The sequence below is a fragment of the Ochlerotatus camptorhynchus genome, unplaced genomic scaffold, assembly GCF_037179485.1.
Source record: "Ochlerotatus camptorhynchus isolate MF236.1 unplaced genomic scaffold, CSIRO-AGI_Acam_v1.1 ptg000276l, whole genome shotgun sequence".
NCBI classification, from domain to species: domain Eukaryota; kingdom Metazoa; phylum Arthropoda; class Insecta; order Diptera; family Culicidae; genus Ochlerotatus; species Ochlerotatus camptorhynchus.
The window spans coordinates 913,178-1,201,535 of NW_027040765.1; the positions used below are offsets into that span (position 1 = coordinate 913,178).

General features: G+C 42.4%; 1 protein-coding gene and 1 pseudogene across 1 annotated transcript; one reads left to right on the top strand and one right to left on the bottom strand.

Annotated features, from left to right (window-relative positions):
- Positions 1-48,090: 48,090 nt before the first annotated feature.
- LOC135706239 (homeobox protein B-H1-like) lies at positions 48,091-191,962 on the bottom strand. The gene is made up of 3 exons (XM_065227805.1): positions 190,672-191,962; positions 100,316-100,547; positions 48,091-49,212 (listed from the first exon to the last, which is right to left on the bottom strand). Exons 1-3 carry the CDS (start codon positions 191,090-191,092, stop codon positions 48,600-48,602), a joined length of 1,266 nt encoding a protein of 421 aa, XP_065083877.1. The 5' UTR covers positions 191,093-191,962; the 3' UTR covers positions 48,091-48,599.
- LOC135706242 (uncharacterized) lies at positions 73,088-74,832 on the top strand (annotated as a pseudogene).
- Positions 191,963-288,358: the final 96,396 nt, after the last annotated feature.

Below are 288,358 nucleotides of genomic sequence, written 5' to 3' on the forward strand. Positions count from 1 at the left end.
GAGAGAGAGAGAGAGGTGGGAATGGAAAAACCACTTTACAACAATTAACTTTTGATGGCGATGATCATTCATCACTTTCGGTTCGGTTCAAAGTATCTACTCGGAGAATCTGCCCTGAGCGACGGACGACGGTGGGGGGTTGTCTCGCAGGTCCCACAGCAGCGGCATAGTAGGGCACGCTGCTTACTGATCCTTTGTAAAACGTGCGAGTGCCCCCAGTCGAAGGCAGAATGAGGCAGGAAAAAATGAGCAGTAGCGCGCATCAATAGAATGATAAATTAATCTGCGGGTCTTGCTCGCACGGAGAAGATGTGCTCCGCGTGAACTTTTCTTACTTCTGTTTATTAGTTCGCTTCGTTCGCTGAGCTGCGGTCAACACAATAAGAACATTCTTCTTCTACTTGGCTTATGACGATCCAGTTGGATTTTATGACTGGTCTCAGGTTAGTGTAAGTTTGAGCATTTTCACAGTTATTAATTGAGATCTTCCTAGGCCTTGCCTTGTATTAATTTGAAGATTATGTTCCTAAAAGCTCCTCAACTGGACCAGGAATTGAACCCGACCTCCAGCATGGTTTTACACTGTCTCAGATCTTGGACAATTGAAGCTCACATTCCATTCTGTTGCAGGGCAATGGTTATAACGGAGCAAATAAAGGGAAAAACTATCTCCGCTGAGCGACGACTACTGAATAACTTAGGGGAAATGCAGGTAATGTCGACCTAAGTGTCCCTAATTTGGGCCCATACTTAAATTCAGCAATCGACTAAATTTTCAATAGCACCCAAAAATATCCACTAGTAACGTCCCAATAACGCGTTCATCTAGATAAAATTGATAAATAGCAGATTTTTAGTGATGGGCCCAATCTTAGATCCATAGGTCAACATTAGATACATTTCCCCTATATCGACAGTGAGCATGCATAAGGGCGTATACGCGATGATCGATTCTCTTCATCGATTTTCTCTTTACATTGCTACAACTAAGCGAAACAATTTTCTGGAATTTATTCAATGTAGTTCTGTAACAGATTGTACCTACCTGAGTACCTGATGGGCGACGACTCGTTGAATTCAAATCCGCGCCGAACGAAGTAACCGTCTCCATTGGTCTCGGTCCTGAGCCAATCGCTTCCAGTCGCCTTGGACGTTCAAGGACCTAATGTCCTTCTCAACTGCACAAAGCCAATGTGTGCGTGGCCTACCCCGAAACCGACGTCCTCTTCCGGGCTCCCTGCTGAATATTGACTTCCCTTGACGCTCTTCCGGCATTCGTGCCACATGCCCAGCCCACTGTAGCCTGCAGTGTTTTATAAGCTTCACAATATCCATGCCGTTATATACTTGGTACAACTCGTGATTCATGCGACGCCGCCAGATGGCATTTTCCAGTTTACCGCCGAGTATTGTTCGCAGCACTTTACGCTCGAAGACACCGAAAGCTCTCCGATCGGCCTCTTTCAATGCCCACGATTCGTGGCCATAAAGGGCTACCGGCGCGAATTTCGTTTTCGTACGCAAGCTGTGGGACTTCAACTAGCTACGCAACCCGTAGAAAGCCCTGTTCGCGATTGCAATACGCCTTTTCACCTCGCGGGTAACATCATTATCGCACGTTACTAAAGTACCAAGATAAACAAATTCGTCCTCAACTTCAAATTTTTCGGCATCTAGCACCACTTCACTACCAACACCACTATTGCTCCCACGCTTTCTACCGGCGACCATGTAGGGGAATTTACGTATTCTCGTCAATCTAAGCAGCGTCCGAACTTCTATTAGCGATTTCTCAGCGTCACACACATACATGACAGGTTTGTTTGTTGACATTTATCTGCTGCTTGCTTTTCTACCAATTCCAATCGACAGAGTTGATCAAAACGGGTTGAACATGTTTTTACAACGCTCCAAACTTCTCAGGTGAGAGTGACTATTGTCGGCAGTCTCTTTTTCTTCGGCACCCTTTCCATTTGAACTGCGTGTTAACCAGCTGTTCTATTATCGGCAACTCGAAATCAGCCGTATTTTGTAGTATGTATATTTCATTTAAAGAAAAATATGGTATAACAGGTCGTAAAAATGTAATCAGATTGAAGCTGAAAAGGTAAGGAATCGGCTTAATACATTCAGCGAAGAGTTTTGATGGGAAAATACAGTGAAATAAACGTTTCAATTTCGGTTGCCGAAAACAGTCAATGGGTGCCGAAGCCATAATTTACCCTACTTCGTTTTGGTAGAATTCTCGATGAACATTTCAAATGGTCCAATCTGCTTTGATCGATTCTCTTCATCGACTTTCTCTTTCGTCAATAACTCAGCTGCAAAACCTTTCCCTGTTGTATTTGACGTTTTGGACGCTAGATAAGAACCTCCTTTATCAAACTATGTGGTAGAATTAGCGCGAAATCTGTTTGCATAGCAGTGGTTATGAAAAGAGAAAGTCGATGAAGAGAATCGATCAAAGCAGATAGGACCATTTGAAATGTTCATCGAGAATTTATCGTGAGACCAATCCTCGCTGTCTCCCTCTTAAAAGGCGCGAACGCCTCTTCCACTGCTATACGGTCGATTCCGATGATGTCGATGTCGTTCGCAAAACCAAGGAGCATGTGCGACTTTGTGATGATGGTACCGTTCCTCTGCACGCCAGCTCTCCTAATCGCTCCTTCGAGGGCGATGTTGAATAACAAGTTCGAAAGAGCATCTCCCTGCTTCAACCCATCTAAGATCACGAACGAGGCCGAAATCTCGTCTGCAACCCGTACACATGATTTCGAACCATCCAGCGTTGCACGAATCAGCCTAATTAGTTTCGTCGGAAAACCGTTTTCTTGCATTATCTACCATAGCTCGTTTCTCTTCACTGAATCGTACGCTGCCTTGAAATCTATGATCAGATGATGAGTCTGCAAGTTGTATTCCCGGAACTTCTCAAAGGTTCGACGCAGGGTAAACATTTGATCCGTCGTTGATCGACCCTCACGAAAACCAGCCTGGTATTCACCGACGAAGGATTCCTCAAGCGGTCTCAATCTGTTGAACAGAACACATTTTGTACGCCGAATTCAGAAGCGTGATTCCTCTGTAATTGGTGAGGGGACAAACGAGACCATCCAACCAACTAGCGGGCAATTCTTCCTCCTCCCATATCTTGAGTAGTATTACGGTGGATCATCTGGTGCAGCTGCTCACTTCCGTGTTTGAGAAGTTCGGCCGGGAGCTCGTCCTTCCCCGCAGCCTTACTGTTTTTCAGCTCTCGTATCGCCTTTTTCACCTCTTCTAGCGTTGGTGGTTCCACAACTTGACCATCGTCGTCGATGTGTGTTCTGTTTGTAGATGCTCTCTCGTTCTCTCCGTTCAGCCACGTCTCGAAGTACTCCTTCCACCTGGCAGCCACCATCGTGTTATCTGTCAGCAGATTACCTTCACGGTCATAGCACATGGCGGGAGACGGCGCTGTCTTACTCCTCACGCCATTGACAGTTGCGTAAAACCTTCGCATATCATTCTGCTCCATACTTTCTTGCGCCTCAGCAATACCGCGTTCCTCGTACTGCCTTTTTTTTCCTGCGATGGGTTCGTTTCTCGGCTGACCTTGCTACCCTGTACCGCTCTCTGTTCTGACGGGTACCAGGCACCAACATCCGGCTTCTGGCGACGTCCTCTGTCACTCGCTGGCACTCCTCGTCAAACCACCCGTTCCGGGGGCGCCTCTGAGCTATACCTATCACCTCTCGTGCTGTTGTGCTCACCGCTCCGTAGACAGCTTCCCACAGATTGTTGAGATTCTCGTTCACGTTGATTTCCGCTATCCGCTCATTCAGCTTCTGGTGATACTCTGCAGCAACACCATCTACTGTCAAACGCTGGATGTTGAAACGCATCGATCTCCGGTTTCTCGAACTCGTAACGGTCGATAGAGGCGCTCGAATTTTCGTGACAACGAGGTAGTGATCCGAGTCGATATTAGGACCCCTGAAGGTCCTGACATCTACGACATCCGAGAAATGCCGACCATCCACCAACACGTGGTCGATCTGGGAGCAAGTTTCACCATTAGGGTGTCTCCAGATGTGCTTTCGGATATCCTTGCATGCAAAGTGGGTGCTACTGATGGCTATATCACGAGCAGTAACAGATTGTATTGGCTTACAAATACACCAGCAAACGCACCGAGAATCGTTAATCCAAGCGAGTTATTAACAAAAGAGAAAATCGACGAAGATAATCGATCATCGCGTTTACGCCCTTATGCATGCTCACTGTCGATATTTCTACTTCAAGCTGAATATTGCATTAGGTCCTAAGTAACATTGACCGATTCTCTTCGTCGACTTTCTCTTTGTATCCCCACGGCCATTTAAAGACATTTCCAGGTATTCTCAGCACACAGATCGATAAAAGAAGCTTTTATCTAGCATCTAATACGACAAACACAACAAGAAACGGTTATGTGCTCATGTTTTTAACGAAAGAGAAAGTCGACGAAGAGAATCGATCAATGTTACTTAGAACCTAATGCAATGTTCACTTTGTCACTTTGTCGATGGAACTCAATTCAGGGTGATAACAGATGCTCAATCGCTAAAATGGCTGAATAAAATTAGCGTTGAGGGAAACTCGGCGAGGCTTGCCAGGTGGGCATTGAAGCTGCAGCAACATGACATCATCCTAGAATACAGAAAGGGGAAATTAAATGTTATGGCGGATGCACTATCAAGGGCCGTGGAAGTTGACATACTTACCGTAGATCTTGATCTGGAACGGTTGAAGAATGGCGTGAAGACGAATACGGATAAGTTCAAAGACTTCAAAGTTGTCAATGGGCTGCTTTATAAATATGTTCCCGCGAGCAGGTTCGATGATCCCAGGCACGAATGGAAACTATTTCCAACCAAATCGGATAGAATCAGAATTCTGGAAGCTGCGCTCCGCAAAATCCAGGAGAAATATTATTGGCCAGGTATGAGCGTGGAGGTCAAGCGTTATTGTCGGGGCTGCGACACGTGTAAGACGTCCAAATATCCGAACCTTCCGAAAGTTCCTCCGATGGGACGTCCAAAGCTGGCTACAATGCCATGGCAGGTGATTTCGGTTGATTTTACGGGACCATTTCCCCGCTCAAAATCCGGAAACACGGTTCTACTGGTGATAACCGATCATTTCTCCAAATTTGTTATGGTGCAGCCAATGCGGGAAGCCAAAACCGCTGGTGAAGTTCTTGGAATCGATGGTGTTTCTGCTTTTTGGTGTACCGGAAATCCTCATTTCCGATAACGGACCTCAATTTAAGTCCTTGCTGTTTAATAAACTGATTGAAAAATATAAGATTAGTCACTGGAAGAATGCAAATTACCACCCCGCCAACAACCCTACCGAGCGGGTAAATCGCGTAATTGTAGCAGCAATTAGGTCGTATTTGAAAGGTGGAAGTCAAAAACAGTGGGACGAAAAATTACACGAAGTGGCTATGGCGATTAGGACGGCGGTCCACGAATCTACCGATTTTACGCCATACTTCATTAATCACGGACGGAACTATGTAAGCTCAGGTCAAAAGTATGCAAAGATCCGAGAGACCACGGAAGAACTAGATTACGACCCTACAGCACTAAATAAAGAAATGCAGGAAATTTACGAGCAGGTTCGAAGCATTCTGAAAAAAGCGTACGAAAAGTACAGTAAATATTACAACTTACGATCGCGAGCCAAAACCTCAGATTTCAAACTAGGAGAGATCGTTTTCAAGAAAAACTTCTTCTTATCGAATAAAGCGAACGATTTTAACGCGAAGCTGGCTAATACGTATTCACCCGCGAAGATAATCGCGAAACGCGGCACGAATTGTTACGAGTTAGAAGAATTGTCAGGTAAACAGTTAGGAGTATTCAGATCAGCTGATTTGCAGCGCAAATAAAGTTATTGAGAGTTGGTTGACCCAGCTATGACGGTGTTGAAAAAGCACAAACTATGAGGGTGACCCACAAAAAACACTTCCGAGGTAAACAAATAAGATCCAACGTCGAGATGTCAGTTCGCTGTTTCCTCCGTTGTTGATCCCAAAGTAGGAGATCAGGATGTTAGAATGTAAATAGATTAGTTTTATAGCATTTTCCCGGTTCTTTTCCATATTATAACTAGCCGCAGCAAACTTTGTTTTGACAAACAGTTCAGTGACCTCCATCGTTTCCTTTTCACTTAGCGCCGCATAGCACAGAACCCTTGAGCAAAATTACCGAAATAACACACAACTGGATGAAATAAACACAGGTAAATCGGATCAATTAAAAAACCTTCGAAGCATCTCAATAGTCCGGATATTAGTTTAATTTTTCACTACCGGTTATTTTGCACGTTCAATTTCGATCGCGACTGAACTACAACACGCCATTATTCGCGACGGGAGACTGGCTGACCGCATAAATCGGGATCGGTCGTCTGTAAGAATAGGTCGATAAAGCAGATTTGAGGCGGGCAGTAGAAGAAGTACCGTCGTTGGGTAGTATACCGGATTACCGTTTGGTTGAGTGAATTTGTCAATAGTAGAGAGTAGTTTAAGGACGGATAGTTGTTGCAAAGTATTGTTCGGATAGCAATCTGAAATAGCAAACCAAGTGTTCCAGTTCGGTACGATTCGTCGCGTTGTATAGTCGAGTGGTTACTTGACGGAGGAGTTTTATCTCCAATTGTTTGTCGTATGTTTAGCGGAATATTATCTGCGAATACCTGAATAGGTCGATAGGCAACTTTTGGTTGAAGAAAGAAGAGGACGAAGCAGAATCAGAAGAAGGGTATAATAGTGTGAAGGTAATCCGGAGAACAACACAAAAATTTAAAATGGTTCGGCGAATAATCGAAAATTGAAGGCAAATGAATAGTTTAAATATAGACAAAGTAAAATACCTGTAATTTAAGTAAAAAATTAAGATATTAAAAAACAATTTAGAATTAACTTAGTGTAAAATGAAACTGAAGTGCATTTTGAAAACCAACTTTAGCCACTTTCCAATACAATATGGATAGAAGTCGCTAGTAGAAAAGGTGAGATTTATTTTGGATTCGTTTTCCTTTTTGGGTTTTGTTCCGTACAAAATTTAAGTAAAAGAATAGATGTGTCTCAAAAAAAAAAAATAGGTAAACTTATATTTTTTTTACGAAGTAAGGGGGAAATGTAACGATGTTACAAAATGATACCAGGCTAAAATTATGTACAACTTACTTTATTTTTTCGCCCCATGCCGCAGAATATTTAATTTGAAGCATGGGAATAGCAAGGGTTATTCTTGCACTTTCGTTTGATCTGAGCGCCCCTAGTGGTGGGAGGTTGAACCACAAAATTAAAAAAAAAACAACTCGTTAGGTAATCCTATTTGGCTCATCTCTCTACCTAAGAAATGATAACGAATAGCCAGCTCAAGGACGTACTGATTATGTACATTCCGAGAGAACAAAAGCCTGGGAAACCGCGTCGGTTAAGTTTGGGGTGAATAGATACCATGAGGCGATGATCAACCTCTTCTTTATCTGATCGGCGAATAGAACAGACGTACCAGAAAAAAGTCAGTTAGTGCATTAAAGCAGTGAGTGAATGCCAATCAGGAACTATAGTGAGTGTTATTGGACAAGTGTCATTAAATGAAATTAAATTTGAAATTAGAATTATATTTTCAGTAAAAGTTAAAGGTGGAAAAAAAAGAGAAAATTAAACGGCCCTTGTGCATTAGTTTTTTTAATTGAATAGTGAGTAAAAAAAATAATAAAATGTAGTTTTGGAAAATGAATCTAAATTTAATTAATTTAATTAGGAAAAGACTAGAAAAAACCGTGCTGCTGTGCTTTGCCGCACGGGTACTATTCCCTCGAGCCGCAGGTAATATTGAATTATATAATACAACCTAACTATGTGCTAGTGCCACGTTTTTTCATATTTGTAATGCGAACGTTTATTAATTCTCCTTGAAGGACACCAATCATCCTTCAAGTGAAGATGTTCCCACCGGGTGTAGTGAATAGCGACCTGTCACGCTACACTAGGGACGAATCAGAAGTTCGGCGGCTTGTAGGCCTGTCCTCGTCGTCGTGCCAGCATTCGCCCCTCTAGGGCCATTCGAAGGTCATCCACGCCTTCCCGAGAGGAATTCGGAAGCCAACTGCCGAATTTAGCCTCTCTTCGGCTCGAAGGGAATTCGGTGCAAAAGTCGACCGCGTATATCATCAGGACACCGGGTGCGAATTTCGATTGACGCCAACAAGGATACGCACCATCGATTGCTCGGCTATTTTTGCCCGCCACGTTCGAGTGTCGGTTCAGTCCACCAACTGTGGCTTGGCTAATTGGCCGTCGAATTCGCCGCCGCTTCCACGGACACACACTCTCCAATACTTCAACTTGGTACCGCCTTGATCGAACGCCGATACAGTGGTACGAATCAGTGAGGATTGCAACACCACGGCCGAGATTCCGGTAGGTGGCACTGCCAGTTCACATTAGTGTCCCAGCTAGTACACCGCTGAATACGATCGACTCACTCATCGTCGGTGGCTAGACTCGCTCACTGACCAGCCGTTGGCTGTATGCAACAGTACCATCGAGGAAGGACATCCGAGTAAGGACTCGCCGATCCGTCGCAAGATCAACCAGGTCAGAGATTTTATTTAGTTTTTAATAAACGTTCGCAGTTTAGAAACGGAACCGCACAAGCTAAACTAGAAAAAAAAACATTAGGCCTAGAAGGTGAGAAACACTAGCAATAAAAAAAAAAAGAAATCCAGGAGGTTCAAGCAAGTAATATCGAATAGATTTCAATAGCACAAGCGACAGACCGAAAGAAGGTCGGAGGTTGATCAACGTGTTGTTTAATTTTCGGTCGATACATCTTTCCCATCGTTGGTTTCTTTTGTGGATGCGAATGGGACGGTAGATTGCGAAGCGAGTTGTCGGGATTATTTGAGAAACAGAAAGACTCGCCTTGAGGAGTCTCGCCGGGAAAACTTGCTGATCCACATGCAAGCAGATTAGAACCGCTTGCTTGGCGCATAAGTGGAGAAAGTTGTCTGATTCTGGCCTCGTAACGCGTGAACCGTTACATTTGCTGATCCAGCTGCCTACACGTCATCATCATCTTCCAAAGGCTTTAGGCCACCAAGATTTTCCAAAAGAGTTAAATTTCTGAACGTGTCCCAACTAAAATTCATATCAAAAGGTTCTTTTCAGGGCAATCATGGTCATACTAAAGAGTATAAACAGAGAGAACCCCGCTCAAATTCCTATTCCTACACAAAACACAAGCTCCTGCTGTAGTTAACAAATAACATTTTTTATATAAGATTACGTAGTCCTACGGGCTACAAAATAGTGAGTGACAATCTGGAAGGAGCGATATACCTAGCTCCGGTCCTCACAAGTTCCTACCTCACGCCTCCACGAGTCATATGATCACAAAATACTGCCAGCTGAAACATGGACACAGCTGGTTGGCGTAGCCTGGGCAATGTTGTCAATCCAATAATAGCAGAGTGAGAAGGTGCGACGCGAACACTGGCGCGGTCACCATAGCACGGTGATAGAGGAAATGCTTCGCCAACCCGAGCGTCTGTTCACCATGGAGGTGCGGCTCAAACAGCGTCTGACTGGCATCCAGCGGCTGAATAAGAAATGCTCTTCCCCGGAAGCTACACCTAAGATGGCAGCCCCATCACGGCGGATAGGAGACCTTAGGCCAACCACCTACTGTCTCTGAAACCTTTACAATTGTTACAGAAACCAACAGAGAAAGACATCGAACTGATATAACGGCAACAACTTTTAGCGCAAAACAACGGACACGAATTGGATCATGGAATGTATTGACGTTAGCCCAGCAGGGTAAACTGGCACAACTCGCCAACGAGGCGCGACGCATGAAGCTAGAAATCCTGGTACTGAGTGAAGTTTGTTGGCCAAACTTTGGAGAACACAAACTGCTGTCGGGACAGGTACTACTATACTCCGGTATTCGAGGTGAAAACGCTCCCCGCCATCGTGGAGTTGGTCTCCTACCTGGTTAATGAGAGGATAATCGTTGCCTGATTTAGAACACGGGTTCGTAACCTTACCATAATCCAATGTTATGCGCCAATCGATGCTGCCGAGCTACAGGACAAGGAGAATTTTTACAGTCAACTGAATGTCGTCGTGGATAAAGTTCCAAAGGGTGACATCAAGATCTACACTGGCGACTTCAATGCGAAGATCGGCTCCGACAACACGGACTATGAGCGTGTCATGGGACGCCATGGTCTCGGCGAAATGAGCGAGAACGGTGAGCTGTTTGCAGAATTTTGTGGCAATAACGACATGGTGATCGGGGGCTCGCTCTTCCCCCATCGGCCAGTGCACAAAGTCACGTGGGTTTCCCGTGATGGACATACCGAGAATCAGATCGACTACATCTGCATCAGCCGAAAATGGAGACGGAGCCTTCTTGATGTCCGGAATAAACGCAGCGCCGACATCGCGTCTGACCATCACCTTCTAATCGGTGAAATCCGCCTACGCATGGCGCGGATCCAGCGACGGGAGGAGAGACTCGGGCGGCGGTTCAACACACGCCGACTTGAAGATCCAGCGGTAAAAAGGTCTTTTGTTCATGAACTCAAGAGTGGATCACAGATGAAACCTGGCGGAAGATTGAGGAGCGTAGAGAAGCAAAAGCCGCGATAGAGCGGGCGAGAACCAGAGGAGCCAAGAACGAAGCCCGTCAACGGTACTCGGCTCTAGAGAAGGAAGTCAAGCGCTCTTGCAGACGGGACAAGCGAGCGTGGGTGAACTCCCTGGCCGACGAAGGGGAGAAAGCCGTAAACACTGGCGATATACGCCTCCTCTACGATATCTCACGACGCCTGAGTGGAGCAAGGATGAACCCGAGGATGCCAGTGAAGGACACGACTGGACAATTGCTTACCGACCCCACTGACCAGCTGAAACGCTGGTTTGAGCACTTCGAACAACTTCTTCAAGTTTCGACGACCAACCAGCCATCAACAGCTCGGCATGATCCGCCTAGGGTGCGGCGCATCACTCGCGTCAATTCCGAGGCCCCATCACTGCAGGAGATTGAAGCAGCTATCCGAAGCATGAAATCCAACAAGGCTCCAGGGGTCGATCGCATATCAGCAGAGATGCTCAAAGCTGACCCCATGCTATCCGCACAAATGTTGCATCAACTATTCTGTAATATCTGGGACACCGCGACTTTTTCGGCCGACTGGATGCAGGGCATCTTAGTGAAGGTCCCAAAGAAGGGGGATCTGACTGTGTGCGACAATTGGCGAGGCATCATGTTACTGTGTATTGTTCTCAAAGTTCTGTGCAAAGTTATCCTGAATTGGATACAGGAGAAGATCGACGCGACTCTCCGACGGCAGCAGTCAGGATTCCGTGCCGGAAGATCTTGTGTGGACCATATTGTCACGCTCCGCATCATCCTGGAGCAGGTCAATGAATTCCAAGAGTCCCTTTATTTGGTATTCATTGACTACGAAAAAGCTTTCGACCGTCTCAATCACGAGAATCTGTGGGGCGCCCTGAGACGCAAGGGAGTCCCGGATAAAATCGTCAACCTCATCGAAGCGCAGTATGAGGCTTTCACGTGCAGAGTTCTGCATAACGGAGCCTTGTCCGACCCTATCCGGGTAGTCGCTGGTGTGAGACAAGGATGTATACTATCACCGCTACTGTTTCTCATCGTAATCGACGAGATCATGGTAGGTGCAATTGACCGTGTACCCAACCGTGGGCTGCTTTGGCAGCCTATCACCATGGAGCATCTCAACGACTTCGATTTGGCTGATGATGTTGCTCTACTAGCACAACGGCGCTCTGATATGCAGAGTAAGCTCAATGACCTAGCCGAACGCTCCTCTGCGGCGGGTCTCACCATCAACGTCAACAAGAACAAATCGTTGGATATCAACACGGGCAACCTTTCCAACTTTACGGTAGCGGGGCAAGCAGTGGAGAAGGTCGAAAGTTTCCAATATCTTGGCAGCCAAATAGCGTCGGACGGCGGGACCAAGAGCGACATAGGTGCACGAATCAAAAAGGCTAGGGCTGCCTTTGCGAGTTTACGAAACGTATGGAGATCCAACCAGATAAGTCAACGCACCAAAATCCGAATTTTCAACTCGAACGTGAAATCTGTGTTGTTATACGCCAGCGAGACGTGGTGTGTATCAGCGGAGAACACTCAAAAGCTGCAGGTCTTCATCAACCGATGCCTGCGGTATATAATTCGTGCCTGGTGGCCTCACAACTGGATCTCGAATGCCGAGCTCCATCGTCGATGTCATCAGAAGCCGATAGCAACAGAAATTCGAGAGCGAAAGTGGAGGTGGGTCGGCCACACACTTCGACGGGGCGGAAACGAAATCTGCAAGCAAGCGCTGGATTGGAATCCAGCAGGACATCGCAGCAGAGGCAGACCCAGGGGCTCATGGCGGCGGAGCCTCAATAAGGAAATTAAGCAAGTCGATAGAAATCTGACCTGGGCCCAGGTCAAGGCAAGAGCGAGCAGCCGCCCAGGATGGAAGTCTTTCACGTTGGCCCTTTGCACCGCTGGTGGTGCACAGGACCCTTAAGTAAGTAAGTAAGTAAGTAAGTAGTCCTACGTCATAATTGCGTACAACCCCATATCCCTTGTAGTTTTTTTTTGTAATTTGTGGACATGAAAGTACATATTTCTAAATGCATATAACCTAGGTAAATTTTAAATATTTAGGAACTTCGACAAATTTTGAGATCTAAGACTAAGACAAATAATGAGAATATCATGAGTTACTCAACTTTTTCATGGTGTCGAGGATACAATTTTTAACATTGTACTGGCATTTTGCTAACTTTTTAGGTTTCAGAGAAGGTTCAGGGTTCAGGTTTCTTAAGAAAACATCTAATAATGGATCTGTAACATTTGAAGGGGTTAACATTCCGGACTTAGCACATTTTTCAATGTTCCTTACTTTGAATTTTTCTAAAGATTCATGGGCGTTTATAATGATAAAGTTTGATACTTGTAAAATTTTTGATCGTTTCGGACTCAAAAATGCAATACCAAATTTAAATGCGTAACCACTTCTAAATTTACCACTACAGGACTGGGTCGCGGTGTCCGACAGTGACGCGTGTTGTAATTCAACTTACTAACCCAATGAATCGCTTCCCATTCCTATTCCCTTAAGTGATGGAATCATCTTAGTTTCAATCGAAAATCCAGTAAACCAGCGACGCCACCAGAGTCGGTGGTCACTAATCTGTTAAAAAGTGCTCTTACGGTGCGTTACCATATTTTCTAGCCGACTGTGTCGTCGCCGCCGGCCGACTGTCGCCCATCCGAAAACCGGAAACCCCCGGATGAGGGGTGGGGGGAGGCGACACAAGCAGGAAGCCCTATTACTACTACACGACACAACGCTTTTCCTCTAACAAACTAACAAGCGTCCAATTCATTACGTAAACGGATCATTCACACGCACAGGGCGGCAGCTCAGCTACCCTCTACGACTTGTGGTAACAAATCCGCTCCATTAAGCACCACAAAGCCGACCGTTAAGCAGCGTGTGCTGCGAAGCGATGGCATAAAGTCGCCGAAATAAATAAATGTATGCATGTCTATACGCCGAAGGTTCGGAATCAAAATGGGAAATTGGAAGCCAAACTTTCGATCATGTCAAACGGCGATAACGGGCGGAAGCGAAAGGAAAAAAAATGTAACAACAGCGAAACAAAAATCAATTACCGTTCGTTAAACTTCATAACGCATAATTTTCCCTTCAGGTAGGTGGGTGAGGCCTTGGAGGACTGGAACTGGAACACGTTGTAAAATGCCGAAAAATTAATGAGGCGATTCGGAAAAGCGTAGCAGGCGTTATAGGGAAATTTTTCGTATGCAGCCTACTTTGGGACGGAGGAAGCCATTTTTCGCCATTTGGTCTCCGACGACGACGACGACGACGACGAGAGCATAATAGAAGGAAATAGAGGAAACAACACTGCACAAGGAGAAAGAGGTGTTCGAGCATGAAGTGTTAACATAGGTATTATATCAATATATGATGTATGTATGTTGGGTTTTATGGAAAATATGTAATCAACTACAAATAGATTTGTAACGCAGGAAGTTGTGGTGCGAGGTAAATGTGAGCAATGAGTGCCTCGCATTTCAGAAAGGGGGAAATGCGCGTAGAAGCGATTTGCTCTTTGATTGAAATGAGCAGTTGCGGGCAAATGACGCGTGTTTATTGGGATTCACAAGTTGATGTATCAATACGGGGGGCAGCGTCGTGTCGGTTGCGAACACGTGTTGACGTTTGTGATGAAGTGGGTGTCGTTATCAAATATTCATAGGTGTCCACGGCCCTTGTATTTACAAATCAATGTGTTCATTTTTCTACAACTGTTGGGAATGCTCATAAACTGAAACAGCCTTTAAGACAGAATTCACCAAGCATTCAAAATTGTCCCGTTCACTTGTCTCAATGGGTAAATTTGATACAATTACTGAATTCAGTGACCGGTGTAAAAACGTACTAACTTTAATGGATTATTTCGATCCATTTATGGCGATGAATTTTTGATCATCGCCATCAAGATCATTCAACTCCGGTGAGGCTTCTGGCTCACTTCTAGAGCTCAGAAATATTTCATTGTTGGCTCATCTGCGTTCATCAACATCATCGAATTTTTTGCCAAATTGCATAATTAGTCAAGTGTTTCATTTAAACTCAGGAATAAGTTAACACAAAATCAAGATAAATCGGCAGAATATTGTACAGTGCTGTGTTCCTAAAATTTGAGCTAAGTAGTCGCACCCAATATTGACCAGCGGCCTTAAAATATAAATCTGCCTAAAATAACGATGCATCCGCCCCCGACGTTGATGGCGTTGTTTCACAAAGTGTATTATCTAGTTTATATAGTACGTTGCAAAATATTTGCACTTCATCGAGCAGCACCGTACTCTACAGGTGGCGAAGTCCCTTTATCCTTTCTTCATGAAATTATGATTAGTTTCCGAAAGTTCCGTCAATATTTTCCAAGTACCATAATTTGTGTTTTCTTATTTATCTCATATCTATCTTACTTGACTTTCTCCTAACTTCAGGAAAAACTTTGAACGATTTCTAGAATTTTCCTAAACATTGCTAGGCGAAACAAAGTTCCAAAAACTACCAGTATGTTATCAAATCAAAACCTCCGCAGTATGAAGCCCTTACTGCGCGAACCGAAGCAATGGCACAACGGACTTTTGCTTCTCCCAAGCCCCCTTTTTTGGGGTGAGCAGTTGTTCGCCTCCCCGTGGTGCACCCTGGAAACGATGGACCACCAGTGCTGCGGTACTGATCCAGTCGGCTAATCGAACAACAAGCGATCGATGTCAGTAAGATCGCAAGTATGTTTACTGACACACTGGCTGTATATAGGAAACCGAGCGGAAACTTCTCACAAACCACGCTACGTGGTATTTCATCCTCTTAGTACAGTCGGGTGGAACCGACCGAGACAACGTTTGAGCTAAGGCCTTGTCCGTCTCCGTCCCATAAAACCCTGGCAGGCCTTAGAATACGTTCCTTCCGCGCCACCCAGTTGGGAGACTGCGGTGGGAATAGGTTCAGTTGAGCTACTCCCGTCTTACGCGATCCGGCTCTGAACATAACGCCCCATGAAGGCCTATGTCAACCCTCGTAATGGACCTCACTGCTTGCATAGGCACCCATGGCGATCAATCAGCGACTATTCCAGTTGCACGGTAGGATAGCGGTCTAAGGGGGACCCAATAGTCGGGATGATGGATCATCATCAAAAAACCTCCAAACCCAAACCCCAAGAGAACAAGTCGCCGAGGAGCCGACCGCGAATCCGTTCGCGAAGGGTGGTCTTACGAGATCTCCTCCACCTAGTGACTCGATCAAGGACACCAAGCGGCCGAAACCTCTGCCGGACCTGGAGCCAACCGATGAGACCGGCGGACAGCCAGAGGAACAACCCATGGATGGGCCCAGGCTAATAAAAGCCATAAATGGCTTTGGGGCCCTCCCTAGGATATTGGCTATCGCGGGTCAGCTCGATGCGATCATCGAATTCACCAGCACGCGGAACAATATCGCAAAGGACCTCAAGCAGGCCTTGCGACAGCTCCGCGCAACGGTGGATGAGGCCCATGACGACCACAAGCGGCTAGAAAAGCGACTGGAAGTCGCCGAGAAGGCGGAGAAAAAGGAACCGAAGTCTACCCAGACGGACACCTTCAACTTCGCAGGCAACAGCACAATGGTCAGCAAGGTAAAGTGTGTGGCTGTGGTTGAGCAGTCCGAGGCAGTAGTGCATGAGCCGCAGAAGTGGCCCAGAATAGGAATACAAGCGATTGAGAAAGGTGTTTCAAAGCAGGGTAACAAAAAGGGTGCTCCTCCGAAGCCCCCGAAACCCCCGGATAAAACTGCCCCTAAGAGCAGCACTGCCCGAAATAGACACAGTACGATGGGCGAGGCTCTCATCATCAAGACGAAAGCGTCGAAGCACGCGGAAGTCTTGAGGAAGATGAGAGCTGACGAGCGTCTTGTGGTTATGGGCAACAGCGTGAGGAGCATCATGCGCACTCGTACTGGCGAGATGCTCGTGGTGTTAAGGCGTGGCGCTAGGGACCAAAGACCAACTTTCCAGAAACTGGTAAACGAGGTCGTTGGAAAAGGAGTGCAGGTAAGATCGCTAGGCTCATCGATCACCATCCAAGTTAAGGACTTGGATGAAGTGACAGAGGCGACCGAACTGGCCAAGGCGCTCAGGGAGCAGTGCCAAATCGAGGTACCGCCAAAAGCGGTTACCTTGAGGAAGGGACTGTTCTCCAGGTGGCTACCGTGAAGCTCCCGGCAGCTGATGCCAGGAAGGCGGCAGCCACAGGGAGGGTACGAGTGGACTGGTCGGTTTGTTCAGTGAGCATCCCCCGACCGGTTATGGCTTGCTTCAGGTGCAACCGGCAACGGGAATTGGGTCACGGACGCGTCGGGGATGGCGACGATATGCACGATGGGAAGCTTCCCCATTCAGGAGGTAGTCGTGTCCAACTCGAGCGAGGGATTCGTGATCGCCAGGGTTAATGGAGTATACTTATGTAGATGTTATGCTCCGCCCAGGTGGTCTATCGAGCAGTTCTCGCAGATGGTGGACAGACTAACTGCGGTACTTGTCGGCAGAGGTGGCAACAGTACATTTTTTGAAAAACCATCGTCCAGAGCGAAACAAAACAGCCAGCACACGGGCGGCCGTTTATAACTACATTCCAAGCGAACAGCGGAGATAGAGAATAAATAAAATCTCGCAGCCTGATTTTTCCAAACAGTTTATTGTAATGAAATTTTAGCTGCAGGCTTGCGTGTGACAGTAAATTACCAACTCCCTTATTTACGCATAATTTTAACATCAATGCTTATGAGTGGTCAGTCTTCATTCTTATCTTTTAATTCCATGCAATAAACATCAAATAAATGCAGTAATTAGCCAGAAATCAGCAAAATTCTACACGACATAAATTTATGTCGCGCGCGCCGCCGGTCTTGTCTGCTTCTTTGTGCGAAAATGTTTTGTCGCTGGCAGAAAACAGTTTAGAAATGTCATGACATTTTTGCCGCTTGCCAGTTTGTTTTTGTGTGTCGTCACAATGGTTATCGCAAAATGTATCAAATGTTAAGGAAAAAATGTTAAACTCCAGGACTCGTGCCACCACTGCTTGTCGGCCTAAGACCGGTGGTCATTGCGGACGACTTTAACGCATGGGCGGTGGAGTGGGGCAGCCACCACACCAACCAGAGAGGATGCATCCTACTGGAGGCAATGGCCAAACTGGACGTTGTACTATCCAACACCGGCTCGGTCAGTACCTACAGAAGGAATGGTGCAGAATCCGTCATCGACGTGACGTACTGCAGCCCGTGTTTGGAGGGCAACCTACACTGGAGGGTCGATGAGGGTGACACCCATAGTGACCATCAGGCGATTCGGTACAGTGTGGGGCCAGGTGAGAGGCGAGTGGCACGAGGAAATCCTTCCTGCGCTCGAGGCTGGCAGACGTCGTTCTTCGAGGAAGAGGTCTTCGACGAAGCACTGAGGCGGGAGCGAATAACCCCGGATCTGACGGGGGAAGAACTGGCAGCAGCGCTGACAAGGGCGTGCGATACAACCATGCCTAGGAGAGCTTATCCCAGGCATGGCCATAGACCGGTGTACTGGTGGAGCGAGTCGATTGCTATCCCCAGGGCGTCTTGCCTCCAGGCGAGAAGGAGGATGCAACGAGCTCGTACGACCAAATCTCAGGAGGAACGCCGCGTTGCTCTTCGAGTGGTCATGGCAAAGACCCGCGGCATTGCGGCACCCCCGGAGAGATCGCCGGCGGTACTGACTCCGATCCTTGGGTTCTTGTTTCCACGTAGGGACGTAGACTCCTGACCGCGGATCCCAGGCGCGGATCAGGGAGAAGTGTCTAGAGTGACGAACAAAGAACTTAGCGATATTGCCAAGTCGCTGGTGGTGGGCAAGGCCCCGGGCCCAGATGGGATCCCGGTTGTGGCTGTGAGGGCGGCCGTTGCGGAAAATCCAGGAAAACCCCCTGGGGACCCGTCAGCATACAGGCCCATTTGTTTACTGGACACCACTGGGAAACTGCTTGAGAGGGTCATCCTCAACAGGTTGTCGGCCTACACCGTGTAGACGGCCTGTCAAGCAGCCAGTACGGGTTCCGTAAGGGCAGATCCACGGTGGATGAAATCCGCGACGTCATCCAGACGGCAGAGGTGGTCCACCGGAAACGAAGGGGAATTCGTTACTGTGCGGTGGTAACCTTAGATGTGAAGAACGCGTTCAACAGCGCGTGCTGGGGGGCGATAGCCCGCTCGCTACACCAGCTCCAAATTCCCGGAGGGCTGTATAAGATTCTGGAAAGCTACTTCCAGAATCGGTTTTTGACGTACGACACAGAAGATGGCGAAAAATGCGTTAGAGTCACCGCAGGAGTGCCACAAGGCTCCATCCTGGGCCCGGTGTTATGGAACGTCATGTACGATGGACTGTTGAGGATAAAATTCCCGGCAGGCGTGAAAATTGTAGGTTTTGCCGACGATGTCACGCTCGTAGTCTACGGTCTGCGCTGTAGTCTGCGCTCTCTGAAACTCTTGGGGGTTATGCTCGATGATAAGCTCAGCTTCGGCTGCCACGTTGAGTACGCCTGCAAGAGAGCGTCTACGGCTGTGGAGGCATTATCCCGCCTGATGTCAAACAGCTCGGCAGTGAATGCCAGTAAGCGCAGGCTCCTCGCTGGGGTCGTAGTATCTATCCTCAGATACGGCGGCCCTGCGTGGGCTGGGGTACTGCATATTGACTGCCACAGGCGGAAATTAGAGAGCACACACAGGCTAATGTGCTTGAGGGCGGCGAGTGCATACCGCACTATCTCGATGAGGGTGGGAGGGATGATGCCAATCAGCCTTATCATTAAGAAGGATGTTTTGTGCTATGACGCGAGGACCGTTCGAGGGGTGCGCAACAACGCGCGAGTTGCGTCGACCGCGAGATGGCAATCGGAGTGGGAAAACTCCACAAAGGGGAGGTGGACTTACCGCTTGATACCTTCCGTATCAAGCTGGGTCAACAGGCGCCATGGGGAAGTAAACTTCCACCTGACACTGTTCCTGTCAGGCCATGGCTGCTTTAGGAGCTACCTGCATAGGTTCGGACATGCAAGTACTCCCATCTGCCCCACATGTGCTGGTGTCGAGGAGACCGCCGAACACGTCGTGTTTGCCTGTCCACGTTTCGAGCCAGTATCGAGCGCTATGCTAGCGATATGCGGAGCGGATACCAGTCCGGATAACATCGTTCCTAGGATGTGTGGTACCACCGAGAACTGGAGCGCGGTGGTGATTGCGGTCACCCACATAGTTTCGGAATTACAACGACAGTGGCGTGCCGAGCAGCAGTTGCCTACTGCCCGACTAGATCGATAGAGTATTGCTAGAGAGGCGCCATAGCGCTACAGCGGCCCCTCCCACGAAGTAATGCCTTCGGGTGGTTCTGGGGAGGTCAAGGGCCAAGCGCACGGGGTAAGGTTTAGTTGGTCGGGAGTGAAATTCTCCCATCCCCACACCCAGAGTTCCTTCTCTGGTGTCTGTGAGCAGTTTAAAAAAAATGATCTTATCAAAATGTTGCACTTGGTTTTGGTTTTGTCAACGTGCTTCCTAAAAATCAGCTTACTGTCTAATGTTAGGCCTAGGTAGTGTTGTGTGTTCGAAGAGAAGGAAACTAGTTTTAGGTTTAAGAGCTAATTATATTTCGACTTGTATCTTCGGTGGTTGGACCTAAACTCACAAAATATTTTCAGTATGTTACTTTCGTACCATGGCTACAAATCATGGCCTACCAGGCAACATATTCTTCTAATGTGTACGCCGATGGCACATCTCCCTTTTTTTAAAAAGAGATCGTAGGGTGCCAGCCAAGCTGGAAGTCTACGGGTTTTTTCTTCACGCTGTTAGCAGGAACAACAGATTCGTCATGCATCATTACATCATCGGGCTCGTCATCATCAGGAATCAGTTCATCATCTGGAATTGGTTCTTCTATCAGCACTGCTGGGACCAACGGTTTCAGAGCTTGTAGGTGGAACTCGTCAACTAGCAAGGCGAAGGGAAGTTGCGTGGATTTGGAGATTGATCGGCATCATTTTCATACGGATATCGTTGTTTTAGCTGGTTGGTGTGTGCTCGAATCAAGCGTCCATGTTCGAGCAAAACACTGTAGTTCACTTTGCCCTTGCGCTCGATTACCTGTCCCGGAATCCAATCGATTGTGTTGCGACGATGGACCTGAGCGTAGACCAAATCATCCGGATCGAATGATTTCTTCACTGCGCCATGCCGTCTGTTGAATTCAGCGTTCTGCTTCTTGTTCTGCAAGGTTGGACTCTGAACACGGGGCTTCACTAGGTCCAGCGTAGTTCGTATTGGTCTTCCTAAAATATATGGGCAGGTGTCTTACTATCCGGAGCGCTTCTATTTGGAGTTGACCGGACAACTGAGAGGGACGTCTGGAGATACTGGAATGTTATCATGGTTTCCCCTAAGGTGAGTTTCTTCAGTCCTCTCTTAAGGGTGTCGACAAAGCGTTCAGCTTACCCATTCGATTGTGGGTGGTAAGGGGCTGTCGTCAGGTGGTGGATCCCATTTTCTTCACAGAATTGCTTGAATCGAGCACTTGCAAACTGGGTACCGTTGTCCGAAACGAGGGTGTGTGTGTTGCCGTACATTGCCGAAAGTTTCTTGCAGAATTTCCAATGTCGCTATAGTAGTTTTACAGCGGGACCTGAAGATTTCCGGCCACTTCGAATAGGCGTCGACCACGACGAGGTAGTGATAACCATCCACTGGACCTGCGTAGTCGATGTGGATCCTCTCCCACGATTTCGTTGGTATCGGCTACGATTCAAGGGTAGTCTTACGGGGCGATTTTGCTGCAACAACACAGGGGCGACACTGGCGCACAAACGTTTCAACATCGTCGTCTATGTTGGGCCAGTAAACAAAACTTCTTGCGAGTGACTTCATTCGGTCTATTCCGGGGTGTCCACGGTGGAGTTGTCGGATGATGCGCTTGTGGAATCGTTCTGGAACTACAACTCTGTTAGCGAACATGACGCAGTCTTGGGTGACCTGGAGGCTCTCTCGTCGGGAATAGAATTGACGAACAGCTGTATCTGGTAGCTCGCTTACAGTGTTTGGCCAGCCATTGCGGATGTAGTTGATTACCACTTGTAGGACCGGGTCGTTTTGCGTTTCCTTGGAGATCATATCGGATGTGACCGGCAAGCTGGATATTGAGTCTGCGAGAATTGCCTTCACGTCAGATTCCGTTTAGAGAGCAGCAATCACGTATTCCGCGTCTGGTTTGCTGTGACAGCTCATCAAGCGGGACAACACGTCGGCATGTCCAAAACTAGCCATTGAGATGAACTGGATGTCGAAATCATACAGCAGCATCGTTAGTGCCCAACGCTGAAGACGATTGGCGGTGTAAACGGGAATGCCGTTCTTGCTGCCGAAAATTTTGAGGAGCGGTTTGTAGTCAGTCTGCAGCACGAATTTTCGTCCGAATATCATCTTGTGAAAACGGGTGACAGCAAATACCAACGCGAGTGCTTCCTTCTCAATTTGACCATAGTTTTCTTCTGCAGGTGTCAGCGACCTCGAAACGTGAGCGACGGCTTTGACGGAGCCGTTGGAGAAGCGATATAGGATTACAGCGTCCAAACTATTCTTGGAAGCATCTCCAGCGACGATGATTTCCTTGTTGGGATCGAAATGAGTCAGCAGGAAATTGGAGACCAGGATGGTTTTGAAACGGTCAAACGACTTTTGGCAGTCCGCGGTCCATTTCCAAGGAGCATCCTTCTTTAGTAGACGGTCAAGCGGCGCTCGAAGTTCCTTCATCTGGCCAACGAATCGTCCGTAATAGTTGATCGCACCAAGATCCGAACGTAGTTGCGATACATTCATTGGTGGTGGCATCTCGGAGATAGCGTTGGTTTTAGCAGGATCTGGGCGGAGACCATCTTTATCGATTATGTGAACCAGAAACTTGATCTACGGAAGAGAGAACCGGCACTTCTCGATGCGTAAGAGGCAGCCATACTCACGAATCCGGTGAAGCACAGCGTTCAGGCTGCGATCATGATCCTGTTGAGTTTTTCCATCGATCAAGATGTCGTTCAGGTATGGCTTGACACCTGGAATTCCAGCAACCATACTGTCAATGATCCTCTGGAATGCTCCAGGCGCAGATTTGACTACTGGTGGCAATTGATTGTACTGGAACAGTCCTTTATGACCTGCAATCCAACAGTCCTGCAGTCCTTTATGCCAACCTCGACCTTCAGGTAGGCATCCGATAAATCGATGTTGAAGAATAAACGGCATCCGGCTAGTTCGGCGTAGATGTCGTCTGGATGTGGCAGTGGATGGCGATCTGACTCGAGGGCATTGTTGAGACCTGTAGAGTAGTCATCACAAAGGCGTACGGAGACATCGGACTTGTGAACCACAACTATGGGAGCAGCCCAATCGGAGAACTTGACTGGTGAAATGATGCCGTTGCGTTGTCTTGAGGCCTTTGGAGCTCAGCATCAACCTTCGGAAGTGCCGAGCGAGGTCTGGAACACTTCAGGAAACTTGAGTTGCAAGGATTGCATGGATGCGTTTGAGTTGTGCTGTATGATGTTCACTAGCGAGTTGAATGGGACCGACCAGTGATCGAACCGATCGATTGTTTCGATACCGAGAACGTTGTGATCCGGGTTTTTTGTGACGAAAATACGGCCTTCGACATCCTTCCAAGATGTCGATGCTGTCACTCACGGCGATGACTTCCGTAGAATAACCCACGGCAATCCAAGTCTGCTTGGAAATAATGATGATGTCGGAAGCACAATCGAGCTGCAATGTCGCTGTTGAGCCGTTGATTTCGATCTTGGCATACTTCCGGTTCAGCGTTAGGTCGATTCGCTTGACCGAGATACCCTTAGACTTGACGAAGTCTTTAGGTTTCGGTTTATCGAACTTCTTTACTGGCTTCTTTTCGGATGATGAGCAGTAACCTTCCTTGTGGCCCTTCCGCTTGCAGTTCACACAGGTATGAGACATGTAGGGACACTCCTTCACACAGTGTAAATCCCCACAGAACCCGTTTTTGGTAATTTCTTCTTCCTACTTGTCCTGTGTTCCTACTGAATGTCGAGATATTGCATTAACGATAGATCTATCTGAGCAACCTTTCTAGATCATCTTCGTATCCTGCTTGAGGTTGATAATGCGGTTGCACTTCTCAGCCAGGTTTTCAGCGTTGCACCGTCAGCCGGCGGTGCGGTTTCTTCTGCTTCCAGCTTTCCAATCAGCCTGGTCCGGATGTCCGAATCGCGCGGTGACTGGATACCGTATACGAACCTGAGCGTCTTGAATTGGTCGCTGGAGAGCTTCGCGGTATGGAACGCTTCACAGTGCTTGTCCACCGACGCTGCATACGACGAAAAATCATCAGCGTCGTTTTTGATGTACTGCAAACACTGATAACGTCCGTTGAAGAGGGACTTTGGCGTCCGAAGAGCTTCTTAAGCTTTCTTGACGGTTTCTTCGAACACAAAATCCCGTGGATGATTCGGCAAAACGCTGTTCATGTAGCGTTCGTGGAATTGCGTGCCGATTTTCCTCAGAAGCAGCCTGACCTTAACTTTCCTTAATCGTCCAGGTGCTTCTTTGAATACGTCCTCGTATCGAGCGTACCACGATTCGAAAAATAGTCCTCCGTCTGGATCATAACGAAACTCGTCAATTCCGGTGGAGAGTGACTCAAGCTTCCAACTTGATTGGCGTTGACCTGTTCCGTCAGCCGGAGAATTGCTTACTTCAGATCGTTGTCGGACATTCTTGATTTCGTAGTGATTTGAGGGCTTTAACGGTAAAACAGGAACAGAGCTTGATGTTATTTCCGGAAAATCGCAGGAACTTTACCTCTTCGCCAAAATATGTTGTGTTCTCGAAGAGAAGGAAACTAATTTTAGGTTTAAGAGCTAATTATATTTCGACTTGTCTCTTCGGTGGTTGGAACTAAACACACAAAATATTTTCAGTTTGTTACTTTCGTATCATGGCCTACCAGGCAACATATTTTTTTGATGTGTACGCCGATGGTACAGGTAGACTACCTCTTTCGACCATTAAACAACTGTGCCGTTCAAGCAGATCTTATTATTCTCCAACGGAACAAGTCTGGGAGATTTAGAGTGTGGTAAGATGATGACCTGGGTCTTTGCCGCGTTGATACGGATCTTCCAGCTGTTGAAATATTCAGACAGGACGTCCAGGCCTCTCTAAATTTTTAAAAGTCAGAGCTCCGATGACCCTACCCTTGTAGACGATGGATGTGTCATCTGCGAACGGGGAGAGCCGGCATATTGGAGGTGAACAGGTTGAATAGAATGGGGCCAAGGATGCGTCCTTGTGGAACCCCATCACCGGACGTCCTGTCCGATAGTATCTTCACTAGGAAGATTGGAAGACCGTACTGCTTCAATTTGAACACCAGGCCATCATGCTAGACATTGTCGAACGCTTTTTCAACGTCCAACAAAGCCATGGCAGATGTTTTCGAAACAGACTTATTCCGTCTGAGAATGTTTGTTACTCGAGTCAGCTGGTGGACGGTCGAACGACCTTTCCGAAAACCAAACTGTTGCTCGAGTAACAAGTTGTTTTCTTCGGCACATGTTAGGAGCCGGTGATGGAGTGCTCTTTCGAACAGTGCCAGATGGTTGTAGAATGTGGAACTCAAGTGTTTGAGTTCCAGATTCAAGATGTTATCGAAACCTGGGGCCTTCATGTTTTTAGATGATTTGATATAGGCCAACAGTTCGTCAGCCGTAATCTCGGATTCCTCGGGAAAAATATTAGGAATCAGATGGAGGTTGATTGCGTTTTCAGCAACCTCAGCTTCGTGAGGGCTGATGATGTTTTGTCCGAGATTATGGGTGCTGACGAAGTGTTGACCTATCGCGGGAGCCTTCTCTTCAGGAGTTATCAAACGAACCACTGGGGTCAGTGGTGGAATGGGTCTTGGCTTATTTTTAAGGATTTCGATTAGTTTCCAAAAGGGTTTTGCACAATCTGGGAGAGAGCGGATCCTGTTGGCAAAGTTCTGATTTCTGAGGTCCATCATTAGGCGATTTCAGTGGGTCTTCATGGCAGGCAAGCCAGAACGCTGGTATTGCCTTCGAATGGAGCTACGGAGTCTAATGAGATATCAAAGTTCAGAGTATTGCTCACCTGTCTGGATACTAGCACGTGTTGTTCCCTGGCCCGGGATATCGCCTCTTCGATGGAACGTAAACACCGGTCAACGTCTTCGGGAGTCTCCGGAAGGACACCGTAGTCGACAGTGGAGCCGACAAAAGTGTTGGAGCTGATCCCAGCTGACGCGATGGTAGTTGCGTCTGGAAGCTTGGAATCGGATGACGGATGAGCCCACATCGGTCACCACCGGATAGTGGTCCGAACTCAGCTCCTGGTGGGTCACAGGTTGCGAGATGTTGTATCCCATTTTGCTGACGAAGATGTCGATGGTGGAGTGAACGCCAGACCGGCTCAACCGGGTGGGAGAGTCCGGCGCTATTATGGTGTAGTGAGCCTCTTGCAGGTCGTCGTTCAGGATTGTGGCGTTTTGGTTGCGTTGACTGTTGCCCTAAGCCTGGTGGTCGAGTTAGTCTGATGATGTCTCTCCGCAGGTCTGACATCTTGTTTGGGACAGTAGGCCGCAATTATGGTAATAGGGTCGATAGGAGTGGAGACTTCCACACCCACCGCTTCGATCATCTTCAGCTGGAAGCAGTCGGTAGCAGTCGACAGCCAATATTTCTTCTTAATGCGATAGCTACTTCTCCTCCGCAGGAGCTGGTCCGGTCTAGCCTTACGAGCCGAAAATCGAGGAGGTGAACATTTATCTCCGGCTTCAGGTGTGTTTCGGTGATGACGGCGATGTCAATGCTATGTCCATAGAGGAAATCAACGAACTCAATGATTTTGCTTTTGAGCGAGCAAGCGTTCCAGTTGACCATTTTGATGGCTTCATGGTCCATAATTTTTCACCAGGGATATAACTGCATGAAGCTGTTCAGGTAGTGTCTTGGTGGTTATCTTCTGACTCACCAGACACACGATAATCCCGGGGCAGTACAACCATGACTCGGCTGGGCCGCAGCTGCAGTGAGGCGATGCTGAACTGAACGGTGGCTGGGACCTGCTTGATCTGATGTTGGATTCGCAACGGGGGGCACTGGTTTAGTGGAAGCGGTGCTAGGTTCGTGACCATACAACGAGTCTGAAGTACTGGAAACGTGTATATGTTGACAAAAGGAGCACGATTATTCTGTGACGACCAGCCCGTTGTCGGATCTGGATGAAAGCCGCTCGCTTGGGACATCTCCTATCGCTGCCCAGATGGTTGGAATCACAGTTCACGCACTTAAGTTCAACTTCTTCTTCCTTCTTGCAGGCGGTAGTATTGTGAGCTTCAGCACATTTGCCGCAACGAGGCTTCATGTGACAATTCTTCGTACCGTGCCCAGATGCCAGACAATTAGTGCACTGTGTCACTTCACGGTGCCGAGGGCGATACTGCTCAGTGGGATGAATCAGCCGCAGACCAGCCACACTAGTGGAGCCCTTATCGAAGTGCACCAGGTGCACAACTGGTCCCGGAATGCACTGGCTTCATCACGTCTCGCAATGGGAAAAATGTTGGTTGATTGCAGATGAAGGCGCTCCACTTCCACTTTAATCTCTGCACCAGGGAGATTTGGAAGACCAAGGTTCACCATTTTCAGTGGTTTGCTTCCAGGGGCGTCGTGAGTGTAGAACTCAAACCGGTTCAGCTGAAGATATGGGCCCCGTGCTGCACAGCGGATGGATTGGGATAATCTGAATATGCTCTTAAAGAAGGATTCCAGACTGTTCGATTTAGTAATTTGGAACGGGCAGAACAACACCAGTTATTCCGAAAGTTTCCAAGTTCACACCCCTTACGGTATCGGGCTAATTAGATTAGAATTTTCCCAAATAATTTCCCACCTTGTAAAACACGCTCGGCCTAATTTCACTCCAATGCACCCCTCCACTTTTGATGTATATTCATTTCAAAGCCAAAAAGACGCGGCTCATTTTCTCCTCCAGAGTGTGTGAAAATTCCCTCTATTGATGAATTATGACATATGTTACTTCAAACACGCATCAGGCTCTGGCACCCCTCACACGTACGTACATCAGCGAGCAGTTCCGATGTTTCCTCCGAAGCTTCCTGTCCCACCACCTTCTTCCATCCAACCTTATTATTGTAACGTATTTAAACATAATCATTCCGTAATTTTCTTTCAATTAAATTCAATATTTCCCTGCGTTTGCTCCTTTTTCACCTTTCGCGTTCCGTCGTGTCCCGCTCTTCGTTCCGGCAGCTCATACACATTCTCTCCTTCACTTTTAATTATGTTTTGCACCATCTGTTATTCACCGTTTTCTCTCGCTCACTCCCGTAGCTCGCTTAAAAACGAAGCAAACGCAGTTTGGTTCACCTTCCGATATTCCGATGCATGATTAAATAAATGTTGAATGTTCATTTCGGCCATGTGAGTGAATTTACACAAAAATACGAACCTCGTTATCGCTCGGAATGTTTTCGTAACAACACCTACACTTTGGAATTGTTTTTGCGATTGATGCCAAACTGCCACGGTTGCCATGGTGATGCACTACCCACTCCTACTTGAAGCACTCTAGTAAAAGTATGAACGACTGTCACCACATAACCGAAAAAAAAGTTGATCCAATCATCAATAACTGGAAGCGATTCGCCTAAGAGAGAATTAGTTGTAAAATAATGCTCCGAAGATTATACGGAAAATGTAAAAAATTTAAGTACTTACTATTCACACCGGAGAACCGGAGACCACTCAACCTAAATGGCCACAATGTTTGAGGATGACAGCTCGGTTGACAGTAAAGAATTTGCAAATCGGTTATTTTTACAAGAATCTGGCACTTGAGTACCGTTTGTAAAAGATTATTTGTACAGCATCGTTTGCCACACTTTTTACAGTTTTGTAGAATTGAAGGCATTTACAGTTTCGACGAAAACTACAAATCAAGAAGACTGGCAACTGTTCCCTTCTCCCATACAAATGTCAAACATCACTGATATCAGCGCCTCTGTCAATCAAAGGTGGAACTTTGAAGCACAAGTGCTAATGAGGCTGCTTATAAACAGTGACTGTGTGTGTGACCTAATGTCACCGAAACGAATAATCATAACACGTACTCGATGTTGTTTTTGTTTTGCTCTACAAAATTTCACGGCAATTTGTATCCTAATCCCAGCAAGCCGGAGGTTTTCCCACTTCAAACCGAAAAATTTGTCATGGTGGATCAAGTAGAGGATTAAAACTCGGATCGATACCTAGTGAAAGCAACTTTTCGTTGTGAACGAGGAACCAAAATATTGTTTATTTTGCCTGTTGGAAGCAATCAATAATAAGGAATTGGCAGCTTCCATCAACATTGAGTGAACTACCGTCATTCGGAAGCTGCTGAAAATTCAAGGATTCAAAAAGAAGAAAGATCCGATACCTACATCACGATTGAAGGACTACAATCATAAACGGTAAGTATTGATAAAGAATATATTTCTTTTCTTTTGCCATTTAGATGTTGTCAGAACATGAAACCACCGGATAGTGATCCTCTGTATGCTTTGACAATTCTTGGAATCGACCCCAGACTTTCAGAGAATGATAACAACAGTGTTGGATTGGCCAGTGACATTCAAATGGCCAGCGAGTACTGTGCCAAGTTGCCGAGCGTCACAACTTAACTCCCCTCGCTGTGGCCAGGTGCCAAATCAGTGCGGAACGGGCATGTATTTTACTATTGCACCATACGAATGCCCATAAATGCATCACTAAAGGCCTAAGGAAAGTGGTAGATAATTCTTACATAGCAATCATAACAAAACCAATAATTGACAACTATTTATTTCTACCTATGTGTGTGTGAATTCACTCGTGAATTAACACACCATCATACACTGGTTCCACTTTTGCTCAGAAGAGGCGTTGCTGTTACTGTTTCCTGATTTTTGGCAGAGTTGCCAGTGTTCTTGATTTGTAGTCTTCGGTTTCGATCAGCAATTTTTATTTACAGTTTTCGGTAAACTTCTGTAAATCACAGAATTTAATTATTTTTCATTACGGAAAGATGGTAAAACAACACATTCTACAAAACTTTGGTAAAACATAAATTTTACAGAACGAATGCAGCAAAAAAAAAGACCGAACAAAATTTAAGAAATTTGGTGTATGTAGCAAAAACGAAAACGACCTAGGGGCAAGACAGCTCCTAATCATGAGCAATTTCTGAGTTGCTGTTGGTGCACCTCGAGCCTCACATTGCTCAGTGAGAAAGATCACTGTCCAATAGGTGATCCAAGAGACGTTTCTCAGTGGCACTGACAGCTAGAAATCTAGAGTGTGTGAGTGATCTGGTGTTAATGGTGCTGAATGTAAACATAAACAAAGCAGAAATTCATATGAGAATAAACTGCCAGTTCTACTGTAATCTGTCAAAAGTCCTTGGGAAACAAAAAAGTCAGCTGATCGCAAAATATGCAAAGCCGAAAAGCTGCTGTCAATCAAAACAATAATAAAAAAGCATGTTTACAAAACACAATAACTCAGCGAAACTCGGAGACACTTAAATTGATTGATTTGATTAGCCTGCATCATCTCTGATTAATAACCTTCGTTCAACCCTTACCAACTGCGAACGTGAACGGAATCTATTGCTGTCTTACACTTACCAAAGGCGAATGCTTGTTCAGCTTGATATGGTGGAAAAACTCGATCTGTCTGACCAAATACTCAAAATCCGCCAAATTACGTACCCCGTACGTACACTTGTTAAAAATGTTGACTCTGCCAACTCAATGAACGGTCAGATCGAAACTATTTTAATTTGACAGAGAATACAACAACAAACAATTTCACTAGCAACCGGGCACTACGATGGCAATAATGCAAGAAAAAAAAATACTTAATAGTGTTTATGAGATATTTAAAAATATTCGATTAATATTATGTCCTTTTCAAGGGGTGCGACAGGTTTACTCTGAGTTGCTTTTTTGCAGCGAGTAGCTCGCGAGTAACTCAATGTACCTCAATATTTAATCGACGTTCATCGATTTTTCTCTCTCTGCTTACTGCGTTTACTCCCTTTCAGAATATGCTTCTCATATTAGACGTCAGTTTTGTTTGTAAACAAAATAAGCCCAAGTTTATCCTGAGGCTTTCAAACAGCTTGAATATTATGGAAGAACCTATGCCGGTGCCTGCTTACTACCAACACGAACTTACAGTTCCAGCCAGCTTTCAGCAGTTGTTCTTCCTCCTCAGCAGCCAGTCCCAGTTGTCACTTCAAAATGATCATCGCTGATCAAACAAGCTCTCCAAACAGTTATTCTTCTACACATCTGGAATTTCACCTATAATGCAACGATCCCATCAGCATCGATTGATCAAGTAGTAGTAACAGCACCACCCCTTCTCGTTAACACCATGCATCACCACATCAAACATACCGTGGTGAGAAATATTCCAACCGTGGCCCCTCCAATAAAATCCACCGCTACGGTTTCCGATTTAGAAAACATCTCCCCGGTGGGGCAACAACCGATTAACACCTAATTCCAGCTCCGACGGCAACACTACCAACCATTATCCCCATACTACTTAAAATTGTTCTGAATCCTTCATGTGGGATGACTTTAGTCCTTCCTGAGATTGTCTGGAATCTCCCTGGAATTGTACGAAATCCTTTCTGCGATTGTTTGGGCTCCTTTCTGGACTGACATGAATGCTCCTTAATTTTTACTGAAATCGTCCTTTTGACTGTCCAGAATCCCTGTTGGGTTTGCCCGAAGTCCCCTCTGAAATTGTCCGGGAGCCGTACTGTCAGTGTATGGAATCTTATCTGATAACTGTCTGGAATCACCCCTAGGCTAGTTCGGAGTCCCTCCGGACACTGTCATTAATCCCCTTTTCGATTGACTCGAATCCTTCCAGAGATTTCCGAAGTCTTCTAGGGATTGTCCAGGATCCCTCTTGGACTTCCCTGAATTCTTCTTGTCCATCAGAATCCGTATTGTGTGGTTGCTAATGTTTTGCAGCGTGCTGTACGAAAGTGCAATTGCCTTTCCATTGCCGAAATATCTTCTCGATTATGCTTTAGATTGAAAGGGCGCCGCTTAAAATTTTGAAATACATACGTATTACAAATTTACAAATGCAATTACGCCCCTTTGAAATGTTGTCATTGAATTATCTTTGCTTGAGATCATCGGTTTCAACACAATAACCAGGTTACTATGCGTAAATGTTGTCGAGCAATGCGAGTTACTCAGAGTTACTCAAAATTAACTCCGATTATACTTATGATCGAAAGCTGTCTTGCTCCAAGCTTGGTACCAGAGCTGAGCCAAAAAGTTGAGCACGTTTCTTCGGGACCTTCTGGTCTTAGAGTTACCTCTATGGTAGTATTGTTGGGCTATGGTACACTGAAAAATTGCAATAGCAGGTTCGTCATCAAAGTTTTCGGGTCGCTCCGTCTGTCACTTCGTTTGTGCTTAGGCTGTGTTCCATTTGGTGAATTTTCACTTTTTTTTCCTGTTGGGTACATTACCACTGCGACCATTTATTTGATCTATTGTAGTATATTCCCCGGTTTTTTTGTTAACCTTATTCGGGTGAAAAACTACTATTAGAAGTAACCATCAACGCCTAACTTTAGGTATATTCCCAGCAAGGAATTATGTGTCGTATGAAACGCACTACCTTACTAGGAGATGAACACTATATTTCAAAGGGCTGTAAAGGGTGATACGGTCAAAATTTGGTCAATATCAACTTGACGTATTTCTTTCAATTTTGCATTTAAAAAACCTGAACGCCCCTCATTTTGAAGGTGTGTGTGTGTAGAATGTTGCTCCTATTTTGATTTTGGAATTCACTCTTCAGTTGTCAAAATGCCGTCCAAGCAAGAAAAGCAGCGTATCAAAATTTTGCTCGCGCATCGCGAAAATCCGAGCTACTCGCACGCAAAGTTGGCAAAATCGCTAAAAGTTGCCAAATCAACCGTTACAAATGTAATTAAAGTGTTTGGGGAACGTTTGTCGACAGCCAGGAAGTCTGAATCGGGGGGAAATCGAAAACCGGAAGCCGCTGAGACGACAAAGAGAGTTGCCGGTAGTTTCAAGCGAAACCCTTACCTCTCTCTCCGAGATGCCGCAAATAAGCTGGGTGTATCGTCTACAACCGTGCATCGAGCCAAAAAACGAGCCGGACTATCGACTTACAAGAAGGTAGTGACTCCAAATCGCGATGATAAACAAAATACGACGGCCAAAGCGCGATCCCGGAGGCTGTACACGACGATGCTGACGAAGTTTGACTGCGTGGTAATGGACGACGAAACCTACGTCAAAGCCGACTACAAGCAGCTTCCGGGACAGGAGTTTTATACGGCAAAAGGAAGGGGAAAGGTAGCAGATGTTTTCAAGCACATGAAACTGTCAAAGTTCGCAAAGAAATATCTGGTTTGGTAAGCCATCTGTACCTGTGGCTTGAAAAGCAGCATTTTCATAGCTTCCGGGACTGTCAACCAAGAAATTTACGTGAAAGAGTGTTTGAATAAACGTCTGCTGCCTTTCCTGAAGAAACACGGTTGTTCCGTACTGTTTTGGCCGGATTTGGCATCTTGCCATTACGGTAAAAAGGCCATGGAGTGGTACGCCGCCAACAACGTGCAGGTGGTTCCCAAGGACAAGAACCCTCCCAACACGCCAGAGCTCCGCCCAATTGAGAAATACTGGGCTATTGTCAAGCGGAACCTAAAGAAGACCAAAAAACTGCTAAGGGCGAGCAGCAGTTCAAGGCAAACTGGCTTTCTGCGGCGAAGAAGGTGGACAAGGTGGCAGTACAAAATCTGATGGCAGCGGTCAAGCGTAAGGCCCGGCAATTCGGATTTGGAAAGCGGAAGCCTAACTGAATATGTTTCCTGAATTTTATACTATTTGAACTTGAAAAAGAAATTTAATTTGAATTTTTAAATAAACGATTTCACCGATTTACACGCGTTTTCCCTTGACCAAATTTTGACCGTATCACCCTTTAGTAGTCCCTTATCAAAGAACTTTACCCTTCTGTTAAGAAGTGCTGCACAGTTGCACAATAAATGTTCGGAGGTTTCTGTTTCCTCGTTACAAAACCGACAAATATCATCATCAACTTTTTTAATTAGTCTTATACCCTGGACAGACTATGGCTTATATCATGTAATATACGCTGTCTTGAAATGAGCACTCATACATAGGATTTCCAGTGAAAACTAGATGTATTAGTGCTCATTGCAAGACAGCCTATATTACATGATATAAGCTATAGTCTGTCCAGGGTATTAGATGATATTTGGCTGGACAGTGCCCTGTAATTAGTCCTATGTAAGTACATAGGTCTTTCTTTGAGAGACTAAAGAGTATTTGTGTGTTTGATGCATTTGGCATCAGAAACTTTCTTGATTGTCGGGCTGTGATCATCTTTTCCCAGTTCCTTAATTCCATCTTGATGGAGCTTGGAGAGACCCCACAGAATGGTTCAGGTCCTAGAAATTGTTTAGATGATCCTTGCCTGGCTAGTTCATCAGCCTTTTCATTACCTTCTACTCCACAGTGTCCTGGCACCCAGTAGAGATTTACTGTATTGTTATTAGACAACTGTTGAAGTAACTGAATGCATTCCCATACTAACTTGGAGTACATGTAAATGATTTTAAAGCATTCAAAGCTGCTTGGCTATCAGAAAAAATGCATAGATTTCCATGTTTATATTTTCGCTTTAAACACACAATGGTACACTCTAGTATGGCTTGAATTTCAGCCTGAAAAACGGTTGGCCATCCACCCATAGAAACTGAAATATTAACACCAGGACCTGTCACACCAGCTCCCACTTTATCATTTTGTTTTGATCCATCAGTAAAGAATACAACTGATCTTGGGTGGATTTGTGGTCCTCCCGCACTCCAGAGAGAGCGGTATGGTTGTACCACATTGAACAGTCGACTAAAATTGAATTTTGTCGCCATGCAATCATTACTGACTGTAACTAATGGATTGATTCGTATTTGTTTTAATATATGTAGGAGTCCCTTAATGTTCCATTCAAACAAGGTTTTAGTTCGCTGAAGTCTTAGTGCGCTCTTTTCAGCATCTAATTGCACAAATTGGTGTAGTGGAAGAAGATTTAGTATTGCATCTAAGGCTTTCGTAGGTGTGCTACGCATCGCGCCTGTTGTAGATACCGTAACCAGTCTTTGCAATTTTTCTAGTTTGTTTATTGCACACTTTTCCTTAGTTTTTGGCCACCATATGGATCATTGCTGGCCTCAGTCCTCATTTATTTCCAAAGGTTCTTTTACTTATCTATAGTGCATTTGTTGCTTTACCTATGATTTGGTTTAAGTGTTGGTTCCAGTTAAGTTTATTCAATTGTAACTCCTATTTGACTTCAGGTGAAAGTTTCATTGATGTCCTTTCCATGTGAAGACCAGTTATTTTTATGTTTCTTCTTTTTGTGAATGGGATAATATGTGTTTTTTGAGAATTTATGCTCAATCCTTCTGACTTGCACCACGCAATGGAGTAATTTATGGCTTGTTGCATCCTGTTTGTAATGACATCGTCATATTTTCCCCGAACAATTATTACAATATCATCTGCAAACCCAGTTATCTCAAAACCCTGTGATTCTAGATTTGTTAGTAAATCGTCTACTACTAATGACCACAGAAGTGGAGACAAAACACCCCCTTGTGGGCATCCTTTAACAGCTCTTACTGAAATAGATGAGCTACCAAGCTCAGCCGAAATTTCACGTTTTGAAAGCCACGCTTTGACATTGTCTTTGCCATAGAAGTGTGTGATGCGTTGTCAAATGCTTCCTCAATATCGAGAAATGTTGCAAGCAAAATTTCTTTTGATTCAAACGATTTTTCAATTTTTGAAACAAGTGTGTGTAACGCTGTTATAGTTGATTTTCCTGATTGATAAGCAAACTGATGGCTGCTTAAAGGATTACTTTTCAAAATTTTTGATTTTATGTGTTGATCTATAAGCTTTTCCATGATTTTTAGCATTAAGGATGATAAGCTTATTGGTCTTAACGATGTAGGTGAAGTCTTATCTTTCTTGTTAGCTTTCGGAATAAATACAACACGTACTTTTCGCCATGATGACGGTATATACTCTAGAATAAGACTTGCTTTAAACATATTAGTAAGAGATGAAGTAAGTATCCCATTACTTTTTTGAAGAAAGGCAGGAAATATTCCATCCCTGCCAGGAGATTTGAATGGTTCAAATGCATTTATGGCCCATTCTACCTTAGAACCAGTCAACATTTCATCAGCTATGTTTTTTCCATCATATGTAGATGTTAATAAACCAGCATTGGACCTATTTATGTTAGATTCATCCTGAGCATTTATCTTGGGTTTGATTTGATCAGTATTGTCCTGTAAGGTTGGTGAATTGTTTTTGTATATAAGTACTGAACATGGGAAATGTGTTTGCATCATTACTTCCAGTGTTTCAGTTCCATCGGAAGTAAAGCAATTGTTTTCCCTTTTGAGAGTTCCTAAACCATTTTAATGATCTATGGAAAGGACTTTTTGCAGTCTTGCAACTACAGGAGTGTTTTCAATGTTTTCATGTTCATGTTATGGAACAGCACATATATCAACACAAGAGGTGAGTGGCTACTAGAATATATAACAAAAAATAACGTAAATATTTGTAATGAGGGTACTGATTTTACTTTCATGAATTCCATAAGACAAGAAGTTCTGGATTTAACACTCTGTAGTAACACACTCTCAGAAAAAATACATAATTGGCATGTATCAGATGAAGTATCCCTATCTGATCATAAACATATATTATTTGAATATAAAGTGAATGACATTATCAAAGAAACTTTCAGAGATCCCAGGAAAACAAACTGGGATCTCTTTTATTCTAATCTAGCAGCGGGGGGTAGTTTCCTGGAAAAAAGAATTAACACACATAAAGAACTAGAAAATACCTCTCTTCAAGTAACAAACAGAATAATGCATGCTTTTAACAACAGTTGCCCAATCAAGGTAAGATCAACGGATAGAGATGTTCCATGGTGGAATACTAGATTGGAAAATCTAAGGAAACAGGCTCGGAAAATGTTTAATCAAGCAAAGCGTACTTTACAGTGGGATACATATAGGAAAGCTCTTACTTTGTATAATGAAGAGATTAGAAAATCAAAACGCAAAAACTGCAGGCACACTTGTGAAAATATTGAAAGTACTCCAGTGGTTGCTAGAATGCAAAAAGTCTTGTCAAACGATCATTCTAATGGTCTAGGTACTCTTAAAAAGGATAACGGGAGTTTTACTTCTAATGCATCAGAAACTTTGAATTTGATGATGCAAGTACACTTTCCAGGATCTCTACCGGTCTTGAATGAAAATACGACTTCCTTAGATACACTGACTGGATCAGAGAAGACCAGCACAGAAGTTTTCGAGGATCCTCATGATATTGCAAAAATAACTGGGCAAAAAATGGCCAGACAGGACACGCAAGATCTAGCAAGTCGTATTTTTACTCAAGCAAGAGTTGAATGGGCTGTAAATTCGTTTGAACCATTTAAATCTCCAGGAAATGATGAAATCCGTCCTGTGATGATTCAAAAATGCAAAGGAATGCTAATTCCCTGCTTAACTGAAATGTTCAGGGCCAGTTTGCGGTTGAACCACATTCCAAAACTCTCGCGACAAATTCGTGTGGGTTTTATTCCTAAAGAGTCCAAAATCCTTTAGACCTACATATTAGCCTTTCGTCATGTATGTTGAAATTAATAGAGAAATTGATTGATGATTATATTAAGTCAAAGTATTTAGATTCGATCCCATTAAATAAACAGCAATTTGCATACCAACACGGAAAATCAACAATAACAGCACTTCATACACTAGTGACAAAAATTGAAAAAACCTTTGAAGCCAAAGAGATTATGTTAGCTGCGTTTCTAGATATTGAAGGAGCATTTGACAATGCATCTCATTATTCAATGAGGAACGTTATGATAAAACGAAATTTTGATAAAACTATCATAGATTGGATTTTTGAAATGTTGCAAAAACGAGAAATAACATGCAGTCATGGTAGTTCAACGGTCATGGTAAGGACCGTGAAGGGTTGCCCACAAGGAGGGGTTCTTTCACCTTTGCTGTGGTCACTGGTAGCCGACGAACTACTATTACATCTTGAAGCGCAAGGATTTGAAATAATTAGTTTTGCCGATGACATAGTAATCATTATTCATGGGAAATATGAACACGTTATCAGAGATAGGTTACAATATGCTCTTCATTTAACGATGGCATGGTGTAAAGATGAGGGGTTGTCCATAAACCCTCATAAGACTACTATTATACCATTTACACATAAAAGGAAAATAAAAATACCAGATTTGCACTTGGAGGATACTAAATTAGTCCTTTCTCAAAAGGTTAAGTATCTGGGAGTAATTCTTGATAGCAAACTCAACTGGAACTTACATTTGAATAAAATAATAAGCAAGGCTACAAATGCCCTATGGATAAGCAAAAAAACATTTGGTAATAAATGGGGACTGAAACCTAAAATGATCGATTGGATCTATAAGGCTATAATAAGACCCAGAATAACATATGCATCATTAGTTTGGTGGCCAAAAACAAAAGTTAAATATGCTCAAAAAAAAACTCGAAAAGTTGCAAAGACTTGCTACAATTTCCATCACAGGAGCAATTCGTAGCACGCCCTCTAAAGCGCTAGATACAATGCTAAATCTGCTTCCCTTACATATATTTGTGCAGTTAAAAACCGAAAGAAACGCACTAAGGTTAAAAAGAACAAAACAGTTTTTTGATGGGGACCTTAGGGGTCATCTCAGTATTTTGAAGGAATTTAAAATTAATTCTTTATTAACTCATGAAGACTGAACAAACGAATGAATAGACAGTATAACTTTGAAAGACTATTCAACGTCACTGAACCTAGTCGCACTGAATGGGAATCAGGGGGACCTAGTATTCAACCAGGATCAGTAATTTTCTACACTGATGGCTCCAAATTAAACAACAGAGTAACGGGTCCTGGTATTATCAATATCTATGGGTAAGTGGCCAACCGTATTTCAAGCAGAAATACAGGCAATTATTGAATGTGCTACGGTTTGTTTACGTCGTAATTACAAATATACAAAGATATATATTTTCTCTGACAGTCAAGCTGCCCTAAAAGCATTGAGGTCAGTTACATGTTGTTCTAAACTGGTTTGGGAATGCATTCAATTACTACAGCAGGTGGCTAAAAATAGTACAGTTAACTTATTTTGGGTACCTGGGCACTGTGGGGTTGAAGGTAATGAAAAGGCAGATTTATTAGCAAGATTGGGATCATCAAAACCATTCCTAGGTCCAGAACCATTTTGTGGGGCCTCAGAATGTACCCTCAAAATGGAACTAAAAAACTGGGAAAAATCGATGATAGATAACATTTGGAAAAACACTAAAATAGCTCGACAGTCCAAAAGATTTATATCACCTAATAAAGGAGTAACTCAAAGACTTCTTAGTCTCTCCAAAAAAGATCTATGTACTTTTAGTGGCTTAGTTACGGGCCACTGTTCAAGTAAATATTATTTAAAACAGCTAGGCAAATTGGAAGATGACAAGTGTCGATTCTGCAACCTAGAGAGTGAAAACTCGGAACATTTACTATGTAACTGTGCAGCACTTTTTCATAAAAGGAAAACATTTTTCGATAAGGGTTTAATACAGCCCTCAGAAGTATGGATGACTTATCCCAGTAAGGCAATAAAGTTCATTCGTTCTATAATACCTTACTGGGACAATGCCTATAGCTAGTGGAAATCACTCAAACAAATAGTGATACAACACCCTGATGTGGCATACATTAAACCGGGGCCCGCCACAATAGATCAAATAACTGGTCGCAGTGGAAAAATGTACCCAACAAAGGAAAAAAAAATGTTTCACAAGTACGCCTCCAGTCCATTCTTTTTGATCTTCTTATTTCTTTATTATATTCAGTTAGGGCACTTCTATATTGATCCCATTGCATTGTATGTTTTGCTTTATTGAACAATTTTCGTGCTTTCTTTCTTGGTTTTTGTAAGCGTTTGTTCCACCAAGATACGTCTCTATCATTTGAATGCTCAGTAACTGGACAACTAGCATAAAATGCCAATTGAATTAAGTTTGATACTTGCACCGAAGCATCTTCTAGTTCCTGAATTGTAGTAAAGCTACCTACAGGAATTCAACCTTCTTGTGTTAAATTTGTACAATATAAATCCCAGTTCGTTTTCCTGGGATTCCGAAAAATCTCTTTTTTCAATTCGTTTGCCTGATATTCGAACAATATTTGTCTGTGGTCAGACAAGGATATTTCTTCCGATACATGCCAATTTTTAATGTTTTCTGATAAGCTGGCACCACATAGAGTCAGATCAAGAACTTCTTTTCTAATTGAATTAATAAAGGTTGGTTCACATTGTGATTAATAATAAATTCTAAAAGGAACTCACCCCGATTATTGACACCAGTGCTACTCCATACTGTATGGTGAGCATTCGCATCACAACCGATAATAAACGGTTTGTTGTTCCTTTTACAATAAAAGATAAAGTCTTTAACATCAGTTGGAGGAATCTCCTCGTCATCTCTAGGAAAGTAAGCGGAAGCCACATACATTTCCTTCACTCCACGCGAAGTTGGAACCTCCATTGAAATTGCAACTATATCTCTTTTGATATATTCCGTTATTGGTAAGAAATTAGTTTTGCCATTGACGAGAATGGCTGCTCTTGGTGCTGGCTGATTTTTGTCGTATATCAACTTACCTGACTGTGTAGGTATTCCCAATACTCTACAGTTATTCTTCCATGGCTCCTGAATCAAAGCAAGCTCTAGTTGGCTTTGAATGAACTTTTTACAAAGTACAGCTGTAGCTCCCTTTGCATGATGTAAGTATATTTGAATAAATTTGATATTGTTGTTGTTGTTGTTTTGACTATTGTTTCCATAGCCATTCCTGTTATTCGTACTATTGTCTAGGCAGTTGTTGTTGTTGATAATAATTTTATTTGCGATATTATTGTTCATTTTGTGTTCGGTAGAGTATCGCTTTTCTGGGGTGCTTTCATTGGTTGTATTGGTTTTGCGATCACCCAAATTTTTCATGTAATTTGAAATGTACTTATTTGTATGTAAATTGTTTGTTTTGTGACCCTTGTTTAGACCAGTTTTGGAGTGTGGTACTGTATGATGGGTTCTAGGAGAGTTGTAAGCATTTTGTTTGGACCCCACAGAACCTTTAGATCCTGGAGGTTGTTGAAACGTGTTCTGTGGTCCTTGTACGGTGTTACTGGTTCCTTCGGGAATTTTAATAATTGCACTAGGTCCCGGTAAGCACAGTACTTTGGAATCTGAACTACTCTTCATACTTCCAGTACTCTTATGCTGTTCTAGAGGGATCTTCAGCTGCTCATCCTCCTTGCCCCTATTCAGACCATCACCATCCTGTTCTTCTGTTTTATCCTTAGTTTTATCCTGTTTATCATTAGTATTTCCATCTAGTCTTTTATCGGTAATTTGTTCACCCCGGTTTTTAGTAGCCTGGATTTGTGACTTATTTTTCTGCATATTCTTGCGTCGGAAAGGAGCTGTTCCAAACTTGTAATCAAGAAGGAATTCACACTTCTTGATAGTGTTCAGTGGTACTCCATCCACATTAAAAACTAATTCAACATGTAGCTGATTGATGGTGTTTCTTTCCAAGATTCTCCAATCATCAGTATTTAACCCCTTCATTTTGACTCTCAATGAGTGCTAGAATATCATCAGTAGAGTTTTCAGCACTCACAGGAAAAAACCAATAATAATTTCAGGACGAGGAATATTTTTTTCATCCACAGCAGTAAGTTCTATTTCTCACAAGATGGTAATGGTAGAAATTACGCTTTTCAGCCAGTCAGCTGTTTCCTGATTTTTGCAGACGAGAACTAGATACCCCGTCCTAAAAACACATTGTCCAAATTTAGGCTTGACCTTCTCCTTCCGTTGGGCTACAAAATGGTGAGTTGACAACCTGGAAGGAGCGGAATACCTAGCCCTGGTCCTCACAAGTTCCTACTTCACGCCTCCTCGAGTCATATGATAACAAAAGACTACCAGCTGAAACATGGACACAGCTGGGTGGCGTAGCCTGGGCAATGTTGCCAGTCCGGCAATAGCAAAGTGAAGAGGTGCGACGCGAACACTGGCGCGGTAACCATAGTACGGTGATAGAGGAAATGCTTCACCAAACCTGAGCGTCTGTTCACCATGGAGGTGCGGCTCAAAACGGCGTCTGTTCTCCATGTTAGGAGCGGCTGATCACCGTCCTAGTGCCAGCGTGGGACTCTAAACAGAGCTGTGCACGATGGTCCCCCGGCGAGACAGGGGGTTGGGGCAGGCCCAACAAGCCGCCCTGAAAAAAAAACAAAGTTGCAAATACCGAAGAAAGAAATACGGATCGGAACAATCGGCACAGACCTACGCGACGAAATAAGGACTACGATTGGAAACTCTGAACATGGAACTGCAAATCGCTCGGCTTCCCGGGTTGCGATAGGTTAATCTATGACGAACTTCAACCACGCAACTTCGAAGTCGTAGCACTGCAGGAACTTTGCTGGACGGGACAAAAGGTATGGAAAAGCGGGCATCGAGCGGCTACTTTCTACCAGAGCTGTGGCACCACCAACGAGCTGGGAACCGGCTTTGTATTGCTGGGTAAGATGCGCCAACGCGTGATTGGTTGGCAGCCGATCAACGCGATGATGTGCAAGTTGAGGATTAAGGGCTGTTTCTTCAACTACAGCATCATCAACGTGCACTGCCCACACGAAGGGAGACCCGACGACGAGAAAGAAGCGTTCTATGCGCAGCTGGATCAGGTGTACGACGGCTGTTCGCAACGGGACGTCAAAATCGTCATGGGCGACATGAACACTCAGGTAGGACGGGAGGCAATGTATAGACCGGCAATCGGGCCAAACAGCCTGCATGCCGTATCGAACGACAACGGCCAAAATTGGAACTTTGCAGCCTCCTGGGGTATGCTAGTTCGAAGTACCTTTTTCCCCCGCAAGAATATCCACAAAGCCACCTGGAGATCACCTGACCAACACACAGAAAACCAAATCGATCACGTTCTAATCGACGGGAAATTCTTCTCCGACATTATCAACGTCCGCACGTACCGCAGTGCGAACATAGATTCGGACCACTACCTAGTTGCAGTATGCATGCGCTCAAAACTCTCGACGGTGCATAACACACGTCGAAGTCGAACGCCGCGACCCAACATTGAGCAACTATGGGACGCCGGTGTTGCCCAGGACTACGCGCAGCAGCTGGAAGTTGCACTACCCACGGAAGAGCAGCTTGGCGCAGCTTCTCTTGAAGATGGCTGGAGGGACATCCGTTCAGCCATAGGTAGTACTGCTGCAGCGGCACTAGGTACTGCAATCCCAGAGCGAAGAAATGACTGGTTTGACGGCGAATGCAAACTGTTAGTAGAGGAGAAGAATGCAGCACGGGCGAGAATGCTGCAACACCGCACGAGATTGAATGTGGAGCGATACAGACAAGCGCGGAACAGACAAAACTCGGTTTTCCGAAGGAAGAAGCGTCAGCAGGAAGACCAAGATCGCGAGGCGATGGAAAATCTATACCGCGTAAACGACACACGGAAGTCCTACGAGAAGCTAAATAGTTCGCGCAAAGGCTACGTGCCGCAAGCCGATATGTGCAAGGACTTGGACGGCAACTTTCTCACGAACGAGTGTGAGATGATTGAGAGGTGGAAGCAGTACTATGACGAGCACCTCAACGGTGAAGCAGCAGAAAACGAAGGTGGCACGGCAACAGACCTTGGAGCACGCGCAGAAGACGACAGGCTACCGGCCCCTGATCTTCAAGAAGTTGAGGAGGAGATCGGTCAGCTGAAGAACAACAAAGCAATTGGTGTAGATCAACTACCAAGTGAGCTATTAAAATACGGTGGTGAAGCACTGGCTAGAGCGCTGCACTGGGTAATTGCCAAGATTTGGGAGGAGAAGATATTACCGGAGGAGTGGATGGAAGGTGTCGTATGCCCAATATTCAACTACCGCGCGATCACACTGCTGAGCGCCGCCTACAAGGTACTCTCCCAAATTCTATGCCGCCGTCTGTCACCATATGCAAGAGAGCTCGTGGGGCAATACCAGGCGGGATTCATGGGTGCCCGCGCTACCACGGACCAAATTTTCGCGATTCGGCAGGTTCTGCAGAAATGCCGCGAATACAACGTGCCCGCACATCATTTGTTCATCGATTTCAAATCCCCATACGACACAATCGATCGAGATCAGCTATGGCAGATTATGCACGAGTACGGATTTCCGGATAAACTGACACGATTGGTCAAGGCGACGATGGATCGAGTGATGTGCGTTGTTCGAGTATCGGGGACACTCTCGAGTCCCTTTGAATCTCGAAGGGGGTTACGGCAGGGTGATGGACTTTCGTGTCTGCTGTTCAACATCGCGTTAGAAGGTGTGATCAGAAGAGCTGGGATAGACACGAGTGGCACGATATTCAGGAAGTCCATCCAGCTCCTTGGTTTCGCCGATGACATTGACATTATGGCACGGAACTTTGAGACGATGGCGGAAACGTACATCAGACTGAAGTCTGAAGCTAGGCGGATTGGACTTGCCATCAACGCATCGAAGACGAAATACATGAGAGGAAGAGGTTCTAAGGAAGACAATGTTAGCCTCCCACCCCGAGGTCAGATTGACGGTGACGAAATCGAGGTGGTCGATGAGTTCGTGTATTTGGACTCACTGGTGACCGCCGAAAATTATACCAGCAGAGAAATTCAAAGACGCATTATGGCAGGGAATCGTGCCTACTTAGGACTCCGGAGGACGCTCCGGTCGAATAAAATTCACCGCCGCACGAAGTTGACTGTCTACAAGACGCTGATTAGACCGGTGGTCCTCTACGGCCACGAGACCTGGACTATGCCCTTGGTGTTTTCGAACGGAAGGTGTTGCGTACCATCTACGGTGGAGTGCAGATGGATGATGGAACGTGGAGGAGGCGAATGAACCACGAATTGCACCAGCTGCTGGGAGAACCATCCACCGTCCACATTGTAAAAATTGGGCGACTACGGTGGGCTGGGCACGTCGAAAGAATGCCGCACGACGACCCAGTGAAAATGGTTCTAGAAAGCGACCCAACAGGAACAAGAAGAAGAGGCGCGCAGCGGGCAAGGTGGATCAACCAAGTAGAAGGTGACCTGCGGACCCTTCGCAGACTACGAGGCTGGCGAACTGTGGCCATGGATCGAGTAGAGTGGAGACGACTTCTTCGGACAGCAGAGGACAACAAGGCCTTAGCCTGATTGGTAAGTAAGTTCTCCTTCCGTTGCTGCAAAACTTTTGTAAGGATAGCCTTGCGTATGGCTACCAACTGTTGTGTGGATAATTCAACGTTAGGGTAGTTTTCCGGAATGACTCCTAGCTTAACACTATTCACCACATCACGATAAAGAGGTCTAGTATATTTCCGTGTATTTTCAACACGTTCAGAGCTATCCTTCTGATTGACAATCAATCGATTTTGAACCGAGGCCTTTCCCAGATCAGGGCGGTTTGAACCAGGCTTCGGTTCCGAAAACTTACAATGGATTTTGCTTGGACGAGGATTACCTCCACTACTACTTGAACAACTAAGTTCAGCACTACGCGATCTTTTTTGAAGATCAGGATTCGGTGTCTGCATAGGAATTCGAGCGCGACGATAAGCTTCTTCTACATTCATTCCGTCGTTTATCATTCGCTTATAGCGTTTCCTAGCAGCACCACTTAACTTTGTATTCTTACCGTTTCCCGAGTCGTTTCCCAATGAACTTGATTGCTCAGTAGAATCAGTCTCAGTAGCAACTGTAGGTGGATTTTCGGGGAAAGTATTAGTTGTTGACAGTATGGTGATATTTATCCCATCTTCGAAGTCGTCGTCGTCTTCAAAACCGTCGCCGTCTCCAACCGGAGTATCCAAAATAGACGAAGAGCAAGAAGGAATATCCTCTATCGAACTGCGTTCCATAATTGCCTCTTCTCTATCATCCTCCATCTGCATCGTATTGATGTTAAGTTCACTCATGTTTTTGATCCTTAATACACTTTTCGTGATCTTTAACACTTTCAATGTATGTGCTTTGATCACTCGCGATTTTATTTACACTTTTGCAATGAGAATATTGAAAACAATCGTGAGACAATGTGAAACCGCTTCTGTATCTCAGCAGGGTTGCGGAGCTTAAATTGGAGACTTCGAAAATAAATTCTTATGTTTGAAAATCCCTCTGTTGTTGATACACAGTTCGAAAAAGAAGTGTAAATTTCCGTTCAGTATGATGCACATAAATGGAGCGTCACATAACATATACGTTTACATTATAAATCATGTAAAGTTCTGACACATTTCATGCAATGTAGCAAATATTGTATACAAAATCCCATCTTTGTAAACAACATTGTTTGCATGTTGCTCGGTTGCGTGAAATGAAATACAAGTCTACGTTAATGAATGTTTACATCACAATTAAAATTCAGAATTTTTATCTGTGTAGTTTGATTTTCGAAAAGGTATTTATCAAAATTGAATCCTTGTCGGTCAGAAACAAACCTGATCGAATAGGAGGTTTGTTTGAAAATTTTCCATCTGCCAAATTTAAGTGCAAATTCACCAAATGGAACACAGCCTTAGAGGACTCTACTCCTACTGTCATCAACTGCCAAGCAAGCGAATTGCCAATGGTGGATTTCTTTCAGTGTAGCAGCGGCATAAGCAGAAGTTTGATTTTCAATAAAATTTTCATGTTTATTTCCGGTAATGCTTTCCAGTTAGGTGTACGAGCTTTACAGTTTTTAGCTGACTGACTGACTGAGTCGCAGCTGATCGACCATATGAATCCGTGATAAATTAATAGAGGTTGTTAAACGCAAGACTCACACGTTTCCCGATTCCCAGCATTTTTTATCTCTCAGTTAAATATTTCACATTTTTCACATGTTACTTTTTCAAAGTTTTTTTTTCTTTTAGACGGGAATGTTGAGGCTTCTACCGAGTGTCTGTGTGTGGGTGTGTGTCACTTACAAGTAGACGGGATAATTTCATATTTATATAATCAATATGTACAACTTTCAATAACTAACTATCTTTTTCAAGCATTCATCTCCTCCGGTTGTGACGGATAATGGGAAAGGGACAAACAATGAGAAGGATCTATCCACGTTGGAGGGGTTAAAAACATCTTTTTTTCACGGGTTGCAGTGTAAAACTTAGGATGAAGCAATCGTGTTTGTGGTTGTGTTTTTCTAAGAACAACGAGTTCTGTCTTGCACTTTCCACTTTCCTAATACTGGTTCTCTTTACAAATCTGTTTTTCTTTTTAATGTGAGTGTGTTTGTCTTCCTATTCGTTTTGGCAAATCGGTTACTTAGCGGAACTTTGCTGCAGTTCCGTCGTCACTGGTTAAGTATCTGGTTTGTGTTTGTTTTCAATTAGTGGGTAAGTACATTCGATCACTTTGTTTTCCCGAGTTCCGAGAGGTTGAGCAATCACTGTGCCTGTGTCAATCATCAGTCGAAGCGCAAACAAACGGATCCTACAACTGTTGATGAATAAACAATGGATTTATTCCCTCGGAGAGGGACGAGTTTTACAGCATTCTTCACTTATAAAATAATTAAATAATTATTTCCAGACGCTAATGATCATAAATTAAGACTAAAGTTAATAAATTTCTCGTTCTCATCGCGCACTGTCGTCGTTGTCGTCGTCGTCGTCGCGTCTCACTGGGTTCCCCTTGCCTGCGGTGGCGGTGATTCACTTTATATATGACCATTATCTACACAACAACAAAACACAAAAACTAACCGTTTTCCCCGATTTTTCACTTGACGACATTGACGACGACAACGATGGCGACGCACACAGAGACTGTCAATTTTGGAGCTTCACAGGCTAAGAAAAAATCAAAACAGAATCACTATCAAGAGTAGGCTTTGCTTCTATGCTGTTACTTCGTTACCTTCAATCGGCTTGCTTTGATATTTACACTCACACGGAAATTGGCGACGAATTGATGGGAATGGACCACCGGTGACGGACGGGGTGATGTTTGCGGGGCGGTGGAAACCAGTGGGCTATTTGACAGTTTTGGGGTCGCAAATCACGCGCAGTTCACTTTTTGTTGATCTTTGGCTCAATATAAACAGAAGCGAACGGACGGACGCGCAACGAACCGCGTCGCTTTTCTCTATTTATTTATGTACCGCAAATTAATTTAAACCAAAACAAAACAGTTATAAACGAGACGGGGTCCCCTTCGGTGTTATGCTTTGTGTTTTATTTTTCTCGCCACGGACGGTGGTGTTATTTTTCCGACTTCACGCGCCTATTTTGTGTAAATTTCGCACGATCCGAAGGTGCTGACATCTTGTTTTCACCTTTTTGGGGCGCAAACGCCTCCCCGTTCCATCCGTCACCTTTGCCCCTTCCCCGCGATTCGACGCCTCTTTTCATTTCGCTAATTATTCCCTCTTTTTAAAAAAATAATATCTGCTTTAAATAAATGCTATTAAAAATAATAATCACTATTTTCTTTCCTTACACTGCTATCTCTATATATACGTATATGAGTGTTTTTCATCGGGGATCACACTGGGCTCTCAGACCTGTATGTTTTCGTCTTCGTCGTCACTGGGCGGATTGCTCTCGGATCGCCCCGGTGGACTGCCCGGATTCAGCGTTGGACTCGGTGACCGCCGGGGTTGACTACTTAGACTACTGGTGCTGCCGTGGATGTTGTTGTTGTTGTTGTTATTGTTATGGATGCCACCGGCGCTGTTTTGGATGCCCGCGCTTCCGTTGTTGGGACTTCCGGCGCCACCGGGAGAGTTGTGGGAAGCGGCAGCAGCTGCAGCCGCCACCGCCGCCTGTTGACTGCTAGCCTGGTAGTAGCTGCTGAGCGTGGATAACGACGAGGACGCTGACAGGTGCGGGAACGGTGCGCTTGGACCCGGAATGGTGTTGAGCGTTCCCAGTCCCGGGACGCCCGGGTAGATCCGGTACGGGAGGGGTTTCTGCAGAGCGGCAGCCGCCGCGGCATGCCGATAGTAAGCGTCCACCGCACTCTGAGGAGCCCCTGGAGGTCCAGCCTGGGCCGGGTATGGCCAACCGCCGAGGTACGCCGGTCCACCGTACAATCGCTGGAAAGCGGCGTAATTTCCGGCTTCCGCTAGCAGCTCCAACCCCACGGCCGTCTGCCGCTTCCATTTGGTTCTGGAAAAGAGTCGAGAAAGGAAAAAGCCATTTAATTACACTTTCCTCCGGTGAATTACGACTAAATTAATCTGACCGGTGCGGTTGCGGCCACGTATGTATGTAGAAATAAACGTTTATAGCTATTTTTTCGCATTTTTCAGACATTCAACCTGGGAGAAACGAGCGATCTATATCCGCTGATAACGAGCATTTAAATGGCATATGCATGTTTTCGCTAAAGCCTCTGCTGGTGATGGAAGTCCGTGTTTTTATTATTATGCACAAGTTCATAACTTATAACATCTACACGCTGAGTACTGGGTAGGTGCTGGGGTTCGGTTGGATGCGTGCGTGTCTAGCAATGCACTTCTGAGAACATGAAACTGCAGCGGTGGCGGTCGTCGGGGTAGGGCTGAAGGGGGGGGGCAAGGGGGGCGTTCACTCGGGTGTGAATAGCTTCGCGCGCTGCGGTCGGTGGAGCGGCCGCCGAGGGGTAATTATTTCAAACAATTTCCACCTTAATTGTTACTGCTGTTGTTTGAATTATTGTCCCCAGACCGGTTCAGCGCGCTTCAAAACTTGGTAGAGAAGTTTCGCGGTTAATCCAATGTAGTATAATGTTGAGGAACATTTTTATGCTATGTATCGTAATGCAGCGCCAATTAGAACCGGCTGAAGGAAGGTTTTGCTTTCGAAATTTAACATCTCTTTACTGTTATCAACGCTGATCAGAGTGCTTAGACAATGTTGGACTGACTGGCACCACTGCCGTCAGAGTTGCGTCTTCCGGGTATTGAAATTTGCTGTCAACCATGGTCAAATTTTACCGACGATCAGAATTGGCATTCAAGCCGAACTTTAACTAGCACTGGATCTATAGAACAATTAGAATCGCGATGCAATGATTTCAAGGATCACATTCATTATTAAAAACCAATGTGGTAGATAAGAAAGCAGTGACGTAGTCTGGGACGCGTTACTAAATGGTTTCGATAAGTACAAATGCATTATCTCGTCAACAAAACCGTTCTCAAAAGACCATCATTTTAACAGACTTCTTCTAGACATTTCTGTAGCGAGCGTTTTTCCAGCTCTCAACTCAAGCTGCACATTGCATTAGGTCCTAAGTAACATTGGCAGATTCTCTTCGTCGACTTTCTCTTTGTATCCCCACGGCTATGTAAATACATTCCCAGGTATTTTCACCACACATATCCATAAAATAAGCTTTTATCAAACTCAAGTTATTAACTGTGGTAGTTTTTAGCAAGCTGTCTATGCCGGTGGACGAAGATCAGGAGATGCCAGGCCCCGGTCAAAACAATCTGCCGACGCCAAATCCAGCACAGATACCGACCGATGCGCTCATCCTTCAGAACCTGCATCAGCTTCAGCAACAACAGCTCGTGACGAATCAGCTCATCCAAAGCCAGCAGCAAGCCAACGAGCAGCAGCAAAATGCCTTCCGAAACATCCAAGAGCAGGTACCGTCGAATCCCGAAGCGATTCTCGACTCACTGGCGAGTAACGTCAAGGAGTTCAGGTACGACGCCGCTATTGATGCGGAAATTTGGCATCGCGGAGCACGAGCAGTATTGCAGCTTCATACTGCCGAAAACATCCAAGGATTTCACCTTCGAAGAGACCGTAGGTAAGCTCAAAGGCCTTTTTGGAGCAGCGGAATCGATCATCAGCAAACGCTATCGATGCCTTCAAGTAGCAAAAGGGCCGACCGAGGATTTCGTCACCTACACCTGCCGAATCAACAAAACATGCATTGAGTTCGAGCTGGGAAATCTCTCGGAAGAGCAATTTAAGGCTCTGATATTCATCTGCGGTTTGAAGTCGGCGTCAGATGCAGAGATCCGAACCCGGTTGATGGCGCGCATCGAGGAGAAGACGGATGTCCCACTTGAGCAGCCAACGCCTTTTGAATCTTCCGCATGACACTGCGATGATCGAGCGACCCAATAACACAGTGAACGCCATCAAGCAGCAGCTCCGGAAGCAGCAACGAACATTAGCGGCATTAGCATTTCAGTGCTTCATCGTCGTCGCGTAGTGCAGTGAGTGAAAAAAAAGTGCGACCAAGTCCCTGTTGGAAGTGCGGATCGATGCACTACACAAGAGACTGTGAGTACAAAGACCATAAGTGCGCTAAATGTAACCAATATGGACACAAAGAAAGTCACTGTGAAAGTGATCGAAAGTCCCCTCGGAAGAGGATGAAGAGACGAACGAGAACAGTGACTGTAGATACGAAGACTGTCCAAATCGCTGTGAACAACGTACGAGGGAGACGAAAGTTTGTTCCGGTGTTTTGGTTCGACTGTAGTTCGACTCTGCCTCTGACATCACCGTCGTATCATCCGAGACTTGGAAGCAGCTAGGAAAACCACCAACCAGATCACCGTCAGTGAACGCGAAAACCGCATCGGGCAATCCTCTGAAGTTACTATCGTAGCTCGGTGGCTCGATCACCGTCCATAGCGTAACGCAAGTGGGAACGATCTACGTCGTCGCGCAAGATCTACACATCCTGGGTCTGGATTTGGTGGAAGCATTCCAGCTCGACTCCGTTCCGACGAACGTCTTCTGTCGACAGGTCAGCAATTCCTCTTCATCCATCGTAGGACGGTTTACGAAAGCAACGTGGCCTACGCCATGTACCAGGCTGTCGATGATGAGCTTGACTGTCTAGAGCGCTTGCGGATCATCACACCAATCGACTATTCGGAGTGGGCTGCTCCGATTGTGGTGGTTCGGAAGGCAAACGGCAGTGTTCGGATTTGCGGTGATTATTCCACGGGCTTGAACGACGCTCTCCAGCCGCACCAATACCCGTTGCCGTTGCCGCAAGACATTCAGCATCATCGACATGTCAGAATCGTACCTGCAGCTTGAAGTCGATGAATCATCGAGTAAGCTCCCCGCAATCAACACCCACCGGGGCATCTACAAAGTCAACCGACTGGCACCCGGAGTAAAAACTGCGCCGGGAGCGTTCCAGCAACTCGTTGACACCATGTTGGCGGGTCTTAAGCACACTTGCGGTTACATCGATGACATCGTAGTCGGCGGAGAAGATGAGGAACAGCATTGGCGGAACCTGAACGCACTTTTCCAGCGTCTGCAAGAGTTCGGCTTCGCAGTCCGATTCGAGAAGTGCTCTTTCAGATTAAATATCTTGGACACTTACTCGATCACCATGCAGTTCGTTCCGATCCACCCAAGATCGAAGCCATCAAGCTCATGCCGGCACCCACGGATGTGTCGGGAGTTTGGTCGTTTCTCAGAGCCGTAAACTTCTACGGGAAATTCATACCGAAAATGCGAGCTCTACGCTACCCACTGGACGAACTGCTGAAGACGGAGAGTCAAATTCGCTTGGACAGCGGAGTGTCAGAGGGCGTTCGACTAGTTCAAAACCATCTTGTCGTCGGACTTGCTCCTGACCCATTATAATCCTAAGCAAGAGATCATCGTTTCGGCCGATGCGTTATCTGGGAGCGACCATCAGTGACGGTTTTCCCGATGGTACAATCAAAGTCGTCCAGCATGCTTCGAGAGCCTTGGTACCAGCCACGCGCAACTACAGTCAAACTGACCGTGAAGGATTGGCCATCATATATGCGGTAACCAAGTTCCACCGCATGATATTCGGACGCAAGTTCCTCCTCCAAACCGACCGTCAACCACTACTTCTAATCTTCGGGAGAAAAAAGGGCATTCCAGTGTATACTGCCAACCATCTGCAACGCTTCGTCATGGAGTACGTAGTCACGGACAAATTTGGTCATGCTGATATCCTTTCTCGTCTCATCAACCACCATGTGAAACCTGACGAAGACTTCGTGATCGCTTCCGTCACCTTGGAGAGTGACATTAGGTCAGTAGTGCGTGATTCTTTTAATGAGTTTCCTTTGAGTTTTGACACAGTACAACAAAGCACCAAGACGCATCCGGTGCTCAAGAAGGTCTACCGGTACGTCCAGGAAGGCTGGTCAAATTCCCTGGCCAGCGACGGAAATCGAGAACTTCTTCGTTTCCACCATCGCCGTAAATCGCTAATCACGGTGCCGGGCTGCATTCTCTTCGACGAAAGGCTTGTCATTAGTGGTGCCGGTGGTTTAGTGATTGCCTCTCACCCCAGCAGGCCAGGGTTCAATCCCAGTTGGCGCAGCCAGGATGTTCTGAGGCATAACATCTCTGAACACGCCTTCCTTCGGAAGGGAAGTAAAGCCGTTGGTCCCCGGTTCATGAGTTGATGGGTCGATAGGGGTAGGGTCCAGGTGTGGGACTCCCTGGCGTCGGTAGCATTGGTGCTCAGCACGATGTTACCGGCGGGTAACATTGTTTTCATATGTTTAGTACACGGGATATAGCTGTATTTATATTAGGGAAATTATTTAATCGGCAACGGTCAATTTGAATTCATTGTTGGGTGGCATAAGTGGTCAGACGATCGAACAGCTAAACGATGAGTGCAGGTGGGTGGTGGCGATATCCACTGAACTCGAAGAGAGTGTGGGCGGAAACTCTCCCTGGAGAGAGTGACGGAGCCCACGATGGAGGAGAGTGAGCAGATAACGGAGGCTGGGGAAGTTTAGAGCCAACCACCGAAGTCGCAAGACGTGCGTCGTCCAGCGAGCAGACTGCTATTGCTTGAGAAAAATCTCGAACCGTGGGAAAAAGTGACGATCACCCGGCTATCAGTAACCACGTGCATAGTGATAAGCCGTACTTTTGCGGGATCACCACACCTATCGTACGATCGAACCCCGGTCATAATCCGTCTTCCGACGGGCTGCAACTCAGCCGCCACCGGGCCACCGCCCGGACGCCTTCCAGCTGCTCTAAGTAACCGGCCACCTGGCCGTAACTCGGTCTTCATCAGGCCGCAACTCGGTCTTCATCCGGCCGCAACTCGGTCTTCATCCGGCCGCACTCAGCCGCCTCCTCCGACCGAACTCGCCTTCATCCGGGAGTATACCGGGCCGTCGTACGAGCGTCATCCGGCTGCTACCGGCGACCATCCAGTCACTACCCGGACGCCACCTGGTCGTAACTCGGTCTTCATCCGGCCGCACTCAGTCGTCCCCTCGACCGAACTCGCCTCCCTCCGGCCGCCAACCCGGCCGCAACTCGGTCTTCATCCGGCCGCACTCAGCCGCCTCCTCCGCCCGAACCATACCCGGCCGTCGTACGAGCGTCACCCGGCTGCTACCGGCGACCATCCAGTCACTACCCGGACACTACCCGGACGCCACCTGATCGTAACTCGGTCTTCATCCGGCCGCACTCAGCCGCCTCCTCCGCCCGAACTCGCCTTCATCCGGCAGTATACCCGGCCGTCGTACGAGTGCCATCCGGCTGCTACCGGCGACCATCCAGTCACTACCCGGACACTACCCGGACACTACCCGGACACCACCCGGCCACCACCTGGTCGCCTACCGGACGCCATCCTACTGCCACCCGACCATCACCCGATCGCTACCCGTCACCACCAAAGCTCAGTCAGGTTTGTTTGCCATCAATAAATAAATAATTTAACCGTTGACCGTAGCGTTTGATAGGATCCCTTGTCCGAAAACTCTCCCACGCCCGTACGCCTTGAGACCCGGAACTATCAGAGGTCGTGAGTGCCCACCCCGGGAGCTGTCGTAGGCTTAGACCGGCAGCTTGGGGCTTTGGCAGGTCCTTCTCCAGGTCCTAGCGGTTCCGGGGCCTAAAAGTGTCTTATAACGAAAACAAATCAAGGAAAAAAAAGGCTATGCAAGCGATGCTTCGAAGAACTACACCGGGGGCACTCCGGTATTCAGCGGATGAAGGCACTTCCCGCAGCTAAGTTTAATGGCCATCGCTCGACAACGAGATTGCCGATTACGTGAAAGCGTGCTCACCATGCGCCTTGACAGCAAAGTCTCCTGCAGCAGCGACCCCTGTGCCCTGGCCCAAGCCAACACGTTCTCGGCAACGTGTCCACGTGGACTACGCCGGTCCCATCAACGGCGACTACTATCTGCTCGCCGTGGATTCGTTTTCGAAATGGCCGGAAGTCATCCGCACACGTCGGATCACGGCTTCTGCAACGATCAGCATCCTCCGCAATATCTTCGCAAGCCTGGGGATGCAGGAAACGTTTGTGTCAGACAACGGCACCCAATTCACAAGCTCGGAATTCGCTCAGTTCTGCAAGACAAATGGAATCGACCATGTAACAACTGCACCGTTTCACCCACAATGAAACGGCCAAGCAGAGCGATTTGTCGACACGTTCAAGTGAGCGATCAAGAAGCTTTTGGATACGTTCTTGTTGGCCTACCGAAGGTCCAGGATGAGGTACTTTAGCCCGAGCGATCTCGCCTTCGCCAAGATCTACACTAAGAACACCTGGAACTGGGTTCCTGGCACGATTGTCGAAAGAGTAGGACGAGTGATGCCAATGTCTTGATCGATAGTCGTCGTTTAGTTCGATCGCACCTGAACCAGCTGAGAAGTCGAACGTCAACCAGCCCGGATCAAGGTACTGGATCCAGCCAGTCATCGAAGCAGATGCAACTACCACTGGAAACTCTACTCGATATGTGGAATCCGCCAACTACGACTAAAAGCGATATTATTCGAACGCCAACGTTGTCACAACCTACCTGTCCGGCTACCAGCCCGGATATGTCGTCATCGTTCTCTACTTCGAGCACCATATCTTCCAGCTTCGAATCGGCTGCTGCAAGCACACCAACGGTGCAGCCAGAGGTACAGCTACCAAGGCGTTCTTCGAGACCTAGAAGACCGCCCCAGAGGTTCAACCTGTATCACCGTTTCTAGAGGGGAGATGTTGGGGCAAAGGCAAAGAAAACAGAAGCGCTGGGAACACAGCCTGTGAACCATAACGTTCCATCGCTTTCCTGCTGGGCTCATCGTTGACAGCTGCGCTGCCATACGAAAGACGTCATCGCCAGCATAACGTCCACGTATTTTAATAAAAGTAGTTTTTATTTGTTTACGTGCGCGTTTAGTTAATTTGCTTAGTGATTACCTATCACGTCCACCTCCGAACAACGCGTCGTAACATTAACGAAAGAGAAAGTAGATGAAGAGAATCGATCAATGTAACTTAGGACCTAATGCAATGTTCAGCTTGAACTGTTCTAGATGCAATTCCGTTATACCGCACAATGTATGAGTTTGTATCTTGTGTGGCAAGCAAAATGATACTCTATGCCCAGGGAAGTCGAGAATATATCCAACCCGAAAGATTTCCTCGACTGGACCAGGAATCTAACTTGGCTATCAGAGGCCCCAACAGAAAGAGCCATTTAAAAACAGTTAGTATTGATTTATAAACATAGTGTCTAAGCATTCCAAATGTTGCACCCAAATGTTCAAAACAACGTTAATGTGCACAGACAAAGATACAACTTCCATCAAATCTGACCACACTGCCAGCAGGTGACAGCCATAACGTCAGTCCGAGTATTCCTTTCAAGTGCAAGTGCAAGTGAAAATGTCGTTTTACAGAGTGAGTTTACCGTTGATTTTTGGCAAATTTGATCACAGCATCGACGAACGAGATGGCCATTTTGCAGAAACCCACAAATGCCAGGGGAGATTTCCATATTCCAGTTCCCACCGTCATCGTCTTCATCGTCGCCATTGCCATCAATTCCAAGCCAAAACGCCGCTGGCTGGCTGACTGCTGCAATTACAGAAAGGTAACAAAAGATTTTTTTTTTTTGTTCCAGCAAGTAAACTACCCAGCGCGGGAATGAAGTCGATCTTTATGGCCGCATCAGGGGCGAAGACGAGCAAAATTGTAATCCGGTAACAACCTGAATGCCTGTTAGCAAAATGCGAACCAGTTTTGCACCGTGCACTCGCTTTACCGGGTGCACTTTTTTTCCCTCTGCCCCCGGAATACCTCACGGGAACGCAGCAAAACAAAGGCAAACTGATCTCTTTTCCACCCGACAATCACGCAATCGATTCCCGGCTTGGCTTCGGTGTTCCGAAGCATTTAGAACATAAACGGTTGCATTTGCATCGTTTCTCCCGTCGCCGCAACGCGTCCCCAGTCCCGGTGCTCCCCGCGTTTAATTGGCCTGAACTTGCACTGGTTCTCGGGTGGCGTTCGTTCGGAGAATCTTCACCGGCCGACCCCCGCCGAGACCTATCACGCGCAGCAATTACCCACCGCCTGTGTTGTTGTGGCCGTTTAGAATACTACAATGAAGCACAAAATGAGCTTTGTAGAGATGAAAAATCGCCCAGCCGAGTTAGTGGTTGGGTAGAATTGCCTGCACACACTGCAGGCACTTGGCGTGCTCCTCCGGTTTGCATTTTGCAAATGCATAAACACATACACGCTCGTAACAATCCATGAATAATTGAAATATTCATTACTCATTATTTAATGTTTTCAGGTTATGTCTGTCTGAGCGCATTTTTTTTTCTTCTTGAACAGCAATTGCTGGAATGTTGCTTTGCACCAGCAGAGGCAGCAGTTAATGATATTATTTTCATGTAAATGACTAGCCCGGATCGGTCGTTCTCACTCACGCTCGCCGCGAGTGAGTGAGTGATGAATTTAATCAAGCTGCATTGGCTCTCTCTCTCTCTCCTCCTTTCAACAAAGTTGTGATCGCGCGAGATTAAAGATTAAGACACTTGTAATTTGTATTGTTCGCTACAAAATGCCCGGCATGATCCACCGCACTCGCCTACTGCCTCTCCAAAGGGGTCAATCGTGAGCTGCGCCTACTGCGATCGCTACTCGCTAACTACTCAGCCGTTGCCCCGCCGCCATGATTGACCGTTAAATCATTTTGTACAAGCGCTTAGTTGCTGCTACCAAGCCCCTGCCGTAGCCGTCACCGCCGCTGTGGTTGGAACAAATCAATATAGACAGTCCCCGGCCGACACCGTCGGGTCCCCGCGTGCCTTTGAGTCAGCCATTTTCAATTTTCATCGAGCTCGTGTTGGTCGGATTTTATGTGCCATTTAAAAGCACTCTCTCGCTCGGTGTCCCCTTCTCTCACACACAGTCTCTCGCTGTGTGTCTATTTGTGTACGGTGACTGGCGGCGCGGGCGCCCCCATGCTCATTGGGCGCGTTTCCAGTTCATTGGTTTCCGAACTCACCATAACCTATAAACGAACGACGGCGACTGGTGGTTCTCGTTCCCCTGGTTCACTGCGCGTCATAACGACTGGTAGAGTAATAAATAAAATTTGCTTGTTCCCGCCCTCGCTCACTCACGCCGATTGAAAAAAAGCAGCGGGGGAGAAGAACTGCCGTTGTCGCACCCCCCGTTGCACTGTTCTTTCTTTGCAGATGGTGTCAATTACCGGTCCGTTTTCCCCTAAGGAGGAAAATTGCTCAAAAGTACTTGAAATTCTTTTCAACAAAGGAAAGCTTCAGCGAAAAAAAGAAGAATTAAGATTCTTTTGCTTTCTTTGAAATCTTGCAAAAAATAAAAGGAAACTCGTTAACAGCTTCTTTTCGCTGATTTGTCACCCTCTGCAATATGCCCGTACTCGGAGTACGGGCAGTTTTGCTGTAATCATAACTTTTTAATTAATCTTTCGGACCTTGCAATCAACTTGAATTTGTCATAAATGGCAACAACAAACGAAAAAAGAAATAAATGACGAAGAAGTTCAGAAATTTTAATCGGTTTTCTTGTTTTCATACCAATGCACCTTTTTTCCCTCGATTCATCGTCCGTGTTCAAAAGGGAACGATGACGACGACGACGACGACGACGACATCGGCAACGACTCGAAAGGATCTCTCAAAACTTTCATTAATCACCCTGTCACGGAGAGCCGTTTTTATTACCTTTGCTGCCTTTTGTGTGTATGTTTCGCCCCTCGTCTTCCCTCCAGCAACCGTGTCAAGAGAAGTTGAAAATATTGTCACCTTTAATTCAACCCGCGTGCCGTCCGCCACCTCTCCCTGCCTGGTTCGATCGATCGTGCTTGTTCACTTCTGAGCCCGAAGAAAGCGATTAATTTATCATACTGCCTTCAACGCTTGCATCGCGTAATAAAAATCAAATTAAGCTGCCATCAATGCCGACGATGAGGGCGATATCGACGCGGAAAACCGGTGAAGCCCGCGGCAACCCATTCCCCCTATATACAGCGCAATTAATTAATCCATTTCACACTCCCAGGGCAGCACATCGTCGTAACCGTCGGATAATCATTTTCGATAAAGAGCTTTCCATCAGCTCGCGCACATTGACGTAACTGTACAGCACGTGGAATCAACGGGAATCTGATGACGCCCCCCCCCCCTTTCTCCCGCTGCAACTTCCGATTCTGCCATGCCATTTTCGATTCAATTTGAGACGAACCAGAGAAAACAGAGAGTGCCAATTAGAATATAGCGTGCGCGGGGCGCAGGCGCATCAGAGTCAACACACAACAATAGGGCCCCCATTTGGAGTTTTACTGTTGTACTTCCGCTAAATAACGGGGGCGGTGTGGCCGTTGTTGTTGTTGTTCTTAGGTCGCGCAGCGGAAAAGTGGAGCTGAGGAGTGTTTTGATTTTTGGCTTGGGTAATGATTATGCGTTCTCCTTGGTTGATATGATTTAACAGTGCACCGCCACACGTTCAATCGCGGGAGATGAAACTCATAGGGCACCTTACAACGGGAGTCAGTTTGACAGATGGTGGAAATCGTATGGTCGTGAAAATATGTTTTTCCTCGGATTTTTTTTTTGGCAAATATGATAACAAATCAACTGCGGGATTGGGGAACAGTGTAAATTGTGTGCTGATTTATCGAAACAAAAGAGAACCTGGTAAGTATAGAGTGTTTTGTATTCATGGAAGTGCACGATTCGTCAATAAGGTTCAAAGGATTTATGCTTGTATGATGCTGGCAGATAGATTTCTACAAACCAAAATAAAGTCGATGAAAATCAGCAAAATTTTGTTGATTTTGAACTTGATGGAAGATCATGCTGCTGCATCTTCCAGCAGTTCTAACATCTGTCAAAATGACAACATTTTACTGAAAACCAGCAGAGATTTTAGCAAAATTTCTTTACTGATTTGTTCAGCAATTCAAAATTCTAATATTTGGCGGCATATTGCTGAATAAACTCAGTAAATCAAATTTGTTTTCACTGTTGTTAGAATATGACTAATCTGATCTGACTAATTTTAACATGAACTTGCTCCTACCTTACACACTTAAACTTTTTCGCCGAGATTCCAACAGCCGAGTAGTTCTGCAATTTATTTTGCTGAGATTCGGTAAAACATTTGCCGAGACTCAGCTAACACATAAAATTTTGCTGAGGTCTCAGCTAACAAACACACCTTTTTCAGATATATCAGCAAAAGTAAATGCCGAGGTAATCGGCTGTTGGAGATTTTACCGAACTAGATTAAGTGTGTATATCAAGTGCTTTGTATCTTTTGTTTTTGTTTTATGAACTCAATTTACAATCAACAGCAGCATTCCGTTTCCGGAGCCGCCCAAGCTGGATGGAAACATTAAAGAAAACGTCACCAACTTTCGAGACGCATTCTACATCTATCTCATTGCTTGTGAGCGAGTAAAAGTAGCTACTTTTAAGGCTGCACTAGGAATGGAAGCAAGAAAAATCTTCAACCTGTGGCCGTTGCAACCGGAGGAGAACAACACCGTGGAAGCTTGCTTGGTGTCTCTGGCGAAGTATATGATTCCACAAAAGCATGTCAAGTTGTGTAACCTGCTAAATGGTTACATTTTGTTTTTGTATATATTTTGTAAATATATTTTATTTTAGTTTTTACTGAGTAGTTTAGTTTTATTTATTGAATTGATCTCTAAATTGAAATCTAAAAGACAGAATTGAATAACTTTACATCCACCTTCCTTTATGAACATCCCTATTCCCCTATTCCCACCTCACATAAACCTTCCACTTCCATCATGCGTTACCACCAGCAGTCACAGTTGACCACAACAAGAAACGTCATTGAGCGTGTGGTAGAGACGATCGGCAACAAAGCCGATAAAACTGCTTGTCACCGAGGAATCTATTAGGTGAACGAATTTCACGAGGAAAAGTTCAAGTTTTTATAAATATAATTTTTATCCGCCAGTGAACGGACAGTTTTGTGAATCTGGTGCGCCGCTAGAAGAGGCTAATCCAGCCATCGGTGAAGTGCCGGTAAAACTGTGTCCGGTGTACCGCAAGGAGCCTGAAGTCTTCAAGAAGTCAACCAACGTCCTCGGTGAAGTGCCAGTAAGACTGTGTGTCCGGTGTACCGCAAGGAGCCTGAAGTCTTCCAGAGGCTAATCGATGCCATCGGTGAAGTGAAGTGTGCCGCTAGAAAACCTAGCGCACCAAGGACAAATCCACCGATGTCTTTCAGCCGTCCAATACATCACCCACGAATGAGTACTGTGCTAGGTGACGATTAATCCCCTCCCTAACCCTAGATTCCTTTCCTTCCAAATTAAAATTCAAAAAAATCATGAACTTAAAAAAAAAACATAATGATCACGCTAAATTAAATTAAGCTAACTCAGTTTTTAGTCCATTATATAAAACACGCATTCCATATTTCCTCTATCACTCTTGTTTTTCACCTTGAATAGTTTTTTGGAAGTATTTCCGCCCAATTCCTTTTTGGAGCAGGTTAAACGACCCTGAATCCCAGGACAAAGCCTGGAGAGGGACAAAAAGTAGTCCCCAGACATAAGATAATCTAACAATTGGCACGGTACGAATTTTTCCAGTGTTGTCAACAACCAGCCGGTGAAGATAGTAATGCGGGAAGTGTGACTCATTTCATCAGAGCTCGAGAGCTAGTCAATGACTGTAATTTTGGAAACCTTGAGGACGAAATGCTCCGAGGTAAGATCATCACAGGCATTCTCGGTACGAATCTAAAAAAGAGATTCAGCTATGGTAATCGCACAATGCCAAGCCTAGGAAGCAACGCGAGCTGAGATAAAGCGGCATAACTGGCTCCAACCGGGACCGTCAACACATTCGGTTAACAAGCTACAATCATCATTCACTGACAGTGGTAAGAAGAAGAAGTGTACTTTCTGTGGCGAAGTCCAGCAGATTGTCCAGCCCGAGGAGTTACGTGCAACTATTGTAGGCAGAGGAACCATTATGCGGTGGTTTGCCGAAAGAAACAGGAAGACCAACACCGGCACCAACAAAGAAAGTCGAGGCAGTCAAGCAGGCACCCAAACAGCGTCCGAACAATTGACCGTGAAGATCGAGAACCGGAAGAAGAAACAAGTGACGAATCCAGCGAAGTTGTCCATCTTAAGCATAACGAGGCGACTGTTCTTCGAGCCAGCATCAAGTTCTACGAACAGCTCCAACTGGACTATCAGCACATTTTTTTGAAAGCTTTTGGCTGAGGATCGTTGAAGTCTAAGTAATGAAGTAATGTGTTAGCACCGTGACCAACGTTACAGAATAGTGTTTCAAGTTGTAACAAGTACGCTTTTGCATTTATTTATTTAATTATTTGTTTGCACAGAATTCCTATTTATACAATTTTCCACATTTAATTATATTGCATTAAGTTTTGTTTTTCAAATAAATCCATAATTTTTTTCACCTACGTAGAGTTACACTTGTCATACAAAAAAAAAGTAATGAGTTCCCTACGTTCAGATTGTGTGTGTGTGTGTGTCATCCTCTATCCCTCACCCAGCCGGGGGCGTTGGACAAGTAGAACTGCGAATAATTTGATCAAATCTTATGCTCCGTAATGGTGCCCTTTATGTTGTGAAGACTAGTACTTCAAAAAGGGTAACTTTTGAGGCAAGACAGGGTGTCCTCAACAAGTTAAGGGAACAGGATGCACTAAATGTCCACAACAGGTACAGCAAAACATCACATAGACGCCCTTATTCACACTAACTACTCAGGGGGTAGAAGGTCAAGAAGAGCCACCGCCGCCAACTAAAGCTTGAACCGGGTACCTGGGACTCCCACGATATACCCGCGGCAATGGTCAGCAGACGATGCCCTGTGCGTATTTAGTATGTAATATGTTTTATTTGGATACACAAAATGTTTGAAGCCATGCGTCATCTAAACCATAATTTGCATCACCACAAATACACTTGTCAACAATCTTCAACTGGAACGTTCTCACCAAATCACTTCACCCGGGAGCGCATTCCCGATGCTTCCACGCATATTTTTTTCCCTCCACTCCAACCACACAACAACCAAATATCACTTTTCGTCACTTTTCTTTTTCAAGTCACTCCGTGCACAAAAGCAATGCACATCTCAAAACCCTGACAATAGTTCAGCGCACTTCTCATCACCGCGTAAATAAACAGAAATTAAAATTTTCACTCGCGATGCCACAAATTTCTGGTCCGGGAGAAACAATCAAACCACGCCAATTTTGCAAACATGATCGAGTTCCCTACGTTCAGATTGAAGCGCAAATTCAAATATTATAAAGCCTGTCGAGCTTGCCGACGCTACGAAGTTACAGCGTCGTAAGGTGGACATCGACCCGCCAGATTTCCATTGAAAATGCAATGACCTTTTTCCGTTCGGCTTTGCGCACTCCTACCGAATTTCGGGGAGAGAGATGACTGGACTCTGAATAGTCCGTTGGAAGAGATGCTGCAAGGCACTAACAATCGGGTGCACAATTGCGAGAATTTGGTGGTCGTGAAATTGGGTGTCGTCCAAGTTCGCGACTTCCCGGGCAAAGGTCACAATCTAGCGGCTATATGAGGAATTCCTCAGCTTTGATCGTCCACTTCGAATCGATCTGTGGAAGAGGCAAGAGTGGTCGGTGTTTTGTCTCGTGTCGTGGTGTGATTAAAAAGGTAGTTTGCGTCATGAACTTTCTTTATTAGATTGTTAATTTCAATTCTTTCCCAGTAGTGCTAGCTTAGTGTAAAACCCTAGCAAGCTAGTTAGTAGGCGGCAAAGTGTGTGTCTCGAAGAAAGTACAAGGTAAAGTGAGCGTTTATCGACCGTTAGACCAGGTCAACTTATTAGCGTGTGCGTGCGGGTATAATCAAACAGGTTCGTGGCAGCGGAGGCCATTTGCCGTCACACCACCCAATTGTCAGAGACCGCTTTTGACCCCACCTATCGGTTTCGGAGGATTCCCGGGGCACACGTGTCCGGAAGAGGGTCGCTATCGCCAATTTGCGCGCCCTGGACAGGCAGGCCAATACTCGTCCCATCTGTAGTCATCGAACAACAGAACAGCATACGTTGCACGTGTTCCAGTGTTCGGACGATCGAACGCATGTGCCGCGTTCAAGCGTAAGCCCGCGTTTCCGGTGAGTGAGACATTTCCAGCATCAGTCGATCGCATCCGCGATAGTTTCTGGGCCGAAGTAGTGCAATACGCAGCTTCGGTACCGCCGCCGTCTCCTCACCTATAGCACCGATGTAATTCCTAGGTTTTCGAGTGAGTACATGCATGTGTATTTTTCGTTGTGAACGTCCATGCGCATGAGACAAACGAAAGCTTCGCGAAACATAACCGTCTCATAGAATGGGTTACCCGAAGCCATCCGTCAGCCCATAAATTGTTTCATTGAATGGGTTAAACGTGAAGCCGAGAAACACCAGGAGAGCAGGAATCGTACGGAGGAAACTCGCACCGAACACACGTATGGGAGTAGAATGAATAGTGTACACGCTAGGGAGTAGGATAGATGGTATGATAGAGGGAAAGGAAAGAACAAAGACCTAGGCAAACAGACATGTAGGGAGCAGGTGAAATACAATCCGTACCGAATAAATAGAATGGGAGCTTTTCTCTTAACTTTGTAGTTGAGCTTTGCTAGTACGGTGACAATTGTCATGTTCCGTAATAAATACAGTTAACCCCCTAAAGCCATGGTTTTTTGGATAGCGTACCATTGATGAACTGCCGAGTTAACTTCTTATGAAGGATTTTCATGTCGTTTCGTGTTCGTTTCCTGTAGTTTCGTAGAGTCAATTTACTGGGGAAGTCAGCCCTGAATCTGACATTTATTGTGCCGGCAACTCTCCAATCTTTTCGGATTGGTTCGTTTGGACTTTCAGGCTGGGCCTGTGATGAGAACATCCCCTAACGAGATTTTTGGTTCGGACGAATTGTCGGTCTTGTGCACACGTAATTGTTAGTGTTTTGTAGAGTTTCTGGACAACGGTAATTTTAGTCAGCCAGTCAGCTTTCTTCCCGTATTCGGGACATATTGACCCAATCCCTTGGATGGTCTCAGGCCGGGCAAACCTACAATCTGCTGGGTGGTCTCCTTCTAGGAGTGGCGCTTAAGCCACCCATCTAACGAACGGAAAGCTTGACGGGCTGGCGGGTTACAAAGTTGTTGATTTCGAGCAGCCTCCCTTGCTATCCGTTGACACATGTCAAGCGTTAAAACTCATCAAGCTATGACACTCGGTCACAGAGGATCATAACCGATGTCTGGAAGCGTTCTTCGATAGGGTGAAGCAACAAAATATCAAGCTTAACATCGAGAAGGTCAAGTTGTGCCAGGAAAATGTGAAGTTCTTCCGGCTTGTGCTTACCTCAGGCGGAGTTAAAGTGGAGCCGGACATGATCAACTGCGTAACAGCAATGGAAAGCCCAAAGGATGTGCCAGCTCTTCATAGATTTTTGGGTATGATCACTATCTAACAAACTATCTCCCCAGCCTGGCAAAAGTTGCGGAACCATTGCGTCGTCTGACAAATAAAGGTGCACCGTGGTCGTGGACTCAGGAGCAAGAGGGCGCTTTTCTTTGACTGAAAGAAATGGTGATCTCCGGCACCAGTCTTGTAAGCGGTCACGGTAGTTGACACATTTTCTGTGATAATTGACTACCCTTGCCTCCGACACTTGCAAAACAAGCTATCATAGTACACTACTAAACTAAAATGTCGTATGACAGGCTCTGTCATACGACACTGTCGCCGAAGACCGTCACGAATGTATGTATTTTAGTTTTTCTCATAATAAGAGCTGCTGATGGTGTGCTTGTGTGAATTCTGAAAATAGCAAGCAATGATGTCCTAGTAATACTATTTCTGATCAGAAATGGTTTGATTTACACCAAATTGAGGAATTAGAACGAAATCGCACATGTCATATGAAAGCTATTTTGATAATTTTCTTTTAGCTCGAATGTTATTGTACCGCTCGTGTTGTGTGAGAGAGACGACGGTAGAGCATGAGTGTTCGAATACAAACAGACTGTCGCGCACGACAACGAAGCGAGTGTAGTAAAAAACGTCAACTGTTTCAACCCCTGCTCTGCACCGGTATTGCAGTATTTTGATACGGAAAAGGACGTCGTCATTCAATGTGCCAGCAGCAATGTGGGACTTGGAGCAGTGCTCATGCAAGGCGGACATCCTATCATCTATGCGTCGAAGACTCTCAGCAACACGGAACGTAAATACGCACAAACAGAGAAGGAGACTCTCGCTATTCTGTTTGCTTGCCGTAAATTCGAGCTGTACATCCTCGGCAAGCCAGTCGCGGTAGAAACGGACCACCAACCTTTGTTGGGATTTTTTCAAAAACCATTAGTCGAAGCCTGTTGAGCCTACAGCGTTACGGGATCACGCTTCGCTTTACGCCAGGTAGTACAGCAGATCAACAGCATTGATTTCATACCTATCTCTGATGAGCGGGTAGAGCAGATTACATCGGAGTCTAGGAACGATCTTGAAATTCAAACGATCAATACGATCGAATACAATACAATCGATGGATGGCCGAGTAAGAGTGAAGTACCGGAGTCGATTATTACAACGGATTGGTTTACCGGAATGTTAGGATTTTGGTACCACGTAAGGTGCGAAACTTCATTTTGGAAAAACTACACCAATCACACTCGGGGACTGTATTTTGGCCAGGCCTAAATGATCAAATTCGTCAAACTGTCCAAAAGTGTGAGGTTTGTACAAAGTTCTCTTCAAGTCAGCAATCGCAGCCTATGCAAAGCCACCAAATACCATGCTACCCGTACCAAAAGGTTAGCATGGATTTGTGCGAGGTCATAGACGAGCTGACATCGATGACAACCGGAGCGGTCATCAAAGCGTGTAAGAGGAATTTTGCCCGATTCGGACGACCTCAGATCGTGACCACCGATAATGGTGCGCAATTCGTTAGCGAAGCGTTTCGTAAATTTGCAGCTGAATGGGATTCCAACAAACAGATTCCACACCCTACCATCAACAAGCAAACGGCAAAGCGGAATCAGCTGTGAAAGTAGCCAAATCGTTGCTAAAGAAGGCTTACAAATCCAAGCAAGACTTGTGGGAAGTTCTTCTGCAGTGGAGAAATACTCCGAACAAGGTTGGGAGTTCTCCAGTCCAGCGTTTGATGAATCGACGAACCCGTTTTGGAGTACCCATGGCAGAGCAAAAATATCTACCGAAGATTGAGGAAGGCGTAAAGGAGAAGCTTCAACGGAATAGACAAGAAGTCAAGTACTACTATGATCAACGAGCCAGAGTGGTGCCACCACTTGAAATCGGTCAGCCCATCTTCGTGAAATTAACACCTGCGAAGAAGGAATGTACACGTGCAACAGTAGTTGATCCTATCACCAACCGTTCAACAATTGTCGCAGTGGATAATCGTGAATACCGTCGCGATAATGTTATGATCAAACCAGCAGCGCAGACCGAGCCGCAGACTACAAAGCAGGAATCGATTGAACCGAATTTGCAGTTGCAGTCACCACATCCTACTCAAAAGTTTGAATCACAATCACCAGTCAGAAGATTTGAAGATTAAGAAACGTATTAAATTAACAGGTCAAGTAATTGCTAAAAAGTAAGAAAGGGAGATGTTAGAATATGGCGTACCTGACTAACTTTAATCTACCATGAACTTGCTGCTACCTTATATCAAGTACTTTGTATCTTTTGTTTTTGTTTTATGAACTCAATGAAATACAGTTGATTTTGAACTACAGAACTTGCAACATCTTAATTGCGCATCAACTGTGAGTTTGCAGCTTCTATACCTCTTCCTCCTCCTCCTCCGATGGGGACGAATCACTTCAATGTTTGTTTTTTCATCTGTCTGGGAGCATTTTTGTGGGAATTGTTGAAGACTACCTAACAAAATCCCAAATTAACTAAGATCTTCATTTGAACTGCAAGTTGATGGACAACCATCGCAACTTGAATAATAACTCGTAGAAATTGGAGCGGCAATCTTTGCTTTCACCAAATTTGATTCGTTTCCAAACATGCTTTTTCGACTGAATTGAGACGGTAATAATTTTCACTTCACCATCGTAGGTATGACTTTTAATATCAAGATAGTCTATTATACAGCCATATTACAGGAGTAAGTAGTGTGGTGTGTTGGATATTCTGGCACGTACCTTTACGACAATTACTACAAATGCAGTCTAGCGAGCGCTCGCTAAAATTTCAGAACGATTTTGGCGATGGAAGACGATCAAAAGCTGACCTTGTCAGCAAGATGGCGATACCACCGACTGGTCTACCGGCGACTACAGCAATGGCGGTCTTACTAGCGCGTCTACCGTTCGTTGGCTGTCGTGCGATGGCGGTTTGGTTTAGTGGTGTGGTGTTTTGGTGATAGACTGGTATGACGGAATTTGGAGCTGGTCCCGATGCACAGGCGCTTCCTTGAGACGAAGCCGGTTAACGGCGGCAAGGCCGCACTCTGTCGAACCGGTAAGGAAATCTTTCCTTAGCGATTAGGGCCGTCTGCTCGAGAGCGATGTCCTCCTTCACAAGGAACAATGGTCCTTGACAATTAGATATCCGTGACTAGAAAGTCACTTCTACTGTAGCGTGCAACGGAGGTTCGAAACCCGCTAACCAGTAAGCGGTTTGAAAAACGTACGGAAAAGGCCCTAAATCGGTGAAATCGGTGTTCAACAGGTCACTGCGATTCACTACTTGCACTAGATTTCCTAGATATTAATTTTACTCCACTAGCTAATCACTTCTGGTCTACACGCACGGATCAGAACCCGGTTCTGGAAGTAGCGTCGGCCTCCCAGCTGGAGCTGTTGAACGCATTCTTGAGGTCGATCGTAATCACAGCGTAATATCGATCTCCTCTCCACTTCTGTTTCGACGCCTTCTCGGCTCCGTCAACAACTGTCCGAATTGCATCCACTTTTGCTCTTCCTTTACGAAATCCGAACTGCCTCTCCGACAATCCTTGCTCACTCTCCGTGCATTTCGTCAGCCTGTGTTGGATGATACTCTCCAAGAGTTTTCCGAGTGTATCCAACAGGCACTGCTACGAGTTGCTCGTTGGTGAGTTCATCGTTATCTCCCGCTCCGTCTCCGTACGATGTAGGTGGCCAGGTCGTTGGATCGTGCTTCGAGAAAAGTCCTTCCACGATGACTTTCAGGTTCTCTAAGCACATTTCAGCGGGCATGACTTGACATCTCCAGAACAACATGTGAAAAGGGCATACAAGCTTTTTGTAAACAAACCTTCTTATGCCCTTTTCTCGCCACCCATATGACACCAACGCAAACCTTTAACATCACCGGGTAGGGGACACTTTCCCCTTCCCGATGATATTGCTGGTTTGCGTGGGCGACCCTCGGTTGGTGAGAAAAGGGCCTACAAAGGTTTGTTTACAAAAAGCTTGTATGCCCTTTTCACATGTTGTGCTGGATCTGATCTTTGTCATCACGATACGGTGTGCGTCGTAGGTCTCGACCCAGCTCCAGTTGACAGTTTAACTTGCTCTGCTTTATCTCTCCTTTATGTGCTCAGAATATTCCTCTACGTTCCTCTCTGTCTGCTTCTGTTCTTGCTCTCTGAACGCGTCTTCTGGCTCTGAGACAACTAGTGCGGAAGGTGCTAATTGCCTCGTTGCAGCGGTAAGCTGGAGGATCCACTTCAGGTCGCAAGTTCTCGTCCTCTGTCACTGCCTACTGCCACAGGATTCCGTTGGTCGATGCCACATCGGATTGCCTGATGGGTATATCCTTCACACACTCTCCAATTCATGTTTTCCACCAGCGACGGACCGCATAAAGTGACGTCGATAATGGATTCCCGACCATCTCTGCGAAAAGTGCTGGTGGTGCCTTTATTGAACAGCCTAATTTCCAGCTTCACCAGAGCTTCCAGCAGAATGTGCCCTCTTGCGTTGGTACATCTGTTTCCCCACTCCCCTGCCTAAGCATTGAAGTCTCCTCCGTTGAGGTAAGTCCGACCAGCGTCTCGTGGAATTGCTCCATCGTCCATCGGGTGCGTAGCATATGAATAATTCCTCTTGATGGAGCCCATCATCGCCGGCACAGTGGAAACGGACACGGAATCAGCGCACTTCTTCGGTTTTGCCCGCATTTGCTGGATGTCCTTGACTGCCCCACCGCTTCGTCGAAGTCGCTGTTTTGAAATTGCCCAGTATTTTTCGATTGGTCGAAATTCTGGGCAATTCGGAGGATTCATTGTTGGCAGCATACCACTCCAGAGCCACCTTGGAGTGGTGGCAGCTGGCCAAATCGGGCCAAAAGATGGCCTATGCTTGCGTATTGATCGCCAAGATCACGAATGGGGTATCTGCCCATAACTTGTATTGCAGCCATCCTAGTTCTATCCGACACCTAGTTACCTTTATCGGGAGGGACTCGATACAGCTGTGCAGTGTTGCAATAATTGAGGTTTATTTGAGTTACCTCTGTTATTGTTGCGATATACAATTAAGTGTCATTTGGAGCGAAATGCTTGAGAATTCATGCTTAAAAACCAAAAAGTTCAGCAAAATCTTCAGGCTGGCAAAATCGGGGGTAGACGAAATCTGGAAAGCACTGTATAGCTCTTCTTCTCTTTATTTGACGTCGGTCTCTGTTCTGCAATCTAGTGCCAATTATCGACGGACATCGATTGCCATCCTTAAGTGAATTTTGCTACAAACAATGAACAATGAATTATCGGCTCCGTAAAGCTAACGTGATTGAGCCTTTCAAATAAACGAACTAGATAAAAGAAAACCGATTGCCATCCATTGACGACAATCGAACGTGCAGGAGGCAGCTTCCACACCTGTGTATGATATCGATTATATCGCACCCATCAACGCACATGGTCCCGCCAATGGCTTTACTTGTGGACATATGTATTTGATTTAATAGCACTGTCACGTTCCACAAATTTGTTTACAACTAGAATAGTTTAAACAACATAAGTTCAAACAATAGTTGCTGTGATATAGAGTTTTGGAAAGACAATCAACCAATTCCCAAAAAGAATCGTAGACACTTCAGAGCTGGTTGGAAATGCTAAAGGCTGACTAAAAGTAAATTGGTACGCACAAAAATACCTGTAATTCGTGATTCAATAAGTTTAAAAAGTCCGTTAATGGTTGCTTTACAGTGCTTTTATTAAAACTTCAAAGTTACAGCATTAGATGGTGTCATTTCTCCAAGTCGAACAAAATCTCGAATCTTCATCTTTATGGAGCCCATCAGCGCCCGCACAGTGGAAACGGACACGGAATCAGCGCATTTCTTCCATTTTGCCCGCATTTACTGGATGTCCTTGACTGCCCCACCGCTTCGTCGAAGTCGCTGTTTTGAAATTGCCCAGTATTTTTCGATTGGTCGAAATTCCGGGCAATTCGGAGGATTCATTGTTGGCAGCATACCACTGCAGAACCACCTTGGAGTAGTGGCAGCTTGCCAAATCGGGCCAAAAGATGACTTTGCCCCTATGCTTGTGGATGAATAGCAAAACACGCTTTTTCAGGCATTCTTCGATGTAAACTTGGAATGTCATCGTCCAGGATGTGACGAATAGTTCCGTTTGCAAATCGCTTGCCAAATCATGGCCTTCTTCGCAAACTTGTCGGCAAACACATCCCCACGTCCAGTCGCGATGTAAAATTTTTGGCCGGGAAGCTGCTTATAATCGAGTTTGACGTATGTTTCGTCATCGATCAAAGTGCAGCCCTTGTGTTTTGTCAAAACACGGTCGAACAAGAGCCTTGGACGTTTTTGGCCACGGAATTCTGCTTCATGTTCCGGTTCGGATGTTTACTGGCTTTGTACGACTTGTATCGGTCCCTGGCAAGGATGTTCCGCACCGTTTGAAAGTTGGCGTTGTACCTTCTGGCCACATCTCGGATCGAAAGACCGGGGTTGATTTTAACGCACCTCAACAACTTGCTGCGCAGCTGACGATCCCTGGTTCCAGTTTTTTTGTAGGTCCGCTGATTCCTTTCCACACTTAGGCAGTGATGGAAAAAATCGCATCGCATAACGTTCAATTTGAAATCATTTACAAACATGTTCTTGGAAATATTTCAATCTCAGTTACCATCTCTATGGAGAGTAACGCATTCCCGTGAATGAAGGAGAGAAAGCAAAGGAAAGATAAACATACGACAGCGATTATTGATGTTTTTGTTCATGCGTTGGTTCATTCCTACAATGCATTCATCGTTTTATGAATGACAGACAGAAGAATCGTTTATGAATGCATTCATTGATTCACAGAGATTGTTTACTGTTATGTTCACTGATGAAAGGAAAGCTAGTTAGTAAAGATTAAATGCCTGGGTTGATTTCGGATGACCGTAGTCTTAAAGAAGTGATTCTAGGTTGGTAGTCGAAACAAGAGTGACGACTCGTTAGAATGTTTTATTCCATGAAACCTTACAGATGAAACAGATATCTTCATGCTACTGTTTCTATCTCTGTCTTTACAAAATCAGAACTGTCATTTGACAGTATACTTTATTTACAAAACATTCATCTGGATCGTTCAAAACTTGATTTTGTTTTTCTCGGCTTTGTTCACTGCTATTTGGATTAATTTTGCGATTTCAAGATGTTATTTGATACCAGTGTTATATCACAGGTTAATACTATTCGGGATGAAACTGAGCTAAACTGATACTTTTTTTGCATTTTTAGAATGAAACGACGATGCACACAGAAATACACCATGCTGCAGGTCATTCAGCAGGAGGGTGGCAACCCGAGCAAAGTCCAGCATCAAAATGACAGCAAATTGAAATCAAGTTTTGATATCAACATCAAACTGAAATGCTAATTTGATTTCAATTTATGCAATTGATACATTTTGTTTTAATTTTGCTGTACATTTGCTCTTCAAAAATATGTTGTTGCGGGTTTGTTTTCATTGCCTTAGCATAACATCAAATTGATTACTTGTTTTGTTATCAACAGGAAAAATTGATATCAAATTGAGTTTTCAGTTTGCTCTCACTGATAGCAGAAATAGTTTTCAATGTGATGTCACAGGAAGATTTTTTTGCTCTAAATGTTGATATTTTAACCGTTAAAACGACCAAAACGACAGCAACCTGAGCAATCATTATCAGCAAAATCACAAACTCAAATTTAGATTTCAATTTGATCTCAGACTTTACTCGGGAAGTTCTGCTGCAAGGCTGAGGAACCATGCGGATACAAGCAGGACACACTGATGCCTGGTAATTTCAAACGGCACTTATTCAAACAACATGCTACAGTATATGCTGCGCTGAATTTGCCGATTCCGTCAGCCGAAAGTGGATCAGAGCCGGTCAAGAAAAAAAGCTTCAAGTGGACTCCTCAAAGGATGTTATTCTTCTCGGCACATTATAACTTGCCACCGTAAACCACCTGCCACACTCGTTCCCGGAAATGAGTGGTTTCAAAACGCTTCTGGATCCGTTGTATAAAGCTGCAGGTATTACGATGAATCGTAGGATTGTGGCAGGAATGGTGGATGATTCCGCTATTAGAGCTCGGCAGCTCATTGCAAAGGAATTGCAGCAACAACCACTGCTAACGATTGAAGTCGATGGAGTCGTCACTTTCTTGGCATTAATGCTCGAATCATTGTTGATGGTGAAGTTATCGTCCGCAATCTGGGTAAAGTATTAGCTTACATATCGGATGGGATATTACATAAATAATACATAAATAAAAATGATTTTAGCAATTAAAGAAACACAAGAACGGCAAACAAAAGAACATCTCAAAAAGTTGATTGAGGACGTTCTGAGCGACTTCGGTGTTAAACTCCAACAAGTCTACTCGGTCACTTATGACAATGGAGCTAACATGGTAGCCTCAGTCGGGGAAATCAAAAAGATGTTCGAGTCTGCTCACATCAAAGTCTATAATACGTATCTAGATAACGCCTCGCAAATAGACGATGACACTTCTGAATCGGAGGACGAGCATCGATGAAGATGATAACTCTGACGATGAGGACGACGACTTCGTAAATGGGAAAGATGGTGACAACGATATTTCTAAAGCAATTCCCGTGGCAGATGACTCTTTCGACGTTAATATATCGGATATCTTATGCAGCGTACGTTGCACTGCCCATACTGCTCAACTAGCTGTTTGGGATGTGGTAAAACCATACGAAAAACGCATTCCGAAGATTCAAAAACTCGTTGTAAATATGCGGCAGCGAGAATATTATAAATTTACGAAACTTCACGATGCTTATTTGTCACCGTTAAGGAACAACACACGTGGGAACAGCACCTTTGTCATGTTGAATTCTCTGTTGACACAGATGTCGTTTTTTACCATGGTTAAGAAATCGTATCCAGAAGTTGGTAAGTAGATGCGCTACTTGTTTTAAATAAGTATATAGAGAAACCATAAAGAATTACTCAACAAAAACCTCCAACAGGCTGCCATTACCCTATACAGAGTGATTCGGAATAACTGTCCCTTTTAAAAATGGTCATAACGATTGAACACTTGCATGAATTTTTGATATCATTATATTCCAGATAGTGTTCAACTTCAACTAAGCATACTTTATTTCAAATCTCTCTCCCTTCACCTTAATTACCAGCCACATTTGTCACGAAAATTAACCACAGCTGGCATGCACGCTTTAGTTCCAGCACTTTTCAAATCCTGGTGATGCGTTTAAGCTCTGATATTGAACGGTTGACTTCTATTCCATTCTACACACAAATTCATGAATGCAATCTTGCATTCATATGGATTCAGAAATTTGATTCACGAATGATTTTTTAGAAAGCAATCCTATGACTCAAATGATTCCTAATGAATGTGGATATAGCGTATGTTATTTTGTTAGAGTCATTCAGGCGCTTCATTTGCTGGTTCATGAATTCATCGGTATAAACAATCTACAGAGTTCATTGGGAGAGTTTTTATGCGACTGGGAATGATCGAAAGAGAAACGTCAAAGCAAAGCATACAGTCGGCAAGAAGAATTCAAGTGAATGAAATTTTCCATCCTTGCACTCAGGGTTTCTTTGTAGGTTTTGAGCACTCGACAAACTGTTGTTGTTGGCATCTCAAGCACTTTAGCCAGCTTGGAACCGAACCACTCCGGATTTTCCAGGTCTTTGTGCACAATATTTTTTCTTCTTTCGAGTTCCATTTGACGTTATTTCTGAACGCGATCGACTACTTTGATCAAACTTGCACCAGTTGTTCTAGATAGAAGTGTAAACAAACCACTGTCAACGATTTTCGATTCCCAACAGTACAGGCGTGCTAGTGGCGCGCGAGGGGCGTACCAATTTACTTTTAGTCAGCCTTTATCTAACATGAAGCTTTAGTGTAGCGCTGCCAACGTGCGGCCCGCGGGCCAGACGTGGTCTCTGGATCTCAGCAAGGATATCATTCTAGCGCAATTTTATTCATCATTATGAATTTTAGCCCAGAATGAATGAGAATTTAACAAAATTCATCTTGAAACATTTTAATCAATCAAATATACAGCTATTTAAAAAAACAAATTTAAAAGTTTGGGCCGGCCTGGTTTAGTGTGATAATTTACTGGCTAGAGAGTCTTGGAAGAGGGTGTAGATAGTTCCGTTAGAGTACGGCAGTATGAAAATTGAAAAGAAGTTGAAAATGAGCGACGGGCCATTAATGCGACAGTGCATGTCAAACGCACACTTCTTTGTCTACGCGGAGATTTGAAGCATGTCTTCAAATCGACAGGCAAAAAAGTGCTCGCTTGACTTTGCTCATATACTGTCTGCGGCTGTGGAATAGTTCTAGCGACGTTTCATCACCACCTAAATCCCCACGCTGCCGAAAGCATTTCCAGTCGATGGTGCGTTACAATGCAATTCTTCTTTACCCAACTAATGTGTTGCTCCTCTCGTCATGACCAACTTAGTCATCTCGGAGAGTAAGTCTAGTCGCATAGGAGTATTGAGCGAAAAAATGTCATCAAAGCGCATCAGACGGCAACCACCTGAAACACGCTTACGCGCACTGCTGAACGCTAGAAAGAGTAGTCGGTTGCAGTCATCGTAACCCTTATATCCATCACATTGATGTGATCTACGACGAAATTCTTCACTCAAAAAATTTCACACGTTTGATCGAAATGTTTAACCACTTGATTTTCTAAATGCACAATCACATTTACTTTAAGTGTATTTCACCTTGGTTCAATGTGTTATACACGTTAATTTATAGTGTTTCAAACTTTGAAATGTTGAAAATCTTTCACTATCTATTCAAGTGTATTGCACATTGAATCACGCTACTGTTCAAAACAGATGGATTTAAAGTGTTTTGCATTTCAATACGATGTGAATTGCTTGCTCAGAAAGGTAAACATCGATAACAAGAGTTGTGACTTTATCCTATCAACCTGCCTCATATATGAGAACAACCGTGGCACAGTGAGATCGAACGAAGACTCCGGCAGCAGCATACCCCAATAGTCCATGATCGAATCCCAAATCAGACCCATTAAAAATATATGTGAAAGCTCTGGCGTCTGGCAGTTTTGTTTATATATTTGTCGATTCATTTTTAGAGTCGGTAAAGTAGAATTCAATAAAGTAGAATATTGTAGAATATTGAACTATGGTGTGCAAAGCTATTGATATCACCATATGAGGCACATAGAATCCAAGTGTGTCACAATTCAAATCCATAGTGTTCAGGCATGGTTCATAGCATAAGATTCACACATGAAATGGATGTGTTTCACAATATGCGCAAAATTAAGTGTGAGACACATGATGATGACGTGTGGAATTTTTTGAGTGAATGAGATGCTTAACATAAGGGGCAAGACAAGCTTTTGATGATGAGCAAAATCGGAGTTAATGTTGAGTAACTCGCGTCGATCAGCATCAAGCACCCATAGCAACCTGATTTTTGTGTTGAAATCTGTGATGACGTGTGTAATTTTTTGAGTGTTGATTGCTGCCCCCGTGCCAGTGATGCCAGATTGTGCGAACTTCCCAGAACATTCAATGTCAAAATCGTCGCCAACGAACCGTATCAAAGCGGCTCTATCAAGCACTATTTCGATTAGAAAGCGTAAAACCGGGATAGCGAAACCTATTCCACGCATTCGCGTCTAATTGAACCATTTTGGAGCGATGTGATTTACGGCAAATGAGCGCGCGAGCGCGCTTCTTCAGTCGCCTCAATTATTTAATGGCCCATCAAATTACCATCTAAATGGAGAGCTAACAAATTAATTTCGGTACTTCTCGGTTCTGTCATTGATTTTCCCTTTTACTCTTTCCTCGGGCAAGGAATCGTATGAAAAATAAATATACAATTGTCACATAACCCCTTACAGGCGAATCCTTGCTGGGTGCCCGGAAACGATGCGCCACTCGCCCAAACGGGGAAACCTAGCGCCATAAATCGTTAATGCGTGGTTCGTTACTAATTTGAATTTGATTTATTAGGACTTTTTTTTTCTCGTTCAAAGCCTACTGCTGCTCGGTGGCTCGTCAAAAAACCGTCGAGTACCCATTGTAGTATGCATGGTGCCGAACTTCCTCGTTCGCATGCAAAAGCGAAACGTACTTGACGTTTTATGGCCCGTTTCAATAATCGTAAAAAATCGAGGGAGAAAGAGTGCATGCGAGCCGGCGAGCGTCCGTCCCCCTCTCACAGTCTTCAGAAAGGAATTAACACAAAACTAACAAATTTATTCATACGAGTCTGGCTCTCTCTATCTGCATCTAAGCGAGGTGGCTGTATGTGAGTGAATGAGTGGCTGAGTGTAATAAATTTGCATATAAACTATAAATTACGTGTCCGCGTACGCTACGGGCCTTGCGCCGTACCGTTCCTACCAGGCTACCAACCACTGCAAACGGCGTGAAGGTTCATTCATCCTCTGTGGTCTCGCTCGCAAAGTGACGATTTATCAAAGCCAATGCCGTTAAACAGACCGATTGCCGAGCCGTTAGCTCGGGTGGTAATTAGCTCCGGACAAATCTCCTCTGTAACCCATACGCAGCCTACATATGATTAATTAGCGAACAAGGTACTGGCTACTACCAGCCGTCAAAAGGCACGACCTCTGCTCTTCCTCGACTCGTCCTCTTCAGCTCCTCTACAATCCCATTTGTCACTTCACACTTGCACCTTTCTGGCCGATGGCCAAACGACAAATCCTGACACGTTGTGCCAAACGAGTACACTGCGACACACCACCCGTAACAACTTCCTGCTGGCAGGCTCAGACCGAATTTGACTGGCGTCAGCTCCCTCCTCTCTTTCTCTCTCTAGATGCCTTTTCACGCTCGGTCATAATTGGATTCCGAAAGAGCACATCACACCGAGGTGCATCTCATCCCCTCTCATTAAGAAGGATCTCTTAAAAACCTTTCCGGACTGGCGCCACCGTGTACGTACTCCTTTGAGCCGAAATCCTGCGGCGTCGGCGCCGGAAACTGAGTCAGCACTCTTGTGAGCTAAACTCCCCCTGTCTTGGGTCTTGGTGGTGGCTTTCTTTCTCCGCTCACGGTCCACAATCGTCTTTTTTTTTCCACTATATCATCTTCTAATTATTACCCACTCTCGGTCGAACTCAGCGCCTACTGCTAAGCTTGGCCGAAGACGAACAGGCAAAGGCGCAAAGGAGGCGCAGAGCAGAGCAGAGCAGAGAGTGCCAAATCACTTTGATGCCTACTTTGATGGGGATGATGATGATGACGATCGGGTCGAGAAACAAGGAAGCCTCGGCGGGCGAGGAGCGGAAATTTGTTTTAGAGATGCCTAATTGAAAGTGTCTGCGATATATATCAATGGTGGTAATTTTTTCATGTTTTTGGGCAGCCGACAAAGGGTGCCCGAAATGTTTCCTTTTTTTCCGTGTTCTCCGTTGTTAGACCCGTTTTGCGCTATTGATGCCTAGAGACGTTTTAACGAGATTGCTCTTCGGCGGTGATGGTGGTGGTGGGAGCGGCTGAGTGGAGCAAACGAACGAGCAAATATGAATGGTGAGGCGATGAACCCCCTCGCCAAATTGGCCTAATTTGCTACTCTTTGCTCTGCTCCGGCGATCGTGCAGCTTCGGTTTTTAATTGCCGTTGTCGTGCTGTTGTCGTCATCAGGGGCAGCAGTGGTCTGCGTTGGTTGTTTCTCCGGTTTTAATCACTTTTGGCAAATCAGAGACTCTTTCATTAGCTTCGATGACGCTTCTGCGGCGTGGTTGGCTTCTTCAGGCGATGGAGAGATGGGAATGAGATTAAGCCTAATTGAGCGCGGAATTCGGGCTGCAATACGTCAGAGGGGATTCGATTGATTTTAGAGGGACTGATGACATATTGGAGCTTGAACCAACTGTAGCAATTAGTACGGATGTTCAATCCTAGGTAGTTCCAGTTGGAATCGTGGTCAAGAGTGATTACTTTTTACCCTAAGTTTTTTTCCGTTTAGAGTGCGTTTGTTTTGATCAAACGTCAGGCAACTGTCTCACCGATTCTCAATTTATTTTTAAGCCAAGTTGAAAATGCTTAACAGACTAGTAGGCGTCGCAGAGCCCCAGAATTTTGAAAAATCGATGGATTAAATTATCTTCTTAGCATGAAAATTAATAATATTTTCAATATTTTTACACAAATCTGGATCTCAATTACGCTACTTTACAGTATATTTGAACTTTGTACGCTGATGGTCATTTCCCATGTAAAATCGTGTGCTGAATCCAAAATGAAGTCAGAAAAAATCTCAGTAGGATAGCTAAATGAAATTTGAGGTGTTTTGTTTAACTAGTGTACGTTCTCTAGTTTTCCCGTATTATTTTCTTCAAAACACTCTAAAAATTCTCTGCAAATAACTCTTGGAATTCTTCTGAAATTATCTCAGAATTTCTGATAATCCTAGCTCCTCAGAATTCACCTGAAGATTCCTTTTCGATTTTTCTTCACCATTTGATTATCCTAAAACTTGAATGGTTCCATGAATTATCGTTGATTTCAACTCAGCAATTCTTTGAAAAGGTTCATCAGAATTCTTCTTTGAATTCCATTGACATTCTCTTGGAAGTCTTCTTAGCATTCCTTTGAAATTCTTTAGGAATTATCCACCTCATTTCCATCGATCGAGATCTCTCTTGGTATTCTACTCAGAAAAAAACCTTGGAATTCCCCTTGGAGTTCTTTTAATTCAATATAATTAGCATTCTCTTCCATGATTTTGGAATCCCACTCAGTACTCCTTGGAGTTCTCTTCAGAATGCGTTTGAAATTCTCCTTACAATTCACCTGAAATTCTCCTCATTATTCAATTAGCATTTCCTTAGTGTTTCTTGCAGAGTTAAAAGGAAAAACGGTGCTTCAGGTTTGAAGGAACAAAGTGGAATGAACGTTTACTCTCAAAATACTTGCTAACGTAACGCAATCGCGGGTTGCTTGGTTTTCACTCCTCCCTAATCCGTGATGCCTAAGAATTGGCGTAACTTAGCTTGCTTCAAAAGGGTCAACGGTTTCGTGAATCCATCCGCAGATTCTTCCACCACATCGCCTCTTGAATGGCCCGCGAAAGTGCCACGAATTCCGCCTCGCATGATGAAAGGGCTACGGTTGGTTGCTTTTTCACATTCCAGGATATGGCAGCCCCTTGCATGGTGAACAAGTAACCTGTTGTCGATCTTCTGTCATCAGGATCTCCTCCCCAATCGGCATCGCTATACCCTTGAAGGCCTCCAGTATCGTCCTTAGTGTACAGCAACCTTTTCTGCGCTGTTCCCTTCAGGTATCGTATTATACGCTTGGTTGCTTCCCAAAGTTGTCTACCAGAGTTGGCAGAGAATTGACTCACAGCATTCACAGCGTACGCAATAAACTGGTCGTCTAGTTTGCGCTACATATGACAAACAGCCAACTGCTTCCTTGAAGGGTACTCTTGACATCTGTGCTGCCTCCTCAGCCGTTTCGGGAGACATCGATTTATCTAGTCTCAGAGTTGGATCTGCTGGTGTTGCAACAGGAGTAGCGTCCGTCATCCCAAAGCGCTGGATTATCTCTTGAATATAAGATTGTTGGTCCAACGAAAGATGTCCTTGCACTCGATCTCTGACAATTCGAATTCCCAGGCAGTGTGAAGCTTCACCCAAATCTTTCATTTGGAACTTCGTCATCAAAAATTTCTTCAGTTTCTTCTTCAACACCAGGTTGTTTGTAAACATCAGCAGGTCATCTACGTATATCGTCACAAATAGCATAATGTCACCATCCAGGATCCAGTACAGGCACGTATCTACTTGTGATCGTTGCAGTCCGAATTCTCGCAATACGGCATCCAATTTTCCGTTCCATACACGGCTCGACTGCTTGAGGCCGTATAGCGCTTTCTTGAGTCTGCACACCTTGCCGTTGACCTTATCGAATCCTTCCGGCTGCATCATGTACAATTCTTCATCGCCTAGCTCACCCTGCAGGAACGCAGTGTCCACATCCATCTGGTCCACATCAAAATCAAACTTCACTGCCAGTGCCATGAGGTAGCGAATTGTTGAATAACGTACTACCGGAGAATATACATCTTCATAGTCGATTCCTGGTTTCTGCGAGCAACCCTTCACCACGAGTCTCGCTTTGTATCGCTGTATGTTGCCGTCGGGTCCACGCTTAGTTTTAAAAACCCACTTGTTACGGATTGCCTTACGTCCTTCAGGTAGATCGGTTAACATCCACGTCTGATTCTGGTCCAACGATGCGATCTCTTCCTTCATCGCTTGTATCCACAGCTTTCGATCAGGTCGCCGCATGACCTCGTCGTAGGATTGTGGATCGTTCTCCATGGAAACATCGATCGTTGATGAATCAGTTGGTTGGGTAAGAAAATCATCACCAGAAAAGGAACCATAACTAACAAAATCATTATACTTGCCTGGGTATACGCTGCGCCTCAACCCTTGTTGACTTTCTTCAACTGGCCTTGTTTGTTGCGGTGCGAGCGCAGGTTCGTTGCAGGCATCTTCGAAATCGTCACAAGATGTGCTTGAGCTGCTGTTCGCTGATTCTTCTTCGTCGTCAGAGCTGACTTCGTTCTCACCAGAACATTCGATAGGCACTGCGACTTCTTCTGTGAACAGTTCCATGAATTCGACTGACTTCGAATCATGTTCACAAGCTGCAACGGACTTTGGAATGCTTTCGCCTGATTATGAAATCGTTTCGCTCCGGATCGTATACACGATAGCCCTTGGTATCTTCGCAATATCCAATAAACACGCCTTTGTCCGCCTTTGGATCGAACTTTTTACGCTTCATCTTCGGAACATGGACCATCACGCTTGAACCGAAAACTCGTAAATGCTTCAAGCTTGGCTTTTTCCCTGTCCATACTTCTTCAGGAGTCTTCCCTCCGATGGACATAGCAGGAGAGCGATTCACCAAGTATGCTGCCCAAAATTCCTTCTTTAGCCGTGCATCGTTTAGTAGACAGCGAGCCTTCTCCACCAATGTGCGGTTCATCCTTTCCGCCGTACCATTTTGCTCCGGTGTATGACGTATACCATCGTCCTCCAAAGCTCGTCGAAATTTGTCGCTAAGGTATTCCCGTCCATTGTCGGTTCGAAGAATCTTGATTTTCTTACCCGTCTGTCCCTCAGCCTTTGCTTGAAACAATTTGAACGCCTTAAACGCTTGATTGCAGGAAATAGACAACAACTCGCTTGCTTGCTTCGTCCACAAACGTAATGTAATAGCGATTGCCACCCAATGACGGAACCTCTACCGGCCCACACAGGTCGGAATGTACAAGCTGCAGGACCTTTGATGTTTTTGTGTTACTTCTCTGGAACGGTAGTCGAGCTTGTTTGCCTTCTGAACACGTAGTGCAGTCTGCCAGCTTGAGCTGCTTCAAACTGTTGAGATGGCAACCACTGCACTCCATGTGCCCCCACTGTTTTTCCACACCACTGGGGTATTTTCGGCTGCGGCCGTTTTGACAGTTGCATTTCCGTTTTTATTACAACCAAATCAAACCAAGTGAATACACGTTGTTTTTATTTTCTCTCTATCAATCCGTGAGTTTTTCCTTTGTTTGCCCATCCGAAAACCGATTTCGTCGGGCGTTATGACGGAGGAAAAATCGGTGTTGCTGTTGCCGCTGTTCGATGGCTCTAATTTCGCGGCATGGAAATTCCGCATGGCGATACTCCTAGAAGAGCACGAGCTTTTGGAGTGTGTGCGGACTGACGTCGCGGATTTGGACGAGCTGCATGAGCAGCAGGGCGACACGCCGCAGAGGAAGGAAGAAAGGAAAAAGGCCCTGGAAAAGCGAATTAAGAAAGATCGCCGCTGCAAATCGCTGCTCGTTTCGAGGATACACGACTCGCAGCTAGAGTATATCCACGACAAGCAATCACCGAAAGACATCTGGGATGCACTCCACCGGGTGTTCGAGCGTCGCAGCATCGCCAGCCGGATGCACTTGAAGCGACAAATGCTGACGATGCGGTTCGAAGGAGGTAAACTGCAGGATCACTTCCTCTTGTTTGACAAGTTGGTCCGAGAGTACCGTGCCACTGGTGCTGCTTTGGATGACTTGGACGTTGTGTGTCACCTGCTCCTCACGCTGGGATCGTCGTACGCCGGTGTTGTGTCGGCATTGGAGACCATGCCCGAGGAGAACTTGTCTCTCGAATTCGTCAAATGTCGCCTGCTTGACGAAGAAACGAAGCGGAAAGGCATGGATATGTCTTCCCATTCCGAATCGGATGCAGCGTTCTACGGATCGAAGCCGGCAAGGAAGCTGAAATGTTTTGGCTGCAAAAAGGAAGGCCACAAGCTGGCCGAGTGTCCAGAGAAGAAGAACAAGTCCACTCGGAAGCAGAAGCAGAACTCGAAGGCGAATATGGTGGAGTCTGGCGAACGGAAGAGTGTTTGTTTCGTGAGTGTCAACAGAGTGAACCTTTCCGAGGAGAACCGAACGCAGTGGTTCATCGACTCGGGAGCTACGGATCATCTTGTGCGTGACAAAGGATTATTCTGTGAGTTGCATCGTTTGAAGAAGCCCATCGAGATTGCGGTGGCTAAGGATGGCGAAACGATTCGAGCGGAATACTCCGGCATGGTGAAGGTGGTAGCGGTGGTTCAAGGTAAGCCAGTAGACTGTACAATTAAAAACGCTCTGTACGTTCCGCAGCTGCGTTGCAATTTGTTTTCGGTGCTGCGCGTCGAGCAGGCTGGAATGCGCGTCGTTTTTGAGGCTGGAAAAGTAAACATTTACAGTGGTTCGGAAATCGTCGCGTGCGGTTCGTTGAAGAATAAATTGTATGGACTAGACCTTTACTCCGAAAGGCACAGTGCGGATGATGCCTCGTTGTTGACGTGTGGTCGAGTGCAGAAAGGTTTCGAACTGTGGCACCGTCGGAATGGACATTTAAATGAAAGAAGCTTGAAGTTTTTGGTGCAGAACAAAATTATATCGGGACTGAAGTTGAATGCAACTGGTGCGACCGAGGGTGCCATCGTTTGTGAACCGTGCGTAGTGGGTAAACAAACGCGGAAGCCTTTCTCGTCGCGTGAAGAACGAAGATCGTCGCGAGTGCTCGAGCTTGTGCATACGGACGATTGTGGGCCGGTGACGCCGGTTGGACTTGACGGAATGAAATACTTCGTGACGTTCATCGATGACTGGAGCCACTTCACCGTGGTGTATCTGATAAAGTCGAAAGACGAGGTAGCGGAGTGTTTCGAGGAGTACGAGGTATTCGTCACGGCGAAGTTTGAGCGACTGATCACGCGGCTGAAGTGCGATAACGGTGGCGAATATCGAGGCAAGCGATTCCAAATGTTTTGCAAACGCAAAGGCATCCAAATCGAGTGGACGGTGCCATACACGCCGGAGCAGAACGGTCTGAGCGAGCGAATGAATCGGACGCTCGTTGAAAAGGCGCGGGTCATGATGGACGATTCAGCGGTGGACAAGAGGTTCTGGGGGCAAGCTGTGTTGACGGCGACCTACCTAGTCAATAGGAGTCCGACTGCAGCGCTCGAGAAGAAGCAAACTCCGTTCGAGCTGTGGGAATCGAGAAAGCCTGATGTGTCGAACATTCGGGTTTTCGGCTGTGATGTGTTCGTTCACGTGCCTAAGGAACTACGGCGGAAGCTCGATCCCAAGGCGTGGAAAGGACTCCTCGTCGGCTATGCGCACAATGAATATCGTGTCTGGGATCCTGTAAAGAAGACAATCGTGACAGCGCGCGATGTAGACTTCGTCGAAACAGGGCGTCCGCAGCGGAAGCAGATCAATGCCGACAAGCAGTTGATTGAAGAGGCACCGACGAGCGTCGAGGAGACCGACGACGACTGCGACGTTGGTCCTGAGGAAGAAGACGTTTCAGACGATGAATACAACTCCGCTGATGGTAAAGAAGCTGACGATGACAATTGGGTGATGAAGCCCCTGGTCAAACTGGAGACGGACGGCCTCAACGAGTACGGTCGGCACCCGTATGGCATATGGATTTCGACGTGGAATACGCAGTTTTGCTTTGAACGCCATGAACTTCATTGAGGACATTCCGAATTCGATCGCCGAGTTGAAGCAGCGTGATGACTGGCCAAAGTGGAAGACTGCGATGAACGAGGAGATGAGTTCCATGAAGCGGAATAAAATTTGGACGCTGGTCAAGCTGCCACCTGGGCGGAAGGCGATCACCTGTAAATGGGTTTTCAAGGTAAAGCGTGGCGGCGACGGGAAGGTGGATCGGTTCAAGGCGAGGCTCGTTGGTAAGAAATGACCGTTCCGATTCTACCACTCGGTACAATCCGCCTTCTACGACTCCATGGATTATCAATTCACCATCATCATCTAGCACCTCACACTTTTCTGCCGAGAAAATAACTTTATGACCACGTTTGCACATCGTACTTACTGACAGCAGGTTTGTTGCTAAGTCCGGGATCTCCAGAACATCATGAACATCAATGGAGTCGTCCCGCCTCTGCAGAACCACGGTACCTCTTGCCACGGCCTTCATAGAACCATTGTTTGCTGTTCCAACGTCGTGTTCAATTGCCATCTCTTCAACCAATTTCTGGCTTGGTTGAGCCATGTGGCACGTCGCTCCCGAATCAATATACCACGCCTTGCTCTTGACATTACCCATCGCAAAAATGCTGCAGAGCCCTTTCGGGTTTTGCTTCATCTTTTCGGGACATCTGGCAGCAAAATGACCAAGCTTACCACAGTTGAAGCACGTCTTCTCAGCTTTCTCTGCCTTCATCTTCTTATATCCCACGCGAGTACAGTCGCTGCATGCAATGGGACCCTTTTCGAGCTTGACGTCTTGCAAAATCTTGGCTTTGACCGAATCCGATGACAATTTTGCTCCAGACGCCTCCAATCCCATGATCATCGGCTCGTAATATTCTGGCAGTCCCATCAGGAGCAACGCGACTAACCACGAATCATCCATCTTGAAACCAATTGTCGAAAGCTTGTGGCTGGTAGACATCAGCTCGTTGACGTAGCTTTCAACGCTTGAACAATTGACCAGCCGGATCGTAGTAAGCTTACGTAAGAGACCAATCTTCCTTGTCAAACCAGAGTCTTGAAAGGCTTCGGCAAGTTTCTTCCAAGCAGCTGCTGCGTCCTCTGCATCCTGAACCAGACTATAATTGTAGCTTTCTAGGCTCAGGCAAATCGTTGCCAACGCTCTTATTTAGCTTGACGTCCGCTGCAACGACTTCTCCTTCAGCAGGCTGAACAGCACTCCAACTTGCTTCGCGGATCAGGATCATCCGCATCGCAAATGCCCAAGTTGAATAATTTTCACGGCCCTTCAACTTCTCTATAGCCGGCATAGCTACGGAACCCGTCGTAACTCGAACGCTTCCTGCTTCAGTTCGACTTCCGATTCTGCTGCTATCCCAAGTAACATTGCAAGTCTTATGGAGGTTTTAAAGCAAAGACTTGTAGCATGTCTAAATCATGGTCCAAAGAACCCTTGTAAAACCGAAATTGTTACTTGGGATCGCTGCTACCTCCAGTTGACATCTTGAAAACTTAATTTATTCTTTTCTTCTGGTTAGGTCTGGTAAGGGCCCATAACCTCTTGCAGAGTTAAAAGGAAAAACGGTGCTTCAGGTTTGAAGGAACAAAGTGGAATGAACGTTTATTCTCTAAATACTTGCTAACGTAACACAATCGCGGGTTACTTGGTTTTCAGTGTTTCATGCTTCAAACTACCGTGCAATTTTTTCATCGAATTCCCTTGGGATGCCCCTAGAATTCACTTCAGGGTTAATTTTGGGATTCTCATCAGATCTACTTTGGAATTTCCGTTAGAACTAATAGGATGATAAGAATAGAATTCTTTAAATAAAATAAACTCAGGCTTCACCAGATATCAGGAAGTACTCATAGCCAACAATCCTGATGAATGTGGGCGTCGATGCGGGATCAAGGAAACGGACACACATGGCTTTCCAAGTTGCTACCTAGGACACATCAACGAGTAAGCAGCGGAGTACCTGTTCCTACAGGAAATTAAATTTAAGTTTACCTAGTTTCTAAGTGAAAATGTACCTGTGTTAATATATGTTCGGTAAATTCGACGTTTTTCTTCAGTCGAGTATTAGTACAAGACACTGAAGAAGTCTGCACATTGTAGACGAAATACGCGTATCTGTCAAGGATAAGCCAATAAGGTAGTGGAATTAAATGGAAATTACTAATCCTTCTCTCTCTCTCATTATAAGTTGCCAACATTTAAATTGAGAAGCTCGGCTAACTTGGTGGGGCGCACTGTTTATTTTACTGCAGTGCTCCTAGCGACCGATGTGCGGTATAAGAGGTGAGGAGAAAGGAAACTAGTGGACTCTTTCGTTCTCGCGTCTTCTTACGCAGCAACAGACGTGACGTCACGTCTGCTGTTGCATAAGAACTTCGTCAGAATGAAAGAGTCCACTAGTTTCCTTTCTCCTCACCTTTGTTACCGCACATCGCCTAGCGACCGGATCTGGAATGTTTTGACAGCAGTTTGTTTTGAAATGTTTCCTCTTTCAGTGCTGAAAAGTTCGTCACGATCATTGTGTTTGAAAGAAGTTATACTTGATGGAAGCCGCTAACCGAAAATTAATGTTGTACACCCACTTGGAAAGTCCGACGTGGTCAGGTTCAAAAATCGCGAAGTCGTTGAAGTTAGCTAAATCGACCGTGTGCAGTGTTCTCAAACGTTTCCGTGAGTCCGGCAGGATCATAGCGAGCGTCGTAGTGGAACTAAGGATCGGAAGCTGCATTTGAAGGTGTTGAGAACGGTTAGGGTAAACCCAAGGCTGTTGGATTATGATAGCGCCAAAGCACCGTCAGCGAGAAGGATATCGATCTTTTCGGGCCAATAAGCAACCAAACAGGACAATTGCCCGGAAGTTGTACAATGAGGTTCTTACAAAGTACGAAGGATTATGGGTAGCTTCCCGGACAAAAGTTCTATAATGTCACTGGCCGAGGTGATGTTCCTAGCAAGTTCAAATTCGTTATTGCCGATAAATTGGCAAGAAAGCTTATGATCTGGCGAGGTATATGCAGCTGCGGCCAAAAACCCCAGAATGTAATGTCAAACAAGATTATGAACTCCAAAATGTACAAGCAGGAGTGCCTGAAGAAACGTATTCTTCCGTACATTAAGGCTCACAATGGACCTGTAATGTTGTGGCCTTATTTGGCAAGCTGAAGTTCTACAGTGGTATCGGGACAACGGGGTAGAATTCTTCGAAAAGGACATCAATCCACCCAACTGTCCTTAATTCCAGATATTAAATTACTCAAACTTTACCATGGTCGCATCGGCTGCTTAAGCGAATCCTGACCCATCTCCTACCCAACTATCCAACTCCGTAGCATCTATGGAGGTGTCGGTGAGTCATTGGCCTTCCGTAAAGTAGATGTTACATCGACAATATCCGTCCTTTCCCCGTAACGGAGAAGATGGGCATGGCCGGCAATGGTAATTGGCATGCTTTGCCGGGTTCTGAACTTTGATTGGAGTTTTCCTTAAGCAATCGGAATAAGAACGTTAAGTTCAGTTGCCAGTATGTCTTTTACAAATTACTCCGTTACAAACGCAACGCAATACAACGGTTATGCTTTGGTTGTTTCATAAAATAAATCCTCATGTGTTCTGATAAGTCGCAGCCTTCACTGTAAAGTGATCCGGATCCGGATGCATTGTGTGTGGCTTTTAAGAAGGATGATAAAACTAACGAAAGGATTTCTGCAAAAACCAACAAAATTTCGGTAATTTTATTTCGATGTGTATACTGTCACCCGACACTTCACGGTAAAGCGATACAACTCAAATCTATTTCAATTAATACCCTGGCTCATTTTCCAGTTTGTTTAAATGACAAGGAGAGAATTTCCGTTATGGACACCTTGCAAACGTGCAATCAAGCCTTGCGCAAATCGCTGTCCACACCAATCCAGTATCGGCACGGTTCGACCGAAACGCTGAAAACACGATCACATTTCCCGGAGGAGGTCTTAAATTCCCACAGATCAATCGCAGCTAATCGCAAGAAATGCCACACCTAACCGGTTTCGGTCGCATTCCAATCCGCCAAGCAAGCGTACCGAAGGTGGCATCTCACAGCAAGTGCTCTTCACTTGGCCCGGATCATAGATACATTTAGCCGAGCCTGGCTAGTGATCGAATGCAGTGATGCAAATCCGTCATCCCAGCTCCAAGCCCCGTGAGGTGGGTAACGAGCCATTGCACACAGGTTACCTAACACCTTGTCTCATTCCCATGAATGATCGAATATCGTCCGTGAAATTTCCCCTCGTTTGCAGCGCCCAGCCTAGGAAACCGGAGGAACAAATATTTGTTCCTTTCCGGGCTGAAGCCAAATTGATTAACACCGACCTAAGGAACTACACACATCTCGTCTCGTGACCATTCAAGCGTGATGCCGGATATCCCATGGGCCCGCGGGCGCAGATCGGATTCATTCACAAATTGTGCGCGGCAATGTGCCATTAAATGAATCAAATTAAATAAACAAGATTATAACATGCTTTGTTATAATACAGAGGGCCCCTTTTCACTCTCTGCTCGTCATCGTTGAAACAAGAAGAAAAACTATCAACGGACGCAGGTACCCCGGGCTGGTCTCTACCTAACGGAAGAGAACCACAAAATCAAATAGATGTAAATTACTGTCGATAATTTACTCCTCTCCGTGCAAGGGGTCTCTCCTCTTCATCATAGAGGAAAAAGAACGACCGAGCGAAGATTGGACTCACACGGGAATTAAAGGCAGTATGAGCCAAGTACCGGCACCGCCTTCAAAAGCCCGAGTTCAGGCCAGAAGTGAACTCGATGATGGCCTACGTTCAAAGTTTTTGCGGTTTTCCATCGTCTCGTAGTCTTCGAGGAAATAAATTTTAATCTAATCCAATTTGCGTTCCAGTATAGTTTTTGCTCCTGCACCGAGGGGGTGACAACTGTAACGAATTTCACTCCGTGCACAGAGATTCGAAAAATCTGACGACGAATAATATAATTAGCTGCCGGTTTTGGTTTGTTAGCAGAAGGTGTGATTGCGGGAAAACGGTTCGGGGGTGGAAAGTTGGTTAAAGTTTGATTGAATAGAGAAGCGAAACTGATCCCCGTACCTGGCTGTGGTGTGGGATTGATGAGTTCGCAGTTCACTCGGGCGATGCGAAAACCGCAGGGCATGAAGAATTTGACAGGCAACTGTTTGGCTTTGGGTATTTTTGGTTTAGTGTGTAATATTTTCGGGTCAAAAGCTTGTTTGGAAACGATGTTGGTAAAGTAGTTCAGTGCTGAAAACATCTGCAGTTGTTCGAGGCTGTTTGAAGGTCAGTTGATTACAATAGCAGCAGCGGAACCGCCTCGCAATCGGCTGACATTTGCACCAAATGTGATCGCCAATTATCCAATAAACAAGACCGGCTGCCACCAAGTGAACGGTATCAAATTGCCACCCGTCGACCGATCACAATTGCACCCAACCGTTCATTTGACTAATGAGCAAAAAGCACACACACCCCGATAGAACAAATAAACTAATGGGAAAATCACCGTGCATTTGTGTAAAACCATATCATCATCATATTTCAATAATATGTTATACAGCCAGGCGGCCAGCAGGTTGCTGGTTGCTACCAATCCCCGGCCATATGCCAGCCGAAGAGAGTTGATGCCTCTGTCAGTTGCGGAACGGCCCGGCAGGCCACAACCGCCGCCACCACCTCGACCACCGCCATCATTGCCACACAGTCATAATTTGAACGCATCAAATGCTATGCAAATTATGTCATTTCGTTTTTCGATCAAAATGTTAAATCATTATTTTACCTTGCTCGGGTCCGATCCGATCCGATCCGACCCGATTTGAACAAGGCTGGAGCTGGAAGGTTTGCGGGACAGACCTGACAGACGGTCAAACACACATACGCACCTGTCATTACGGCTTTGATTTATTGTTTGTGGTTTTGCGATATCAATTTATTTATTATTTCTGTTGGCTCTGCTTGGAAGAACTCCGCTGTACAATCCAGCACAACTGGCAAAAAATAACATGATTTAATACCTGATTAAATTACCCGGTCGCCACAATTGGCCATCGGATCAGACGGCAAACAGCAAATTGGCACAACACAAACACAGAACGAACCTCAGTGCGAGCCGTGCCATCGATATGTGTGCGGTCGGTAGACGGCAATCACGTCGTTTATCGATGGGAAAATGTGCCGCTTTTTCACACAACCCACAATCAGAAAAGAACTGGGCTAATAAACGAACTTTGATGCGAATTTGTCCCACTACTGCCACGTACACTCAATGGTTGGAGGAGAACGGGAACATAAAAATTCTTACGACTGTAACCGCATAAAAACCGCAGCGGACCTATTAAGATAACAGTCCTTCCACAGTTGCTGTTAATGGCCTTTCCCCTTGGGCTTAGCAATTGCTCGTAACATTTTCCTGTCAAAAAAAAAAAACAAAACAGGCGAAATTCATCGTTTCGGTATGCAAACCGAAAACGGCGTAGCAGCCCGATTTAATCGCGCCGCCGATAGATGGCGTGCGGTCCAGAAGGAGCTGACCGAAGCAGGCCAGGTGCGATTGTTATTTATGAGGTGCGCTGGGTGCAACTAAAACAACACTCTTCGCAACCTACCCACTGAAAGCTCCTTCTATTGTAGGAATATGGATTGCAAGGAAAACAGCGTTTAACTATTGCATGTCAATTGGCGCTTGTAGATAGGAGGTAGGAATTAACGCGTTTTGTCGTATGCAAATTTTGCGATTCAGTTTATTATGCCGTTGCAGCGAAACCCCTAGGCAGTACTGTGACCCGGAGAAGGGGGGGCGAACGTTTCCTCAACCGGTGGGGAGGGATCGGATTTCAGTGGCCAATCATTGGCGGAATGCTTCTGATGATATGAAACTACCACTAGCAAGACAACTGTCGGTGGACTGTGGACTATCCTCACTGTTCAACTTGATCAAATTTAATAATCTCTAATTGTACTCAACCTGCCATTGTATGAAGAGTAAGATTCTCCTTCCAACAACAGGATCATATGACCGGTCAAAACACAGGCCATCCAACAGGAGGATGCCCCAATGAGTGGGGAGAAAAACCCGCCTTCTGTTCACGAAATAGTAAAGACAGGGAGTTTGAAGTTCCACTCTCCCCATCCATTTCGCTTCAATCGAATGCCCTAGTGGGCCCTCTCGTACCCAGCATATAATGTTTCATTGAATGAAAGTTAAGAGAAAAATAAAGGACCTGATATGTTGCAAAGGAATCCAAGACATCACGATGATTTCTACCGGTGTTAAAAACAGCACTCTCGCCTGTTTCTTCCTCATACAGCAGCGTACAACCCCATCAACCACGAACAACATTCCAGTTCCAAGATGGAGGGATGTATAGGTGGCACAGTACTCATAATCATTGGCGGAATTCTTCTAAACACAAAGTCCACATTGTCGAAAAGCAGCCCAAACAACTTCAAAAGTCAGATTAGAAGTCAGCAAGATCCTCAAAAGCATCAAGTCGTGAAGGGTTCCCCTGCAGAAAAGTAGAGGTTGTCGAATTTAATTCCTGGATAAAGGCAAGTTCGGTGGTCTTGAAAGGCAAACCAAATTGGTTTGATTGACAAATCAAGATTGGCTGGCTTCGTTCCAATGACAAATGGTCAAAGCTTGCAAACCAGCCCTAAGTTCACGGCACGCTTCTAAATTAAGTCCTTAATTAAAAACCACGATCAGACTGAAACCGAGAAGCACATTTCCTTCACGGAAAGTTGCAGAAACTAGATCCTGACTGAAATAAGTCACATAGAAGTTTCAACAACCGATTTAAGTTAAGCGCGCTATTATAGAAACAAAAACAAGCTTTGAAGACATTTCTAGATAGAGCTGGAATTAGGGCGTTACAGCTTTTGTAAGCAATGACTTCTCTCGTTGATTTCTAGGAATTCAAGGCACGCCTACACAAACCAACCTATCCATCGGGTAGGGGAACTCTATGGTGATGTCGATTTGCCAGGGCGAGCCATAACTTTCGAGAAATCATAGAGAGAAGACGCATATGCTTAAAAAGAGTAAATGGAGACGGCAGAGAAAATATTGAGGTACATTGAGTTACTCGCTGCAAAAAACCAACTCAGTTTAAAACTGTCTCACCCCTTGAATTTTCGCTTTATTCTCCAAAACTGAGTTGATTTCCCCAACAGTGCAAACCCTATGGCCTGTCCGAAGCAGCGCTGCCATTTATACAGATTTATCTGTATTATACAGATTTTTTAATCTTAATACAGACCCGATACAGAATACAGATTTATCACAGATTTTTAAATTACAATACAGATTTATACAGATTTTTATAAAATGCTTGAGAAAAAAAAATTCAAAATTTATAAAAACAAAATAACTTGCTCGATTTTATCAGCGTACCCCCTTCTCTCCAAAATTAATTGTTGTGCTAAAAACCATATTTTTTGCAGTGGGATCTGCTCGAGGCGTTGCTGTTCCTTTTATGCTTCTCTCACTCCCTCCAACGGAAAACGCAGTGATGCCCGAGCACATTAAAATGGTACAAATACAAGTACTCGTAAACATTTTACTTGCATTGAAAATGTATTTCCTAAGAAATAGCGGATTTTCTGATATTCTCCATACTGCAAAAATGATTTTACCAGCACTGGCGGGGCGACATCTCTCGACTTTTCGGTGTAACTACCACACAAATGACGTAATTAATTGTATTCATCTATATTAAAAATATCAAATAGTAATGAACTCGTGCACTTTTTTGCATTTAAAACTGCTTATCAGGAAGATAATGAATAGAAACTAAAATCTCCATACATTTTCAAACGGCTTCATATCACTCTTATAAATAAGTACGGACGATATCACAAATGGCGCAATTATATCCCGTATGGTTAGTACGATAGCCCGAATAGGTGGTTAAGCACTTTTTATGGTTATTTTGTATGCACTGTATTTGTAAAACAACAAAACATGATTAATTAAGAAAAAAATCGTCAATACAGAAAATACAGATTTTTTAATAGATTGGATACAGATTTTTTATAAAACCACCTGGCAGCTCTGGTCCGAAGCAGTAATTCATTCCGTGCGCGAGGGCAGACGGTCGACGCGAGTGTTACAACTGATCCACTCCGACGGTGAACCCCGTGAGCGAGAACGGTGACACCTACTTCGTTACGTTTATCGACGATTGGAATCGGTTCACGGTGGTTTATTTGATGAGTTCCAAGGATCACGTGACGAGTAAGTTCAAGGAATACGAAGCTTACGCGTCGGCCAAGTTTGGCAGCAAGATTTTGCGGTTCCGCTGTGACAATGGCGGAAAAAACAGAGCAGGCGCGTTCCGAAAGTTCTGTGAAGGTAGGGGAATACAGATCGAGTTCACGGTTCGCTATACGCCGGAACAAAACGGCGTCAGCGAGCGCATGAATAGAACGCTTGTGGAAAAAGCTAGGCTGGAGGATTCCGGAATCAGCAAGGAATTCTGGAATTCGGCGATGCAGACTGCGGCTTTTCTGACGAACCGAAGTCCAGCGAGGGCGCTCGAGTCGAAGAAGACCCCACTCGAAATTTGGGAAGGCCGCAAGACGGATGTGAAGAAGCTGCGGGCGTTTGACTCGGATGACGTGACGTATTCATCGGGTATTCTCACAATGGCTACCGCGTGTGGGACCCACGGCGGAAAACAGTTGCTATCGTGCGTGATGAGATTTTCGTTGAAACTGGTGGCGTTTCCACCGGAGGAGGAGTTTCTGTTCTGGACTGTGGTTCAAGCGGTTCAAGTCACGATAACGTGCGAGTGCGTGAAATCGACGAAGAATCTGAAGCTGACAGTGACGATGAAAGTGAGGTTACGGATGAGGAGAATTTCGATAGTTGCGTCGATGAAACCATTCGTGATGATGAAGCAGAGGAACACGGTAGCTCACAGGATGAAGGCGAATGGCGGCAACAGAACCGCAAATGCAAGCGGTCGAGACGGACACCACGGCCGCAGCGAGAGTTCCGCCCTCCAGCGTGGCAGCAAGATTATAAGATGGATTACATCGGATTCGCTCTGAGTGCAGCCAATTACGTAGAGAATCTGCCGAGCACGCTGTCCGAGAAAATGGGAAGCAACCCTTCACGAGGAGATGCAAGATTCCGCAAGGTCGTGTCCCGATTATATGCAAAAAGGGTGTTCCGGCTGAAGCGGAGTGAAGACGGCGAAGAGGATCGCTTCAAAGCCAGGCTAGTAGTACGAGGATTCACGCAAAGGTATGGCTTTGATTACTCGGAAACTTATTCGCCGGTTGCGAAACTCGACACACTTCGCACTGTCCTGGCTGTAGTTAACCATGAGGAAATGGCAGTCCACCAGATGGACGTTAACACCGGCTTCTTGAACGATGCGATTTCGGAAAAAAAATTTCATGGTTCAGCCGGAAGGTTTTGCGTGTCGCTTGAATCGTTCGCTGTACGGCCTGAAACAGGCCTCCAGAGCATGGGACGAGCGGTTTCATCGCTTTGTCGAGAAGCTGGGATTCAAGAGAGCTGCAAGTGACCAATGCCTGTAAGTTCATCTTCCTGGTGCTGTATGTGGACGATATTTTGATAATCGGTTCACAACTGAAGGCGATTGAAGCGGTGAAGAGATTCCTGGCCGGCGAATTCGAGATGACTGACATCGGGGAGGTAAGGAGCTTCCTTGGCATGCAAATTGAGCGAGACGTCGAAAATAGACACCTGCGGATTAGCCAGCGCACTTTTCTGGAAGATCTGTTGCAGCGGTTCAACATGCAAGACTGGAAGCCAATTTCAACGCCAATTGAGTGTCGCTTGCGGTTGCTGAAAGGTGAAGAGTGCCATCGGACGGAGAAGTCGTACCGCGAGTTGGTCGGGTGCCTCATGTACTTGACATTGACATCGCGGCCCGATCTCTATGCTGCGGTCAATTTTTTTAGCCAATATCAATACTGTCCAACGGAGGACCAATCAGTCAACCATCAAAGTAGCAGAGGACGAAAGAGACACGGGTCGTATGAAGCATGTAGATGTGAAGCACCGCTTCGTGCGTGAGCTGATTCAGCGAGGACTAGTTGTTTTGCGCTACAAACCGACCGCTGAGCAACTTGCAGATGTCATGACCAAGGGATTATCACCAGGAGTGTTCCAGCGACATCGAGCAAGCCTTGGACTGGTGGTCTCGGGGCATTGAGCGAGGGTATTTTGGTGGACAATCCCATAGACACCACTACGTTCGACCTAAGCAGCGAACCCCCCTATGTGCGTATCTGTCATCAGCGTTGCCAATAGCAACATCAGTAAGGGCATCTTTAGCGGTGGTCTGATCTAGATTCAAATTTATGTCACATTTGAAACAGCTAAAATGAAATAGATCAAGCTAAAATAGATCAAACTGCGTGCGTACGCACCGGTTGGTCTAGTTTTGGCCGTTCTATTTCAAACGTCAAAACCCGAGCAAAGTCAACCATTTTTTACCGCGAAGTTGACCTCTGATGGTCGTTTCCGGATGAGATATGTAGCTTTAACAAAAAGCCTTGAACTGTTCGTCATTTTTAAAATTGCTTCCCAGTAAAATAATAATAAAAACCTGTATTTATCCACCTATGGTCGTATGTAATTTTTCTCGCATGATGTCGTATGTTGCGTTTTGGCTCATGTCAGAAACTGGCCACTTCCCTGGGGGTTCCTGAAAAATGCCCGAAAGTGGGCGAAGTAGTCCTGGGCACTATATTTGACTTCCATTGATCTTGTTTTTGAATTCAAGTGTGATTTGCTGTGTTGCATGATGGGTTTTGGGTCAAATCAGAAACTGGCCATTCCCCTGGAGGAACCCGGAGCATACCCGGAAGGGGCCAAAATGGTCCTGGGCACTATTTTTGACTATCATTGATTTTGTTTTTGAATTTATATGTGATTTGATGTGTCGCGTGATGGGTTGTGGACTGTGTCAGAAACTGGCCACTTCCCTGGAGGTTCCCGGAATATTCCTGGGTACTTTATTTTTGATAACCATTGATCTTGTTTTTGAATTCTCATGTGATTTGATGTGTCGCGCGAAGGGTTTTAGATTAATTCAAAAACTGGCCACTTCCCTAGGGGCTCCCAGAACATACCCTGAAGTAACCAAGGTGATCCGGTGTACTTTATTTCATTACCATTGATCTTATTTTTTTAATTCTCATGTGATTTTATGTGTCAAAAGATGGGTTTGCAATCTCCAGAACCGGTGGACCGAATCCAAAAGAATTAAATAGCGTCAAATGGGGCCACAAGAAGAAGAGTAAAACAACAGAACAAATCATGCAGAACAGAAGTGTCCTTTGAAATTTCCATCAGAAAATCCGGATGTTCCCTACCTGATCCGTCCCTTGCGATGCTGTTGCATTTGCGACGATGACGGTGCCGATAGCAACAGCAGCATCGGTAGTGCGATAGAGCTGGAACTCCGCCAGTGTCAACAGCAGTCAATTGTTTATCGCTAGATATGACCACTTTGATGGAACCGCCTTCGTTTAGGAGAAAATCTAGGAAAACATCGGTTTGTTTTGCAGAAAAAAATCCCAGCACCGAAAGGAAACAAAACATAACCTCGAGTAGAACAGCTGTCAAACTGGTTTGGCACAGTGCTTGCCTTGATCCAAATTTAGTTCAAAATAGATCAAGAATTATACTGGTTTAAAAAATTTACATTTTAGAACTAGTCTAAAACAAAATGTAGACCGCCGGTGCAAGAGCTCAGTCTGGATCTGTTCCAAAATTTTAGACCAAATCAGCTAATTGGACCGCCGCTAAAGATGCCCTAAGAACTTTTTCATTTTCGCTTTGTAAAACGGTCGTTCATGATTTATTCCGACAAGTTCGAACCATTTAACCCATTAATTATACCAGCCTAGTGAAAAGAGGCCAAATCAGGACAAAACAGAGCTGGAGTGTAGTGGCTTCTGATGAATGGTAGCAACCGCCTTCGCAAACATTATTTCTTGTACACATCTTTGTTGATAGTGCCGGTGAAACTTTCGGATTTCCGGCCGCAACTACATATGACCTGCCAAACCAAATACTTTTTAAGGAATTTTGAAAGTCTGGAAGCACTCGGCAACGGCATTTCTTTGAATTGCAATACAAAAAGTCAAACCCGGAAGCTGTTGAAAGTCTTCGAGCACGTATGTTTCGTCGTCCATTATGCTACAAGAAATTTTTTGCAATGCTCCTTAGCACCAATTTTTGCAGAGAAACTTTGCTTATCATTACGATTGGGCACCTTTTTCACTTTGTACGCCTTCAGCCCATGCCTCTGCTTCACTTTTTGTACATATGATTTTGATTTTCCAACTTTGCGAACCACATTACGAACTGAAAGGTTTGGATGTTTCTCAAGAATGGTCACCACCTTCTGGTCCACTTGTCGAGAGCAATACTCTTCAATTTGTTACGCTTTCAACCTTCCGATCCACAGTTAAGCGATGGTCAAACGATTTACACACACTAAGGCTGTGAACCATTTGTCGACTTCAATTTAACTCGTGGTTAAAAGTGACATTTCGAAAGTTATTTTCTGTGTTCGAAAATCCCTGTGCTGTCGATCGACCGGTTTTCGAAAAGAACTTAGCGAAGGTTGTCAACATTTAACTTCTTGTCTGTCAGAAGTAACCACGCTCGGATAGCAGGGTTAATCGATAACTTTTCATCTGTCAAATTTTAGCCAAAAGTTAATATAACCCACCAAACGTTTCGGAGCCTAAACACTCTTCGGCAGTTTTAGCTTTTTGGCGAGATCGCGTATACGCTAACTTGAAAGTACTCATTAATGGTTGAAAAAGACCCATTTTGAAGAAAAGTGGCTTAACTCATTAAATGAGTAAATTTTTTACCCATTAATGAGTATCTGTTACCCATTAATGAGTAATTGTTAATCATTAATGGGTAACAGATACTCATTAATGAGTAAAATTGTTTAATCATTAATGAGTTAAGCCACTTTTCTTCAAAATGGGTCTTTTTTTACTCATTAATGAGTACTTTCAAGTTAGCGTGTACCCGACAACGTTGAATTTTGCTGCCGTTCGTACAAAATGCGTTTGCGTACTTCCAGTTGATTCGAAGAATTGGGCGATCTTGGATCAATCTTTGAAAGATCGATCTTTTTCATCCCGAATTCCGATTCTTTGTTCACGAAAAGATCGAAATTAATGATTAACCAGTTTCGAGTTTTGGCAAGTACCAGTTATTGATTGTTTGTCTGATTATGCAATTTCGTTCGATTCCATACATTGTCAATATTTCGTTCTACAGTTTATTTCGATTACACGGAGAAATTTCAGTTTGTACTGTTGCAAAACCCGCAGAGACACTCACCTTCGATTTTGGTACCACGTCTTGACCTGGGTGTCACTCAGGCCCAGCTTGTTCGCCAGCTCCATCCGGTCCTGCACACTCAGGTACTTCTGCCGCTCGAAGCTCTTCTCCAGCGTCTGCAGCTGGTGGTCGGTGAAGGCCGTGCGTGCTTTCCGCTGCTTTTTACTCAGTCCCGACGATCCGCTCAGTCCCATTCCATTCTTTATGCTATTGCCGTCCTCGTCCTTGCCACCTGAGGAAAAAGGAAGAACAAAATCGATTAGATTCCCATACAAAACCCAAAACATCCAAGCAGGCCAATGAAGTGAAAATTGTAAAATCATTCAAATACTTAACTAGAGAGCGAGCTTTGACACATTTCATTCATTTTTAATAGACTTCGACTCTCGATGGTCCGATGGTCGGGGAGCAGAAAAAAAAGCGAGCAATTAATCATCTTTCGTGACTCACTCCTTCCTCCTCCGGACCGGGATTCGATCCGGCACCACGCTGGAACTCGAACCGAGCAGAGGGATATCAATTATGTGAGAAACGGGAGTGATAGTGCAGTTTTTCTGCGCTGCTTGCCCCTTCGTTCTTGCTAGAGCCTGTCTTAATTATGCTTTTAAATATTTATAACAATAATAACAATCAAACACATTGAGCACAAAACCGCGCCAGGAGGTAAGCGAGTGCTTGCTACCGTTGCGCGCACATTCATTGTTGTTGATAGCTCATTGTGACATTTAAAAATCTATTAGGCTGCATTACGTCAGCGCTTTTCGATCAGCGCGGGGCTCCTGCTGGGTCCCACCGAAGCCACCGAGTGTGTGGAAACCGGGGAGTGCGGATTTCCTCTTTCATCGAGAACCGGTTATAGGAGGGGAGCGGGAAAAGATCGCGCCCGTTGAGCGCGCTAGCGAATGACGGATTTCTCAGCCGAGTAGGCCGGTCAAAACAATAGGTCATAATCAGCTTTCGCACCTCTCCGAAATGTTATTAATTGGGGCCTTTTCACTTTCGGCGCTCTAATTGAGTTGGTACAAGTCAGCGCTAAGTAGCAACAAATGGAGGTAGTTTTGTAACAGTTGAAAAATTTGAGTACAAATTTGAACTTTATTCAAATCTTATTCATCGGACGAGCTCGAGGTCGGATTTTCATAAATTTTCAGTTGGAAGTGATTTTCCCCGCATCAAAGTAGTCATAATTCATTGGGTAAAATACGGGCATTCGAGGGGTGCTTCGACGGAAAGTCGGCAATAAAAAGCTTGAGTGCACCTAAATGCCTACTCAGGCCGGACCTTTGCCAAGCTAACGCTTAGAAAGGAGGGGGTTTTGAAATTAGCATCTAATCTGAAAGGCTAACAGCCATCAAATTATCATAGCACTCTAATCTAACGCTTAATTCAACACCTGTTTATGCTGTTTAATGTGAGGTAGACTACTCGGTACCCCTCGGTCGATCACACATACTCATAGTTGTTAACCCAGCCCGGCCCAGCTAGAGATATAGAGAGAGAGAGAACACACCGGGCAGAGTTAATCTTTCGTAACTGAGTTATGTAGATTGCAGGCTGCTTGTGAAACAAGCCATTTAGCACCGACTACAAAAGTCTAATTGACGTTTCGATTCACTGCCGCCATCGTCGCCACCGCCACAACCGCAGCTGCACTACCGACGCCATCTTGGCGGCGGCGGCGGTGACCGTTACTCCCTAACGAAGTTTTCATTTAATTAATACAAATTGCATGAAATCGCGAATTTGCATTCCGGCGCAAACGAAAAAAAAAAATCTTTATCATGACTTGTCCAATCAACCCTACTGTAGACTGCGGTGCTGCTGCTGCTATGCAGTTTGATGCAACCCTGCGAAACGTCAAACTGAGTCGACGTGATGGCGACGAGGGGTGCGCGCACACAAGTTAAAAAGAAACAATTTTCTTCGTTCCTCGTCGTTGCTTCGCTGACTGTCGCTTTACACCGCATATCAGCAGCATCCATGCCAGCGTCCGAACAGCGCCGAGCGGAAAATCACTTAAGCTAAAAATTATCATCATTTTGTCATGTCATGTCGGAGTAATTATAGTTTTATTGATTTGCAACCATACACATAATAATCATTTATATTCTTTCTTCGCGGGCTTCAAGGATTTCGCTGCAGCTGCTGCTGCAGCGAGCAAAAATTCAAAGCTTATTAATTGTATTTCTCCATCATTCGACGGACGCGGTGACCGCAGCCAATCATGCAACAACGGTGGAGCAAAAACAAAACCGAACCCGCAAAGCGCATGAATTTTAATTGAACGCGAATAATATCCGTTATTTCGACTGATCGCAGCTCCAGCAGCACATAATCTGAAAATCATGGACCACTCAAAACTGGCCAATCTCCGAAGCGCTCCGGAGTGGAGCGAGCCTTGTTAATTCGAACGTGTGCGCGAGCCAAACGAGCGCCTACTTCGGTTGCTAATGTCAGTCTGCATTACCGTCATCATCTTAAGGAGCCGGAGCCGGGGCAGAGGTTGGCTGCCATCGAAGTATGTGTGAAAATTACCGACCTAATCACACGCGTGCATACACTGCGACCGGGACCGCTGCTCTCTTGGTTATGTTTACAAATCCATTAACGTCACCGTGTCGTCAGCTACGGATGGTTGTTGTAATGTGCCGCACCATTTACCAATACCGATACTGCTGAGTCTCGGCGGGTATGGTGTGTGAGGTTGTAAAGTTGTCGGTAAACTACATACTCTGCGGAACGCCAATCTGATTACCATTATCTTCCGCCGTTGGATGATTTGGTTGATGATGATTGCAGTTGCGGTCCGGCCACCAACCACCACCTCCGACCGCGTCATAAAGCATTTCAAACGATATGTCATCGTATTATGGAGCAAATCGAGACCTGATTATGGCAGTGAGTGGAACTAGCTTTTAGCGGTAATCTGGTTTCTGTACATACTTGTTTGAGTTAAGTCTTAGAGCAGAGAACGGAATATTTCCATCTTCAGCCTGAAGCGCTTCTCGAGGTTCATGCAATTTTCTTTCAAAGGTCTCGGAAGGTATTGCATTTCCTGAAATTACTCCTGTTAACGACATCTTTCTATCTCGTTGCAGTACACTTCCATCTTCACCTTAAAACCCATTTCACCTTAACGATCAATTAACCATACCTGGGTGCAGTCGAATTCTACGTTTTAGTTGGGCTCCCGTCAGTTGGGTTGTAGCCCACCTCAATCGAAGACAAATGTCATTTTGATGATAATAATCAATCGGTGTATCCCTTAACCAATTTTCAGCTTGACAGCTTAGCCCAACTAACGAAAGCCTTTCAGTAAGTAGGCTATGTGTTTAGCCCTAAAGCCTAGTATACAGATCGAAGCGAAACGAAAATTGAAGCACGCGAAAAATCATGAAATTTCACTAGCGAAAAAGGTTGTGCAGTTTACAGTTCATGTGAAACGAAATCGACCAGTTTACACCTCTGCACTGTGGTCCAAAACGGCAAAAAGTGGAACTTTATTCCTAGAGCCTAGCCTTTACATTTTAGCCATATAGTGTCTTGGGAAAAAATGTTTGTATAAATATCTTACATAATATAAAACTGTCAAAAATTAGTCATGTCTTACTATGCAAAAAATAAAAACACTAACTTTTTTCTTTGAGGATATAGGAGAACAATGTCTTCAGCAAAGTTGTAGACAATGTAAAAACAAGCAACTTCATTCAATACGTCAAAATTCTAAATCCTGTATTTTCAGAGTTATGGAGCTTTTTCTATGGAAGTTCCCTTAAATTTAGTTTTTCATACTTAACTTCTTTAAATTTCATTTTTCAAGTATACAATGTTCTAGACAATTATTCAAACAATCAAAACACACGTTTTTGCTGAAGATCGTGAATCATTACAATTACTCCTTGTAAAGTTATAACAACTTTCATCTTTATTTTTCCATTACTTCATAAGCTTTTAGGAGAGAATGGGGCAAGTGAGGACACAAAACCAACTTTTTTTCTTGAAGCTTAGCTCAGGTACTATAAAGTTGAGAAGGTTTCATTTGTCGCTCCCTTCCCAAATTTGAGTACAAAAACCTTATTATTTATGGTTTTTCATATATTTTTCACTTTCTTTTTTAGGTTTTTTATACATAATTTTTTAATCTTTAGTATTTGAAGTATATAATGTTCTAAATAATCTTAAAACAGTAAAAACACATGTATTTGTAGAAGACCGTTAGTCTTTACAATAATGCATTGCAAAGTTATAGCTTATTTTAACTTTATTTTGCTTTATTTTTTTGTTTTTATGGGAGAATGTGGCAATGGGAACACAACATCATCTAGCCTTCTTGAAGCCCAAGTACCAAAAAGCTATGCAGATTCAACTTCACCCTCCCCTCCTCCTATTTGAGTGTGACAACTTTACGCTGTTACATATTTTCTTGTTTTTATAGAATACTTAATATATTGAACATTCGCTGCAATAAAATTATAGCTCAAAAATAATACACCATGTATTATTTTTGAGCTATACGCGAATAGCATAACAGTTTGTGTGATTTCACTGCCTGCTGGCAGTGTTGCTGATATTTAGGTGTATGTGTCGTGAGCATTTTGACAAAGAAAGAAACTGAATATGTTATTCGCGGAAGTAGGGTAAATGTCGGCTTCGGCACCTATTGACTGTTTTCGGCAACCAAAATTTAAACGTTAATTTCACTATGTTTTACCATCAACACACTTCCCTGAATGTATCCAAATGATTCTTTAGTCTTTCAGCTTCAATCTGATTATATTTGTAGGACCGAGCAATCCTGTTATGCCAGATTTTTCTTCAAATGAAGCATACGTACTACAAAATGGGGCTGATTTCGAGTTGCCGATAATAGAACAGCTGGTTAACACGCAGTTCTAATGGGAAGGTTGCCGAAGAAAAAGAGGCTGCCGACAATAGTCACACTCACCTGAGAAGTTTAGAGCGTTGTAAAAACGCTTTCAAACAGTTTTGAAGAATTCTGTCGATTGGAATGGATAGAGAAGCAAGCAGCAGATGAATTGAAACAAACAGACACGTCATATATGTGCGTGACGCTGTGAAAATACTAATAGAAGTGCGGACGCTGCTTAGATTGACGAGAATACGTAAATTCCCCTACATGGTGTATTATTTTTGAGCTTTAATTTTATTGCAGCGAATGTTCAATATATTAAGTTTTCTATAAAAACAAGAAAATATGTAACAGCGTAAACTTGTCATACTCAAATAGGAGGAGGGGAGGGTGAAGTTGAATCTGCATAGCTTTTCGGTACTTGGGCTTCAAGAAGGCTAGATGATGTTGTGTTCCCATTGCCACATTCTCCCATATAAACAAAAAAATAAAGCAAAATAAAGTTAAAATAAGCTATAACTTTGCAATGCATTATTGTAGAGACTAACGGTCTTCTACAAATACATGTGTTTTTACTATTTTAAGATTATTTAGAACATTATATACTTCAAATACTAAAGATTAAAAAATTATGTATAAAAAACCTAAAAAAGAAAGTGAAAATATATGAAAAACCATAAATAATAAGGTTATTGTACTCAAATTTGGGAAGGGAGCGACAAATGAAACCTTCTCAACTTTATAGTACCTGAGCTAAGCTTCAAGAAAAAAAGTTGGTTTTGTGTCCTCACTTGCCCCATTCTCTCCTAAAAGCTTATGAAGTAATGGAAAAATAAAGATGAAAGTTGTTATAACTTTACAAGGAGTAATTGTAATGATTCATGATCTTCAGCAAAAACGTGTGTTTTGGTTGTTTGAATAATTGTTTAGAACATTGTATACTTGAAAAATGAAATTTAAAGAAGTTAAGTATGAAAAACTAAATTTAAGGGAACTTCCATAGAAAAAGCTCCATAACTCTGAAAATACAGGATTTAGAATTTTGACGTATTGAATGAAGTTGCTTGTTTTTACATTGTCTACAACTTTGCTGAAAACATCGTTCCCCTATATCCTCAAAGAAAAAAGTTAGTGTTTTTATTTTTTGCATAGTAAGACATGACTAATTTTTGACAGTTTTATGTTATGTAAGATATTTATACAAACATTTTTTCCGAAGACACTATATGGCTAAAATGTAAAGGCTAGGCTCTAGGAATAAAGTTCCACTTTTTGCCGTTTTGGACCACAGTGCTCTGGTGAAGTGAAAATCTGACAGATACGCTCTTTCTCGAAACGTCAACTTTTTGCTTAGCTGCTGCTCTTTTCGCTAGCGCTGCATGCGCGAAAAAGATACGATCCACAAAATTAGATTTCGCTGGATCGTATCTGTTTACAGTTCAAAGCGAAGTGAAAAATTTGCCAATTGCGTTTTTCACGCAGGTGAAAAATTTAGTATTTTGTATGAGGTTTTCACTTAGCTTCGATCTCTATACAGGCCTTAACGAGTGAAAGTTGACTGTACTACACTGAGGCAAACAAACTTAAGAATACCATAAGAACCACTATGAAACATTATTCATAAGTCAAAACAATGAAATTCATAAGTCAGCTTATCAAACTTAGAATAGTATTATAAAATGGAGCAGAATGGATTGGAACTTTGGGCGTTCAGATTAGTGTCCGTGATTTGCGGTCACGTCTATCAACACTTGGGAAGTCAGTTAGGCTATACACGCTATTTTGAGGCTACTCATGTTTGAGTTGAAAATCACTCAATACAGACAAAAGGGAAGTTACTCAAAAAAGAGTAAACATGCTTTTATTCAAATTTGAGTAAATGTGCCTATGGGGGAAGCTGGGTAACGATTACTCAGGTTATGACATTTGTTAACCTGAGTAAACCTTACCCATTTCGGTAGAAACGAATGAATTCCCCATGAATGCCTTATATATAAATTATTTCGTCCAGGAAACGAACTATTTGTTAGAGTTGTACCCTACCAACTAGCTGCTGATAGCTTTCGCCATCCAGGTCATTACGTTATTGCTTCACTTCTAAAAACTAATGTTAAATTCACTGCGCAAATATGGCCTGTTCACAACTTCAAAGTGTGCCATTTTGAACTTAGGAAAAAATTATATCAGAACCATTCAGTGCTAACATTTGAAAACGGCACAAAAGCCATTTGTAAACAAATGGTTTGTGGGCCCTTTACTCACTACTTGAAGTACAGCCACGCGACACAACAGCAACATCGGGTAGGGGAAATTTTCCTCTTCCTGACGATACTGTTGGTTTGCGTGGGCGTTCTTCGGGTAGCGAGTAAAGAGCCCACAAACCATTTGTTTACAAATGGCTTTTGCGCCGTTTTCAAATGTTAGCACTGCATTTACCCCGAAATCTGGATTGATCCCACCCATCGGAGCAAAACCAGTTTACTCATTTTTTGACAACTCCATACAGCATGCAAAAATGAGTGCGATCTACCCAGTCACTGAGTAGCCTCGAAATAGCGTGTAGGCGTATAAGAACCACCTAATGTACTAAGAAAATTATTCATAAATCGTGTTTATGGAATTCATAAGTGTCATATGAAATCAAAATTGTCCAGGTTCATAAGTCATGCCTTATGTAAATTCTTAAGTTTATTTGCCTCAGTAGTGTACAGGAAAAGTCCAGAAGATCTGCGTTGCGTTGCGTTGCGTTTGTAACGGAGTAATTCGTAGATTGCATACTGGCAACTGTCATGTATCTACTTTAACGTTCTTAGTGTGTCCTCCTGGTTAATTTGGAGCACTTAGAACGTGTTGCAACCAAACAAATTCATTCATCATTATCAAATTGGGTTTGATTTACATAGCAGTGCATGATCCGTTGCTAAAGATACCGTCCAGATTAAAGTCGGTGGTTCATAAGGTTTTGGAGATGTAGGCCTTTAAGTTTGGCTATAAACTGGTGCATTAATATTTTCCCTGTATAGTTTACACCAACAACTACAATTTTGCTGAAGAAAGCAAAGACTGTACTCGAAAAAAGTGAGACACATTGATTAGTTTGTAACTTTTAAGCGTGTGGGTAAAAATTGATGAAATTTTGACTGAAACTAGCAAAGAGTGTAATGTTTACGCTTTCAGAATTTCATCACAATCTGTCAAGTGGTTATCGAGATGGCATCGGAGCAAGTGGGTTCAATCCCAGCCGAGGTCGGTGGGATTTTTCTGAGGCATAAAAATCTCTGGTCACGTCTTCCTTCGGAAGGGAATTAAAGCCGTTGGTCCCAACCCATGTGTGTTGAAGGGGTGCGATATCCTACGCAGGTGTGGAAGCTGCCTTCCTCCACATTCGATTGCCGTTAATGGATGGCAATCGATGTCCGTCGGTGATTGGCACTAGATTGCGGAACAGGGACCGACGTTGAATAAAGGAAAGAAGAAGAAGAAGCAACAAGAGTAGATTCGACGATTTCGCGGGTGGTGAAGTCATTCAAGGAGATCCAGACGACCCAGCGGCGGGCAGGATGCAACAGACAACCGAAGACAGCTGACCCGGTGAAGGCCAGGAAGGTGTTGAGTCAGTTCAAGCGTTGGCCGAATCTTTCGGTCCGCTATGCGACAATCAAGGTGGAAGTTTCCATCTGGTTTGTCCCAAACCGGAACGACAAACAAAACACGGTGGCCAAAACCCGCATTAGGAAGCTGTACCGGGAGTGGCTGACGAAACCGAGGAGCATCGTAATGGACGACGAGACTTACATCAAGGTGGACACAAAGCAGTTGCCGGGGCAGGAGATTTACGTTGTCACATCAAGGTTGGCCGTTCCTGAGGAGGTAAGGAAGAAGAAGGTGGACAATTTCGCCTAAAAGTTCTTGGTTTGGCAGGCCACCTGTAGGTGCACAAAGTTGAGCCAGCCTACATCACGACGAGCACCATCAACGGGCAAATCTACCGGGATGCGTGACTACTACCGTTCCTTGCGTGCGGCCTCACGGAGGCGAAACTACGCGCGGCCGGTGTTAGACTGGAGTCAACAATGTTGTCTCTGTCCCAAAACACGTCAACCCACCGAACTCGCCGGAGCTTCGCCCAATTGAGAAGTTTTGGGTAATCGTGAAGGCCACACACTTAGAAATAACTAATTTTACACGTGACGGAATCCATCATTGACATAAAAGATGAGACGTAAACAAACATGTCATGTAGTTTTAAGTGCTCCGAGACTGAAAAGTTCGTTTCTCGACGAAAAGTACGTTTGATTTAGCTATATTTCGCGTCTGTTATGACTCAAATTTATGTCAAAATTGACGCTCGTATATGTCACTCTCAGAGCACCTAATGCAATGGCAATGACAAGAAAAAGCGGCAAAAGGCAAAAGGCAAAAGGCAAAAGGCAAAAGGCAAAAGGCAAAAGGCAAAAGGCAAAAGGCAAAAGGCAAAAGGCAAAAGGCAAAAGGCAAAAGGCAAAAGGCAAAAGGCAAAAGGCAAAAGGCAAAAGGCAAAAGGCAAAAGGCAAAAGGCAAAAGGCAAAAGGCAAAAGGCAAAAGGCAAAAGGCAAAAGGCAAAAGGCAAAAGGCAAAAGGCAAAAGGCAAAAGGCAAAAGGCAAAAGGCAAAAGGCAAAAGGCAAAAGGCAAAAGGCAAAAGGCAAAAGGCAAAAGGCAAAAGGCAAAAGGCAAAAGGCAAAAGGCAAAAGGCAAAAGGCAAAAGGCAAAAGGCAAAAGGCAAAAGGCAAAAGGCAAAAGGCAAAAGGCAAAAGGCAAAAGGCAAAAGGCAAAAGGCAAAAGGCAAAAGGCAAAAGGCAAAAGGCAAAAGGCAAAAGGCAAAAGGCAAAAGGCAAAAGGCAAAAGGCAAAAGGCAAAAGGCAAAAGGCAAAAGGCAAAAGGCAAAAGGCAAAAGGCAAAAGGCAAAAGGCAAAAGGCAAAAGGCAAAAGGCAAAAGGCAAAAGGCAAAAGGCAAAAGGCAAAAGGCAAAAGGCAAAAGGCAAAAGGCAAAAGGCAAAAGGCAAAAGGCAAAAGGCAAAAGGCAAAAGGCAAAAGGCAAAAGGCAAAAGGCAAAAGGCAAAAGGCAAAAGGCAAAAGGCAAAAGGCAAAAGGCAAAAGGCAAAAGGCAAAAGGCAAAAGGCAAAAGGCAAAAGGCAAAAGGCAAAAGGCAAAAGGCAAAAGGCAAAAGGCAAAAGGCAAAAGGCAAAAGGCAAAAGGCAAAAGGCAAAAGGCAAAAGGCAAAAGGCAAAAGGCAAAAGGCAAAAGGCAAAAGGCAAAAGGCAAAAGGCAAAAGGCAAAAGGCAAAAGGCAAAAGGCAAAAGGCAAAAGGCAAAAGGCAAAAGGCAAAAGGCAAAAGGCAAAAGGCAAAAGGCAAAAGGCAAAAGGCAAAAGGCAAAAGGCAAAAGGCAAAAGGCAAAAGGCAAAAGGCAAAAGGCAAAAGGCAAAAGGCAAAAGGCAAAAGGCAAAAGGCAAAAGGCAAAAGGCAAAAGGCAAAAGGCAAAAGGCAAAAGGCAAAAGGCAAAAGGCAAAAGGCAAAAGGCAAAAGGCAAAAGGCAAAAGGCAAAAGGCAAAAGGCAAAAGGCAAAAGGCAAAAGGCAAAAGGCAAAAGGCAAAAGGCAAAAGGCAAAAGGCAAAAGGCAAAAGGCAAAAGGCAAAAGGCAAAAGGCAAAAGGCAAAAGGCAAAAGGCAAAAGGCAAAAGGCAAAAGGCAAAAGGCAAAAGGCAAAAGGCAAAAGGCAAAAGGCAAAAGGCAAAAGGCAAAAGGCAAAAGGCAAAAGGCAAAAGGCAAAAGGCAAAAGGCAAAAGGCAAAAGGCAAAAGGCAAAAGGCAAAAGGCAAAAGGCAAAAGGCAAAAGGCAAAAGGCAAAAGGCAAAAGGCAAAAGGCAAAAGGCAAAAGGCAAAAGGCAAAAGGCAAAAGGCAAAAGGCAAAAGGCAAAAGGCAAAAGGCAAAAGGCAAAAGGCAAAAGGCAAAAGGCAAAAGGCAAAAGGCAAAAGGCAAAAGGCAAAAGGCAAAAGGCAAAAGGCAAAAGGCAAAAGGCAAAAGGCAAAAGGCAAAAGGCAAAAGGCAAAAGGCAAAAGGCAAAAGGCAAAAGGCAAAAGGCAAAAGGCAAAAGGCAAAAGGCAAAAGGCAAAAGGCAAAAGGCAAAAGGCAAAAGGCAAAAGGCAAAAGGCAAAAGGCAAAAGGCAAAAGGCAAAAGGCAAAAGGCAAAAGGCAAAAGGCAAAAGGCAAAAGGCAAAAGGCAAAAGGCAAAAGGCAAAAGGCAAAAGGCAAAAGGCAAAAGGCAAAAGGCAAAAGGCAAAAGGCAAAAGGCAAAAGGCAAAAGGCAAAAGGCAAAAGGCAAAAGGCAAAAGGCAAAAGGCAAAAGGCAAAAGGCAAAAGGCAAAAGGCAAAAGGCAAAAGGCAAAAGGCAAAAGGCAAAAGGCAAAAGGCAAAAGGCAAAAGGCAAAAGGCAAAAGGCAAAAGGCAAAAGGCAAAAGGCAAAAGGCAAAAGGCAAAAGGCAAAAGGCAAAGAAGACACGGATTCCGAGGAGGTGTAAAGAAGAGAGGAAGATGCAGTACAAGAGAAGACGAAAAGATGATGATGAGGATGCAGACAAAGTGAAGCGGAACCACAATTGGATACGGCGGAGCAAACCGAAACATAGCGGGTAGTTTTATTCCCTATTTATAAACTACTCCAAGTCCTATCTTTAGAGAAGCCCTAAAGTTAAAAGAAGGTCCCGGAATTTTAATAAAGTTTCCTGTCATAAAATAAAGTTTCATTCACTTCATCGAAGCTCCTTAAACTTGTACAAGTTTCCCAGTTCTATGTAGTTTTCCTGAATTATTTTGAAGCTCTCCGAAGGTTTAAGAATATCAATTAAGGGCCAGAAAAATGCCTCCAGAACTGCAATAAACTTAACCAAATTTCTATAAAATTCTACAAAGTTTGATGTAGTTCTACAAAACAATCTGCTTTTCTACGAAGTTCATTGAAGTTTTACGAATTTCGCTGGATTTCTATGAAGGTAGCTGCTCTAATAAAAAAAATACCATAGCCGAACGATTACCCAAATGATAGAACTATTCCACAAACGGTTTGAATGATACCCTGGACACGTCGTTAACCATACCAATTTTATTAGGGAGAGCTTTTACCAAGCTAGATGAATTGTATAATCTATATAATTTGTTGCACTTCTAAATAGTTACCAGAATTTCTACGCAGATTCTGAAATTCTTAGAAGTTTTCTAATGTTCAATAAGGTTTCTGAAGATGTATTAAGCTCCCTTATATTTTATAATAAAACCTACCTAAACTTTAATGAAGTTCCCCTACCTTCTAGTGAGTTTCCTGAAATCAATGACGTTCTCTTAAGTCTTACCTTCTACAAATTGTCATTGACTTTTAAGAAGGTCCCTGTAATGATCTTAAATAGTACACAGCTTTCCTCACCCGCATATTTTAAAAGTAGAGATGTGACATGTGAAGACATTTTCTAATTATAGTTAATGGTTAATCAGCTAGGGCCATGGCCCAGCTAAAGATCCTATTTACGCCCATGTTTCTTTATCGAGCCATGGGCAAAAATAGCGCGAAATCTGTTAGTGTAGCCGTGGTTATCAAAAGAGAAAATCGATGGAGGGAATCGATCAAAAACAGGTAGGACCTTTTGAAATGTTAACTACCAAAATTTGGGCAGATTCCACCCAGATCGGCCAAAACTGAACCAACCCAAAAATAGGTAAACTGTGTTGGGAGTGACAAGTTGATAAATGAACAATGTCGATCGGATTCATGACGATGTTGTTCATTTATCAACTTGTCACTCCCAACACAGTTTACTCATTTTTGGGTAGGTTCAGTTTTGACCGATCTGGGTGGATTCCACCCAAATTAGGATAGTTTTGAAATAGCGTGTATACGTTTATAAACAATTCTCGCATAACTTTTCAATAGGTCCTATCTACATTCATCGATTCTCTTAATGGATTTTCTCATTCGTTAATAACTTGAGTACATTCATATTTAGGGTTAATTTTTCTGCATAGTCTGTAAAAACAAAATATTATTAATCGTATTGGACGATAGGAACAGCTGAACATGTTTTTGAAGTCGAGTTACTAGCCAAAGAGAGAATCGATCAATGTAGATGAGATCTATTCGAAAGTGACGCGAGAATTATCTGGCATCCCTGGTTGACAAGTTTCCACTTTTAGTTGACGAAGCAAACCATGAAAAATTGCATGCCGTGTATTTCAGTATGGGAAATTTCCCAAAATTGTTGTGAAATTCTCCGCAAAGTGACGACCACTGGTGATCAATACCGCTGAAATCCATCTCCTAATTCCAGCGAAAAATTAACTCACATCGTCTTCGCTTATCCGACGGCGGCTCACCATTTCCCCCTCAACGAGCTCATCAAGGTAGGTAACTTCTTTTTTTCCCACACACCCAACAAAACGACCATTTTCCAATAACGGAGAGGTCACCCGGCAGAGAGAAGGTACCGGACCGACGCCACAAGGAGCAAAACCCCGATTTCACGATATCCTAATAAAAAGCACCTCTCATGCAAAACGCTTACCGTCAGAAACGGCTCGAAAAGAAAAAAAAAACAAGAACGACCAAAGAGCATCATCCCTCCTCTCCTCATCATTTGAATGGTTTGCATGGTTGAAATTGAAACGAATTTACTCATTATAGTAATTTCCCGTTCGCCGGGCGTCCCGCTCCCCGGACCCATCCCGGAGCTCAGGGATGGATGCTGCTGCTGGGAAATGCCAGCTTCCACCACGCGGAAATTATATACTCTCTGTGCAACCGAGGGGCTGTTGTGTTGTTGGTTCGCTCGTTCGGTTCGTTTTTTTTTTTTGCAACAAGAAAAGAATTAAGTACATTCATTATTGTGTAAATCACGAATTTCCCCTTTTCGTTCGGGCGATGAGTGGTCCCCATTGTTATTTGCCGTTTGTGTGTTGTGTATTGTGCGAATTGAGAGCAAACATGGACGAGAGGACGACCGACGCGCGTGATGAAAAGTCGATTTAAGGACGACGACGAGGGGTCGTCGGAAGGTGTGCAGCAGCAGCAGCAGCAGCAACAACAACAAAAGCAACACAAGTATCATTGTCGATAAGTGTGTGCCAAGGCAGCGAAAAGAGCCCTTCTTGAGTGCGGAAAATTACGGATTATGAACGGTTGGGTTGGGTTCTTTTGGGATTGCTTGGATGGATGGATGGATGGATGCTGCTGCTGCTACAAACAATGTTACACAGTTGTTAAGAGAGGTTGGGTCGTTGAGAGTCGGTACTTGACTTCTCGACTTGGGCCTCACGACGATGACGACGACGAGTGGGTATAGAATTGCAATTGGCAGTCATCTGGTCTAGGCATTGTCGTGATTGCTCCGCCGGTGTCAATTGGGTTCCCGGGCTGGGTTAGATTCGGGTCGACTTGAAGGTCAGCGGATTCGAATTTCACTGTAGCGGTTGGAATCGATTTTTGTCGTTTAGGGATTCAGAGAAAGGAAAAAAACGGTGAGAAATGGGTAATGGAGCGATCACGGTCTCTTTTAGGAAACCAGTAGAGTCACATTAAGGCGGTTTATTGCTCGGAACGCGTGTGTAAGAAGATGGGAGGTAATTTCCCGGTGGTATGTAAATATGTACACACTAAATAAAGAAATCGGTGTGCGAGCAAACACAACGGCAAAGCAATCAGGAAGTGAGAGTGAGACCGACGACGGTCGAATCTAGTTGGCCGTCGTGCGTTGGCACATGTGTGTGAGTGTGAAGTGATTTTATATTGGCGACGAAGCGGAGAGAGAGAAATAGTTACTCGAGAGAAAGTGTACGGGGCAAGAGCGAGAGCGAGCACCGCAGCATCCCAAGATTTCAGGCGACGTCGACGACGGATAAATAAAAATATGCCACGCCTCCCGCAGCGTGAGTGTTTGTGTGTCCGTACGCGCTCGATGCATCGTGTAAAATGTGCTACATTCAATTAGCGGCGATGGCTTCATCCGACGATCTCTTAAAGTGCTTTTTATGTCGTGATTATTGAAGGAATATAATCTCGAGGGAAAATGGCGATGGCCGTCGGTAAAGTAGATGCCCGATTATACGACAAATTGCCGTATCAAATATTCCATTAATCAACGTTGCGTGGTTTACTCCGATCGGGACCGGATCCAATTCCAAACCACACATCAATCACTGCTCAACGAGTTCCTGTCATAAATAGATGGAATCGAAAAAATAAACCAGGAACCAGGGGGGAAACAAAGTCAAAGAACAAAAGAGTAAACACACTGCCCGCCGACGCGGCAATGCCGAGGGGACCGCGTTCAAAAAATGATTTACTCTAATTACATACACCTACGCCGGCAGACCGACCGAACCGGGACGGGACCAAACTGGAATGACACAGCGCAGCAACCTGCTGAATTATTGACTAATTCGACCGCAAAATAAGTTAAAAGGTAATTGAAAACTAGCATAACGGACGGCGGTGGCAGTGGTCGACGATGGTGGATTGCGTGAGTGTGCGACCGCGTCGTCGCCACCTGCGATTAATCGATCCCGACGCCCACTTTGGACTGCTTGCCGCCGGCGATTGCTGCGATTGCGAGTCCCCTCTGTCTCCGTACCGAAAGAGTTTGAAAGTTCGATAGAATTAGAATAATTATTTGCTGTCGTAAAGATGTTTGTATTGAGTAAAGCTTAGATTATGATTGGGTGATAATTCTTTTACGTGTGCTGAAGAGTTCCACTCAGGGATGCCAGATAATCAGATTTACCGACATGTGGTGGTACCAGGACGTATTATGAAGGGTTTGAAGGTTCTCAAAGTCCGCTAGTGGGAGTGAGTTATTTGCCATTAATGTTCAAGAAAAGTTCACTATTTTGTCGAACGCATTTGGAAAGATTTGTACCTGTTTCATACGACCAGAAGGTGTATACTGGTCACAAATGTCTTGTCAAGTTGATTTCCTAAGCAAGTCATCAATCTTTGATGTGAATTTCGCGAATAAACTTGCCATACGAAATGCTGATAGACTATTTTCGTCTACAAACTAACACCATTTAGATCTTTGTTCCCTTTGGTTCCTCCATCTAGGGTTGATACATTTATTTAATCACACTTCAAGGGGGGATGAGGGTGTTAGATTATGTGTTAAGCAGCGAATATTTCGAGCACCGTTCGTTACTATTCAATATTAAATGCTAACGTTAAGTCCAATTGAATTGTCAGATGATAGATCTTAATATAGATAGATTAATGCTAGTATTCTTCCGAACAAACTTCGAAATTGAAGCACCGTAGAGACACATTCTAAGTTTTAAGTGAAAGAGCACCCGAGTGTGCACTAGAGTGCATCTCCAGTGAAAACACGGAATGTGGTTCAACGGTGCGACATTTTTAAAGTTTGATCAAGAAAATACAAGCATTAACCTATCTATTTTTAGACGGATTAGCGGAAGATTTGATTGGATTTAACGTTAGCTTTCTATGTTAAAAAGTGATGAACCATGCAGATCATCCATGGTGACAAGCAATGCGTTAGATTTCACACGGATGGGATCTCAGGAGGAACTTTGATGTTTTCTTGGGAGCTTCTAAAAAAGATTTCCAATGGAATGATTGAACGAATGCGCTGATCGCAGAGTTTGATGAGAATTCACATAGGTCCTTAAAGTTCTTGGAACGTTTCTGAAGATCCCATAACGGATTTGAGTATTTGAAACCTTTCATAACTCTGAAATCTCCAAAACCTATCGGAATTTTCTCGACCTTGTTAGTTTCCTGATTATGAATTAAGGTGTATGCACTCGATCGAAGCCCGTCTGATAACCTCTCTAAGCCTCTCCGAAGTCTTCTTAAGAGCTGCTTAAATTGCAAATCCTCTCTTAAGCACTTTTAAATTCTTCGAAGTTTACTGAACCTACGTGTAGTTCATCACACTTCTTAGAAGATCTTCAAGTCTCACAGCTTAATCTTTCAATTCCCCGTAACGTGGGTAGATCACCTTTTCGTCTTAGTCTTGAGTACTTCAAACTAGGGGAACAGGATTTTTCAGTAATCAAAGAAACACATCTTAGTCCTTGTTACTTTTTATGCCTTGTTGATAGTGATAAGTGCTCGGGATGCCTGGACCGAGGATGATCTATGATGATAGTTAGTTAGTCTTCATCTATGTGATTCCTAATCTTCTATTCTTTGTTCCCTAGTTTGGAGTGGTTAAGACTAGGGTTCAGATGCATGGTCATTATCGGTGTCATAGCTTATATCCAATTTTGACTGACAAAGGGGCGCGCCTTTGGAGGGTGTTCCAACACTCGGAAGGGTATAAAGAGCGGGAGAATCGATTCTTTGCGATGAAGGCAAGAATGACAACTGTATCAAAACCGAATACTTCATCATTTCTCAATAGTGATGGAGTAATACGACATGCACTAAACTAAGGACTCGGGATATACTACAATAGATCAAATTATTGGTCGCAGTAGTGTTATGTCCCGAACAGAGGAAAAAAAAATCTTTCAATTGGGTTCTTTAGGGGTATTGAGGTAATTGCATATTAGTAATTTGCATTACAAATGGAACCAAAATTCAAATTTCAAAATCGTAGAATTTCTTCAGAGAAGTTCAGAGAGCTGCATAGAAGTTTAGTGTACTCCAGCAAGAATAGCTCAAATGTTTTAGATAAATTTCCTGAATTTCAATGACGATCGGTGGACTTTAGAGAAATCTAGAGAAGTACAAGGAACACCATTGAAGTTCATTAAATCTGAGAAAGGTTCAGGGAACACCTAAAAAATGTTGGGGTAAATTTCAAAAAAGTTGGCAAACTTCAGAGAAGTTTTGTGAACTCCAGAGAAGATTGGCACAATTTGGAGAAACTTTTTTTTTTTATTTTAAATTAAATCATATTTTAAATCGAAGCTCTTTTTAGGCGTTTATGAATCAAGATTGGAGTGGATTTCTAGACCAATAACTAAAATAGGTGAATGAACGTAAATTTTTCGAGAATTAAAACACACTCATGCAAACTGACAATGTTATTCGATAAAGGAAGTTTGTGCCCTGTGTTTTGATTCTCAAGAAATTTACACTTGAAGCCATTGTTTACGTTTGGTTGTTCCGCCAATTTCAAATGTTAATCTACATTTGGGGTGGATATTATCCAAAAAAATTCGTGAAACCTGAAAATGACAGCAATTCCCCCTACGCAGGTTTCCGTTTTTGATGAATGTGTATGTCATGCATTTATAGTGCCTTCTAGTTTTTGGTAACATGATTTAATTACACTAGAAAGACCATCCACCGATATGCCTTTTAACTGAAAGTTCGCTAACTGAAATGTAAACATGTGCCACATAGGGAATGTTGATTGTCATACATTACCAGCCATCGTTTACAACGTTCTTTACAACATTGAATTTAGTGTTCAATCGATTTAATAGAATAATGGAACCGGAAATCGAACCTAGCCACCTCCAGCATGGTCTTGCTTTGTAGCTGCGCCTGTTCTGACTGAGCTAAGGGTGGCCCCAACTATGTCATCATGATCAAGATAATCCTCGATGCCAAAGCCTGAAAGCGTCATTTTTTAAGCCTCAGGATCTTCAAATGATTATAAATTCTGGAATTCATTTTTTCCTGTAACCCACATCATGCAAATTGTTGTTAGTTTGAACTCTTCACAGGATAGTTTTGACCATTTTTGGAAGGGAACTCATCCTAGAAATCATACATCTTTTCTGAACGTCTCTACAATAATGTTAATAATTTCAAAACTTTTTCAACAACATTCTAGGCGCTCTCTGCAGACCATTCTTAGTCTAGAAATATCTTAAAAATCACTCTATAATTCCATAATTCCCTCAAAGTGATCTTTTCTCAATAAAAATTCCCTTGGAATATTCTTCATAATTTCCTCGTTACACTCTTCCGAATTACCAGAAGACTCTTTTAAGCCTTTACTGGAAATTCACCTTAGAGCTGCTTGAAGGTAAGGTCAGAATTATATTATAAATCTCTTCATCATTTCGTAGGTAATCCATCAAAATGGCTTTGAAATTCTCTCAGAAATGGCTAGATGTTCTTTTCCCTCAGAATTCCTTTTAAATTCCTCAAAATGTCATTAGAATTTATCTTGGAATACCATAGAAACATTCGACAGAATGCCATTGTGTTTGTCGTCAACGTTCCTTAAAACTCATCTTAACAATTTTCTATGACTTATCTGCAGAATTCTTTATCCATTCAATTGTCATCATAGTTATGAAGGAACTCTACTCAGAATTAACTTGGAATACTCCTTTAGAATTCGCCTCACTTCGTCACTTCCCAATAAACTCTTCCAATTGTCCTTAAAATTCTGAAATTCTAAGACAATTCATAATTCTTAACGAATTCAGAATTCAAAGCTACCTGAAAATTCCAAGGTACTTAAAAAGTGCTACGAATTATCACATGCCATTTAAATTCTCTTGCTAGAATCCTGAAAATTTGTCTTGATTCAAAAGCCATGATAGTTTTCCTTGGCTCAATTAATTGTTTTCATTTCTCCTGAATCTCCGAAGTTCTAAAATTTAAATATTTCTCGTTGTTGATTTTTTTTTAAATGCAGGATCCCAAAAAATAAATTATGACTTAAATCTTCACTTCTTATTTTAAAAAAAATCAAAATTCGATGTTTTAGAAATTTTCTAAAGTTTAAAATAACGATTTTTCAAATTTCATTGAAAAAAAAATGAGCATCGAAATACTGTTGAGATGAGACCACCATCATACAATAAAATTTGGAATATTTGTTAGATCTTGGAATTTTCTTAACGAATTAAGTTTGTTTGTAGATTGAGTTAAAGTAAAACTTCTAACATTGCTCGAAAAATCTGTTTTTAAGTTATTAGAGTTAAAGGCATTTTACACCATACTTTTCATGGTAAATCGTTGCGAATTTGTGTTAGATGTCATGACCATTTCGAACTTCAACGAGGAACCTGATATTCCACTTTTGCAGCAAACATGATGTAACAATACCATGTACGATGTTGCAATAGTGTCCAACTGACATTGATGGCCCTTAATAATTTAAGTAGCAGTTTTGGCCAGCGATGGATCGCTCTTTTAATCCAATTGAATTTTCAGTAAACCCATCTTAAAAAAGATAGTTTAGTGCTTTTAACTTCCCCATCAAAATCCAAAGTTTTCGTATCACTGCGCCGCACTGAAGGTACACTTGAGAGCTGGAGAACACCACAGCTGGTGATGGAATTCAACTTTGAAGTTTGTGTTAGGGAAATCGGTTTTCGCGAGCAATCGGTGGAAATTTTAACTATCAAAGCAACAGTTTCACATTCGTGCAATTTTCAATAGTGTCATTTTGAAAAATGATAAAGTTTTACAGTTAACAGATGCGTATAATATTTCTGATCGATTGGTGATAAAATTATTTAAATTGGTCCAGGGGCAGCAGAGTTATTAACGTTCAAAATCTTACATAATTTTGTTACATGTTCGATTTTCGGTTTTCACAAAGTGTACCCCTATATAGAAATCACAGACGTAGTCTTACGTCAAAAAAATCATCTGGTGGGAGGATTTAGCAACGTGTCCGAATATGAGACCTCACTGCAGGAGGAAGACAAACGGCCACGTGCCACCCGAGAAGGAGGACCAAACAATGGGTGCAATCCAACCCGGAGTAGAAGGTAGTATTCCGAACGGTGGCAGTAGTTCCAACTCCAAGGAAAAATGCAATCTGTCGTGATTGGACTGCTGCTGGTGAAAACCTACAGGACTGACATTCAGAAATACGAAACTGTGTCGTTGCGTTTGACTTGGTCTACTGGCAAGACATCTTCGCCGTTTTAGTATTTGTTCCTTCTGATGCAGGTGCATTCGCGGATCCAAACCGGTTACGGACCTCCTTTTCTTTCAATCCAGAATGTTTACCTATCCCGGCCTGGGACGTAGCTTGACAATCGGGTGGCGATTTCGAGTCAATTTGCTGTCAAATCCGTGACAGTAGCAATCGTGCAATAAACAGAAAAGAGGGATCACAGCAATCTGTGATGCCGGGAGCAATGTTGACTTCAATGGCGTTGTTAGTTGTTTATATTTGCGATAGTAAAGTTAAACAATTGAGATCACTGCGTGTTTTAAATTCTGAATACTGCTGTTTGTTTATGGTTGTTTTTATTGTGCTCAGTGTTGGCAAAATCATCAATCAAATGATATTTTTGCTGCCAGCCGTTATGGAAGTTTCGGTTGCGTTCGGGTGTAAAGCAAAAATCATTAATCTCATTCTCACCACAGTTTGTTGAGATTTGCAGCTGATGAGTTTTGTTAGCTTGATATTCCAAGCTGCGATATCACTAGCTTGTAAAATCAACCACAATTGTTTGCTTGTTGATGTTTGTATATGAAAATCAAGCGTGATCTTGGGCATTGGTGAGATTTGATTTTTTGATATTTTCCCAACACTGATTGTGCTGAGCAGAAATGATCAACAAGGTGCTGTGTACTGCGGTAGAAACTCCGAATCAAATCCAAATAATAAAAAAAAAAAACATTCTTCAATCCTGGCACCGTTGGCCAACCCGTCCAACAGAACGTTTAATTTTTCGAAGGGCATTCATCAGAAACATTACGAAGAGTGCGAATCTCGATTGTCAAGATCCGTCCCAGATACCTGCTATTACAATCGAATGTAAACATTATTAGCAGCATTAGCATTATGCGGCAGAGTAATTTACCCCTTGAATTAAACTATCTATTTTACTATGTGTATTATAAAAAAATAATGAAAAGCCATTTGGATTGTTATTTATTGATGAGGGTAAATTAATAGCAGTGATAGTTTTAAAGCAACAAATTTAAAAAAAATGGGAAAATCTGGAAAATATTTTTAAAAATCTGGCAATAAACGTGATCTGTCTGTCTATCTGGCAAGACGGCAGAAAATCTGAAAAATCCATATAAATCTCTTTGATTAATAACTGGGTTAAAATCCGGTTGCTTTTTATGCTAATTATTAGCTTTTTCCATCGAAATGTGTGTTGAAAATAGCTTGAAATGTCTATACAAGGCCGTGGGAATGCAAAGAGAGAATCGACGAAGAGAATCTGTAAATGTTACTAAGGACCTTATCGAATGTTCGGCTTGATTTCAATGGCCAGCCATCAACAAAGTTTGACAGATTAGACAGTATGTCCCAGGTCCAAATAATTTATATTCATATGACATGTTTTCTAAGTGTAAATGACATCCTAACCAAATTCAAATGACAGGGTGGATTGAACATTTCTAGATTTTGAGTATAATTTAATGAGTGTGTGAAAATACGAACAGAGATGCCATATTTACATAAATGTACACGGTTAGAAAAAAGTACCAAAAATTAAGTTCTTTCCACTCATCTCGGCACTATAGTGCAGGAACCCAAAAGTAGGTAAAGCGGGTCAAAGTAATTTTCATATACTTGTGTGCAATTCGTATGGAATTTTTCACTGGCTTTTTAACCAAAAGTAAGTTAGTTGTACCCAACAGTAGGTAAATATGATTATACTCAATGTTGGGTTCCCACACTTTACTACTCCTGTTGGGTGGTTTTGCTCCTCCGTTTTTGACAATATTAGTAGGAGAAAAGGAGACGAACTAGTCAAAAGTAGGTAAAAGTGAACTGGCCGTTGGGTACTTTTTTCTTACCGTGTATGTGAATGTACCAGGCTTTTTATTCATATCGCAGACGTTTAAGGATTGATGGAAGTTATACATTTATTCATACTTTAACTTTTGTAGCTTATATTAAAAATCTGTCAAATATCTGACTGACTGATCACTTAAAGAGTGTGAGTAAGCTCTGTTTACGGTCGGTTGGCATTTTAAGGAGCAGTCATGATTTATCGGATCTTTTTTTCGCGTAAGGTATTTTCCGGTATTGAAAAACATTATCAGAAGTGGTTTTGGTTCGATTGTTCGGTTGATGTAGTGTTTTGGTGGCATTAGGTCGGTAAAATTAGAGAACTAAAATTGCTATCTCTAGGTTTAGATAGAGACCGATTTATTGTTTAAAAATGCTCTGTAAACCATTTTCTAAGTTCAATTTTAGGACCACAATCATTGTGGTCGCTAACTTTGCTCATTAATTACACAAGTATTTAGTATGAAAGGTCATTAAACTATTTCAGAAATCACCCACCTTTCCCATTGCTAACGGAGATATTCTTTAAAACAAATTAATCCTCTGTTTTCACAAGTTGTTTTACAAGTATTTGAGGCTATTCTGCGAAAATATCTACCTATTTGATGGAGGTATTCTGAACTTCATCAAGACTTCCCTGATATTCGGCAGGCTTTTCCTGAACTTCGGAATGACATTCCTGAACTTTTACAGGACTGTCCTGAAGTTCGACAGGACATCCGTAAACTTTGGAAGGAATTTCCCGAAGTTCGGCAAAACTTCCCTGAACTTCGGCAGAACTTCTCTGAACTTCAGCAGGACTTTCCTGAACTTCAGCAGGACTTTCCTGAACTTCGAAAATACTTCCCTAAACTTCGTCAGGGCTTCCCTGAAATTCGGCAGGACTTCCTTGAACTACGGGAAAACTTCCCTGAACTTCAGTAGAACTTCCCTGTTCTTCGACAGACCTTCCCTGAAGTTGGAATCTTGGAATTGAGCTTGTCATTTAAGTAGTAGAATTATTATAATTATACAATAATATGGTTCTTACGAATATGGTCAAAATTTCAATACTTCCCGTTTTACTTATTTGTAATGCTTGTTGGTATTGGTGCATTTTGAATTTGGGTGTGGTTCGAACGGGTGAGAAGTCAGTATCAACTGAAAAGCATTAACTTTGCGTTGCCGTTAAGTTGACGACGGTTAGAGGAGGACGGGGAGGGGGTGAAGGAAAGGTTTGGAAGTTGTGAAGGATTTGTGAAGCCCGGTATCGAAGTTCTAAACACTTAGATTTTTTACAGGAATCGGTAATTGGAATCGGTATTGTGAATGGAAGAAGTGTATAGAATTCATAGGAGTGGTGAAACTAGGCGACTCAAAATTTGGTGAGATCCATCCATTTAATAAAAATTAAATTTATACCCGTATCTAGCATAAAATGCATCTATTATATACAAAAACTAAATACGGCAGGGCTTCGTTTGCTGGCTATTGCCGCGGGTATTGTGGGTTTCCCAGGTACCCAATTCAAGCTTCAGTTTGCTGCGGTGGCCCTTCGTTTGATTCTATCCCTGAATAGACAGTGCGAACAAGGGCGTCTATGGGATGTTTAGCTGTACCTGTTGTGGACATTAGTACATCCTTTTCCTTAAACTTGTTGTGGACGCCTTGATATCCTTTTTAAAGTACTGATCTTCGCAACATAAAGGGCACCATTGAGGAGCATTAGATTTGATCAAATTATTCGCAGCTCTATTTGTACAGCGCTCCCAGCTGAGTGAGGGGTAGAGGAAGACACACACACACATAGACAGAAAAATGACTGATCTACTTATCGAGGATGGTGGTTAATGTAGTTGATTTTAACTTTTCAAGCCATGATTTTTTGGCACCAAAACTTGAAATAATCGTACCAGTGCACACACTCTCACAACATCAACAAATATTAAAAAAAAAACAAAATGTTGCATGAAATGGATTGATATCGATTAAAGCAGAAGATAAGGTGCATTTTTCAATCGATTTGACTATGAATGCAATAAATTTGGGTTTGAAAGATGATTAACAGAAATTGGCAGGAAAAAGGTGAGGTTACGTGACGCCACTGTAAGATGTTCCAAGATAAAAAGAACAATATTTTAAAGCCTCATGAACTTTTATGAAAGCTTTAGATGAGAATTTCTAGGGCACTCTGAGGATAAGTTCAATGAAATTCTGAGTAGAGCTGAGACATTACTCTTAAAAAAAATCTTCAAAAAATATCGTTAAGCTTATTTTGCATGCCCACTAGCACCCTCTATCATCCACATTCTCAAGCATTTATGTGCAACCGGAACATCTCTCGTTCATGCAATTTTTTAACCATTTGCTTTTCCCTCGTTCTGTCAACATGTCAGCAGTGTTGAACAAAAACAAAACAGATGCAAATTTTAGGTAGATGTATAGAATTGATTGAATTTTGCAGAAACACGGATCCATCGGAGATATTCACAGAAACGCAGTGTGCTTCCACTATCCTAATAGGGGAAATGACGGCTTCGGCATGACAGACTATTTTCGGCAACCCAAATTGAAACACTATTTTCACTGGATTTTCTTACGAAAACACTTCGCTGAATGCATGCAAACGATTCTTTATGCTTTCAGCTTCAATTTGACTATATTTTTACCACTGAGAAAAAGCAATCTAGCAAGGTTTTCTTGAAATGCAACACACGCACTACAAATTGTAGCTGATTTCGAGTTGCCGATAATAGAACAGCAGATTTACATGCAGTTCAAATGGAACGGTTGCCGAAGAAAAACTGGTTGCCGACAATACTCGCTCTCACTAGAGAAGATTGGAGCTTTGTAAATGCGTTTCAAAACAGTTTTTGACGATTCTTTCGACTGAAATTGTTAGAGCAGCTGGCAGCAAAAGATTGTAAACAAACCAATACTGCATATGTGTGCGTTCCTTAGAGAAAAAGGCTATAGAAAGAAGGTCGCTGCTTAGGTTGCCGAGAATACGTAAATTCCCCTACTTCAATTAAACAAAATGACTTTCAGACAAAAGGAATATCATGGAATCTATATTCAGTATAATGAAAGTCATAATTTATAGTGCCTAATATTGAAATAATATATATAAAGAAAGCGTTGAGTTGATTATCAGGCGGAATGTAACTAAGCTGGCTTTAGACTAGGGAAGTCAAATGCTCAACTCAGTTGAATTCAATTGGCTTGAAAATTTGAGCCTGGTTCTACAATTCAAGTGATTTGATCAAGTCAGTTGAATGGCAAGGTTTATACGTTCAATTCGCGTTCAAGTCAGTTGAATTCAACTGATTTGATCAATTGACTTGCTCTGTCTAAACCCAGTTTAACTCGATATCCAGATAGGGAAATTTTCAATTTGCTCTCCCTCTAACAGTTTTAGTTTCTATTGTTTCTAATATTTGTCACATGGCTGATCTGTTAGTTGCCAAAATTTAATAAATTTAAAAAATTTAAATATACCGATAATCCGAGATTCAACACTTATTCAGAGCAGTGTTGGCAAAATCATCAATCAAATGATGTTATTCCGCTTTCATACGCTCTCAATATCACGCGTGATATTGAAACAAAATATCATGCTTGCTATTGATTTTACAAGCTCCTTTGATATTGACTTGACACAAAAATGATTCCGATGCGCATCGTTTTCAAAGAAAGAGAAAGTATGGTTTGCTATCCCTGTTTACTCTTCACTGATGGCAGACACGAAGCTGCTGCTGCCAGTAGTGACTGTAGTCTCGGGTTGCCATGTCGGATGTAAAGCAAACATCATGAAACCCAAAGGCACCGCGGTTTGGTAAGAATTGTAGTTGGTTAGTTTTGTTAGCTTGATATTCGTTTAGCTACGATATCACGGCTTGTAATATCATCCACATAGCAGGCTTGGGTTCAATCTCAGACGGCGCCGCCGAGATATTCTGAGGCATAACATCTCTGATTCCTGGCATCGGTAGCATTGGTGCTCAGCACGGAAAACAAGATCGACGGAAAACAAATCAAGGATAAAAAATATCATCCACAGTTGCTTGCTTGTTGATTTTTGTCTACGAAGCATTGGTGAGATTTGATTTTTTTTATATTTTCCCAACACTGATTCAGAGGATTGCTTTAAAATGTAATTCTGATGAGCTATGCAGAATTCAAAGACAATTCTGAGTAATCCGAAAGGAATCTTTAATAGGATGTTTAAGGATAAGGACATTTGATTGAAAAGTAGAATTTGAGGTTAATTTCTAAGAAATTCTGAGGAAATTCCCAAGAGAATTCTGAAGACAATTGCATGAAAATACCGAGGATAATTCAAAGGACAGTTCGTTGGAAATTCGCAACCAAATTTCAAGAAATTTCTGAGAGCATAGAAAAGAAATTCAAAGAGTAACTCGATTTGAATTTGCGGCAAATGCCAAGGGTATGTTAAGAAAGATAACAATTGGGCAAGGGGTGGGCACTCTACACTTATTTTGGACCAATTTTTTCTCAGTGTTTCTCACGTGTGCCGCAGCTGTGCCAGCAGTGCCGAGAGTGCCAGCCATCGTACTGACTTTTGTTTGCTTGTGAATAATGGCATGCTTGGCAACCCGTTAAATTTGACAGATCGAATGTATTGTTTTGAAGGAACAACAGAACAAGCAGCGGAATCCGAACCAAGGCGATGATCCAGAGGCTGGACAAACAGATCCGATCGGAGGATCCCCTCGAAAAGGTGATGGATTTCCAAACCAAAGACAGCATCGTAACGCATCTGATGGCATTCGGAATTTACAGCCGCCTGGGGAAAGCTGCTGCAAATGTTGAAATCGCTGGAACTCTTTCTGGGATCGAAATTGGCTTGTCGTTTCTCAACTCCCACCCAAAACTACAGTGAAACGAACATAATTTAGACATTTTTTTTTTCATATTATATCCGGCGCTTTTTGGAATGTGATCGATTTTGATCATGAGCAATTACCCTAATTTTGCGCGGAATGAATTACTGTTTGTACAGACACAAAGATGTGCACTGTTGTGTATTCTAGTGGGGAGTCCAACTCGGTTTTGAGGAATTAATCGAAAATTGTAGGTTGCGTTCCAAAATGCAATAACATTGATTTGTCAACATGCACTGAGCAGACGTAAAGAGAGTACAGTGTTGCCAGTTACTTCAAAGATCATTAATGCATCTTATCATGGGTGCCAAACTTTGTCAATTAGTGTGCCCATGTGTGCCCAAATCTGATTTTTACACACTGTGCGGAGTGACCAACCCCTTGGAATTGTGAGAAGAATTCCAGCGATACAACATAGGAATGCGGAGGTGAATTCAAGGGAATTTTGAGGAATATTTCAAGGAGAATAATTTCATGAAAATTTCAGGAGAGCATTTAACAAATGCCAAAAAGAATTCCATAATAAATTTCAGGATCTACCGCGGAAACGAGCATTTTTCCTGCTTCTCCCAACGTAAATTAAAGAATAAAGGACATTTCTCTCATGTTCACAATTTTTTATCATTTAAGCTAAAAGATGACTCTTGGATTTGAACTTGGTTTTCCGTCCTTGAGCAAGCCATTCTGGATCGGAATCATGCCTGCGTAAGCTAAGTACTCCAATCAGCGGTCAACCACCGTCAAAAATCGACCCCTTGACTGTGCAATATGCGTCCAAAAGGATCCATCCGAAATTCCTCCTCAAAGTCTCGATGAGAGCAAATTACATCAACTGTCTTGCGCCCATCACCGTTCAGATAATTTTCGATTGAGCGAGGGTCGCAGCGCAATTTCACTCAAAAAACAAAAACAAAACAAACACTGAAAACCGAAATCAACCCAACCAATTAAATCGAAACGTGAATGATGATGCTGTTCGCTGATTGTTCGCCCGCCAGCGCAATGGCGCAATGCAATTGGTTGTGATTGATTTAATTTGGTACTTTAGGCCATCCGTCAAGTGCCCCTCGGTGGTGGCCGAAATTGACCAACGCCTGCTTCTTTTTTTGGTTTTGTTTTTGGTTTAATTAAATTTTTAAAAATTTCAATTTACTTTCCGCCAAGAAAAATTTCGCATTTCACCTTGACGCAACAACCGTTGTTGCGTCGAACGTGTGCCTGGCGTCAATTTGCTCCACGCAGTTACAGTTTTGATGAAATTAAAAACTCCCGCACTCACCCCAGAGCGAGGCCAGGCAAATTAACCCCAAAATTGTTTGTTTTGCCCCGTATTCGCGTGCGCAGTTTAACACTTTCTATGCAAATTTGGGAGCTCCACGAAGCAACATGGGTTGCTTTGTTCTGCGAAGCGCCGCGCATCTCTTCTTTACCGATCGGTCAAAAGTAATCCAAAGCAACAGCCATATTTGTTCGGACCCGCTTCGTGACAACGGTCAATAATGTCCCCGCAGGAAAGAATGAAAATTAGCGAAAATTTACACATGCATGCCCGCGGCCGGGGCCCCGAATATTGTTTCCTTAATTGGTCACTCTCTCACGTTTAATTACACTGTGTGCGCATTCGCTTGGGTGAACACCAACGCTGCCAAGGGCGGTGGCGAAAAACCAAAACAAACCCCCTTAAATGTCAGCCTAGCGGAACGGATTGCGAGAAGACGCAAAATCGGAAAACAAAACGCGTCTTTTGTAGGCGATGAACGATCGATCACGCACCGCTCCACGGTTCGAATCCCATCTCCTGCTATTTCCACTTTATCGACTTTGAGTGAATGAAGAGAAAAGTGCTTAATTTGTTTCCATTCTCGTCTATTTTATTACCGTTTTATGGTAATTTAACTAGAATAACACAACAAAGTACCGTCCGCCCGTTCGTCCATCCCGACCCGGTGGCTGAAAAAAATAAATAAAACGGATCCAAGCGCTTTCAATGGAAAAAAGAGATATTTTTCCTCACTCATCAGCGGAACTTTATTATTCTGTATAAAAATTTATTTATCGGTTCAACTGGCACACAAGCGGCCCCGAATGAATCACAAAGCTTAGTTGGTTGCCGTTTTTTTTTCCTCTTGTATTTTGGTAAATTTCAACTAGGGGAAATGTATTTTAAATTATATGCCTTTATAAATGCGCTTGGACATGGCGGAGATAAATATCTAGATGGTGCTGAACGAGCGAACGAAAAAACCTAGGTTAGAATCAGTGTCCGCTGTGTCGTTCGTGGTCGGTTTCGTGCGAGTGCTAATGGTCTGTCCCCTCGTGTTCACCCCACTCCCCTCGGTAGGAAGGGTGACGCAGAGTGTAAAGTAAATAATTGTAATGAAAACCTGACTGGGGCTCAGAACATCGCGTTTAAACGTTTGTCGTCGTCGTCGTCGTCGTCGTACAAATGTGGAAACTTCCGCGCAACTGCCGTGAAAATCGACTCCATGTTTGTGCTGATGCGATAGATGGATGGATAGCTGCCAGGAAGTCATTAAAAGCTGGTTAGCGCGTCACTTTGCGTTCGAGCTGTGATTACTATCACAAGCGCAAAGCGAATGCAAATGGACAGTTGTGCGCTGCTTTATCGACCCTGGTCGGGTGTAGGTAATGAGGTTTTTTTAAATTTTTCCGCTTAAGTTGAAATTAGAGTGCATTTGGTTGAAAACAAATTATGCTTTGTCAAAATTACACCGAACGAAGGTTGACAACCCTCGGACCCAATATCAATCAAACTCGCCCCAAACCGGAGCTGTCAAGTAGAGAGCTTTCGTTCTCTTTCAACTGGCCGCCATCGCCGCAGCCGCTGTCACCTAAAACTAAATATTCCATTAGCACATAATCAATCCGCCCATGTCCGCGCGTCGCGCTCCAAATCAATAATCACAAAACCATAACAACTATCACAACTTTTATCTCCTCTCTCGCCCGTTCGCTCCCTCCATCGCCCCATTTATGTTCTCTCTGCTCTTTCGCTTCCCACAATTCTCCCTGCACGAATCAAACGCAACTCGCGCCTTGATTGACTTAATGTTTTCCCAAAGCTTAATTCCTCATTATGACCGACTCCGACGAAGAGATCGCAGCAAGCGAAGGAGCTAAATGACCACTTTCCTCTGCTCGCACTCGCATCGCACTCTGCTCTGACCGATTTCCGTTTCACCGTTAATCCTATCAAAATGTCAACCGAGAAAGACCATTTAACGATTACCTAATGAACATGGCAAGGCTCACTCGTTTGTTCCCCGTTTCGGTTCGTTCATCAGTGCGAGACAAGAGCGAGTTCGCATCTCTATACAGCTCAATCAAGAAGAACCTGCACACTACTCTTCTTTTCCACCGCCTTCCCACACCCCTCCTCTTGAACTTGTTTGTTTAGGAAATCATCGATTTCGGTTTCGGCGGGTCCCTCGGCAGCAGAAGAGTCTGACCGTCAACGACGACGACGACAAAAACCAAATAAGCTGATTAAGTGATTACTGTCTCAATATGTGACTTATCACACAATCTATTAATCTCGCACGCTGGCTCTCACTCATTCACCGCGCGAGAGTCACTTTTGAGTTTCGATCCCTCGATCTCCTTTTGATGCTCACACTGACTGATTGATTGAAAAACTCACCGTGCCTCTCCTCGGCCTCTCCTCGGCCTCTGCCACGACGCTTGGATTACGGGTTCATTATCGCGCTGAGCCGATGGTTGTTTGTTGGTGCGGTGTTTAACCACGTGGAAAAAAGGTAGACCTTGAACGACGTCGGTTAGTAGCTGTCGGTAAGGTAGTTCCATTGCTTCGTAAACAAAACAAAAGCAACCTGAAGAACGCCGGACGGACACGGAACCTTTTAGGGAGGCAGCGATCCAGAACAGGCAGCCCGGTAGTTCCGACTGTGTGTGTGTGTGTGTGTGTGGTGTGCACCGTGGCCACCGAAATTGTAATTAGGGCTCTACAAAAGACTTAAACGTCCGACTCCGGTCCGGCACTCGAAGGAGATAAGAATATATTTTCAGGGGTTGTTGAAGTGGAGAAAGCGGCCAAGACACATGATGCGAGTGTGTGTAGGTACGGAGGATAATTATCATGCGAGTGAACTTGCTCGGTCGGCTTGAGCGCAGCAGGCTGCGAAAAGAAGTTGGTACCACCGCAGCAGTGCCTACTATGTGGTCAGCAGATCGGACCGGACTGATAGTGAAGTGGTTCGTGGGTGGAGCAGGAGGAGGAGCAGCAGCAGGAGGGGGAGGACAGTCGTAGAACTGGACGTGATGTGTGAGGTTAATGAGAGAATGCTGTCTTGCGCGTACAACAATGTGGTTGTTGTGCGTGGATGTTAGAAGGCCCCTCCGGTCCGAGAAAGTGTATCAGGTGTTGAGTGCGGCTAGGGTGGTTCGAGATGAAATTATTTGCATAGTTTGCCAAATTGATAGGGGTGATTTTTCGGTTCGTCTCAGGCTTATCAGTTCGGGATACTTCCCGGTTCACCTTCAACGCAGCGGTCGTCCCGAACCATCTTCTGATGACTTCATAGTAGGCCTTCAAGTTGATTTTACTACCTCGGTGCTTGTGACAATCCGCCTTCTCTAATCGCTGAAGTTCCTAAACTAGCATCAGCTACCTCAAAGGTCGTCCCATCTACAACTCAGCAGGCATCCTAATTGTCTCCACGCCAAGTCATCTACTGGGGATCTAACGGTGATCTCTCAAGCTCAAGCTGGTCTGGGAACTTAAAAATACACGCCCTGGGGACTCCGCTGAACTTTACAGATCTCCGTTGGGACTCTTGGTACTTCCCTGAAACCGCTTCTCAAATAGGCATTTGCTGGTGTTATTTTTGCCGAATCCATTTACTATAAATTATCAAAATGATTTGAACCTATCACCAAAAAGTTTCGAAATCTTTCGCCATCTTCCAATTTCCTAAAGTTATTAGTTAGTTAAAGTTAGTCCTTTGAACTTCAAGGAGGTTCTACAAAACTTCAAGAAAGTCATGGGAAACTTCTGGGATGTTCTTGAAAACTTCAGGGAAGTCAAAGGAAACTTCAGGAAAGTCCAAGAAAACTTCAGGGAAGTCCTAGGAAACTACAGGAAAGTCCTAGAAACTTCAGGGAAGTTCTAGGAAACTTCAGAGAAGTCCTTGTAAACTTCAAGAACATCCAAGGAAACTTCAGGGAGCTCCTACGAAATTTCAGGAACGTCCTAGGAAACTTCAGGAAAGCCCAAGGAAACTTCAGGAAAGACCTAGGCAACTACATGAGAGTCCTAGTAAACTTCAGGAAAGCCCTAGGAAACAACAGGAAAGTCCTAGGAAACTTCAGGGAAGTACTAGGAAACTTCATGGAGGTCCTACGAAATTTCAGAAAAGTCCTTGGAAACATCAGGAAAGTCAAAGGAATCTTCTGGAAAGTTCAAGGAAACTTCAGGGAAGTCGTAGGAAACTACAGGAGAGTCTTTGGAAACTTCAGGGAAGTTTTAGGAATGTTCTGGAAAGTCCTAGGAAACTTTAGAGATGTCCTAGGAAATTTCAGTGAAGTTCTACAAATTTTCAGGGAAGTCCTAAAAAAAACTTCTGGAAAGTCCTACGAACTTCAGTGAAGTCCTAGAAATATTCAGGGAAGTCCTAGGAAACTACAGGGAAGTACTATAAAACTTCAGGGAAGTCCTATGAAACTTCAGATAAGTCCTAGAAAACATCAGGAAAGTCAAAGGAATCTTCTGGAAAGTTCATGGAAACTTCAGGGAAGTCGTAGAAAACTACAGGAAAGTCTTAAACTTCAGGGAAGTCTTAGGAATGTTCTGGAAAGTCCTAGGAAACTTTAGAGATGTCCTAGGAAATTTTAGGGAAGTGCTACGAATTTTCAGGGCAGTCCTAAAAAACTTCTGAAAAGTCCTACGAACTTCAGTGAAGTCCTAGGAATCTTCAGGGAAGTCATACGAAACTACAGGGAAGTACTATAAACTTCAGGGAAGTCCTAGGAAACTTCAGAGCAGTCCTATAAAACATCAGGAAAGTCAAAGGAATCTTCAGGAAAGTTCAAGGAAACTTCACGGAAGTCGTAGGAAACTACAGGAAAGTCTTTGGAAACTTCAGGGAAGTTTTAGGAATATTCTGGAAAGTACTAGGAAACTTTAGAGATGTCCTAGGAAATTTCAGGGAAGTCCTACGAATTTTCAGGGAAGTCCTAAAAACTTCTGGAAAGTCCTACGAACTTCATTGAAGTCCTAGGAATCTTCCGGGAAGTCCTAGGAAACTACAGGGAAGTACTATAAAACTTCAGGGAAGTTTTAGGAAACTTCAGAGAAGTCCTAGAAAACATCAGGAAAGTCAAAGGAATCTTCAGGAAAGTTCAAGGAACCTCAGGGAAGTCGTCGAAACTACAGGAAAATCTTTGGAAACTTCAGGGAAGTTTTAGGAATATTCTAGAAAGTCCTAGGAAACTTTAGAGATGTCCTAGGAAATTTCAGGGAAGTCCTACGAATTTTCAGGGAAGTCCTAAAAAACTTCTGGAAAGTCCTACGAACTTCAGTGAAGTCCTTGGAATCTTCAGGGAAGTCCTAGGAAACTACAGGGAAGTACTATAAAACTTCAGGGAAGTCCTAGGAAACTTCAGAGAAGTCCTAGAAAACATCAGGAAAGCCAAAGGAATCTTCAGGAAAGTTCAAGGAAACTTCAGGGAAGTCGTAGGAAACTACAGGAAAGTCTTTGGAAACTTCAGGGAAGTTTTAAGAATATTCTGGAAAGTCCTAGGAAACTTTAGAGATGTCCTAGGAAATTTCCGGGAAGTCCTACGAATTTTCAGGGAAGTCCTAGAAAACTTCTGGAAAGTCCTAGGAATCATCGGGTAAGTTCTAAGAAACTTCTGGAAAGTCCTATGAACTTCAGGAAAGTCCTATAAAACTTCCGGAAAGTCCTACGAACTTCAGAGAAGTTCTAGAAAACTTCAGGAAAGTTCTAGGAATCGTCAGGGAAGTACTAGGAAACTTCATGGAGGTCATAGAAAATTTCAGGAAAGTCCAGGGAAAACTCAGGAAAGGCCAAGTAAACTTCAGGGAAGTTCTAGAAAGCTACAGGAAAGTACTAAGAAACTTTAGAGATGTGCTAGGAAATTTCAGGGAAGTCCTACGCATTTTCAGGGAAGTCATAGGAAACTTCTGAAAAGTCCTACGAATCTTCAGCTAAGTCCTGAGAAACTTCTGCAAAGTCCTATGAACTTCAGGGAAGTCTTAGACAACTTCAGGAAAGTTCTACACACTTAGTTTTTTCTACCGAGCTCGGCTGTGCAAATCTCGGCACAAAAAGTTTTACTGAGATCCCAGCAAACATTTCATTTGTTTGCTGAGATTCAGCTAAGCAATATCCGAGATCAAGATCAGCAATCAAATGTCACTTTTGCTGAGATCTCAGTGAAACTTCTTTTGCCGAGATTTGCACAGCCGAGCTCGGTAGAAAAAAAAACTAAGCGTGTACGAATCATCAGGGAAGTACTAGGAAACTTCAGGGAAGTCCTAGGAGACTTCTGGGACGTTCTAGAAAACTTCAGGGAAGTCCTAGAAAATTCTGTGATTTCCTAGGAAACTTCAGGAAAGTCCTAGGAAACTTCAGGAAGGCCCATGGAAACTTAAGGGAAGTCCTAGGAAATTACAGGAAATTCCGAGGAAACTTTAAAGATGTCCTAGGAGATTTCATAGAAGTCCTAGGAATTTTCAGGGAACGCCAAGGAAACTTCAGGGCAGTCTCAGAAAACTTCAGAAAAGTCATAGGAAACTTCAGGGAAGCCATAGAAAACTTCAGAGAAGTCCTAAGGTTCTGTCATGTCCTAGTAAACTTAAGGGAATTTCTAGAATACTTCAGGGAAGTCTTATAAATTTTAGGGAAGTCTCAAAAACTTCATGGAAGTCTTACAAACTTTAGGGACGTCCTGAAAATTTTAGAAAAGTCGTAAGAATTGTAAGGACGTCCTACGAACTGTAAGAAAATCCTACAAACTTTAGGGAAGTCATAGAAAATTCAAAGATGTCTTAGGAAACTTCATGGAAGTCCTAGGAAATTTCAGGGAATTCCTAGGAAACTTCAGGGAAGTCCTAGGAAACTTCAGGGAAGTCCTAGAAAACTTCAGGAAAGTCCTGGGAAACTTTAGAGATGTCTTAGAAAATTTTATGAAAGTCCTAGGAATTTTGAGGAAATATCTTGCAAACTTCAAGGAAGTTTTAGGAACTTCAGGGAAGTCCTAGAAAACTTCAGGAAAGTCCTAGAAAACTTCAGGGAAGTCCTAAACTTCTGGCATGTCCTAGTAAACTTCAGGGAGGTTCTAGAATACTCCAGGGAAGTCTTACAAACTTCAGGGAAGTTCTGCAAACTTTAGAGAAGTCGTAAGAATTTGAAGGAAGTCCTACGAACTGCAAGATAATCCTACAAACTTGAGGGTAGACCTCGCACGCATTTGGCGTTCTGCAGTTAATGAGGACATTAGGCGATTGGCTCAGAAACAAGTTCAGTGGAAATGAATACTTTAATTGGAGCAGGTGTGAAATTCAGCTCAATCAAACACACTTTTCATCGAGTCACTTAATTTTGCACGACATGTTTGTTTACGTCTCATACTTTTTGTCGAAGATGAATTCCGTCAAGTGTAGAATCAGTTATTTCTATGTGTGTGGATAGTAAATGGCCTTACAAGTAACAATTAAGCATTATGGAAACATATTTGGGATATAGCCAATATTCTATAAATATTCAATAGCTCACCTGTTAAAATTTGTCCTTAAAAATTGATTAAGTAAATAGAAAGACATCAAAATTTCTTCAGTGCCGAGGGGTCCCTCAGTCAACTATTCACAGCTGAAAAAACGTTAAACTTTCGATACTTTTCCAAGTGCAGCAATCTTTTCGCACCACCATCACATCATTTACACGCTACTCTCACACCGCTCACACCCGATACCGCCGACGAAACGACGATGACGAAAGCCCCGCAGGGGGTCCATCATAGAACCTGATAAACAAAAGGCATTCGAAGCACATTTAAAAACTCAAAACAAAACATCACTGCCACAGCAAATGCCAGTTCGCCGCAAATGAGTGCGCACCGACCGACCCCGTTCTCGAGCACCACCACAAAAAAAAATCATAAATAAGACCGGGAAAGGAAGGAAGTAACGAATTTATAAATTTACCTAAAACTAAAAGATTATAATTTGTTTCGTTTGTGCCGGGCTTGCCTCCTCCTTCGGCTCTGCTGCTGCTTCGTTTTTGACTTTTTGACTCATTGACTGACGGAAAAAGAAGGCTACTGCGATACCCCCACGGTGCAGCGCTGCGAGCGAGCGAACGACCTTCGGTCGGACGAAGCAACCTTTTCCAAAAATTATTAATCTTTTGTTTGCGTTAAACGTTAATTGTTGACGATCGCGAGGAATGTGACGCCGCCGCCACATGGCCTGCTACGAAAAATAACAACCTCCTTGAGTTCCGGCCGACTGAATCCAGAGAACCTTTGCGTGTTTGGGGTAATTTCTAGTCTTCCCGAGCGAGGGGGCTATTTTGGGGGGCGGGGGGCAGTTTGCCCCGAAGGGCGTTTTGATTGATGCTCCGAAAACCGGAAGGCGATCCGGAATAGACCCGGCTGGATTTTTCGGCTTGATTTGGTTTGTTTTGCTTCTTGCTATACAGTGAGTGAGAAGGAGAAACCTCCTTTTGGCCCCGTTTGGCCACTGCCACTTTGGTATGTAAATAAAATGTTAGCAAGGTAATGAGCCCCTTCGTGATCAGTCCCGTGTGCGGTTTTGCTTCTGCTTTTTTTTGGACATGCAATTACCGCAATAAAAAGTGAAACGGTTCCCAGGGTTGGAACCGGAAGTGTCGCAAACACCGGCCGCAGGATAGGACATTTCCTGAATTGAGGCGAGATCGGGGGCGGTTGATAACGGGTTGAATATGGCCGTTTTTCTTCAGGTTAGGTTGCTGTTTTCCATCGATTGCCCACGTTTTGACATGCGGAGTTAACAACGCCACAGGGGTTCCGTTGTGCACTTTTTTGATAGATAAGCAAGATAATCGGACAACAAGGTGGGATTGTGCGAGGGGCGAGTGACACATGAGTAACTTAGCGAAAGTGGCAGCAGCAAAATAGGGGGAGAATATAACAACGCGACATAATGCGGTATTTGCTGCCTAATTGCTGTAAATTTGTACCGAACCCGATGCAGGCCGGCAGCGTTTAGTGGGAAACAGTCGTTAAACCGCACTTAAATGTTTGAGCGCAATTTTGTGGAGAGGTGAGTGCAATTCTTTCGTCAACACAGGGGCGCACTTTGGGCACTGGAGTCGCTGCTCGGGGTTGCCGTGAAGTCTCTCCGACGCCAACTCTGATCGGATCAGCTCTCTGCCTCTCTTTGTATATATGATACATGTACGGGATGCATTTACATAAACATAAACCGCACATTATTAAACTCATTAACTGTGCTCTTTTAACATCGGGCAGCAAATGTTAGCGCACGGCTGGCTGCCTCTAGGAGAGTGCAAAAACCACTACCGCCGTTCGTCCGCCTTCGTCTTCCTCGTCGGGTTGCTCCACTTTGCAAAAATTCTACGACAACCGTGTTCGTCGAACTGTGCGGATCAGAAAGGTTGCCCCCACTTGCTAGAATATCACGGGAACGAGGTGGGACGGCGAACGCCCTTGGCAGCGGGACGCCACATATTTGCGACCATCAAGTGGCCATGGAGGGGGCGGCAAGGGGGCGTAGATGTAATTTACATTTTTACTAGCCAATTTGCTCCAGCAGGGCTGCCTGCTGTGAGGCGCTTTCTTCTCCTGTTCCTCTCAATAACCCTGCAAATTGCGTCCATTAGGGTTTCCTGTCGGTACACAGTTTGGGTATTTTGTACTCACTTAGAACTCTTTAACGTGTTATCGTCTTCGGGACAGTTAATCTATTTGTGGTAAATTTTCGCCAGGAAAATCTGACCGGTTAGAAAAAAATATCAGGAGAAGCTTAACAAAACCAATTCAATCGTCGGATCCCTCGTTCTGCCGCCACACACCGTGATCCGTAATTTCCCGTTTGCAACAATTTGCGTTATTGCTGCCACGCAGTCCCCATCCATACACAGATCCGCACACGGTTCACGGTGTTGGTGGTGCCAATTAAAGGCCGATAAAAATCAACCATCGAGACACCGCACATTGGACTCCGCACGACGACGGCTTGTTTCGATTGCAATTAAGTTGGAAATGTAATTTGTTGCATTAGCAATATCCATTCTACCGCTGCGCCCCTCGTTGCATCTCCTTCTGTCAATCTAGTACTGCACTGGCAATACCAGTTTGCCTTTGCGGTTGGTTTAAGCGATCAGGGCTGCGGAGGGTGCGGTGTCGCGGGTTCTAATCCCATTCGCGCCGTGCAGTATTGCAGTACTAATTAGATAAATCAAAAGCTAAAGCGAACGTTTAATCTGTTCGAGAAGGAACGACGCGGTGCGGTGCGGTGATCGTGTAGGAAAAGTATCGTTTAACGTTTTGCGGTTTCCTCCTATAGCTCCTATTGCTCGGCAAACAGCAATTAAACGTCATTTATGTGTGGCGTGTGCAAACACCGGAATGCATCAAGGTTTAGTGGGAAGGTGTCTCAGGATTTAATAAGTAATTGTAAACAAACAGCTCAAACATCCAACTGCCGCAACTCTGCGATAAGCTAGAAGAACACCCATTTTAGCACAAATTATCAACACAGTCAATGATCAATTATCTTGTCCGGGCCATTACATTAATCAAGTTAGTCCGGAATTTTATCGACGCAATATTTAATAAAGTAAAAACCGACCGCTAATGACAGCTATCGCCTTCGCGATCGCACTCAAATTAACCACAGCAACAACAACAACAAAGTCATCCGTCGTCGTCGCCCAGACCCCATGGTTGCTATGTGTACATAGGTTTTCCCATCACAGCGCTTAACGAACGCCACCGCGGTGCAAGATGCACACTCGTATTTATTAAAGAAATGAAATTATGATTATAAAATGTTAATTTGCAGCCAAGTGTGCAGCGAGGAAGCGAACGGCGCACAGAACGATCATTTAACGAACCATGAAAAAGTGTTTTTAATATGTACGTACAATTCCCGAACCGACTCCCCCCTTCCCCATCCACTCACTCATTTAGGGAGCTCAGGAGGGATTTGTGATCGAGATCCAGAACCTTCACAACAAGTTGCGAGTTTATGATGAATAAAATTTCCGTTCTGCTTGCTTCGTTCCGACCATTCAGAAAGTGAGGAGCTGGTCAGGCCGCGGTTTGACCGCGACCGAGCTTTAGAAGCCTCCCCCGCACTCCCTTTCGGTCGCTCTATTTAAGTTGGATTAATAGGCAGAAGAGCCCGGAGTCAAGTGCGAGTCACCACAGTTTTTTCCTTTTCTGATGGTAGAAGGTGTTTGGGGGAATTTTGTTCCTGACGTTCGCCGCCCCTGTGCCTGGGCTGGGCTTTCGGTTCGTTTCCTTTATTTTCGTAGTAATTTATTGTTATTTGTATTTAATTAATGTTGTTAAAATGCGTTATTAAATGCTTTGTTAGGTTCGCGGGTTGCGGATGCAGCTGTGCAGTCGTGTCCGTGAGAGAGAGCGAAAGAAAGGGATGGAGAGTGAGAAAGGCTACATTCTTTGGGTAATGAGATACTTTGGAAGTACTCAAAATTAAGGAAATTGAGGAATTAAATATCTACACTTTCGAGCACCCCTCGTTACGCGGCCATCTGTCAAATCGATGATGTATACACCGAACTAAGTGATCATCTTGTTATAGAATGAATCAGCATTACATTAAATGTAATAGCCCATTCCTCGGCCAATTCACACTACAGTTTTTATTAAACGATATACCCTTTCTTGATATCAGAATCAATACATCAAGTAAACGCAAAAATCAAAATTGTTTCGACACCTAATCGACCTCCTCATGCATAAAGATGTCAGGAACTATAGAATTTATTTTTATGAAATTTTGATCTACGAACGTAACATTGCTGTAAAAATGAGATTACAAATCACCAGAACAAACAGTGTGTAGGTAAATTACGAGCTGGTTACTCGCCGATTTTTCATCAGAATTGCAATTGAATTCTATAATTTTGAAAAATTGCTCGATTCGTTTACACTAATTGAAAGAGTTTCGTTTTCTGAGACAATAATGTTTTTTTCGAACCCACACGGCCAATGAGATCAACACAAATTTTTGTTCCGTTTACTCATAAATCGCAAAAAGTGCAGAAACTCAGCGATGAGTAAATTTGCCACATGTTTTTCCAGGGTTTTTCTTCAGGAGAAATTCACGAATATTAGAAAAGTAAAGATTGGATTCTCTCTGGCTGTTGGTACTATTCCTAGGCTGAGTAAAATTTTCGTCAATTTTCCTCATTTTCAGAGGTAACACGGCAACATGAGACGAATTTACTCATCGGTGAGTTCCTGCACTTTTTGCGATTATGAGTAAATTGAACTCAAATTTGGGTTGATCAATTTTGGAACACTGGAACTTTTTTTATAAGCAAAAATCACCACCTTAGCGCCCCTTGGTGGGACTTTGTATAGACCTTTTTGAAGTTTAATCGTCTTTCTCTATCCAGCACACAGGGATGAACGGTTGGATTGTTTTCCCACTAATCTGTTTCTCTCTTGTTCACACTCCTTCAGTTTAAATGGTGCATTAGTGTGCGCCGTTTAAATGTCAAAAAGCTCTATGGGAGCGAGCTGTTAACTAATAGATTTGATGTCAACAAAGAAAAATTTAAATCTTGATTTGAAAATCGAGATGAATTTCAACGGGACCGATGAAAATATCGTTGTGCTCAGAGAACGAAGCTCTTTCAGATGATGTATAGAAACCGGTCTGTTTATCGAAGCATACTTCCTTGCAGCCCATGGAACTTCCTTTCAAATTTCTAAAATTTCCTGATCTTCTCTGAACTTGCCTGGAGTTTTCGTTCCTTCATGAAGTTTTCCTGAAATTCAAGGAACTTCTCTGAAAACCCCAGTTAGCAAATCATCCAAAACGACGATGTAAATAATTCTATCGAACGTCATTTGCTGATCTGAGATGACAAACGAGGTGGAGACACAGTCATCGCTATCTGAGGTGGTACGAACATTGGTAAAGCGTGGAAACCGAAGACTGTCTATTTCGAGGTGGAGGAAGTTTCCTCTGTCAACAAACGATTGTTTAATCGATGGAATGGCTGTTCATGGCTATTCACCAACTAACAAATACAAGTCATCCTAGTCTTAAATTGTTGTCCTCTGAGCGCTGTATGTTTTACAACCAATTTTCAAATAATTATCAACCTTTATTTGGATGACAGTCCTGTCAGTGTCATGTAACAATTTAATGCTTAACAAGTGTTGTTTCATCGATTTCAATTCAGCTTTAATTTAATTTGCTGTACATACACCACGTTAACTTTTGTTCAGCTTTTAAACATCTAAATCTGGTGATTTTAATAAGCCGAAAGCTTAACAGTAACATAATTTATAAGCTTTTTAAGGCATTATATAACAGTCTTTTCCAACCCTTGTTCAACCTTCTAGTTTTATTTCCACAAATGGAATGGAAGACCACCTCATATCAAATATTTTTTTTTATGGGACTGCTTTATTTTGTTGCTGACTTATTGGATTTACATATTTATATTGATATTATAAGTCATAAAATTACCTTTGCTTTTCGGGATTCGAACCAGCAGACGTTGATTCACAGGCGTCAACCATACCTACTAGACCACTTAGGCATATGTGTGGCAAAAGGTATGATCATTAACTTGATGCACGTCAAATTTAAGTTGAATAATAGCAACCGGAAGAGGTTGCTATGGTGACAGTAAAACATTCCTCTCATTGTCAAGTGCAGATAACACAATGTGGATACAAGTGCGCGATTTATTTTGATGGTCATTTGGAGGCCATAATTTAGTTATATTTTTGGACTGCGGTCTGAAAGTTCAGTGCAATATAAAGGGGTGAGTCCATTTCCACCTGGAGCCTTTTCTTAAAAAATCCTTCTTCGTTGTCTTTAGTGCTGGCGCTGCTTGGTATAAGTAAGGTAGGCAGTGAATTTAGAAGAACTAAAATTGAAATACAACGAGTGACACTGACGGCATTTTTACAAAAAACAATAGATTATTAATCTTATATGAGGCTATCCAAATATTTGAAGCGCATTGCTGATTTGTGGAGTAGTGTTTAGCTTGAATAAGTCTTGTTTAATCTTTAGATCAGCTAACATAATGGGGTTGAATTATGGGGATACAATTCGCTTTATGCATTACTAATCAACTGTATATTCAGCGTGGTGTTAATCAGCTTTGTACACTTTTAATCAACAAAAAATCAACTTCTGTTCTTACAATTCAGCTTGAATTGTTACTTGGGTCATCAGCTGATGACGAATTCCTTATGGTTGAATTCATCGGAAATTATATAGCATATTGTTAAAGGACTTGAACAATGCAATAATCATTCAAAGTATTGCGGATGTTTTCGTTCAGTGTACATGTAATTTGAACGACATATCGTGCATACTAACGAAGTTCATTTTCAATTTGCACTACTAGTAACCCTTTGAGCATCAGAAATGCGTGTTTCTGGTAGTCTTATTTATTGTTTTAGTTTGATTCTGCGTTCCGTTTCACAATGTTCCATTTAACTTTGATTCAATTCCATGTGCTAAAGACGTTTGACCAATTAACGGGGTTCAAATTAGAAAGCGTTCAGATGAAAAGCGGTCAGAATACCGGGGGTCCACGGTACTTTGGACCAATGGGCTTCAGTCAAGTAATGAAGGCCCAAGCGCAATGACAGCGGAAGCGGAACGGCAACGGCAGCGGAAAAGCCCGATCTGAGTAAGCCAACTTGTCGGATTGAAAACTTGTTGGAACCAAATCGACTTCGGTTAGCCATCTTGATGTCATTTGTGACAACTGTCAAACTTTCCGTTTCCGTTCCGCTTCCGTCCACATTGCGTTTGGGCCTTGAGGCAATTTAAAATCGTTAGTTTCGTATTGGTTGTTCGTTGCAGTCCTGTGAGTTTTATAGGCCTACTGCCAATTTTATGCATGTTGAAAAAACAGCCTTCAAATTTGACATCCCCCTGACAGAAACTTCAGTAAGCAACCAGTGATGCCAGATTTATTGATATTGGCAAGTTCATGCATAATAGAAAAAAAAATCGGTGAAAGGAGACCCCGTTCACGCTCTACACTCGGAAAACAATTTAAACTAATTAGTATAAAATTCACACTAAAACGCTATTCGCCTGGTTGACCCTAGGCTGCCAACAAAACGAGCCTAGTATAAATTTGAAATATAAGGAGTGTAGTACATCTTTTGAATATACATGCGTAGTTTAATCCTGGTTTATCCCAGAACGATTTTCACGCCCCCAGGTTTGTTTTGGTTTTCAAAAGGATCATCAATATGATAAAAACACTGACAGAATTCATTTGTGAATTGGGTTGTTTAGGGGTATTGAGGTAAATACATATTCGTTATCTGCATTAAAAATGGAACTGAAATCCAAAATTTCATCAATTTTGGTGCACAGGAACTATTTTAAATAAGTACGATTACATTTGCAAAACTCACAACTTTAGCGCCCCTTGGCAGGACTTTGTATGGGAATGAGCTGTCAACGAATAGATTTAGTGTCAACGATCAAAAATTTAAATCTTGATTTAAAAATCGAGATGAACGTCTACAGGATCGATAAAAATATGATTGTGCTCAGAAAGCAAAGCTCTATCAGATGATGTATAAAAATCGGTATATTTTTTCGAAGTTTAACAACCCAATTGTTTGAAACAGCCATTCCGGGGGAGAGGTAGCTCATCGATTCTTCCGGTTCGCCTCCTAGCATCGTGCTATAAGGTACCAGGCGATAACCAGGGTAGTTGATCGATAGCTCGATGACGTCATTTCGTTGGCGTCTGCAATGGGAAATTCTAATAGCAGGCGTTGACGATGGGACGTTGTCGAGATGTTGAATAGCAACTATCGTGGTAACTCACCGATTACCTGTCGATCTGCCAAATTTGGAAAGACGTCTGCATTGAATTGTCTCATATAATAATATTCCGCCCACTATATCACAAGAAATTGCGAGTAGCTGAGTGGAATGGAGATAAGTTAAGCATTAGGTACAGGACCAAGTCTCCCCTGGGTGGTGCCAGAAGATGAGCGCAATAGAATCATCAAGTTGCCATAAGGCACGGAATGAGACTATTGCATGGCTGAGTAGTCAAAGTCTTCCATTCGTTAGTCATTTCAGGTGGATTAGAACAGGTTTAGGTTTAGGGTGGGCGTTGGCCAGATTTGGATTTTTCAGGTGTAATCCTGGATAGGACCCTGTCATTGAACGTCGCGTGAAAGTGGAACTTAATGAAGGCCTAAGTACTTTTTCGTAGTTTTTAGTTTTCGGATTTGAAAGATCGTCGGTTACAGAGGCCTGCTTACTGAGCAGAAGAACGCGGTCCCAGGTCCTTACATATCAAAGAGGTTTATGGTAAAATCGCTTGTGTATCGTGTATTTTGCGAAACTCGTTGTTGTCGTTGGTTCCGGGTTTGAATGGATACACAAATTTGAGCAACGGTATTATGTAATATGAGGGGCTCGGTGGCCTTAGAGCAACCGTTTTTGCTTACTTAGCAGAACATCATGAGTCTAATCTCAGGCCCATCCACATTCAAGATTCGTCAATCGTTTTATTTGTTAATATGACTACATGGTAATAACAGCAACTCGGTGATTAAAAAGGTGCTCGTCTGCCTAGTGGTAAACGTTTTTGCTTACTGAGCAGAAGACCGTGGGTTTAGTCCCAAGCTCCTTCGCGTTATATGATCGTTAGGACATCAATTCAGCTTATCGTTTACCAAAACGAACCCTGCTGCAAACCCAACCCTCTTATCCAACATCCCAGTGATTCCTCGTGGAAGTGCAGAGGTGTTCTCGGCTTCCATCAAAGCGAGTGTCATGTCAACACAATCCTTCCCATTCCTTTCTTGACCTGTGTTCGGGCGCGGCCGGTGCTGGTATTGCCTAATTTAAGATCACCAGTTTTTACACATTGAGGATGATTGCTAGTCCCAAGCATCGTCTATTGGTTCTCTGTGTAATTACAGCTGATCTGGCAGTAACAGAGTAGCAACCGTGGGCGGTCAATCAAGCTCAAGCTCAAGCAAGCTCCAATTGTTTAAAACAGCCATTCCTATACGATGCTTCCATCCTTTGGAAAATGCCCTCCGGGAGTTTGAAAGAGATAGCTCTATTGCAGATCCAGCAACCCATTTCAGAATATCTGGAGGGTCACGTGGATATTGGTAATACATACACGCTTTCAGGTTCGAAAATATTCTTTTCAAACATGGCACGTATTTAGCTTATGTTTTTAAAAATTGTAAAATGTATTTGAACTGGTCTCACCATGTTAATTTGATTCTCTTTGCATCTCATTTCGTGATGCACCTTTGTCGTAATACTTCCTTTAACGAACACAAATTTTCTTGCATTGCCATGGTCATCCGGGAGGAGGTTTGCGTCTAGTGCTTTCCTCAGGAACAGTTCGCGACCACTAACTGCCACCCGTCCAGTCTTGGGCGTATCCAGCAAGGCATCTTTCATATGGCTCACAATCTCCAACACCAGCGAGAGACAAGCAGCCGAGCACTTTTGCAAGCGGAAAACGTGCTGATTCACGGCAACGTGCAACTGAACTAAAGCTGCGTTGTATATTTTGGAGGTTAGATTCAAGGTCAACCGAGCCACTTGAAGCAAACAGAAGCAAAACACGATATATCACTAAATAATAACTTTATGAACACTTGAAACGAAGTTTCAGCACACAAATTAACAAATTGAAAGCCAAAATTGTTTAATTCGCTTACGAAAAATACGCAGCAAAAGGAAAAACACGTCAGCTTTCAAGCGCGGCCTACTGCGATCTCCCAAAAGAGGGACATGACCATTTGCGACGAAAATATTGAGTGTAGCATTTTGATGTGTTGTAGAATGTTTCTTCAATTTGTAAATACTTCATTGAAGTGGTGAAATTTTTTGCTTAAGGGAGGTATGCACTAAGATTTAAAAAAAAAAACTTTTTTTATGTCTTGTTGAAATTGATGGTCATCTATGGAAACATTGTAGATGAAGTCATTTTAAGGAACTATGTCGAAAACGTCAATTTTACATCACTCAAGTGGACGAAGTTATAGGGTGAAAATGGAGTTCAAACGGTAGTACCCCCTGAAACCGATTTTTTACCATAACTTTTTAGTTTAAATTTTACAATTTTTTTCAACGTTCTTCAAAGTTGTAAGTGCTCTAAATCTGCACATTTTTTTTCTAAAAAAAAAACAAATCACTTTTAAGGATTTAAGTCCCTTTTTATAATTTTTTAACGCCATCTGTAAGGGGGTGTATCTTGCATGTTAGCAGGTATAAGCAGCTAATCTCAATGTTATTTTGTTCAGCATCTTCTAGTCTACTGTTACATATACAATTCATAGGGGATCCAAGGGGATGCATAATGAATTTTCTAAAAAGTACTTCAATGTTTTGTTACGTTTTGCTGTTTTCATGACCATTTTTCCAAGTGTTTACATTTGAGTGGGCTGCAGCTTCGATAAAGTTGTTTGGTATATTCTCAATCTAAGTCCGTTGTTGATGTTTGAGCAATATTTTGATGTTTGGAAAGCAAATGAATAGGATCGTTCCGTTTCCCATACAAAATTTAAAATTCTCCGGCATATCGCGATAATAACCAAATTCGTGCAAATTTTGCCCAGTTGTTGGGGACCAGAATAAGCATTGAAAGAGCGAACTGTAAGAGTAGGGTATACAGGGTGAAAGGTAATTCCTATCAGTGTGTTTTAAGCAATTGTACTATTAAATGGGTTAATCACATACATGTCTGCATATTTTTCTTTTAGAGTGTGTTCAAATGTCAACACGACATGCAAGTTTGTTTTGAATTTTCATTCGTTTGATACTGGTGATAATCATGGACGCGAAAAGGGAACTCGTGATAAGCCTATTTTTGAAGCATCATAGACCGTGTTCTATTTTGAAGACGCTGAAACCACTCGAAATAAACGAAAGATTCATCTCTCTCACCATTAAACGGTACAAGGAAACCGGTTCGTGGAAAATCCCTCCCAGACCAGGCCGAAAACGCAGTGTCAGGTCTCCGGACGTGAGTGAGGAGTGAGAGAGCGAATTCAGCGGAATCCTTGTAAGTCTGGGCGTAAGATGGCCAAAGAACTCGGAATGTCGCAGCCAACGATCAGAAGTATTTTGAAAGATGATCTCGGATTGAATGCTTACAAAAAACAGCGGGTGCATGGTTTGACTGGAAAGCAAAAGATAGCTAGAGTCGAAAGATGTCGGAAACTGCTCAAACGACACGGTGATTGTGAAATTCTGTTTTCGGATGAGAAAATGTTCCGCTGCTACAGGATCAACACAACCAGCAAAATGATCGGGTATATGCTTCATATCTTGCTGATATTCCTAGTGACAAACTGGCTGTTCAAAGGTTCCAGAATGTTTCCATGGTGATGACAATTATACGTTGTATACGAGTACTCCGAATATAACGTATGACTCGTCTAATTTTGCATAACATTTGCAATGTTAAATTAGACGAATTGTACGTTGTATTCGGGGTACTCGTATACAACGAATATTCGTTATAAGTAAGGTAACATAGTAGAGGGAGATTTACATCAGAACTATGCAGACTTGCTATTGCTCATTAGACTGATGCAAAATTTCAAATTCTCGCTCCACAGGGCTAAGCGGTTCCAAATCAGGTCCTGATTAACCTCCCAAAATTTGAAATTATTATGTAAGAAACTGACTTGGCACAAACCACCAAAAATGGCGACATCCGTAATCCTCGCTCGAATGTGCACCGGAAGCGTCTGGAGGTCAGGAGCGAAGAAAACAAACAATCCAGCACCGGTGCACTGCGGTACTTTTGGAGGAGGATGCTGTTGGTGGTGGTAACAAACAAACAACGATGATTTTAATTTTTGTTTTGGTCTTTACGGAAAGTGACATTTCCAGCCGAGAAATACCGACCAGCTCTGTTAGGGTTGGGTTGCCAGGAGCTGCTTTTCGGGTTTATATTATGTACAGAACATGATATGAGCTATCCAGTATTTTACGATCGCTTATGGCCGCCACAATCTGGCAGGGTTTCTGGTAGGGAACATAAGATTTGAAGTTTGGCTTAAGTCGTTTGACGTGCAAACATTCAAATTTGATCGTTTACACGTCAAACGACACAAGCCAAACTTCAAATCTTATGTTCCCTACCAGAAACCCAGCCAGATTGTGGCGGCCATAAGCGATCGTAAAATACTGGATATCAAGCATTATTCGTGATATAGATTGACAGATCGTTTGTATGGGATATCACGTAATATAGAATGTAATATAGCCGCTATATCACGAATCGCTCTATATCACGTGAAATGAAAGTTTGGCCTCGAGTTTGGCAGATAAACTGAGGGGTTTGTGGATTTTCCTATGTTTCGAGGGTTGCATCGATTAGCTTGAGACCGAAGATAGTACCAGAGCTGAGTCAAAAAGTTGAGCACGTTTCTTCGGGACCTTCTGGTCTTAAGGCCCACACACATTAGATCCGAATCGGACGCGTTGCGGCAAAGTGACAGCTAAATCTATTGTCTAACTGTTAAATTTACGTCAACGCAACGCAAACGGATCTAATGTGGGTGGGCCTTTAGAGTTACCTCTAACCGATTTGTTTACTTTTCAGTCAGAGAAAAGTGTGAATGGGCATCTATCTATTCATTCTTCTCCCACCCTCATATTTTACTAAACAAGACGTCTAATCATTCTCATTTTCATAAACAATGCAGCTCTCAATCACCGCTAGTCGACGCCGCGCTACTATTTTGTTATAGTACCAGATAAAGTCGAGGGTGTCGACTACGAGCGAGACAAAATGCGAAATTATTCACGTCAGGTAAGCCCATCAGTCCGCGGAATATCGCATCAACCTCATCACGGTGTTCATCATCATAATCTACTACAGCAACGGTCGTGTTTTATTGTTGCTGCGAATTAATAAAACGGTTTTTCAACAACTTTACCCCCCTCACTCGCCTCGCCTGCCACTCTCATATCGCGAGCATGAGCACTCTTTTCGGCTCCTTCCTTCTCTCTCCCCCATTCGCTCGCGCTCAAGAGCGCGATCGCGCTATTCATTCAGGTTCTGTTTTCGGGGTCTGCTAGAGGTATTGCTGCTGTTGCTACAAGTTAATTAAATTATGATTCCGTGCCGCAGCGGCCCCGACCCGGTCGGTCGGTTGTCGATCGCCGAGTCGGCCGAGCAAAATTTCTCGTTGTGTTCACGTAAGAGGAAAATAATTAAATTGAATATTTCCGCTCTTTTCGCGTTGGTTGCTGCTGCTGCTGCTGCTCCTCCGCATTGGGTCCAATATGGGGTTCTTCCGTGGTACTCGTGAGAAATTATGGTTAGTTGAAAGGAAGATATTATTTTATTAATGATGATTAATTAGCACCGGACCAGCTTTTTTTCCATTGCTCCGAAGTACAACCACTTGGATGCAGGGCAGATAGAAAAAAAACACAGTCGAGTATTATATAGATTATGATCTATTTTTCCCTTTTCTTCCCTGTACAAAATCGGGGAACAGCTGGATGGCCTGCGTTATGATTCAAAAGTAAGTTTGCTCCACAACTGCCGACGCCACATCGCGCAAATGGGAGCAGGAAATCTAGGCTCGCCGCCGTCGTACTGCCGCTAAACACGTGTTTTTTCCTTCCGGCCTTTACCGACCTGGCTGCCAATCAATTGGATCGGGAATCGAACCGTGATTGAATTTTCATGATTCTTCATGTCTCTAAAAGCTGAAGAAGGTAGGTAATTGGGCCAGGCAGGGCAGGCGATTCTTGTACCGGACACGAACCGAACTTGCCTAATCATTTCGTTCTTATTATCGGGTTATCTCCTTTCCATCATCATTCACGTTTTGCGACAGCTCCCGCTTCTGCCTGCACCACTGCTGCTGTGTTCCGCTTGTCACCTTCGAGCAGGGTTGCCAGCGCTTTGTGCAAATTCTGCACACAAGTTTACCGCGAATTGAAAGTTTGGCAACTCTGACAACGAGGGGGAGTTAAATGTATAATGACGTTTATTACGAGCTGGTTGTTCCCTTTTCCAAGGCGGCTTGAGTTTGAAGAACATGAAAATTTGCTCACGTTATTAACGTCGTTCACCGAAGAGAAGTTCTCGCCGATCATGGGCGCTCGGAGTTGTTTATGTCTGAGAGCTTCGCTCTGCTCCGTGCAGAGTTTATCGTTTTGTTCGAAACTCTTCAACCGTGATGCGACTCAGCTGCGTTGTTATGGGCAAAGAAAACCGCGTGCAGCAGACACTTTCAACAGAAAATAATAAAGGGAGCACCATATAGCAATAAAAAGTCATAAATATCATATTTTTCTTTGGGAAGAAAGTAGTGCGTGGTCAAAGGAGTAGTTCGTCGTCGTCTTCGTCTTTCGCGGTGGTGCAATAAATTTCAACGAGCGCAAAGGAGGCGAAGAAATATGAGGCACCTGTTTTTTTTTTCGGGCTTAATTTGGGGTGACTTTATTTGTTTTTCACCCGCTGCGGTTGCTCCTCCGAGCTCGGCAGCTCCGTGAAATGAGTTCGAGTGCTGTTTATGATGTTGGTGAGCGTGAATGGAATACCTAATTTGGGTTCTAGATTCGTTGAAGGGTCGTTAGAACTCTAAGGTTTGAGGTTAGGTGGGAGTTAGGTTGACGCTATTTGAGGTTAAGGTTGGGAAAACTCCCGCGATTCAGGAAAATCGACAGTAAACAAATAAGCGAACGGATCCTTTCTCAAATGGTGTCGGAGGTTGGCGAGGCTGGGCTTTGATTCTAGAAAAGTTTGCGTCATTGTTGAAAGCACTCTGATGAATTGATTGCTGTAAACTAGACACAGACAGTGCTACCAGGAGGAGTCAAACGTGGCTGCATGGACTGAATCTCGAACATTAAATTTTCCAATAGTATTCCAGAAAATTCAAATTTTCAGATGTGACATAGTTTGCTCAACACGAAGCTGGTACGGTCTCAAAGTATTTTTTAAATGATGGATCATTATTCATCTTCTAGAGCACAAATATCTGCTCTATTTATCTCTGGACGGCTTAACTTCATTGTTTAACCCCGTCCTGGGGAGAAGGATTGCCAGTCAATTATTCTGCTAGATCTTTACTAACCTCTCGAACACAGCATCTCTCGTACATACATACGACCGATGGAAACAGAACTCTTTCGATTTGGCCATTCCTTGAACTTACTTCTATCGGGAGCGCAAAATATGACCAGCCAGCAACTTACTCAGCTGGTGGCGTTAATCAAAAGTGGGTGCAAGATTGTAAAATTTTTCACCTCAAGACCACCCGGGATATGGAAGTCGAAACTGAAACGCAAGTGAAGCGTTCACCTCTAGTGGCTTACTACTTGACTAGCCTATTGTTCCCAAGCAAATCGTTTAACATACCCCATTCTAGTCGAATTTCTAGTACTACACTATGTTTGTTTTGATTCGCTATGAAAGTTTGACAGATAAAATGAGGGGTTCGTGAATTTTCCTATGTTTCGAGGGGTGCATCGATTGGCTTGGGACCGAAGATAGTACCAGAGCTGAGGCAAAAAGTTGAGCATGTTTCTTCGGGACCTTCTAGTCTTAGCGATCTGAGCGTGCATTAGCGGAGCGTTGGCATGAGAGAGAACTAGTACTTTTCTCTCTCTTGTACCTTCGCAAAATCTCACCCCGCGCGTGAAATATCGCACAGGACGGAATTCACCTTTATGGTGTATTCAGATCTGAGCGTGTATTAGTGGAGTGGAACAAAATTAGCATTGGAATGAGAGGGACAGGTAGTATTTTACGGAATCCACCTTTACGATGACGACGGCAGCGGCAGTGGCAGATGCAGAGGACCCGAGTACAGAAAAGATCGATCACATACACAGGCTTGATGGAACCTCAGCGCGAACACGGATCTCAATGATAGTGACCACTACCCCATCGAAGTTCAACTTTCGACCGCCATCTTCGATGGCAACACGGAGGCCCCGATGGCGCTATGAACAAGCGGACTGGGATAGCTATAGTGAAGCCTTTCAGTCCTTGTTACTACAGCGTAATCCGAACAGCATTGAAGACTTTTCAGAAGTGGTATACGAAGCGGCAACAGCAACCATCCCAAAGACCAGCAGCGTTCCGGGGCGAAAAGCGCTACGCTGGTGGAATGAAGATACGAGGAAAGCCGTTCAAGCCCGGCGTAAAGCACTTTGCCGTGTAAAGCGCCTTCCTATCGGATATCCCGACCGCGAGGACGCTCTCCGTCACTACCATGAGTCGCACAATCAATGCCGGCAAGAAATCCGTGTCGCCAAACGAACCAGCTGGATGGACTTTCTGGAAGGAATGAATTCGTCACATTCTTCGGCCGACTTATGCAGGCAAGTCAACGCCCTCAGTGGGAAACGGCGCATGACACCGCCAAACGTACAGATTAACGGTGAAGTGGTTTCTGACCCTGCAATTGTAGCGGAAGAACTCGGCTCGTACTTTGCCGATCTCGCAGCCATCGAGAAGTACGAAGCCGAATTCAAGCGGAAAGCTAAGCCTTCGACGTCATCCATTGCAAGTTTCTCTGTTTCTTCTGACGCTGGGAACTCGGACATCAACCAGGCATTCTCCTGGCAGGAATTTCAGCATGCCCTCCGCTGCAGCAACGGAAAGTCGGTGGGTCCCGACTAAATCGGGTACCCTCTACTCAAGAGGTTACCAACGCCAGGCCAGCTACAGATGCTGGAGCTTTTCAGCAAGATCTGGCACACCAACTCGTATCCAGCGTCGTGGAAGGAGAGCTTAGTCAGTCCCATCCCAAAAGCCAATGAAACAACCCGTGAAGTTAGCAAGTTCCGTCCAATAGCCTAGACATGCTGTATGGCCAAGGTCCTGGTGTGAATGGTCAACTGGAGGCTAAAGCATTTCCTTGAAGCCGAAAACCTGCTAGACCATCGACAGCACGCCTTCCGTCAAGGATACGGAACGTCAACTTATTTCGCAGATCGTCGCTAGATATATCGAAGACTTTCAACAGGACGTGGACGCCCCTCGTCTTAGAGTAGCTTGTCAACTGGGGGCTGTGTGGACCCATGGTCCACTTCATCAAACATTTCCTGACCGATCATTCTTTCAGAGTCGCAGTTGGCAACACGAGGTCCCAGATTTTCAGAGAAGAGACAAGCGTCCCACAAGGTTCAGTTATCGCCGTTACCCTCTTCCTTGTGGCCATGAGCGGAGTTTACATTTTCATGTATGTTGACAATGTCCTCATTGTAACTACCGACCCAACAGCAGTAGGTTTCCAGCTTTCGGCCACCAAAGCGTCAGGTGTGTCCATCTAGGCACCGTGTCAGCGGGTCACCTATCAAAGTTCAAAGCCAGCCCATACCACTGAAGAAGACGGTATTCTGGGGGTACTCGTTGACCGGTCCCTCTACTTCGAGCAGCACTTTAGGGCGATCAAGAACGACTGCCACAGTAGGAGCAGCTTGATCCGCCCCACATCTTGCCCCACCGGTCTAACAATCGCGACACTCGTTTCCGGGTTGCAAGTGCCGTCCATCGACAGTCGTCTACTGTACGGTCTTGAGATGACGTGCATCGCCACCGAAAAACTCGTACAGATACTAGCACCAACTTTCAACACCTACGTTCGGATTGTCTACGGTCTTCTTCCGTCAACGCCCGCCGATGCCGCATGCATCGAAGCGGGTATTCTGCTCTTCCGCCATTGTATAGCCGCAGCAATTGCAACGAAAGCCGCTGTCTTCACAGCAATGACCTCCGGAAATGACAGGATCTTTCTCCTCGATGAGCGGAACAGACTCCTCCGCATGACTGCCAATTCGGAGCTCTCCCCAGTGACCAAGGTCCACTGGTACGGAGACAAAAGTTGACGCATGCCTCCACCAAAAATCGAGAGTCGGATAAAGAGCAGGTTCAAGGCTGGAGATACCTTTGCAGCGCTGAGGAGAACAGTAGCCGAATTGCTAGGCTCGGACCACCCAACCCATGCCCACATATACACGGATGGATCGCTTTCCTGAGCCGGGGTTGGAATTGGAGTAGCCGGAATTTCAACACCGATGAGTAGCAGCCTACCGTCACAATGCTCGGCTTTCTCCGCCAAAGCTGCGGCCATCTTTGTTGCCATTACAAAACCCTCGGATCGGCCCATACTGGTGCTATCCGATTCGTACAGCGTGATACAAGCCCTTACATCTGAGACCCCAACTCACCCCTGGATACAGGGTATTGTGGAGGCCACACCTCCGAACACGGTGTTTTCCTGGATCCCTGGGCACTGCGGTATCCCAGGAAATAGCGAAGCCGACAGCCTGGCAGGGTCTGGACCAGCTGGCCCCCTTTACACCGACGAAGTGCCACTACAGGACATAAAGCGGTGGATAGTCAGCAAAATGTGGGAAGCCTGGAAAGCAGAGCGGTGCCAATCCCAATCCCTCTACAACTACGGGAGCAGCACGCACTTCCCAACAGCATTAGGGACATACTGGGCGACGAACCTTCCACTTTAGCGACAGTTATTTCATTCCTCAAGGACGCTGGGCTATACAACAACATTAAGGTCCTTTTAGCTTTCTTTTGGCTGACGGGACATCTCTGCCGGACGGAGGATTACCCCTGCTACGGTGGAGCTCCGATCTCTTTCAAAACCCTACATAACTTTGATGTACCAGATTGTTATTTTTCTCTCTGGGCCTGTATTGTTAGTCAACGGCTTAAAATCTATCTAATAATGTTTGCTGCGGTTTGAATGCTCGCTTATAAAAAAACATTAACGAACGATAACCCAAATGATAAAAGTATTTCACAATTCCACACAAAACAAGCTCGATTTTGTCTGAAGACAGCTTAAAACCGGTTCTCGAGAAGGGTGAAAAACAACAATCACTGAACGATGTTATGTTCAAGTTATTAACGAAAGAGAAAGTCGACGAAGAGAATCAATCAATGTTACTTAGGACCAAATGCAACGTTCAGCTTGAAATGCCGAAAAGGAAACGAAATTCTAGACTAACATTTGAAAGGGGCGTAAGAGCCAAAATGTAAACAAACCATATTTTGCCAAATATAGAGAGAATAGTTCACAAACTACTGGATAAACACGAAAATATAGAAGAAAATATCACTTCAAATCATCAAAAACGTTTCTTCTTACATGGCGTATTTCCAACTTTCAACTCTATGATGTATCTGGTTGTTACGCCTTGCACCAGAACTACGAATTATATCGTTTTAATATGCCAAACGTATTGAGTCTGTAGTATCGAGTCACGCCCGATTCATTTGAAATGCATCCGATTGATAGTTCGACAGTGAGCATGCATAAGGGCCTATACGCGATGATCGATTCTCTTCATCGATTTTCTCTTTGCATTGCTACAGCTAAGCGAAACAATTTTGTAGAATTTATTCAATGTAGAGTTGTAACAGGTTGCATTGGCTATCAAAAGCAACAGCAAACGCACCGACAAACGTTAAATCTAGCGAGTTATTAACAAAAGAGAAAATCGATTAAGAGAATCGATCAACGCGTATACGCCATTATGAATGCTCACTGTCGAGTTCACGTGTAAACAACGAACAAAAAGAAGACCAAAAAATCTCCGGGCGTAATTCCACTCTCACAAAATTTGCGAACGAAGAACCAAGGCGGAACAACAAACAAAATATCCCGAGGGTGTACTTCCACGGCGTATCACCAGTGTTGGCAGTTCAAAGGGTGGATGATCCGGGGGGTAAAAACATGTATGAAATTATCAGGGCGTATGATGTTTTCTTCTCGATTTCACGACAAAGAAAACTTTTTTTGAGTTTTTAGTGATGCATGATGATAGATTACACTATTAACTATATGTCAAGCTTTTAAAATCATCCAGAAAATGAAAAGTCGTGAAATAGGATTAATTTTTAGGTCATCAAAATTCAGAAGCGATTTTCTCGATATGGTAATTTTGGAATTACGCCCTTTTCAAATGTTAGTCTAGAATTATCGACTGTCACTAGCGAGTGGAAAGAAAAAAAAAATTTAATTATCAAGGCTAGTTTTCTCGAGAGAATCACTTTGCTTGAACAAAGTTCTCTCGCTCGCTCGGGTGAAAAGTGCCGTTTCTCTTCTCCCATCAGTGATCATTTCGATCTCTGAATGTTAACGAACAAACTGAACATAATGCCTTTCCTCGACTTAAAAAAAGGAACAGAAGTTATATGCTACATGAGATATCAATCCTATTGATCGGATAAGCCAGGATTGCTTAGATTGGAACGCGTCCACCGACGCAAATACAGAAATCACCGAAGCTTGTCATTCCGAGCCGATTTATCATATTCAATTTTTTTTTCTACGATGTTCTAAACAAACTGTCGGGTTAAAGTGGATCAAGACCTATCACTTAAGAATATTTGACAATGGTAGGAATGTTTGTGTGGCTGGCTATTGGTCACAGACGGAAAGACGTGCTGAATCAAAATTTAAAACCTTTAGTTACACGAGAGGGTACCAAACGTAAAACAGGAATCAAGTAGTATTCGGAAATGGATAAATTCTGCTCAAGTATTTGACCAAACGGCATTTAGCCAAACGGCATTTGGCCAAACGGCATTCGGTCAAATTACCCAAGCGTCCAAATTACCCAAGCGTCCAAATGGCATTCGGTCAAATGGCCGGACACCTCATACTACAAGACTACCTAGTGCCGTAAAACCATAGAGGTAACTCTAAGACTAGTAGGTCCCGAAGAAACGTGCTCAACTTTTTGGCTCAGCTCTGGTACTCTCTTCGGTCCCAAGCTAATCGATGAGCCCCTCGAAACATAGGAAAATCCACGAACCCCTCATTTTATCTGTCAGACTTTCACAGCGAATCAAAACCAACATAGAGAATTTCGACTAGAATGGGGTACGCTTATACATGTACTTGGGACCAATAGGCTAGTCAAGTAGTGAGCCAATTTAAAATCGTTAGCTTCCACCGGTTGCTGGCATTGTGATGACTTGAAAACGTCAAAATGGCTCAAAAAAGCCAAACCAGTTAAAACAGCAATAAACGACAAGATATCTCTAAAACACCAAATCAGTCCAAAAATGCCTAAAAAGCCTGGCGTTCGGCTTAATGGCGTTCGACCTAATGGCATTCGACCTAATGGCGTTCGACCTAATGGCGTTCGACCGAATGACCCATGGCGTTTATGGCGTTTTGAAATCATTTTTGAGTTCTTTACGTCATTTTGGCCTTACACCATCTGTATTGGTGGGTCGCGAATTTCTTAAAGTGAGTCACAGTCGACAATGCTTTGAGAACCGCTGATTTAGGGATTATAGATGTCAAAAACACGGAAATGCACTGTATATCATAAATGTTATGTTATTTCTTGTCCTGTGTTTTTCAATTTTAAATTTATCGCTTTTGGTGAACATTATCGACTTGTGAAGATTTTTTTCCAAGACCTTCTGGTATCGTTGCAGTCTAGTGAAGGAGCAATTCGAAAAAAATATATATTTTTAAATTTCTGATTGAAAAACATTGATTGATTCTTGTGTTGTGTTTTGATCTTTCAAATAAAAGTTTCCTGAATTCTTCAAATTAACTAAAAATTACAAATCGAATCAAACGTCGCAAATCCGCACCTGTCACCGACACCATCGCCGCTGCCCACAGTAAACAAACTTCGAATTCCTTCCGATCCTCGTTCGCCAGAAGCCTTAATTTGGTTCTAATTCTACATATACCCCTTCCATCCCTGCGTCCCCTTTCAACCACTCCAAAGAAAAAATGGTGGGTTGGTAAGCATTTAAGCTAATTTAGAACACTCAAAACGTGCAATCACGTCTGAGCGCGCGTGTATGCGAGCGATTATCAACTTCATATAGCAGCAGTGCCAAATGAGGCAAAAAATTTGCCAAACCACAAAACTCATTCATGATGATGCCTTCGAATCCCGTACGCATCCAATAAGAAGAACAATGTGATGAAAAACGCGAAGCGGATATTGCCCATGACCTTCAATTTCCCGATCGGTTTTTTTTTCTTCAATGAATCCAACACAACCACAGAGGAAGAAACGTACCAATAAAGGCAGCACCAGGAAGAAAAAGCTGCTTCAAATGGTCGGCGCTAATTGTTCGCTTAAATTTTTCCACTGTATGTACAATATACATGGCTATATCTGACTCTGCTGCTCGATCCGATCTGCCTGCCTGAAGTCTTGTTCGATTCGATAATTACCATCTTCGATAAATTTCAATAATCTACCACCCGTCCGTCCAATTCGTCCGTTGGCTTCTTGTGCTCGCTGCTGTGGGGAGAGGGAAGAATCAATCGAAAAGATCTTCTCCCGATGAGCTCCTCCGGCATCTTCAATTAATAGCCTAGTAAAATTAATTTACTTCCGTTCTAAACAAACACTTTACAGGTTTCTAGCGATATCTGTGGCTCCTAGGCACTGGGCCTTTTCTTCAACTGCGCAGGCAGAGGGCACCCGCAATTAACAAAATTTATTTCCATTATTCATCAAGAAGTGCGTGCGTGTGGAAGACGAGGTGAGCTGTGTCTTGGCTAGTCGTCCGCCTGTCCGGTCTGTAGCACCAAGTAATAAAAATTAAACGGAAAAACTGGAAATCATAGATCCTCCTATAGGCGGATCCCCCCGAAACTTGATCAAGAAAAGGAAAGAGGAAAATAAATGGAACAAGCTGTCCGAGTAAAGCAAGTAGCCCGGTCCTCCAACTAACACAACCGATGTGATCAACGCTAACGAGAAATCATATTTCTTCGCTGATGGATGGGTACGGGAAGTTGGAGCGAAACATATCTGAATGGTAGGAACCCCGAAGAAGTCCGGAATCGATTTAAGGTGAAACCGGTGAAACGTTGCGGAACATGTGGAAATATCCGTCAAATATCCAGCTAACTGGTGTGGCTTTCCTTTAGCGTACATCAATAGCGCTGTCAAATTGTCAGTGCGCTGTGATGTAAATACGGGAAACCCTTGCAAATTGATGGTAGCAGGAGAGCAGTGATTAAAGTCAAATTTTTCCAATATTCTGGCAGCCCTATTAGGGCTGCGTTTGCGAGTTTTTGATATATTTGGATATTAATCCAGATTAGTTAACGTACCAAAATACGAATTCGCAATTTATGTAGATCGTGTCTGGTGGCCTCACGACTGGATCTCGAATTCTGAGCCAAAAGAAGCCGATATCACCAACGTAAGTGGAGTTAGTTCGACCACACAAAACTGCAAGCAGTCGATTGGAAGCCAGAAATCAAGCAATTCGATAGGAAATTGACCTAGGCCTAGGTCAAAATAAAATCAAGCAGCCGCCCAGGATGACTAAGACTTTCACCTTGATACCTGAGGACTACATAAGGACACGATTGACGGAATCATTTTTTCACACAATTTGCTTTACCACTCCACATTTTCACGGTCCCACATCTGGCGGTCTACTCAATATACATAGCTCACAATTAATCTAGATTCATTCTGAACTTTGTACATTGAGTAGATTGTCAGCTAATTGCTGCACAGAAGCATGCATCGCGTTTATTTTTCATATCTATATGACTCCCGGAAGGCGAGATTAGTGCCAGTGAAAATGTGAAGTGGAGGGAACCCGTGAACCTTGTCCTTAAGCAAGTAGGCAAGTTATGGGTCAGGATAAGCAGAGATGGGATCATCATTTCCGTTTTTCCAATACCTTCAAAAAAGTTCCATCTTTGTTTGCTTGAATCTAAATTCTTTTTGATATCTCGGAGCTAACATTTGACAGCAATACTTTCAACTGTTATGTGCTGCCGTTCTACGCATATCTGTCTCATGGTTGGACGTTTTTCACTTTTGTTCATAAACTTATCACGGCGAATGAGAACAACTCAAATTTGAGTTTAGTTCACTCATAATCGCCAAAAGTGCAGGAACTCAGCGATGAGTTAATTTGCCTCATGTTTTCCCAGGTTTTTCCAGGATTTTCCAGGGAAAAATTCCCGAATTTGAGAAAAGTAAAGATTGGATTCACTTAGTTTATTAGTACAACTCCGAGACTGAATAAAATTTTCGTCAATTTCCTCATTTTCCGGCAGATTTTTTAGGTTTTCCACAGGAAACCATGAGACAAATTTTACTCATCGCTGAGTTCCTGCACTTTTGGCGAATATGAGTGAACTAAACTCAAATTTGAGTCGTTCTCATTCGCCGTGTAGCCAATTCAGAGAAAAAATAACAGATTTGACAGCCGAACTTGACAATCGTCACTGACATCCTTGGCGTTTTACCACACTGAACCAAAACCTTTTCCTAAAAAAAATAACAAGCCAGGTGAAAATTTGCATTAAATAACAAAGTGAAGGAAACAGAATTCAACGACAGTCCTAATGGTAATCTCGCCCAACTTTAGCCGTCAAAAGAACCTTAACAAAGAACGGTATTTAATCGAATCATCAAGCAGTTTATTTAAAGGGTGATACGGTCAAAATTTGGTCAAGGGAAAACGCGTGTAAATCGGTGAAATCGTTTATTTAAAAAATCAAATTAAATTTCTTTTTCAAGTTCAATTAGTATAAAATTCAGGAAAAATATTCAGTTAGGCTTCCGCTTTTCCAAATCCGAATTGCCGGGCCTTACGCTTGACCCCTGCCATCAGATTTTGTACAGCCACCTTGTCCACCTTCTTCGCCGCAGAAAGCCAGTTTGCCTTGAACTGCTGCTTGCCCTTAGCAGTTTTTTTGGTCTTCTTTAGGTTCCGCTTGACAATAGCCCAGTATTTCTCAATTGGGCGGAGCTCTGGCGTGTTGGGAGGGTTCTTGTCCTTGGGAACCACCTGCACGTTGTTGGCGGCGTACCACTCCATGGCCTTTTTACCGTAATGGCAAGATGCCAAATCCGGCCAAAACAGTACGGAACAACCGTGTTTCTTCAGGAAAGGCAGCAGACGTTTATTCAAACACTCTTTCACGTAAATTTCTTGGTTGACAGTCCCGGAAGCTATGAAAATGCTGCTTTTCAAGCCACAGGTACAGATGGCTTGCCAAACCAGATATTTCTTTGCGAACTTTGACAGTTTCATGTGCTTGAAAACATCTGCTACCTTTCCCCTTCCTTTGGCCGTATAAAACTCCTGTCCCGGAAGCTGCTTGTAGTCGGCTTTGACGTAGGTTTCGTCGTCCATTACCACGCAGTCAAACTTCGTCAGCATCGTCGTGTACAGCCTCCGGGATCGCGCTTTGGCCGTCGTATTTTGTTTATCATCACGATTTGGAGTCACTACCTTCTTGTAAGTCGATAGTCCGGCTCGTTTTTTGGCTCGATGCGTGGTTGTAGACGATACACCCAGCTTATTTGCGGCATCTCGGAGAGAGAGGTTAGGGTTTCGCTTGAAACTACCGGCAACTCTCTTTGTCGTCTCAGCGGCTTCCGGTTTTCGATTTCCCCCCGATCCAGACTTCCTGGCTGTCGACAAACGTTCCCCAAACACTTTAATTACATTTGTAACGGTTGATTTGGCAACTTTTAGCGATTTTGCCAACTTTGCGTGCGAGTAGCTCGGATTTTCGCGATGCGCGAGCAAAATTTTGATACGCTGCTCTTCTTGCTTGGACGGCATTTTGACAACTGAAGAGTGAATTCCAAAATCAAAATAGGAGCAACATTCTACACACACACCTTCAAAATGAGGGGTGTTCAGGTTTTTTAAATGCAAAATTGAAAGAAATACGTCAAGTTGATATTGACCAAATTTTGACCGTATCACCCTTTAATTGATAAACTGGGATCAGCCCAACTCGACACTCGTGAAAAATAGAAATTCGAAGTTGTCAACAAGCCGTCGTCCTTGTCCATTTCATTGACAGCTTCGAGTTCCCGTTATTTCCTTCGGAAATACATCCGACATTTTGGGCCAAGTAAAGTAAACTGGTGGCAAACAAGTCGAACGCTTTTCAAATCTTCAGAATCTTTATCAATCTTCTTTTTATCTACGCAGCGAAAAAAAAACTGCTGGCAGAACTTTCTCAAAGTACGCGGCGGGTGCTAGCGGTGGTTCATCCACCGGTTTATCCCGACTGCCAACCAATTGAGCTATTTTTCTGTATATGGCTAGTTTATGGTTGGTACTAATCCCACATACAAAAAATAATAATTGGGGGATTTCACAAAGCACATACACATTTTTGTTCATAGATTTGATGGCATTGTTTTGACTCCTTTTGAATTGACAATTGATCATTTTGTTAAGCTTCTGCATTCATGTTCCATCAGATGTCACAGCTGTTGTTTGCGGTGACATCTATTGAAAACTACTCACAATCTGTTTCCCTTTAATTGTTCACAGAGGACACTGCAGTGCAAAACATGTCTATTACCTCTATATATGCATTTAGATTATTATTCTTAGTCCCTCCTTTTTTACACATTCTGCAAACAAAATAGCTCACCCCTCACAGAATTTCCCGCCGAATTTTATGTATGGGGCGGAGCATAAAGTACCTTTTGCGCAGAATATGTTAAAAAGGAGGGATTTCAAATGTTAAAGTAAATGCATAAATAGAGGTACCAGACATGTTTTGTAGTGTCAGGTACTCTATTTTGTAATCTGTGAAAGGGAAATCACAAATCGAGTGTCAACAAAATACATGGCATGTTGAGTGATTGAGGTCGTGAGAGCAAATTTTCCCTCTCAAATTTGAATTTTTTGGCTCTCTGGGAGCTGGTAGTAAATCAGGTAAAACTGTGTGGGGAAAAATCATTTTTATTTAATTGTAGCTTGTTTAACAAAAATTTCCTGGGAAAAAAACTGAACGACAAAGTCCCTGATTCATTTCTTTAGGTTGTCGTTCACTTTTTTTGACCTGAATATGCACCGAAAGCGAATTATTCCCACTTCTCTCAATTTTTATATGGAGATTTTTATCACTTCCTACCAGCGGAACAGCGCCATCTCTGTGGAAAATGGTCGTACAAAATGATTAATTAGCTCATAAAGGACTGTCTATAAACCACGTAGATATTTTAAGGAGACCGCGCCGAGCAGTAAAACAATCAGAACAAGAGGCAATAATTTGCAGATTTTACAGACCTATCATGATCATGTTGTTGTTTCTCGAAGTTCTCGAAAAAAAATCATAAAATATTGCTTCGTTATAAAGTTTGAGCGGTAGTAAACGGCATGGTCACCCTGCTTTTGACCCTTGAAGTTCTTTAGAGCGAATGTGCCCGGCCTTGCTCGGGATTCAATATTAGCAATATTATGCGCCAATTTAAAAAAGCATGCTATATTGTACGTAGCCCCCCCCCATAACTAAGGGGCTACCCCCTATGATCTTCACATGCCAAATTTGGTTCCATTTGCTTGATTAGTTCTCGAGTTATGCACAAATTTCTGTTTGATTTGTATGGGAGCCCCTCCTTACAGAAGGGGGAGGGGTTTCAACCCATCATAAGAACCGTTCCCGGACCCAAAAACCCCTGCATACAAATTTTCACGCCGATCGGTTCAGTAGTTTCCGAGTCTATAAGGGTCAGACCGACAGACAGACAGACAGCCAGACAGAAATTCATTTTTATATACATAGATTTGAACTTATGTGGAGTCGAATGAACAGGCAGGGTAAAATATTGCTTCATCCAAATGTATGTTACCAGAGCTGTGCATAATTTTGTCCCTTTCGAACCTTTTGCAGCCAGTAAGTTAAGGCTCAATTTCTTCTCACTAGAACAATGCTGAAATTTATGAACGAAGAAATGATGTTGATGCGGAATCGGAAGGAAATTTCGAATATTACCTCGGAAGCAACCTCCGAGAGCGCACTGCTTCATCCAAATCCTCCTCAATAAAATGGTCGAAATTAAAATCCGGAAGCACTAGAGTATCCTCGAGATAAACCTCGGAATGAACTGGTTCGTATATTTCAATTTTTTTCCTTTCTGCGCTTTTGTATCAGTGTTTATAATGTTTGACAACTGCAGATGTTTCTTCTTCTTATTTTTGAAAATTCGAAGCATGCTATAAGGTTTCTGCGAATTGGCAATAAGGTTATCCAAGAGACGTTTCTCAGTGGAACTGACAGCTAGAAATCTAGAGTGTGTGAGTGATCTGGTGTTAATGTTGCTGAATGTAAACATAAACAAAGCAGAAATACATATTCCGGAGTGAATTGAGATTTGGGCGTAATTGTATTGGTAAACCAACGGCGTAATCGCCAATTGGCGTAATCGCCAATTTATCGCGAATAAAAGCTCAATTTTGAAAACTAATAACACTTTGATGTAGAGGTATGATTCCTCTATCATTTGATTTAGTTTGTTTATAAAATTGAGCTTTTATTCACGAGAAATCGGAGATTGACCTGTTTGTTTACAAATACAATTACGCCCAAATCTCAAATCACTCCGGATATGAGAATAAAGTTCCAGTTTTACTGTGATCGGTCAAAAGTTCTTGGTTAGCAAAAAAGTCAGCTGATCACAACTGTCTCGTGGACAGTCTTAACTTAACTTAACAGGTTAACTTTGAAATGAAGAGTAAAGACGTCAATCGCAATGTGTCCATCAAAGCAACCAACAGATTCTACTGGGACTGACATGCGTAGAATTTCCTACTTCATTGCAAATTTCTCGGCATAACAGAACAGTCCCACTAAATGTTGTTCGTATAAAAATAGGCTTGACTGATTTCATGAAAGGTAATTTCTGTAGTTTTCACTAAAACATATAACGATATGCGTAGAACGGCAGTGTACAACTTGGTAAAAAATATAATTTGAAACGAGTTTATCCAATATTTCTTTGTTAATTGGTATAATGCAAGGGCTCAATGTCACGTTGCATTCTTAATCAGCGTTGTCAGATTGTTTTGAACGCTTATAGTTTGTAGAATCAAGAAATCTTGTGGAGAAAGTTTGAAGGAAGTTCCAAGAAATGATGGAAAAACATTCGACGGGGATCTTCCAAGACAAATATTGAGAAACTTCTGGCGAACATTTTTTGATGACACATCCACAAGAAGCCAGAAAGTTTTTGGAAATCGGAAGCCAATTCCAATTATCAGCCATTTCCAGGGGAAATCAGTAGAAGCTCAGAAAAACCTTCCAACAGAAGTCTGAAAAAAAACCTCCGGAGAATGGCTTATGGAGAAACTTCCAGAAAAAGACGAAAGAAACTTCTAGGAGAACTCAATAGACACATACGGTAGAACTTTAATTGAGCTTCCTGGAGAAGACGGAAGAAACTTCGGGCACATACTGGGAAAAACTTACTAAGGTAGATTTGAAGAAACTTCTGGAAAAAGTCAGAAGCCAGAGGGCTTACGGCACAGTCGAAAGGTACTCCAAGGCGAGCTCCAAGGAGAAGATGGCAAAAATCTGGAATAAATAGATTTCTGGGGTTTGCACAAAATTCCCTAAAGTTCTGCACATGCTCTAATTATCCTACTATTTTCCTGGTAGTCATAAAACATCCTTGAAAACCCCACAACATCGCTGAAGTTTTCGGAACATTCCGGAATTGCACTTCAGAATATCCCATAATTCAGCGGAACTCCTTGAAAGTTCTTGCAATTTTACTAATTAATGGAGTTAATGGGGCTGTTCTCTGAAGTTCTCTGATCATCCTCGAAGTACTTGGAACTTCGCTGATTATAATGAAACACATTTTCTAATGTTCATGTAACTTTCCTAACGTTTCCAATTTTTTTTATAAACCTCTCGGAACTTTCGTGAAGTTTTCAGAAATTCCCTCATGGTTCAGAAATTTCCTTGTATTGATGTGTCCCGGTGTTCTCGGAGCTTCCCTAAAGTTATCCTAATTCTCCAGAAATAAATGGAACTGTCCTGAAAATCATTAAATTTTCATGAAGTTCTTTGGACTTGTGAAGTTCACTGGAGTTCTCTGGACTTTTCTGAAATTCCCGCGTTCACGAATTTTAACAGCAGTTAATGAAACTGTCTCCCGAATTTCCCCGAAAGTCTGGACTATTCTGAAGTTTCAAAACTTCTGAAAAGTTCCTAATGATAAGAGTCCCATGAACGTCAGAAAAATTGCAGAAAGTTCAATGATGGTTCAAGAGCGTTTGAAAATTATCAAAACCTTATATTAGTTGCGGAAACGTTCAGGAAGATCTAAGAATTTAAGATCCAAGAATTTAAAGGACGTTCCGATAACATCAAGAACACCCAGAACGTTCAGAGTAACATGGATGTTTTGAGATCTTTAGGGTAAACTCCGATAGCTTCCATATATTTCAGGATAGTTTCGAAAACTTCAGTGAAGGTCCAAGAGCTTCAGAGCAGTACCATTAAATTCAGTAAAATTGCAGGACTTCAGAAGCTTCCGTTGCTAAAACTTTAGTTGAGTTTAAAGATCTTAGGGGAAGTAACGTAACTTTGAGCAGTTCTGAAAAATCAGGACGGTTTCATGATTATCAGAAAAAAAAATCAAGGGAAGTTCAGGGATGTTCCAAGAGCTTCAGGTGATTTTTGAGTACTTTACCCAAGAAACGTTTTTGGTTTTAAGAGGGTTCGGTAGACCTTGGTTTGGACTTGTAGAATGCTATAAAACGTCTATAAAGTTTGCAATGTAACAGGGCAGTATTAAATTCAGGAAAATTGCGAGAAACTCCTAAAATTTATAACAGTCTAGAGAATATCAGGAAATTTGGAGAATAAGACAAGCGTTGGAAACTTTTATCTACTAAGATAAGAGAACTGCAGAGCGGTCAACAAAACTTGTAGGAAGTTTAAAGAAGTTCTGAGCAATGAATGGAAATACCGAGTAAGAAAACTTTTGCAAAAAAATCGTCCAGTATTGAGAACTTCAAGGCGGTTCCATATGGTTCACGAAATTTGCAGCAACTTTTAAAAGTTCTTGGAAATTCAGGGATGTAGAGAGAGCTTCAGGAATGTCAAGAAAACATTAGAGAAGTTCATAGAACTTAAGGAAAATTTTGGAAACATCCTGCAGTTTTTCGAAATTTCTCCATACCTCCGAGTAGAAATGACTCTCCCTCTGAGTTATTCTCATGATTGACAAGTTAAGATCAGCAAACTCCAAATCTGAGAACGGATAATCAAGAGTCAGTCCAAAACGGACAAACCCATAATCAAGTTCACGTACGGTTTTTAATTCCAATGTATCTGTCAGTGCCATTCCAATCGAGCACGAGACCTGTTAAACCATAGAAAATTTTCTGTTATTGGTAGTAATTGGATAAGTATCGCTATCTACTTCATCAAGCTTTCCAGGTATTTACAGGTACAATCTCTAAAAAACACAATGAAAATATAAATTAATTCGCTTTAAATTTGTAAATCCCTACAGTAAAAGCACAGACAACCAGACATAACACTCGCAAGTTGTTTATCGAACAAGCATTTAACGGTCAATTTAAAAGTATCATAGTTGGTAGTACCACCACCTGTGGCGCGCATAGTCATTTTCCTTGAGTTTGACGTTTACACACTACCGCCATCTGTTCAGCGTACTACCAATCACAGCGTACTCAACAGATGGCGGTAATGTTTTAGCAACGATGTTTTACAGTGAGAAATATTCAATGTGATATGTCTCTTTGTCTGTGGTAAAAGTATGAACGACTGTCAAAACCTGTTCCAATACAACTGTCAAAATGCACTGCTTTGCTCGATTGGAACGTTTTTTTTTTTTTAGTTTTCTGCAGTCCAGTGACAAGGCCTATACCAACAGCAGCGTTTGACAGTATGCAGCATGTCCCGGGCCCAAATCGTTAACTATCATCCGGGAGAGAATCTTCTGCCATTGATTGGTGGACGTTGCCTGAAATTCCAGGATTGTGGCATAGCTCAGCTCTTGATCTAACGTCAGTTGAGCGATTTGGAATGTGTTGCTCCGTACGGCACCTTCAAAATAGGGTTGTTTGTGGTTGTCGCACCAAAATAATAGTGAAATCCTGTGACCATAGCAACCAGCTAAATAAATAGTAGAATTAAATAGTATAAAATATAATTTAGAAAACCGGAGCCAGGGCTCGGTCTGGATGTGTTCCAAGAATTTGAACCAAATAAGCCAATTGAACCACCGCTAAAGACGTCCTAGGGGGAGTGAAATTTGAACCAAGTAGAAAATCCCGAAATTTCACATGAACTAAAATCGGTCAGTTTACAGCTCTGGTGAAGTGAAAATCGACCCAAACTGACAGATACGCTCTTTCTCGAAACGTCAACTTTTCATGCGCACGGCGAATGAAAACGACCCAAGTTTGAGTTAGCTCATTATTCACATAAAGTGCAGAAACTCAGCGATGAGTAAATTTGTTTCATGTTTTTCCAGGTTTGTCCAGGAAAAACTTCTCGAATATGAGAAAATAAAAGATTGGATTCACTCAATCTACTGTTACTACTGCTAGACTGAGTAAAATTTTCGTCAATTTTCCATATTTTCCGGCAGATTTCTTAGGTTTTATACAGAAAACCATGAGGCAAATGTACCCATCGCTGAGTTCTTGCACTTTTGGCGATTATGAGTTAACTAAACTCAAATTTGGGTCGTTCTCATTCGCCGTGCGTGAAAAAGGTAAACGTAAACGAAAAAGATGCGATCCACAATAACCGATTTCGCTGGATCGTATCTGCTTACAGTTCCAATAGAAGTGAAATATTTGCGAATAGCGTTTTTCACGCAAGTGATAAAGGTACTTTGCTTCGATCTATATACAGGCCTTAAATCTGTATATATATAGTTAATCTTTTTTCGCCAAAGTTCAGGTAAACTTCTTTTAAACAAATTCGAGTAAAAATTACCCAAAATGGCCAACTTAAGTCAAGTTCTGATTAGTAATTTTTATTTATTTTTTTTTTTAATTTTCGCTAGTAAATTTCACCATCATATTTAGTTCTTTGACAAGAACTCAATTTTGAATAGAGATTGCTAAAGTATGATTGTGTCAGTGATTTGTTTTCATCGGGAAAATTTTCTGCTATGAAGTTTTTTTTCCGATGAAAACATTTTGCGTATACGTATACGTGACGTAGTGTGCGTACGATAAACGTCCGCAATCTCTATAAATCACATTGCAGTTGCTCAATAGAGTTCTCCAGATGCACAAAAGTATGCGTGAGATCGCGCGCTACCTTTTTAAGTAGTTGTGATATCGCAATACCTTTTTGGTTCTTCTTCTTCTTCATTTTTATATATGGATGTTAGATTTTAGTGTTCGTGAGATTGCGCATGGAGATCTCTATAAGAACAAAAACAACAAAACTCATCGGCCAAACCGCTTCTCGCCTCATCGGCCGATCGCGAGGCGGAACGGTCCGTGTTGCCAGAACAATAATCATTAGGATAGTCAAAAATGTCGAACGCCATCAACTGTGGGTGATCGGTCGCCATCCCTCTGTGGAAGATCGTTCGATTTGGGTCGTGAGAATTGCCCAGATGAGTTAATGGATTCATGATAACAACGAAATGAAAGCTTGCGATAAAAAAAAAACACTCTAAGCCCCGTTAACACTTTTAATGTGTTCCTTTGATAGGTACCACGGGTGCAAGTGCCTCCTTCATGAACGCACCTTTTCATCTAAGAGAAGAGGTGACAATACGGGGGCGAAAATGAACCACTTTTCTGTCAAACGTGAACCAGCTCCTGATTGGCCGATTTCATGTGCGTAAGATAGAGATAGAGATAGATAAATATAGAGATAGAGATAGAAATAAACGAGGAAGAAGCCAATTCTCGATGAACATTTCAAATGGTTTGATCGATTCTCTTCATCGACTTTCTCTTTTCGTAACCGCTGCTATGCAAACACATTTCGCGCAAATTCTACCACATAGTTTGATAAAAAAAAAGGTTCTTATCTAGCGTCCAAAATGTCAAATACAACAGGGAAAGGTTTTGCAGCTGAGTTATTGTCGAAAGAGAAAGTCGATGAAGAGAATCGATCAATGCAGATAGGACCCTTTGAAATGTTTATCTAGAATTGTCACCTTTTCATGTTCTTTAGTGTGCATTAGACGTCTCATCTGCACAATCTTCACAGGTTGTTGTAAACGGAGGGAAAAAGTGTAACCACGGCTGACATGCATTCATCAAACCCAGTTGCTCCTGGTGCCCCATTATCCCCTTATTAAGTTCTGCAGCGTAACGTCACGAATGAACTCAGTGTTAGTCGGCTGAACCTTTTTGACAGTTCAGTGGTACTGTTTACAAGCACTTAGTCGTTTTTTCAAAAAAAAAATTCTAAAATTTCCGAATTTTAGCTTGAAAATTGTCGAGGAACAGCGCATTGCAAGGATTTTGCTCGTGAACATTGCAGAAATGTGGTTTACATCTCACTGCAGTCTGAAAAATTATCGAGAAAATCCACCCAAGAAAAAATCGGCTAAGTCCACGTAAACAGTACCACTAAACTGTCATCAGATTGAGGTTAACCCCGACGGTGCAAAACCTAATAGATTTTCCCACTCCAACAAAAACGCCGTTTCACGGTGGTGGAACACCACCCGACTGACCTCTCCCCACACAGCTGATACCAATCTAAACCGTTTTGGTGTAGTTTAGTGGTGTTTCCGAAACTCGCCATTCGCCACCGGCCAAACTCAACCGTGCTCCTCACTATTTATCATTTTAATTTAACTTTTATTTCGGCCGGCCAATGATACGCTCATTAAGTAAGGAGTGTTAACTCAACGGATTTCTTTTTGCCGGGCCTATGATTTACTAAATCGTTATAAGCCCCGAGTCGGCGTCAGCCGATTTCGTTAGTGCGGGTAAGTTTTTTCTGCAATGAAAAACACTAACCAGTGCGTTTGTATGAAACAAAAACTAGAAAACAACTCATCGGCGAAAATGAATTCGACTAGATCGACCGACCGACCGACCGACCGACCGGCCAGCCGACCGACCGACGTTGATGAATTCAGCCGGATTTTCGAATTCGAACCTAACCTGGTCCTAGTAGGCGCTTGACCACATCGACTTTCGTGGTTGGTTAAACTCGCGTTTTTGCGCTCGCTCGCTCGCTTCCTCTGTGCATAGAGACACCGGGCTTGTTTTGCAATTTCGATCAAATTTATTAACCCAACGACATGGCATTTATGGTGCTAGAAAATGAATTTGAAGAAAGCTCGACCACCACCGCCGTGTGCATTTTATGATGACCCGTTAGTCACCACCACCACCTGGTCCAAGCGCGGTAGTGACTTACTCGGGCGTGTCATTTTATTGGCTGACAGCTAGCGCTCCGCTAAATCGCTCGCATCGCCTCAGCGGAGTCTGTGTCAGTCGAGTAGAATTGCTAATGGTTGAAAATGCGAAAAATTCAACGTTGAAGCGGTATAGAAGTCTTGGGCACTAATCGATATCAGTCGGCGGCTCGTTGGGATGGTGAATTATTTCTCGGTGGATTTATGATATATTTTTTCAGTGGGTTTTTTCTTTGCTTTTATTGCTGTTGATTTGATTCGTGTGCAGAAGGGGCGGGCAATTGGATTGGAGTGCGGTAATTTTTACCAATTTAAGCTGATTTTGATTGCCTTTGTTTTTCGGATGAATTGCGGTTAGGTTTCGAAAATCGGTACTTTTCAACTGTTACCACCTTGTTTTCATAAAATCAGCTGGAAATTGACTGGTGTTTAAAGAAACGACTAAACGAGGGAGCAGTTCGTCTGTCAAAAGAACGAAGTGTGAACGGGGCTTATAGCGAGTATCTGCCGTTATAGTTCTCAAACCTATGTGATGTCTTTATCGTGATTACAGCTCATATTGTTTAAATTGTCATGTTCCTTACACACCGGGTTGTGTAACATTAACCGTCGATGGTACGATTTCCCGTTTCCTCGTTACAAACCACGCCAACTATGCGACTAATATACTAATTATGTTCAAACAAAAGCCCTGTACCCACGCATCTTCAATTTAAATGCACGAGCATTCATATGGGCGCAATGCATGCAGTTATACTCGCTTAGCGCTAATCGCAGCAAACACCTTTTCCGAATCGCAGCGCTCATGTAAATCACAGACAAACCCACCTACTTCGATCGCCTAGTCGGAAGAAGATGCACTGAAAAAAATAAATGTGTGCTACTAGACGACGCCTTCGCTCAGCTATCATCATCATTTTTTTTTCTACCGTTCCTTCCTGTACATAGCCTATGCTACAATCGACTTACTTTTCGCTCGAAACCGGCGTGGGAAGAAGACATGTGTGCAAGTCGTTAATAATCATTTCCCGACCGGATTACATAATAATTTCGCGCACCTATAAAGGAAAAGTCAAACTTCCTACTTTTATGCTCATAAACCATCGCATAATGCGCACCTCGGAAGCAATTCGCGGGCCACGTCGCATCGGTCGGATTCCAGCGAGGGAGTACCTGCTCACCTAAAACAACGCATCAACATCAACACAAACACATGCATCTACCGTGTATAGACAGCTCGATAACAATAGAAGAGATTGGGTGCTTATTAAAAATTGTAGGTGAAGAAAATTACCACCGCAGCCTACTGCCACTAACCTACACGGTGGGTTAGGAATTAAACGGCTCGGCACCCACGAACGGCGAAGAAAGCCGTTGTTGCTGCGATTTACACATAATGACACCTCTCTCGATCAACGCCACCACCGCCGCCGCCGTCGCTGCCGCCGCAGCAACGTTGCAATCTTGCATTAGGTAGGCTCAGCCCGGCTCTCGCTCGACAATGATCAGCAACAACTAGGTAGGTAGGTAGGTAGGCAGCCTTTACAATGTTGGCAAACTAGTTAGTCACGATAATTGGGCTCGGATCAGGCTTGGTGGAGCAATAAGCGAGTGAGTGCCCGCCGCCAGTAGTGTATTACATTAGCTACACATTGCTGGAATTGAGATAATCAATTTGGCAAACACGATTCCACTCAAACGAGAGCCCTCATCGTGTGTGTGTGTGTGTCGAGTCGCGAGCGGTCACGTCTTTGATCGGCATGAAGCAAGCCGAAATCGATTGATTTTTGGACATTGCGGTGGTAGGCTAAAACAATAGAAATATCTGGTAATTTGGCGATGGAGTCAACACCGTTCGTCTGCAAATTGGAACTGAATTACACACGTTGATTTCGGAGTAACGAAGGTAGAGTGTAGCGATTGGATCATTGGATCATTGTAAGGTGGTTAGCGACGGGAACTATCATTGAATGATCGGGTGTGCTTGGCTTGGTATTTCCTTTCTCATACACCTTAATAGTAGATACAAAACGGCTATAATGTTGTTCGAAAAACGAATGGTGATCTGCACAGTTTAGCAAAGATTTTCGCAATGGTTCCAATAATGTATTTTTACAAATTTTTTGGCGATGTTAAATATGAATTTGAATCCCTAATCATTTTTTTCGCAGAACTCGGTATAAAAACACCGAAACCGATATGTAAAACAAACTGTTCGGTAAAAGTAGAACATTTTTGGCTGATTCATCATAAAATTACCGAAATAACAGTGAATGTAAAAAGAGTACAGAACAATGTGTACATATTTTACGTAACAAACTGTAAGCGAATTGACATTTACCGTAAATCCGTGATTTATCAACAAACTTCTGTAAATTGCTTGCGTTTCCATCAAGTCAAAACAGAAAATCAAAACAAACAGTTTGCAAGTGCTTGACGTGCGTGCAGTGGAAAGGAACTGCCAAAATTAATAACTTCGTGGAGGGTTCAGGATAAAAGAATCGTCAGTATCTTCCGTGAGTTTAATAAAGCACTTATTTGATTTGTTTTTTCTCTTTAAGCAGATAATTGCAGTCCTAGAGTCCTCCATGTTGACCAAACGAAGCTTTGATACATGATCTATCGTTATGCAAAACAAGAGCGCTCAAGGACTTTAAAGGGGAATTTACGTATCAAGATGAATGTTCGGACGTAATTATGGATCAGGCATCGCCTAGTGCCTCATTTCCTTCTCCAAGTTGACCTTGGTCACTAGAACATATATGGCAAAAATAGCAGCCTCTGACTGCTTTTCAATCTTTTAAGAACTGCAGGATGGGATTCAGAGACTTTACTCAGGAGGATAACTATTTCACTGCAATTTCGTTAAATTTAAATATCGTGTTAAATAAAACGATAAAATGGCCTTCAATGCAAATAAAAAGAGAAATGCTTAACGTCAACTATCAGACTTAAAGTGGACATTTTATACGATAGATGAAAGTATAGGATTGATAGTTCCGTCACAGACAAACAGACGTGGGTGATCGTTCACGCATTTAACGATTGTTTTGAATATTATCATTTTCGCGAACTGCGCACCAAGACGCTGGTTTCGATATATCTCAAGCGAGCAAGCTTGTTTTTTGCGAGAAGTTCGAGAGATGTCGTTACTGATGTCCTATTTATTGAGGTACAATTATTTTTAAGAAAAACTTATTCAAAGAGTCACGTCTGTTTTCTGTGGTTCGGTTATAGTACGGCAGTGTAGAAATTGCATATAGAGATTTTCACGTCCGGTTGTATTGGTGCGATATGTAAGAGTGTGTTAGTGAATATCCGAGGAAAATACATAACAAATCGATGTCAAACTAATTTTGACAGATCTACTTTCATACGTTTTTTAGGTCAGCCAGAGGAAAATAATAAACAACTTTACACGGCGCTGCTCCCGCTAGTGTGCGTGCGTTAAACGTCACTAATCTCTATAGAAAGTAGAAACCATGCATAGGAAAATTTTGAAGAAGGTACGAATCGGGTCCAGCATCCTTTTTCCCAAACTCAAGTCGCCATCTGACGGAAGCATCTAGTAGATAAGTTTTGAAATTGCAGCTATTGTTGACTCTGCTGTATATATGAGTACACGGGTGAACTTTTGTTCATCTACTGAAAAAAAATATGACACAACAGCGAAGTCTATCTACTTTTGTAAACAACTTACTAGGTTATTTTCACGAGAACCGAAGTACGCCCACGCAACCCAAGTAACAATTTTGGTTTTATGAGTGCTCTGACGACCATGATTTAGACTTGTAGAATGCTTTAAAACCGCGATAAAACTTGCAATGCTACTTGGGAAACCAAGAGTACTATCGGGAAGGGAAGAATGTTGTTAGTTTGCGTGAACGTATTCGGTTCACGATGTTCTGATGTTCAGATGCTCTGATTTCTCGTAGGAAGAGATAGTAGTTTCCCTTTCTACTCGTCGAAGAGTCAACTGGGTATATTGATATTTTATTGACAAAACTTTCAGAAATAAAGAATGTTGCAATCAACTCTGCAAACTGTGCCGAAACACAGCATGACACACTGTTCGGCACATTAAGGCACCCTTTGTCAAGTAGTACACAAACAATATAATATAAAACGGCATCACTGTTGAGTGTTGACATTTTGCCAATCGTTTCTAAGGTTTACTACTCGGGTCAATACTTTGTTTCAATCAAGAAGTTGTAAACGACAAATGGATACCCACCGGTGTTGGGGATCATTCGAAAAATTCTGTAAGTATTCTCTGAATCGTGAAGCTCTTCAAACCTAGCAAAACTAAGCCCGTCTTTTCCGAACCATAGCAAAAATCACAGCGGATCGTGTTTTCATCTAAAATAGCTTCTATCAGGGCCTCACTTCAGTCGAGTTCATCTATGTACACCACGGCCGGTCCAGAGTGTCTTGTCGATACGACAGTCAAGACGGATAAAACGGGTTTCCTCTAGAGACGATTCGTTTTCGATTGAGGATTAAAACATTGTGAAAAATGCCCGACGGTTGCCTTTGATGATAAATTCGAACGGCCACACCAACAATTTTATCAATATCAAGCAAATGGATCCGAACCATACAACGGGGATGGCAGAACACCTACACTATGCTGTTATTCGTACGAAAAGAAGAGTACCATGCATCCTGCGAGGATCGGATTTAATTGTGGAACGATGAGCATCGAGCATCTATAGCTTCATGAATCTTCATAAGTATTGGAAAATTTCACCAAAACGCACTAGGACCATAGAGGTAACTCTAAGACTAGAAGGTCCCGAAATAACGTGCTCAACTTTTTGGCACAGCTCTAGTACTCTCTTCGGTCCCAAGCTAATCGATTCACCCCTCGAAACATAGGAAAAACGAATAACCCCTCATTTTATCTGTCAAACTTTCATAGCGAATCAAAACAAACATTGCGCAGTACTAGAATTTTGACTAGAATGGGGTACGTTAATCGTTTGCTTGGGACCAATAGGCTAGTCAAGTAGTGAGCCAATTTAAAATCGTTAGTTTCGTATTGATTGTTGCTAGGACTCACGAACTTTTTCCTTGATGAACTTCGTGAAACATCGTGACATTTTTCCAACGCTGCTCACATTCTAGCCCACATGCTGCCCCACTAAAGGCTTTATTCCAGAACACACTTCTTATTTATTAACATAACATTTGATACTATTGTGTGTATCCAATCTCGAAGCGTACAACGAAGGATCGGAGCAGGATCATCTGCGAGAGTTGAGGTACATCAACAATTTTGTTATGCATAATGAACAATAAAGAAGAAAACAAGCTTATCATAGGGGGTGGCTAGATTTGGCACCCGGTCTTGCCGAGTATCTTTGGGACGGAAATTTTTACATTTTCTCCTGCGTTTTTCCTCGGATATTTTTGTCAGTCATTAGTCTTAATTGCTGTGGACTTTGATAGGACAACTACATGACTTTATAGCTATGATTGAACACCGTATCGTTTTGATGGTTTGCAGTTCCTCTTTCACCTCCCGACCCGCTAACGCTCTAATGAGAATGAAGGTGAATGTCTGCCATGATCCATCAGAGAAATTGAGAATGTAAACAAAATTACAAAAGTCATAACTTTCAGGGTTGCCAAACACCTTGATAAGCATACTTTAATTGTCCTTGATAGGTACGTTCGGCAGGGCGCTTAGCACAGCTTTTGGCACAACTAATAACTCGGCACGAATTAAGGTGTGCAGTAGGATTGGGCGATCTTGGATCGATCTTTGGAAAATCGATCTTTTTCATTCCGATTTACGATTTTTCGCATCGATCGATCATCGTCAACGAAAAGATAAAAAAAAATCGATCTCTTCTTCAGATCTTTTCGATCTTAAAAAAAAGGTTTAAGATTTTGTAATTGCATTTACATCTAAAATAAACGAGTAACTCCAACCCCAGACTGCGTGGTAAATTAAACGAACATAACGTGAACATCAGCATCGCTCCCTACAATGATGTCACTATTTGCGTTTCCGATATTTACGAATACAGCAACATTTGACGGTTTTAGCTACCTCCCTCCTGTGCTCATTGCTCCTTACCGTCACGACAACATTTAATTGATTATTATAAACGAAAGAATTTCTTGGGGTACCAACGTAAACAAGCGTATAGTCCATTCTATATGCAAAATTATTGATGGTCCGAAAGTGAGGATAACAATAACAAACCAATATTTTTGGCTAGAGCGAAAGTGAGGATAGCAAACTAAGCACTTGAAAATGGGATTACGAAAGTTTGCGAGTTATAAACGTCAGAAAGGTCACTTAAAATAATGCAGGTAGCTGGACTATCTGTTAAGGTTGTCTTCATTTTCAGCTAAGTTGAGTGACATTATTTTCATCAGCCCTGCACTCAATTATTATTTTTCACGTACATCGAAACGAGTAGAAAATTCATGTGAAAAGCTACCTTTGGACAAGGGTTGCATCATAATTTCCATCAAAAACCTACTGCTGAATTGTGTTTTGTTTTCTCCGCCCATCTCTCTGAAGATTTATAGTGTTCATTATTCATTATATTCATGAACATTATATGTTTATATTAATGCGACCGGTGTAGTTCATTTGGCATCCTCTTTCTCCTAACATAGTCCACCCATTTTTGGGAAGGTCCAGTTTTCCGAACTGGGTGGATTCTACTCTTTTACGGGTATTTTGGAAAAAAATGTTCCTTATTTTTTAATCGGTCAATAATTTCAAAAAGGGCAGTTCCCCGCCAAATCAGTGTTTGCAAAATCATGAATCAAATTATATTTTTCCGCTCTCAAATGCACTCAATATCACGCGTGATATTGGAACAAAATATCATGCTTGATATTGATTTTACAGGCTCTTTTGATATTGCGAGACTATTCACAACGTGCAAAAATCAAGCGGAAGTTGACTAGACACAAAAATGATTCCGTTGCGCATCGTTTGCTTAGAAAGAGAACTTTGATTATGTGTTATGGGCAATAACTCATATTTTTGCTAAAATTCGGCCATTTTGGATCTTGTTAAATTTTCAAAATAGCGTCTTGAACATTTTCAAAAAATTGTAGCACGGAAATTGAAACGATGTCTGAGACAAAGTTATAGTGAAAAATAATGTTTTTCTGGTAAAAATATAAAAAAATAGTTTTAGCAATCTGAACTTGTAAAAAATCGTATTACAAGAACTTTTGGTTATATTTTGAATCTTTTTATTAAAAAGTTTTTTCATGTTTTTTTTTACTTTATTAGAGAGATGTTTGGCCGTTGCTGGTTCATTTCTACAGTTTTTTCATGTAATTTATACTCAGAAAACAATGTTTGAAGCATTCTAAATTCTAAAAATACTACACACTCATTTTTTATTGCTGGAAACCAACAAAATTTTGCTGGATTTTGCCGAGCTGTATAACCAGCAATCCTTCCAGCAAAGTAAATTTTGCTGGCTTTCCAGCAAATATTTTTTGACAGAAGGTTGCTGGAAAATCAGCAATTTCTTTGCTGAAAAATATGGAGTTGATTTTGCTGGAATTTCAACAATTACGCAATAGGCGAATCCAAAAGGAACTAAGCGATCGTTTCAGCCTCTGGCGGTTAATAGGGGAACCCTCAAAAGAGTGATGAGGGTGGAAATTTTCACCATGAAGCATAGGAGGAGGACAATATTTTCACCTTTCCAGATTAATTTATCCACCGCAGGTGCTTGAAATCATCATCCACGTGGAATATTTTGTTTTCTGTATCGGGTTTGCAGTGATCCGGCTGGTGCTTCCATACATTTTTGATGAGAAAAATTAAGATATATTAAATTGTCAGAGCGGTTATAATCTTCCGGATTTTTAATGTGTGGTTATTTCAGCTGGAAATCAGTTCAGATCTGTAGATAATCGAAAAATACGACCACTCCCGATGGAAATTTGCAAGTTGTGCAATAAAATGCACATTGTTTTGAGTTTTGAAAATCGTCATTATGATGTAAACAAATGGATTGGATGACATTTCCTTTCAAAATCGGCTGGCGCACTCTACATTGATGGTGCATGAAAAGAGCCTATTACGAGAAGCTTTTCTCGTTTTAATAAGAAAAACAGGAAATCAATGCATCAAGTAGTTAGAGAAATCACTTGAACCCTGTTTTATTCAGTCGTTATTGAAATAACTCTACACAAAACTATTGATTATCTTCAAGTTCTTCTTCATTCGTATGTAAGCATCTTCTCTACCGAATTTATCTAAAATAAAAGGCAATCTGTTACATGATAATATTTCCTTCAAAATATTCCCCTGTCTTACCGTTATTATTATGCAAAATAGTAGCAAAACAATTATAATCCAGTTAAAATTTTACAACGCAATGCTTTTTTGCATAATTTTATTTGTAAGCGGTCGTCCCACTAATTAACTGGAATCACAAGTCTTTTTGACAGTTCATGATTTGCTGGTTTTCGGCAAAAACGCAAAAACAACGGATTACTGGATTTTCAGTAATTAAAAAGTTGTTAGCTGTTGTTTCAGCTAAAATCGTTTTGCTGGATCATTTTCAGCAAACCATTTTGCTGGAAGATGGAAACAGAATTTGGTGTGTAGGATAAAACATCCGGAATGAAAAGCTTTCTATTTTAGTGTCCTCACGGCGAATGAGAATGACTCAAATTTGAGTTTAGTTCACTCATAATCGCCAAAAGTGCAGGAACTCAGCGATGAGTAAAATTTGTCTCATGGTTTCCTGTGGAAAACCTAAAAAATCTGCCAGAAAATGAGGAAATTGACGAAAATTTTATTCAGTCTCGGAGTAGTAGCAATAGTCATGAGTGAATCCAATCTTTACTTTTCTCAAATTCGGGAATTTTTCCCTGGAAAAACCTGGAAAAACATGAGGCAAATTAACTCATCGCTGAGTTCCTGCACTTTTGGCGAATATGAGTGAACTAAACTCAAATTTGAGTCGTTCTCATTCGCCGTGCTCTTTCAAGGTCCCTTTCATCCAATGAACACCCCCCGTATGCAAGGTATTTTTGTGCTTATGCTGTCCCCTCGGCAGAGTTGTAATTTTGCGATATTTTTTATCTAAACAATCACACGAGAAGTAAATGCTTGCTTGGCATGATATAACCGATTCAGAGTAGGCTGCGCGTTCGAACGAACATGACGTTCGTTTTTTTTTCTCGGAGTTTTTATGCTTATTTGATTATTAATCCGGTTAACATTTTCGAAGATGGCCAAAACCGCGATTATCCATTTTAAAAAGAAACAAACCATCTATGCAGAAAAAGCCCTGGCATACGGTTTCGAAAACGAAGAGGAACCTTTATTGGAACCAAAATATTCCATTGTTCGTCGTATTTGCGTCAAGAAATTGTAAGTTGCTGGACCTGATACTTGGCTACCTTGACGGATCCAGCAATAGACTACAGCCGATTATCTTTTATTCCAAGTCGGAGGATCACTACATTTGGACTCTTCAAATTGGTTCTACACAGGACGGGACTAGTTTGTGTTGATCCCCATCAAGCGAACCACCTTTGATTGAAACTACGATGCAACAATAGCATAGTTTTCTCCACGCATCCCATTTGTGTGTCTTTGAAATCATAATTGAACGTCAAATGGATTGTCTGCACATTTTTGAGCATGTGGGTCGTTTTGTCCAAAGGTCTTCAATGAAGCTGATTCACCCTGCTGCAACAAACCATCAGGCAGAACTTTACAACCGGTAAAGTATCTGCAGACATTGGTAATCCTTGCACTGATGGTGGGTTCCATTCACATCACATCACATCACTTGGCATGATATAACCGATTAAACATAAGATATTTTTCGATTCGGTATTCGATTGATTGATTATTCGAATAAAAATCGGACACCACTAGATGAATGTGAAACGTCATTTTGACATCCACCGTCAATTTCAAAGATTTGGGCCGTTCATAAATACTGAGACAATTTGAACGGAACCGGGACTAATCACAAATTACGTCCCCATGGTAAATGAGAAAAAAAAATGAGTGCTGACCGGTTGGTTAATCCGTTCAGATCTGGAGAAAATCGAATAATAATAAGAGCCCCCTGATTTAAATTTGCAATATGTGCAATTCAGTAAGTATTATTTTGTGTTTTGAAAATCGCCTAGCGCACTCTACATTGATGGTGCATCAAAGGAGCTTACAGGCTTTTTCAATGCACCGCCACTGTAGAGGGCGCCACGCGAGTTCGAGAGGCAACATCAACCAAACCGTTTGTTTACATCATAATAAGGATTTTTCTCAACGCAAAATTTGAAGCATTTTTCGTTGAACATCTTGTCAATTTCTGAACAAAGAGATAATCTAGAAGAGCGTTATCAGTGATTGTGATGGTTGAAGGAAAATTAAAGAAAGCATTTCCGAAAACATGACTCTGCAAAGTCACTAGCCTATTCGGGTGACACCTTTTCATTTTATCTATTTATATTCCATTTTTTTTTACTGATTTATCAAATACTGTATAATGACGAATAGAGTTTCTTATTCGCTCCAACAAATCCTTCATAGTATCGTAATGGTTGCTTATTTTGCACGATGGGTAGCCTTGACAGTTCAATAGATAAGCTTGGCTTCACTCTTGGCGTGATTCATAATACACCGACTCTAATGGTGGTAAGATTCAACTTGGATTAACTTTTAATACCGACCCTGTTTGGATGATTAGCTAAATGTTTTCTTTTAAATCATGTTGATTAACTCAGATGTCAACATCAAAACAGCCGGACATGCTAGATCGGGATTTAATCCGAGGATAATACCGAAGAGTGAAGAGTGTTTAGAAAACTATGGTGCGATATGACCATAGAGGTAACTCTAAGACCAGAAGAACCCGAAGAAACGTGATCAACTTTTCGGCTCAGCTCTGGTACTCTCTTCGGTCCCAAGCTAATCGAATCACCCCTCGAAACATAGAAAAATCCACTAACCCCTCATTTTATCTGTCAAACTTTCATAGCGAATCAAAACAAACATTGTGTAGTACTAGAATTTCGACTAGAATGGAGTACGTTAATCGTTTGCTTGGGACCAATAGGCTAGTCAAGTAGTGAGTCAATTTTAAATCGTTAGTTACGTATTGATTGTTGATATGACTCTTCTGACCAACATAAAATTTGATTTATCGCTCCATGAGACTCAAACTAGATATTGGTTTACGTTTTGAGAGTTGGTGACGATTCTTATATGTTTGAATAGTCTTGCTATTTTTGACATAGACAACGTCTTACGGGAAGGTACAGGAGTGAATCGAAAGTCTAAAATTGCAACCAACACCCAAAAGGTGTTAGGTTTTGAACGCTTATAACTGTGTCATGTATAGATGAAATTAACATCAAAATACACCAACCGATAGGAAATAACTCTACGAATCTGCTAAAATAAATGCTTTTCCAAATTTCTTTATTTTTTGAAAAATGTACAAATAAAAAGTGTGATTTTTATCACTGTTTTCATGAAATAAACGTTTTCCCCAAACCTAGTCATCATAATCGAGCACCACTTGATTGCACACCGTTCTGCTTGAACCTGAAAAGTTATAAAAGAGGAGGTGGTGGTACCAGCAACAAGCAGGAGCAAATCAGCATAAGATCCTAAGTAACATTGATCGATTCTCTTCATCTACCGTCTCTTTCGAACCGTTTCTAGTCGTGTTTGTCATATTAGAAGCTAGTTAATAGCTTCTTTCATCGATCTATGTTATGAAAATAGCTGGAAATGTCTTAACATGACCGTGCGGATGCAAAGAGAAAGTCAACGAAGAGAATCTGTTAATGTTACTTAGGACCTAATGCATAGTTCAGCTTGATTTGTGGAGAGTCGATCGGATGATATCGGGCAGGTCTGGGATGGGCTTTAAGTTTTTCGTATCGGACAACGTAGTAGACCGATCTCCTGAGCAAATTCAAATTTTGAGTTACCTAGTTGTTAGAGAACGATATGGAGGCGCGTGGTAGAGAAATAAACTCTATCTGCTATTTCCAATTAGTGTAATATTAATCAGGAATGCTTGCGTGATTACGAATCCGCATTCTACAAATACTTCTTGGAAGTCAAATAAGCGATTGTTGAGAAATGGCGCAACAGTGAATTTCATGCTATGTCTCAACATATGGCTGCAAAATACATTCGAAACTCCCGAAAGCGCGCGGAGTATCGTTAGGCAGACGGTTCTCTGAAACGACCCAAAACCGCTGCAGCGAGAGTTCGCTGTTATCGGGCCAACATAAAAGCAGTCAGAGATAATGCGTCGCCATCTACTGGTTGGGACGCTGGAAAAGGCCCTTCAACTCGAGGTTGAGGAAATTCAAATTATTTTTGAACAAGCCTTTAGAAATGCGTACGTTAGACACGTAACTATGATGTTTCCTATCAAAACATTTAACAGGTGGAGAACCTGTACACGATATTTTGCTCTGATTTTGACATTCAATAACTGAATCCCCCAATTTTCAGTAAATGTTGTACTAAGCTCCTACTTATTGGAAAACAAACGGTTAAACAGTATTCTATAGATGGGAGAGGAAGGAGCAGATACCACAAACTATAGTATGGCATCTAAAATAAGTATATAGGACCGAAATAATAGATTACTTTTACTGTACTTTAAATCAATATCAAGAAAGTTCACTAAACAGTTCAACGTAGTCTACGTCAACCATACGGTCGTGTCTTGTACAAACGAGCATTTCCATACGATTTGACAGTCCGTTTGGATCCATAAGCTGACATCCGCACATATATCACATGAGTGTGTATAATGAAATCTCACTTGGAATGTTTGAAATACCGTTTAAATTTGAAACAATTAAATTTCCATCAAGATAAAAACCCCGTTATTTGAACGGTGGAACATAAATCAAATGTAGCTTCAGCACATCGCTTCTCTTTTTTCGAAAATGACTTGTTATTTGATGCGAAAAATAATTGTCCGTAACTCACCGTCAGCCATTTTGCCCTACCTAATCTCGGCGGGCAGCTAAGCGATTGTCAAAACAGTCAGTTTTCCGCCGCCGCCGCCACCACCACCACCACCAATATCGGGCCCCAATCTTGCCGTTTTTATCAAAACGCTAGTTAAAAGCTCAATTACCCACTACTCTTCGCCGTTTCCGCCGGACAAAACCGTAAAAAGTATAATCTGCCGAGCAATTATCAAGCATCACTTGTCCGGCACTCCCTCGCACTCGTTCTGGCTCTCTCCAGCCGCAGCTTTGTGGCCGACTACGATTATGATGGGCGCAACGGCAAGAAGAAGAAGAAATTGGAGTACCAAAGAGAAGTAGCTGCCCCCGACTACAGCGACCATTAACGCCTAGATTTTAGAAGATTAGCGACACCTTTCCTTTGTTTTGGGGTCTAATGTGAGAACCCCCTCCCGTTTCCAAGCAAGAGCTCTTTCGAATTGGAATCCCTTTAAGCTCTATCCCCGGTTCTGCCAGGTCCCAGGAGTCGGAGGTACCGGTGCTCGCCCAAACCCGATCCAAGCCAAGCGCGCCTAACGACCTACTAGGGTAGTATAATTAGTCAATTTTCTTTTAACACATTTCCGCACCCAGCGTTAGTCGCAGTCAAACGCTTTTACACTTTTTATTTGTAATTAAACTTTTAATGCGTTTTTAGTAACCGCCCGTAGCAGCAGCAGCAGAAGCTCTCCCCCCATTCGGTCGAACTAATAATAATGATAATAGTGGTAGAAAAATATGAAACAAAGTTAAAGATAACTAATTCTGATTTTCCTTCGCCGCCGCTGCAGCGGACCCCTCGGCAGCGAACGGGGGTGGGGGGGTTTCTATTTATACAATATTTATGTGTTTCCGCACGCATCGAAGTGAGCACTGCGCGCGGGGACCGAAAAGTCATAAACCAGATAGCTCTAAATCGCTAAATTTTGAACCGTTCCGTTCGTTCGCCCTCTACCGGCACCTTGCCTTGGTTGGTCCAATTAATTTCATCAAGACAATGTTATCTTGGCCAGAAAAGTCTGGCTTTTAATTAATTTTTCAACAGCAGCGATTTTTTCTTTCTTCTGTCGATGGTGGAGGTAACTATCCGACCGGCCAACTGCTTTATTTCAGTGAATTTTAAACGTTTTATAGGTTATTTATGAGATTTTAACGCGCTCGAGAGGTGAAAATTGACCGGCACAGCAAGCTGCGCCGATGGACTACGAAGAAGCGTGGAAAGGGGAAGCAGAGCAGCAGCACCCCAAAATTGACAGTTACTCGATCAGGTTGGATGGATGGATGACTGGATGGAGAGAGAAAAAAAACCTAGTTGAGAAAAATGTGTGTGAAGAGAAGGGTGCGCTGTGGATTAAAGTGTCAACGAGCGAGCGGTGAGATACAAATTTAAAGAAAAGTCATTCGTTTTATTTTTAAGCTGATTAGAGAACGAAAGCCATTAACCTCGGGCCGTGTAAGATTAAAACCGGAATCGAATGTGACGTCTTGATCGGACGCGCGCTAATTGCTTTCTCACGCCCCTCGGCGTGTCAACAGTACGAAAGCCTTCATCGACTGACTTTTGTCGTTTGTCAATCGATTGACGGGCGGCAGTTGCAAGTGAAGTGGCCTACTGTTTTCGGGAATCGAAAGGCAGGGGTTTTGAGGTTGGCAAAGTTGTTCGAAATTCTGCAAGCAGTTGGAATATTTCACCGACATCGTTAATATTTTATCGAACAGTTGAAATATCGATATGAAACCATCAAAGCATTAAAGACTCCTTTACAATCAACAGAAATGCATCATTCTATAAGCTTAGTTCTTATCGCAGAAAATAGCTGTCAGAATGAAGGTCAAAGCTTTACCGAATGTTCAGCTTTTGAAAGTTCTATGGAGTTTAACCGAAGTCGGTGATATAATTTGAGTGTGCATCAAAATGATAAATTCACTATCATTTTGATTGAAAACAGGTAGGAGGGCCCGAGATGCAGAAGATTCTTTTTTCAAATTCTAAATTCAGATTCGAATAACTACACTTGACGTTCGGCAGCAGAATAATGCTTGATTTTGACAGATAAGCGTAAAATAACTGAAACCAGTTTCAGATTGTGGACATCCAATTTACAGTCTTTCCAGTGGACCACATCATTCGAGCAGTTTAAAATTACGTTTCCTACCACTCGAGCTTTACCAGGAAGCAATATTATGCGATTATTTCTCCTACTAGAAACTCGAGAAAAAAAAGGTCCCAACAAATCTTAAATTTACTGCCTCCTTTTCTTTAAATCTCTGAAAGAAGCTCGTCCCAAAATTGTTCGATTATATGATTAACGTTCCCTTCGTTGAGTGAAATAAAATAAAAGAATTAAATTCGATTTTAAATTCTCAAAATAACACATTTTAAACACACAATAGAACGGCTCTGAACATGTCTATTACTATCAAAATTTGCCAGCCATAACCGTAGGGGTGCTTCAAATATGACAACCACAGATTAATCGATATTTTACCCACCTCCCTTGCCCCCTGTGACACGCTTTTCCCATACCTATTACACGTATTGTCACAAATTCTAAAACCCCCCTCTCAGCCCCCTCACGATTTGACTAATCTCTTTTTAAAAGTTTGTCGGAAAATTAAAAAAAAAATCATGATGAGGAATTCATCAAGACTTGCCCACCTGGACAAGTTTGTCATCGGCAGCAGCAACTAAAAGTGACAAATGGCACACTACCGCCACATGGTGAAGGAATTCGGAATTAATCACATCATTCGAGCAGTTTAAAATGACGTTTTCAACCACTCGAACTTTGCTGTGGATCAATATTTGGAGAATTGGGTTCTTTTAGGGTATTGAGGTGAATGCATATTCGTAAACTGCAGTAAACAATAAACCGAAATCCAACATTTCATCGATGGGGCTGTTGATTTTCGAAAAAAACATATCGGTTTTTCCGTATCATCTGATCGAGCTTCGTTTTCTGAGCAAAAAGATATTTTGATCGATCCCATTGACATTCAACTCGATTTTTAAATCATGATTTAAATAATTAATTTTTAATACTCAATCTATTAGTTGACAGCTCGCTTCCATACAAAATACCACCAAGGGGCGCTAAGAAGGTGATCTTTCCTAATGTAATCGCAAAAATAGTTCCTGTGCACCAAAATTGATGAAATTTTGGATTTCGGTTCCGTTTTTCCCACCTCAATACCCATAAACAAACCAATTGACCACTTTGTCAAGCAGTTTTGGCGTGACTTTCATCCAGCGATTTCACAAAACTGGACCAACTAAGTTCTATTTTTTCATGAAACGCACAAATGTTGGCTATTTTTCTCGAGGTTCTAGAAGAAAAATCTCAAAAATATGTTTTACTTCAAAGTTCGAGTGGTAGTAAACGTCATTTTAACTGCTCGAATGAAGTGGTTAATTGTGGTACACTGAAACTATTTTAAATAAGTGCAATAACATTAGCAAAAATCACCATCTGAGCACCCCCCAGTGTTAAACAGTGAATTTATTATTTTGCTTTAAATCTTGAATTAAAACTCCTGATAAAAATCTATGGGTTCAAAAAAAAATCGTTGTGCTCGAAAACGAAGCTCTTTCAGATGATATATCCGGAGTGATTTGAGATTTGAGCGTAATTGCATTTGTAAACAAACACGCTTATCACCGATTTAAAAACACTATCAGAAGAATGATTTCTCTATCGTTTGGTATAGTTTTGTTTTACGAGATTGAACTTTTGTTCGCGAGAAATCGGCGATTTACGTGTTTGTTTACAAAAGCAATTACGCCCAAATCTCAAATCACTCCAGATTTAAAATCCGATAAATTTTTCAAAATTAAAGAACCCAATTTTTGCAACTAGATTCTCGAAAAATAAGGATCTTATTTATACGAAGCTTGAAAAATCTGAAATTTATGGCCTTAATTTCTTTGAGTCTCTGCTAGAAGGTCGTCCCAAAACTGCTCGAAAATATGATTAATGGACCACTTCGTCAAGCAGTTTGAGAGTGACTTTCTACTAGCGAATTCCAAAAACTAGACAAACAAATTACTATTTCATGATAAAACGCACCACTATTGGCAACTTTTCTCGTGGTTCTAGAAGAAAAATCTGAAAATATTATAGCGAAGTGGTAGGTAGTAAACGTCATATTCATTCCGCTCGCATGAAATGGTTAATTGACCACTTTGTCAAGCAGTTTTGGCGTGACTTTCTACCAGCGATTTCACAAAACTAGACCTACTAATTTATATTTTTTTATAAAACGCACAAATGTTGGCTACTTCTCTCGAGGTTCTAGAAGAAAAAATCTCAAAATAATGTTTTATTTCAAAGTTCGAGTGGTAGTAAACGTCATTTTAAGTGCTCGAATGAAGTGGTCAATTGATCGACTCTCCGACCGCAGGAATGAACTCAGTGAGTTAGGCCGTTCGCAATGCTGAGTTTCAAAATTGTTTTAAACTACTCGTCAATTTTATAATTTGAAACTGTCAAAAATTAAACTGCAACACGATCAGCGCAACGCACAGTTCTAAAACATGTTTGTAATCATCAAGTTCCATAAACTTTACTGTTCTCTATGAAGTTCTCCGTTTTTTATTTGTGGAGCTCTTCGAAACATCTTCAACACATCCAAAGAAATTTGAAACAGAGTTCCATTCGTGTTTCAAAATCGCTCAGAAATAAAACAGAATAGTCGAGCAGTTGCAAATCTGGTGCAAAATAGTGCTCGAATAATGAAACTGCAACTCAGCATTGCGAGAGGTGCGTTTCTGTTCTAGTTTCAAATTGAAACAGTCCTTATAAAATACAACAGCATTGCGAACGGCCTTACATTGGGTTATTCAGTCTCTGATAACTCTTCATCACTGCTTTTGTAAACAATGACTTTATCCGTCGATTTCTCACGAATAAAAGCTCGCTCATGCAAATTTACTATAACCATCTAGTTGAGGATATTTTCCTCTACCAGTTGGTATGGCTAGTAATAAAGCAAGCAATTGAATGTCAAACGGTACACTAGCGCCAAGACTGTTTACCATCGAATAGGTCTAGTTCTTGTTCTAGCGAAGACAAATCGTAGTCACCTTAAGACTGCTGCGATTGATTTCAAATTGATAAACATACCAAATCAATGCGTTACTCTCTCGTAGTCAATATGCAACAAAATTCGTTCGATTTTGACAGTTCAAAAAATGTCGATCTGGTTGATGCAGTAATTCTCATTGCCGAGCTCAAAGACCCAAGCACAATGAGGGCGAAAGCAAAGCGGCAAGAAGTTTAACAGTTAGGCGACAAATCTCAACATAGGGGTCTTACTGACGTCGATTTTATTCAAATAAATTTCCCATCTGTCAGGTAGACTTTTCCGATGCCTCAACCGTTTCGTTTCAACTGTCGTAATGCGTTCCAGCAGCTCACTAATTACTCACGGTCCCGCTTCTAGTACACTCCCAATCCAACGTAAACAACACGGCGCCACTTACCGTTACTGCACACACTGGAGCTGTCCAGGGGACCGCTGTCGTCGCTGTCACTTTCACTCTTGACATCGTCGTCCACCCCGTGATGGTGATGATGGTGATGGTGGTGATGCAGGCCTAGGTGATGTTGCGCTCCCGGCGTCAAGCCACCGGCTCCCGGATGATGCAGATGATGTCCCCCCGGTACTATGCTCAGATCCCGCGGACCAGGGCTCGGCGTTCGACCTTCGCTACTGCTGCCGTTGATGCTGTCCGCTCCGCCACCTCCACCTCCTCCTCCTCCTCCACCGCTACCGCCGTTGCCCTGATGACCCTGGTGGTGGTGATGATGGCTTTGGCTTCCGGCCAGGATATCGTTGATCATGAACCGTGACCGTGGAGGCTGCAATACGGCCATCGAGTTTCGCTGTACCGGTACCGTCATGCCGCCGCCTCCGCCGGTGATATCCGATAGGCTATTAATCTTGGTTAGCTCGAATGGGCTTTCGCCCGGAATATGCCACTGGAGCACGATTTTGACTGCTTTTCACGGACGCGGTCTCGAAAACAAAAGGTCACACCCGCACCGTACCTTCGGGTTCCTGCCACCAAATCCCACACGAACGCACTCTCACTCAAACGCTTCCGAGTTGCTTTCTTTCTGTCAGATTTTCGCTCTTGGATCGTTTTGCACCAATGTTTTCACTCACTTGTGCTCAGTAATTCATTGATTATCAATCTTCACTTTTGTCACTGCACTTTTTCAATCACTCAAGAATGTAATTCTTCACCTTAATCCATCAAACGTCACTGCCACCGCCGCATCGCATCGGTTTCGACGTGATCTTCAATCTGCCCTTTCAAAAAACAAAAACCTCAACTTAGCGTTTGATGTTTTCACGGATCACGGATCACTATGCTTCATTCATCGGGGTGCAATTTTTCCCAAAGCACTCACTCAGTAAGCGACGGTGATTTTCCACTTGACGAGGGCAGATCGATCTTCTCGCAAAGTAGGCGACGACGACGACGACGACGATGCATCAATAACAACAAACACTACGACGCGAGACTCTAACAACAACAACGGCACCGAAGAAAACGACGACGATCAGCGCTACGGCGACGCACTGTACGCATCCAGAATCTGTTCCACGGGTCGGTCGGTCGGTCGTCCGTCGAGGGGAGAGACAGCAAGAGCGAGCAAGCGAAACCGAGATAGAGGGCGCACAGATAAAAGCATTTATCAGATTAGAGCTCTCAAAACCTGCCGCCGCCGACGACGTTCAGGACAAAAACGCACATGTTCTATCGATCAACGTTAAACGTACACTAAAAAGCGAACATTTTCCAAGCGTCAACACAACCAGACCCCGACCGGAGAAACCGGATCCGGCACGGCACACAACGAACCGCAGGGAGGGACGCAACGAACGCACACACATGCGCCACCACTTGGGAGAGGGAGAGACTCTCTTCCGTCGACGTCGCCACCATGCCTCAAAAAATGGAGCTAGAAGCCTTCGTACCAAAGCGGAATCCCCGATACATAAGCTTGACATCGCACGCACACTACTAACGATTTCACGTAAGTATCCGTGCCTTCGCCAGTTGCCGTTCATTGTACTCCGAGAGAGCGAACCCGTCCGGGTAGGCCACGCCTATCCACCCGAATCCAAGCCAACCACCGATCGCAGCAAAGCGAACAGCACAAAAGCTGTGATTAGAAAAATGCTCACCGCGAAACAGAGAGAGCGCCACGCAAAGGGGCGGAGCCCCAACTGTACCCTCACCAATACACTCGCACCCTCGCTGCTCTAATCACCAAATATGCAATGCAACTTGATGCTCATAGCCACTTAACGTGTTTTACTCGCTTGTTTCGAGCGACGTGCAGATTCCTTCATCCCCCTAGGAAAAAAGAAAAACAGCTCGCTTCAACAGGACCGGAAGAGTGTGAGTGAGATATCTGCTCCTGCTCCTCCTCCTCCACCTTCTCTGCCCCCTCCCCCAGCCCTACGCAACAAAAACTGGAAATTTTGGAATGGGAGAGTGAACGAGACCACGAAGCTCTTTGCACACGCTTAAACATCCTTATTCTTTTTCCTAAGCCATCGAGTTTTCCCTCAATTTGCGCTATTAACTCCCTCCCGTTTCCCTCATCCCCTTAGACGGCTTCATCCTCGGAAATTTCCTCTTCATGTTCCGCGTGTGGTGGTGATTCGACGAGTTTGCTTAAGGGGAATGCGAGAGCTTAGAAGTTGTTTTTTTTTCGTCGTCCCCAAAATTGACAGGGGGAAAAAGGGAAACTTGAACCCGGGATACTGCTGCGCTAGACTTGATGCTTTTAAACTGGTGTGTCGTACCCCGGAACATAAAACGACTCATAAGAGGTGTAATTTAAAATTTAAATTGTGAAAAAACAGCAGAATTAATGGACGCATCGCACCTCTCGCTTCCTCGCCGTCGTGTCGGAGTCGGTGTCGGAGTTTCGTTGAAGGGGGATGCTTAATGACACTTTTTCCCGAGCTGACACTTTTGTCTTTACCCGTTGCTAGGCTGTTGTTGTTGTTGTTGTTGTTGTTGTTGTTGTTAATGTTGGGCTGCAGTTTTGAGGAATTGAACCGAACTAGGATGCTCAAGGAGGAGAAGTTAATTAGTCGTTGATATTTTTAGCACATGGTTTAATTTGACCGTCCGATGGTGTGGTAATGGTTGATTTCTGATGTTTTACCCGTACGCCCCCTAGGGGGCGAACGTACTTGAGTGTCCGGCAGAGCAAATTGCCCTCTAATGTGATACGTCTGTTTTGTTCAATTAATGGAGGCAGGTGCGAGTGATTCCATTATGATACGGTGATGTAAAAGCGGCAGAATTTCAGAAAGGTTCCGAATGAGGATCAATCTAATGATCAAATTCGAAGCAGTCATTGTCCGGCTGGTAAAACTGTTAGCGCACTTGGATTTTTTTTTCCATAGCCCTTGAGAACGAGCTTGAGAAGGATAGTGTGTTTTCTTATATTCTGACTTGAGGATCACGTCGCAGCAACCTTTAGGTGGCGATAAATCGCAGTCAACTGCATTTTGCTGTGACTTATGTCAAATTGATAAATGACATTGACAAAAATCAATGCGTGATTCTTTTTTAACGAATGTATTTCCAATTCAGAGAAAAATTAGCATTTGGTGTCAGATTATCAGCGTTAATAGCATGCTGTGGCTGTCAGTTTCGTCGAATTATTTTCCCTGAAGTAGCAATGTTGTGAATGATGTTTTTTTTTTTTTCGTTTAACCGAAAGCAATTCAAGATAGAGCTGGAATTAAGGCGTAAACAATGACTTCTATCGATGATTTCCAAGAACTCAAAGCACGCCCACGCAGACCAACATAACCATCGGATAGGGAAAGTGGGCGAGCCTTGAATTTCTAGAAATCATCGATTGAAGTCATTGTTTACAAAAGCTGTTAGGCCCTAATTCTAGCTCTATCTAGAATTGCGGTATTACGCGAAGTTTTACTGCTACACGCTATTAGTATCATAGTAATGGGCTTATATCCTTCAGTTCAATTGCAGTTCCACCCTTTTTTTCAGTATATGCTTCACAATGGACCAGTATTCCTCAATTGGGTTTAGTTCCGGAGTATTGACCGGATTCATCTACTTGGGAACTACTGTGACGCCATTTTCGCTGTACCACTGTTTGGTGGAATTTGAGTAGTACCACCTTGCCAAGTCCGGCCAGAATAGGCAATCCACCCCATGCTGCTCCACAAAAGGCAGTAGTCTCTTCCGTAGGCACTCCCCTGGTAAATTTGCTGGTTCATGGTCCCAGAGGTAACAAAAGTTTTGCTTTTCAGCCCACAACTGCAGATTGATTGTCAAGGAACTTTTTGGGTAATTTCGACTTCTTTTTAATTTTACATTCTTCCGGGGCACTCTTCCGGTCAACCGGGGTATAAAATTCCTGTCCAGGAATTTGATCGAAAACTGCCAGGGGCGGATTGATCGGGATTTCGGGTTTCGAACGTGCAGAATTGACTCACGATGTGCTTGCTCCGGTGAAGCCATGATGGAAACAAATGAACTTATCCTGACATCAAATGCCTACTGTGAGTCTATACACGGCGAATGAGAACGACCCAAATTTGAGTTTAGTTCACTCATAATCGACAAAAGAGCAGGAACTCAGCGATGAGTAAATTTGCCTCATGTTTTCCCAGGTTTTTCCAGGATTTTCCAGGGAAAAATTCCCGAATTTGAGAAAAGTAAAGATTGGATTCACTCAGTCTATTGGTACTACTCCGAGACTGAATAAAATTTTCGTCAATTTCCTCATTTTCCGGCAGATTTTTTAGCTTTTCCACAGGAAACCATGAGACAAATTTTACTCATCGCTGAGTTCCTGCACTTTTGGCGATTATGAGTGAACTAAACTCAAATTTGGGTCGTTCTCATTCGCCGTGTAAACTCTTTGCTTAATGAAGAGAAATTAAAAAAAAAATACTCAAAAACATGCCTCAATGGCAGCGGTTTTCATGTGTCCGTATTTTTTTTTATTTATTTATATTTACATCCATTCTTCTTTAAAATAAAAGAAGTGCTTCTAGCAAATCAACTTTTTCTGCCACCATAATCAATTCATATAGGATCTGAACCATTTGCCGATTTTTTTTTTAACTTTTGGTTAAAATTTGACAGATGGAAAGTTATCGAACAACCCTGCTATCCGGGCATGGTTATTTCTGACGGACAAGAAGTTAAATTTTAACAACCGTGGCTGAGTTCTGCTCGAAAACCGATCGATCGGTAACACAGGGATTTTCGAACATAAGAAATAACTTTGGAAATATCACTTTTAACCACGAGTTAAATTTCACTCGGCAAATGGTTCACAGCCTTAGTAGTTCAAAATGAGCAACACATTTCACAATTTGCTATCCCTAATAAAGAAAATACCATGAACGAACGATAACCCAAATTATTGAACTATTCCACAAATGGTTTGGATGATACCCCGGATAGGTTGTTAAGCGAAATAACCATACAAACGGTATTAGAGATGCTACATATGCATTAACGTTCATTTATCTATGGTCAAACATTGTAAAATAATTTATTTTTTTATATCAATTTTTTGACCGATTAAAAAATACTATTTTTTTACAGGCGAGGTAAGAAGTACCACCAACGGGTTAAGACGGACCATGACAGGTTTTTCGGCGGCCACTGCATACAATTGGGCGCAAAAAGCATCAAACGATACGTGTTATGGTCACATAGATTGCTATTGAATGTCCCAAGCAACATTGCAAGTTTTATCGTGGTTTTATAGCATTCTACACTGACACTGATTTTAGACAAATCATGGTCTACAGAACCCTCATAAAACCTTGATTGTTACTTGGAGTTGGCGAAATTCTAATTTTTCATAATTCTCAGGACCACACATTTTTACAGAAAGAGTCATATTCCTGGGACATATCGGCGGTATTGACCAATTTTCAGTGAGACAACAGTATTGTTTCCCTCTTGGGTCCCGTTCAAATATTACGAAATGCGAAAAATTATATTTTTACTTTTTGATTTTGGTGGTTTTTTTGTGGACTATACTGGGGTGCAAATCAACAAAAATTGTGTGACGAAATAGTGTCAGGTTTTGAACACTTATAACATGGTCATTTATGAATGAAATTCCATTTTTATTACACCATTTGATTCAGATTGAATGTAAGATTTGTTTGGTGTAAATAAAATAGTTGTTTGTCAATGGTTAAATATTGATCAAACTTTTTAGCCGTAATCAACCAATCACGGGCTCGCTCGCTATGACTATCGAGAAAACAGGGAGACGAGCCGATTGCTCAAGGTTTTAAAAGAGCATAGCAGTATGGTTAGTGTCAGTTAAACCTTGATGCCTCCCCTTGTGTTGTGCCACCGGCGGATAAGATTACAGTATACGTTTAGTTGTTTGTCATAGCTCTAATTTATCTTATTTCAACAATTGAATCTTAATTTAGGATTTATTCAACAATCGCCTAATTTCTAAACAAGTATTAGTGCATTGTTCATTTTGTAGTTAAGTTTCTAAACCATTTATTTTGCTATTAACTTATAATATATTTATTTTATTGAATGGAGCAGCAAAAACAAACTCGTAGTTCTACGTCAACAACGCGGTCATGCTTTGGACACAACCCTTAACTTTTTTACATAAGAATATGTATCTCAAACGTCCTGGAACTAGCGGCACGAAATAAGTGCGGTTCTGGATCAGTTTAAAAATACTAAGGCTGTTAGCCATTTGCTAAGTTAAATTTAACTCGTGGCTAAAAGCGACATTTCGAAATTTATTTTCTATGTTCGAAAATCCCCGTGCTGTCGATCGACCGGTTTCCGAACCACGGTTGTCAAAATTTAACTTATTGTCTGTCAGAAATAACCATGCTCAGATAGCTGGGTTAATCGATAACTTTCCATCTGTCAAATTTTAACCAAAAGATAAAAAAAAATATCGCCAAATGGTTCAGAGTCTAAGATAGTTGTAAATTGAATTCAAGCTAGAAAGGATCCAAAAAATGGTATACAGAGAATTTGGAAGTCTCTTGGGTACAAACATTTGAATGGAATGCCAGAGAGAAGAAACATTATTCAGAGGAATCAAGGGAAAGCAAATCTGAAGACATCCTGCGATGATACTACGAAATTCTCAAAGATATTCAATGAAGAGTTGTCTTCTAGAAATGTAGAAATTATCTGCATATATAATTAAGACACTGAACATTTGCTCAGGCTCTGCGCATAGAAATGAAAGGTTCAGGATTGGGTACATAGCATTTTAAATTCTGATACTTCAAATTGCCGCTTCTCCCGGTGTTACCGGTTGAGTGGCCACCCCGAGGGGGGCGACACATCTAAATCTCAATTTTAGATGCTCAAAAAATCTCACACTAGCGAATCAATCTTCGAAAAATCTTCTTGCATTTCTCGCATCTACTTGCAGCGCGCATAATCTTTTTGCAGGAAATCTTCAGAATCGTCATCAATCTTCTTTCTATCTACTCAGAGTGCGAGCACCTTGCCACAACACAACACAATCTTTCCTGCAGCGTAGATAGAGTCGTCCCCCTCGGGCCACCCTTTAAATGTCTAGACCAAGGCGTAGAAAAAAAATACAATATTAGTGATTCTGCCAAAACCAATTATATAGCTAACGTTACGTCTGTTTGCAGACGCACTATTCTAGTCAGATTTTACACGCTGATTTTCAATTAATCTATCTAACACAAATGTGTTACCAAAACAAGCGTTTTAATGCTATTTTGAATAGACAAATTCTTTACTCTTAACATTGATCATGATCCTCTGGCATGATATAACCGATTTAAAATAAAAGATTTTTCGGTTCGTTAATCGACCAATCGATTGTTCGATTATAAATAAATTTGAAACGTCATTTTTACATCCACTATCAATGTCAAATATAAGGGCCGTTCAAAAATAATGAGACAATTTGAAAGGGGCCGGGGCTAATCACAAATGACGTTCCCATGGTAAATGAAAAAAATACGAGTGCTGACAGGTTGATTGCTCTGTTGAAATGTTTTTTTTAGCTGAGTAGTATTTGAACAGCCCCTTTTGGATAACATTACGGAAGAAGTCATAATTTGCGTTTGCAACTTATTTAAACAAATACTGTAAAATTTCATCAGTTTCATTTCTGAGCCATCAACCATGTACGCATTATTGATTAGTTATGCATTTGACTGCAGTCTCTAAACTATAATTTTAAACCAATGCCCCATTTCGCTCCTGGAGATGGAGTTCGTTGCTTATTTCTACTTGCTTATCTTCGTAAAGCGTCGAAAATTACAGTGGAAAATTACTTTCCGCGACCTGAGTGTAGTTCATTTTAGATCAAAATAAAACTCAAACGATGTGATGGCGTGCAAATAAATTGTGCTGTCGGAAGAAAGAGGTGAAGGAAAACTTTTCAGTTGAATATTAAACATCACTAGATAGAAAACTTAGTCATTCCTTAGTTTGATATTTATTTCGATTTATTGACTTATGATTTTTGTATTACAATTTATATTCAACATATTTGGTTAAAAACTATAACCTAACAGCCAATACATTACGAAATTTGTGGATTTGGAGTCTTGGTAATTACGTTTACAATATACATGTTTGAAGTTTTCGGGAGACTGGTAAATTGTAGAATATTAAAAGAAAAAGCAGACACATTGTACTTATTTAGGGTAGCACCTTAAGATGGTCAGAATTTTTCTATTGGCGGATTTGGCTCCTTCGGCACAGAAACAACATCTTTGGCTTCGTACCACTCCATCACCGATTTCGCGTAATCGCACGATGCCAGATCCAGTCAAAACAGAGTGTCACCTTCGTGGGACCGGAGGAAGGACAGTAGGCGCTTCTGGAGGCATTCTTCTTTATATATTTGGTCGTTGATGGTGCCGGTCGTAATGTACGGCTTGCTGAATTTCCGCACCCACAGATCGCCTGCCACACTAAGTACCTCTTGGTAAATTTGTCGACCTTCTTCTTCCGGAACATCCAGGTGGGACTTGCTGACGAAAAACTCCAGGACGGGGATCTGCTTTGCGTCCGCTTTAATGTACGTCTTGTAGTCCATTACGATGCATTTCGGCTTCACCAACCACATGCGGTACAGCTTCCTGGCGTGGATTTTGGCCACCGTATTCTGTTTATCGGTTCGGTTAGGCACCTTCCTTACATTGAAGACATGAAGTCCGGCCCGCTTCAATGTTTGCTGCACGAACCAGACGGAAGAATTGGCCTTATTGGCCACGTCCCGAATCGAAAGGTTCGGATTGCGCCTCACCTTCCTTGCGTTCACGGTGTCAGTTGTCTTCGCTTTTCGCCGCTGGGTTGTCTGGGTCTCCTTTGACGATTAGACCACACGGGACACGTTCCAAACTGTTTTACGATCCACCTGTGGGACAGGCCTAGATTTTTAACAAACTGCTCCCATAATTATTTTTTTCGAAGCTTGCCACTTGACAGATTGTGAAGAGATTTTGCACAAGTAAATATTACACTCTAAACTAGTTTTACTCAAAATTTACTCAATTTTTACCCATGCAATTTCGAGTACAACCTTTATTACCAGCAGATTTTCACCTTGTTCGATTTTTATTCCTCTTCGATCCTTGTTTGGACCCTACCCAAGGTAATCCTGCTTAGCAATCTTAGCTAGATTCTTATAGTAATCGATTTGGAGAAACTTTGAGTAAACTGCTCAAACTTACTGCTTTAAAATGTGGTGTTCTCGTAATTTCATGACGGTTAGCATTTAGAAATTCAGTATCATTTCGTTCCATTGAAAGATCAAACCGTTTGTTTCTGACTACTCTATCGCAGAACAGTCTTCACAACGAGTAACTCAAATACGAGACTTGCGTGTTATGCTACATAGCGCTCTTACATCTCGAGTACTTTATAGCGATGTAATCTCTAAAGCGAATAGGCAGCATGGATTCATATTCAAAATTTCTGCAGAGTTCCGGGATCCACTCTGCCTACGATCCCTGTGTTGCTCGCTGGTACAATCAATTTTGGACTCAAGTATGGTTACCTGGTACCCGTATCATGCCAGTTGGATTGCTAGGATCGAATCAGTGCAGAAAAAAATCGTTTGATACGCACTTCGCACTCTCCCGTGGAATGATCCTGCCAGCTTACCACCCTATGAGGAACGTTACCATCTTCTCGGACTAGAGACGCTATAACGACGACGCTCCATCGCTCAAGCGGTTTTTGTGGGGAAAATGCTGAAAGGAGAAATTCCCTCCCCTTGGCTAGTTTTTTAACCTGGACGTTGGTGGGCGGGCCTACTCTTATGCTTCATAGTGGAGCGTTGGAGACGGTTGGTTTAGGTCCGGCATCGTTGGCTCATGCCGTGACAGAATAGCGTCATGAGAATGCGATGAGGATTACTGAGCTTCCCCTCTCTGATGAACCATTGCATAAGAGAACCAAAGTTCTAGCCTGAAGTGATAGTATCACACTTGTTACTCCTTTAATCAAATCACTCTTATTTTATTTATTATTACGCAGATAGAATTATTTGGGTTTGCAAGGGAATTATACTATTGAAATATTTCAGAAAGTGCCCAACAGTGCTCTTTCTACTTGCGTGACAAGCTTTCGTTGTTGTTTTCATTGAGGTATTACCAAGGGGTTGGTCACTCTACACAGTGTGCCAAAATCAAACTGGGGCACATCGGGGTGCAGTCATTGACGTTGTTTGGCACCCATGGTTACAATTTTTGTGATCTTCAAAGTTACTGGCAACACTGAACTTTTTCTGCGCCTGCGCAGTGTGCATATGTCAAAATTTGTTATTGACGTTGCCACTCCTAGTCAAATTATTTTCCGTTATAAACCGTGAATCTCCACCAAGTCTCGCCATGGATTCTCAAAATCGTTACATCCGTGACGGCAGTCGCATCCACATTTCCTCTCATACGAAGAACAGCTGACACAGCGGTATCTTGACCTAACCTAGGTTTCCGGCCATGGCTACACGAACTAGCGATGCAGCTCCCACGGCTGCGGCTGCTTCCAATGCTGCTGCTGGTCCGTCTTTTTTGACGAATTTTAGAGGAGACGGACCAGCAGAAGGAACAGCAGCAGCAGCAGTGGAATCAGCACCAGCCGTGGGAGCTGCATCGCTAATTTGTGTAGCCGTGGTCGACGCTGGAAATCTTGGGCCGGTCACGACAAGCGGTGGCTGCTATATCAACCATTCCATCGTCCAACATATAATGTTGGAGGACCGTCTTGGCAAAATCTCAAATAGTTCAACAAATTTTTACTCTCGTTCCTTTTTGCACTTCCAACTAACACAATAAGAAATTATAATTACGAATCATAACATTAACTACCCAGAAATAGGAAAATACTTTCTTTTCTCAGAAAATAAGCTTCCGCTCTTTCAAAGCTAACGTGTTTTCGGTGTTCTCGTTGCTCCACGCACCGTTCATCTTCTTGGAGGAGGAGAAGCACAGCTTCATAATGAACGGGAGTTTTGTGCATTTGTGATCATCGCGCTGTGGTTGCACTTCATGATGACGTTCACCGCCAGGGCTACGCTCGGGAACTCGACCAATCCGGAGGAACTTCCCGATTTCAGCGGGAACATTCGCACTTGCGACGGGTGGCAGCCCTTGGTATTGAAGAAGTGGAGAATGCGATTTTTGCTGGCCTGGGAAGAAGGCGCTGTAGACCTTGAAGCTGATCGAATTGTCCTGCAGGGTGTACGGGTTGGTGGACTCTGACAAGTAGTTCAGCTTGGAAAATTGGCTGGTCCGTTTCGGGTCAGCGGTGCGTCCTTCATCAGTCCGACGTGTGTTCTGGCCGGTGTTGGTTTCCAGTTTTCCGACGGATGATACTCGGGCGGTGAAAAATTCGGTGCAAATCCATTTCCTTTGCCGGCTCTCAGAAGGGTTGGTTGACTAATGTTTGACGTTCGTTGTACGGGGTCGGCCTTCCGCCAAAGATGGAAGGATCGTGTAGCAACGGAGCTCGTCCGTTGCAGACATCCTTGGAGACGGATGCATCCAGTGTGTAGTTTCAACTGGAGTCCGTGTCGTTTTTGAAAAACAAAACAAAAATAAAAGCTGTTAAAATACCGGGTTGCCAAACAAGTCATTATTCACAAGCAATCAAAAGTCAGTTCAATGACTTCTTGACACTGCCGGTACAACTGCGGCACACTGAGGTACACTAAGAAAAAAGTTGGCGCAAAACAAGTGTGTAGAGTGACCACCCCTTGGGTATTACTCAGGGAACAATGTTAAACACCATTTTTGTACATGGTATTGCAACTAATCTTATATGTGCCTCATTTTGATTTGGGATAAGTGTTTGAACTATGGCTCGGGATTTCCACTGTGGCGTGCTTCTATTGTGACATAACCCTACGTATTTTTGTGGTGCGACATAGTGGAAACGTGTGAGCGTAGTTGAAGCATATACCCTGTATAATTTAGAAATCGGCTAGGAAACTAACTTCAAAGTGAAGCTTTTGAGTCACTTGAAGGTGTCACCTGGGACGAACTAATATATTTTAAATATAGGTCAAACTCAAAAACAACTTGAAACACGTTAAATTTTGGATTACATTCACAAGTGCAGGTACTTAATAAAGCATGGTAGGTAGATTAGAGATTTCAATTATTTATTAAATTAGACTAGAGATATCATAATCATCAAACGAACTTAAATAAGAAAATTTAGACAGCCTACTAGCATTAAGTGGATTAACAGAAGAGTTAGGATGCGGAGGTTCCGCTTAGGTAGGCAACTAGCCTTTAAAGCAACTGGCAACTAGCCTTTTCATGTATTGTCTGTTTATTTTGATTATTGCTTTAAAATATCAATTTGGTATAGGAATTTTGATCTTATTTCCATACTCTGAACGAGTTCAAACAATAAATGGAATATTTCTGTCAAAGATGACTTCTAAATTTATTCACCTTTCCATACGTACGTACCGTTGGATTTGATAAAGAGTCACAAATTGTTGAGATATTGTTTAAAATCTAATACTGCTTCTTGATTCTAAATTCGTTCAACGAGTTTCAATTCCGTTCTAACGCATTGAAACGCCATTAGATGTTCTTCGTCGTACGGATAAACGTAGAAAAATGGCATTCGCTAGGAGCGCTTCTTTTGTTTTGAGAACAATGAGCGTAAATTTTCATACAATGAGCTCTAATAGGATTTATGTTGTAGCTTATGAACTAACGTATTGGAACAAACCTATTATTGATTTGCGCATGGTGAAATCATTGATATTATTGATCTTTTCTGATCGATAGAACGAAAATGGGCGATTACGACGAAGTAGTGCTCTACCCTATATGTGAAAGGATGAATCAGTGGGAGATGGATTTTCGGTTTCTTTACATTTAGCATCACTATGTGTCATTTCCTCAAAACCCCCCAATAACCGGCCTCTTCAATCCCTTCCTTTTCCCATGGTATATTTTGCTGGATGTTCAGTAACTTGTGGGAGCTGTCAAAGTATTACCAACAATCAATACGAAACTAACGATTTTAAATTGGCTCACCACTTTAGTAGCCTATTGGTCCCAAGCAAACGATTAACGTACCCTATTCTAGTTGAAATTCTATTACTACACTATGTTTGTTTTGATTCGCTATGAAAGTTTGACAGATAACATCAGGGGTGTGTGGATTCATGCAGAACATGCAGGGGTGAGTGAAATAGCTTGGGACTGCTTGGGACCGTTGTTCTGGTACTGAGTGAGCCAAAAATAATAATGATTTTCTTCGGGACCCAGTGGTCTTAGAGTTACCTCTATGCTATTACCCTTCACCAGAGGCGCGATGAGTGGGTGGAACAGGTGGGACATGTCCTACGCACAAAAATACCTGGGTAGGACAGTCCAAACTTTGTCCCACGTACGATTTTATAGACAACTTAGTTAAAACCCTGAATTAATCCTCCAATTATAAAATCTAACCCTTCTTACTACAGTCAACTCTCCATTGATGTTTGAGATATATCGAAGATGTAGATATTTCTCCATACACCGTATGAAAAAATCATGTAAATTTCTGCAATACACAGCGCACACCCCAGGTAACAATTTGATGCTTAACAAGTGTTGTTTAATCGATTTTAATTCAGCCTTAGATTGAATAATTGCTGTACATAGACTACGTTAACCTTTGTTCAGCTTTTTTAACATCTAAATCTGGTGATTTTAATGAGCCAAAAGCTGAGTACATTATAAGCTTTTTAAGGCATTACATAACAGTCTTTTCCAACCCTTGTTCAGCCTTCTAGTTTTATTTCAAAAATAATAATGGAAGACCGCTTCATATCTGATGCATTTATATGGAACTGCTTTAAATTGTTGTTGACTAATTGAATTTACATATTATGTTGTTAATATAAGTTTAAAAATTACCTTTGGATTTTGGGATTCGAACCGGCAGTCGCTGAATCACAGGCGTCAACCATACCTACTGGACCATTTAAGCATATTTGTGGCAAAAGGTATGACCATTAACTTGAAGCACGTCAAATTTAAGTTGAATAACAGCAACCGGAAGAGTATTATACAGCAATGCAGAATTGTAACTAACAACTAATATTTTTGAAATGCGGTCTGAAACTTCAGTGCAATATAACAGACAAAACACATTAATACAAATGTATACTTGTCGCAGCCCACATCTACCAGCTATTCCTAAAAATCTCCTTTTTCTTGTCTCTACTGCTGCCACTGCTGCCACTGGTTGTAATTGGAAAGGTAGGCAGTGAATTTAGAACTAAAATGTCGGACATGCAACGAGGGACACAGACACTGACGACATTTAACAAATCATGCTATCAAAATATGTGTAACGCATTGCTGATTTGTGGAGTTGTGTTAAGCTTAAATAAGGCTTGTTCAATCTTTAGATCAGCTAACTCATTGAAGTTGGATTATGGGGGTACAATTCGCTTCATGCACTACTAATCAACTATATATTCAGCCTGCTGTTAATCAGCTTTGTACACCTTAAATCAACCAATAATCAGCTTTTGTTCTTAATGTTCAGCTTGAATTGTTACTTGGGACGTTATCAACTAGATTTGGCGTAAATTTACACGATATTTTATGTAAATTTAAGCGAAATAACGCATAAATCAGCAATGTTGTTTGCAAGCTTGTAATCAATTTCATTGTTTATGCCAACAATAGCTCAAAACAGTTAAAATTCAGAATTTCTCGATGAGTTGGGCAGTCCATTCAGATTTCTATACATACACTCGGAGATGAAACCCAAAATCAAGTACCTTTCCCTCAATTTCCCCAACAACCCAAATTTGAGTAAATCGCATATAGTAGTTTCCATTTAACACCAGCAACAAAAATTAACTGGGGCCTCCCTTAGCTCAGTCGGTAAAGGCGCAGCTACAAAGCAAGACCATGCTGGAGGTGGCTGGGTTCGATTCCCGGTCCGGTCTAGGAAATTGTCTCGACTTCCCTGGGCATAGAAGTATGATTGGACTTGCCACACAATTATACCAAGGCAAAAATGGTACAGGCATCGAAAGCTCTCAATTAATAACTGTGAAAGTGCATCTAGAACACTAAGTTGAGAGCACGCAATAAGCTAATATGCGATATGCATTAAGCTTGAAATGCGAAGAAGAAGAAGAAGAAGAAGAAGAAGAAGAAGAAGAACAAAAATTAACTACTCTTAAGTATATTCTACCCAACATTAAGTTTAATTCACGTAAATTTTAGAACATGCCATTTACTCAAAAGTTGGGTTGGATCGAATCTCTCGTTTTTTTTTGACAATAACGGGTGCAAATGAGAGGCTTAACTCAATGTTAAGTAAAAATAACTCAAATTTTTGATAGTATTTTTTCTCCGTGCAGTTTTCTCACTCCTTTATTTAACGTCGGTATCTGTTCCGCAATGTAGTGCCAATCATCGACGGGCATCGATTGCCATCCATTGACGGCAATCGAATGTGCAGGAAGGCAGCTTCCACACCTGCGTAGGATATCGCACCCATTCAACACGCTAACCACTACACCACCGGCACCGGCTGCATCCAGTTTTCTATATCTCGATATTATCACTATCTAGATCTTTGTCTATGGTCTCTAGAAAATATACGGGAGCAAATTTCTGCCACTCATGGTATGTTTGTCCCATAGCACAAATCAGCAAGCCGCGAAAAACGCATTTAAGTTTGCTGTGTACAATTGCTTCTTATGTGATGGGACAACCTGTATGGTTGTTTTTTAAACTTCCTCAGAACAAAGTTACTGCACAGACAAACAGACATAACTCTAGCAAGTTGTTCATCGAACAAGCATTTAACGGTCAATTTAAAAGTATCGAAGTTGGTAGTACCGCCACCTGTGGCGCGCATAGTCAGTTCCCTTGCGTTTGACGTTTATACACTATCGCCATCTGTTCAGCGTACTACCCACCACAGTGTACTCAACAGATGGCGGTAATGTTTTAGCGACGATGTTTTACAGTGAGAAATATTCAATGTGTTATGTCTGTTTGTCTGTGGTTACTGTGTTCATCCAGTGTTATGAAAATATAGGTGATTAATTACCATGCCTACTAAAAAACTCAGTTTTGACAAAAACGCAGATGGGACTGACTTGCGATAAGCGGCAGATTACTCTCCATAGTCAAGTTCACCAGTTTTTCGACGTTTGAAGTGCATTGAATGCTCTGCGAAGTACTTCTAGAATCGTACTAGTAGGCTGATAAATTTCTGTTCTGAATGTCGTTCTCCATTTCTCTTGATGGTCCCTTCAATATCGAGAAATGGAAAGTTGACTGTAATAGAAATTTCGACTTAAGTGCTCATACGATGAGAAAGGAGCGATGAATTCTCAAGAGATTTAATGTGATGGATTTTGGCCCTTAGTAGCTAGAAATCTTCCCGTTCCCGTAACATGGCCGGATGTGGCCCGTATAATCCTGTGCTGTGATTATTATTACCATTGAACCGGTTTTTGAACTCTCATGTAATTTGATGTGCCACATGATGGGTTTTATTAATGTCAGGCCGCATTTAGTTTCATGGCATTTACAAACTAGAACATGTTGAGGCCATATATCTCGGGAACCAGTTCACGATTTCAAAAATATTCAAAAAGTTCTATGAGACCATACCCAAGTATCCAAAAGTTCTGGTAAAAGGTTATTTGTGGCTTAAGCAGCTTGGTTGAAGGTGGTCTATAGCAGCCTCATTTTTAAGTCATTATAAGAACTTATAGTTCCGGTATCATAATTGAAGAGCATTCTAAGCAGCTTCTGGCGAAACTTGAACGGAACTTTTAGAAAATAAATTTAAAAAGGTTTTTGTCCTCTATACCAATTCGCACTTTTATGAAAGTTATTTCTTAAGGCAGGTATTAATGTGTATTGATTTTATCAGCATTAGTAGTAGAATTGGAGCTGTTTGAAGAATTAAACCCAGTCCTTCTGCGTGAGAGCCCCAGCACGAACCGCTACGTCATCTGAGATCTGGGGGCAAGACAGCTTTCGATCATGAGTAAAACCTGAGTTAATTTTGAGTAACACTGAGTAACTCACGTTGCTCAATATCTTATATACACATAGCAACCTGGTTGTTATATTGAAAATAATGTTGAAACCGATGCTGTCAAGCAAAGTAAGTTGACGTGCTTTCTTGGAATTTCTGTGTAGGGACTTTTGAGGTGGTTCGATAGGTTCAGATTAGGCTAAATTAATTCAATAAATTCAATTCTTAAATTTTTTAAAACTTCCAGAAACTCAATGAAAACGTAATTTACACAAATATATAAAAATAATAGAGTACATATAGGCTGCACGATTTTTAAAAAGATAAGAATACAGTGCCTTCCCATTATTGGCCGTGTTTCCAAAAACGGTACGGCACTGTTTATGGTTGTTGACCATGGCATGATTATTAATGTTAAGGTTCCACAAAGGGTAAATAATGTGTTTACTTCTTCTAAGGATACAAATTTAATTGTTGAACCTTAACAAACTCCACGAAACTAGTCAGAGCTGACCTAATCTGGCCTAGAATCAGCAGCTACATAATATACCACAATCAGCAGTCAAGGACCAATTCTATTGACCACGAAGGAAGTTTAGATCTCAGGTTGTACCTCAGGTAACCGAAAAGGAGCATTCCCCTTTTGGAACGGGTCACTCCCGTCACTCCTGTATCGTCCTAGGCCATGTCAATCCTCACCAACGAGGGAAGGCGTCTGAAAGGCATCCAAGCCACACACGAACGACAAGCCTCATAAAACCGTCGTAAAGTCAAACCACCACAAGAGCATTTCGTTTGTCCACAATTTGATTTGTTAAACGAGCGATTAGATCTTTTAAATGGGCGAACAGATGCTTCAAACGATATTTTCTTTGATCAGAACGATATTTTCTTTGATCAGAAAATCGAGAATACTTCGATCATTTTTGAGTAAATATGAGTAACTCAAATTTACTCACTGCAAATATATTAACTCTGAGTGCAGCTGTCTTGCCCCCAGTCTGAGATATATTAAAGTGAGCTGTTGTCTCGCCTACTGTTGGAGTTTTCAATGACAGCTGACTGACTTGAATACGAAACACAACACCTTGATGAATTTTAAATTGGTGTTTTCCCGCATAGTATTCCTACACACTTGTGGCGCAGTGGTTATCAATCGTAGATCACATACCGAATACACGGGTTCGAACCCAGGAAATTACTCTTTAATTTTTTTATGTTTGGATATCATGTTGGTGCACTGTATAAATATAAGAATTATGCTTTATTCGAGCCATTGATCATTTCATATTTATGTACATTAAATTTTGTTACTAATAAAGACTTGAGCGGATTGCTTCATGTGGCTTGAAAGTTCTGTCGGAACTTTATTTGAACTTTATGGAACTTGAAAGTTCTGTCAGAACTTTATTCGAACTTTATGGAACTTTAAAGTTCTGTCAGAACTTTATTTGAACTTTATGGAACTTTAAAGATCTGTCGGGACTTTGTTCGAACTTAATGGAACTTGAAAGTTCTGTCAGAACTTTATATGAACTTTATGGAACTTGAAGGTTCGGTCGGAACATTATTTGAATTTTATGGAACTTGAAAGTTCTGTCGGAACTTTATTTGAACTTTATGGAACTTGAAAGTTATGTCGGAACTTTATTTGAACTTTATGGAACTTGAAAGTTCTGTCGGAACTTTATTTGAACTTTATGGAACTTGAAAGTTCTGTCGGGACTTTATTTGAACTTTAAGGAACTTGAAAGTTCCGTCAGAACTTTATATGAACTTTATGGAACTTGAAGGTTCGGTCGGAACATTATATGAATTTTATGGAACTTGAAAGTTCTGGAACTTTATGGAACTTGAAAGTTCTGTCGGAACTTTATTTGAACTTTATGGAACTTGAAAGTTCTGTCGGGACTTTATTTGAGCTTTATGGAACTTGAAAGTTATGTCGGAACTTTATGGAACTTGAAAGTTCTGTCGGGACTTTATTTGAACTTTATGGAACTTGAAAGTTCTGTCAGAACTTTATTCGAACTTTATGGAACTTTAAAGTGCTGTCGCGATTTTGTTCGAACTTAATGGAACTTGAAAGTTCTGTCAGAACTTTAAATGAACTTTATGGAACTTGAAAGTTCTGTCGGAACTTTATTTGAACTTTATGGAACTTGAAAGTTCTGTCGGAAGTTTATTTGAACTTTATGGAACTTGAAAGTTCTGTCGGAACTTTATTTGAACTTTATGGAACTTGAAAATTCTGTCGGGACTTTATTTGAACTTTAAGAAACTTGAAAGTTCTGTCAGAACTTTATTCGAACTTTATGGAACTTGAAGGTTCGGTCAGAACATTATTTGAATTTTATGGAACTTGAAAATTCTGGATCTTTATGGAACTTGAAAGTTCTGTCGGAACTTTATTTGAACTTTATGGAACTTGAAAGTTCTGTCGGGACTTTATTTGAGCTTTATGGAACTTGAAAGTTATGTCGGAACTTTATGGAACTTAAAAGTTCTGTCGGGACTTTATTTGAACTTTATGGAACTTGAAAGTTCTGTCAGAACTTTATTCGAACTTTATGGAACTTTAAAGTTCTGTCAGAACTTTATTTGAACTTTATGGAACTTTAAAGTGCTGTCGGGATTTTGTTCGAACTTAATGGAACTTGAAAGTTCTGTCAGAACTTTATATGAACTTTATAGAACTTGAAGGTTCGGTCGGAACATTATTTGAATTTTATGGAACTCGAAAGTTCTGGAACTTTATTTGAACTTTATGGAACTTGAAAGTTCTGTCGGGAGTTTATTTGAACTTTATGGAACTTGAAAGTTATGTCGGAACTTTATGGAACTTGAAAGTTCTGTCGGGACTTTATTTGAACTTTATGGAACTTGAAAGTTCTGTCGGAACTTAATTTGAACTTTATGGAACTTGAAGGTTCGGTCAGAACTTTATTTGAACTTTATGGAACTTGGAAGTGATTTTAATCGTTGAATGGGGAAGTTTTGGTTACTTGGGTAGTACCAACGAGGTAACTCTAAGACTAGTAGGTCCCAAAGAAACGTGCTCAACTTTTTGGCTCAGCTCTGGTACTATCTTCGGTCCTTAGCTAATCGATTCACCCCTCGAAACATAGGAAAATCCACTAACCCCTCATTTTATCTGTCAAACTTTCATAGCGAATCAAAACAAACATTGTGTAGTACTAGAATTTAGACTAGAATGGGGTACGTTAATCGATTTGCTTGGGACCAATAGGCTAGTCAAGTAGTGAGCAAATTTAAAATCGTTAGTTTCGTATTGATTGTTGGTAGTACCTTGTCCCACCCACATCTTTGAAGGTGGACGCACCTCTGCCCTTCACTTTTCCGCGCATTCTGTTTTTCACTTTCAACAGTTGCAGTTATCATTAATGACAGGTAAAAACAATAATAATAATTGCAAATCTATAGTGTACTCTACATTTAATTTGAAATCTAGTTTGTATTATATTTCTATTCTCTGCTTATATGTAAAGGCTGACTAAAAGTAAATTGGAACACCCCTCTCGCACCGCTAGCACGCCTCTAGTGTTGAGAATCGAAAATCTTTGACAGTGGTTTGTTTACACTTCTATAGAGAACAACTGGTGCATGTTTGATCAAAGTAGTCGACGGCGTTCAGAAATAACGTCAAATATAACTCGAAAGAAGAAAAAATATTGTGCACAAACACCTGAAAAATCCGGATTGGTCCGGTTCCCAGCTGGCTAAATTGCTGAAGATTGACAAGACCGAACTGGGTAGACTCTACCCAATTTTAAGTGGTTTTCAAATAGCGTGTAGGCTTTTAACGCTTCTGTAGTGTAGCTCTCAACTTAAAACAAACATCTAAGATTAAATAATATTCGTATTAGACTAATCTCTCCTGTTTGAGTAAGATTGTAATATAATTTAAAACAATACTTAACCATATTGTTCAATTATATTTGGTAAAATTTTACTCAACTGTGATTTGTTTTTGATTTTGATTGTTGATATTGAGATGTCAACTTCTAAGCGTTCAATTTACAGTGTAGTAGTCACCTTTCGTGTCACTGGTGCCGCTAGTGTTGGAAAAAATCATGTCTTGGGGATAATAGAAGTGTGAACGATATTGTTAATTTATAATATTTGGCGTACCTCAAAATTGAGCGTACAGATGTCCTTAAATTTAAGAAAAAACAGCTTTAAAAGCACAATTTAAATAAATACGTTTATGCTGGCTTCGGATTCCTAATAAATTTATCAATTATTGGTACAGTGTTGGGCTTATTTGGTAGCGTTTATTAAAAGTAAGTCTATTAGAGAAAAACACCTTGTCCTTTAAAAACCTTAATATCTTGATATATAATGAACTAAACTTTTTGTAAACTTGCTCATTTTTAGTCATAATAAAGATCATTTATATTCCACTAATTTTACTGAAATTCGTCCACTAGGTGAAAAGTTGAAAATCATGCGTTCTACTAAAATAAATCTAACTTCATATAGGTTATTCCAATAAAGTCCAAAACTAAAACGATAAATCAATAAACATCTGCTTAACCACAAGCCAAAATTAAAAAAAATATATATATATTCAAAATGTTTTAAAAAAATGTTCCACTAGGGTGTACGCTCAATTTTGCGAAATACTGTATACAGCACTGATCGATATCAAGAGCAAATTTTCATCATGTCGAAAGTAACATTCGCACCGATCCTGAAAAATATAGTTTTGTGTTGATGACCGAAAAGTTATTCCTATTTTCAATTAAACTCATAACACAAAGCAGATCGCTAGCTTTCATGCTAAAAAATACTGGTTTTTGAGTCAAAAGTTATCAGACGTCGTTTGGTGGCCCCCTAATGTTACTTGAGTCAAATTGTATTTACCAGGATATTCGGGAGAATTATCAATCACGTCTCCTCACGTGCAGCCCATTCATCATTTTAGGACCAACAGTTCGATTTATTCACTTTAATATTGAGAAAACGAAACGACGAACGTACACTTTTAACGAGATTCTCTGCGCTGTTACTTAAGATAAACGGCATCTCCATAGAAATCGGGTGACTTAAGTAACATCGAAAAATATTTTGATCGGAAGGTGATTACGTCAAAAAGCAATTTGACTGGTGGAAAAACTTAAAAATGTGATGTGATCCTAAATTCGGACAGTATATAGTGTAATAGCAGGAGCATCGATTGACACTGATAGCTCGATTTTGTTTAGCTTTGTTACTTTCGACGTAATGAAAATTTGCTCTTGATATAATAGCAGCGCATGCTGATTTACATTCAAAATTGACAAGATCAATTGAGCTGAAACGTTCGCCACAGAACTACAGATATGTTCAATTTTGCGATAACAAAATACCAAATTTTTTGAAGCACCTGTTAGAAAGTGAGATACTGGGTAAAAAATTTCAAAATAATAGCAGTATTTCATATCTACTATGTACATTTGCTAATTGGGTGGGGATTGTTTGAAATTTGAGAAATGTAAAATTTATAATCTCAAAATTAAGCTGACATGTAAATTATTAAAACTACTATGAAAATCGGTATGCGCTGCTATTATTTTGAACAGCCTTGCATGTCTTTAGTTTCAAAGATAAGAAAGATTTGAGGATTACTCTAATGGCTACAACCGCAAAGAGAAGGAATTTTTAGGGTCAAAAACTTCACCGAAGACTCCAAACAGTTCAACAGTTCTAGGACTGCATTCCTGCTATATTCCCATCCTGGACCACTGTGTACTGCCCCCGCAGTGGGCACCTGGTTGTAGACTTACGGCAACGAGAAACCCACAAAAGACCATCCAACATCCTTAAAGATAGCATGTTAAGGTTCAATTTACTTTGATGCTTTTTGGAAAATTTCAAAAGCAGTTTTTTCCGACGCATTATTTCAGATTGCAAAAAGCTCGCACTATTCGATTCCTTTTGATATTTTACACAAAATGACGCGAGCTTTTTGCAATCTAAAATAATGCGTCGGAAAAAACTGCTTTTGAAATTTTCCAAAAAGCATCAAAGTAAATTGAACCTTAAGCAAACCTCAAATAACGCACAATTCGTGCATCGACCATTTGCTAAAAAGCAATCAAGTTTACCAGAGTGCATCCCATCTCTTTTCCACCTTTGGACCCCGATCCAAACGGTGGGTAGCGGAGCCTTCCGGCACTCGAAGTACCAAAACAACTGACTTGAGGGGCTGGCCCAACACCGATAGCCGGTTTTTCTTCGTGCCCATAGCTATTTTTTGCCCCAAAGCCTATTGACCACTACATCCACGCGAATTCTCCATCAGCCTTACCTACCTGCCTACCGCCGACCAGGGTGGGAGGCCCGGCTTAAAGGTGGTGGGGTTCCGTGTGGTGAGGTCGCTGGGTTCGGGGGCAATTGGCAATCAGCAGCACTAACAACAACAACAACAACAACCAGAGTGAGTGATAATTATGCCGGAGAGCAGCTATACTTTGGCTTACACGCCGTTCGAACAGAAGTGGCCCGATTGCGAAAAGGCGGAGCCCCAGGTCCGGTTGATTGTTCCTTTTATTCCTTTTTATGTCATTTTCCCCCCGTGGGCTTTATCTCCGGTCCGCGCCGTCGCTCGCGCAATTTGCTTCTAATTTCAACAAAGCGAATTTTCTGATCGTGCAGTTATTGAAGGAAAACGAAGCAGAAGGAGAAGGAAATTTTTTAAATTTAAGTGAGTTGAAGGAAATGGGTGCCTTTGGGTGCGGCCCAATCGAGTGTGAGAGAGTGAGAAGCGAGAAATAAAAGGAACAAAAGTGTTGCACGGTGGGAAATTCTGGCAAGCAAAATTTGCTTTTCCCTTTGAAAATGGACCACTTTCTAACGTGATCCTCCCACTGTCCGCGGCGATTTGGATTTTTTTTTGTACCCATTTGCTTCCGACACTTGGGGGAACAAAAAAGGAAACTCAAGCGGTGGACCATGGCTGATGGTTTGGTCGGGGGAGGGCGAGGAAGTAATTACCGGTTGATTATTTGAATAAATATTTTAGATTCAGACATGTGCACGTACGTGCACCGCACATACACACACACATTTTCGCCCGATGGAGGGAGAAAGAGATCAATTTCGGTTCCCCCTTCCTTGATCGCCATCCAGCTTGGCATTCATTTGTATTCGCACCGACCGACCGACGCTCTGGATCGTAGAGTGCCGTGAGGTCGGAAATGGGCGAAAATAGGAGGCCATGGCCGAGGATTTGTTTGAGTAAGTGTGCTCCTTTGTAGCCGCAACAAGGGTTGCTATTGGGTTGGTAGGATGAGGAGGAGGTCACATTCGTTTCAAAGTGGTTACCGACTGGGTGGGAAAAATGTGGAAAACCAAGCGAGTAAGTTTATATATCAATTACATCGACTGCAAGCATAAGGAGATGTCGAGGAGTCTGATGGGGGCACTCCCCTTTTCGGGGCTCAAGAAGGTACTTTTTCGCCTCTCTGGAACGGCCCAATCGCTTCAATTACTTTGAAAATTAAGATCGAAGCCTATAATTATTGGAATTGTTATTTTCGCAATGCACTGACGTACATCAATGATGGCGGATAATTTCGTTTAAAAGTGCACGCATGGTTTAATCGAGGTAATAATGTACCAGACGAAAGTTATACCACAAAATGTAATTTTGATGTGGATTTGTTAATGAAACACTCAAAGCAATAAAGGGGAAGCAGAGGAAAACTTAAAACCATAGATTGAAATTTAACGAGCTTACTGTATCAGAGACTTCCAACAATATCTTAAGTTAGCTAATTCTCTTAAAATTGGGTGAGGATTTGTTTTTATTTTAATTGATTTTTGGTTAATATTGAAGAAATAATGAACCACTAGAGTTTTGCCTGTCATTTAAAGTAACTGATGGCCATCTCTGAATACCATTGCAAATTCAATGTGAATGCTATCTAGAAATTAATGGAAACTTTTTGGGAAGGATGGAAAGAGCTTCCAGAGCAGTCAGAAACAGTGCTGAGATTTTACATTGTCATTGACAGACTTTTGTGAGGTAACCCTGGTAGAAAAAAGTGTAAATTCGTGCATTCTGAGTCATATTATCGTTATCCAAGCAGTCCATGACCTTTGCTCAAGTCATTTAATTTCGTTTTAAATTCAGCTAATAAACAAATCTGTACATCCTTCTTCCTCGCATTTCAAGCTTATTGCATATCGCATATTAGCTTATTGCGTGCTCTCAACTTAGTGTTCTAGATGCACTTCTACAGTTATTAATTGAGAGTTGTCGATGCCTGTACCATTTTTGCATTGGTATAATTGTGTGACAAGTCCAATCGTACTTCTATGCCCAGGGAAGCCGAGAAATTTTCCAACCCGAAAAATTCCTAGACCGGACCGGGAATTGAACCCAGCCACCTCCAGCATGCTCTTGCTTTGTAGCTGCGCCTTTACCGACTGAGCTAAGGGAGATCTCCGAAGTTCTACAAATATCTTTAAAGTTCTGTAAAGATATCTGAAGCTCCGTAGTTCGATTCTAAAGGTCTACGAATTACCTTGAGGCTCAATAAATTTCTCAGTAAATCTGCAAAATTCTCTGAAATTTTGTTAATTCCATTGCAGGCTCTCGGGCTAATCTGAAGATCTGAAAATTTCCCTCAAAATCTTCTAAATGACCTAAAGTTCTCAACATTTATCTGAAAATATTTGAGCTTCCTTGAAGTTTGAAATATTTCTCTCATGATCTACAAGTTTCCCTGAAGTTCTACAAATTTCACTGGAGATCCATTAAAATTTCTGAGATTCTAAAAAAGTATCAGAAAATCTGCACACTTTCTTGGAGGTCTTCAAATTTAGCTGAAGATCTTTGACCAATCTTGTGATTTTTTCAGAAGTTCTGTAGCTTTGTTCTGAAGATCTACGAACTTTTCTGATGTTCAATAATTGTTCAGTAGATCTCTAAACTTCTGTGATTTTTTTTACATTTCACTGTAGATTCTTGGACTTGTCTGAAGTTCTGCGGATTTCCCTGAAGATTTGCAAAATTTCCCTTACAATTTTACAAATTAATCTGAAAATATTTTAGCTTGCTTGAATTTTTGAAAATTTCTTTGAAAATTTATCTTAAGATCTACGATGTTTCTTGTGAATTTTTCTGAATTTCTGCAAACTTTTTTTAATTTCTGTAAAATTTTCTGAAATTTTGTAGTTCTGTTCTCTAGATTTACAAACTACGCTGAAGCTCAACAAATTTCTCAGTAGATCTCCGAACCTGTCTGATGCTCTAAAAAAATTCTTAGTTTGCACTCAAACACTGTTTTGTTGACCATGCCATGATCAATGCCATTACAGCACCTTTCGGCCAATCACACTAGTAAAAAAATCAATCAAATCAAACAAAGGACAATATTGAATAGTGAAATCAGTTCATCAAAACACAAATCAAGCATTCTTTAGCAGTTCAAATCCGCGAAATTTTAGAAAACAAAAAGTATGTTCACCTCATTTCCGGCTATTTTGCTGAATGAGTCGAATGAAAATTAAACACAAATCTATTTCGGTCGACGAATCAAACTTCAAATCTATAAATCATGTCGAAAAACTGTGAACGCATCCGAACATTGCATCCGACAAAATTATCGAGCAGTCCGCTCGAATCAGACCTACAAATCAGATAGTCTAAACGTAGCTTTAGCTTATTGCATGCTCTCAACTTAGTATTCATTATGCACTTCCACAGTTAATATTTGCGAGCTTTCGATGCCTGTACCATTTTTTCATTAGTCCATATTCAAGGACTTGTTTTTAATATGCTGCACATACAGGTTTCTAGAGATGTACGTTTTTCTCATCGGTGTGCTTCCAAGGCAAGGGTTACACCTGAGGCAGACCAGCCCCTTCGCCCGTACTATCCAACACCCCTGATCCGGCTCCTCGACTCCAACTGCGATTCAAATAAAAATAAACTAAAAATTTACGTATATGATCTCAGTTTTATTGACTTAAACATTGTTTTCATAAATCATCCAGTGTATTCTGCACTGCATTTAAGCAAGAATATGGGACGGAAAAGGCTTTGAGAATTATTGATTGATATTTTATAGGCAGGTATGTTATGTATCCTTAAAGCGATCTGTGTTCACTGGTTCAAATACGCTGGACAAATATTAAATATCAGCTCAAATAACGTATGCAATTGGAAGATTGCCGTAAAAGCTCGACGCAGATGTCGCCACTGCATAATGATGATAATGTTAACAGACTGCATATAAAATTCGTGAAAATTAGCATTAAATCATAATTTTTATCAAGCCTGCGTAAAATCCTTCCAATATGTAACAAGTGTAAGTGTTGCGTCCAAGATTGGTGAGATTAATCGCGTGTAGTTTTCGTATATTTTGTTGATTTAAATCCAAGAAAAGGTTTAACTGTTTGTAAAAGGCAAAACGTCCCAGAATCCCCACGAACGCAGCCAGTAGGAGACACTTCCCTATAAATTGTAGGACAATGCCACTAGCCACCACCAGAGGACGCTGTGTGAAGTCATGAATGGACGGCCATAGGGGTGGCGTAATGGGGGCCATTGCGTGGAGAATTCGTGGCACGTACGACGGTTCAACGGCCACGGTTCGGGGTCAACGTTCACCAAGAGGCACAGTGATTAGCCTGGTGATCTTTGCTGACGATAGTCGCAAGAAAGCTAAATATAGTAATCAAGTGGAAGTAAACGATAAATAGAGTCAAGTGAGAGTAATCTTCGTGGAGTGGAGTTGTGGAGTTAAACAGAGTAGAGGAAGTTGCCACGTACTGTTACATCCAGGACCTCGCGGTTTTACCGTAATATCTGCGTACTCAACGTATTTCTCCGGAGTCGACCACGCCAATCGCCAAGGTAGTGTGTCCGAATCGCAGTTCGAGAACCTGATCCCACAGCTACAGTGTGCGCCACCAATCCAGGCAAGCCAACTTACCCTTGTGGTTCGTTGAAGCCTCGAGTCCGTCACCATACTCGAGGGGCGTACGGGACAGGTAGAGGCGTCCACCCCTGGACCAAGAAGCTGTTGCGGTACCAGACGAAGGAGAGGAACGACGACGACGGCAGTGGCAGGTGAAGGGGCCCCGAAGACAAACAAAGAGTAGTGCTAGCACAAGGTAGGAGTAGTCATCTAAGGAAGTGGGAGACCGTCCGTGGAGTGAGTGTCAGCGAATAAAGTGGGAGTTTGTCTTGAGTGAACTTTGAGTGTTTTCTTGGTTCGCGGAATTATCACGAGCGTGTGCCGACCCTGAGGCTTGGAGACGGGGGTCTCATCAGTGCTGGGAGTAACACCGCACTGGCACGTTACACTTTGGCGCCCAACGAGAATTGTCTTTGACATTCCGTGCTAGGGAAACGCTTAACATCTTTCCAACTTTTCTTGCAGAAGTCTCTGGGAAAACGTCCAGAAATCACTCACGGGATTGACGTCACGAACTACTTAGAAACTTAACAAAATTTTGTAATCGGTATTATTATTTGAGAGGTCTTGGAAGTCCCAAGTGGCAAGAATAGCTACCAATATAGGTGAGATACAAATTAAAACAGAATCGGAGAAGTAGTATAGTTTTCGCGAGAAGTTCCGGAAGACTATCTTGATCTGTGTGTTTTCGGAAGAGTGTAGTAATAACACCGAGCAAACCTAGAAACTTTATTTCAATTAAAACCAGATTCATAAAGTGAACAATACAATAGGATTTTAATTAATTGCTTTGTTTGAGAAGCTTGAACACATTTTAGGCATTTTTTCTAATTCAATTTACTTTCATTCAGCGAAAGCGTATTTAAAACTAGGCACCTTTTTTCAATTTTATACAGCAGTTCGCTGAGAGAGAACGAATTTTGTTCTTTTATATTCGATTTCCTAAATTTTACGTTGGATTACACTGCAAAGATGGAGATGTCACTGTTTCTTGTGCAGTACCACGGCATGAATACTGCCCACCTGACCGTGGATGAGCTCGAGCATGAGTTGAAGATCCGTGGAATGGATCAGATTGCACCGCGCAGTAGCCTCGAGCGAGCGTTACGTAACAGCCTGAAAAAAGAAGATGATCAATCAGATGTGCAATTTGAGTTTAGGAACGTAGAGATCGAAGACGAGTTAGAAACATGCGATGATAAGTTGAATGCGATGAAGAGCTATTTGGAAAACAGAAGGTCAAAGAAAGCCCCGGATCGATGTTTCAAAACTAGGTTGATTCACATCCTGTTCAGAATGGAAAGACTAAAACAGCGTGAAATAAATGAGGAGTGTGCGAACAGTTTAGCTGTGGTTGCGAGTGAGTGTGTGAGGTTGTTGAATGCGTACTTTTCAATGGCGTCTCACCTACCAGAAGTGAGAGCAGCTGAGCTGGCTATCGTGAATGAGAGCTTAAGTCGCATGATGAGAGAAGAGTCAGAAAGAACTGAACACGAACGCGAGGAGATTGAGGTTGATGACGCTGAAAATGGGAACGAGTTGGAGCAAGGAACCGAGAATGAGGGAGAGTCAAGGAATTCATTAGTGGAAGTAGAAGGTCACAAAGAAGGTGAAGTCGGTGACAAAAATACCGATGGTACAGGAAAGGATGAGCAGGAGAAATTGGCTGCTGAAAATCGGCGATTGTTAGTAGTTGTTAGCCAATTGCTTCAACGTGTTCAGGCACTTGAGGGGCAACAATCGAAGGAACAATTACAGGAGAAGCATGCCAAAACTACCAACAGCACCCAATTGGAGGTTGCGAAGATTCCAGCAAAATCCTCCCAGCAGAAACCGGATTTTCTTGCTTGGTTGAAGGAACGGAATAGCTCTTTGGATAGTTCGAGAAAATCAACGGAAAATAAGCAGGTCGCAGCTAAAACCAGTCAACCGGGTTCGTCTCAGCAGGAAAGGTCGAAGTCAAACAGCAACCGTTTGCCGGTGCACAAGTGGACGATCCGGTACGATGGCATGGACAACGGACGGAGACTGAACGAGTTCCTGAAGGAGGTTGAGTTCAACGCTCGTTCAGAAGGATTTTCTGAGGATGAATTGTACCAGAGTTCACATCATCTGTTCATTCACAAAGCCAGAGCGTGGTTCATGGAGGTGAATGGAAATTGTGAATTAGGGTCTTGGAAGGAGTTAGTACGAGAATTGAAGAATGAATTCTTACCGATCAACATCGACTACGTGTACGAGAGACAAGCGTACAACCGGAAACAGGGCACCAAGGAAAAGTTCCAGGACTATTACTTGGACATGGTCCGGATTTTCCGAGGTATGTCATGTCCCTGGGATGATAAGCGCAAGTTCGATGTGCTCTTCCGCAACACGCGTGAGGACTGTCGTATCGCCATGCTTGCTGCCAACGTGAACGATGTCGCTAAAATGAAAGAGTTTGGTAAGAAATTTGATGCGATAAACTGGCAGGTATATCAAAGGAGGGACAAATTCTCGACAAGACCGATTCAAATAGATGAAGTGAATCCGCAGCGACCGAATTTTCAGGGTAGACAGGATAGGTTTCGTCAGGATAGGAGAAACGAAGGTGGTAATTTCAGGCAGGGTTTCAGTGCAAGAAATGACAATCAAGGTTCCTGGAAGCAACGCCCTCCAGCTGACCAACAGAAAAATAAGGAAGAATATAGAAAATACGAAAAGCCGAAACCAAAACCAGAAATACAGAGGCAGAAAAGCCCAGCTCCAGGACCGAGCGGGACTAGTGCTCTGCAACGGATCGTTAAGGCCTACATTCCTATTAAAAGAGGAATGTGCTTTAACTGTCACGAGAATGGGCACAGCTTTGAGGAATGTCCCAAAGAGAGAAAAGTATTTTGTGGCCGATGTGGATTTCCGGGATTCCCATCGAACAACTGTCCGTACTGTCAGACAAAAAACGACCAGAAGGCTACTCAGTGAGGCGAGCCAGTCTTCCAGTCGATGCTACAAGTCCTCACAAAGAATCCGTTTTAAATCCTCCAGGAATACTGAACCAACTCGGTTACGAGAAGGTGGCTGAAGAAAACTCAGAAAGTGAAGAAATTGCTACAATCGTCACTCTGAGCAACGACTCGAGACCATTTGCGAAGGTGGAGATGTTAGGGATTTCTGTGATCGGATTGTTAGACAGCGGTGCAGCGAGGACTATTTTAGGTGTAGGAGGAAAGAAATTGGTTAGTGCTCTAAAACTTAAAGTTAAACCCACGAACATAAATCTGAGAACAGCAGCAGGTCAGGAGTTAGAGGTGATTGGATCGACGGACATTCCAATTAGTTTCAACGGTGAAACAAAAATATTACCGGTGCTGATTGCTCCAAAGCTGAGTCGTAGATGTATTCTTGGCTACGATTTCTGGCGAAAATTCGGAATACGTCCAACGTTTAACCAATCCGTCGAATCCCTTGAAGAAGACATCCACAGCAACCTAGAAGAAGAAGATCAGTTGAGTGACGATCAACTTCAGCAGTTAGAGGAGGTGACAAAGTTGTTTCTAGTGGCTGGTCCAGGAAATTTCGGTAGGACGGACCTTATCGAGCATCGGATCGAGCTGAAGGAGGAGTTCCAGGGAGCGGAACCAGTCCGGAAAAACCCGTACCCTTGGAGTCCGGAGATTCAAAAGAAGATACACCGTTCCGTGGACAAAATGCTGCTGGACAACGTCATCGAACCGTCTAACTCTGACTGGGCCCTACCAGTGGTCCCAGTGAAAAAGAGAGATAGTGATGAGGTCAGGCTATGCCTCGATGCGAGGAAGCTCAACGAGCGTACCAAAAGGGATGCGTATCCTCTCCCTCATCAAAACCGAATTTTAAGCCATTTAGGACCTTTTAAATACTTGTCCACCATTGACTTATCCCAGGCGTTTTTACAGGTGCCCCTGGAAGAAGGATCCCGTAAGTTAACAGCATTCTCAGTTCCAGGAAAAGGCTTATACCAGTTCACTCGTCTACCGTTTGGACTCGTAAACAACCCGGCGACCTTAAGCAAACTCATGGACCGTGTACTAGGGTATGGTGCCCTAGAACCTTTTATTTTCGTTTACCTGGATGATATTGTAGTGGCAAGTCATACGTTTGAGGAGCATATCCTAAAACTGCGTGAACTCGCGATGCGTCTCAATGAAGCAAATTTATACATCAATCTTGAGAAGTCAAACTTCTGTTGCCATGAACTGCCATATTTAGGCTATATTTTATCCCGAGAAGGTCTTAGGCCTAACCCGGATCGAGTCCAAGCGATCCTGGGATTTGAGGCTCCTAACTCGGTGCGTTCATTAAGAAGATTCCTCGGTATGGTTAACTACTACCGTAGGTTCATCGACAAATTTAGTGAACTCACTGCACCTCTCACCGACTTGCTTAAAAACAAGCCGAAGAGAGTGCAGTGGAACAACGCAACAGAAGAAGCTTTTAAAGCCATCAAAGAGAGGCTTATTTCAGCACCTGTGATGGCCAATCCAAATTTTAATTTGCCATTCAGCGTCCAAACAGACGCAAGTGACACAGCAATCGCTGGAGTTCTTACGCAAGTCCAAAATGGAAAGGAAAAGGTCATTGCATACCATTCCGAGAAATTGAAAGGTGCGGAGCTGAATTACCATGCCGCAGAAAAAGAAGGCTTAGCTGCCTTGCGTTGCATCGATAAATTCAGGTGCTACATTGAGGGTACACCTTTCACGTTGATAACGGATTCATCAGCGTTGACCTTTATCATGAAGGCTAAGTGGAGATCGTCGTCGCGACTGAGTAGATGGAGTATAACCCTACAGCAGTACGACATGGAGGTGAAACACAGGAAGGGGAAGGACAACATAGTACCAGATGCTCTATCTCGATCCATCGAAGCTCTAGAAATAGAGGATGAAGGCGAGTGGTACATAAACCTCTACCAAGCAGTGGAAGAAGATCCGGAGAAGTACATCGATTTTCGTGTCGACAGCGGAAAATTGTATAAGTTAGTTTCTGCTAAGTCGGACGTTCTCGACTACAGTTTTCAGTGGAAGGAGTGCGTACCGGAATCTTCACGTTCACGAGTGATGAGGCAAGAGCATGACGAAAGCTTGCACATTGGCTTTGAAAAATACTTGGAGAAGCTCAAGAGACGGTACTATTGGCCGAGAATGAGCGCCGATCTCAAGAAGTACGTCAAAAACTGTGAATCTTGTAAGGAAAACAAACCATCGACAGTCTCAACAGCACCAGAAATGGGACAGCAACGAATCGCATCCAAACCGTTCCAAATCATCTGCATGGACTACATTCAGTCGCTACCGCGGAGCAAGCAGGGAAATGCACACTTATTGGTCATTCTTGACCTCTTTTCTAAGTATTGCCTGCTTGTCCCGGTAAAGAAGATATCGTCTAGTAGTCTGTGCAAAATCGTGGAGGACATGTGGCTGCGAAAGTTGTCAGTACCACAGTACCTGATCTCGGACAACGCAACGACGTTCCTGTCCAAAGAATTTCAGGAATTGCTAAAAAAGTACGAGATTCAGCATTGGGCGAATGCTCGTCACAGAAGTCAGGCGAACCCAGCGGAGCGCTTGAATAGGACCATCAACGCGATGATCAGATCATACGTCCGACAAGATCAACGTCTGTGGGACACTAAAGTGTCAGAGATGGAGTACGTGCTTAATAACACAGTTCACTCGTCAACTAAATTCTCTCCACATCGGATCGTATTCGGAAATGAGATCATGACCCGAGGGTATGATCACCGACTAGAGAGAAACGAGAAACTTACCGAGGAAGCTCGAATGGAGAGGATGAAGGGAGTGAATAAGAAGGTGTGGGATATGGTCAGGGAGAATCTAAAGAAGACTCACGATAGTACTAAAAAACAATACGACCTGCGTCACAAAAGGTACTCACCAACATTCGACGTAGGGCAACGCGTATACAAACGGTCATTCCGACAGTCTTCAGCTGGTCACGACTACAACGCGAAGCTCGGTCCAGTCTATGTTCCCTGCATCATCGTCGCCAAGAAAGGGACAAGCTCGTACGAGGTTTCCGACATGAATGGAAAGTCCCTCGGAGTATTTTCGTCGGCAGATTTGAAAGCGTAGGCGGAGGAGTAGCAAACATCTCTCGATAAAGTTTGTTCCTGAGAAGCGGGATGCCCAATCGGTTGATGGCAGTCATTCCGTTAATACTTCATTTGGAGGACTAGTCCGATACCATTGGTATAATTCCATTTCGAGGAGGGAACAAATATTTGTCCAAAAGTGCAGCTGCAGATGCACCCATTCAGAAATGCTTGTCGTCATATGACGCTCGCATTCAGTAAAATCCTAGGAAATCGTAGAATATTTTTAATAATTTGTTGGTAATTTTTAATGTGTTTTATTAAATTAGTGTAAAATTCCAGAATTAGTGTTGGAAAATAAAGAGCGTAGCTTGAAAAGTTTGCACATGCACAAAAATGCATTCTACCAACTCGCAAGCAATCTTGTAATCAAGATCATCTAATATTGCTTCGCAAGTGGTCGATGAATGCTTTGCGTGGGGTGAACTATTATTCGCGCGTGAAAGGTTAGGCAGCAGTGAGCCATGATATTGAAACCATATCTTCAAATAAACCACAACACCATAGGAGGAACATAAAACCAATTATCTTTGCACAAACAATAAACGGTGCACAATAGAAACCCAAAAGGTACTTACCTGAAATCGCATGCGTTCCTCGTGCATAGCACTACAATGAGCTTTTAGATGCGAAATCACTGAAAACTCAGCACTTCAAGAGTTATACAACAATTTAATGATCATTTGGCCAAACTTTCGTCGACGAAACGTCATTAAAATGATATACTGCTCTTAGTGCGAATTTTCTAGAATTTTCGCAGCTAAAACCACATTGCAGACTTACCATCTTTTAACAATCATCACATTTGACAGAACATGGCTGACAGCTCGATCTTCCCGATTAATACGCACACATATAGATCAATGATAACGTTATCACGAGTAGGTATAGTAGATCGGCCGATCAACAGTGAACTCCGACACTGTGAAATTTGGCTTAGTATTAAAGGAAACGTTTGAAACCGTACTCTTGTGCGACTTTGTAATTTTGTGTTTGTAAATAGAAATTCCGGAATTTAATTGTATATTTTATTGCATGTCTTAGATATAGCATGCGAATTTATTTTAATTTTTTTTTTGTTTGTATTTCAATAATGTAATTCCTTTGTTTTAAATATTTTTAAATTGTATCTCATCAAGGTTGGTCAAAAAAAATAACATTATTGGGATCGCTGGAGACCGGAATCTTACGATGTTGATGGTCAGTAGCAGGTTTTACCTCTAAATTGCGTGGAGTTGGAAAATCCAACGATGATACCTTATGACCCCGACCCATAACAGTGTTAAAATAAAACGCTCTTCTTACCCAAGTGGAATTGTGAGCCTGATGGAGTGATATATCGTGTCAAAATATTGTCAATTTCCTTGTAAAAAAATAAGTGACTGTCAACGATGTTTGTGAATATTCAGGTTCAGAGGTACGTGTTAAGTTGTCGAAATGTTGAGTGTGGAATTAAAAAAATATTAGCTACCCTAATATTTTTACCCGAGCGGGGGGAGAGTGTAACAAGTGTAAGTGTTGCGTCCAAGATTGGTGAGATTAATCGCGTGTAGTTTTCGTATATTTTGTTGATTTAAATCCAAGAAAAGGTTTAACTGTTTGTAAAAGGCAAAACGTCCCAGAATCCCCACGAACGCAGCCAGTAGGAGACACTTCCCTATAAATTGTAGGACAATGCCACTAGCCACCACCAGAGGACGCTGTGTGAAGTCATGAATGGACGGCCATAGGGGTGGCGTAATGGGGGCCATTGCGTGGAGAATTCGTGGCACGTACGACGGTTCAACGGCCACGGTTCGGGGTCAACGTTCACCAAGAGGCACAGTGATTAGCCTGGTGATCTTTGCTGACGATAGTCGCAAGAAAGCTAAATATAGTAATCAAGTGGAAGTAAACGATAAATAGAGTCAAGTGAGAGTAATCTTCGTGGAGTGGAGTTGTGGAGTTAAACAGAGTAGAGGAAGTTGCCACGTACTGTTACATCCAGGACCTCGCGGTTTTACCGTAATATCTGCGTACTCAACGTATTTCTCCGGAGTCGACCACGCCAATCGCCAAGGTAGTGTGTCCGAATCGCAGTTCGAGAACCTGATCCCACAGCTACAGTGTGCGCCACCAATCCAGGCAAGCCAACTTACCCTTGTGGTTCGTTGAAGCCTCGAGTCCGTCACCATACTCGAGGGGCGTACGGGACAGGTAGAGGCGTCCACCCCTGGACCAAGAAGCTGTTGCGGTACCAGACGAAGGAGAGGAACGACGACGACGGCAGTGGCAGGTGAAGGGGCCCCGAAGACAAACAAAGAGTAGTGCTAGCACAAGGTAGGAGTAGTCATCTAAGGAAGTGGGAGACCGTCCGTGGAGTGAGTGTCAGCGAATAAAGTGGGAGTTTGTCTTGAGTGAACTTTGAGTGTTTTCTTGGTTCGCGGAATTATCACGAGCGTGTGCCGACCCTGAGGCTTGGAGACGGGGGTCTCATCAGTGCTGGGAGTAACACCGCACTGGCACGTTACAAATATAACATTCGAATTGAAGAAGAAAACGTTTTCACGATCAGACTGATGTGCATCTTTGACTTTTCCAGATGAACTTTCATAAGATATATTCATTTAATTTCACAGCTCCCTCAATGCTGCATCGTACATATGATGTAAACAGAAGTAAATTGCTCAATTACTCAAAATAAAGATGATTTATCATCTTGTTATCACTTTATAAACCATCGAGTACCATTTTACAGTATGGTGCGTGTTGAGTAAATCAAGTTCCGTTGCGTTTTCCGTCGAAAATTGTGAGTATCAATGTTTACCTATAAAAGGCCAAAATGAACATTTATTGAATATTGGCGTCCTCTTCAACCATTTCTCCATTATCACCCTCATGATACAATCTTTCCTAAGTAAATTCGCTTAATTTCCACTTTCATCCTAGTGGAAATCGCACATATTCACCATTTTCCGAAAAATGCAGCTGCGCAGGAGGTAACCTCTACCTGTGGGTGCAAACTTGTTATGCATAATTTACCATGAAAACATCTCCGATCTATACCGAAATAATAACAGTTAGTTTGCAAACACGTTTTCTTACACGATTTAAGCAAAAGTTTCCACCGGAAATTATTAGTTTTTCTTTATGTACCGATTTGCCCCAAAAATCGGCGTCTTGCAGTGAAACTTTTTCAAGCTTTCGCCACCTACATTTCGAAGTGAGAACTTCTAGAAGGATGATAGCAACATGATAGTTTCCAAATTCTCCAAGTAAAACAGACGATTTTTGGGGTAAATCGGTACATAAAGAAAAACTAATAATTTCCGGTGGAAACTTTTGCTTAAATCGTGTAAGAAAACGTGTTTGCAAACTAACTGTTATTATTTCGGTATAGATCGGAGATGTTTTCATGGTAAATTATGCATAACAAGTTTGCACCCACAGGTAGAGGTTACCTCCTGCGCAGCTGCATTTTTCGGCAAGGTGGCCTCATCGTTCCGCACCTTGGGCCGGAAGGTTGGAGCTACCAGCCAAACGGTGAAGAAGTACCTGGACAAGATGGACATTGTTATGCGGAATCTTCAGTCGAGGCCGGCCGTGTCTGAGCAGCAGGGAATCACCCAAAAGAAGCGACTGAAGGTGCTGGTAGAAAACATAAAAAACCGGCTGAAGATAAACGTTGTGCTGAAGACCGCCACCCTCCCACCGTGCTGATAAGAAAGGTACGTCTCCGGTGTGGATACCAACTAGTTGGACATGTGCTACCCGCCGATTATCTAGTCGGGTGGCAATTACAGATTGAAGTTCAGTGCATTCAGCGACAAGAACTATCTGCACTTTGGATCGATCATCTGTGCTTTGGGTGCGCGTTACAAGTCCTACTACTCCAATGTCGTCCGAACGTTACTGGTCAATCCAACGGAAATGATTCAGAAGCACTACACCTTACTGCTAAATCTAGAAGAGGAACTGCTTAAGGTGATGATCCCGGTCAAGAAGCTCTCGGAGGTTTTCGACGTCGGAATGGTTTAAAAATTGTAAGTTAATTAGGTTGAGTTGAAGCAATAAAAATTCCGTATGGTTGTGCCTGTGCCGTGAAAATTAGTTCGGTTTTGTTCACATGAGTTTTGTTTGGTAGATGACCAATTGACCGACTACTTTTCACGGCACAAGCACACGGAATTTTTTTTTTGCTTCCGATCAAACTTAATTAACTTTTATTTTTGTTACAAAAATCTAAAACCATTTATTTCAACTCGTATAAGATGAAACATATCCGAATATAAGACTACCCTTTTACTTAATTCATATTTAAACCGAAATCTCATTTCAAATTTACATAGGGGAGTTTACGTATTCTCGGCAACCTAAGCAGCGACCATCTTTCTATAGCCTTTTTCTCTAAGGAACGCACACATATGCAGTATTGGTTTGTTTACAATCTTTTGCTGCCAGCTGCTCATAACAATTTCAGTCGAAAGAATTGTCAAAAACTGTTTTGAAACGCTTTTACAAAGCTCCAATCTTCTCTAGTGAGAGCGAGTATTGTCGGCAACCAGTTTTTCTTCGGCAACCGTTCCATTTGAACTGCGTGTAAATCTGCTGTTCTATTATCGGCAACTCGAAATCAGCTACAATTTGTAGTGCGGGTGTTGCATTTCAAGAAAACCTTGCTAGATTGCTTTTTCTAAATGGTAAAAATATAGTCAAATTGAAGCTGAAAGCATAAAGAATCGTTTGCATGCATTCAGCGAAGTGTTTTCGTAAGAAAATCCAGTGAAAATAGTGTTTCAATTTGTGTTGCCGAAAATAGTCTGTCATGCCAAAGCCGTCATTTCCCCTACGTCGCATCGGTGGTAAGGCCACAGTTGTTACCCTTCACCGTCATCAAAGCATATCCATCGTTGCCCCAGTAGTTGAACCAGGAGCTCTTGATTAGCCAGTAATCTTCTCCTTAGAGTTTTCCGTATCCAACAGCCACCACTACATGATCCAATCCATCCAAATTGTTCTTGTATTCCGGTTTGTAGTACACACCATTTGCGTTGTAGCTGAAAGACTTGTGACCGGCATCGATAGCAATCGACAGCCCTCGGAAGCCTACATTTCGAATTTAAATGTGAACCGAGACGTGAATTGCTGGTCTGAGTATATTCAATTAGAGTATGTTTCTGAAATACACAGTCAAACAGCACGTAATGTTGTGAACAACTTCAATTACAGCTGTCCAGCAGTGCTCACATTTTATTTAATGAACAACCCGAGATTGTGCCGAAGGTGTGCCAATGGATGTGCCCAAGCTGTGCTGAATCTACTTTCGGCACACTGTGCTGAGTGACTTACCCTTTGATAAACATACATTATCTGTCAGAGTGTCGGAGTGATCCTATCCGTATTGTGTTTTGCATTCTTGCATCAAATACTCATTAATCCGTGTGTATTTTTTTTTTCAGTGTGAATTTTTTCTCTTATATTCGTGGTATCTACTATGGTGGGACGATAAAGTTAAACATCAGAAAAAGATATTTCTGATATGATCCCCAGAAACGAACCCGTTATTTGGCGTGATTTATGATGGGTTGCCAAGGATGTATTATTTCAATTGTTAATTTCAGCATCTTATATAAATGTCTTACGAATTCTAGTTTAAATTGTTCTGATAGAGCAGTAAATTTGTATGTGTGACTAGACAATGATCTTTCCATCAATCACGGCTTAGTAACTTAGTGAAAAGGTTTTAATATTAACAGATGTCCTTCATGGAAAACTGCAACTCCTCAATGATTATTGACCTCCACAGTCACGAGTGAAACGCGATGCGAAGGAAGACTTTTACTACCATCAAAAACTTCGGTTTTCATTCGTGGGCAATAGCGGCGCCGGTGGTGTAGTGGTAAGCGTGATTGCCTCTCACCCCAGCAGGCCTGGGTTCAATCCCAGTCGGCGCCGCCGGGATGTTCTGAGGCATAACATCTCTGATCACGCCTTCCTTCGGAAGGGAAGTAAAGCCGTTGGTCCCCGGTTCATGAGTTGATGGGTCGATAGGTAGGGTCCAGGTGTGACGGAAAACAAATCCAAGGAAAAAAAATCGTGGGCAATACAGTCCTGGAATCACAAAGCCGTAGTCTTTGATGCCACGTGTAATGAAACTTTTATGGGGCACTGAAACATGTAACCGTTCTGTTACAAAGGTCCAATACAATATTTTAAATATGCACCATGTGATCGAGCATTCAAATAAATTTAACACTTGCGGTGAAACCCACTGGGCAGACGATACGGCCATGCCATGCTGAATAAGGCGCGCATGGCCGCCTCAAAATGGTGACACGGAGTCACGGGTCTGTCGTGACCTGGCCGAGGTTTCAAGCCTCAGCCATGTGTCTTAACAAAGACCAGTGAGGTGCACATCCGTGCGCTACAACATTAGTTAAATGACTGATTCGATCATGCCAAGCGATGCACACAAGGCTCAATTCGTTTCGTTCACGCATGCATATGTGTGGGTTTATTTAGACCATCGAATCAACGGTACACGCTAACTGAATCCAACTCAAATTGAGTATATCAAAACTTGAGGGGCCAAACTTTACTATTTATTGTATTATATATACAAATGTTAATTGTAATCTTTCATTATCATTATTATTATTATTATTATTCCACGCCAACTATGTATACCACAGGGTCATGAGCTGAAGGGTTCTGTGATGCTTATAGAACGGCCATCGTTCACTTTATCTCAGGCGAGCGTGTAGACCAGAAGTGTATGTGGAGTATAATCTTTTAACAGAATATTAATTACGAGTAGTGAATCAAGGTGAAGTGTAAATCACCAATTCAGCTGATTCAGGTAAAGCCGAAGTCATCCTCGAAGTTGGTCGAAGGCACTAATGGATGTTACCTCCTCGCTAGGACCTTTTTTTTTTTAACCAATAATATTGTTTTCTGGTTGGCGAGTCAAGGACCGCCATTGCACGCTACGGTCTAGGTGACATTTAGTTACCTTGGCCTAAACTTAAAGGACATCGTTCTCGGACTGAAGGCCTTAAACGCCAAGGGGAATTTCCCTTCCCGGTTCGACAGAGGGCGGCCTTGCCATCGTCGACCGGCTTCGTCATAAGCAAGCGCCTGTGCATCGGAACCATCTCCACAAACCGCTATACCAGCCCCGGTAAAACCAACCCGCCATCGCACTACAGCCAACGTTCGGTCAGTCTCGCTTCATCCGTCATTGTCGATATTGTACCGGAATTTCACTGAGCGGTGGTACCGCCATCTTGCCGACAAGATCGGCCTTCAATCATCCGCCATCGACAGGATCATTCCGGGACCGCAGCGAGCGCTCGTTGGTCTGCAGTCGTCGCAGTCGCCATCGTCATCAAGGGTATGTGCCAAGAAAATCGATCACAACACCGCACAATCCACACTATCGTTAATTGGAGAAAATACAGTGTTTAAGTTGATCCGCGCTGTGTTTCAGTTTAATTGAAAGCTTGAGTGCCTTTTCGTCCGCGTAGCCCCTCCAGTTTGCCAGTAGTGCGCCGACTCTGAGACACAGTTCAAGGAGTCTCGTGCTGCTGAGCTGTTGTCGGGCAGAACATTAGTTTCAAACATTTTGAATCTTGTTGGTGGGCATGCAATCTCCAAAATGTTCACAATCGAATGCCTACCATGTGCATGAAACGATGTGAATTCCAGCTTTTGTACAGAAAATGGCTTGAAAGATGCTGGAAAAGCTTCTTAAGCAGATTGGCTGCTGTTGTGGCTGTTATTGTTTGGGAAGTGCTTTGTGTTCGTATTCCTTCGTTTCAAAACGTTGAATGTGAATTAACTGTAGATAACATAGGGTAAATGTTGGCTTCGGCACCCATTGACTGTTTTCGGCAACCAGAATTTAAACGATAATTTCACTATGTTTTCCCATCAACACACTTCCCTGAATGTATTCAAACGATTCTTTAGTCTTTCAGCTTCAATCTGATTATATTTGTACGACCGAGCAATCCTATTATGACAGATTTTTCTTCAAATGAAGTATACGCACTACAAAATGGGGCTGATTTCGAGTTGCCGATAATAGAACAGCTGGTTAACACGCAGTTCTAATGGGAAGGTTGCCGAAGAAAAAGAGGCTGCCGACAATAGTCACACTCACCTGAGAAGTTTGGAGCGTTGTAAAATCGCTTTCAAACCGGTTTGAAAAATTCTGTCGATTGGAATGGATAGAGAAGCAAGCAGCAGATGAATGTTAACAAACAGACACGTGATATATGTGCGTAACGCTGACAAAATGCTAATAGAAGAGCGGACGCTGCTTAGATTGACGAGAATACGTAAATTCCCCTATGATGGATGGACATATGCAATTTGTTCTCGTAAAATAACCACAGAAATCGTTTTCAGATGTCTACCAAGGAGAATATGAAATCGTTTTGGAAAATTACTGGCATATATAGGAAATATCTCTCCTGTTGGATATAAACCGATTAATATCCGATTCCCAATGCCAGCTCCGAAGGGAACGCTGCCAACCACTACTCCAGAATGTTCAGCCAGAGCATCAACACAGTCGACCCTGCTGAAGTTGAAGAGGAGCAGGACGATGAAGACACTGCTGCCAATGTTTCCGGTGAGTACGATCCTCATCCGGACTTCAAACCCATCATCGATCTACCCGACGAAATCGAAGTGAAAGCCGGTGAAGAAGACGAAGAACAAATGTTTTTTGTTTTCCTTCTGGATGAAATATTTTCTTTAAAGAAGTTAGAGTAGAGAACTACTTCGGCCTAATCGCCCATTTTGGGCCTATCGAGCAGAAAACTTCAAATTATGCGTTTGGTACGATACTTTAGTTAATAAGCTTCCAAACGAAGTCAATTAGAATACGTGATATGAAGGTTTGCACTCATAATTCTCAAAAACAAAAGAAGCGTTCCGACCGAATCAATTTTTATCTTCATCCGATAGGCCGAAGTGAATTCATTGGCGTTTCAATGGCGTTTCAATGCGTTAGGCCGAGTTTAGAATTCGTAGGCCGAGTTTGGCGTCAAGAAGCAGTGTTAGACTTTTGACAATATCTCAACGATTGGTTTCTCTTTATCAAATCTTAAGGTACATACGGAAAGGTAAATAAATTTGGAAGCCATCAGTAATAATAACATTCCGTTTGGTGCTAAACTGCGCTAGATTAAGAAAGACTAAGTGCGGGTTGTGTTTAATAGGCCGGAAATGGGGTAGTTAACCCTATGTGCAACTTCAACGGAAACTTCCTTGGACGGCCGCAGCAGAATCTCGGTGGTGTATCGCAGAAAACGGACCATTTCACGATCGCAGTTTCATCTAGTAGCAGTTGGTTGAGCGATGGGAACGGGATCGCTTCGACGAGTTTCGGAGGACGGCAGGGTAGGTATATTTGGTCGGATCTGAAGTATTTGGTCAGGCGTTCTTCTTGTTTGTTGTTGTTTTGCTTGACAGCAGCTTTTCAGCTTCGCACCTTCATATGTTGCTGTGAGTGATGTGAAAAGTGAGAATGCAAATGACAGTGATCTTGCTCACTGAGCGATGTGAGTAACTCGAGGTGCCTCAAAAGCAAAAAAAAAATTAAAATGAAATATACAGAAATGTTGAGATTGAGATGTGCTGTTCAATATTAAACAGATAATTTTCCATTAAACAGGTAAATTTTAAATATCAACTGGAGCAGGTTTTAAAATACAAAAATGCGTGTGTAACGATCTGAAATTCAATGATTTAAAGTTTTTTTTTTTACTTTATAAGAGAGATTTTTAGCCGTTGGCTAATTCATCTCTATAAAATAGGGGGCCCCAGAGGGGGGTTCTGCCTGCAATTTTTTTTTTACGGAGTTGGCTTACATTTCACATGTACTCAAATAGCAATTAAAACAGATTCCAATAAAAGACTAACAATACAGGCAACGAAAAAAAAGCAATCTGGTACATCAAAGTTATGCAGGGTTCTGAAAGAGATCGGAGCTCCACCGTAGGAGGGGTAATCCCCCATCCGACAGAGATGTCCAATCAACAAAAAAATTTAAAATGACCTAAATGTTGTTGTATGCCCAGCGTCCTTAAAGTTCTAATTAAAAAACTGTCGGAAGGTTTGTCGCCCAGTATGTTCTTAATGCTGTTGGGAAGTGCGTACTGCTCCCGTAGTTGTTGGTATTGTGGACACAGGCATAGGATGTGTTCCACCGATGCAGTGGTTCTGCAAACGTAGCACATTCTGTGGAACTGCGTCGCACCAAAGCTATGTGAGATCCTTGTATGGCCTGTCCTAAGACGAGAAACCACCTTCTGGTCCCGTAGTTTCGACATATCCGCCCACTTGCTCGTCGTTCCTTTGATTCTTCAGATGAAGAGGGATTGGAATTGGCACCACTCTGCTTCCCAGGTCCATCGCTTTATGTTCTGTAGTGGCACTTCGTCGGTGTAAAGGGGGCCAGCTGGTCCAGACCCTGCCAGGCTGTCGGCTTCGGTATTTCCTGGGATACCGCAGTGCCCAGGGATCCAGGAGAACACCGTGTTCGGAGGTGTGGCCTCCACGATACCCTGTATCCAGGGGTGAGTTGGGGTCTCAGATGTAAGGGCTTGTATCACGCTGTACGAATTGGATAGCACCAGTATGGGCCGGTCCGAGGGTGTTGTAACGGCAACAAAGATGGCCGCAGCTTCGGCGGAGAAAACCGAGCATTGTGGCGGTAGGCTCCAACTCATCGGTGCTGAAATTCCGGCTACTCCGATTCCGACCCTGGCTCGGGAAAGCGATCCTTCCGTGTATATGTGGGCATGAGTTGGGTAGTCCGAACCTAGCAGTTTGGCTACTGTTCTCCTCAGCGCTGCAGAGTTATCTCCAGTCTTGAACCTGCTCTTTATCCGACTCTGGATTTTTGGTGGAAGTATCCCATGTAACAATGTTGGTTTTATAAGGGTTCTGAAGACCGTGATTTAGACTTGTAGCATGCTTTAAAACCTCGATAAAACCTGCAATGTTACTTGCGTATGCGCCAACTTTTGTCTCCGTACCAGTGGACCTTGGCCACTGGAGGGAGCTCCGAATTGGCAGTCATGCGGAGGAGTCTGTTCCCCCCATCGAGGAGAAAGATCCTGTCCTTTCCGGAGGTCATTGCTATAAAGGCAGCGGCTTTTGTTGCTATTGCTGTGGTTATACGATGGCGGAAGGGCAGAATACCCGCTTCGATGCATGCGTGCTGGATCTCAGTGAAAAATTTGCCAAGATTCAGTTAACAAACGGGAATTTTACCGAGATCTCGGTTAACAAACATAAATTTTGCTGAGATCTCAGTAAAAATAAATGCCGAGCCTGCTAGGTGGTGTCAATCTCGGCAAAAAAAATCTAAGTGTGTAGGCGACTATCGATGACGGCACTTGCAACCCGGAAACGAGTGTCGCGATTGTTAGACGGGTGGGGGCGAGAAATGGTGCGGATTAAGTTGATCCCATTGCGGCAGTCGTTCCTGATCGCCTTAAAGTGCTGCTCGAAGTAGAGTGACCGGTCAACGAGTACCCCCAGAATACGGACCGTCTTCTTCAGTGGTATGCGCTGGCTTTGAACTTTGATGGGTGGCCCGCTGACACGGTGCCTGGTTACGTACTGCTGTTGGGCAGGTAGTTACGATAAGTACATCGTCAACATACACGAAAATGTAAACTCCGTTCATGGCCACAAGAAAGAGGGTAACGGCGATAACTGAACCTTGTGGGACGTCCGTCTCTTTTCTGAAAAGCTGGGACCTCGTGTTACCAACTGCGACTCTGAAAGAACGATCGGTCAGGAAATTTTTGATGAAGTGGACCATGGGTCCACATAGCCCCAAGTTGACAAGCTGCTCTAAGACGAGGGGAGTCCACGTCCTGTTGAAGGCCTTCGATACATCCAGCGAGACGATCTCGGTGTGGAGACCGCTATCGTTGGCACTCTTGAGGACCTCCCCTAATGTTGCGAAATAGGTTGCTTTAGCCTCTTGTTGACCATTCGCTCCAGCACCTTGGCCATACAGCATGTCAACGCTATTGGCCGGAACTTGCTAACTTCACGGGTTGTTTCATTGGCTTTTGGGATGGGAATGACTAAGCTCTCCTTCCACGACGCTGGATACGAGTTGGTGAGCCAGAACTTGTTGAAAAGCTCCAGCATCCATAGCTGGCCTGGCGTTGGTAACCTCCTGAGTAGAGGGTACCCGATTTCGTCGAGACCCGCCGACTTTCCGATGCTGCTGTGGATGGCATGCTACAATTCCTGCCAGGAGAATGCCTGGTTGATGTCCGAGATCCCAGCGTCAGAAGAAGCAGTGAAACTTGCGATGGATGACGTCGAAGGCTTAACTTTTCGCTTGAATTCGTCTTCGTACTTCTCGATGGCTGCGAGATCGGCAAAGTACGAGCCGAGTTCGTCCGCTACAATTGCAGGGTCAGAAACCGCTTCACCGTTAATCTGTATGTAGAGCGGTGTCATGCCCGTTTCCAAATTAGGGCGTTGATTTGCCTCCATAAGTCGGCCGAATACTGTGACGAATTCATTCCTTCCAGAAAGTCCATCCAGCTGGTTCGTTTGGCGACACGGATTTCTTGCCGGCATTGATTGTGCGACTCATGGTAGTGGCGGAGAGCGTCCTCGCGGTCGGGATGTCCGATAGGAAGGCGTTTTACACGGCGAAGTGCTTTACGCCGGGTTTTAACGGCTTTCCTTGTATCTTCATTCCACCAGCGTAGCGCTTTTCACCCCGAATTAAAGCTGAAATTTACACGTTCATGTAAATTTATATCGTTGTTCTTTGAAAATAAAATCAATTTCAATTGAAATTTTGACATCCATGTAAAAACACACATACATCTAAAATTCAATGCAAATTCATGATAAATTAATGATTGTATGTTTCAACCAGCTTCTTCTTCTTCTTCTTCTTCGCATTTCAAGCTTATTGCATATCGCATATTAGCTTATTGCGTGCTCTCAACTTAGTGTTCTAAGATGCACTTCCACAGTTATTAATTGAGAGCTTTCGATGCCTGTACCATTTCTGCATTAGTATAATTGTGTGGCAAGAACAATCATACTCTATATGCCCAGGGAAGTCGAGGAATTTTCCAACCCGAAAAATCCCTAGACCGGACCGGGAATCGAACCCAGCCACCTCCAGCATGGTCTTGCTTTGTAGCTGCGCCTTTACCGACTGAGCTAAGGGAGGCCCCAGCAGAATATACATTAATGTACCAATTATAAATTTACAATGTTTTTTGCTGTGTTGATGAACATTTTAGGTTTACAGTTAAGATAGTCAAACGTGTAATTTTATATTTAAAAACCTGCTCCAGTTCGTAGTTGAAATTTACAAAATATTTTTATCTGTTAGGTCAAGCTTTCGTTTTATTCTTATCTACATCCTAGTATCTGACTCTTGCCGGCCGATGTACTATTGTGACTCTAGAGTATAGTGGTGTGACTGCCCTCAACACCGTCGTTGTCGACAAGGTGCGCCATCCAAAGCAGAACCTACATGCCCAAAATTTAATTGAATCGGAAATGGCCGTAAACTGTCTTGATTGGATGATTTACGATCGCACCACAAACTGATACAGGAGCCTAGTGCTGTGGCATTAATTTTGCAAATGACTTTCGTTACGCTCCAGGAGCTCCTGCTGTAAACCCGCCAAAGTGTCCTCTTTACTGGTGCAAGTCGTGCACCGAACCGGGGCCGAGTCATTTGCGGCAATTAAAAACCTTTCCTCACGATGACAACGACCGGTGTGTGGTCAAATTCGGCGGTTTACCGCTCACAGATGAGAAGTTGTACCGGCGAAGATGTGCCGTACAGTATCACCTCATTAGTCTGACCAAATTATGACGATAATTCAACTGTCAAATCAGCACTGAAAAATCAAAACAAAGTGACAGCATGCTGGCAGCAAAGAATCTAATGGTGTCGTTTTCATTTTTGTGGTGTAGCACCAAAAGTGAAGCTGTGCCAAAAAGTGTGAGTCATTGACAGCTCAATATAATTTGTTTGTAATCAAAGGTGCTCCCGATATTTGGCGTAGTGTGTTGCAACACCGGTGTAGCTGCACCGTAAGAACGAAATCGACATAAAACTGACAGCTCAATGTTTCTCGATTATCAGGGTTTGGATTTTCGAGTCGTTGAACCACCGTACGATTAGCTTCTTGAATTAGATGATAAGAACATTCAAAACATTTATGTTCACTATGAATTACAATCTTGTATACATTCAATTGCATCGTTTTAATATTATCATAAAGTTGTCATTTCAAGACTTTTAAAAACCAAAAGTGCTGTAAATTATAATTCAAATAAATAATCATATAACGACAAATTACCAGAAGACCACTTTAAACCCCGCACTACTGTAATTTCCACCGATCGCGACACGCAGAAAATAACATTTATCATTTTCCATTATTTTAATCGTGTAGATTTGTTCTGGTTCACAGTTAGGGGCCAAATGAAATTGATTCAGGCCCCAGAGGTCCCATTTGTGGTCTACATAGATGACCACATTTACGGAACCGCGGTGTGGGAAATCAAGTGACCAAAAAGATGTAGCAATGATATCATTTACGACTAATTTACCTCCTGTGTGTCTCACCTTTGCCTGCGAACCCTAATGATGATCCACGACCATCACGGAGTTGTCAAAAATTCACTCATCGTCGTCACTCGTCATTCGTGTCTCGTTCGGGGGTCGTTGTATTATTAGTTTTATACCTTTCCGTTTGGTTGTCTCAACATTTTAATTGTCTCATTTTGATACGATCGTCGCCGTTGTCGGTACTATCGCACACAAAATGACTCTCTTACCAAAACGACCATATCAACAAAAGTAAATGAGGGAAAATGGCCGCTGCGCAGGGCGAGCCAAAAACCCACAAACACGCTCGTCATTGTCAACAAAAATTAATGAAAAATGTTATGATGCTATGAACAAACCACACGGCCCAAGGTGCTTACATTTTGTGAGGTGGCACAGGTTCGTACACAAATAATATTTGCATTCATTCATTTGACATACATACATTTGAAAGTTATTTTTTAGCCAAAAACCGCCAAATAGTTCATAACCTCATAGTAATTTTCAAACATAACTCACTTCAAATCCCCAAAATGGCCGATAAACAGCGTTGGCCTTACTCACCTTACATTCAAACACCTTGGTCTGTTCTGTTCCATCGGGTGACCCGGGGAAAACTGCTTGGAAAGCGACGCAAAAGACTTACAAATTAATGAAAATTAAAATTATCAAGATCGGTTTCCCTGGCGACTGCTGCGTCCTTCCCCCTAGCAACAAACCCTTGGGTGCGGTCGGTCGGTGTCCCGGTGACAAAAGCCATCGCAACGACGTCACACGAAAGTCGACCATCACCAGAGCAGCGGTAAAAACGTAAATTATGCTTCAATTCCGTTTTTCCATTCTTCCACTAATTTCTGTCGAGATAGAGAGAACGGAGCGCAAAAAAGCTTTTTATGACTCTTAATTCGTCAGTCAGTCGTCAATTTTTGCCCCCATGATGACGGCGGCGGACCCGGGGACCCCCCATTTTGTGTCATAAAGGTAAATTAAAGATGAATATTGCTGCTGCTGATGAACAAAAAAATTCGGGTGGTTTTTTTTTTCTTCTTCTGGTAATTCGACTGGAACGTGTGTCATTCAACTTGCTATATAGAGACGATTAACTGCTTTTAATCGTTGGGCAACATGTGATGTGCATGGAAGACGGAGCACGGCCGCGGCGGCAGGGCCAGCTCTATAATGTAAACAGTCAGTCGGAGTGGTTTGATGAGTTTTGACAGTTTGAAATTAGTGTGCCAGCGAGCAGCGCCGTTTTGGTTGCTGAGAGACCGAAATTAGCAAGACTTTGGTTCCGTTTCGCCGTCTGTTGGTGGAACGCACTGACATTTTCCATATCAATTTCGATAATGACTGACGGCGGGTGATTCCGAACAACAGACACTGCCAATTATTGGAAAACGGGGACAAACTGTGCCGAGTCATTATCACGGTGTAATGCAAAGATAATTGTCGGGTTCGTGTTTTTTTTCGATTGTAACGTTTGGGGCTTTTCATTGAATGATGAAATAAGTTGATGAACATATCGATATTGTGAGAATGAAAAAAACCTTAAGCATTTCGCAAAGGATCTCAAAATTTACACATGGAGATCTCTCAGGTTAAAAAATAAAAATATATAGATTGCATCCAGATTTCTCTAGATTTTCCTAAGAAGACTGGATTCTTTCAAGATTTGATTCTTAAGAGCCGTAAAGCCCTCAGGACAGGTTCCATGGTAAACATGTCCTATAATGCTAAAATAACTCTAAAGTCTGTTCCATTTTGAATTTGGCCGTACAAAATAGGTCATTTCTCCAAGGGGAAATAAAGTACAAAAATGCTTAAGGTATCATTTTGTAGGATTTTTGTTTATTTATTTTTTCATCATGTCTTGCACAGTAGTACTGTCAACCTCATCTACCATCCTTTTCCACAACTTCTTCAAATCAGATGGTGTTTTGATTGTTTTGCCACATTTCTTCAATTTGCGCTTGATATTTGCCCAAATTTTTTCAATGGGACGAAAATCTGGACAATTTGGTGGATTGATACTTTTCTCAAAAAAAATCGACATTCTATGACATCACGGCTGTAATGGCAGCTGGCTAAGTCAGGCCAAAACTTTACGGGACCTTCGTGTGATTGAATGAACGGCAAAATTATGTTCTGGAGACACTCCTCCTTGTAAAGTTGTCCATTCGCTCCAGTGATTAAAACCTTTGTTTTCTTTCCGCAACTGCAGATGCCTTGCCAAATCATCAACTTGCGGCGAATTTATCTGCAAAGACAAATTTGAATTTATCCGGAGCATCCCCCTTACCTACGTTTAGCAAAGTAACATTTTTGGACCGAGATTTGTCCAAAGTTCATTTTTACGTAAGTTTCATCGTCCATCAAAATAAATCCGTTATACTTGCTCAGAACTTGCTCGTACAGCTTCCTTGCACGGTTTTTGGCAACCAGGTTTTGTTTCAGCGTCCTGTAGGGGTCTTTGCTGGCATGGTCGATTTTGGAAATTTGAGAGCCTTTGCAATCATTCCTCCTGACCACGCTGGATTTTGCACGCGAGTGTGCAGAAGTTTTTCACGTCTGTCACGTTCCATCTTCGATAACTTTTGAACAAGTATATGAATCCTGATGAATTTTTTACTACTATATAAACAATCCTTTCGGATCAAAACGCTGTCAATAGCTACGACAACTAGAGGCGCTATAGTAATTAAAAAGAAGCGGCCAAATACTAACCACAGAGAACAGACGTCCAACTTCGGTCAGAAACTTGTGTAAAGATAAGTGGGAACATCTCCGTTACGTGGTGCTAGCATCTCCTGATTTCCTCTATAAATTTTCCACTTTCGACCAATTTGGCGCTAGTGTCGATACATTTTCTGTTGAAAATTGTCACTTGGCGCTACCAGCACTTAGTGTCTAGTGTAAGTTTTGCAACGCCAGTGCCATCAGGTTGTCAATGTGTCAATGTTATGTGGGGAAGTCGCCGTTAGTGGTGCTTAAGTCGAATAGGTATCTTTACACTAGTTTTAAGAGAAATTTTGTTCAAGCCTCAACGTCTGTTCTCTGTGTACTAACTGTAACAGACTTTATTAGGTGTCAGGAACCGACAAGTTTTGTTTTTTAATTTATCTATATGTTTTGAAGGTCATAAACGGACTCATGAAATCTATGAAGAACATCCATGTAGCCTCTGGGATAGTACCATATGGGTTCAGAAATTGACCCATAAGGTCTGTGTTTGTAAGACTTCCAAAGTTGACTCATAAAGCACTCTAAGAGGATTCATAAGATCACCATACTGTTGAAATATCATCCTGTGAGTTGGAACATAAGACTGCCGGATTCGACCCATAAGATCCGACACCTCAAGATGATCCAAGACACTTCTGAAGTTGGCTCATAGCCCGCTATAGCTCTAGCTCAACCTATCAGCCCTCAGGAGTAGTTTCAATATATATTTTAAGTTCACCAAGACGAGGCTTCTGAACATTAAATGTTGCACCGTGGGTCGACTCCAAAGAAAACGTGGTTGTTATGACAAATATTGTTTAAAATCGTAACCTTCCTGGGTACTGCGGAGTCGTTCGATTTTATTTTGCAAGCCAATGGAAAATTGCTTGAAAATTTTCTCAAATTAAAAATTTTTTTGCTCGTTCTCAGCTGAATCCCACCAAAAGCTCTGAGCCAGGAGGGCTCGAGCCCCCATGACTCTATCAAAGTTTGTTTAAATGCATGTTTCGCCACAGTATGTTTGACTGCAATTGAAAAGTCTGCTGAGGCATAAAACTATCCTGGTTTATATACTTTCATCTCTGAGCCTGCTGGTTTTTGGCTTAGAGCTTCATCTTAATAAATGTATTATGAAAAAGTATGGATAATTTTTAAGAGATAACAATGGTTGACGATGGATAAGAACAGTAACTGCATTTGATGCTCCTGAATGTTTGGCTCCCGTTTGACAGTTTACACTGGCTCCCAAGTGACAAGCACATTGAGAGAGTCATACTTTTTTATGCCATCAGGAACTTCAACTGAATCCATATTGAACATACATCAAATTAAAAATCAAATATTTAGAGTGGTACCATCATTTTTATAAACGATTTTGCACAGACAAATAGACATAACACTCGCAAGTTGTTCGTCGAACAAGCATTTAAAGGTAAATTGAAAAGTATCGTAGTTGGTAGTACCGCCAACTGTGGCACGCATATTCCCTTGCGTTTGACGTTTACACACTACCGCCATCTGTTCAGCGTACTGCCCACCACAGCAGTGTACTCAACAGATAACGGTAATGTTTTAGCGACGATGATTTACAGTGAGAAATATTCAATGTGTTATGTCTGTTTGTCTGTGATGTCACTAAGTGCCAGGTGGCGGGACTACCAGCTGAAAACATTGAAATTGACCGTTAAATGCGTGTTCGAAGAACAACTTGCTAGTGTTATGTCTGTTCGTCTGTGGTGGCATCTATTCATTGGTTGTTGTCTAGGCTTGATTTAATATCATTAGACATTTTTAGAGCTGTAGGTTGCGTTGCGTTGCGTTTGTATTGGAATAATTCGTAAATTGTATACTCGCAGCTGTCATGTACACACTTTGAAAAATTTATGTAAATTTAGGTGCTCTGAGACTGACATATACGAGCGTCAATTTTGACATAAAATTGAGTCATGATAGACGCGAAATTCAGCTCAATTAAACGTACTCTCGAACTATTCAGTGTCGGAGCACTTAATTTTACATGACATGTTTGTTTACGTCTCATCTTTTATGTCAAAGATGGATTCCGTCACGTGTAAGATTAGGTATTTCTAAGTGTGTATATACTACAACCTTTTTATTTTGATTGCTTAAGGAAAACTATTTGGGAGTAAATAGTTCTCAAATCAAAGTTCAGAACAGGAAACACATGACAATTACAATTGATGTAACACCTATTTAACGGGAGGCCAGCGGCTTACCAACCACCCCATAGATGCTAGGAGATGGGTCAGGTTTCGCATAACCAATATACCATGAGATCATAGTAATTGGTTTGTTTTGGATGTCGAATTTTCTTCCTCCACAGTAACTCAATTTAATTTAAAGCACTTCATTTGAAAACTATAAGCATTTGTAACCAGTTGGTTACAATCCGTGGATTTTCATCTGTATGAGTTGTTGTTGTATGGAAAATTCACGTATTTTAAGAACCAACCCAGAAGGCACACACAGTAGCGACATAGAGGTAGCTCTAAGACCAGAAGGTCCTGAAGAAACGAGCTCAACTTTTTGGCTCAGCTCTGGTACTATCTTCGGTCCCAAGCTAATCGATTCACCCCTCGAAAATCCACTAACATCTCATTTTATCTGTCAAACTTTCATACATAGTGTAGTACTGGAATTTATACTAGAATGGGGTACGTTAGTCGATTTGCTTGGGACCAATAGGCTAGTCAAGTAGTGAGCCAATTTAAAATCGTTAGTTTCGTATTGATTGTTGGTAGCGAGAGTGTTAGTACCGCTAAAAAAACACTCGAACGATACTAATGGGAGGAAAATCGTAGCCTTAAGCAAAAAATGGAGAATAATCGGCAAAAGGCATGCGAGTGACCATCTTCTAAAAAAAAACCTTCTAATTAGCAGAAGTAATCAGGTGTCCGTGTAGACCAGTTGAGTGTGAAGTGCAGTGCAAATATAATACAAATCCCCCCTTGTGGGGTTTGGACTGGAAAGCCTGCCTCCGTTCAGGTAATTGATTTTTATTATCCTTACGGAAATTTCCCTGACTGAATTGTAATAATTCGCAGGACCGCTACCTCGTACCTCGTACCGTAAATTAAACGGTCTCACACGACCCGGCTCGGAAGTCAAGATGGCTTCCAAGCCTAATTGTAAATAATCCTCGATCGTCCGTCAGGGACGATTCCCTCAGGCCGGTGGCCTTAATAGTCAAGGAGGGTCCCGTCTCGGCTCGACCAAGGTGGCCATGCCACGGTCAGCCGGTGTTGTCAACGACGGAAAACGCCGGCCAGCCAAACGAGCCAGCAGCGCCTGCTGAGCCGTATGTGGCTGATGTTTTGCCACCAGATCCGCCATTCTCCCAAAGCAACATTGTTTGCAGCTCGCGCCGTAAGTTTCCGGCCACACGGTACTGCAGGAGCAACCGTGTGGGCCAACGCGAGTACCGTAATAGCTTCATAAACTTTCGCTTACACGCCACACAAATATGTGAAAACCCACACCCACACGCCACAGAAAAGAGCAAATAAATGTTTTAGAAAATGTGAATGTTCCTGTGTTTTCATCCTTTGTTCGCGTAGCTTCTCCGAATACCCAGTAACATGCCGGCCCTGCGACACAGTTCAGGGGTCTCATGCTACTGAGCTAGTTACCCGGGAGTGTTTGGTCATGCCGAGGGGCACGCAATAACTTTTAACTCCTACGCAAGCCTTTTTTAAGTACAATAATTACAGTTAACTACATGATTAATTACTTTAATTACGAGCGTCGGAAAATTTTTGATTTAATTACTTTTAAGTACAAATTTCAGTTTTAATTACAAGTCTCATAAATTAAGTACATTAACTCCATTAATGTACAACGAGAAATGTACTTAAATTTCCCCCAGCGTACCGTTAGACCCTTTTGTTACTGGCCCGTGAAACAAAAATTTCACAGGCCCTTTTGCTACGTTAAGGATAATGTCAGCTCTGATAAATTGTATCGCTACCGCTGTTATGACTTCAGAATAGACCCTATAAACATACATTTCCTGGGACCTACGAGGAAATCTACGTTGGTGATTGGTGCCAATTCACATGCAACGATCGGTTCGTGATTGGAAATGTAGTCGGATTTCAATACTGCCGAGGTGTTGGCAGGGCAATGAACTATATCCTGGATCACGCCCTTGTCAAAGCACCGGAGAATGCGACAATAAAAGGAATATTTGTTTGTGCTACCTGGTTCAATCTAAGAAATAACGAATTTAATTTGGTGGATGTGAACGAAAACAGAATTACAATAGAAAATTATGTTAACCTTTGCGTGCCTAACGTCTAAATTTGCATAGATTTCCAAATTCAATTAGCTCTAAAAACATAGTTTCTCAATATTTTGCTTTACAACAAATTGCATTTTGTCGGGAATCTATAGAAGTTTCTGAATACATCTAAAAATATTTTGATCAATACATGGTTCCGGAGTTATTTCGGTTCCTGTTGGGGTCACTTTTGGTCGGCATTCGGCTTTATTGTTCTGTAATAAGTATACACACGATGAACATCATGTTTTTTCTCTCAAACGATGTAATTGGACCAGTGGCAGCTATTCCAACGGTTCACAATCATATTGGGCATCCCGGAAATGTTCCGGTGCCCCGGGGAAGTGGCCAATTCTCAACAAGAACCAAAACCCATCATGCGACATATCAAACTTCATGATTTTACAAATCTTGGCCAGTAATGGCCTTATTGAGAGTTCATGGTCACACTAGCCCTCCCAGACATGTTCCAAAGCCCCCGGGGAAGTGGCCAATTCTAAACAAGAACCAAAACCTATCATGCGACATATCAAACAACATGATTTTACAAATCTTGGCCAGTAATAGCCTTATTGAAAGTCCATGGTCACACTAGCCCTTCTGGGAATGTTCCGGTGCCCCCGGGGAAGTGGCCAATTTTCAACAAGAACAAAACCCATCGTGCGACATATCGAACTTCATGATTTTACAAATCTTGGCGAGTAATGGTCTTATTGAGAGTCCATGGTCACACTAGCCCTCCCAGACATGTTCCAGTCCCCCCGGAGAAGTGGCCAATTCTCAACAAAAACCAAAAACCCATCGGACGACACATCAAAATTCATGATTTTCCAAATTTTGGCCTTAATGAGACTCCACGGTCACACTAGCCCTCTCGGGCATGTTGCTGTGTCCCCGGGCAAGTGACCGATTCTCCACAAGAACCAAAACACGTCATGCGACATATCAAACTTTATGATTCTGCTGAACTAGGCCAGTAATGGTCTTTTTGAGAGCCCACGATCCCATTGGCCCTCCCAGGCATGTTTCGGTGTTCCCGGGTATATTTTCAATTATCGACAAGAACCAACATCCTTCGTGCCACATATCAAACTTCATGATTCTGCACGGCTAATAATGGTCTTAAACAGTCCACAATCCCATTAAATTATCCCCCTCCCCCCCCGGGTAAATATCCAACTCCCAATAAGAACCAGAACCCCTCGTGTGACATATCAAACTTCATTATTTTACGAAACTCCGTCAGTAATGACCATATTAAGAGTTCAAATCCCAGACACGATCCGATATTCCCAGGAATGCTGTTACACCCAAAGTAAATTATCGAATTAAGACAGTATTTCATTTCATCCCTATGCTGATTCAATAGAATTAAGAAGTTGTACTAGACATGTTTTAATTCTTATGATTTTAACTGTTTTTCTTATTCAACAGTGTACGCAAGCCCAACAGTTATTACAAAAATAGTTCCCCTTTTTCTTACATGTAGCTTTAAGACATACATGACACAATGATTTTACCTTTTCATCATTGGTACGAGAACAAATCGAACACCTCTTTCGTCCTGAACCACATTTATAGTCTTGAAGCAAAGATTTTGGTTGATGTAGGTTGTTGCAAGAATGGCACAAGTTACTAATGGATATTTTTGGTTGCTATTGAAAATTTAGTCGATTGCTGAATTTGCGTATGGGCCCAAATTAGGGACACTTAGGCCGACATTACCTGCATTTCCACTATCATTTGTCAATCCTTTTCTTTCTATTCGTTCTTTGACGTGTTCAAGTGCCAACTCCTTTGCCAGCCAGTCTAAAAATTTCCGCTTTCGGCTCTTGTTATTCGGTAGGTAATGCGGATATGCTATTGTAAATAGGAAATACGCATTATTGGAGCACATATCCGTAAGGTTCATGAAAACAGCAAACGACCATCTGTTCGTTCGCCATTTGCAAGTGTATCCCGCGGTCGCTTTATCTAGTGTATCCACTCTTCCTTTCAATCTGTTGTACAACTGTACTATTTTCGGTTTGATTAAATTTTTCTTCAATTGGTCCTAAATTAAAAAAAAAAATACAGTAAAATCACAATGTAGATATTTAGTTTTATGATTGATATTTTTTTTCCTTGGATTTGTTTTCCTTCGGGCTTGTTTTCCGTGCTGAGCACCAATGCTACCGACGTCAGGTTCCTGATCAAGCGGGAACGGTAACAAAGGCGCAGAAGGCGATAGTTCTTTCGCTGACCATTTCGCAGGATCAGAAGTTTTTTTTTAAGCCGATAAGGGGATGTTCATAAACTACATATACATTTTTTTGGATTATTGTCCCCCTCTCCCTGCGTAGACAATTGTCCATACAAAATTTTTAAAATTTGTATGGTCCGTGCATAATTGTCAACCCCCCCCTGAATGGACACTGGAGCTGGTGAATACTTTGGACATTCACACGCTGCGCTACTTCGGGAAAAATCGCAGCTAGTATGCAATTGTCTTCAAAGCACGGATAACTTGAGTGTGTCAAGTTGATCGGTAACGATCATTTCGTGTCCTGTGCACATGGGACACATCGTTTTGCTTGAGGAATTTCTTGAATTTAAGGAAATGTAAAATTTGAAGACTTGTCGTCACAACTAAGTGATTCCCATTTCATTTGTATGGCAATCACGGCCCTCATTATGAGTATCACTTCCTTTTCACTGTATATTCACCCATATTCTTGTTTTCGTTCGAAACGTATTTTCCATGCAAAAAACATTTTTTTTTTGTATGGAAAATACGGTTTGAACGAAAACAAGAATAGGGGTGATTGTCGCTAGAGTTGTAAACCGATATAAACCACTCGTGACAATCGATTTTATTCTAGTTCTGCATTAAAGCGCATTATTCAACGAATACAGTGCACTAGATACGACATTATGTTGAACGTACAAAACGAAAGTGAAATCGATTGTCGCGAGTGGATTATTTCAGTTTCCAACTCTAGCATGGTGCTCTAAGAAATTTAGTATAAGTATTCGCAGAATTGGTCATGTTTGTAGTCTAGTTAAACATTAATATGCGTATTTCAGGGTGTAAGAAGAGTTTTTGAATAAATTGTTTCAATCGAGTATGTGTTAAGGGTTTTCTTCAATTTTTTTTAAATAGTTCAAGAATAAGGATTTGGGTACGTTTTTAATTACATTTGTGTAGCTTTAATTACATTGATTACAGAAAATTAATTTTTAATTACATTAATTACGTAATCAAATTGAAGTACGTGTTTTAATTACAGTAATTACACTGACACTGCTTTGATTACGCAAAATTAAATTTAATTACATGAAATACTTAATTTTCATGTTTAATTACTTAATTACATAGTTGAACACCTTGTACTTTAAATCCAACGCAGTCAAAAAGGCTATTGCGTGCCCCTCGGGTCATGCCATAGTCACAAATTTTAAAATTTCACTCCCATACCTTGCCGTGTTTATTAATTTATTTGATAAGGCTCAATCGAATTAAATTTTCAGAACCGTGGATTCTTGTTAACTATACAATACATCTTAGGACAATAGTCAAAAGGTACAACACAATAAACACTTTATCTTTCGCAATCCAATAAGTCTCCTCCATCAGAAAGGGAGCCACTTCCAGTGGTCATTGTAGGGCAGTATCGCCAACGGGAGGAAGAGAACATGGACGCAAAACGTGATCAGCACTCACGGTTGCTTTTCAAAGTCAACGACGCATCGACCGAAATAACTGCTGATGAAGAATAATGAGGAAGAGCGAGTAAACAGACGTTCGTTTGACACACATCGAGAGTGGCCGGCTTCTGTCGACAGCCGAGTTTTGTAGTGGTAAGCGTGATTGCCTCTCACCCCAGCAGGCCTAGTTTCAATCCCAGTCAGCGCCGCCGGGATGTTCTGAGGCATAACATCTCTGATCACGCCTTACCAAACTTACCATGTAAAATTTTGAAATCTGAAAAATGAAGCCTATTTAAAATGGCGGGTTTTAGAGGCCTTTAAAGGGATGAACACAATCTGTGACCTTTGATTCAGTGAAGTTTTAGGGTGCGTTCTGCCAGGCTGGTCGAGGTAAATTTCATGTGTGAGTAAGTGATGACACTGGACATTGTTATATCCAATGAATTTTAAAAGTACGTTCCATATTTCACCACATGTAGTTCCAAAGAGCCTGAAAAAAGTGGCACTTGCGAAGATTACTTGAAGATTCGATATGATGGAACATTGATACTAATTGTATAAAACACAAGTAAATGCTTCCAGAAATTAGTAAACATAACATATTGAAAAATATGTAAATTGTGAGTCAACTAATTTAATGTTGCATTGACATACTTTAAATCGTGCTAAATTTAAATGTTCCCTCATTGTACATCCATTGACCCATTCTGAATGTCCATCGCGTTGTGGTTATAAATATCACAGCATTGCTAATAATGTGCAGATGAACCATGGAGTCGAGAAAGTAAAAGTGAAAGAAGAGCTGCAAAATGGAGCACATGCTATACGACAATAAAGTGATGCTCGTTAAGAAAATACCTGGAGACACTGTCTATTTTATAAGACGCAACTAGGAACTCAAGAATATCATACAACACATCGAAAATAACATCGGATACTTTCGGGAGACTAGTAGCGACTAGCAGTGATGCAGAGAAGGACAATAAGTTTACAAATAGGCACCGAAATTGGACAGAAGGGTGGAGAAACAGCGAAAGGTGGTGAGTAGTCTTGTAAGCGGTCACTGTAGTCGAATAAAATCTTTGTGATAATCGACTGCCTTTGCTTCCGACACTTGCAAAACAAGCTATCAAATTACAGTACCAAACTAAAATGTCATATGATAGGATCTGTCATACGACACTGTCGCCGAAGACCGTCACGAATGTTTGTATTCTAGTTTTTCTCATATTATGAGGTGCAGATGTTGTGTTTGTGTGAATTCTGAAAAAAAGCAAGCAACTATGTCCTAGTAATAACATTTCTGATCAGAAATGGTTTAATTCACACCAAACTGAGGAATTAGAACGAAATCACACATGTCATATGATAGTTATTTGATAAATTTCTTTTTGCTCGAATGTTGTTCTACACAGCAAAAAAAAATGTTATATAGATCAATGTAATTCAAGCTTATGTCTGAAATAATGATGTAATAGCAAAACGCAGATACAATATTACATCAACGGATGTATTTTTTTTTCGCAAAATCCATGTACATCGTACAACGTTATATTACACAACCGATGGATTGACCTGGTTGCAGCAGTTAGGATGTAATATTCAACAACTTTTTTTTTCTGTGTACCGTTTGTGTTACGTAATAGAGACGACGGTAGAGCATGAGTGTACGAATACAAACAGGCTATCGCACACGACAACGAAGCGAGTGTAGTAAAAAACGTCAGTTTCAACCCCTGGTGGTGAAATCGTTTAATTTTTTTAATTTTTATTATGCAAAACAATGCTGGGATTGGGAAGGACCATCAGGGTACAGGGTTGAAGCGATTCCAGTGATGACATAATCATTTACAAAATTATATTTTTTTGCTCTCATACGCTCTCAATATCACACGTGATATTTCAACAAAATATCATGCTTGAAAATGATTTTGCAAGCTCCTTTGATACTGCGAGACTACATGTAGCAGCTTTATTTTTTGATGAAATGTTAAATCAATATGAGAGATATTGTTGAAGCATCATATTAAAAAAATCTGGGCATATCTGGAACATATTAAAAAAATGTGGGAAAAAACGTGATGTGTCTGTGTATCTGGCAAGACGACTGAAAATCTGGAAAATCCAGATAAATATGGAATACTGGCAACGCTGGCTGGCAGTGGCGATGGAAGTTTCGGGCCGCGTTCGGGTGTAAAACAAAAATGTTTTGTTAGCTTGATACTCGGAGCTGGGAAATGTTTGTAATATCATCCGCTGTTGTTTGCTTTTTGATATTTGTCCACGAAAATAGAGCGTGATCATGGTGAGCTTTTTGATATTTTCTATACACTGATCAAAACCATAATCACATCGCTTATCAAGGTGAATCCTGATCATACAAAGTTAACCTTCTAACAAAATTTCCCTTCCGTAATATTTGTGGAGATACAGGGGTATATTCGGTCTCCAATACAGCAAAGATCATGTTGTAACGTAACATTCCCTTCCTATTGGCGTTCACGGTACCGTCGAAAATCTTTTCTTCTAGAAAAGATAGTTTCTCGTACAGTCTGACGTTTGCTTATGTATTTTACTAGAAATACTCAGAGATGGGAAAATATGGTTGGAGAAAACAAAATATAATCCGGCAGCAAGGATTTGTATGTAAATTATCTTGCAAGCATTGCTAGAACCTAGCATTTCACATGACTTTTTTCTCTCGTCGATGTACATGCAAAACAATAATTGCTCAAGTTTTAATATTTTCAGATGTATTGTAAAAATAAACAATAGTTTTTAAAAAAAATCCATACCAAACGATTAATTTCAGTATACTATATTTAGATGGTTTTACCGGCACTCCCAACCCACAACTGTACATGATCGATTGGAACGATTTTGGACAGTTCGTTTGGAGGGCGAGTACTAATCAAACAAGAATTCTACTCCATTAGCAACAATGACTAACGTTCACCAATCAAGCATTAAACTACCGCCTTTCGTGACGACGACTGCCTCTACAGTACAATGAACAATGACGTGGAAAACAAGAGCTGGTCGATGGTTGCGGTGTGATGCGGGAAAGCGGAAAAGCGGAAAATGTAATTTTGAACGATGTCGTTATACACTTTGCTAGTTGGAGCTTTCCACCAACCAACCGCCGTCGCATCCAACCACCACCATCGTCAATTTCCCTGGATAAGCAATGCATTTCAAATGTACCTACACGGACACGAACCTGCCTCCGTTCCTGTCGTTGTCGCCCAAGGCATAAAGTGCATTTGTTTTGTGATCTATTTGCTCTGACATGCAGCAAATGGGTTCATAAATGGGGGGGATTAATTTCAGTTTGATACTGTATGAATGAATGTATTAAATGCAAATTGCTTCCGAATGAGTGCAGACCACCCACCACCACCCCTTTGGGGCTTTTCTATATTTACCCATGATGCAGCGAAGAGGAGGTGGAGCTACCTGGTGAATTGAGGAAATTTTCCGTATTTATTTTGGGAATGCAATATGTTCGGATAAGTGTATTTGCTAAGGGGTTTAGGGCAGCCCTCTGTATGCACCGTTAGAATTGACAAAAGAGCTCATTAAAAACACCCAAATGATTCATCAAACTACGGTGAAATCCCTAAAAAAGTTTGAATGATCCATAAAAATACAAATAGGCATATCAAGCTGAACAGGTCCTAAGTAAAATTGATCGATTCTCTTCATCGGCTTTCTCTTTCGTTGATAATTCAGCTGCAAAAACTTTCCATGTCGTATTTGATGTTTTGGACGCCACAAGCTCCAGATGACCGATATTAGATTGTCTTCCAGCTAAGTGGACCCCTCTTAATAACGTTTCTGAAGCAAGTTTGAGAATGCCAATAATACTGTTTCAAGGCACTGTAGATGAAATCTCCATACTCCACTTTAAATGTAATATTAAATTCAAGCAGTTTTATTACGCTCTGCTAAAAATCACTTATAAATTCCATTTATTTTGTCATTCCTTGACACTAACCGCCATGAATTAGCTTGTTTTTGTTCTGTTCTACAGAGACTACAGCAGTCAGGCAGATTTTTTTGACGTAGGATTACGTCTTTCGGCAACATATTGGGGTGCAATTTAAAAAAAACAAAATCGACCGCATTACGAAAAGAGATCAGGTTTTGACCACATATAACTCTGTCAATAGCAGATGGATTTAAATTCTAAACAAGCAAACGATTGTAAATTTATCTACCAATCAGCTTAAATGAACACTTTATTAATTTTCAATACGTCGCTATTGAAAATATTAAAAATGTCCCAACTGTTGCAATGTTGATCAAAATTATCACCGATTGCCTGCAAAAAGTGCTTTCCCTAACACAGAATTAAAAATCGAATTCCATGCGGTCTCACTGACCGGTGCTCATTCAAGTACTGTGTGGTGGTGTGCGATCGTTGATGTCTGCAGCAGCAGCAGCAGCACTACTTTCGGCGTGTGGCGTTGGACATTGTTCTCCAGTACACAACGAAAGGCAGCCTGCAAGGAGCGAGCTGCAGAGCCCACATGAGCATCCATAGAAGGAGGAAGAAGCCGCACCGCTATGGATCGAAATCAGTAGCTCTTCGTGAGTCCCTGCTGGTCATCTATGCTAAGCGCGTCACTCATTGGTACATCCTCCTGTTGGATGACCTGTTTTTGACCGGTTGTATGATCCTGTTGTATGATCCTGTTGTTGGAAGGAGATTCTCATGGATTCTCCCGTGGATGCAAGTGGGTGCTGTTGCCCACAGATTTACCCAAACCGTTTTTGGCCCTTCGTGCAATGGCAGGTTGAGGACAATTAGAGGTTATTAAGCTTGATCAAGTCGAACAGCGAGAATAGTCCACAGTCTACCTACAGATTTCTTGCTACAGTGAGTGGAAGTTCCATAGCATCATCATCATCATACATCATACAACCTATGAATCGAGAAACTGCTATTTTATTAACTTTCTTATGTTTGTTTACTCTTCTTTCCGAAGATTCTCTTAACTTTTTCTTATGAAATAAGCCGTAACTCAGTTTTGATTCCAGAAAACCTGTAGGAGCTTCCAAAAAGTTCTGAAATACTCAGGTTTTTGGGTAAGTTTTAAGACCTTTAAAGGTAATTACAGAAGCATCTGTTGAAATTAGAGAATTCCAGTGAATTTGAGGGAACATCAGAAGATTTTCAAAAGCTTCAGTAGTTCAAAGAAATTCAGGTAAATTTTACGTTTTTCAAGACACATCCATTCAAGTAGCATTATGAGGATTAAGAGAACCTTGACGAAGTTTTGTATCATCAGGACAGATAAATCAATTTCAAGAAAATGGTTGAAAATTGGAAGGGATTTCAAAAACTTCAAAAAATTTCCGAAAACTTCAGTAAAAATCCATCCAAGATTTGGAAACGTGAGGAAATTTCATGGACGTCAGGAATGTAATTTGTAATGTAATTTTCAACGAAATTTCATGCTTTTAAATGGTATCTTAGAACTTCAAGATACAAATCAGTAAGATTAGAAGGTATCAAGTTGATATTCTATTAATTTCAAGATAATTGTGTGAACTTTCTTGGCGGGATCGATTGTTACGAACTATGTTGGAGGTTATGTGGCTTTCAACCTTTTGATGTTCATCTGAAACGTTAGTCACATGTATTGTGCCTTTTTCAAAGAATCTGTGTAAATATGTTTTTTTTTTAATACAATGTTGGAATTACGTTTTTAAATTTTACTTACTAACTAAATTCCGTTTTAAAGTTAAGAGCCCACAGCATAGGCACAATTGTCACGATGTTCTGATAATTGTGTATGCCAAAATCTTTTCGAAAGGTCAGCGACCTTCAAAAGTTAAGGTTTACTCAAATTAGAATTGGATCTGACGCGTTGCGGCAAAGTGACAGCTAATTCTATTGTCTAAATGCAGTGCCGCATTAACGGTAGGGCGATAGGGGGCTAAGGCCAGGGGCCCTCGGCTCAGAGACATCAATCATATCCTTCTCAATTATATGTTTCAAGAAATTAATCGTTGTTTAGTTATGTTTGTATCGAACACACATGGAGCAATAAATCATACAAGTTGATAACATGCATAGAAAAATAAAATCTCTCACATATGCTGTCAGATTCCAGATGAACATTACGACAGTTAGGCCAGTGGCGTGGCCAATATCTCAAGCGCCGTGGGCATATTTCCTACAGATCTACAAAGATTTTTTCCTGGATTTGTTTTCCGTCGATCTCATGAACCGGGGACCAACGGCTTTACTTCCCTTCCGAAGGAAGGCGTGATCAGAGATTTTATGCCTCAGAAAATCCCGGCGGTGCCGATTGGGATATTGAACCCATGCTCTTTAGAGTGAGAGGCAATCACGCTTCTCACTACACTATCAGCGCCGCTATCTACAAAGATTAACAAAGGACCAACGTTTGACGGTTTCTGTTTACATACTTAATTTTCGTTCCCACCTTGAAGGTGAAAATTAAGGCACTCCATTCTATCTTTCAAATTGAGCGTCCTAGGAAGATGGTTTCTTGTGTAAAGTTGTGCATTTCATATTATTGGGAAATGCTACTCAAAACATGAAAGACCCATAATTTTCAGAAAAAAAAACAGACCTATTTAAATCAAATGAATTGGCCAATGAATTTCCATTTTTAAATTCCTCGTTTTAACCGGTTTTCCCGGTGCATACCTCCTGAATTTCCCGGTTGTTCATATTCAGCAAAAATCGAAAGTATTCAGTATATTCGGGATTTAAGAAAAACTCCAAGATTGGTTTCGAAATATGTTTAGAGTTTTAGACTATTTTAAAACAAATCAATCTGGGACTAAGAGAGTGTTCAAAATGTGGGATCATGAAAAAATGCAAGATCCCAGATTTCCCTAATGAAAAATTTTCTAGGCTTTGGAACATGAAAGAACTTTCAGGGTTCTAAAAAATTAATGATTTTCTCTATTGTTCTTCCAAGAATACATGTAGTTGCAAAGGCATTTACGGAAGGATTCCAATCCAATTCTTAGGGAATTTTAAAGAAAATTCCAAGGTACACAGCAAAAATTAAATTTTAATATTACATCCAAGAGGATACACTTCAATAATGTCAAAAATCTCATGTAATTTTTATGGCCACAAAAATAAACAAATGCAGTAAAAGCAGCGTAATGCCAGTTAGTGATTATTTCATACTTTAACTATATCTCCAGAGGCGAACCAGCCTTTAGGCTGAAAACCTCTTAAATAAAGAAAAAAAATACTTTGACTATATGTTTAGTATTACTTCTGCGTGCAGGCAACGATTTACATAGTTGAAGATGCTAATCTCAAATAACAGACTGAAGTGGTTATTTTTATACCAGGGATGAGGAGATGAAAGTATAGAATTGATAGTTCCGTTTAGAGTACGACAGTGTGAAAATTGTATATAGAAAGTAGAAAGCGAGCTAGACAACTTTAAAGGAAGGTACAAATCAGTTTTATCATCTCCCTTTACCAAACTCCCCCTTTGGAGAGGGATAGTGCGGGGTCCCCCCCCCCCCCACCACGCCCGGTGGTCAGTGGTGTATAATTCCAAGAAATCTAGGCTAAGAATACTCCAACAATAGGTGGGACAATAGCTCACTTTAATATATTTCACATGACGTAGCGGTTCGTGCTGAGACTCTCACGCAGAAGGACTGGGTTTAATTCTTTTAACAACTCCATTACTACTACTAATCCTGATAAATCAATACACATTAATACAGGCCTTTAGAAATAACTTTCATAAAAGTGCAAACAAAATATATGAATTGGTGTAATTTATTTTCTAAAAGTTCCATTCAAGTTCCGCCAGAAGCTGCTTAGAATGCTCTTCAATTATGGTACCGGAACTTTAAGTTCTTATAATGACTTAAAAATTACTCTCCTTAGAATTCTATAGACCACCTTAAACCAAGCTGCTTAAGCCATAAATAGCCTTTTATCAAAACTTTTGGTTACTTGGGTAACCTCCTTGGGAATGATTTTTTTTTTCATGTTTTTTTATTTTATTCAATATAGTCCCCTTTTAGCTCGATACACTTATTCCAGCGATTTTCCAACTTCATGATCCCGTCCGAAAAGTAATTTTTCGGAAGGTTTGCAAAATACTCCTCCACGGCGTCGATGATTTCCTCACGTGAGCTTTATTTTTAATTGATGAGTCGTCTTTTGAGGTTTGGGAAGAGATAATAGTCTGAGGGAGCCAAATCGGGCGAATACGGATGCGGAAGCAATTGGAGCCGTAAGTCATTGATTTTAGCCGTGGTTGCGATGCTCTTGTGCGCCGGCACATTGTCTTGCAAAATCTGTTTTTTTTCGCTATATTTGGGGCCGTTTTGCAGCGATTTCGGCCTTCAATCGCTCCAATAATGCACAGTAATACTCGCTGTTGATGGTTTTTCCTTTTTCGAGGTAGTCCACGAAGAGTATGCCATGAAAATCCCAGAAAACCTACGCCATAACCTTTCCGACCCATCGAGCCTCCCTCGGCCGCTTCGGAGCACTCGTGCCGGCTTCAGTCCATTGCCGGGCACTCATTTTTTGACGTAAGCTAATTTTTTGACGTAGAACTACGTTTTTATCGACTATACTGGGGTGCAAATCAAAAAATATGTATGGTGAAATAGTGTTAGGTTTTGAACGCTTGTAACTTTGTCATTTATAGATGAAATTAAAATCCAAATACTCCAATCCATAGTTCATTACTTAAAGAATCTGCTGAAATAAATACTTTTCCAATTTTTGATCAAAAAACTTTTGAAAAATGCGCAAATGATAATTTTATTACTGTTTTCATGAACTAAACGTTTTCCCCAAACCCAGTCATCATAAACGAATACCACTTGGTTGCACATCATTCTGCTTGAACCTGAAAAGATATAAAACACGCTGGTGTCGTGCCTCTGCTCATTAACGCTTCGGACGGCGTGGCACTTGGTTCTGCAGCAAGCAGGACCAAGTCAGCGGATAAAGGTGGATCACGGCGTGATCACCTGCCACATAATGAGGAATGAGACTTGGATATGCAAAATACCCCTCTCCCCCTCCCCCCGTCTATAACGTCAACTCAAAAAACACATGGATTTGACGATCACTTTTTTTTCCGGGAAATAAATTTTAAGCAAACTACAATTATAAGTAAAAACAAAAGCCTCAATTTTCAAAACAATTGCTTAAGAGGAGACATACATCCGATGATATTATGTTGATAAATTACCACCAACTGACTGTAAAACATAACTGTTACCTCTATATAGGGTAACCAACTGATTTTGGACCCCTAGAGGAAGTGAGATCACGTTTATGTCAAAATAATATTATTTGTTTATTATTATTATGCAATTTACATGCGGTTGTGTTCGAAAGCTACTCATCTTGGATGTAAAATGTCACTAGATGTTTTATTTATTGATATATACTCGAAAAATAATTCTTTTCACATCATGATATTCACATATTTTGGACCCTTCTACTTGATTTTGGACAGTGTCCATAATATATTTTGGACACACTGAATGGGAACGAATATATTTTGGACATGCTGAAGTTCTTTCAACCTATGAGCCTAAAATTAATTACGACGGTCACTTCTTCCTATCTCGCATTTGTTAGGTCCGTCTAGGTGGGAAAATTTTCAAAGAAGGTGCCGTAAAATGGGGTGAAATTGATCAGCGGGGTGAATTTGATCGCTGAGTATACCCAATATTGTACTTATGCATAATATTTTTACAATGTATACAAAGATACATTCGTACGCTTAGTAACGAAAAACATGTTACACATGAAAAAATATCACGAGAAATTTCAGCGATCAATTTTGCCCCGCTGATCAATTACACCCCGTTTTACGGTATGCATAAAAGTTAACCCCCCGTTACTCGCGCTGTTGTACTTTGTACAACACATATGAGTTTTCCATTGCCATTTTGTTGCTGCCAATCGATCTGAAACCAACTTTTATTCCTCAAAAAACTTGTTTTGAACTAAAAAAACTAAACTTTGATTACAATTAACCCCCAGAATGCGGATAATAGAGAAAATGTAAATGGAAACCGCGTAAACGGTGTCCATACTACGTGGGATTGACTTAATTGGTTACAACATGGAATATCTCGAGATCCTGACCAGATAGAAAGTTACTGTCTTCGGCAAAGTTATTCAGGAGGTCAAAGCCTATTTCTTAGGGTACAATAGTTCAGAATTATCTCACTTCGTGGTGCTAGTATACATGTTAAATTCTCGCATATACAATAGCTCGAGTTCTTGACCAGCTAGAAAGCTACTGTATTGGGGAAACTTGTTCAGGGGGTCAAGACTTTTCGACTGGTAGACAGTAGTTCAGAATTTTCTCACCATGTGGCGTTTGTATACATATAAACTTCTCGCATATGATATATCTCGAGATCCTGACCAAATAGAAAGTTACTGTCTTTGAAAAAGTTGTTCAGGAGGTCAAAGCCTATTGCTTGGTGTAGAATAGTTCAGAATTTTCTCACTATGTAGTTCTAGTATACACGTTAAATTCTCTCATATAAAATATCTAGAGAGCATGGCAAGATAGAATGTTACTGTCTTGGGCAAAGTTGTTCAGGGGATCAAGGCCTTTTGGCTAGTGGACGGTAATTCAGAATATTTCACTTCATGGTACTAGTATATACGTGCAATTCTCGCATATGATATATCTCAAGACCTGCTAAAAATGTACTGTAATCGGCAAAGTTGTCCAGGAGATCAAACCCTATCGTTGGTGGAAAGTACATAATTTTCTCACTAGGTGACGTTGAAAGACACGTGAAATCCTTGCATATAAAATATCTCTGAATGACCCGCATACTATTGCCACGTAAAGGGAAAATTCTGAATTACTGTACACCAACGAAAAGATCCTAACATCCTGAACAACTTTGCCGAAGACAGTAACTTTCTGTCTGGTCAGGATCTAGAGATATTTTATATGCGAGAATTCCTCATCTATACTAGCGTTGCAAAGTGAGAAAACTCTGAACTTAAGTCCACCAGCAAAAAGGCCTTGACTTCCTGAACAACTTTGCCGAAGACAGTAACTTTTTATATGATCAGGATTTCGAGATATTTTATATCAGAATTTCACGTATATACTAGCACCATATAGTGAAAAAATTCTGAACTATAGGCTTTGAACTCTTGAACAACTTTTTCGAAGACAGTAACTTTCTATTTGGTCAGGATTTCGAGATATATCACATGCGCATTATTATCCGCATATTTTGGGGGTTAACTGTAATAAATATTTAGCTTATTTAGTTAAAAGCAAGTTTTTTGAGGAATACTCGTTGATTTCAGATCGATTGGTAGCTCGGCTGCAAAATGGAAATGGAAAACTCACACTGTTGTACAAAGTACAAGTTGGCGCGAGTAACGGAGGAAATATAATACATATAACATAAATCTTAATACGGAGACCTGACTCTATGCTTGCAGTCCATATTATTTTTTGTATGGGCTGTTCATAAACTACGTAGACGGTTTTTTAGAGATTTCAACCCCCCCCCCCCTTCCGTAGAAGACAGTCTCAAACACAAAATTTAAAAAATTGTATGGACCGTAGACATCTGCCAAGCACTCCCACCCTCCTAAAGCGTCTACGTAGTTTATGAACAGCCCCTTAGTTAAATGCGTTTGGGAGATAGGAAAACTTTTGTGGAAAACTAGGAACTAGGAAAACTAGGAAAACTCAGAGTGGACCACTCTACGTGTTTTGCCGTTTTTCCCATTTTGAATCAAGATAAACAAGAAATATATTTAAAAACAATGAATTCATATAATTTTGATTGATTTACTAACCAATTTAATCAGAAATCTGAGATAATAGCACAATCGACCAACCGGATTTTTTTTGTCGCTCTTTTGATGATTCTCATTTGATAAGTGTCCAAAATAAGTTGGTAACATTTTTTTACGATCTTTTTTGGACACTTTTTATTTTATACTTTTTAAGTAAAATCTTAAGGTGAAATCTTTATAAAAACGTGAAATACATCTTCCAAAGTCAGATAAACTGATTTGATAAAAAAAATCATTGAATTGTATATTTTAGACCAAATTTAAAACAAGTACACTAACGCCGATTCCTCTTGACAAACGTCGAAACATGAAACTTTTTCGATAACATTTTCTAAAACTGCATAAATTGAGCAATTGTAAGCAATTTGAGGTGAACTAATGATCTTGAGACATAGCAAGTAATTGAAGGAATGTAATTACAACATCAACCCAGATGAATTTGAAGAAACTAGACAGTAAGCGAGGAAAATATATGAAAAGGGTCCAAAATATGTAGGGGTCCAATTCAAGTTGGTTACCCTATGCAATTAGATTAACATCCAAAGTCCATCATTTTTCCATATTCTGCACAAAAGAAACGTTCTGCCCCGCCCCATTCACAATAATAAGTATAATAGTAAAAAATGCATGACAAACATCAATTTTGCGTGGTTCTACGTCATACTGCGGTCGTGTCTAGGACACAACCCTTTTTTTTTTTTTTATTAAATATGCCGCTAAGGGGGAATAATTTTGAGTTAGTGGAGGACTATCGTATACTTGTTATCAAACGAAACATTTCATAAGAAATTCTTTTAATCCAATACATATCCAAAGATGTAAAGTATAATATATATATTTTTTTTTTATTGTTATTATTATTGTCACTTTAACACACTTGGGTCATTCGTGACTTATCCGGGGATGAGATTTTAACTCGTGACTTTGGCGTGAAAGGTATGGATGTTAACCACTTCGCCGGGGTCGCCCCCAGTCCAATATGATGAAAATTGATTAACATTTATGCAATGTTTAGTCGCTTTAGAATGATGTATCACAATTTTAAAAACATCTTATAACATAACACCTCACAGCTCTTAGTTCAAACACGGTATTAGAGTCACTGAAAAAACACGAGTGCTGACCGGTTGTATTGCTATCTCTTTTTCTCTCACGCAAATTTTAATCAGTTTCGTAAAAAAGAAACAGCCATACAATTTTACTCGGTCATTGAGTTACTTTCATCGACCGTGTATCAACACTTGTGTATGTGAGATGGATGAGAGGCGCGCAACTTGATTGGAGGTCTGTGTATTTAAGGCAATATTAGTCGCAATATTAGTTTGTATATGCAAAAGTACGTTTGCCGTTATTAAGTGGACGGAAGAGCATGGTGAAATGATGTCAGAAGCAAATGGTCTGTGTAAGGGACCATCCGTAAATGTGCATAGAATATTTTTGACCAACTGCTGATCCCCTCTCGTATTTGCTATACATGACCGGCTACAACTTCTGCAGACTCCCCATCCCCCTTGAAATGCTACGTCATTTATGGATCGCCCTAAGTTGTTATGATGACAATTATTATTTGAATTACAGAGTATACAATTGGAGTATGGTATATTAGCATTTGATAATTGCATTCCATTTGTTGAAGGTTTGATGAGCTTGTTGATGAGCAATTGTCAAATTACATTCTAACAGATTTATTAAACTGAGTAACAATCCTATACCGAATTTATAAACATACCCTTGCTTCTGAAAGCCTATGTTGTGTACTCTACACGCTATTTCAAAACTAATCAAAAGCTGTCTTGCCCCGATGTCAATTATACAAGGTCTGGCGGAATGACGATGTCACGGCAGCACAACATTCCATATTGCGAATAGCAGACGTGTCGTCACAGAAAACAGCTGTTTCGTGTAAAAAGATAAACATTGTGATGAAATACGAACACTACCAAACATTTCCACATTTCACTAATACCAATAAGCCGGTTGCTCAGCAACGTTTACAACATTTTTGCTTCTAACACCAGCAAGCTGCCTGTTGTTCCAGACCTTGTATGATTGACATCGGCCTTGCCCCTTGTGTTAAGCATCTCATTATAAGAGAAAACCGGCTTGTTATACACGCTATTTCAAAACTACCCAAATTTGGGTAGCATCCACCCAGACCGGTAAAAAGTGAACCTACCCAAAAATGGGTAAATTATGTTGGGAGTGACAACTTGACAAATGAACAACATCGACATGAATCCGATCAATTTTGTTCATTTGTTAACTTGTCTCTCCTAACATAGATTACCCACTTTGGGTAGGTTTAGTTTTGACCGATCTGGGTGGATTCTACCCAAATTTGGGTAGTTTTGAAATAGCGTGTATAACAAGCCGGTTTTCTCTTATAACACTCAAAAAATTTCACACGTTTGATCGAAGTGTTTAAACACTTGATTTTCTAAATGCACAATCACATTTACTTTAAGTGTATTTCACCTTGGTTCAATGTGTTATACACGTTAATTTATAGTGTTTCAAACTTTGAAATGTTGAAAATCTTTCACTATCTATTCAAGTGTATTGCACATTGAATCACGCTACTGTTCAAAACAGATGGATTTAAAGTGTTTTGCATTTCAATACGATGTGAATTGCTTGCTCAGAAAGGTAAACATCGATAACAAGAGTTGTGACTTTATCCTATCAACAGGCAGATATATGAGAACAACCGTGGCACGAAGACTCCGGCAGCAGCATACCCCAACAGTCCATGATCGAATCCCAAATCAGACCAATTAAAAATATATGTGAAAGCCCTGGCCTCTGGCAGTTTTGTTTATATATTTGTCCATTCATTTTTAGAGTCGGTAAAGTAGAATTCGATAAAGTAGAATATTGTAGAATATTGAACTATGGTGTGCAAAGCTATTGATATCACCATATGAGGCACATAGAATCCAAGTGTGTCACAATTCAAATCCATAGTGTTCAGGCATGGTTCATAGCATAAGATTCACACATGAAATGGATGTGTTTCACAATATGCGCAAAATTAAGTGTGAGACACATAATGATGACGTGTGGAAGTTTTTGAGTGAATGAGATGCTTAACATAAAGGGGCAAGACAAGCTTTTGATGATGAGTAAAATCGGAGTTAATGTTGAGTAACTCGCGTCGATCAGCATCAAGCACCCATAGCAACCTGATTTTTGTGTTGAAATCTGTCATCATCGGTGGACTGAAGTCGATTGATATATATTTCCACAATAATTTCATAAGCAACTGAAAAATGGTGCTGAAGTTCTTGCGGGAGAAATACTTGTGATGCTGGACTTGCTAGATTGTATAATTCTGTCCGGGATATCGGTGTTACAGAATACACGGATTGGAACGATTATTTAAGACTGGTGGTCGTTGGATACCATCACCGGGTGGATTTATTTGCAGAAAAAAAGTGTAGCTGTTTTAGGATTGTGGCTTGTGGCACCATTTATTTCTGCTTCTCCCAGTATTTAGAACTTGGGTGAATTTTCATGAGTAGCATGAGAGTGGCGTCCACCAAGAAGGATCTCCAGCTGACGAAAATTACATTTCCCGGAACTATTGTTCAAGCTAACAGGGAAAGTTTAGCACTGAGCTCTCCTGGAATTCTCCGGAATTCCTTTTGGAATTCACTGCATTTAAGCTCAAGAGCGGATAGACCAGCTGAAGTTCACGAATCGAGGGTAGCTTAGACTTACTAAGATAAATCATGTGTCTTCAGAAGAATCAAATCCCTGATTATAGCACCGACCAATCTGTTATCAGATATGACTTTTCCTGCAAGTGATCTCATACAATTTTAACGATCACTAAATTTAACAAATGCATGATTTCAACTCAAATGATTAAATGACGTCTGTTTTGACTTTTCATTGTAGGTTTGTATATGTTGAATAGAGCAAGGCTACTTTGATCAGTTTTGAGTAATTATGAGTTGCTCAAATTTACTCGCTGCGAAACTATTTGCTCTGAGTACAGCTGACTTGCCCCTTGGCTAAACATGTTGTTAACTTGGATTTTATCTTAAGGCTGTGAACCATTTGCCGAGTTAAATTTAACTCATGGTTAAAAGTGACATTTCGAAAGTTATTTTCTATGTTCGAAAACCCCTGTGCTGTCGATCGACCGGTTTTCGAGAAAAACTCAGCCACAGTTATCAAAATTTAACTTCTTGTCTGTCAGAAGTAACCACGCTCGGATAGCAGGGTTAATCGGTAACTTTTCATCTGTCAAATTTTAACCAAAAGTTCAAATAATCCACCAAATGGTTCAGAGCCTAAGCAACCAAACGGAACATATCAGAAAGCTTGCAATTTCTCATTACATTCAGCAAACTTGCAAAATGCTATTATTCAGAGAGATCGAAGTAGGACGCGCTGGAAAGTTGACTCGTTTTTTTTTTTATTTTGCTGCTCATTTTCATTTGGCGATTTTATGAATCATGTTTAAACAAACTTCCGATTGTTCAATTGTTCAAAATCTCATGAACGGGATCGAAATAGATCAGACCATGGTGGATGATAAGTGAAAAAGACAAAGGAAAAAAGGAAGATCCAGGAGCGGTGCTTGTTGGGAGCTGTCTTAGCTGATGGGCAATGTAGAGCCCAAGATGATCACGATGGTGTGAATCCAGCAGGTTTATAGTGATACCGAGATATGCCGGACTGTTGCATCTCTTTCCGAGGGCTGGCAACGAGTAGCGGTTTTCCATAATCAAGATCCAAGAAACTTTTCTGAACTGTATTCGGGAGCTTCAAGGATTATTCGGGTGAGATCCTTCCTTTTTATTTATTTAGCTCGTAACATTATGTTCCATATAAATTTCACTACTACCGTACTAAGAAAGCAAATTGAGGAACTCGGCTAGCTTAGTGGCTGCTGCGTTTGCTTACTGTGCATAAGATCGTGGGTTTATTATCAAAATCCTATGCTTTTGGTTGTATAGTTGAGGCATAGAGGTAACACTAAGACTAGAAGGTCCCGAAATAACCTCTCATTTTATCTGTCAAACTTTCATAACGAATCAAAACAAACATTGTGTAGTTGTAGAATTTCGACTAGAATGGGGATAAATATAGGCGTGGCCGGGAATAGTGACAGTCATGCTTTCGGTATTCTTGTTTAGATTGGAAATAATGTTAACTTCCTAGCATTATTCCTGAGCGCAGTCTGACTAAGAATTTCAAAAGAGACGTGAGTGTAACTAGTTTCCGAAGTATACCGTAGCAACGCTGCCGCTAACGCTAATGTGTTGATCGGAATAACATGTAAAATCCTTCTCAAGATCAGTTGTTGTCGACGTCGGTAAGATCACCGCTAGTAAGATCGAAATCTAGTGACAGAAAGTTGAACGGGAACTTGATCGTAATTTTTCAATGATTTAAGGAGCTCGTTGGCCTTGTGGCGACCAATTTAGCTTACTGAGCAGAAAATCATTGGTTCAAAAATTTTAGGCTTAATATTAGACGATTGGCAGGTTGGCCCAATGATTCTGATTGGTTTGGAGGAGGATTGTGCAAGAGTTTCTTTAAAGATCCGATGGAATGGTTTGAAGTGTTGAGCTAGAACTAGGAGATGCAACAGTCTTCCAAGTTTTTGCTTCACGGGCAAACCATCGTTCATTTGGTGAGATTTTTCCTGTTCATATATTCACCTTTTTCGGTATCTACAACTTTGCCTTAGACATCATTTCGAAGAGCCACTTTCGTGCTGTATTTGGATGAGAAATCAAATGTCGAGTGCGCTATTGTCAAAGGTTGGGAACGAGTGGGTATGGCCAAGTCGTCCTATTGCTTTTTTCCCGGAAAAGTCTTGGAAGTGCCAGTAGTGCAGCAGGACAGTAAGAGTACAAAATTAATGAAACTTGCTGAGATCTTCCCTTTATTTTCATTTATATGTTTTTATATTTATAATACATTTTCGTTCTATTGCTCTCTACTGAAATCTAGCTCTCACCTGTTTGTGTTCAGCGTTGGAAAATTTTACGAGGTTTTATGAAGCACACAAAAGGAAAAGTTTGCGAGTCATTGTGAGTTTTAGCGAACTTTTCCTGTAGATTGATTAGTGACCCGTTTTTATCAGTTTTTACACAAGGGAAAAAATAGAACTAGGGTTCCTTCCTCCTTTTCCTTCTTTTTTATAACAACGGAACGTACGGTACGGTATGTCCACGTTTCGTCCATTTATTGGATTCTGAAGCATCGTGTTTAAATCTTTGGTTTAAACAGGCCCGGTGTTTCTGAATCATCTTGCCCCTTAAATGCTGCACAGTAGGCCTGGCCGTTTTGATATATTTTGCGCATCTCTGATGTACAAATTATACCAAATAAACAAGAAAAAGGATGGAGGTATGTCTATCATTTTCCAGGATGCTTTCATGAACTGGCTGTGTTGGTGTTAGATTAGATTAGATTAGATTAGATTAGACAACTAAAATACAATTATTCATAATTATAAAAATGGGAGATATATTAATGATATTTTCTATTTGTAAGATGCAGGAAGAGGAGGTAAAGTTTATTTCTGTCAATTTCACTTTCAGAGGGTCACAAATAGCGATTTTATGATCGCTGATTGCTCACTCATCGTGATTGCTCATTACAGCGAAAATCACTAATTGTGACCCTCTGAAAGCTAAATTGTCAGCTTCTATATGCCATACACAAACTTCACCTTCTCATTGCATCTTACATATAAAAATTATAATTATAATATATCATAATTTCATAATTCCGAAAAAAAACAGCATTGCTGTACTGTAGCTGTAATGAGCATTATCAGAGTCCGGTTAGCTCTGAATGTATCAACAACACCGAACAATAAATTGGCTCCACTCAACATCGGAAACAAGCCATTTCCCAAGCATATCGATATCCGTCAAATTAACATACCGGTAAGTAGTCAATGATCTCGCCATGACAACTCGAACAAAAACATGTGCACACACACACACACCGTTCCAGATCGAATGCCAATGCATGTAGGGTACTTTTATCTGCCTCTCCTTAACAGATCGTTATCAACTCCGACTAATTGATTATTTCGGAACTTCACCTCCAATTAACGCATGTAATGATGAAAGAAAGCTTGTTAAGCCCCGCACCGCCAGTCGCTTCGATACACCGTAATTTATCGCGATCGGGCCAACCAACGGCTAGTGAGCTCGTTTGCAAATTAGATCTCACTTTGATCGCCTGCCGGTACTTACCCAACCGGTCATATCCGACCCGAGGCCCTCCTCCCAACTGCTTCTGCTCGTTAAAGTCAAACTTACCCAATCTCCTGTGGTCCATTTTTTGTCCCACCTCGCTCCGGTACTGCGATATGATACTAGCCGATAGGGGCGCCACTATTTCGCGTAGCCAGTTTTCTCCTCCACCTTCTCCACCGCTCTGGTCACCAGCTCCACCGGCCGAAGCATTCATTGGGCGCGATCTTTCTTTCTCTCCCTCTCTTGTGGACCCGCGGCGACGATGACGACGGCGACGGCACTCTCACTATCACTATGTATCGGATAATTATCGCACTTTAGACGTTGAGCTCAGCTCCTGTGCAATGGCAGCAGGCGTTGCATAACCTATCACTCTTTATTTCTTTCGCGATCTTCTAATCGGATTGCTTTGATTGGATATTGCACTTTTTTCGCCGATATTTGCTCAACTCTTTTTTTTTCGCTCTCTTTAACTAGGGATCACTAATCAGAGACTCAACTCACTGTGTGCTAACGATAATCATGGGTGCGCGGTTATTCGCTCAGTGGAAGCCGCTGATTGGCGCTATTTCACTGCTAATCACTTCCAAGTAACGATGACTAGGTTGACACTCGCGCGCTCCTACCGGTTCAGAACACCGGTCACAACTTCCCGTCGCGTGATCAAAGCTCCCGGTTGAACGCGGATCGACCGATCTTGATTACAAACCCCGAACAGTGCCGCATGTACTAAAGCGCGCTTTAGATCCGACTCGGGACCGGCTGCAAGTCCCTGATCCTGAATCCTCCCCCAGATTCGTCGGGTGATGGTTCGTTGCACCCCTTTAGCGAAGCACGACGAGGAAAAAAAACAGATCGCGAATCCGCACGCCAACGATCGATGTCCGCAAAATCCGTGGATCCGTCCGTCCGTCCGTCCGAGTTCGCCCGGTGTAGCAGACAATCGAACACACATAAGAATGGAAGGCCAAAATTTGTGGAGCAGGCAACAGCAAACCAAACGCACATAAAAACAATACGAGCACGTCCGCAGAAGCCAGCAATCGACGGAGCTCCGAGATGTGTGCTTGAAGATCGCCCGACTCGTAGTAGTATATTTGAATATAATTATTAATTGAAATATTAATCGCTTGGACGGTTTGCCCGGGAAAAACATTCCCACTGCAGTGCTCCACCGGAATACAATACATACACATAGCGTACATAAATTCGATCTAATCTTGATTTGATCTCACTCGATCACGATCACGGGGCGGTTTGCTTTCCCCCTTCGTCCCACCCCCCGGGGGCCATAAATCGCTTCCTTCCTTCCTTCCTTCCTTCCTTCCTGTGTTCCGCTTTCCCATCCGCTTGCCGTGTTGCCTGTTCTGCCACCGATCTTCGAACGGGCAATCGAACTGGTATTGCACCCCCAAATCGATCGATTCGTTGGTGTCTTTCTTCTCCGGTGAATGTTGTGTGAGGTAAGGAAAAGATCCGTAAAAGTTTAGATTAGATTTATTTGATTCCAGCATTGTTTGCCTTTCGGAGGAAGTTAGAAAACATGTCCGTGCAGTGTGACCAATGTTCTTCGGGGAACTTAACCAATAATTTAATAATTTATAGCTTATCATGTGATTGATTTGATGTGTCGCATGATAGGTTTTGACTCAGGGCAGTCGTTGGTCACTTCTCCGGGGGCACCCGGAACACCAGAAAGCCGATTTTTTTTATCAAAACTAACTGGGCGCCGAAGAAGAAGCAGTAGTAATAATACGTTTATTTCTGTTGATTATACGTTCATTTTAATTGAAATTTTAATACGATTTAACATTTTAATTGATTAGTCTACCTGGCGCTTCATCTTTGATTCATTGGATATTCTAATTTAATTTAAGCGTTGTTCAACTAGTTTACAGAATACCACTTGGGGGTGTGTTTTGTTTGAATTGAAAAAAAGTGATAACCTACCTAACTACGAGCATAACTTTTAACCTAACGTGCTAGATCACGTATGATCTGATGATCTGATCTAATGTCTGAATTCCAGTCAGGAGGGGGATTTCAGAATTTCAAGGTCACGGGGGACTGTTTAGGATCACCATAAGGATCTTGTTCCGGATCCTTTGCCGTTTAACATGATGGCATTTTGAACAACTCTCCCCGATTGGCATACCATACTCAATAACAGCAGGCTTATTTTTCAGGGATAAGATGGACTTCCTATTGACAAGCAGATGGAGTGATCTTATCAAGATATTGCACTTGGTGTGAGTTTTGTCAATGTGCTCCCTGAAAAGTAGCTTGCTGTCTAGTGTTAGTCCGAGGTAGACAACCTTTTTGGGCAATTTTCAGACAGAATAAGTCTAACGTTTGCATTTAAAAAAATGGACAAAAATTGTCGATTTTCCATTCACCCGCACTGACGAAACTACCCATGCAGCATCAATCATAGTAACCCATGAGTCAGCAGACAAAATTTGACAGCTCTATCAGTCGAACTCAAACCGTGATGGCAAAAACAGTGAAGCAACTCCGTTCATAAGTGTACGCGTTCAGAAAACAGCAACCCGCCGCGTCGAAAACGGACATCGTGCGGCTTTTTGTGGACACCGGATACGCCCGTTCCAGTATCTACAACATCTTGGTACTATTAGACAACAATTAGAGCATCGAAAGAAAGCCCAGTTCCGGACGGCCGACGACCCTGAGCGACAAGAAGCTCCAAAGGATGTTGAAGAGGAAGACTGAGGGAAAAGTGGCTACATCACTGCGTGCGCTTGGCCGGGATGTCGGTCGGTGCAACCGGCCAAACAGTGAAAAAGTACCACTGGTTTCGGAGCTGCAGGCAATGACGCAGCGGCGAATCGCGACGTGGCGGTGGCGATGGACGACGAGACCTATCTCACCCTGGATGGCAACGACTGGCAGGGCACTTCGTATTTTACTTCACCCACGACGGGGTGAAGTTCATTTCCAAGTTCCCCAAGAAGGTGGATGTCAAAGCCGCTCTTCTTTCGCTCCGGACTGGCCGTGAACGGGGAAATTTATAGTACGAAATGCCTACCGGAAGTTGCGTCGTTCATCAAGAAATACCATAAAGGCGAAGACGCGGTGTTCTGGCCGGGTCTGGCGTCGGCCAACTACTCGAAGCGATCGTTGGAGTAGATGAGCGGCTGAATATCGATGTGGTACCCAAGTCGGCGAACCCACCCAACGTCCCCCAGCTCCGTCCCATCGAGAATTTCTGGGCCAACCTGAAGCGTAAGATCTACTCCAACAATTTTGTCTCGAAAACTGAGGAGGAATTGATAAATAAAACGAAGAAAGAACTCAAAAACATGCCTATACGCATGTTTTCGTCCGCCATGGCAAATGTTCTGGTTAACTGCCGGAAAGCCGCTCGCAAGGGCGTAGAATAGATGATTCATCTGCAAACAGTGACCACGTTCCACCATCTGGGGGAGCCGGAATGTCGAATAACTTGTTCCGCCTGAGAATGTCGCTCACTCTAGTCAGTTGATGAGTAGTCGACCGACCTTGTCGAAAACCAAACTGCTCCTCGAGTAAGATGTTGTTTTCGTCGGCAGATGTTAGAAGACGCCAGTAAATTGCTTTTTCAAGAAGCTTTGATAACCCTGAGAGAAGGCTGTAGCTGGAGGGATATGAAGGATCCTTCCTAGGTTTACGAATAGGTATGCCTTTAGCTAACTTCCAACACGAGGGTAAGTACCCAGCCTAAGGCACTGATTGAAAATCAATGTCAGGTAATCATAGAATCTAGAGCTTCTATGTTTGAGCTTTAGATTCAAGATGTTATCGAAACCTGGAGCCTTCATGTTTTTGGAAGATTTGATATAGGCCAACAGTTCGTCAGCTGAAACCTCTGAAACTTCGGAGAAGTTGTTGGGAATCAAATGGAGGTTGGCTGCCTTTTCAGCAACAGCAGCCTCATGTGGACTAATCATGTTTTGTCCGAGATTGTGGGAGCTGACGAAGCGTTGGCCAATCACAGCAGCCTTCTCAACAGGAGTTATCAGATGAACGACTGAATCATCGGGACGCTGGTACTGTCTACGAAAGGCGTTACGGAGTCTAATGAGGTCTTTAGTAGAGCTGTCAAGGTTCAGAGTGTTAGTCACCTGTCTGGATACTGGCCCGAGAAAGCGCCTCCTCGATGGTATGTACACACCGGTCAACATCTTCGGACGACTCCGGTTGGACATCGTAGTTGGTGGTTATGTCGACGCAGTTTTGATATTGAGCAGTGTTGGAAAAGTTCACCAAAACTCACTATGACTCTCGAACTTTTCCCTTGGTGAACTTCGAGAAATATCGCGATCTTTTCCAACACTGATATTGAGCCCAGTTGACACGATGGTAGTTGCGCCGGGAAGCTTCTAGTGAGATGTGAACCATGTTGCTGATGTAGATTTCGATGGCGGCGTCAGCAGGACTAACTCAATCTGGACTCAAGATGTTGTACTGCGCTTCCTGCAGTTCGTTGTTGAGGTGCCATTGTGATTGCGCCGACTGTTACCCCAAGCTTGATGTTTGGCGTTCAGGTCACCAGCGATGATAAAATTTTCCCGCCGTCGTGTTAACTTGACAATATCTCGTCACAAATCTGCTGCCGATCCGTCCCTGATGTTGACTTGTTTGGGGCAGAAAGCCGCAACGATGGTGATAGGGCCGACAGGAGTAGAAACTTCTACCCATACGTCTTCAATGGTCTTCAGCGGCGACAGCAGATGTTTCTCATTAGGGTGATGGCCACTAAATACTCCTCCCTCAGAACCGGTTCGATCTAGCCTCACGAGCTGGAAATCTGGAAGGTAGACGTTAAGTTCGGGCTTCACGTGGGTTTCAGTTACAAAGGCAATGTCGATGTTCTTGCTCTTGACCGAGCAAGCGTTCCAGTTGACTAGCTTCAACACTTCAGGGGCCATACTCGATGACGGAAAGGCCCAGTAAATCTGGTCGTAGTGGATTTTGCAACTGCGCCAACGTGTGACAAGCTGGGTGAATACGGAGATCAGTTGCTCCGCTGTGAACAGAGCATCTGCGTTTTCGTTCGATGATGATGCTTTGGGATGCAAGGGTTGCCGCATACGTTTGACGATTCGTGTATGCCAGAGGGTTGGGAACCTCTGGCAGTTGATGAGACTGATGCAGCAGAAGCAGCAAGGCGATTGTTGATTGGAAGCGGCGGAAACACCGGAATTTGACTCCTTTAGTGGATGGCAGGAAAGTTCTGCCCATTGCTCTCCGGTACCCTTTTACGACCTTTTCGGACACGACTTTCTAGTTGCCCGATGAGCACCTTGAACGGCGTGCTCGCCTCAATATCATGGGAGAATTACTCCACGTTTTCTTCAGCAACGTGACCTTTGCCAATGTAATATAGTATATTTTTTCCATCAATCCGGCGGGAGCCCCTTCACAAAGAAAGCCGGAAGTTTCTTTTTCTTTTCCATCTGCGATTCGTCGCCATTTTTCCAGAACGGCGTAGCGAGTGTTCGCCAGCAGCTTCTTCGATGCCAACGGAACGTCAGCGGTGTCTGAGCGGGTTCGTTTTCCGGTCGGTTTTTGGGTCGAACGATGCTTCACTAAGCACCGCGAAAGAAAAGCGCGAACACTATCGAAACGAACTATACGAATAACTCGAGAGAGCGAGCAAAAACCGAACTGAACTGCTTGACGGTCAAGCAGAGAATGTAGAACAAAAATAGCCTACTAGTCTGTTTGAAGGGACCAGCATAAAGAAGAAAGTACTCACATAGCGAGGTATAATGTGTGACTACCTTTTACTATTTGTCAATGGTTGTATCGGTCCCTTCAAACGATCTAGTAGGCTATTCTTGTACTATGTTTCGATCTCTTCGTATGTCCAAAAACTTCAAGAAAGCTACCACAACTACAGGAAGGTCCAGAGCTTCGGGGAAATTTAATGATTTTTAACAGAAAGTTCCGAGAACTTCAGAGAAATTAAGTTCACGAAGATCAGAGAGCTTAACGATGGCCCATCACCCTGCATATGGCTCCCGCAGTGCAGATTATCTGGGACGTTTCATAACTGAAAATACTCTGAAGAGGAAGCTCGTTATCTTGAATGATGGTTCTCCCACTCGCATAAACTCAGCTTTGCTCGGATACACTCGCGCCCCGGCTATCTTGGCGTGTACTATCGGACACACACAACAGCGATCATGTCCCCGAATGGTCTCAGGCTCCTGCAACAAAACAAAAATGGCACCGCCGACTGGGCGAAGTATGAACGATTAACGTCAGTTGCTATCCAACCTGGCATCTCCGTTGAATTGAACACCTTTGTAGATAGTATGGTGGTGCCCTGAAGTGAAAACGGCTATAAAACGACGAAGGAAAATGCTGCGACACCTACGACGCGTTACTGACGATGATCCGGAAAAACTAGAGGCCATACAAGCTTTCCAGGAAGCACGAGCAGTAGCAAGAACGACGATCCGACTAGCCAAAACGCAATCATGGGAAAATTTCGTTGCCAAGATCTCTCCTACTAGTTCAACGACGGAACTATAGCAGTCCGTTAATGCACTGCGTGGCAAGCGCCACCACACCACCAAAGTTATCAGACGTCGCTGAAATATTGGCCCTACACTACAGGTCGGCAACCTCCAGTTATCCAACTACTTTCCAAATGGTGAAGGAAAAAGCAGAAAGCATTTATTCTAACCCATTGAAAGACGTTCACAAAGGGTATAACGCTGATTTTTCCCTAGCTGAACTCTTGTGGGCTCTTGACAAAGGATGGGGCTTAGCTACGGATCCTGACTCCATTGGGTATCCCATGCTCCAACGGCTACCTTTCTCAGTGAAAACCGCGCTTCTAAAGTTGCTGAATCGTATTTGGCACAGCGGAGTTTCCCGATCAGCTGGCGAACAGGGGTTATCCTACCAATCCCGAAGCCGAATTCCACTGAGACTGGACCTGCTGCTTTTCGACCGACTAAACCTATAAATTGCATGTCCAAAGTCTTCGAAAGGATGGTTAACAGACGACTAATTACGGAATTAGAATCGTAAGGAAGGCTTGATAAACGCCAACACGGTACTGACACGCATTTCGCCGAACTTGAAAGCTACCTACATGCAAAGGACGAGCATTGCTTAATCGCGTCTTTGGACCAGGTTTGAAAGAGCCTCACTCGCGAATGAGGCGAGCGTAGTATTTTTCTGAGGAGTATAATGCCTACTTCCAAATCATTCCATTGAGCTTCATAGCTTGTGAGCGAACTCGCAGGACAAGAGTGTTTTAAAACCTCCAGTGAGTTTGAGGAGTTTCAGCAAGCCTGCTTTGGACTTATCCAAACCCTACGACAACCAAAGCCTACCTGGAGACACGGAATTTTACATTCACTGAAGCAATGGCACGTAGCGGGGTGCATGTACAACAGCTTCCTCGCGGACGCAACTTTTAAGGTAGCTGGAGGAGGACATCACTCAGGCCTATATCCACTGGAGAACGGAGTCCCACAAGGTTCTGTATTGTGTGTCACTTTGTTCCACGTGGCAATGCAACCTATGTTTCGTGTGATACCAAATGGAGTAAAGGCTTTTCTATATGCGGACGACATCTTATTGATCGTAGTAGGTCTAACGAACCAGCTCTTAGGTCGGAAACTACAGATTGCTGTTAACGCGGTAGTAAAATGGGCTAGAAGCATTGGATTTTGTAAATCGTCGATTTGTATTATCGGTAGCCCTAATGCTCGTCGGCAGCCTAAGAAAGACATAACCATCGATCGAATTACAGTTTCAAAAACAGAGCAGCTTAAAGTTTTGGGAGTCACACTGGATCGGACCTTCAACTTCAAAGCTCACTGTACCTTGATTGCTAAAAACTGCGCCACGCGACTACGAATCCTGACAATGGTTGGAGCAAAGTTACCTCGAGGAGCACGTCTTTCACTGCTGCATTAAGGATCTGCGATCATCACGTCACGCCTCCTCTACGGAATGGGTCTAGTCTGCAGAGGAGGATACATGGTTAAAATACTATCCTCAACCTACAACCGGATGGTCAGACTCGCATCCGGAGTTTTCGTCACCAGCCCCACGTGGCGTGTTACCGTTCGACTTGCTGGTCCTACAGTCGTTAGAACGACTATCTATGCGCCTTCTGGAGAAACTAGCGATACATTAAATCAAAAGCGCTCCGACCGAATCCATTTTTCCATTCCATTTGTAATTTGTACGCCAAAGTGAATTCAATGGTGTTTCAATGCGTTAGGGTGGAATGAGTAGGCTGAGTTTGAAGTCAAGAAAGGGTGTTAGATTGTTGACAATATCAGAACAATTTGTGACTTTGTATGAAATCATACCGTTAGATTACGGAATGGTAAATAAATTTGGAAGACATCTGTAGCAGAAACATTCAATTTTGTAAAACCCCCTCGATAGAGAGAGGCAAAGTGCGGGCACAAATATAGATCGAACCCCTTTCTTGAACATTTCTCTAATAAGTTTGAATCTTAAACCACAATCTTGAACAATTTTCTAAGACCAGGATCTGGAACTGAAGTGTCAGAATCTTGAAAATTTGTTTTAATCCTGGATCTAGATTGTTTGTGTACTAAAACTCTAAAACTAAAACTTGATGGTTTGTGCTGCTGGTTTCCCTCCTGTTGTTTGGGTGCCTGTTGTGCTCTCGCTTCCCTTTTTTGTCAGTGTGACTCAACCGCGCTGATCTATTGTTAGGTTTTTGCGATGTGCATTGCTTTTGCGCACGGAGTGACTTGAAAAAGAAAAGCGAAGAAAAGTGATGTTTGGTTATGGAGTCGCTTGAGGAGGAATTATTTACAAATGATTAGAGGAAAATATGCGTGAAAGCATCGGGAATGCGCTCCCGGGTGTAATGATTTGTTGAGTACGTTCCAGTTGAAGATTGTTGACAAGTGTATTTGTGGTGATGCAAATTATGGTTTAGATGACGCATGGCTTCAAACATTTTGTGTATCCAAGTATGTAATATTACTAAATACGCACAGGGCATCATCTGCTGACCATTGCCGCGGGTGTATCGTGGGAGTCCCAGGTACCCGGTTCAAGCTTTAGTTGGCGGCGGTGGCTCTTCTTGACCTTCTACCCCCTTAGTAGTAAGTGCGTCTATATGATTTTTTGCTGTACCTGTTGTGGATACCTAGAGCATCTTGTTCCCTTAATTCTTGCCTCAAAAGTTACCCTTTTTGAAGTACTAGTCTTCACAACATGAAGGGCACCATCACGGAGCATGAGGTTTGATCAAATTATTCGCAGTTCTACTTGTCTATCGCCCCCGGCTGGGTGAGGGATAGAGGATGACACACACAAAACTCTAAAACTAAAGCATAACTAAATTATTTGTTTGAAATTTATCTCAGAATATCTTTTTTTTTTTTTTTTTTATAACCACTTTAACACTCTTGGGTCATTCGTGACTTGTCCGGGGGTGAGATTTGAACTCGTGACTCCGGCGTGAGAGGTATGGATGCTAACCACTACACCGGAGTCGCCCCCTCTCAGAATATCTGCTTTCTATTATCTGTTGAATATTTTCTCAGAAATCCTCCTTAGCATCATTTCAAAATGCCTTCAGAATTACTTTTTCTTTCAGGATTCCCCTCAATAACCTTATGCTTGTGTCATATATTCGCTAGAAAGTGTATCCAAGAAAATCAGAATTGGATGCAGAACACTTTAGGAATTCCCTCCATAAAATTCTTGAAATGCACTCTACGTTTATCTTTGTATTCTTAGACATTCTAGCGAGATTTTGATTCAATTTCTGTCCATTATTTTCTTAACAGTTTGCTTGGAATATTCCTGGAAATCGTTAGGAATGCCATTCAAAATTTAGAAAACTATTATCCTAAAATTTTCTTGGATTTCATCACAGAAATCCGTAGAAATTCCCTCAGAATTCAAAAATGCATCCGACTCCGACACCGACTCCACAGCTTTGGAGACTCCAATGATTGCTTTGACGTGTTTCTCATAACAAAAGTGTAGATTTTATTGGAAAAGTTTTAATTTTATTTAACTTTCGTTCAATAGCATTCAAGCAAACGGGTTGCAACATTATCGCAAGTGGTTTTTTTTTTTTCATTAAAATAAGTATCAATTAATCCGACTAATACAATAAATGTTGATGCGATCTTTCAAATATCAAGAAATCAACGGGTTTTTTGCCAAATTTCAAGGGATTGCCTACATTTAGGCTCAGTGAACCCAAATTTGATAAGATCATTCACTACCCGAGCAAAGCTGGAGATCAAATTGAAATCAAAATTTGCTGTAATGATGTAACTTATTTTGAATACTCCAGTTGTTCTCATTTTGGTTGAATTAACGGTTTATACAGCAAAAATGAGATCAACTTTTTTTTTCTCTTTGTTGTACTATATCCCGTGTCCTTAGTTTAGTGCATGTCGTATTACTCCATCACTATTGAGAAATGATGAAGTATTCGATTTTTTTACAGTTGCCACTCTTGCATTGATTGCAAGAATCCGACTCTAATTGAAAGGTCCCGCTATTTATTTATACCCTTCGGAGTATTGAAACACCCTCCAAAGGCACGCCCCTTTGTCAGTCAAAATTGGATTCCTTAGCAACAAAATTAAGGTATGACACCGATAATGACCATGCATCAGAACCCTAGTCTTAACCACTTCAAACTAGGGAACAACGAATTCAAGATTAGGAATCTATGAAGACTAACTAACTCATTGTTTCCTTGCTTCAAGATCATCCTCGGTAGACAAAGCCGAGTCTTGTCACTATCAACAAGGCATAAAAAGTAACAAGGACTAAGATGTGTTCCTTGGATTACTGAAAAATCCTGTTCCCCTAGTTTGAAGTAGTCAGGACTAGGAATCGGTGGTAGGTCTTACATCCCGTAACGTACCACGGAAAGGTGATCTACCCACGTTACGGGGTAACATTGCTTACAATTAAATCAATTTGATTACTGATTTCTTATTCATAATATTTAACTGATCCATGCTTCTCACGCTGAAAGACTTGGGCTCAAATATCACCCCGGCCAAGTCACGAATGACCTAAAATGTGTTAACTAAATGCGGAACTGCAAACTTTAATTTCGATTTGCTTTCATTTTGTTAACCGGCTTTGCTCGGGTAGGAATCTACTCGGAACCCATTTGAGGGGTTGATCAATTTCACCCCATATCTATATTTTCAAATTTGTGAATTCAAAAACTTCTTTAAAATAAACAAATCAGAATGCAACATTGACAACCACGCATATTGATCAGAAGAATGAACGAGGAGTTTCAGCTTCTCAAATCATTCAACATTTAATATTGCAACCTTCTAACACTCACCGGATGAAAATCGTTTTCCCACATTAAACACAAATAGAATTTTCCTCTTCAGCACAGCCAACACAAGAACCATAAGAAAAAAAAAGATCGACCGTTCACGCCAGATGAAGAGTGAAAAAATTAGATCATAATAGAATGCGAGTGGAATTAGCAATTCAAAGAGAGCGCCCCCATCTCTGCTGGCTCCAATGCGAAGGAAGATGGATGCCTCGCTTTATTTGCCTAGGCTTCCATTCACCGATTGATTCCGCGTGATCATTGTCTATAACTCTTCAATTCGCGCTTCATCTGTTCAGGTACCGCCAACCGCTACCGGCACCACCGTGGTCAAGTGTATAGTATAGGATGGGCATAGAGCCCGAAAAAAGGAAAAATCAATTTCGAAGCGATTTTGAAGATTACCGGTTCCTTAATTGATAATCCGTATGCTATTAATTACAAATAACATTAAAATTACACTCATTCGTGGCGTCTTTTTTTGCTGGGACTGTTTCAACATAGCTACTCCGGCCTACTTGAGCGATATTAGATTTGTGAACCTTTGGATTCTTTCGTTAATCTAAAACAACAAATCCTTGTACAAAATTCACTACTAATTTATGGAAAAGTGCATAAGTTAGATGTGAATTTTCCTGAAGGAATCGTTGTTCTATATTCATTGAATCAATAAACAGATTCAAACAGATTCTGTAGCGAGTGTTTTTCCGCCTTTCAACTTAGTGTTCTAGATGCACTGCCACAGTTATTAATTGAGGGATTTTATATGTGTGGCAGGCAAGCATTATGCTACTCTATGCCCAGAGAAGTCGAGAAAATTTTCATACCGAAAGGTTTCCTCGACCGGACCGGAATTCGGACTCACATGGCCAATGAGAATAGCTCAGAAGGAGAGTCACTTCTGCTCCAGTGGTAAGAAGAAATTTTTAAAAACTGCAGTTACTCAGCGCTGAGTACCTGTAGTTTTTAGTAATTTCTCGTATGGGTCATTCCAGCTCAAGTGGGTACAGTATTTAAGAAAAAAAAGTTGTGGTCGATGTCACCGTTTTGAGCCAAACTTGGCCAAAACGCTTATTTTGGCATTTTGAGCAAACGCCTTTTCTGATTTTACTCTAGAGTGCCTAGATCCTTCTGTAACCTGGGTTGTAATCCTGGATTTTCGAGGTTTTTAAAAATTTCAGAAGAGATTACTCCACTAAATAAGCTATTCGTGATCTTAGAACGTCAATTTGAAGGTTTTTTAAATGTAGATTCTTATAGGTGTATCCACATTTTGTTTTTGTCATAGTAACTACAGTAAACAGGCTGATTACCGGCAGGTATGAATAAGATGATTTTTTTAGAAATCTCGAAAACCCAGGTTGTAGCCGAAAGGTATCTAAGTACTTCAGAGCAAAATCATAAAAGTCGTTTGTTCAAAATGCCAAAATAAGCATTTTGGCCAAGTTTGGCTCAAATCAGTGACATCGACCACAGGTGGTGTATCTAATTGATATGGAATGACCAATATATGACATATTTTGCACTTCACGAACACCATTTTACTAACATTTACTCACCTCTACAGTCTTGTAAGCGGTCACCGTAGTCGACACATTTTCTGTGATAATCGACAGCCTTTACTTCCGACACTTGCAAAACAAGCTATCAAATTACAGTACCAAACTAAAATGTCATATAACAGCTCACATTAAATTATGTCGATCCATGCTGCTGCTTTCAGTATGACGCCATCATTGTCATAAAAATTCGAATCTTTCCAAGCAACACAGAACCGTTATATGATAGGTTTTGGATGTAAATAAGTTTACTCAACATAAATGCATGAAGCTGTGTTCCTTGGGTTTGCATACGTTTGCCCGGGTAGAAGAGAACAACACAATTACACCAAGTTTCAATAGTGACATTTGAAAAATGATAATTTCTTAAATTTATCAGATACGTAGAAATATTTCTGATCGATTGGTGATAAAATTATTGAAATTGGTCCAGAGGCAGCTGAGTTATTAGTGTTCAAAATCTTTCATAATTTTGTTACATGATCCATTTTTGGTTTTCACAATGTGTACCACCATGAGCATTAAATGTCATGGACCATTGGTGAAAGATTGCGCTTTAACTAAAAAAAATGTATTCGCCGTTCATTAGAAATTATGTTTTTGTGCAATTGAGTGAAAAATAGTTTTTCCATCATTAATTTTCATTGATTTGTTTCAAATATGGCCTGCAAGCAGCGAGCTGCAGCCCACATGAGCATCCATAGAAGGTGGAAGAAACCACACCGCTATTGATCGGAATCAATAGCTCTTCATGAGTAGCTGTGGGCCATCTATGTCAAGAGTAATGAGCATGAGCATGATTGACCGCCCACGGTTGCTACTTTGTTATTGCCAGATCAGCTGTAATTATACAGAGAACCAATAGACGATGCTTGTGACTAGCAATCATCCTCAATGTGTAAAAACTGGTGATCTCAAACTAGGCAATAACAGCGCCGGCCGCGCCCGAACACAGGTCATGAAAGGAAAGGGTAGGAATATGTTGACGTGACACTAGCTTTGATGGAAGCCGAGAACACCTCTGCACTTCCACGAGGAATCACTGGGATGTTGGGTAAGAGGGTTGGGTTTGCAGCAGGGTTTGTTTTGGTAAACGATAAGCTGAATTGATGTCTGAACGATCATATAACGCGAACGACCTTGGGATTGAACCCACGGTCTTCTGCTCTGAGTTGCTGTTTTTACCATGTAAATATTAAAAAATAAAACGATTGACAAATCTTGAATATGGATGAGTTTGAGATTAGACTCACGATGGTCTACTCAGTAGGCAAAAACGGTCGCTCTAAGGTCACCGAGCCCTTCATATCACATCGCTTTTTGAGTTGTTGTAACGGCATCGACAACGACGACAAGTTCCGCAAAATGCACGATTTGGCCATATATCTCTTTAATATGAATATTCTTGGGACCGTATTTTTCTGCTCAGTAAGCAAGCCACTGCAAGCGACGATCTTTCAAATCCTAAAATTTAAAGCTACGAAAAGAATTTAGGCCTTTATTAAGTTTCACTTTCACGCGACGTTATTTTCGATATGAAATACACAAAATAAAAATACATAACTGGAGCGATCACTACCTGATTCTTGCCACTACTAACCACCATCTTTGACATTTTAGCCATACAGACTGTTTAAAGTGAATAAATCCTATTCTTAAAAAACTGGTCTACTTATATTAAAATCAAAAACATCACAAACATCATTAAACAGTCTGCAGCATTTATCGAGAGGATTGTTATAACCGTAAGCCGTACGATGTCCGGGAGTCCACAGAAAGTAATAGTTGCGAAGACGGCGAGCTGGAGTGTGGAAATTGATGTTCCCGAGCAAACAACTGCAGTCAATATGATTACTAATCATGTCAAATATGAACATCCTCTGGAGAAAGACTCGGCGATACGGAGGTAAGCTATCTGGATTTGTCCATGGCAGACGTCGTAATGCAAACTTTATAAATTGTTTCTGGATTCTCTCAATGCGCAGTACATGAACAGCATGATATGGAGCCCAAATTTGTACTCCATATTCAAGAACACTGCGGACCATAGAGCAGTACAGCGCTTTCAGGGCGTACACGTCGTCGAATTGTGCAGTATTGTGGCGCAAAAATCCTAGCATGGAGTTGGCCTTTGCCACTGTCATGGATATGTGCTCGTTAAACCGTAGTTTGCTGTCCAAGATGAGCCCAAGATCCTTAATGGCATTAACCCTTTCCAGCGGCGATTGATTCATAGAGTAATCAAAAATGATCGGAGAGTGAGAGCGGGTAAGGGTAATCATTTTGCATTTGGCAGCATTGGCTTGCATTCCATTCATCTGACACCAGGATGACCATCGCTCTATATCAACTTGTAGTGCGCAACAATCCACGATCGATTTGAGCACACGGTACAGCTTAAGATAATCCGCATATAGCAACTTACAGGAACTTAGCATATCACACACGTCGTTAATAAACAGAACGAAAATGAGAGGTCCTAGGTGACTCCCTTGTGGAACCCCCGATGGTATATCGAATACCTCGGATCTGGAATCACGTACCTTAACGAAAGCCTTCCTGGATGATAAGTATGATTTCAACCAACAAACGATCCACGGTGGAAGACCAAGGTGGTTTAGCTTCATAATGGCTAGGTCGTGAGGGACTTTGTCAAAAGCCTTAGAGAAGTCGATGTAAACGGAGTCCACTTGCTGACGCTTCTCGATGCTACCTATAAGAGTGTTCGTGTAAGTCATAAAGTTAGAGACTGTCGAGCGCTGTTTCATGAATCCATGCTAAAACTCTGAGATTATGGGTTGAACAGCTGGATACAACTTCTCATGCAGAAGACTTTCGAGAACTTTGGCCAAGCAGTTCAGGATCGAGATAGGTCGGTAATTTTCCACTTTGTGCATGTTACCGGACTTGAAGATTGGTGTAATTGAGGCGAGCTTCCAGGCATCCGGAAAAACGCCATCCTTAAGCGATCGATTGAAAATAGACATAACGGGAGTGACCAACGATGCTGCACAGTTCTTGACGAAAGACGGTGGAATACGGTCCGGGCCTGGACCTTTCGATGGATCGACTTAGCAAAGGGCTCTGAGAATAGCGTCTTGACTGAAGATGAGCTGCTGCAGGTGAATGTCGTATCTTGGTAGCTGATCAATGTATTGCTGCGGTGGAGGAGTTTGATCGGGTTCGAAAACACTTCGGAAAAAGTCAGCGAAAGGTCAGCAGAAGCGGTGTCGGTGGTGGAGCTTCTACTACCGTAGGTGACGTCCACGGGAATACCAGCTGATCTTTTCCGAGAGTTGATAAAAGACCAGAACGACGATGGATTTTCCTTGAAACCCCTCTGGAGGTTGTCAATGTACTCACGAAAGCGAGCTTCCTGCAAACTATTATACTCTGCTTCTACTAGCAGCACCGTATACTTGTTTGCTGTGGTCCGCGAACGAAAGTAACGTTTTCGAGCTTTGCGCAGACGGTTACGCAGATTACGCAATTGCGGATTTCACCAAGGTTGTTGGAATTACAAACAAGATTTTCGTGTCTTCACCGGAACAGTATCTTGGATTACTTTATAGATGTTGCCGTATAATACGGAGACGGCGGCATCAATGGTGGGTTGCTCAAGTATTTGTACCCAATCCAAGGCGGCAACCCTCGTGTTAACAACATCGAAATCACATTGTGCAAAATTATACTCACTGCGAGCTGCTGGGTACGGGAGCGGATGATCTCTCGAAAGGGAGTCAACTTTTAGAACTAACGGCTTGTGGTGACAATCAACTTTCATAATTGCAGAGGGTGGTTAAAACAGCTCGATGCAATCGGAGTCACTGACGAGAACCAGGTCAAGAAGCTTACCATTCGTGTATAACCGTCCGGGAGGCAGAGTGCCAGCGCTTATCAGGCAAATGCAGCCAAAAACTTTGAAAGCGAACGCACGCACAAAACAGAGAGCATACTTAAAACACAACCGTATTCGAGAGGGTTCAAACCTGCACTCCGGCCATCTATGTCAAGAGTAATAGAAGGTATAAATAAAGAGAACCCCGCCCAAACTCTTATTCCTACACAAAACACAAGCTCTTACTGCAGTTAACATTTATAACATTTATTATATAAGACCACGTAGTCCTACGTCACCTTTGCGTACAACTCCATAGGGCTGTTCCTTATAGTTTTTGATATTAGAGTAGTCACGACATATGTAGCGCAAACTTAATTGAATATCTAAAGGATGTATTTGAAAAGTATGTTCAACTGTACTCCTACAAGGGGTGTTACTTGGGAAAAGTCTTCCAACTTCTCTTGGAAGTTGAATTCGGTTTTTCTAGACTTGATCTGGAAGTTTCTTCTGACTGACATTTACTAATTCAAACGATTTATCTTGAAAGCTCCTTGCAACGAAATTTTTGTGAATGGGCCAAGCAGTGGGACATTCACAAAAATGTTGTAGGCTTTGTTTACTGAGCTCAGTCCTACGCTACTATGTTTATTTTAAGCTTATATTAGATTCAACAAAACATTTCCTTGATTGGACCTTGAATCTAAGAATTGTAGTTGCGGCAAAATCAAAACCTTAATACTAACTCAATAATATGCTTGCTTTCACTTCATGTAAGTGACAAAACCGCAAGAGCTATTGCTGGTCTATAGTAACCACTACAGAGAAAATAATCTTACGGACTACAGCTTAATGACTAACACTGTTTGGCGAACTAATGACTATAGAAGCTTGCAAAATTAAACTTTTTGCTTGACGGCTGTCTTACTTGTGCGTGAGCTTCGTTTTTGCCTCATTAATATCTGTTTTTGCCTCATTAATATTCGTTTTCATGTATTGAGTACCTGTTTAGTCCTTTGCTGGTTCTTCTGGAGTAGCTTGGCGAGGTTTCTATGAATGGTTTTGGTCCTCTAGCCGTGGCTGTTGAACAGGTTTTCGTGGCAAGATTGCTCGTGGTTGGCAGCATCCAGGATCGCTGCTTACATAGCTGGAATATTCCCTCCACACCGGTTGCAGTGGGAAGGGTGCGATTTCTCGTCGATTCGCGAACGGCTGACGCGTGATGTCGATTGGTTGAACAGATACTGGAATTGAAGCGGGTCTTTGATGGTCTGCGAGTATAAGTCCAGCTGATGTCCTCCAGAGTTGCATGGTGAGCAACTACGGCGACCGAGCTGGTGGATCCCACTGTTGTCGAGCACCGTTCATCCAATACTGCGTAGTGGCAGACGTGTATTCCGCAAAGCGTGTTTGTTGAACGTATATGTTTGTAGTTCACCTCAAACGAAGTGTACATAGCTGATAGACCCCTTTCGCTGATATCTTCACGTCTTCCAGCAGGTAGTTGTTCCGTCCTTTTAACTCTCGTACTGGGGATAAACTTGGGTCCCAGCTTTTTGGTCCGAGCCTCTGCCACCGACGAAAGCTGGAATGATCGGATTCCATATTCCCAAATCTCCTATTGCGAAAGTGGTCGTACGAGTCCGAAGATCATATCGTTGCTTACTTCGTTCATGTGCTGATTTGATTCGGTCGACGATAAACGAACGGATGTTTTCTATGCCCTTCAGTCGTGACTCCTGTATTTGACCTATGTCCGCAGACAAATTGATATTGGCGTGTGGGTACTGATCGGTAAACAGGACATGGTTCCTTATAAAGTTGGCGAAGTATGGACTACAACCCAAGGTTTCGTGCTTAGTGGTATTGATCGCATTCCCGTTGATCGTCGTCCAGTAACGTCCTAACGCATGTTATCAGGGTCCTGTTCGTTCTTTCTGCTGGATTGCACATCGGCGTGTAGAACGCCGTCCTCATATGTTGGATATTGTATCTTCGTAATAGTGACTTGAATGTGTGCGTACCCAGTTTACCATTGACGGTCAGAATGATGCGTGGAGTGGAGAATCGGAGGAATACGTACTTCTCCAGGAATAGCGCCATTTGCCTTGCGTTCGCTGTTCGGTATGGCTCAGAGACGACGAATTTCGTCACCCAGTCCACGATGACCAACAGTACCGTGTTTCCGCTCTTTGACTTCACCATCGGTCCTACCCAGTCGATCGATGATAGCTCCCAAGGATGCCATGCTGGTTTCCCGCCACCCATTGCTGGAGTCAATACGGTGTTTGGTGCTTTGCTCGCCTTGCAGATTCCACAGGCCCTCACATATCGCTTTACATCCATGGCCATCTTGGGTCAGTAGAAGTCCAACTGTATTTTGTGGAGTGTACGGTCGAACTTTAAATGTGCGGCTGTTGGCAGT

Excerpts from the sequence above, each read along its gene's own strand:
- LOC135706239 (XM_065227805.1), bottom strand. The coding sequence starts at position 191,092 with ATGACGGTACCGGTACAGCGAAACTCGATGGCCGTATTGCAGCCTCCA. Across the intron at positions 100,548-190,671 it reads CTCCAGTGTGTGCAGTAACG|GTGGCAAGGACGAGGACGGC; the intron begins GTAAGTGGCGCC and ends CTTTTTCCTCAG. Across the intron at positions 49,213-100,315 it reads ACGTGGTACCAAAATCGAAG|AACCAAATGGAAGCGGCAGA; the intron begins GTGAGTGTCTCT and ends ACTCTTTTCCAG.